General features: G+C 38.8%; 19 protein-coding genes across 29 annotated transcripts in view; 7 read left to right on the top strand and 12 right to left on the bottom strand.

Annotated features, from left to right (window-relative positions):
* Positions 1 to 4,493, bottom strand: part of amot (angiomotin) — a 34,924-nt gene extending 30,431 nt beyond the window's left edge. For 2 of the 4 annotated variants that reach the window (XM_081391715.1, XM_081391717.1), the window contains exon 1: positions 1,776 to 2,130. Coding sequence is in view for 2 of the 4 variants with exons in the window: in XM_081391713.1 (XP_081247839.1) it covers positions 3,641 to 3,691; positions 4,037 to 4,124 (139 nt within the window). In the remaining 2 variants the exon portion in view is untranslated. Of the gene's footprint in view, positions 1 to 1,775; positions 2,131 to 3,640; positions 3,692 to 4,036; positions 4,162 to 4,444 lie in introns of those variants that run through there. The other 2 variants (XM_081391713.1, XM_081391714.1) reach the window with 2 other exon arrangements.
* A 5,150-nt stretch (positions 4,494 to 9,643) lies between these two features.
* Positions 9,644 to 17,415, bottom strand: pgk1 (phosphoglycerate kinase 1). Its single transcript, XM_081391365.1, has 10 exons — positions 17,182 to 17,415; positions 15,626 to 15,676; positions 15,041 to 15,196; positions 14,665 to 14,809; positions 12,825 to 12,928; positions 12,587 to 12,706; positions 11,643 to 11,757; positions 11,215 to 11,394; positions 10,926 to 11,103; positions 9,644 to 10,465 (listed from the first exon to the last, which is right to left on the bottom strand). Exons 1-10 carry the CDS (start codon positions 17,244 to 17,246, stop codon positions 10,326 to 10,328), a joined length of 1,254 nt encoding a protein of 417 aa, XP_081247491.1. The 5' UTR covers positions 17,247 to 17,415; the 3' UTR covers positions 9,644 to 10,325.
* A 676-nt stretch (positions 17,416 to 18,091) lies between these two features.
* Positions 18,092 to 19,227, bottom strand: cox7b (cytochrome c oxidase subunit 7B; the record flags this gene model as incomplete). Its single annotated transcript, XM_081391364.1, has 3 exons — positions 18,092 to 18,323; positions 18,400 to 18,521; positions 19,086 to 19,227. The coding sequence occupies 3 exons, from the start codon at positions 19,225 to 19,227 to the stop codon at positions 18,249 to 18,251; spliced, it is 339 nt and encodes a 112-aa protein (XP_081247490.1). The 3' UTR covers positions 18,092 to 18,248.
* Positions 19,228 to 26,920: 7,693 nt separating this feature from the next.
* On the bottom strand, positions 26,921 to 29,085 carry pgrmc1 (progesterone receptor membrane component 1). The gene is made up of 3 exons (XM_081390931.1): positions 28,742 to 29,085; positions 27,757 to 27,912; positions 26,921 to 27,646 (listed from the first exon to the last, which is right to left on the bottom strand). Exons 1-3 carry the CDS (start codon positions 29,028 to 29,030, stop codon positions 27,552 to 27,554), a joined length of 540 nt encoding a protein of 179 aa, XP_081247057.1. The 5' UTR covers positions 29,031 to 29,085; the 3' UTR covers positions 26,921 to 27,551.
* Positions 29,086 to 29,839: 754 nt separating this feature from the next.
* On the top strand, positions 29,840 to 38,709 carry fam114a2 (family with sequence similarity 114 member A2). The gene is made up of 14 exons (XM_081390928.1): positions 29,840 to 29,978; positions 30,437 to 30,683; positions 32,032 to 32,131; positions 32,219 to 32,317; positions 32,409 to 32,536; positions 33,821 to 33,955; positions 34,078 to 34,236; positions 34,333 to 34,456; positions 35,253 to 35,338; positions 35,422 to 35,541; positions 35,645 to 35,784; positions 35,862 to 35,934; positions 36,145 to 36,198; positions 37,968 to 38,709. The coding sequence occupies exons 2-14, from the start codon at positions 30,456 to 30,458 to the stop codon at positions 38,064 to 38,066; spliced, it is 1,545 nt and encodes a 514-aa protein (XP_081247054.1). The 5' UTR covers positions 29,840 to 29,978; positions 30,437 to 30,455; the 3' UTR covers positions 38,067 to 38,709.
* Positions 38,710 to 38,747: 38 nt separating this feature from the next.
* mrps17 (mitochondrial ribosomal protein S17) lies at positions 38,748 to 39,723 on the bottom strand. The gene is made up of 3 exons (XM_081390930.1): positions 39,590 to 39,723; positions 39,269 to 39,414; positions 38,748 to 39,109 (listed from the first exon to the last, which is right to left on the bottom strand). The coding sequence occupies exons 2-3, from the start codon at positions 39,389 to 39,391 to the stop codon at positions 38,816 to 38,818; spliced, it is 417 nt and encodes a 138-aa protein (XP_081247056.1). The 5' UTR covers positions 39,392 to 39,414; positions 39,590 to 39,723; the 3' UTR covers positions 38,748 to 38,815.
* A 25,069-nt stretch (positions 39,724 to 64,792) lies between these two features.
* Positions 64,793 to 88,516, top strand: elnb (elastin b; the record flags this gene model as incomplete). The annotated part of the gene is made up of 59 exons (XM_081390236.1): positions 64,793 to 64,868; positions 66,103 to 66,339; positions 66,447 to 66,554; positions 66,774 to 66,800; positions 66,903 to 67,169; positions 67,389 to 67,415; positions 67,545 to 67,712; positions 67,809 to 67,877; positions 67,987 to 68,013; positions 68,096 to 68,365; positions 68,496 to 68,522; positions 68,705 to 68,830; positions 69,031 to 69,108; positions 69,319 to 69,798; positions 69,903 to 69,989; positions 70,096 to 70,143; positions 70,238 to 70,288; positions 70,374 to 70,406; positions 70,492 to 70,566; positions 70,702 to 70,743; positions 70,816 to 71,001; positions 71,108 to 71,131; positions 71,379 to 71,540; positions 71,647 to 71,676; positions 72,690 to 73,229; positions 73,314 to 73,343; positions 73,469 to 73,666; positions 75,128 to 75,157; positions 75,255 to 75,422; positions 75,729 to 75,761; positions 75,847 to 76,062; positions 76,176 to 76,208; positions 76,506 to 76,565; positions 77,663 to 77,686; positions 77,807 to 77,839; positions 77,928 to 78,017; positions 78,118 to 78,165; positions 78,244 to 78,339; positions 78,447 to 78,485; positions 78,596 to 78,619; positions 78,750 to 78,776; positions 78,898 to 78,981; positions 79,651 to 79,677; positions 80,281 to 80,331; positions 80,434 to 80,559; positions 80,749 to 81,147; positions 81,223 to 81,384; positions 81,599 to 81,649; positions 81,733 to 81,780; positions 81,902 to 82,111; positions 82,189 to 82,227; positions 82,323 to 82,448; positions 84,237 to 84,305; positions 85,485 to 85,523; positions 85,686 to 85,727; positions 85,862 to 85,927; positions 86,923 to 86,979; positions 87,128 to 87,184; positions 87,437 to 88,516. The coding sequence occupies 59 exons, from the start codon at positions 64,793 to 64,795 to the stop codon at positions 87,481 to 87,483; spliced, it is 6,114 nt and encodes a 2,037-aa protein (XP_081246362.1). The 3' UTR covers positions 87,484 to 88,516.
* A 2,595-nt stretch (positions 88,517 to 91,111) lies between these two features.
* Positions 91,112 to 108,939, top strand: limk1b (LIM domain kinase 1b). The gene is made up of 15 exons (XM_081391615.1): positions 91,112 to 91,337; positions 97,910 to 98,048; positions 99,772 to 99,881; positions 99,997 to 100,164; positions 100,262 to 100,367; positions 100,466 to 100,650; positions 105,263 to 105,452; positions 105,544 to 105,630; positions 105,709 to 105,840; positions 106,303 to 106,362; positions 106,660 to 106,725; positions 106,809 to 106,968; positions 107,053 to 107,108; positions 107,199 to 107,356; positions 107,447 to 108,939. Exons 1-15 carry the CDS (start codon positions 91,288 to 91,290, stop codon positions 107,628 to 107,630), a joined length of 1,851 nt encoding a protein of 616 aa, XP_081247741.1. The 5' UTR covers positions 91,112 to 91,287; the 3' UTR covers positions 107,631 to 108,939.
* On the top strand, positions 107,909 to 115,266 carry LOC308706104 (septin-5; the record flags this gene model as incomplete). The annotated part of the gene is made up of 11 exons (XM_081391487.1): positions 107,909 to 107,932; positions 110,400 to 110,618; positions 110,765 to 110,849; positions 111,280 to 111,366; positions 111,501 to 111,624; positions 112,240 to 112,374; positions 112,461 to 112,578; positions 112,724 to 112,822; positions 114,388 to 114,484; positions 114,779 to 114,918; positions 115,018 to 115,266. 11 exons carry the CDS (start codon positions 107,909 to 107,911, stop codon positions 115,027 to 115,029), a joined length of 1,140 nt encoding a protein of 379 aa, XP_081247613.1. The 3' UTR covers positions 115,030 to 115,266.
* Positions 115,267 to 117,909: 2,643 nt separating this feature from the next.
* On the top strand, positions 117,910 to 128,831 carry septin4a (septin 4a). Its single transcript, XM_081391732.1, has 11 exons — positions 117,910 to 118,210; positions 118,308 to 118,404; positions 118,491 to 118,577; positions 120,255 to 120,378; positions 120,563 to 120,697; positions 122,603 to 122,720; positions 124,900 to 125,001; positions 125,085 to 125,181; positions 127,115 to 127,277; positions 127,363 to 127,462; positions 128,258 to 128,831. The coding sequence occupies exons 1-11, from the start codon at positions 117,956 to 117,958 to the stop codon at positions 128,315 to 128,317; spliced, it is 1,338 nt and encodes a 445-aa protein (XP_081247858.1). The 5' UTR covers positions 117,910 to 117,955; the 3' UTR covers positions 128,318 to 128,831.
* On the bottom strand, positions 128,580 to 149,760 carry mntb (MAX network transcriptional repressor b). 2 transcript variants are annotated; one of them, XM_081391730.1, is made up of 6 exons: positions 149,451 to 149,760; positions 144,011 to 144,692; positions 141,150 to 141,191; positions 140,776 to 140,887; positions 132,742 to 132,934; positions 128,580 to 131,498 (listed from the first exon to the last, which is right to left on the bottom strand). In XM_081391730.1, the coding sequence occupies exons 1-6, from the start codon at positions 149,521 to 149,523 to the stop codon at positions 130,837 to 130,839; spliced, it is 1,764 nt and encodes a 587-aa protein (XP_081247856.1). In that variant the 5' UTR covers positions 149,524 to 149,760; the 3' UTR covers positions 128,580 to 130,836. The 2 variants fall into 2 exon arrangements, with proteins under 2 accessions (XP_081247856.1, XP_081247857.1); XM_081391731.1 differs by lacking the exon at positions 141,150 to 141,191 and having other exon boundaries at positions 128,586 to 131,498; positions 149,451 to 149,751.
* Positions 149,761 to 156,721: 6,961 nt separating this feature from the next.
* On the bottom strand, positions 156,722 to 181,405 carry pafah1b1b (platelet-activating factor acetylhydrolase 1b, regulatory subunit 1b). The gene is made up of 11 exons (XM_081391511.1): positions 181,172 to 181,405; positions 168,784 to 169,031; positions 164,327 to 164,411; positions 164,155 to 164,229; positions 163,840 to 164,046; positions 162,099 to 162,267; positions 161,582 to 161,684; positions 161,127 to 161,355; positions 160,914 to 161,015; positions 158,715 to 158,871; positions 156,722 to 158,631 (listed from the first exon to the last, which is right to left on the bottom strand). Exons 2-11 carry the CDS (start codon positions 168,813 to 168,815, stop codon positions 158,558 to 158,560), a joined length of 1,233 nt encoding a protein of 410 aa, XP_081247637.1. The 5' UTR covers positions 168,816 to 169,031; positions 181,172 to 181,405; the 3' UTR covers positions 156,722 to 158,557.
* A 2,257-nt stretch (positions 181,406 to 183,662) lies between these two features.
* Positions 183,663 to 201,680, bottom strand: cluhb (clustered mitochondria (cluA/CLU1) homolog b; the record flags this gene model as incomplete). Its single annotated transcript, XM_081391486.1, has 26 exons — positions 183,663 to 184,245; positions 186,358 to 186,431; positions 186,510 to 186,644; positions 186,731 to 186,824; positions 186,932 to 187,053; positions 187,931 to 188,056; positions 188,159 to 188,239; positions 188,348 to 188,487; positions 190,501 to 190,654; positions 190,737 to 190,821; positions 190,901 to 191,145; positions 191,261 to 191,323; positions 191,947 to 192,099; positions 193,907 to 194,007; positions 194,146 to 194,414; positions 195,193 to 195,492; positions 196,077 to 196,471; positions 197,315 to 197,407; positions 197,483 to 197,630; positions 198,515 to 198,640; positions 198,736 to 198,890; positions 198,983 to 199,110; positions 199,238 to 199,381; positions 199,555 to 199,726; positions 199,824 to 200,008; positions 200,447 to 201,680. The coding sequence occupies 26 exons, from the start codon at positions 201,678 to 201,680 to the stop codon at positions 184,107 to 184,109; spliced, it is 5,061 nt and encodes a 1,686-aa protein (XP_081247612.1). The 3' UTR covers positions 183,663 to 184,106.
* Positions 201,681 to 203,787: 2,107 nt separating this feature from the next.
* On the bottom strand, positions 203,788 to 208,130 carry ccdc92bb (coiled-coil domain containing 92Bb). Of its 4 annotated transcripts, XR_014031901.1 has the most exons (7): positions 208,015 to 208,113; positions 205,949 to 206,111; positions 205,797 to 205,844; positions 205,384 to 205,730; positions 205,207 to 205,305; positions 205,035 to 205,117; positions 203,788 to 203,913 (listed from the first exon to the last, which is right to left on the bottom strand). XR_014031901.1 is itself a non-coding variant. In XM_081390261.1 (6 exons), the coding sequence occupies exons 2-6, from the start codon at positions 206,076 to 206,078 to the stop codon at positions 203,837 to 203,839; spliced, it is 873 nt and encodes a 290-aa protein (XP_081246387.1). In that variant the 5' UTR covers positions 206,079 to 206,111; positions 208,015 to 208,130; the 3' UTR covers positions 203,805 to 203,836. The 4 variants fall into 4 exon arrangements, 3 of the variants coding, with proteins under 3 accessions (XP_081246387.1, XP_081246386.1, XP_081246388.1); XM_081390261.1 differs by having other exon boundaries at positions 203,805 to 203,913; positions 205,035 to 205,305; positions 208,015 to 208,130; XM_081390262.1 differs by lacking the exon at positions 203,788 to 203,913 and having other exon boundaries at positions 204,844 to 205,305; positions 208,015 to 208,130.
* Positions 208,131 to 212,444: 4,314 nt separating this feature from the next.
* On the top strand, positions 212,445 to 226,483 carry aifm5 (apoptosis inducing factor mitochondria associated 5; the record flags this gene model as incomplete). The annotated part of the gene is made up of 18 exons (XM_081391485.1): positions 212,445 to 212,698; positions 216,547 to 216,656; positions 216,782 to 216,891; positions 218,628 to 218,672; positions 218,771 to 218,852; positions 218,942 to 219,054; positions 219,589 to 219,675; positions 219,752 to 219,843; positions 219,970 to 220,100; positions 221,901 to 222,016; positions 222,114 to 222,185; positions 222,619 to 222,682; positions 222,779 to 222,855; positions 222,939 to 223,056; positions 224,127 to 224,225; positions 224,321 to 224,396; positions 224,475 to 224,579; positions 226,291 to 226,483. The coding sequence occupies 18 exons, from the start codon at positions 212,445 to 212,447 to the stop codon at positions 226,328 to 226,330; spliced, it is 1,791 nt and encodes a 596-aa protein (XP_081247611.1). The 3' UTR covers positions 226,331 to 226,483.
* A 2,564-nt stretch (positions 226,484 to 229,047) lies between these two features.
* On the bottom strand, positions 229,048 to 232,078 carry liat1 (ligand of ATE1; the record flags this gene model as incomplete). Its single annotated transcript, XM_081390822.1, has 2 exons — positions 229,048 to 229,526; positions 231,880 to 232,078. The coding sequence occupies 2 exons, from the start codon at positions 232,076 to 232,078 to the stop codon at positions 229,207 to 229,209; spliced, it is 519 nt and encodes a 172-aa protein (XP_081246948.1). The 3' UTR covers positions 229,048 to 229,206.
* Positions 232,079 to 245,851: 13,773 nt separating this feature from the next.
* On the top strand, positions 245,852 to 247,798 carry trarg1b (trafficking regulator of GLUT4 (SLC2A4) 1b). The gene is made up of 3 exons (XM_081390286.1): positions 245,852 to 246,446; positions 246,702 to 246,825; positions 247,023 to 247,798. Exons 1-3 carry the CDS (start codon positions 246,084 to 246,086, stop codon positions 247,031 to 247,033), a joined length of 498 nt encoding a protein of 165 aa, XP_081246412.1. The 5' UTR covers positions 245,852 to 246,083; the 3' UTR covers positions 247,034 to 247,798.
* Positions 247,799 to 254,695: 6,897 nt separating this feature from the next.
* On the bottom strand, positions 254,696 to 281,751 carry cpdb (carboxypeptidase D, b; the record flags this gene model as incomplete). 4 transcript variants are annotated; one of them, XM_081390710.1, is made up of 22 exons in its annotated part: positions 254,696 to 254,956; positions 257,913 to 257,965; positions 258,232 to 258,328; positions 264,378 to 264,563; positions 264,666 to 264,797; positions 269,639 to 269,700; positions 269,802 to 269,897; positions 270,040 to 270,171; positions 270,990 to 271,128; positions 271,889 to 272,084; positions 272,386 to 272,655; positions 272,746 to 272,915; positions 273,006 to 273,151; positions 276,079 to 276,166; positions 276,242 to 276,324; positions 276,409 to 276,591; positions 276,663 to 276,854; positions 277,704 to 278,047; positions 278,128 to 278,294; positions 279,319 to 279,461; positions 279,540 to 279,742; positions 280,954 to 281,673. In XM_081390710.1, the coding sequence occupies 21 exons, from the start codon at positions 281,580 to 281,582 to the stop codon at positions 257,937 to 257,939; spliced, it is 3,687 nt and encodes a 1,228-aa protein (XP_081246836.1). In that variant the 3' UTR covers positions 254,696 to 254,956; positions 257,913 to 257,936. The 4 variants fall into 4 exon arrangements, with proteins under 4 accessions (XP_081246836.1, XP_081246835.1, XP_081246837.1 ...); XM_081390709.1 differs by lacking the exon at positions 257,913 to 257,965 and having other exon boundaries at positions 280,954 to 281,546; XM_081390711.1 differs by lacking the exons at positions 257,913 to 257,965; positions 258,232 to 258,328 and having other exon boundaries at positions 280,954 to 281,751.
* Positions 281,752 to 285,626: 3,875 nt separating this feature from the next.
* Positions 285,627 to 288,096, bottom strand: cryba1b (crystallin, beta A1b; the record flags this gene model as incomplete). The annotated part of the gene is made up of 5 exons (XM_081390794.1): positions 288,029 to 288,096; positions 287,435 to 287,553; positions 287,205 to 287,346; positions 286,013 to 286,155; positions 285,627 to 285,774 (listed from the first exon to the last, which is right to left on the bottom strand). The coding sequence occupies exons 1-5, from the start codon at positions 288,071 to 288,073 to the stop codon at positions 285,627 to 285,629; spliced, it is 597 nt and encodes a 198-aa protein (XP_081246920.1). The 5' UTR covers positions 288,074 to 288,096.
* Between the last annotated feature and the right edge of the window lie 262 nt (positions 288,097 to 288,358).

Below are 288,358 nucleotides of genomic sequence, written 5' to 3'. Positions count from 1 at the left end.
ATGAAAGTCTTAATGGGATAGTTACCCCAAAAAGACAATTCTGTCATCATTTATTTACTCACCCTCATGTTTTTCCAAACCTGTATGAGTTTCTTTCTTCTGCTGGACACAAAATTTGAAGAATGTCAGTAACCAAACAGTTGATGAGCCCCATTGACTTTAATATTTTCTTTTTTCTATGGAAGTCAATGGGGCCCAACTGTTTGGTTACCCTTATTCTTCAAAATATCTTCTATTGTGTTCAACAGAAGAAATTAATTCCGGTTTGTAACAACTTGGGTGAGTAAATGATGACAGAATAGTCATTTTTGGGTGAACTATCCCTTTAAAGATTCATCAGAGACTCAACTAACCAATAATGATATCTGCTGTCAACTTTTCATTATCAGTTTCATCAACATTCCTTAGTTAGTAAGATATGGCATCCCTTTACCGATGTCTTTGAAAGGGTGTTTTTGTGTTATATGGACAGGACACGGCCGTTTCCCTCGAGGGGATCGGGGGATGCGGTGTTCTCAGCTGGACACGACCTAATTGTAAAACTTCAAGAAGAACTGCAGGCTTTTGGACTCCCAAAAAGTTCAGTGGAAAAGGCAGTTGGGTGATTTGGAGGCTGAGTCAGCAAGCAGAACTCTGGCCCCTCTTAAAAAAAGAGAGGAGGGAGGCAGGGGGCAAAGGAAGTGAGGGATGGAAAGAGATGGAGAGAGGAGGGAAAAGCGAAAGAGCTGACATTCCTGCACCGTGAGTCAACGCCGCTAGGCACTTTTCTGGCAATCCTTCACTACCTTTACAACTAAAAGCACCGGAAAGCACTGATAAAAGGAAGAGAGAGGAGACCATCCGAATGCTGAGCGTCCAACTAATGAAGCTGTGGGTTCGTTCTGGAAGTGTGGCGGACATTTCTTGGAATGTCGTTCATGGCTACCTCAGTAACCATTTTGGTTATCTCCCAACATTCAGAGGGAACACTGAAATGCAAAGCACTCAATGAAAGCATTATGAGGAAGGGTCTGTACTCCTGCTAGCAATGGTTAAGTAGTAAAAGCCAATTAGTTTCACCTAATAAAGCCCAAGCATTCCTCATAACTTGGCCTCTTGCTTTGATTTCCAATAACACATGACTGCATTCCTGCCCTATGTAGTGTGCATATCTGTGTCCTGCTCCCCCTCTACCCTGGGAGCATTCCTCAGAGGAGTGGGGTGACATCCGTCAGCAGGACCTCTAATGATCCTGTGCAGCCAAATTCACTACTTAACATAAATTACAATGGAAGTAAGTGCAATGGTGAAAGTAAATGAGGCTGACAGCTATTGTAAATCTGTGTGGCAAAAATGTGCCTTTTTAACAATCAGTTATCATATAGCCTAAAACATGATTCTGCAGAATAAATATGCATATTAATACCTTATATTCACATAGTATTAATAGCCTAGTACACAGTGTTCATGTATCGCGAGGCCATATGGAGCAGGTTGACTTGTAGCAAATGTGTCAGGACTGCGCATGTCATACTTGTACAGAGTAACAGCAATGCAATTCATTCACTGCAAGAGGATGCATGCAAAGTTTACACATAAACTGAAAGCATAAGACATTTTATTAAATATGTTTATCAAAGCACGAAACCGTTTAAAAAAGGATAAACCTCACATCTGCATTCGCAATGTTGGAACTTTTGAAGGCTGAGTAAAACTCGCTTAACGTCTAAAATAATCGTTGTAAATCGACTTAAATACTGATTTTCCACATGAGTAATCTGTTAAAAGGCATTTACCTTCTTAAGTTTTCGCCAAGTCCCGCTTTATTTCGATCTGCCGCCGGTTTTGTGCGTCCTAAGTTTTAAGTCCGTTACAAGTTTTTCGGCGGATTCCAAAGCGTCGAACACGCTTCACAAAGTGTAACGCGTCAGACCGAGGGGAACTTTGCGATCATCTTTGCACTATTGTTCACAAAAAAAAACGCGTTCCCCCTTCTCCTTGTCATTTTTGAGTTGTTGAAATGTGTTTTCTTCCACTAGAAGTGTGCTGTGAGGGGAAGGACTAGGACAGCCCTCCTCTTCATACGAAACTTGCTGCGAAATTACTTGCAAACTCAAGAGTCGTGAAGAGAAAAAAAACTGTTCCCCTTTGCTGAGAACTTTAAGGGAATCCAAAGCATTTTTTTCTAAAGCCAGGAGAGCCCTCCTTCGGAGAGTTTGTCGATTGTTCCTGTTCTTCTGTTGGCTTTAAGGAACGTCGCTCAAGCAAGAAAAGTACAAAAAGCTTTTGTGTGGCTTAAAGATCAGGAGCCTGTCAAAGAGTCTTATGTGTAGCGCAGCCCACAGATTCAGTCACTTCCGAAGAAAATAATTAAAGAAATATAAAAAGTCTTGCTTTCCTCCTCAATAAATGCCATATTTGTTTATAATACGCTTCTTCATTTATTTAAGAAATAGTTATCCCATAATTTACTCACCCTCAAGCCACCCTAGGTGTATATGACTTCTTTCAGCTGAACACTATCAGAGTAAGGCTATATCAAAAAATATCCTGGCTCTTCCCAGATTTAATGGCACTGAATAGTGCCCAAGTTTTTTAAGCTCCAAAAAGCGCATCCATCCATCATAAAAGTAGTCCATACGACTCCAGTGGGTAAATAAATTCCTTCTGAGGTGAAGCAATGGCTTTTTCTAAGAAAATATCCGTGTTCATGAGAGAGTTGAGTCCCGCGGAAGGGTAACCTCTGACATGACAGTTTTAAAGAAAAATGTTGGAGGATTGCGATAAGTTTAAAGAGTCGTCTATTCTTACGCTATGTCATAGGTCCCTTCCGCGGGACTCAACTCTAGCGTGAATGCGTGTAAAATAATGTAGGCTAAGTTGCCAATTATTATTTAAAAGAGTTAGCATTGTACATGTAAATTTACTATTACATCTACTGGAGAGGCAAATTTTGTTAGACGTATCGAGTCATCATGTACGTGGCTTTCCACTGTACCGCCATTGTTATTATCAGTACATTTTACAGTAACAAATGGATTTCAATAGCTCAAATGGGTAGCCTATGTTAATCTTACATAATTTAATGACATAAACAGGAGCTGTAAAATAATAAAATACCATCTCCTAAAGTTCTAAAAACCACAGCAGTAAATTTAACAAGAAATTGTTTAGTGTTATTGTCAATATTTCTCTGTATTCTGAGAACAGCTGCAGTACAATAGCAAATACGGCTGCATTTGCAAAGGCCTAATGATAATGGCTTGAAAGATGCCTTTCTACTAAATAAACAAAACCACACCCTATAATGGCTCTATCCTCTCATACTTTCTAAGATGAATAGCTCTACATTTGTTTGAAGTAATGGTAAATGTTCAGTGGGGTTTTGTAAACAACAAAGAATTGTTACTGACAGGCTCAGACCTGTAAAATAAATGTATTACCTACCTCAATGAGAAACAGACTACTACATGTGACAAAAATACTGAGGCCATTCAGTTTGCATGAACAATTATTCATACAAACTAATTAACACCTATAGCGACATTAAACATACTCTGTGTAAAGATGGGTAATAAAAATGCTTGAAATCAGGCCTGAAAGTGTCTTTCTTTCTCTTTTCTTTTGTAAAATGTAAGACAAGAAAAGCATGTATTCTTACCTAAAACTGAATCAGTGACTTCCAGAAGATCTAATCCAGAAAATCCATTTTCTGTGAAGGAATAAATATGTAAAACTGTTTGCATACTCTTCTTATGAGAACTAACTATGAACACAATTTCTTATTGATGAGACACTTCAAACTTATGTTACTTGTGTTTGGGGTGGAAATATAATGGCATCACAATACTAACTAGGAAACAAAACAAAAAGTAAATCTCAGCAAAACATGAAGGTTGAACACTGTAACTGAGCGCCCTCTTGTGATGATGGCGCCACGTTTGACAAAGACAAATGATTACTTTAACTACAACACACACAAAAGTCTACCGCCTTTTAATTTGAACGTCTTTGTGATGTGTAACTTTGTATGTTCGATGAAAATGAATCACCTCACCCACAAAACTCTGAGCATATTGAGGAAATCCAATATGCTTCATCCATGTGGACACTTGGTCAGGGCTCCACTCCTCGATTGAGATCATGCTTGCTGTATTTACACTCTCGTCTTCTGCATCTTTTCTTTAAAAATCCACATCACACAAGCACTGAATGTAACATACAAACACCAAACAACTCCCTAATATAAAGATCTCGATTTCAGACTGTTTACCAAAGTTATTGTTTGGAATAAGATCCTAAGAAAGCCTTTCGTTGGATCATTACACATGTACAGTAAGCTAGCCCATTAATCTGATCTCTACCACTGCTGTATGTTGTGATACAGTTGTTGGTTAGATAAATACGCTCTCATAAGTCTTGGCTTATTCTTCGCATGTGACATCATTTCAAAACATAATCTTACCTCGAGCCCTAAAAGAACCCCGCACTTTTCGCACACAGCTGCTGTTGAATGACGCATACACACCTCGGCAGGTGAGGGCGGAGCTAAGACGATGTGCATTATGGGAAATGTAGTCCAGATAAGGGGCTTTCAAATTTATGCAGTAGTGGCTAAAAAGTGATGTCCAGAGAGGTTATTTGCACTCAGTGTTGTGTGTAACGCGTTACAAAGTAACGCGTTACAGTAACGTAACTACTTTTTCGGGTAAAAAGTAGTGTAACGCGTTACTACTAAAAATTTGGTAACGAAACGTAGTTCCTTTTTCAATTCGGCGCAACGTTACTTTTCCCATGGATATATTTGACAGCGACACTGCCTCAGCTGCGCGCTTGAGAGAAGAGAACGGTTGAGATCTGAAGAGAACGATTTAGTTTCATATTTATGTTTAAATTAAATTAAATAACAATTTTGTGTGGAGACATGATTTTGACCACTTTATTAAGTTTGTTTTTGTAGAAAACCTGTATTTAAAGTGAATTTCGTTTTGTATTAATTGTATCTTATTTTTAATCAATGTTTTATCAATCAATTGCCTGAATTTAATAAGAAGTAAATTAAAGAAAACTATTTAGTTTCATATTTATGTTTAAATAAAATAAATAAATAAATAATTTAATCTATGTTGATTATATGAAAAGTGAAAAGCATGAGTAAGATCATAATTTTGTGCAATATATCGGGAGACAAATGGAGTGGGCAGACATGATTTAGACCACTTTATTAAGTTTGTTTTTGTAGAAAGACTTTCTTTAACCCCTTGCTCATCACCCCCAATTTTGGCAAGTGCTGCATACATGAAATGCCCAAAATAAAAAGGTTACTGCTCATAAGTAATTCTGAATAGAAACATAACACACATACATTTAGAAAGCCAACCCTTGAGAGTTTATAGTTCAAGACTCAAATTTAACCAGACTGTTATTAATATTGAGATATATAACCTCAAACATATTTTGAACTAAAATAATCTAGGATCACCAGTGATCCCTGCCAGGTAAGGGGTTAAAACGAATTTCGTTGTGTATTAATTGTATCTTAATTTTAATCAATGTTTTACCAACCAATTAATTGCCTGAATTTAATTAATAAGTAAATATGGCATGCAAAATAATCATGACGGCACCAGCGCGTGAACTGGAGCTCGTCTCCATACTGTAAATGAACCGAAACTCAGATAAGCTATACTTTCAGATAAGCTATACTCTCAAAGACCTGAGAAATATATAGAAAGCTTGAATATGTGTACTTTTAAACAAAATATATATTTTTTTCTCAAAATCTCTTTTTTTTCTCCTACTCCCTTAGAGTGAGTCGTATGTCTGAAAACTAAGCTTATGTCTTCTATATCATTTTGTCCTATGCTATCAAGACGCGATTCGCACCGGTGTTAGAGAGCAGGAGCGCTTTATTGGCTGTTGCCGAAATTTAAAGTTCGGTGGATAGGGGGAGCGGAGCGGAGAGAAGTGGCGCGGGCGCGCTGCTCATTCGCGGAGTGTCGCACTCTACCCCATGATGCAGAGCCGGCTGAGAATAAAAGTTGCCGCACACAGCAGCGCCAATGAGAAGGACTTTTTTTCTTTCGAAATTGATACTATTTTTTATAATAAAGAGCAAAAAATAATTACCTGTTATGTCCTCCAATGTATAACTTTATGTCTACATATTTAGGAACAGATATTGGGTTCTGCCCAAAGTCAAGCAACATAAAAGTAACGTAATAGTAACGAGTAACGTAAAAAGTTACTTTCCAAATGGGGTAACTAAGTAAAGTAACGGATTACTTTTTTAAAAGTAACGAGTAACGAGCAAACACTACTTTTTAAAAGTAACTTCCCCAACACTGTTTGCACTATAGGTTAAAATATGAGGAATACACTGAAAAAAAGTTTAAAAAAATTGTACATAGGCCCCACATTAGTCAATTAAGTTAAACAAACAAAAATTGTTCATGTAACTCCAACATCTAAGTCATTTTAAGTGACCTGATTCATGTATAGAAATGCATAAATTCATTCTTCTAATTCAGTTTCTTATATTTTAGTGTGTCCCACAACCAAATCAAAAGACTGTGCTAGTTAACAAACTTTTAGCTAACAATAGCACACAAAAGTCTTAGCTTCAGTTGCTCTAACAAAGCAGAAAAGGGATTATTGTATCAGTCCACGCCCTAAGCAAATGCTCCACAATGGCAACCCAGTGTAATTAAAAAGGGTTCTAATAATTCCAACATAATTCAACTTTAAACACTATTACACATTATTATCAAGTCTCCCCCTTTCCTCATCTTGCACAAAAACACACAGAATAACACTTAATTTCAAAATGTACTCTCTCTAGATTCAGCCATATGCAAAGCATGCTGGGAACTAACAAGCACTGCCCAGTTTCAGTTAATTCAGCACCAGGGGCGTCACTAGGCCCTTTTTAGGGGGGCTTCAGCCCCCCTAAATTTCTGCCCAGCCCCCCTAAAAAATATTTGATTAATACATTTTTGATCACTTCATTCCCCTTTAAAAAAACTCATTTGAAACGGCGGCAAGCTGCGTCAAGTTTCGGCTCCTCCCCTTATCTGAGTCTGCTCGGATTTAGCGCATTTTTCAATCTTCAGTGGCGCCGAGCAGAGCGAACATCAGAGAGTACAAGGTGTGTCGTGAGTGCATTTATTGCTATGATATTACATCTGCATCGGTGCAGTTCTTTGTCATAAATGCATTGCAGTTTACATAGGCCTAATGTAATGTTACTGGAGCATTGGGAGCAACACGGGACGGTTTCTCACCCAATACCAATACGTTTCGCTGCGTTCACCTTCAGCCCTTATCACAGTGTGATAGTTGTTTTTTATTCCTACAAAAATGAAGCGATTAACACCCATGAAAACATACTTTAGAAAACGATCATGATTTATTTTAATTTACTTTTTAAACTTTAAAACATATTATTTTGTATTTCGGCATTACATTATGCTGCCATGCACAGAAATGATTAAAGACACACATCATTGTCTGAAAGCACTAGATGGCCCAGAGAGAGAAACATCATGTGGAGTTATTTTGTTTTGTATTAATAAATATAGTTTTGTATTAAGTAATAATGATACATATATTAGAGTAAAGGGATTTGTGATTTTCTTGATTTATAGAAGTGGCAAATTGATAATTCATGTTGTTATTTTTAATAAATAGAAATAAATATAGAACAGATTAATCATATTGCCAATAGACAATTACATTAATACACGTTTAGCTGGTTAGTTAAATGATTTGAAATTAAATAGATTTTCACGGGCTGACTTGATGAATAACCAACCGTATTGTTGATTCTAAAGGCTAAAAAGCTTAAAAAATAAAATAATTTATATTTCATTGTAGATGGACTTAGTTACCTAGCTTTCCTGGTAGCTTTGTCTGAGAAAATGATTCATAAATCAACCGATCAGTTGACCCTATGTTTACTTTCTTCACTGACAGACAAAAATTTAAAGCCTATATCAGTCAAAGCTCAGCTTTAGGAGGGGAAAAGACAGAGCAAGATAAAAACAAAGAGAAAAAGAGTGTGACGCTGATGAAGTGTGGAAAATAAACAGCTGCCCGCACATGGTTTTAAAGCTGTTGTTATCCAATTTTTTTGGCCTTCAAAACATCTTAAAATGCACATATGTAGATCAGAGAAATCAAAATTTTCTCGGGGAGCATGCCCCCGAACACCCCTAACTACCTCACATTCGGTACCTCAGTGATTATAAAACCGTGCCATATGCATGTTACTGGATTAATGAATGAAACTAGTTAATAATGAGCATTAGACCATAAACTAACTTTTTTTTTCTTTACAACATACCCTCATTGGGGGCTGAGCCCCCCTAAAATGAAAATCCTAGAATCGCCCCAGCACAACTCATTCGTGTAATCCCAACACAAATGGATTAAGTAAACTTCAATTTTACATGTATAGAAGTGGATTGAACACAAACTAAGTTAGGACAAAATCTATAGCAATTGTGTTGCTATTTTAACTAAGAAATTTGAATAAGCAGTAAAAACAACTTTTTAGTGATGTTATAGGCTATTGGGAAGAAGGTAAGAAAATGACAAAATTATTTGGCAAGAAAGGCAAACTCCGGCAAATAATTAAATATGGGTTTTTATTGTATTAAGCAAAAAAAAAAAAAAAGGCATAGAAAAACAAAAATCTCACAGGTCAGAAAGAAAGCATTCATTGACTAATGTAACTGTTGGTTTTCCTTTGTTTTTGATTACCGAAGCCATTCTCCTGGGCATTGACTTAACTAACATTGTGCACGTCATGCTTAACTTATTTTCAACCCTCCTTAAGTTCTTCCCAAAGTTAGGCTTTATTGGAAGACCTGCACGACTAATCACAATTCAGGATTATAATTTCCCAAAGGTTTTCAAGAGTTCACACTTACATACAATTAGAGGGGGTAAAGTTTAATGCATATCTGGCGTGCTGTCCGGGGGGAGGGCTCCGAGCTCGGCCCGAACCCAGAGTACTCCCCTCCCGTATGTAAGTGGTTAGGAGGACTAGAAGTGTGGAGAAGGGGTGGTGGAGGGATGCAGATCTTACCATTGATTGCTGAGTGTTCTCCATTGTGTTAATTATCTGAACATGCTCCTCCCAAGCTTTGTTAATAAAACATCATTTAAAGTTCAGTGGACTTTTGCTGCATGCACAGTGTGTTTGGAATCGTCATCACAGAAAATACACATTTTTATCTCCAAACAGATCTTGGCTACATTGTTCAGGAGGATTCTGAATGGACCAAATATTGGTCCATTTTCAAAGTCCCAGCATCTTTGTTGATCCTTCCAACACCTGCTGGACACATGCATCCCCAATACCATTATGTTTCCCCTGCTGTACTTATTGGCGCCACGCAAACTTTTGGTATTAAAACACCATCCAAGGTTGTTCAGTTTTAAGTTGTCGGACTGCAGAACATTGCATAACATTTTTACACAAGTAATATTTATCAGTGTTCCTGTTTTACTAAAAATAACTTGCTTGTAAGGGATTTACTACACATGGCTTTATATGACTACACCATATATATGCAGGTAAAGTATGCATGTACACTTGGTGATAATATGTTAACATATTACATTGTGTGCAGACACAAAAAATGACTAGGCAAAAAAAAAAGTTTAAATATTTTTTTATTATCATTCTTTCCACGACAGGTCGTCTGGGTCTAACATTAGCCCATTATAATAATTCCAGCGCAGAACATCTATCTCATAAGCTGCAGGTCTATGACAAGTGCAATGTGGGGAGAAAAGAGTCTACATTTTTACAGGTCCTCAACATCTGTGGGAGGCAAAAAATATCAAATATAAACTCTAGAATTACAATACACAAAGGTTTACACTGAATGCACACATTCAGACTACAACGGGACACACGTGAACACTTAAGCAAGTAACAATCAGAACAGGAATCGTCATTACTGCTGATGTCAACCTTTTGCTCATAACCGATGGAAATATTTTGAATGAGAAACCCTTTAGGTAATTTGATAGAAGAAAAACAAATGGATGTGTATGAGTGAACAGGGCGGTTTCAAAAATCATTGTAAGCCTAAATTGATCGTAGAACCATTGCAACCAATGGTCTCTACGATCAACTTAGCTCACAATGCTTTTGAGAAACACAGCCCAGGTCAGGGAGTCTAGCACAGCATACTGTTAGCGGTCCATAGAGAGTGGAGTAGTCGTCTTTTGCATCCCCGATAGGTTATAGAATGCTGAAACGCTGAGTGAATAAGGATGACAGCTTCTTGGGAGATGAGCACCCAACCTCTGGCTGAAGAGCCTCAGAGCGCTTATACGTTGCTGAGGGCATCAACACCAGGCAACACTTTACCCTCCAGCAGCTCCAGACTGGCTCCGCCTCCAGTGCTCACATGACTGACCTTATCTTCTGTGTCCCACTTGGCACAGCAGGTTGCGGTGTCTCCCCCACCTGAAATAAAAAGAAAAAAAGGAAATTATTAGTCTATTATAGAGATCGAAATAAACTTTTTGATGGCTGTTGTTATCTTAGAGATCAGGGTGGCCTACATGATAGGAAGGAAGGAAGGAAGGAAGGAAGGAAGGAAGGAAGGAAGGAAGGAAGGAAGGAAGGAAGGAAGGAAGGAAGGAAGGAAGGAAGGAAGGAAGGAAGGAAGGAAGGAAGGAAGGAAGGATTAATGCCATGTCAGCATCTAAGGCTATTTTCATGGCAAAAATGCAATCATCGTATAAAATACAATAAAACCAAGCAAACAAACACAAGTCATGCCAATGGTGAGAATTACAAATTGCCAAATATCTGCCAATAATAATCAGCCTAGACAATATATCAGTCTACCACTAGTCTATTAGATGTGTGCCATTAAATGTATTCCAGGCAAAAGCCATCCACTTGAATGAGAAATTCTCACCAATAATGGTGATGCAGCCATTTTTGGTCGCTTCCACAACTTTGTCCATCAAGTTCTTGGTTCCACGAGCGAAGTTGTCCCACTCGAACACACCAACAGGTCCGTTCCACACAATCTGCTTGGCTCTGGCTACAGCCTCCGCATAGAGCTTTGAGCTCTCAGGACCACAGTCCAGACCCTGGATGGAAGGACAACCAGAAGGGCTTCTTTTGACAACTGCTTCTAGTTCACTTAAAGGAAGAGGAGAAGATCTTATAGCTCTAAACAAGCTAACATGTGTCTGCCTTACCATCCATCCAGCTGGAATACCATCTGCTACTGATGCAGTCCCCGTTGCCGCCTTCTCGTCAAACTTGTCTGAGGTGATGAAGTCAACTGGAAGTGAGATCTTCACGCCGTTCTTCTCAGCTTTAGCCATGAGGTCTTTCACAATTTTGGCACCCTCTTCATCATACAAGGAAGTGCCGATCTGAGCACAACAAGAAAACAATATTTTTAACTCCAGGAGGGTATTCCAGAAATCAGGTTATGCGACATACCCAGATACGTTTATGGATAAATAAATGAATAATGTTCAGGGCTGCGTTTCCCAAAAGCATCGTAAGCCTAAGTTGATCGTAGAACAATTGCCATCAATGGTCTCTACGATCAACAATCAGACTTACCAAAAAAATAACACTTTGGTTTGCAGTGTGAAGGAAGCTTCAGGCCACTCACCTCCATGTTCTTGAGAACCTTGAGGAAGGTAAAGGCCATTCCTCCACCAATGATCATCTCATTCACCTGGTCCAACATGTTGTTGATCAGCTGAATCTTATCTTTGACCTTGGCCCTGTCCGATCAAAACAATCAATCAATCAAACAAAGCCTTTTCAATGAAGTGTTCATTTTTTTAATTAAATCTTATTGGGATGAAACTGAGAAACTTTCACCTCTGACAAATTGCAGGAAGTGCCCTACAACTGTCTGATTATAAGACAAAAGCTTAAGGCTTTTGTGCACTGCAGTTCAGCTTATCAATGGGCCAATTCCCTGAGTGAACTTTGTTATTTGGGACAAACATCAGATATGAACTGCTTCAGTAAGTACATAATGAGTGTGTAAGTTGTGCAATGGCCTGACTTTTGCAAGTCATTTGCATTCAATTATCCACTTCCACAAGAACACTTTGTAGTAATCATGGCTTTATTTGCCATCCTGCACAGATGAATCACAACGGTTTTGCCATTTCACCATCAGGATATAACACTATAAAAAAAAGGTAGAAATCTACAAATGTTTAAATAAATATGATTCTTTCTTCAGCCAGATATGTGACGAACCGTAGAACGAGGACATTGTCACACATCCTGCTGTTGCATAAGAGGATAAACGCAAACGCAACTATTCCTGGACTGTCACTGATGCTTTCTCAAGCGGTTTTCAATGGAGAAAAGACGGATGCTTCCTAAAAAAAGACTGAAGTACAGCCCAATATTCTTTCAGTCATTCATTTCGGTTGGTGAACTCTGTAAAAGCCCTTCCTTAGATCATGAACAAGATCTTGCAGGACCAAAGCAAGGTCTTTTGATGTTTTTAAATCACTGCTTATCCTCCTTAAGCAAGACAGTATTCAGAACTAAAAAGATAAGCTATCAGAGTACTCCGTCAATAACACTCACCCCCCGAGAATGGCCAGGAAAGGCCTCTGTGGTTTCTCAAGGGCCATGGCAAAGTAGTCCAGCTCCTTCTTCATCAGAAAACCAGCTGCCTTCTGAGGGAGATTCACTCCAACCATGGAGCTGGAGTGAGACATTAGGCATGAAAACCAAGGGGAAACAATGTGTCATGTTGATATTTTTCCGACTAAACACAATGTGAGTTTTTATTTTCCTATCACGGTTTTGTGTAATGGAGTACCTATGAGCTCTGTGCGCAGTTCCAAAGGCATCGTTGACGTAAACATCACCCAGCTTGGACAGGGAGGCTCGGAAAGAATCGATTTCCGCCTGACTTGCTTTGGTCTGAAAAGATAAATCAAAGTCATTTATAAGTCATATGATGCCACCTGAAGAGAAAAAAAAAAAAACACACACACAAATTCCACATTAAAGGTGAACTTTGGCGAACTTGACTGTTAAGGTTAATGCAGACAAAAAAAAAAAAAAACACAGACGGGCTGAATAAAAATGCAAATTCACTCTGACAGTAGGTGGCACTTATAGAAGCAAGAAAAACCTTGCTTACCTCAGTGCACAAAGCAGCACTGTGGAATTTTCCGTTTCCGAAGGAAAATAGTCAAACAGTATTTATGCGTTTTAAAACCTTTAGATTTTGTACAAATACAAGAGAGCAGGTTACAGGATTCTTTCTCTGCTATTCACTGTCGCTTAGAGAAATGGTCTGTTTGTGAGCGCCACCAAGTCGTAGCTTTATCTAACAACAGTGCCTCTGTGCACATGACCAAACGCACAAGTCTTATTGGTTTGTGTGATAGAAAAGACATTTGAACCCCTCTTCATTTATAAAAAAAAAAGAAGCTTTTAGTCCAGTTTCCTCTTGGGAAATTGATTCATTGTCATTTTATTTTGTCAATATTATTTAGTTTTAATCACATTATTGGGCGGGTTTTGGGGAGCTTTTGGGCTGGAAATCCAGCCAATCTGGCAACACTGCTTTTCAGTGTTATGTGAAATCAATGTGTAAACCAACAAAATGGTGAACTTACAGTTGTGTTTGCATAGTAAACTAGAGAAAGTATTTTAAACCCAAGGACCCCTGGATCAAGACCAACGACACATGCCGTTATGATCACATTACTGCCATCCACATGCACTCAAAAGTTCATAACTTCTAAACTACTGTGAATGAAAGGTTACACAGGCGCCCAGAAAATGCCATGCTGCAGTTTCTTGCCAGCAAAGGGCATGGCAGTTTTCCTGTCTCTTTCTTTGGTCTCTACTCGTCCCTCTCCTTCTCTTCTCCTCTTCCCAGCATGCATTCCAGCCAGGGCTTCGAGGACCAGAAAAGCCACATGGTCACACATGACCTTCCAACAAATGTCAATAGGTCAGCTGAGTACAGTATCTCTGCATGCACACACAGCTAAAGAAGGCTCTAACAGTAGTAGCTTGTGCTTTGCAGATAAGCTCCAACACAATGATAAAAGCCAATTATTAGCCTCTCGAGCCAAAACAGAATGATTTGGTAAGAGATTTGTAAAACCACCCTCATTACAGAGTGCTTTCTTTACAGTATTGTCGTTATATTACTGCCTATTCAAAGCTACACAAACTAACCTGCTCTCATTTAATTTAATTTCTTTAAGCGCATGGCATTTCAGGCCAAAGATCCTACTGTATGATCAAATTTAAGGTTTGTATCTGGCATTTAATTCAACGTAAACTCTTGAGGCTTCTTTCTGGGCCGCACAGTCAAAGGAAGTAAGAGCATTATTTAACACATTCATTACAGTTTTTACTAGTATTTGAACAATCTTTTTATTGCCTTTCTTTAACATTTGACCACATGACCATTTACATTATGAACGCGATCCAATCGAATGAGTTTACGACAACCTCTGGAAGTGGTCAAAAAGGGGACAAGCTCAAAACGTTTTAAACCCCGTTTACGCCTGTATTTAGCGTCACCCACTTGTGATCCAATCGACCAAAACGCATCTTAATACCAGGTGTAAACAGGGCCTAAGATGACCAAGCACTTTTTTACCTGCAGAGCCACTGACACGCGCTGCACTGACCTTGTTCCCCGATGCATCTTTGCCCTTGCCCTCCTCGGCCACATGGAAACGCAGGTTCTCCAGCAAAATGACAGAACCGGCAGGTGGGTCTGCACAGGCTTTCTCCACATCTGGACCCACACAGTCCTTCAGGAACTGAATGTCTCTTTAGAGGCAAATTAAACAGCAAGGTCAGTGGCGAAGTACGAAGCTGAATTAAGTGTGCATTACCATTAAGATGTCATCTTGATGACGCTTTTCTACTATACATTTCTAATGTTTACGCAGTAAAACTATTCATCAGTGCTGTTAAACAGATGTAGCTTGAAGGTTTACATTATCTCTAACTGATGGTGTAATATGTATAGGTAAAGAAGTCTTTATTGAGCTCTCCTACTTTCCCAGCAGGCTCTTGAGTTCTGCAGCCACAGGCTCCAGAGAGTACTTGTCTGGCATGGGGACTCCATCAGGCCGGCCCAAGTGGCTCATCAGGACTACAGCTTTGGCCCCATTATCTAAACAGTGCTGAATTGATGGGACTGCAGCCTTGATTCTGATGAGAGCATATATAATATTAGTAACAAATACTGTAGCACAAGGCCAACATGTGTTTTTCAACTGTGAGTCAGGTCTATATACAACATATAACTTAAAAACAAATTCGTATTCGTCTCAAAAGGTTGCTCAAATTAAACATTAAAAATACTGCTGACATTCTATGAAACATTTATTGTGTAATCTTAATATTTTCTTTAATATTTCGCAAGAAAATATAGACATGAATAAGGGAATGATTATATACACAGAAAATATTTTATAAGCAACAAAGCTCTGAGACAATTTCAAGGTAAAAACCCTCCAGTCAACAGTTCGAGCACATGAACAGCACAAAGTGGAATTATGGTGATTTCAATGAGATAAGAAAGAACCATAATTGGTTAAGAATGCAACAAAATTGGTATATCAGCAATATCCATCTCACCTCTGGTTATTTGTTATTGTCTTGTCTTTCATAGGGACGTTGAAGTCAACCCTATTGGAGAGAGAGAAAAATAAATGGATCATAAAATGCTATGGTTTAAAGGAATGATTACAATTATTATTTTTAAATGAGTAGGTTCCAGAGAGGGTCAGAAAGCTCTCAGATTTAATCAAAAATATCTTAATTTCTTTAATTTCCAAAGGTCTTTGAAACGACATGAGGGCGAATAATTTATGACAGAATGTTCCATTTTTGGTGGAACATAATGTATATATATATATATACATACACACACACACACACACACACACACACACACACACATACACTTATGTTAGATGTGATTAATCTATTTGGCAGCACTATATATAGCTATCATCTCTAGTAATTTGTTATATGCATTTGAATGTATAAAAAGCTTATAAAAAAAGCTATTTTAATAAATAAGGATTGTACAGTGACATTAATGAACAACTATAATAGGAGTGCACATTGCTGCACGTTCACATGGTCTCCATGACTACAATGCATTACGTAACACTGTAAAGGCCCCTTACAGCAGTGAGATAGATTCATTCAGGGTAGAGAACAATTTGAAGATGCATTCAGGGTAGAGAAATATTTGTAATATAACATTTGACAATATTAAAGCAGTTTGGATCCAGACAGCGGATGTTGTAAGACCACGTGCAACTGCTGCAATGCATGTATACTGACTCAGTCACTGTGACGCACTCAACATGGCTGTCAATTACTTATTCAAAAAGTGCTATTATTATATCATGTGGGTGTTTATATAAAGGTAAAAAATGTTAAATAAAGCGGCAGACGGTGGGCAGGGCAGGTTTGTCTGCCTAGTTGCTGGCAGGACATTTGACTGCGTGTGTTCAGAATACAAAGGTAATTTATGCTAACAGAATATGTGAACGTCGTTTAGCGGAATAAATTATAAACAATCTTCACTTATGTACATAAGAAATTACCTGGCATGCGTGAGTGACGGGAGTTTAACAAACGAGTAAGAACATGCCACTAAATGAATGTGCTTACTGGTATAAACCCGCCAGCACACGTTCAAAAGACCTTATAAAACAGTATGTAATGTGAAAACGTTCTGGTTGTTGGTATGGTACAAAAATAAAGTGACGGAGACTCCCTGACCATTTGACATTTGTAACTGGGTGGTGTCATTTCACCAAGGAATTGTACAGCCTTTATGGACAAAAAGTGCAGGACCAAAAGTGTGAGGGGTTTAAGGATCTTAATTTAATTTTAAAACAATGGAGTTATGACTGATATTAAAGGATGCGCACGCGCTAGTTTTTGGTATATCTGCCATCCTGCACGTACCGGGAATCTCTAAAACGTGACGCCTGACAGATACACTTCCGGTTATCAATGATTGAAGTTTCATTCGCATAACCTTGCCAAAAATCAAAGATTAAAATGGAAGTTAAAAAAGAAAGAAAGCATAAAGCCAATAAATGAAGATCACGGTGTTAATACATCGTTAGTAAACGATATAACGGAATGTGCCGGTGACAATTCACGCTTACCTCATGATGACGCGCTTTCCTTTCACATCCACCTTGTCCAAAGTGAGTTTATTTGACAGAGACATTGTGGCTGTAGATTTGCAGAAAAACTCTCCTTAGCTGGTGTGGTGGTGCAGTGCTGGTTCAGTTCCCGAATGAGAATGACCTTAGCTTGATGCTGATGCACACAGTGTGGGCGGGGCTAATCGAGGCATGCGCTTCTAAATCCAGCGCTCATTGGACACACTTGCTGTCAATCAATCAATCACCAACTGAGCACACATACGATGTTGGACCAACGTGCTACAATAATGCTGCCCCCTATCTAGAGACCCTACCCTCTTGAATTAAGACAAGACACCACAGGTGAATAAGGTGACATAGGGTTAAAAAAAAGTTAACTATCACCATACTTCAGTTCAGTTGTTTCTATTACAAGTTTTCTGAAATGTTGTTTATGTAAATTAGGTATCATCTAATTAAAAATGCACTGATTTGCATATATTTTCAGAACATAAATCTGATCATTGGATAAAGCCAGGTACAAATTTCATTTTGTTGACATATTAAGACCTATAGAGATACATATTGAAATTAACAGATTCAAATAGTTAAAGTGGTAAGAAAATACACATTTAAATGTTTGTTTTAGATGTCGTCTTTTCAGTGGTCTTGAAAACAAGTTGTGGAAGCAAAATAACCCCACAATCTTAAAACTGGCCAGTGCATAAAAAAAGGTTTTGTAATTTAGTAAAAAAAAAACTTATCTTAAATGTCAGACCTGAAATTGGAGTTTTATGCTAAATACAAAATAGACATTCATTTGATGGAAAAATACAAAGGTAATGCAACATTTAAAATTAGAAGCTCAAATCTGACATAAACCCTTTATCTTTAACACAGATATGTAGATAAAGTAATGAGACAAATATTGAGATTTATATTTTAATTTATTACATTTTTTACAGACATGCCAAGACAGCAAGAAGATTGGTTTAGGTGAAAATTGTCTCCATTTGCAAAACGGAAAAGTTCAGAATGTCATTCAGAATCCCAGAGTATTCGGTCCACGACGGGAAATGCATTCATCACTCCTTCCATGGCTTGGGCTGCACCTTGCCTACAGGTGACAAGTTCCATGTGATGCCGGTTGATGTGATCACCTGCAAAGACAGCGCACAAAATCACATATAGCACATTGAAAAAGATATGTAATTAGAAGTGTTCGCAGTCACTTACATATGCCCAAACAGCTGTGCAAAATGCGATTCCAGAAATCAACAGAGGAGCTCCATACTTGGCATGAAATTCAGGGGACAGACCAGACTTTTGTCGCACAGCCACCTGACGGGCACTTTGACCTAATGTAAAGAGTAGGGGGAGAGTAGATTTAGGTTTAAACATCCTTTAACACACTATTCGTTGAGATAAGGGTCCTTAAGAGTTTATGAAAGAGAAAATTAAATTCTCATACAAAACATTGACCTTTTTGCAATCATATAGCCTACAATGAGTGTAAGCTTGTAGCTAATAGGAAAACCACTTCGTGGGCACATTGCAGTTTCATTTGTTAGAAACATTTTATAAATATTTTGGAGTGGAAAACAAATAGTAACTTAATATTAAACTAAGTAATATTTACAACAATATTTTGAGATTATCAATAAGAGAGACATTTTTTAAACCCACATATGGCAAATACATGAACACATAAAGATATCTTTATAAGGTAAGGTGACAATAGATCAAATTATTTACAAAGATGTATATACTGACTGGCGAACTACGAATGTATCCTATCAAAACTAACGTTAGCTTTAGCATACCGGGAAGCAACATCAGTATACTGCCCAACACAGCAACAAATGCTGTTTACTGAAATGTGAAATAAAACGGCCAGTCCTCGAATGAGATATATAACTTACCGCTGAGGTTCAGGGCAATCTTGGCGAAGCGATACATGGTTATTTCTCGGGACAGCTGACTGCACGAGCTAATACCCTTGAACTGAATGGCAGAAACAAAATGGCAGGGCGGAAGTGATGAACGCGCGACACTTGCGCGCATGCACGCGCGGTGATCGCGAGACAGAATGCGGTAGTAGATTCAACATGTAAATGTTAAACTAAAATAAACTCTGATAGCTTAAAGTGATGTGGTTTGTTGTTCACATATATGGAGTTATTCTAAGCATATATAAGATGAAATATTTATATATTTTCTTCTGAATAGAATAAGGGACCATCACTGCTGTTTTACCATTAACTGTTAAAGTTAGTTAGCGGGTTGTGCGGCGTTACCTTTGCATTGTGCTTGTACAATTTCTGATTGCAGAAATGTAAAGAGTATAAATTCGTGTTTCTTAACAGTATTTCACAGTCGTGTCAGGATGGCCGAGTGGTCTAAGGCGCCAGACTCAAGGGTTGCTCCCTTCCGAAGAAACGGGTATTCTGGTCTCCGAATGGAGGCGTGGGTTCGAATCCCACTTCTGACACATTCCTTTTGCTCGATCTGCAAATATTAATATTGTTGTCTGATATCTTAAATGTAAGAAACAAGCCTATCCTGTAACCATTTTTTATTTTACAATACTGTGTGACAATTTTACATACTCCCAAAATTAGAGGAATATGTCTCCCCTGTACCCACATCTCATAAAAAGAAAAAGTAACAAATGTCTAGGTGAAAGTGGATTATTGAATTTTTAATAATGAAAATGTGTGTGAACAGTTTTGAACGGAAATATTCACAGCCTAAATATATAACCATGTTGAATTTCAGCCCATAAAAATAAAGCCCTAAAAATAAAATGCGTTAAAATGCAAGCACTGTTAATTCAATGCATTTTTTTTAAGTAGTGTAATTCAACAAGCTTTTTTGTTTCAAATACATTTGTCAGTAATTCTTGTCATCTTTCATACAAAGGTCTGTAGTTTTATTCTGTGGGCAAAACACATAATGCAGTGCAATACAATGATGCTTGAGAGATGAACTAATAAACGTTCCTCAAAATTCGGCTATGTCAAATTTGATACTCTATTTCTAACATGACTTTTCTTTAAAAAAAAAAAAATTAATTGATGCATGGATAATCAAGCAAATCTAAATTTGCTTCAGTCCAGTCCATCTTGAAACATTACTAACAAAAAAAGTTTTTACATTTTTCATCATAAAAAAATCAGTAGTTCTCTTACGAGAGGTTCTCTCGTATTGCGTAAGCTTGCTTACGCTGCGGGAAAGTCTTCTTTTCTCGAGATACTGAAGCCAAAAATTATCCTTAATTTCATTTTTTGTCAACGCAGTGCAGCTGCGGGCAGCTGAGCTAGAGCGGCATACTGCGCGCTCATTGGCTGCCGCGCGGCAACTGCTTAAGCCTACCAGTGAGCCTGGCGTGACGTCACGCCCAATGAGGGCGCGCGCGCCCTAGCGCGTCACAGCCCGCCAGAATGGGCGGCGTCAGAGCATATATAAGGAAGGCTCGTAGGCTATATTCTCTGATTTCTGTCTTTTCAGCGAAGCACTCGCATCGCTGATCTCGGAGAGGAAGCCGTCGCCGTTGTCCTTCAAGGCCCAGCTAACGAGCCAGCTTAGGTCAGCCTGAGGAAGCCGGACGATCTTCGCCGCCTTCAGCCTGCCGTGCCAGCTCAGCTATCCGGCGAATATCCTTTGCAAGCTCTTTTGTGTGTGTTCTTGCTTCCGCAGCACTTTCTAAAAGAGCAGAGGCGTTGTTGCAAATGCCTCGCACCATGTGCGGCTCATGCCGCTCCGCGCTCAGCGACGGAGACCGCCATCTTCTCTGCGCTCTCTGCCTGGGCCAGGACCACGCAGCCGTCGCGCTTTCCACGGGCGGCTGCGCTTTCTGTGAAGAGCTGCCGATGTCGACCCTGCGGGCTCGACTCGCCCTCTTCGCGGAATCTGCTCCAACTGTCCTCGGGCCGCGTAAGAAGAAACGCCGCTCGCAGCGACCACCGGAGCCCGAGACTCGAGCCAAGGCCTCGCCGGAGCCTCTCCCGCGAGCCTCGCTCTCTCCTTCTCCGCCCCCGCTTCCCGACGCGCAGCCGACGGCTCACGCCCTCGATGCCGTCGCCTCAGGGGATGAAGCGGATGATGACGCGCTACTGGACACGTGCTCACTAATGGCGTCGGACAGCGAGGAATGGTCCGGTTCTGTCCGCTCCGCCTCCTCCACCAGAGCGTCCAGCAGGACTCACGCCAGTGTGGACGCCGAGCTTCTCCGCCTCCTCACGGCAGCAGTCGAACACCTGGGCCTCGAATGGTCCCCGCCAGCGGTGACTCCGCCCAACAGACTCGACGGGTGCTTTCTGCCCGCCAGTCGACGAGCTCCAGTGTCCAGGCCAGCGCCTTTTCTGCCGGAGCTTCACGAGGAGCTTACCAAATCCTGGGACGCTCCAGTTTCGGCCAGACTCCGTTCTCCGGCCTCATCTACTCTCTCTCGCGTAGACGGAGCCAAGGAGAAAGGGTATGACCGGATCCCACCGGTCGAACCAGCGGTTGCAGCGCATCTTTGCCCCCCATCCGCGAGATGGCGCTCAAAGACTGCCCTCCCGTCCAAGGCCTGCAGGACTACTTCGGCGTTTGCCAGCCGCGCTTTCTCCGCCGCTGGGCAAGCCGCCTCAGCCCTGCACACAATGGCGGTTTTACAAGTTTTTCAAGCCGACCTCCTCAGCCAGCTCGACGAGGGAAAACTTGATAAATCTGCTTTGACCGACCTGCGCAGTGCGACGGATCTCTCTCTTCGCACGACGAAAACAGCAGCCCAAGCGATCGGACGATCTATGGCTGCGCTGACTGTCATTGAGCGCCACCTCTGGCTAACGCTAGCCGACATGGGAGAGCAAGAGCGGTCCGTTTTTCTCAACGCCCCGCTCTCACCCGCCGGCCTCTTCGGCCCCGCGGTAAGTGGCCTCGTGGACAGCTTCTCGGAAGTTCAGAAGGCGTCACAGGCCATGAACCTCTTCCTGCCCCGCCGCTCGAGCTCCGCTGCAGGCCGCTCTAAAAATCAGCCTCCTGCACGCAGTCCCACGCGGCGCCCCTCCCGACCTCCAGCATCGCAGCAGCGTCAGCGCGGCCGACCCAGGTCCCGCTCCACCAGCCAACACAGGCCGCCACCCCCGCGGGGTCCCCGGCCTAGAGTTTCGCTGAAAACCGAGCCTGCGAAATCCTCCTAGCACTCGCAAGGAGGAAAAGACGGTTGAGTCCCGCCACGGCCGGACCGCCGTCGAAGCTAACCTGTATCCCTCTGCCAGTCCCCTTGATAAAGGCTACTGCAGTAGTGTCCACCGCAGCCAACGAGCCAGTTTCTCAACTCTCTCGCCTGCACACAAACGCCGTTTTTACGGCGACCCAGATAAATCGAATAAAGAGTGTAAAATCTGGTCATCCGGCTCACGCCGTCAGTGCTATGAGTGTAGTAAACATGCCCACACCCCAGTGCTCATCACTACACACAAGCACAATCCCCCCTGTGTACCCCACAGAGTGCACTCACATAAAGCGCGCTACGGCCGCTCGAGTGTTAGCTGTAGGTCACGTGCCCACAACCCAGTGCTCACACCTACACAGTGCCCGCTCTGCCTCACACATTCGGGGACGAAAGCACTCCACCGCCGGCTGTGCGTTAATAAAGAGTCCTGTGCCCGCTATACAGCACGCACGCTCTCATGTACACACTCACGAGCCCGCCCCGCTTCCGCGCCGCGAGCCGTTGCTCAAAACGCTCTCTCACAGCGTCATTCAGCCGGCTGCCGCTATCAGCGAGCCCCCGTCTCCCCTCACTGTCACTGCGCGACTCGCGCACATACCGCCAAAGGCTCCCCGTCCCGCGCTGTGCGGCGGGCGGGACCCGGAGGCTATCCGACCCCTAGCTATGAGTGCGAATGCATGGAAAGCTATTCCGGGAATGTCGGAATGGGTATTAAACACAGTGATAAAGGGCTATTCGCTTCAATTCGCTCGCCGCCCCCCGCGTTTTCGCGCCCGGGTCGAGACACAAGTGAAAGCAGATGCAGCCCATCTGCTTCACACAGAGATAGCGAATTTACTGCACAAAGGTGCCATAGAACGGGTTCACCCTCTGGCTGCCGAGGCAGGCTTATACAGCCGCTATTTCCTCGTACCCAAGAAGGGCGGAGCGCTCAGACCTATACTAGATCTGAGATATTTGAACAAAGCGCTCGTGAAACGACCGTTCAAAATGCTCACGACCGGTCAAATCCTCGCGCAGATTCGCCCGGGGGACTGGTTCATCTCTCTCGATCTGAAAGACGCGTATTTTCAGATTCAGATTATTCCCCGTCACAGGCCATTCTTGAGATTCGCCTTCGACGGTCAGGCATATCAGTACACCGTCCTGCCGTTCGGCTTGTCCCTGGCACCCCGTACTTTTACGAAGTGCATGGACGCGGCCCTCGCACCCCTGAGATCGAAAGGGATGCGAATTCTGAACTATCTGGACGATTGGCTCATTATAGCGCAGTCAACAGAGGAACTAGTTTCTCACAAGAAAGCGCTTCTCGGTCATTTGGAAAGCCTGGGTCTTTCCGTGAACTGGGACAAGAGCTCTCTAACCCCCAGCCAGTCTATCACTTTCCTGGGTATAGATCTGGATTCGGCGGCGATGACGGCCAGACTGTCAACACAGCGCGCGCGCCGTGTTCGGCACCTCGCCGCTTCCGTTCAGGTGGGAAAAGTTTTTCCCCTAAAAACCTTTCAGAGGCTTTTGGGCCATATGGCGTCAGCCGCAGCGGTCCTGCAGCTGGGTTTACTTCGAATGCGCCCGCTTCAGTGCTGGCTAAAGTCGGAAGTGTCCCGCAAAGCATGGATTTCGGGCCGTGCACCAGTCAGAGTGACTCAGCGCTGCGTCTCAGCCCTGCAGCCCTGGCTGGCGGCCGAATGGTTTCAGCGGGGAGTGTCGATGGGGGTCATCGCACACCGCAAAGTGGTCTCGACAGATGCGTCCAACATGGGTTGGGGAGCGACTCACGAGGGCAGTCCGATTTGCGGCCGGTGGTCGAATACGGAGAAAAGCCTTCACATAAACTGTCTAGAGATGCTGGCGGTCGAGAAAGCGCTGAAGCACTTTCTACCACTCCTACGGGGACACCATGTGCTAGTCCGCTCGGACAACATGTCAGTAGTGTCTTACGTGAACCGCCAGGGCGGAATCAGATCCAGAGCCCTGCGCGCTCTCACAGAGCGCCTCCTATCCTGGGCTCAGGGCCCGCTGCGCTCCCTAAGGGCAGCTCATGTACCCGGTCGCTTCAACGACGGCCCGGACAGACTGTCCAGGGACAACGTTCCCCCAGGGGAATGGTCTCTACACCGCCAGACGGTCCAAGCGCTTTGGCATCGCTTTGGCAAAGCGGAGATCGACCTCTTCGCCGCGAGCGAGAACGCTCAGTGCCAGAGGTTTTTCTCGAAACACGAGGACGCGCTGGCCCAGACATGGCCCAGCGTTCCGCTGTATGCGTTCCCCCCGATCTCGATGCTGCCTCAAGTGCTAGCGAGGATCAGGGAGACGAACTGCGCAGCGCTCCTCATAGCCCCGCGCTGGGAAAACCAACCATGGTTTTCCGAGCTGATGAGGCTGACAGACACAGCCCCATGGCCGATCCCGGTGAGGAGAGATCTTCTCTCTCAAGCTCGAGGATCGATTCTGCATCCCCATCCAGAGCACTGGTCTCTGCATGCGTGGGAAATCAACGGATATTCGTTGATCTGCCAGAAGGGGTAATTAACACGATCACGCAGTCCAGAGCCCCCTCGACGAGGCGGCTCTATGCGTCTAAATGGTCAGTGTTTAACAAATGGTGTGTGGAAATGGGTTCTAATGCTCAGTCCTGTGGAGTCCCACAGGTATTGAACTTTCTCCAAGAGATGTTGGACGCGGGCAGGTCCCCCTCCACGCTCAAGGTTTACGTCGCGGCCATAGCAGCGTTCGCCGATTCGGCGCGCGGCCGCTCACTGGGCAGGGATGAACTCATCACCCGTTTTCTGCGAGGGGCCAGGAGGATGAACCCTCCCCGGCCCCCGTCAGTCCCTATTTGGGACCTGTCCCTGGTCCTAGAGTCCCTGAAAGTGCATCCGTTCGAGCCTTTGGACTCTGTGGAGTTGAAATACTTGACGCTTAAAACCGTTTTTCTGCTAGCTCTGGCTTCAGTCAAACGAGTGGGCGATTTGCATGCGCTGTCTGTCAGCGCGTCGTGCCTCGAGTTTGGACCTAACGACTCGTTAGCCATTCTCAAACCGAAGCACGGCTATGTCCCCAAAGTGTTAGGTACTCCCTTTAGGGCTCAAGTCATTACCCTATCGGCCCTGCCGTCATCCGGCAGTGAGGAGGGTGTCAACCGCCTTTGCCCGGTCAGGGCGTTAAGGTGTTATGTCACGCGCTCTGCAGCCTTCAGGCTCTCAGAGCAGCTTTTCGTTTCGTTTGGAGGGCGCGCTAAGGGTCGCGCCGCCTCGAAACAGACGCTATCCAGATGGATAGTGGACGCTATTGCGGCAGCATATGCGTCAAAAGACCTGCAATGTCCGTTGGGCATACGGGCTCATTCCACCAGAGGCATGGCCTCATCGTGGGCATGGTCCAGCGGGATTTCCATTCATGACATTTGTATGGCGGCGGGCTGGGCGTCCCCCTCCACTTTTGTTAGGTTTTATAACCTGGAAGTTCCCGCTCTGCAGGCGAAACTTCTGTCAGTCTAGTCGTGTTCATGTCCTGCCCATATGCGCAGGTTGTACTATTGACTAGCTTGTCTGTTGAGCTGCACGCTCAGGGTCAGTATACATAGACCGGCCTTGCCGTTCTTGCGTTCCCTAGATGTGCTTATGAACATGTGTTGGCCCGCACCGCTGGCCACCTGTTTTTCACCTCTATGCTCTTCATAGAGTCATATGTGATTGTTAGGCTCGCACGGCGTGGACAAGGGGTTCCCGCAGCGTAAGCAAGCTTACGCAATACGAGAGAACCTCTCGTAAGAGAACGATACTCGGTTACTCACGTAACCTCGGTTCTCTCTAGAGAGGGAACGAGTATTGCGTTCCCTGCCGTGCTTGAAGCCTGTAGCTCGTGTCGCTTCATTCGACAGAAAACAGAGAATATAGCCTACGAGCCTTCCTTATATATGCTCTGACGCCGCCCATTCTGGCGGGCTGTGACGCGCTAGGGCGCGCGCGCCCTCATTGGGCGTGACGTCACGCCAGGCTCACTGGTAGGCTTAAGCAGTTGCCGCGCGGCAGCCAATGAGCGCGCAGTATGCCGCTCTAGCTCAGCTGCCCGCAGCTGCACTGCGTTGACAAAAAATGAAATTAAGGATAATTTTTGGCTTCAGTATCTCGAGAAAAGAAGACTTTCCCGCAGCGTAAGCAAGCTTACGCAATACTCGTTCCCTCTCTAGAGAGAACCGAGGTTACGTGAGTAACCGAGTATCGTTTTCACAGCAAAAAAAAAAAAAACTAATTATACTAAAATGCCTTTTACTTGGTGAAAAAAAGTATAAACTATCAATCAGATGACAGAAGGCATGTGAAAGATTGTGTGCAACAGGTTTTTCAGCAGTGTTGATCATGTTGATAATTTAGAAGCCATAAATATTCATGTCTCAAATAAGATACAGTAGGTTTAGAGTTCAGCGGTTTGCTCAAGGACACGTATGGGTTATATTCCACCAGTAATCAGCAACATTCACATATACTTTGAACCAAACCGAACTCTAAAAAATAATAATACAACAATGCACAATGGTAATAAATCATTTTCTTTAATAATGAACATCATGAACAGCAAAGATGTTTTGCAAATACTTGTTTTCGTAAAACATAAAATCTCATGGAATGTTGCATGTCTCTAATCTACAGATGTCTTGAGCAGATGATAAGACTAGCATGTGGTGAGGAGTTTGCTTGAAACCCCTCTTTAGCATGGGACTCGTCTTAATCTGTATCAAGTAAACTTGAGGAGATTTCCACTCCGACTTTTTAGTAGATTGCTCATTTAAAAGTATTCTAGTGTGTTTTGATGTTTATAAATGCATTTGGGTTAAATATTCTCTGGTTAGATAAAAATTTAGAGTCGGCAATCCAAATAAGATGAGTGAGGAATTGTCCCATATTTACAGCAAGCCATATATTTCCAAAGAATTTATTTACCCAAGAATGACTAATAATGAGTCACAGTTGCTGTAGATTTAACATATGCTACATTAGTTTTATGAATACAGTGATATGAAATTATTTATAAACATATGACGTGCTCATTAACGTCACATTAAATTACATGGAGGTTCAGACAAAAAGGCAAGTGTGACTGCAATAAATCTAAGTCATTTAAGCACAGATGGAAGAGCTTGGTTCGGATCCGTGTTCTCCATGTTCTAATCCGTCTTTTTGTCCTTGACTTCCTCATCATCCGTGTACTCTGTCGGTTCTTCTCCAGGTTTAAGAAGCTTCCCAACGTAATCGTATTTCTCTGCGGAGGAACATAAAAGCGTTTACTCAACATTTAGCAATGCAAGCTCATTTTGCAACATCCCTGTAGAGGAAATCAGGGGGAGGATCCAAAAGTGTCCTTCAACTCACGTGTGAACTGGGTCTCCCACTCGCTCAGGCTCTCTTGCTGCATAGCATTGAGATCTGAAAGATCATCATGAGTTTCTTTCAAGGCCTCCTTCTCCAAACAGAACGTGGCCAGTCCTCTGGATGCATCCCTGCCCGCGAACACCCCGTAAGGGCCCTCTAAAAGTCAACAAATTAGCTCCTCACAAATATATCATCTCAGAATGCAAAACAAGTTGTATCTATTATCTTAAAGGGATAGTTCACCCAAAATTGAAAGTTTTGTCATCATTTACTCAGCCTCTTGTTGTTTCAAACCTGTGTGAGTTTCTTTCTTCTGTTAAACACAAAAGATGATATTTTGAAGAATGTTGGTAACCAGACAGTTGATGGACCCCATTGACTTCCATTACTTTCCCTACTATGGAAGTCAATGGGTGCCGTCAACTGTCTGATTATCAGCATTATTTAAAATATCTTCTTATGTGTTTAACAGAAGAAAGAAACTCACATAGGGGTTTGAAACAACATGAGGCTGAGTAAATGATGACACAATTTTCAATTTTGTGTGAACTATCCCTTTAAATGAAGCAACATTCTGGTGCTCAGTGGACATCTGAAGTATCTAGTCAACCTTTATTCGAGTTTAGTTAATTATTCACTGATAAGCAACAGTTTTTGGCATTGCAAAAGGTTAAAAAAATACTGCAGGCATCTCATTATCAAAACAACTACAATGTATACATAGCTACACTTTAAAAAGTTCGCGTGGCATCACTATCATCATGAATTTTCAGTAGGTTAGGGGTTATGACTTTGCATTTGTACTCGTTTAAAAAGTGCGACAAAGGGGCGTGTCTGAAATTAAATTCGTGCGTTTTTAATAGGTCATGATTAAAATAAAAAAACACGCCTATGTAAACATAATTCAAGAACCACGTAATTCTTATGGCACAAAATCACCTAAGATAAGTTTGCGGTAAGACCTGCGAATGAATTTGTGCCATACCTGGTCCGTAGAACTTCTTCCCTCTCGTAACATCAAACACTTTCCCGCTGATAGCCATGAGGATCCTTGGGTTTTTCAGTCCATCGTACTCTTGCAGTTCTGCTAAAGTGAAATCTCTTTTCTTTAGTTTAGGCAACGGTTCCTCAACCGGGCCAAAATCTGCAGGCTTGTCTCCACGGACGATTTTGTACAGAAGGAACAAGCAAAGACATAGCAAGCTAATGTTCAGGGGCGAAGTGAAAATTTCCTGAAAAATTCCAGAAGTTTGCTCAACATTTTCATCAGCCATTTCGTTTCTGATATTGTGCGTGAGAACATCGAGAGACTGTCGACGACCACAGCAGTGCACCAATCACAGAAGCCAAAAACACACAATGGTGCGACGCCAGCCAATCAGATTCGAGGAGGGTTTCTGGGACGTGTAGTTTTTGAGATAACTGTAATCGCGGAGCCTTCAAATAGTCATATTTAGAGAGTTTATGCTGGATTTAGTGCGTAAATAATTCGTTTTGTTTACGAATTAGAGGCTTTGCGGTTTTTATTTGTTAAATATTTTATTTTGGACGTGTTCATTGTGATTATATTGGCTGGGTTTATAAAGTTTATAAAATTGAAAGGTAGCTACCAACTCACATAGTAAATTTTGTTACACAGTAAAGTAATATTGTGGCGATAAATAATATTATCAGGTTGTTAAATTTATGTGACAAAGTTAGACTGTAAAATTTACAGTCTTTAAGTAAATTTAAAGGGATAGTTCACCCAAAAATGAAAATGTTGTCATCATTTACTCCCCCTCATGTTGTTCCAAACCTGTATGAGTTTCTTTCTTCTGTTGAACACAAAATATGATATTTTGAAGAATGTTGGTAATCAAACAGTTGACAGCACCCATTGACTTCCATAGTTTTTTTCCTAATGGGTTACCCATATTCTTTAAAATATATTATTTTGTGTCCAACAGAAGAAGGAAACTCATACAGGTTTGGAACAACGTGAGGGTCAGTAAGGAATGACAATATTTTTTTTAACAATTTTGGGTAAACTATCCCTTTAACTGGGATGTGCTGTTGTTCCGTTTGGAAGCACGTCCTCCAAACAGCAGGTGGCGGAATAGTGTGTTGAGTCGATGTTTTCATTCCTCAATGGAGGAGAGAGTGTAACGGGAAAAACAAAACACAGCAGAGGACTTAAGTCCAGTGACGTGGCCGGACCGAAGAGAAACAGGCATCAATAGGTTGGATATGTTATGGTTATCCCTTATTTATTTTAATAACAACTTCTTCCCTATAATGACTTTTATAGCGTCAAGCTTACTGGATGTTGACTAACTATTGCTGGTGAAAATTAGCTTAGCTTTAAATACAGTACAGTACAGTATTACACTTTTACAGACATATGTAATGTGTTTTATTTTGCAAGCATGTTCTCCATTATCAATTATACCGGCTATTCATGATCAACTCATCTCCAGAAGTTCACTATTGTCTATAATCTGTCTCTTGAGTCATATTTTATTCAGTATCATCTTAGTCTTCAACCTCAGGAATTTGTGATGTATGACACGTTGTGCTGTTTTTAAGGCAGTTTTGGTTTGCAATTCCATAAACTACACTGTCTTGTACTCAGTTATATATCATATAGCTGTTCTTTGCATTAGAAATGAGATATGAACAGTTTATTTGTCAATTTCAGGAGGCTGGAATGTGTTAAGATGTCTGACAGCGAAAGCTCCTCAAGTGACCGAGCAGAGAAATCGATGGATCAAGAGCCCAAAGAGCCGTCATCGACCCCCCGAGATGAGGCCTCCGCTGATGCTCAGAGTGACGCCTCTACCGATGCAACACCAACCCGAAAGACGAGGAAAAGACCAGAACAGAAACCTCCAGCAGAAGAACAGAAGAACCTAGAGACACCGCAATCGGCAGAAAGTGCTCCAAATGTAGGCTTCTATATATATATATATATATATACATACATGCACATAAACGCACACACACAGAATATTTTCCCACCAGATCTGCCTTCCATGCATATATATATATATATATATATATATATATATATATATATATATATATATATATATATATATATATATATATATATATATATATATATTCAATATTGTACAATATAGATTGTATCTCAGAAAATGTATCTGTATTTTCCCATTCATTTTCTATAGTGGTCATTTTTGACTGTGAAGATCACAAGGATATGAACTTGTTTTATTTGATTAAAATGTGATTCCCACCCAAGTGTATGCTCATTTACAAGTTCATAATTTTATTTCTGGGGCTAGAATACATTTACATGATTTAAAGTAAAAAAAAACACATTCTCATATTGTACATTGTGGTAGCCTGGTTAAAACCAGACCATTCTCAGTAGTAACTGAGTTATGGTCTGGCAAAGCTTCATTAATAACTCATTTCCAAAGGGGCGTCACCAACGGACTTCGCTCAAATGCCTCTGGGCGCAATTGGATAGACCTAAAACCAATCAGAGCGATCGTCGTCGTGTAAAGCCATATGCTGCGTCCTAAGTTACACTACGCCATAAAAGTATGTACTCTTTTTGTGAAGAAAAGGTATTTACTTTTGAATGTGTAGCAAAAAAGTAGGCAAGCTTTGGGACATACTACTTCGTCATCTTAATCGGACGGATCTGTCGCGTGCATCCCGTCATGTAAACTGCCCTGTCAATCATCTTGTCACAGTTAAAATCCTCTATTAAATCTATTTAATTTCCTACCGTTTCGGAGAGAAATGTAGTAGCACGTTCAGCTGCCAGTGGGTCTTTCATGGAGACTGTCCTCATGTGTTTGCAATTTGAATATAATTATGCATTTAAAAGTTGATGCGCTTCACCAACGGACGTCGCTCAAATGCCTCTGGGTGCAATTGGATAGACCTAAAACCAATCAGAGCGATCGTCATCGTGTAAAGCCCGCCTCAACGTTTCAGTTGGTGCCTCGATTTGGATGGATTAGAAATCGGCTTGAATGGGCTCTTTGCCAGACTACTTACAGAGCAAATCTAAATTTTCCGGAAGTTTGTCTGGGTTCTCCCAGGCTACATTGTGGCAGCACCTCTTTTCACTCTTTGCCTGAAATGCTCTGTTTTAGTTCCTGTCTTTCCGAAAAGCCCAATCTGCTCTGATTGGTCAGCTGGCCCAGTCTGTTGTGATGAATCAGACAACTTAGCCAAGCTTTGCCTTTTCTAATCATGTCCAAAAACTATTCTAAACTGATCTATTACTAAACGGTCACTTTTTCCCCCCATCAGGCCTCCACAGAGACGACTGTTTCCCAGGGAGGTTGGGGTTACTGGGGCAGCTGGGGTAAATCGATCCTCTCCACTGCTACTGCCACTGTAGCTACTGTGGGTAAGTGGCACAAGATTTTCACTTTAATACAAAAAACAGCTTAGTCTATATATCATCAACACTAATACTGTTTTTTCATTGTCTAAGGCCAAGGTTTGACTCAGGTCATTGAGAAAGCAGAGACGTCTCTTGGAATCCCAAGTCCTGAGGAGCTTTCAGCTCAAGTGGAGGAGGAAAAAACTGATGGTGATGATGTGCTCTTCATTTGACACATGAATTGGTATATGTGGGTTTACATATCCCTAGTGTTTATGATCTTTCTGCCTTCTTTCTGCAGGTTCAGACAGCAGTGAGACGAATAAAGATGAAGGGGAGAAGGCGTATGGGATGGGTGGTGCTATGGGAATGATCTCCTCTAGTAGTATGGGAATGCTGTCATCTTTAACCACTGTAGTTCAGAGTACGGTAAGAGCAAACTAAATGTATGCTAGATAATGTTAAAACTCAGTTTATTTTGAGTATCTATACTTATTTAAATGTTTTCATATTTTTGTTGTTGAATGATACCATTGATTTTTTTATTATGGAATGACACTTTTTTTGGCAGTGGTTCTCAACTCGGCAAACTTACAAGAGAGCCTCAAGACAATGATTTAAAATAAGACAAAACAAGCTTTAAATGAGTCTTAGTTTGTTAATTGGCCGTAATAGACATGCTTTAATGTTCATGAACACATTATTTTTCACGTACTGTACAATTCACTAAAGCCTTGTCTTCTTTCTTTGCGTATGCCTATGGGCGGGCATTATACTAATAGTTTATATTGTGACGTAGACTTTTAAGGAAGTAATATCTGGACTTCGATCGAGGCATTTTAGGCAGGTTTGGATCAGTGTTCTCTGTTAGATAATATTAATGGCTTTTGTGGGAGATTATGAGTTTGTAACTTTGTGGATCTTATACATGCACAAAAGCTACATTACACACTTATGAATAACATTAAAACGCATCATATGGCTCCTTTAAAATCAGATAAAACATCTGAAAATCAAGATGTTTCTTAATAATTTAGCCGCTCAACAACTGTGTTTTCCTTTGAAGAACCTGGATATATGAGGAAGCCTTAGTATGATTTCTAGACCTGGAAAAGTCATGAGTATTTTTAAAATGAATATACATTTTAAAAGTAATTTCAAGTTCTAAAATATTTTATCAGTAGAAATTGAGTTTAAAATATTTGTAAAAAAATTCTTATCCTTAAGCCTCAGCCAGTAAAATCAAATCATGACTTTTAATAAATGTATAATTAATAATAATTTATTTATTATTTTTATTATGTAATTTACAGAAACTAGTCTCATATATAAACATTTCTGAATATAAAACTTGGGCTAGGGGCCTTTAAATATTGTCATAAACAATAATAATAGGCTATTTGTTTTTATTCTATTGTAAATATATACACAAAATCTGTTTCTCCTGATCTTATGCTTAAGTGCAAATAAAAATGTATACAAATTAAAATGATAAACAAATTAAATTGTGCTTACTTATGAATTTCATTACAAAACAAAGAAAAAGAGAGACTGGAAAGTGAAGTAAAAGCAGCGTCCAGCATTTATTATTTGTATTAATTATGATTATTATATGAATAAATATTAATAAATAAAAATTATTTTAAGCATTCATTATTTTAAATGCAAATTTTGTGTATTTTATTTGATTGTCTTCTTATGCTTGTTGGCTAGGGTAAAACCGTAATAAGTGGTGGTTTGGATGCATTGGAGTTTATTGGGAAGAAGACCATGGATGTGATAGCAGAGGGAGACCCCGGCTTTAAGAAAACCAAGGGACTGATGAACAGAAACTCCACACTGTCACAGGTGCAGAGGATATGATGACTGTCTGTCCTAATCCGATGGAATATATTCATAGCAATTTCAACTCCCTGCATAAATATATGACCTTATACTTATGACCTGATTCAATTGTTCATCTCTCAAAGGTCTTAAGGGAAGCAAAGGAACGTGAGCAGCAGCAGAAAGCTGAAAACGTTTCTTCGGAAACTGACAAAAAGGCTCATTATGGGATGTTGTTTGATGAGTTTCAAGGCCTGTCCCATCTGGAGGCTTTGGAGATCCTCTCTAGAGAGAGTGAAGCTAAGGTCAATAGAATTTTTTTTTTTTTTTTTACAAATTCAAACAATGATAGAGTTTAAAATGGTGAAGGATTTGAATGCTGGTGTGTTGTTTTTGCGCAGGTGAAATCTGTGCTGACCACTCTGTCCGGTGAAGAGTTGGCTAAACTGAGAGAGGAACTACAAGACATCAAAGAGCCTTTTTCCCTCATGGAGTTTGACGATGAGGTGGAGGATGACATGAAAGGTAAAAAGTACAATGGATACAAAGTTAAAGTAAAAAAATATAATATATTAAAGGGGAGCTATTATGCCCTTTTTCGAAATCTTGATTTTGTTTTTGGAGTCTACTAGAATAGGTTTTCATGCCAGAATGTTCAAAACACATTATTTTTCACATATTTGAAATTGTTGCAATACCTCTCTTCCCAGTCTGTCAGGAACACACCCTGTTTAGTTCCTGTCTCTACAAAGCCCTTCCTTTAGTAAAGCGCAGTGTGCTCTGATTGGTCGGCTGGACCAGTGTGTTCCAATTGGTCAAACGCTTCGAACATGTTTCAGAAATGTCGCCCCCATTAACATAACCGCAACCAAGCCTCGTCCCTTTATTTTCCCTTTATTGTCCCTTTATAGGGAATTATTAAAGTGAGAAATATTATGATTTGTGCGTTCCCAGAAGAAAACTAAAGACTACAATCAGGGTGTTTCAGGGAGTTCAGAGAGAGTGCGCAGCTGCGCACCAATATAGAGAATAACTCCCTTTGGAGTGATTTTGTGCCTTGTAACTTTGCAGACATTTTTCCATGCTCAAACAGCAACATTACACACTAAATAAAGCTGAAAATAATATACATGTGTGTATACATATATATATATATGTACATGTACAGTATGTGTGTATATATATGTATATGTATATATATTTATATATATGCATGCATAATTGGACCCCTTTAACACTTTCTGCAATTTCGGATTCAGTAAATAAATAACAAATTGTTGTTGTGCACATAAAGAAAATAAATCTTCATTTTTATCCTCAGGTGATGATGGAGAGGATTTTGTGAAGGAACTGACAGATGTTCTTGAAAGATTACAGATCTCCACATCAGCAGACAAACTAAGCAAGGTATTACCTGAGCGTCTCTTCGTAATTGTAATCTTCAAGTATTTTGTGTGTCCGATTATTTACTATTACTCATATCCACTCAGGCCAGAAGAAACGCATTCAACCATATAACAAACATGAAGCTACAAAGTGAAAGCACACGGCAAGAAGAAGAAGAAGAGGAGAAAGAACAGGAAACGCCAGTGACAAAATACAGCGTTGAGGTCTTCAACTTTTGTTATGAGGCCTAAAATGAACTAAATGTCTTTCATTAAGTAATGTATCTTTGTATTGGGTTTTGACAATTCAAGTTACTCTTTTTCATAGGACGCCCATTTGTTTTCCATTACAAGTCTGGCCGAGTTCACAGCCAGATCCATAGAGCAGTTCCAGAAAACCGCTGAAATGCTGCTTCACTGTAACACTGAGGAGGCCACGGCCGCGGAGCAAGCCAAAGTCTTATCGCAGTGAGTTATCTTGTTGCAAAAAATTGTGCAAAATTGGTATTTGGAGAAATTAAAATCATAATGTGTTTCACTTTCAGAGTTACTATTGTTATTTGTAAGGAGGTATCACTAATATCCAAAAAGTACACGTCATGCTTGACTACCATTGGGGTAAGACGCTTCACCTCTCATTGTCCAGTCTGGAGATCTATAATATTGTTTATGGTCATTATAATAATATTAGTAGAGTTTTAAAGGAAAAAAGCATTTGGAAAAAATACTGTAAAAAAAATATTTTTTAGCATATCCTATTTTATTATATATTTATTGTAATATTCCCAATATATATTCAAATTCCATGTCGAAATGTTTGTTTTTCAGGCAAATGAAAAGGGAGAAGTTCTCAATCCACTGATTACCAGCGTTTTTCTGGAGGTTTGTCTCTATGTCTGCCCCGTTTGTCTTTTCATCATGTTAAAGGTAGGGTAGGTAATTTTGGAGAGGCTAGCAATAGTGAGCTAGCTTTGAAAGCATGAGATCCGACCCTCCCTTCAGAGCGTCTCCAAAGCCACGCCTTCTTCAAAACACATGAATGCGTACAGCAGGGAGCAAACAAAAACGTCACGAGAGACGGCGTTAAACTACCTCATGTCTCAAAGCACATAACATTACAATGATAATGAACAAACAACTTGTTTTTTTTCAGCAAGTTGGACGAACATTTTCTGGTCCTACGCCTTCTACAAACGATATATACACTCACCTAAAGGATTATTAGGAACACCTGTTCAATTTCTCATTAATGCAATTATCTAATCAACCAATCACATGGCAGTTGCTTCAATGCATTTAGGGGTGTGGTCCTGGTCAAGACAATCTCCTGAACTCCAAACTGAATGTCAGAATGGGAAAGAAAGGTGATTTAAGCAATTTTGAGCGTGGCATGGTTGTTGGTGCCAAACGGGCCGGTCTGAGTATTTCACAATCTGCTCAGTTACTGGGATTTTTACGCACCTAGAACCATTTCTAGGGTTTACAAAGAATGGTGTGAAAAGGGAAAAACATCCAGTATGCGGCAGTCCTGTGGGCGAAAATGCCTTGTTGATGCTAGAGGTCAGAGGAGAATGGGCCGACTGATTCAAGCTGATAGAAGAGCAACTTTGACTGAAATAACCACTCGTTAAAACCGAGGAATGCAGCAAAGCATTTGTGAAGCCACAACATGCACAACCTTGAGGCGGATGGGCTACAACAGCAGAAGACCCCACCGGGTACCTCTCATCTCCACTACAAATAGGAAAAAGAGGCTACAATTTGCATGAGCTCACCAAAATTGGACAGTTGAAGACTGGAAAAATGTTGCCTGGTCTGATGAGTCTCGATTTCTGTTGAGACATTCAGATGGTAGAGTCAGAATTTGGCGTAAACAGAATGAGAACATGGATCCATCATGCCTTGTTACTACTGTGCAGACTGGTGGTGGTGGTGTAATGGTGTGGGGGATGCTTTCTTGGCACACTTTAGGCCCCTTAGTGCCAATTGGGCATCGTTTAAATGCCACGGCCTACCTGAGCATTGTTTCTGACCATGTCCATCCCTTTATGACCACCATGTACCCATCCTCTGATGGCTACTTCCAGCAGGATAATGCACAATGACACAAAGCTCGAATCATTTCAAATTGTTTTCTTGAACATGACAATGAGTTCACTGTACTAAAACGGCCCCCACAGTCACCAGATCTCAACCCAATAGAGCATCTTTGGGATGTGGTGGAACGGGAGCTTCGTGCCCTGGATGTGCATCCCACAAATCTCCATCAACTGCAAGATGCTATCCTATCAATATGGGCCAACATTTCTAAAGAATGCTTCCAGCACCTTGTTGAATCAATGCCACATAGAATTAAGGCAGTTCTGAAGGCGAAAGGGGGTCAAACACAGTATTAGTATGGTGTTCCTAATAATCCTTTAGGTGAGTGTACATGTAAATACATTTAGACCAATTAACTTAGTGATTGCTGTCAGGATGTGAAGAGACTTTCAGCCATAACAAAAAAATGTTTCTTTAACAAAACACCTGCCCTGCCTTTAAAGCTAAATAATAATAAAAAAGACATTTGCAGATGCAAGTCTTGCATGTTGATATTTTCATGTTTGCACAGGGGTAGTAAAATCTTCTTTGACTTTATTTTCCATTTTAAGGCGTCAAACAGTGCATCATATATCCAGGATGCGTTCCAGCTCCTCATGCCAGTGCTGGAAGTGTCTCACATTCAGAGGACAGTGGAGTCGGCACAGTGAGAAACACTCAGAAACGCCAGACATGCAACATCATATCATGGAAGTAAAATAATGTGCGGTTTGCATTCAGGTAGACATGGTAAGAATATGACGACATACTGTAAAAAGTGCACAGCTTTATGGTTGATTGTTGGCTTTTTTCCTATATCGGTATATATTTTGAATAGACTGTGTCATAAAGCTCTAAATGTATTATGAAATGAATAGAAATCATCTTTTTAAAATCTTAAGAATTTGGGGCGTTCATCTGTTTTCAAATAATTATGCAAGTCATATCAGTATTAATGTTAATATATCAGTTATCTTTTAAATAAACAAATGTTACTTGTCTTCTGGATTATAGAAAACATTTTAATTGATTTAAAAAAAAAATGCAATTTATACACTACATATAGAGTATGCTAGGTAACATGTTTTTCTTAATGTAAATGAATAAAATATTATAAATCTTATATTTTTCTGGGGGTCTGACCCATCATAAATGAAAAGAAACTAGTGTGAAGAGTATTACTGGTCTTTACTTCCACTGGAGGGCGCTGGCACATTTAACTTCCCAATGAAAATATCATAATAATAACAGTACAGTACAGAACTGTACCGTGAAATTGTCGGTCTGTGTAAAAAATAAACAGCAAGTAGATGCATTTTTTGTAAGGTCAATGACCACGCAAATAATAGACAGTGAGTGTAATAATATTTAATGTGAAAATCAAGACATGCATACATCAAAGAGAGAAACAGAAACAGTGCTACGAGGGTGAAGGAGGTGAGGAAGCAGTAATGTTCAGTTGCTCCAGTTTTTCCGTTAAAGACACTTCTGCGTCTTCTGTGCTTTCCGTAAGAGGCTCCAGATACTGCTTCCCAGCGACCCTCTTCCCCGTGAGGGGGTCCACCACCTGCCCAACTTTATACACAACCTCGGACAGTTCATGTTTGACATGTTTGGACCTCTTCTCCGGCAAGGCCTTCAACAAAACAACATCCCCAACTGTGCACTGCTCCAAAGCATCATGGGCGAAGTAGGTCTTCCTCTTGTTGTAGTACTTGGAAAGGAGAAAGTGAATATACATAAGGGCCATTTTGGGTAACAAACCAAAAGTTAGTATTTTCAAATAACGCGTCATTATTTTAAGACAAACATAAGTCCTGCGGTTGTCTTTGTCAGATACGTATATTTTGTAGCAAAATATCAGAATCAATACCTTGAGCAGGTAAGGATCGAGCACAAGCCTGGTCACTCGAACCTTCGCCGTCTTCTTCATCTTGGTTCCGATTACTTGACCAATGATCCATTTCGCATGGACCGATGTTTGACGCGCGGACATGCCGTTTGAGGCTTTCAGTCCCCCTGAAATGTGGTAAATGTTCACGTTAAACGCACTTGCAGTCGGATAATCAGCTTCTAGCTCTAAGCTAACCGGTTTGCACACATTTGTTTTACCGAGGCCAAGTTTCCATTTCACAACAACAGGCTGTTCTGTGTGTAACGTTATGTTAGATAAAGGTGTGCATAATACACTTACCGGATTCACTTTAAAGGTAAATTAAAGGTAATGTAAAGGTCAAAAACTCATGAAAACATTCCGCATGCGTCTGAATGTCAAGGCTCGTGGCTCATGTTGATGACGTAGTACGGTACCAAAGTGTCAAATGCTGCAAGCATATCATGAAACGGATGATTTATTTTAACCCCTTAAGACCCTGCGGTCATTGGAATGGACATTACATGTTTTTTTGTTTAAACTAATAAAATGTTAAGGTATATATATATATACAGTGTTGGGAAAGTTCACTTTCTACATGAACTAGTTCAAAGTTCAGTTCACACATTTTAAAATGAACTAGTTCAGTTCATAGTTCATACTCAAAATTTTGAACTAAGTTCACAGTTCTTTTTTTCCATATGTTGCTGCGAGATGTTATTTTTCAAAATGATTGCCACAGCCTATATAGAACCACAGACAATTATTTTATCAGTTTTAACTGTATATGTTTATATATTCAAAAGAACAGCATTTATTGAAATCTAAAGCTTTTGTAACATTAAACACTACCGTTCAAAAGTTTGGGGTAGTAAGAATTTTTATTTTATTTTTGGGGGAAAGAAATAAAATAAATCAATACTTTTATTCATCAAGGATGAGTTAAACTGATCAAAAGTTACAGTAAAGACATTTATAATGTTAGAAAATATTCTATTATAAATAAATACTGTTCTTTTGAACTTTCTATTCATCAAAGAATTTTGAAAAAGAAATTGTACACAACTGTTTTAAACATTGATAATAATAATGAATGTTTCTTGAGCATCAAATCATCATATTAGAATGATTTTCTCATGTGACACTGAAGACTGGAGTAATGATGTTGAAAATTCAGCTTTCATCTGAGGAATAAATTACATTTAAGAAAAATGTGTAATTTATATATAAAAAAATTATATTTATATATAATATTAATTATATATAAATATATACAGTATATGTATGCAAATATTTCTTAAATATATACATGCATGTGTGTGTATTTATATGTACAAAATAATTATACAGAGTACACACACATATATTATGTAAACACATACTTTTATTTTGGATGCGATTAATAGCGATTAATCTTTTGACAGCCCTAATATATATATATATATATATATATATATATATATATATATATATATATATATATATATATATATATATGAAGAGTTCAGATGCAAAAGCCTCTAAGTGCCATTTGTAATTTTCAAAATCTTCATAGTTCATAAACTCTAGTTCATGAGAATGGTTAAAATGTGAGGTTTTTTTTGTTGCTTCAGGCTTGGTGTCCATTGTAGAGGACATGTAGAAAATCTAATAAAAAATTAGTTGGCAAAATTTGAGTTTTTTAGATTCATTTCTACATTGAAGAAGAGCAAATATCAAGAAGGTAAAAAAATAGGGGAGAAAATCAGACAAAAAACTAGAAAATGAGATAACATCATTAAAATATTATACAATATTATTTATTATTATTAATATTATGCATTGGGAAATATACAATACATATGATTATTTTTCAAAACATTATCTTTTACATAAGAACATATTTGTCAAGTGTTGCAATGTTACATGATAAACAAAAATGTATCACACACAAAAAAAAAATAGTTTTTGAAAATTGTAAAATTAAATGTATAGTTTGAATATATTTAATTGATTTAATATGTTATTATCATATATTTTACTTTTTCTTATAATCATCATTATTACACAAAATACAGTACAAAGCAATGCCATTTTTATGCTCACACCTTCCATCATGCTGATGTGTGTATAACAGTAACGTCACCCTTTTACAAACTAAAAGACTTAATTTGTAAAGTTCGCCTTGCACACAGCAAAGTTTATAGCAGCAAAGTGCTTTGTGTATAGCGGTCCAACTCCCATTTGAACTATTTGGACTGTTGATCCAAATGGCATTGAGTCAAGACTCAGAGAAAAGGCATTTATAAAATAAGAAAGATCTGTCTAAAATAGGGGAACAGATCATGGCATACCCTAATGTGTGTTCGACAGTGTAAGAAAAAGAAATCAGCTTGTCCCTGGGTGGGAACTGGATGAGGGCCAGTGCAGTCCAATCTGGTATTAATCAGAACCACACAGAAAACATGGCTTGTTTCTATGCGATTCCCATTTAAGGCAGTGCAGTGGGAGTTTTAGTGGACGGCCTGCACACCATCCGTCTGCAATGCACTTGCACATTCAGGAACATGTAATACATCAGTCAATATACTGACTGACCAGTCTGTTTCATTTCAGACCTTATAGATTTAAACAAATGTACCCTGCGGACACGACACATTTATTTAATGTCAAGCTCATAGTACATCAGTGCCAGCCTACAACACTGATTTCCAAAAAGCCATGAAGCATTCTGTAAATACAGCGTCACTTTGCTATCAGCGAACTTTAACGTCTCTCCATCATCTCTGCTTCTGCTTAATGTTTTTTTTTCCCCTATCTAAATCACTGCTCGTCTGTGTGGCCTTTACTCTAGTTCACTGTTCTTCTGACAGCAACAGTGAGGCTTATTGGAGATAAGAAGAGAGGAAGGGAAAGGTCGGAATCACAGGAAACAATCCTCATGCTAGTGTGAAAGAGGCGATGACTCACGCGGCCCAGTTTATTTTCTCTGGAGATTCGAATGTGACTTATGAATATTTTCCCTGAAGAAACGAAAAGTAAATTTAAACACACTTGAGTGATGAACGAGATCGCTGTCACCGTATTCCTGTTTTGCGCTCTGTTTTGTTGAATGTTATTGTATGAGCTCGGCGTCAGAGCGGTTACATGATGGCTGAAAGGAAAAGACAGCAGTTCGTTATATATGTGCTCATAAAGGACCACACAACTTTATGAATCACTGTTGTGTTTTTCATGCAAGTGTGAGTTTTTGTTACCGGTTATTGGGACAATGCTGATTTAATTCTATTTTCATGAAAGTCACCATGAAATCAAAATTAACCTTTTTTTTTATTACTGTGCCCTCATAATCTCACTGTAAAAAATGATCGTGATTTTAACAGTAAAAGACTGTAAAAATGCTACAGTGAAAAACTGTTAATTGGTTAACAGAAAGTTTCCGTACTATATACGGTAAATAACTGTGATAGATCTAATGGTACATTTAATGTCATTTTACTGTAAAATACCGTTAAATTTACAGTTTTTGGAAGTAAAAACGAACAAGTCATTGTATAATTTACAGTGAAAAAACGTAAATTGACATTCCCTGCGTGACACATCACATTTGATGTATTTTTGTTCAAATAACTATGTTTCTTCATAGTTTTCTTAGTTTTTTTATAATCGGTTATGTACATTAGGGGTTTATGTTACATTTAATGTTGTTAAATTAATGTTTATTGTATTTTTTAAATTTCAGGTGTGTTACCATGATGGTGTTTAATGTTTGTGTGAATGACACTGTGCACCTTCTGTATATATTAAAGATTACTTTCTTGTAGAAGAACTACTTGTGATGAGCTTTGATTACTCATGCAACTCTCATTACTGCTGAGATTGTTGGTTTGTCAGTGTAATACTACGGAATAAAACAGGTATTAAAGGGATAGTTCACTTTGAAATTAAATTTTGGTATGTTTTAGCTTACCTCAAGGGCATCCAAGATGTAGGTGTCTTTTTTTCCGCAGTAGTTTCAATTTTGATATTTTTAGGTCAAATCGTTCTTGTCCGTCAGTCGTATAATGCAGGTCTATGGTCACTGTCTCAAAGAGCATGCACAGAGTCCAAATTAAAACAATTCCCCGTCGTCCAAATTAAACAATTCCCCATCGTAAGTACACATTGATGGCCTAAGACACGAAACGAGCGGTTTGTGTGAGAAAATGATCTGTCCAAGTGATCTGAGGGCGCGGGCGGGTATAGATATATACACTAGATGTCGCCTTGGCTACAGTTTCGTTCCAATGAACTGCAGTAGCGAAGGCGACATCTATGTATATATCTATACCCGCCCGCGCCCTCAGATCACTTGGACGCGGCTGTGTTCAAGAGGTAACAACGATATAAATACTGTTCGTTTTCTCACACAAACCGCTCGTTTCGTGTCTTAGGCCATCAATGTGTACTTACGATGGGGAATTGTTTAATTTGGACGACGGGGAATTGTTTTAATTTGGACTCTGTGCATGCTCTTTGAGACAGTGACCATAGACCTGCATTATACGACTGACAGACAAGAACGATTTGACCTAAAAATATCAAAATTGAAACTACTGCGGGAAAAAAGACACCTACATCTTGGATGCCCTTGAGGTAAGCTAAAACATACCAAAATTTAATTTCAAAGTGAACTATCCCTTTAATACTTCAATAGGTCGTATAACATTATATCATATTGCTGAAATCAGCTGCCAGTTTTTTCCGTAAAAACAACGGGATTTTTTTTACAGTGAGCTGTACTTAAAATAACTTCACCTCCCTCTTGCAATGATGTGTTTACTGGCGTGTGGGCGGGGCAACCTGTCACTCACATGAGATCGACCAATAGCAAACTACAACCATCCAATCAATGGACAAAATCAAGTCCCGCCCTACGTTTTTTCTTTTTCTTCAATAGGGAAGACTATCACAAAGTTACTTTAAAGCCATCTTGAAATCAAAACTGAAAAAATCTCATTTCTATGGAATATTGCAGTGTATTATAAAAAATGAATGGCAACGTTTTGATCATTTAGAAATGAGTGTATCAAATATGATACAGTAGGCTTTAAAGGGTTAAGTGATTCATAATGCTACAGCTGAAAGTCTATTCGAATCATTTGTCATATTGTTTAGAGTTTCTGCTTTAACAACCATGTTTCTACTAATCGTTTCACACAGTACAAATGTATTTCTAATAGCTTTTCCTCATTGCTTCAATGAGTCGACTCTTCATTATTCTGATAAATGGCTTGTGTGTTTTTATGGCAGATGCTCCAGTGTAATGTCTGTTGCAAGCTGATGTCAGTGTCCCTTGAAAACAAACATGAGATCACTATGGAAATACCGTCAGACTAGAAGAGGAAAGTCATTCATTAATTACTGCAATAATATTTTTGCCCACTTGAATCACCGTGCAGGTCACGGCCCATAAAAGGTCGACTCTTGTGCCACACCTGCGACAACAACACCTGCTTTTTTCATGCAACACGCAGATCACGCTAAATACATTTGAAGAATGCAAAAGACATATTAATAATGCACAGTTGGCCGACGCATGTGGGAAAAATCTACCAAGAATGAAGCTCTCGGTCTTGGTATCCTTGGGGAAAAGGGAACAGCAATGGAGCAAAATACACACACACACACACACACACACACAAGACAAACAGTCTCAACTAGCTGGGGCAATAGTGAGGTGTATTGTGAGGACATATCCCAGAAAGCCCGTGTGGCAGCAGACGTACGGTCCGGTCCAACTCTTGTCATGCTGTTTACGTAAACACGACGTTTCAATTCTGCCATTCACAGCGCCTTCTGCAAACAGAACCTGAAAACATATTAGACTTTTGTTTATCTGAAACTCTGTTTGGCAATGATTTTCTTCTCCCGCGCTGAATTGCCGGGTTTGACCTTGTCTTTTTCTTTCTCTAAACATTAGGTCATGGCCTGCTTAGCTTGTGTAGCTTGGCATTGTCATTATCATGCAAACTGATGTCATTGCTACTATAGATGACATCGATGAATTGTTTAAGTGTCCAGTATAGCCCGACAAAGGAATTGACTCAACCAATGGTGTGAGTTTGGGGGCGGGACAATCTGTTTGGTTGACCAATGAGACATGGGAAGATACGATCAGGAAAAATGTCAGCTTCAAGGCATGCATTACTATTACTGTTAATATCCGCTTTGTGCTGTAGACATGAATGATACCTCAGATCGTGCAGCTTGTTAAGGAGAGGGGTGTTCTGTGTCTCTGTTACTTTTCTAAGTGATGAGACTTTTCCTGAAAGTCTTTTTCACCTGAGAGATAATGAAAAATCCCATTAGAAGTAGGGATTTGAGTCATATCTAGATGGGAATATCTTGCTGTAAACCCTAACGCTCAAAATACTTAATTAGTTTGAGTAGGACAAACTTAAATTAAACTAATTAGTTCAGTCAAATGAACTTTTATGAGTATTTAGCACTTTCTTTTTCTTTCAAGTTCACAGAACTGATATATTTTAAGTAAACTGAACTGTTTCATTGTTTTGAGTTTTATGAAATTATTTATTTTAATTTAAACAAACTTAAGTTTAACTGAAACGGCTGGGATGTCTATTTCCCAGCATGCTTTGCCGATGGCACTTGAATGGGAGAGTAAATGCTAAAATTAAGTGTAATATAATGTTTTTTTTATGATTAATGTTAAGTGGGAGATTGAGTATTGATTAATGTTTTGTTATGCTAATTTAGAAGAATTTCTGTTTATGTTGGTTTTAGGATAGTTACCATCATGGTGACAAGTGGTGCATGCGGCTTGATATGAGAGCAAATAAAATCTTTATATTGTTGCACTCATGCAGCAAGTGCTGTATAACATACTATTGTTAGCATACTAGCTTGTTAAAACTATAAGTTAATACTAATGAAAGTGTTCACATTGAGATTACATTAAGGTTTTAAGTTAAATGTATGAAATAGTGTACTCTGATTTTAATTGTTCTTAACTTGCAATTAAAATGAATATTTATTAACACAACGTCTCGGTCACACGACCTTCATCAGTTCTTTATCTGCTGAAACGACCTACCTAATTGGTCTTGTTATCCTACGCACCTATCACCTGCAGGTGTGCGATGGAGTTTGTTCACTAATTGTTCTTAACTTGAAATGTTTAATTGTTCTTAACTTGAAATGTTTAATTGTTCTTAACTTGAAATGTTTAAGTACATACTTAAAATCTGCCAGTTCTGCTTACTTAATCTTTGAATTTCAAAACTTAAAAAATTGAGGCAATCGACTGCCTTAATTTTTTTGAGTTCTGCTAACTTATTCAGGTTTACAGTGTGGGGGTGAGTTGTATTCAGCAACCACCAGTCCCACTTTATATTTTAACTACTATAGACTAACATTTAAATTAATAATTTGATACAATGCACGTACATGTACATGTTTTTACATTGTAAAAATGTCTGCATGTAATTACAACTGTAATAAATTTCTGTAATGACATCTATAATTGCACTGTTGACCCTTCCCTTACACTTAACCCACACTTAAACCTGTCCCTAACTTTATGCGTAATTATTATAAATATGCAACTAATCCTAAACCAAACCCTATAGTACTTGTTGCCTAATTGATATTGTGCATGATATTTAATTGTGCATGGTAATTTCCTCTATTTTAACATTAATATTTCCTTTTTCATCTATCAATTACATAAAACACTTTTATGCCTACATAATAAATTAAATATCGCCTACACAAAAACAGATTTTTTTCACTATTTTTATTTAGTGGTAATAGAGATTGGCATAGTGTTGGATATCGCAATGTTAATTGCCATATTTGGTATATAAAAACATAATGCTATTTGGTACATAAAAACAATTATCAGCTTATTTGTATTTGTAACGGTGTCAAAGACAATGCATGATGCAGAATGAACGATCAAAAATTACTTTTAATAAACACCAACATATAACCCTACCATACTTAAATGTAAAACTATGAGAAAAACTGAGGGCTTAGGGTCTGGAAAGCTTTTTATACGTTTTGGCCGTTCATTTAGACGACAACAGCGTTTTGGGGGCCTGAAAAACGCAAACTTTTAAAAAACGGGTTTCAAAGTGTACTTTTCTTTATTGACCATGACTTTATTGTGTTTTTCTTATGAAGTTACTAGCATTAGCACTGACAAATTTTCACTGAATTAATTCATTGTGGAGGACATAACTGATAAAAAATATAAAACGGATATACACAAGAGAAACAGATACACATACATAAAGAATAAGAAAAAAATAGAACTATATACATAATGTCAGAGATGGATGATTTACAGGCAGAAAGTGTCTATTGAAATAAAGATAATTAAGGTGTCTATTAAAAAAAAGTAAAACAGATTTTAAAAAAAAAGAAAAGAAAAAAGAAACCGATAAAACAAACAAAACAGAAAACCTGCAGTCCCATTTGCCTTGATATGCATCTTGGTCTACTCTACTATCTTATACCTTTAGACCACTTCAGTTTTAAGAATAGAAATCAAGCTGTCATGAGTTCAAAAGTGCACGTTTTCGAAAACAGTGCTGTTATCGTCTCCATGTAAACGGCAAAATTGCGAATTTGTAAAACAGTTAAAGTCCACATGAAATCAAAATTGACCATATTTACTTTGTTTGCCTAAATTGATCGTTTTGTGGTGAACAATTCATCCATGCAAGTCAGTCCACACAAACATTTTTTTTGGCTTCGTAATCTTTAATCAAAATCTGAAAATGCCCCTCCCCTCTGCATTGGAGGACCTTCCCTGATGACGTAGGTTTGAGGACTTAGGTTGGGAAACGCTTAACCACTCCCCTCAAACCGTTAGTCTGTTATGAGCGAGCGATGGAGAGGAGGAGCGCTAGAGTAAAACCCTGCCCTCTGTTCAATATTGCTTTTCACTGGGAAATACGTCACAACACTGGAGAAAAGTCGTTTGCAACTTCCGGTTCACGCGGACTTTAATATAATAATAGATGCGTATAGTGTTTCTTTACAAAATGACATCGCCAACTACTGGCCTGGCAGCAGAATACTGCGTTTTTAATCGTTTACACAGATCCATGTGAACGGGAATGTTTTTGACATCATCTGTACGCGAAAAACAAACAAAGGAAACACCTTTCCGTTGTTAGTCCATCGTTGTCGTCGTGTAAACGTACCCCAAATACACAAGGCAAGATTATTAACTGAACAGGGAACTAATTAGAAACCATAACAACTAATGAATGAATGAATGAGAACTCAGGCAAAACAGGCGACAGGGAAAATGAAACAGAACAAGGCAATGAAATTAAAGAACATGACTGTGACAGTATCAGCCATAATATCTCTGCATCCCTATTCAGAACACCCAGTTTTGCTCAGGCAAACATCACTCACATTATCTTCAGAAAATATCTTTCTTTTTTTTAGGTTTCACTTTAAAAGTTTCAAATGTCATTCATGTATGATAGTTTACCCTATAGCTATTACTTTTCCCCCTCTACTAAATTTTCTTCTTGTCAAGGCTGAATTTGTTATGATTTATTTGAAGTAATTTCAAATGTATTACTCCAGATTGCAACTGCTGATTTCAAATTCCCTTCCTATACACCAGAACTTCCCATGGGAACCTTGATTAAGGAACATGGATAGACATGCCTTAATAGTCTTTTCTTCCCCTCATATTTTTTTTAAGTAAATAGTACAATGCCGTGAGTGGCAGTAAGTGAATGAGGACATTTAGATAAGGTGTATTGAACGATCTGACCATTGCCAGACCAGAGCTGAATTACTTGACATGGATGCCCTTGAACATGGATGACTTCAACCTTTATCGCCTGGTTTGGAGGATTCCCATGTGTTAAGATTTTTTTGAGAGTGCAAGGTATCTACGATGGTAGGGGACATGTTAAAAATGGTTGAAAGTACAACAGCTGAAAGCATTGTACTGTAGAAAGTGTTTGCCTGGACCGCAAATCTCTTTTACAACTACAGAGATTGTAAAAAAATATATATTTTACTGTTTCCTATTATACTGACTGTTTTCCCTTGAAATACAACTCGGGCATCCTCTTTTCCTTTCGGTGGCCCCATTTCTTCTCTGTTGTTCCAATTCTGGTGACTCCTTCACAGATGTAGGTCATTATGAATTGACTGATATCTGAACAGTCGAACAATGGATGTGTGCTGCAGGGAGTCACCCGAGTTCTAGTGTTTGTAGTCTACTGGGAGAATTAAATTGAATTATTTTTATTCTTTTTTTTTTTTTACATCATCTACTGAGCAATACATCTGTTGTGCTGCAGAAAAGATGGTTTTTAGGATGCTAAGAGCCTTTATTTCAGTTGAACAATATGGATTTGTTGGTTAATGTATTCTAGCCATCACAGTAAAAACACACTTAAACCTCAAACACACACACATACACATACAGTCTGTTTCTCTTTCCTTGTTCCCCCAGTGATGTCAAAGATTATTGTTGGATCTGTTCCAGACCTGACCACCAATGCTCCACCAACCATAATGCAAGTGCCTCAGTAAATGTTGCCCAGCACCTCCGTACTTATCTTAATCTGTCACTTCATGTTGGTCTTTTTAAAATCATATTTTGTCCAAACAAATCAAACCTTATGTCACTCTCTCTTTCACATTCAGTGGCCCCATAAAGGGAATGTCCTTAGATAACAATAGTGGCATTTTAATGAAAGGTAGAACAAGCACACTTTTCAAGCAAGACATTTCACAATAATGTTTGTTAGGTTGTGCTTATTTAAAGACAAAGTATTTGGACACATCAGCTTTTGTTTGCAGATGGTTTGATATTCTGTATCTTATGATTTTTTGTTACTATTGTGACTTTATATCTCCCACTTTGTTTTGTCCACTTCTCTTAATTGTGACATTTTATCTTGCTTTGTCTTTGTCTTATTTTAAAATTTATCCATAATTGCCATGGTTGGGCTTCTTTAATTCTTATCCTTTGGCTTGTGAAAAAGAAGTGGACTTGTTGAGTATGAACTTGTAGAGTTCTTTTAAATGTTATTTTTAAAAACTGTACTTGCAGAAGTTTTTTTTTTTTTTTTTTTTTGATGAAAGAAAAGCTCACTTTAGTGCACTTATAGAGATTACACTTTCATGACAATGTTTCTTAACACTTTTAAAACAAGCCCGTAGTGTAAAATATTTTTTTTTTACTTTAAAGTGCATTTTAAATCATTATGTTTTAATAACCTTTTAACATAATCAAGTACATTTGTAAAGTACTTGATGTTATTTTAAACTGTATGTGTTTTTCCTTATTAAATTTGAAGTTAATACATTATAAAAGTATTAAATTGTAACTTAATGATTATAAATCTGTAACTACAAATATATTATTTAAATACATGACATATAAATTTCAATTGAAATTACTTTAAAGTATATTTTAGTTTATAAATGCTTGTCGGTACATTTGGCAGTACACTCACAATAGAAGCGTTTAGATTCAACTAACTGCATTTAATTTGATTTAAACTATAATACATTTTCATTTAATTATAAATAACATGCAATTAAGTTTCCGATAACATTCTGTTTGCACTTAAAAGTTGGCATAAAACGGAAGTTTCGATAATCTTTTCTTCCCCATTGTGACGTATATCCAAGTTAAACGGCTTCTTGAACAATAACAAATGTAGGGCGGGACTTGATTTTGTCCATCAGGAATTGATTGGATGGTTGTGGTTTTCTATTGGTCGATCTCATGTGAGTGACAGGTTGCCCCGCCCTTGTGCCTGTAAAAGCGTCATTAGAGAAGAGAAGTTGTGGCAAGACAGTGAAAGATTACGAGGGCACATGAATTAAAAAAAAGAATAAAGATGAGCACACAAATTATTTGTAATAAATACTGCAATGTTCCATAATAATTGTAAATTCCATATTTATGTTCCATAAAATAATTGTAAAGTTTGATTTCATGGTGACTTTCTTTATCAAGTGTATCTAGATATGCAGAAGGTGCCCATCTTTGTGCCTGACGAGCTGATTCAGGCTTGTGCCCTAAACTGCTGCCTACGTAGGCAGCTCACTAGTTTTCTGGAACATAGCCACGGTTTCAGGATGGTGTATCACAGACAGCAGACACAATCAGCCCCACATTGCAATAAACCCAGTGTGTGGAACATTATCACACTGGCAGCGCTGACCGCGATATCACAATTAAAACAATGTTCCAGGTCAAATACCATGAAGGTTTTCAGCTTCAGGCAGTGAAGTCATCCACAGATAACAGTTGAGGCTCACTTCTATCTTGAATGAGCATGGGAAGGATGTTTAGACGTTAGAGTGAATTACTATCACTGGGACTAGCTGAATATTTCAGAGACATTTGAGTAATTGGTTCTGTGGTGACTATAAGAATGATCATTATTCATAATTAAGCTCAAAGCAGCTGCAGCAGCTCAAACACAATATCGCTGTCGCAAAGTTATTGCAAGTAAAGTTCCCTGGCACTGATGCTTTCGTCTACACTGAAGTCTTTGAAACTCATTACTGTTTATAGAACAAATGCAATGCAAACTTGGGCCTGTTGTGCAAAGCAACATTTCCTAGCAATCTGTGTCAGCATGCAGTATTGTATTCTTGTATCTTAAAGGATTTATCTGGTTTTATGCCTAATACTGTGTATTTTCCGGCTCATTTTGTTCTGGATAGCACAAAATAATTATTTAGAAAAATTGTTTCAGTGTTTCTTTCCCCCTTACAATGAACGTCCAGTGTTATTTTGGACCCCACTGACTATCACTGTATAAAAAAAAATATTCTTCTGTTCTGCAAAAGAAAGAAAGCCATAAAAGTCTGGAATGACTCAAGGCTGAGCAAATGACTGGTAGCAAAAAAGCATAAGGCCTGCTAACACTGTGTATGCAGGGAAGAAGGTCAGAAGCCTTTTTTTTTTTTTAAATGGATGTCAATGGCGGAGAGTTTTCACTACGCTGAATAAACTTGTGGGAAACCTGCTTATCATTTATAAACGACAGCCCATTGTGGAAGAGCCACAGACCCTCGTATCTCCCAATAATAAGACCATCTCTGGTAACATAACTATAGAAACGAGGTAAAACAGGGACAGGACACAGTAAGACAGAAGAAAATCAAAATAAAAGTCCTAGAACAAAGACACAGGGGAATCATGACTGTTTGTCATAGTTTTAAAATTGTAATATTTTGATATTAAAATATATTGTCATAATTTAAGATTGAAATTCTGGGACAACAGTAAAACACAATCTACATATATACAAATAACTTGATAAGTGGCAAAAATAAATGATGAAGGCATATAATTTTACCTATACATTTATTATGTAACCTTCATATAACAAATAGAATAAAATCAAATTCCTCTGGGACATAAAAGTGCCTTAAAGTGAAGAATGCCAATATACACTGCCTGACCAAAAGAAAAAGTCGCTGTTTGGATTTAAATAGGCAAATGCTTTACAGAGTGCTCGACTCTTGCATTGTCAATACAAGATCTTGACCAAAAATTGATGCACCTCTTGATGGAAATAACATCACAACATTTATTTCCATCAAGAGGTGCATCATTTTTTTGGTCAAGATCCTGTATTGACAATGCAAGAGTCGAGCACTCTGTAAAGTCTCCTCCAGCACATCCCAAAGACTTTCAATGAATTTAAGGTCTGGATTCATGTGTGAAAATGATCCTTCATGCTCCTCCCAACCATTCTTTCACAATATGAACCTTGATTAATCTTGACATTGTCATCCTGGAATATGGCCATGATGTGTCTTCTACATGCTTGTTTAAGAAATGAAAAGCTACACACTCCATCAATTAGGGTTAGAAGAACTGTTGCCAAACATGCTAGAAACATCAAAATCACTGCAATAATGATCCAATCATTGACTCTTAAGCATTTGCCTATTTACTGTATATCCAAACATCAACTTTTTTTTGTTGTTGACCGGCAGTACGTCTGTGTTCTTGTAGTTATTTCCTGCTAATGAAATCTTGGGACGGTTTGGGTTTTGAAGTTGAGAGACCAAACACATTACCACATTCTCAGGGTTGTTCTCTTGGTACAAAGTGACCTTACATAAAAAAGTCTGTTTTAACAAACAATAAAACACATTAATGATCAAAAGGACGACTCTCATTCTAATGACATGTTTTACAAATAAAATCCCTTTATCCGCTCAATTTACAGCTCTGCGAATGAGAAGAACGTGTACTGGGACAGCTAATAAAGGGATTTCTATTCATAGTCGCAGCATTAAGTTCTTGGCTTCCTTACGAGCCAGACGCTCTAAATTCAATATTTATATCCCTCTTCTGTGATAAGTGCTGATTCTATGTATGGTAACAGCTCACAGGTATGTGCCCGAAAGAAAGCCTTCGCCTTAGCCAGAATGTTGACGGACAGCTAACCCCCCCATTTCTTTGCTCCGTTTCGCTCTGATTAAATTCTCCAGCATTGTTTGTTCAGTGATTCACACTGTAAGCTCTAATGTTGTATATATAATGTGCTCACAACTATGGCATTTAACATATTCACCACACTCTCATTCTACAGCGATATGGGCGCGTGATTTATGTAATGACACGCTGGGGAGGGCTTAACTTTTTATCTTTTTCATTGTCCGACAGGATGTTTGCCAAAAAGATGACGTAAGACAGGTGTCTCGATTACTATATCACAGCCTGAAGCCAAGAGTGAGCGTGTTTTACTTGTGCAGTTTGCAAGTAGGCTGTGATACACTAAGAATTTTGTACCTACTACATCACCATTGCTTCTCAGTGCAAATAATTCAAAAATCATAACATGCATGGGGAAGCCTAGCATCATGCATGGGGAAGCCTAGCAACCCTGTGTTACATAATTATTTTAATTCAGCTCAAATCAAATACCAGCTTGTTTTTTATCAGGGAGCAGCTGTAGACATAATTGAGCTTATCTGACCGGCAACGATCTGCACCATGAATCACTTTGCAGCAGTTTAGGAGGCCAGAAACTCCTGTTATAAAATGAAGTTGTTAATGAGGAATTATTATGTGATTAGCTTTTAAAACAGACCCTTACTCTACAGACACGGTTCATTGGGTCTGTATGGATCACTAAACATCAAGTGCTTGACTGAGTGATCAATTGGCAGCAAATGACACCATGTTTGTATGGTTGACCTTAAGTATACAGTCGAAGAGGTTTGTTTTAGCTGTAAAATCAAAGTGATTGACACATTGTTACAGTATAAAATTGCACTGTTAATTGAAGTTTAAAAGTTCAGTTTACCTAATTTCTCTCTTATCTTCGACACTAGATTAGATTAAGTAGTTTTTGCTTGTGTCTCTAGTTATTTTGGAAATAGTTCAATGCTTAAAAAATGCTAACAAATGTACTACAGTAAAGGGATTATATTTTTTGGAGTTCCATTATTCAAAATATGGATGGGAACATTACATTACAATGACTTCAGAAGAGAAACTTCGACAAATCTGATTTAGAGTGTTTCCAGCTGGATGATTTTGATTTGATGTTAATGATACGGCTCATGTCTATTTTTGTTGGGTCAACTACAATGGTCAGAAGATGACTTCAGAATTGGATGGGGCAAACATAAAGTTTGAACACTTCTGAAGTTAAACAAATAGTATGGTTGTATGCAAATATAAATTAAAATGAGGGTGAAAAGTTCAACACATTAATATTAATTTTCCATCTATTTTTAAGAATCTGAACAAAAAAAGGTCCATATTACACACTATCACTGCGATATCAGATCTATTTTCACAAATATTCTTTGATTGTTTTGTTTCATATCCTCCTGGTAAACTACCGTTATTAGATTTAATATTTTCCAGTGCAAACCTAACAACACAATCTGAGACAGATAAACAATGGAATAAATATAGATCACAATAATATGATCTGTTGATTTATATTATCAATGTAGTCACTGAAAAGAATTTTTAATGTTTTTCTCTTGGGTTCATTTATTGGTGTGAAAACTGAATTTTCTCCTCATGTGTATTTTTCATGAAGTCCTTATTCTATACTAAAAATATATTTCGTCAAGAACCTAATCTTTTATTGATATAATAATTTTTGAAACTGTTAAGGACACAAAAATATATCGTGTAACTTGTTGAGGTTATCTGTTACTGCTTTTCCATGTGTGACAGATTCTTTTGATCAGTTTAAAGTAGGGCTTTTCAAACTTGAGGGCTTTTCACACTGCGCTTAACTCCGGGTTATCGTCGTTCTAAACACCGATTTTAACCCTGGATAAAGGAACGTTGCACAATTGTAATTTTGAAGCAGGATTATCACTGCTTTTGCGTTGCCGAAATTATACAGTGTGAAACGATGCAGTGTACACAGAAAATCACGTTCACAGAAATTGTTTTTCCATTACACTGCGCTACTTTTCCATAGTTCAACCAACTTCAACCAACCAGAGTGTTTTCCCAACAGCGGAGCTAACGTTAGTTGATAGATTCAACTTTTGCCATATCTGGGCGGCAAAATTACGAACACATCTTCCTTTTTTAAGAATGACTTAAGTGCCGTTCTTTGCTCTTTTCTCAAAGAAAAGCATAAGTCCAAGTCCTCCAGAGTCGCGGACAAAGCCGATTCGAAAGACTGTTTTCAAGTAGCAGGGAACCGTCACAACTCTGTCGTCATTATGTTAAGCCCGCCCGCCTACTCTATTCACGATGTGATTGGCCTGACCCAATTTAGGTTTTTACAGCTCCGAAAGTCAATGGAGAATTGTTAGACTACCCTGGCTGCAAAATACATTTTGCTGCCGCTAGGGTGCGTCTAGATTTCTAGGCTAGATATTGACAGAAAATGCAAAAATTGGAGTGAAGAAGAGACAATTTCATTCGTACCTTTTTCTAGTTCAAAAAGTCTATTCATAAAAAACTTGATAGTACAGTCTGCATTATATATAATAATATGAGGACGCGCAATGCTAGAGCCTTTATGTAAACAACGTGTGCAGCGTTCTTCCAATCAGTGACACTGACACAGCAAATATGCAAATAAGGACATTAACCCAGGGTTTAGGAATGAACATGAAAGATGATTGTTGACCCCGGGTAAATTATAAGCAAAGTTTGAAACGTTCCTTTTCTCCAGGGTAAATGCCTGGTTTAGAATGAATGTTGATAACCCAGGGTTAAGGACATTGTCAAAAGAAATAAACAAATAAACCACTTAGCTACACCATAGCAACCATCCAGAATCACTTGCTTTGCAATGTTTTGGCAACTACTTCTCAATTTTTTATTTTTTTGTGCTGTGTAAACAATTCTCAACTTTGACCTGAATGATTATATGATCATCTTCAATGTTTCATCAGAGGTCTCTTGGCAACTGTTGTTCCTGTTTTTGCTGGCGGCTTCGGCTCCTGGTCGGATGATCTCACACTATGCTTGAGTTACGTTGTCGTATTTCCTGTCTCTGGCTCAGTCTCTTTCTGCTTGAAGTGAAGCTTCATTTGCAGCAGACCTGAAATCAAGTTCTTACCTCAGTCATCTTTAGGGACATGGAATGTAAAACATCTGCAATCCAATGAGGTGAAGAAATGTTCCTGAATTACGCCAGAATGCTGGCACATCTAATTTCCTACTGTTAGAAAGCGAATCCAATTATTTGTTTTGGGGTTCAATGTTCCTGCTTAACCCTAAAATTAGTTCTGGATTAAATTACTCTCAGAACTCAGATCATTTGGCTGTTGTGACTACATTTCTGTTTTGACATGAATGATTGTCCTTGTCAGCCTGACAAAAAGGAGCTGTTCAAAAGACGTCGATCACCCAATTGTTTAGTGAAATGGATAAACCAAAAAGGGAAAACATTTAGGATCATAATTTGATATCTGAGTTGGAATAAAATCCTTATGCTTAAGTTATTCAGGAAACATGTAGTCATATTTATAGGAATTTGGTCATATGTTCTTAGCTATATTTCTCCTGCAGCGCCTCAGTGGAGAACTGAGGACAGTCATGGATGTATTTCGAAATGGCTACCCATTTCCTGAGAAACCCAATAAGAACATGAAGATTTCAGAGTAAGCTTTGTTTTCCCACAATCCTCTTGGCCTGGCTACTTGACATTTTGATTAATGACGCCCTTGCACTGCACTCCTTTTAATAGTTTCCCTAAGACACAGTTATTGTTGTGTTATTGTTTTCAATCCCCTGAATCACTAAACTGCATTGACGCATGGGATGAGGACTTGACAGGGCAGGCGACATCATGCGGCATAACTCATGTGACGTCAGACACTTGACAACAATGTTGTCTTTAAAGCTGTGTCACAGGAATATTAGTGTTGTTATTTCAGTAAATTATGCTCTTAGCAATGACCCTTATTCAGCAAGTGTCTGACCTATTTGTAATTACACCTCTTAAGATATCAGATCAGTCGTTTTACTTGAGGCTCTTTAACACAATATGTGTCTGTAAATGATTGTGCATTATATAGTGTATTGCTTCACCCAAGTCAATTTTATATTATACTTTTGTTTGCCTTACAATTTGGCCAGTTTTTTTTTCCTTTACACACACATTGCTGTGAAGTCAAAAATGGAACAGACTTTACCTCATAAAAATCACAGAGTGTGTTTACTCAGTCTAAATCAATCAAACGATGTCCAGTCGCGTTCTCACACTATTCCTGTCACCAGGTTAAATGCTGGACAGTATACTGTTAGTCTGATCTGGTGTTATTCCTGCTGTAACCAATAGCAAAATGATCACATCATTGGGAATCAGGTTGTGAAAAAATTCCCAGGAGTCCCCCTGTAAAGTGCACTAACATAGAGGATTCATTTTGGGACTTCATCATGAAATATTTATGCTGATGTTGATAACTGATTCAGCTTAGGTTTTTGATCTCTTAACCAATCATATTCATAAACACAGATGAGAATCCACGCCATTGGCATATCTTGTATTATGTAATTTGTGACAAAATAATTTAAGGGGTGGTCACAACACTTTTCATTCCATTGACTTCCATATAAATGCTTTTGAATGCAGTAGACAGGGAATGCAAGCTTTAGCTCAGCAAAGAAGTTTTCACTACGTTCCAAAGCAAATTCGTATCATGTGAAGACGTGTGACCAATAGAAGATTGATATGCCAGCATGACAACAACTTTAAATCTGCAGGATTGCAGTAAAGTGGAGTAGATTGCATAAGTGTAAATTGTGTGACTGTGGCAAGCAGTGCGGGGCCGAGAGCTGTGGGAACGGAGCGAGGCCGGTGGCATGAGTGTTAATGTGCGTCACCTGCGCTCCACAGCGGTCTCGAGTCCCACGGAGGAGCTCTGGCAAAGATGAAATGAGTCACAACAGTGCAAGACGGCTCTCGGCCCCACCCTGCTTGCCACGGTGACATCATTTTGCGACCGTTGCAGTGTCCGTAGAAATTTAGAGCACTCAAAATCTAGTGTGACCATGGCTATTCATAATTTTCACGTGACGACACATACTTATAGAAACACCCTCCTGGAGGGCAAAAACCTGGTTTTCCTCCATTACCCGCCAGTCATTTTTACCAGGTTTGTGCCAATGGTGCGTTCAAGTCCTCCAGGGAAGTTCATATTTATGAGATGGGAAGCCATGTTTATGACGGCAGGGGAGTTCACTTTCTTCGGAGTAAGATGGCGGTGTACCTTCTATTAATTAATTACACAAATATAGAGCAAGGTTTTTTTAACTCTACTTTTAGAAAATGATCAAAGAATGTGCATCAGGTGTATTTTGCTTTTTTATGTTTTTAATTAATTTATGAAGCCTATGTATATTTTACTTATTATATTGTTATATACAGGGTGGGCCATTTATATGGATACACCGTAATAACATGGGAATGGTTGGTGATATTAAAGTCCTGTTTGTGGCACATTAGTATATGTGAGGGGGCAAACTCCTCAAGATGGGTGGTGACCATGGTGGCCATTTAGAAGTCGGCCATCTTGGATACAACTTTTGTTTTTTCAATAGGAAGAGGGCCATGTGACACATCAAACTTATTGGTAATGTCACAAGAAAAACAATGGTGTGCTTGGTTTCAACGTAACTTTATTCGTTCATGAGTTATTTACAAGTTTCTGACCACTTATAAAATGTGTTCAATGTGCTGCCCATTGTGTTGGATTGTCAATGCAACCCTGTTCTCCCACTCTTCACACACTGAATGGCCCCCAAGGTCTCCCGATCTGACCCCCTTAGACTTTTATCTTTGGGGTCATCTGAAGGCAATTGTCTATGGTGTGAAGATCCGAGATGTGCAGCACCTGAAACTACGGATACTGGATGCCTGTGCTGGCATTTCTCCTGCGGTGTTGCTATCAGTGTGTGAAGAGTGGGAGAACAGGGTTGCATTGACAACACAATGGGCAGCACATTGAACACATTTTATAAGTGGTCAGAAACTTGTAAATAACTCATGAACGAATAAAGTTACGTTGAAACCAAGCACACCATTGTTTTTCTTGTGACATTACCAATAAGTTTGATGTGTCACATGGCCCTCTTCCTATTGAAAAAACAAAAGTTGTATCCAAGATGGCCGACTTCTAAATGGCCACCATGGTCACCACCCATCTTGAGGAGTTTGCCCCCTCACATATACTAATGTGCCACAAACAGGACTTTAATATCACCAACCATTCCCATGTTATTACGGTGTATCCATATAAATGGCCCACCCTGTATTATAATGCTATCATATTTTGTGCAGGCAATTAGCTTACTTCGTTGTAAATCGAAAATCCAGTGACAACGTCACTGCGAAATACCACAAGTATTGTGGTATTCCACCATGTTTCTCACTGACACGCCCCCAACTCGTAAACATCAGGGCTTAATGAAAATCTTGAGCTTCCCACTTGTATTTACGACATTGTGATGGCGTATATGTGCAATCAACTCGTAAATACGATCTTTCCGACATCACTTGAACACACCATAAGTTTAATGTAGCAAGACCATGATATTAAAAGACCAAATTCATATTGATGATGCAAACTATATACAGGCTAGCAGTGTTAGGGGTAACACATTACTTTTACATTAATTAACTCAAGTTACGTTATTAGATTACTTTTTAAGTAACTAGTAAAGTAAATCATACAACAAAACACTTTTCAAATAAGCAAACATTTTCAAATAAGTAATGCAAGTTACTTTGTTTTCCCATGTATTGACTGTTAGCTCTCCTGTCCCCATGTTGAGAGAAATCAGGAGTAAGTGCAGAGGCGTTGTGTGCACTTCGTAAATATGACGCTGCTTATTGTAGTTAGAACTAAATGTAAGCATGAATTTACTCATCTCACTTGCACAAAAACAGATTCAGTGTTCCTCAAATTGAATAAAAACAAACTCAGAACATAATGCAAACCTGCAATAATTAAATATGTTAAATAATATAAATTACTTTGTTTTTAATCGAACCTTATTTACCAATCAATCACACTAACTGTACAGGCGTGAATTTGCATTTCCTTCAGTCTGAGGCTTATTCATTTAAATTTTGGTGTGAAAGGGCCTTTTGCTGTTTGCCAAAAACCAAGCAACCCCAGCCCAGATGAGAAAAAGTAATGCAAAAGTAACATAATGCATTACTTTCCATAAAAAGTAACTAAGTATCACAATTTTCTACTTTTTTTAGGGAGTGACGCAATATTGTAATGCATTACAAAGGTAACTTTCCCCAACAGGCAAGCAGATATAAACATACAGAGATTTTCATTGAGCTTTTTCCCATAGAAAATCATTATAAAGAAAACGCTTAACCATTTAGCACTGCAGAACACGAAATCCAGGGGGTAGGGTAGGTTGTAAGGCGACCTTACAGACTTTTCCTATTCTTTCCATTACATTGACTGTGGCCCATGCACCTGCTTAAACCCTCATTTGTTTAAATATTCAAGCCCACCACATCTTTTTGTATAGCCCACACTGCAATAAAATGAGAGAAATGAGCTGAGAAATCTCAGCAGCAGTGCCAGCTTATCTGAAGGACCCTTGGAAACCTATTCTGATACCCCTCCGCTTTAAAACCTGAGGCAGTTTCCCTCAGCCTGCCTCAGTGTGCCGGCCCTTATATAGACAGCAGACATTAGGTAAACTGAAGGTAGACATTAGGTAAACTGAAAACAGGCACTTTTCAGTCAACAGCTGTATGCACAACTGCGATATGCTTCTCTGCACTGGCACTGGGCACTCCACTGCAAGATTGTGTGCATAACTGTTTTATGTGGACAGGGGGGTGGTAGGGTTTACAAAAAGCAGCTGTTGGAACACAAGAAAATTCAGGTGGTGCGGCATTGGATATATTTGTATTACTTTAATAGAGTTAGATTTTTAGGTCAGAGATCCTCAGCAAAACAAAACGCATGCCAAGTCTGCATGTGTTCTTATTGGATCAAGCCTTATCAATGGACACAATGTTCTCAAGCAATTCCATTTCAATCATGTTTTGTGAAAGTCAGTAAAACAGACTTTCTGTCCAATTACGGGATTGTAGTGCAGAGAAAACACCCTGTTCTACTATATATCCACCTCTTTAAAAAAAAATAACAACAACATTTTGACGTTTGGCTGAATCAGCTGTCAACCCCTGATTCAGAGTGTAACTGGGTCATCAGATAGCTGGCTTATCGCTTTTCACCCAGGACAAACATAGCGTTCAGCTTGTTTTAAAACTGTCTGCTTATTGGATATCAAGTTCACATGTGTGTGTTAATATGGGGAACTTTTCAAAAGAGACAAAAGGGGCTTGCCTCTCATTTTAGAATATGGGAGCATCATGTTTTCCTTTTTAGTATTGCTCACTATAGGGCAAGCATCGCCCTTATAATTAAATTTATACAAATTCCAAACCCTAATAAATTAAACTATTTGTGATATGGACATGAATGATTGCTCAAATTTTGTGTAGCTTGTTGATGAAAGATGTGCTGTTACTTTTTTTTTAAAGCAATCAGAATTAAAAAGTGTTCCTGGTGGACCATAAAACCAGACCTACAGTACATTAAAGGAGGGACCACAATATCCTAGGGACTTAGGAAGTGTTTACACTTTGCAGTTTTGGTTTGATTAAAACGAACTCTGTTGTGATTGCTCTGTTAGTGCAGTTCATTTGAACGTGTGAACGCTGCCATCCGAACCCTGGTGCGCACCAGACAAGCAGACCAAGACAGATGAAAAGATGGCGTTCAGTCCGCTTCCAAACAAACTCTGTGCGGTTCGACTGAAACATTAACGCAACACGGACCAAAGACATGCAAACGAACCAAAATAGGACATGATGTCACCAGATGCGACCCTAAAAAGGGCAGAATGCTCAAGCATACCTGTTTTTTCTTGTCATAGGAGCTACATTGCCCAATTAAGTTTGTTACAGGCGTCAGAACCGCATCTCATTTTATAAGCTCTTTATGAATTCTCAGCTTGTCAAAATGGCATCATACGTCTGCACATACAACAAGTGCATTTAGCCCTGCACACAGCATTGTTTTGGATGTTTATGAGTTCCGTCGAAAAATGTGTGGAATTTTGGACACTTCATGGACTTAACACCCTAGCAACTACCCAGAACACCCTAGCAACTGCATGGCAATCCCCTCTCCGAATGTCCTGGAAACTAAATAGCAACACCCTAACAACCACCGAGAACTCCCTTTGAACCACATAACAACTCAATAGCAACACCCTAGCAACTATCCAGGACAATGGATATCACAATGCAATAACATGCAATGCAATTGGACATCACAATGCAATAAAAACCACTCAGGGCACTTTAGAAAAACACAGCAAAATTCTGGTAAAGTTTTACACAGGCAAACGCTCTTACGTTTTCAGAAAGTGTAAAACTCTGGTTCTATTTCTAATGATGCAAATTTACAGAGACAGACTCATTATTAGATCTTTCTTCAACTAGCATGCCATTTAATGCTTAGTTGTCAATGCTCTCTGCACAAGATCATTGCACAGTTATGGACATGGATGTTGTAAAGACCATCCATTCATTCTTCATTCTTGATTACTGAGATATGCTTCTTGTCAGCACTTACCTTCTGAACCTCCAAACACACACATAAAGGTATTCACATGTACATAGTTTTACATTGAATTCAAATAAGCGTCTATCAGTAGAGGAATGACCTAATCTTATTCCTTGCCAATAGCCTGAAACACAACTAGTGCTTGAACGCAGACTTTTTGGCAAAACTCCTCCAGACCAAACAAGGAGTGCTAGACAATCTGGGTTTAAAACTCAGCAAGGGGTGGGGAGGGGAATATGGTACCTTTCCAGAAAACCCCCTTGGTTTCTTTACAAAATTTGACACAAACTGCCAGAATGTATGTATGTGCAAGAATCTAACAGGCAGTTGCGAGCGATTATTACAACAGTCCATGAGTGTAAGTGACCAGTCATATGGAATGATAGCTTTGAAGATAACTGTCAAGATAAGACAGTCACAGCAGTTTTAGCATAAAGTATGAATCAAACTTGAATCTTCTGGACGTCATTCAGCCTAAAAAACTGTTTGAAGTTTGAAGTTCATGACAATTTATTACCTATTAAGGAGAGAATCAACTTAATTTACGAAAAGGCTATTTATGTATTGGTCCCGGTTGTAAGCCTCCATTCTCAGAGGTCACATTGAGCCTTAAAGATGCACCAATATTTCAAAAGTCCTCATGACTTAGCCGTCAACACCCCAGTTGGATCTAAAGGCTTTGGGGCTAGAGGGGTTATTAAAATCTGTGTTGTCAACCTTCAATAATGTGTTCCAACACACACCCATTCAGTGTTTTTCCATCACATACATGATTTCATGTGTTCCTCAGGGACTCATATGTTAATAACAATAGAGTGATAGCTGGAGGCTGTCCAAGTGGCCAAGCTCTCTTCCTTCTTGAATGATTGAATAATGGGTCCGGGCCTTAAATGTTACTTACACCCCCGTAGCTGGAAACAATAGATCACGTAATAACCTTATCTGGAGTGATTTCTTACTGCTTTTGATTGGATAAAAAATAAATGCTCTCCATGAGAATATCTGGCAGACGTTTCTCTTGGTGAGGTAGATGTTAAGAGAGAGAGAGAGAGATTTTCTCCCTCTCCCTATCCTCAAATATCTGTTGTTATTTTTTTGGCTAAGGCTTTGACTCATGTTGGCAGAAGTGACCCAAATAAATGCACTAGCACCAGTCATTTAGGGGGGTGGGGTGTTGGGGGGTTTAGGGGTGGGGTTAGAAAAAACAGGAAAAAAAAACATAATGTACAAGACCCAAGTGTGCTAGTTTCCCTAATTACGTAGTGTTCGTTCATCCTTACTTTTTTCTCTCTCTCTCTTTCATACTGACCCCCCACCCCTTATCCTTCTTGTTTAAGACATGGGTGTGTAATGATTTGCTTTTGGGGGATAAAACCCACAGTTTGGAAGTGGAGAGGGATATTACAGAGCAGGATGGCCCGGAGTAAGGTACCTCTGCTCTTGCATGGATTTCTCCAGCTGTTTCTGTGTAGACCCTCCCTTCAAGGAGGTAAGGTGTCTTCAAACTCATTTGGCTTTTTATATCTTATTGCATTACAGGTGTACTGCTGTTTTGGCAATAGCATCACACGCTCTCTTAATATCAGTACCATATTGCCAACAGTGGATGCAGTTATTTGTTATCTGTATTCTGAATGTTTTACAGGTAAAGGATGGATGAATAAAAAGTAAGCAATTGTTGTCCTTTACTGAGGACATGCTGTGTTTTATTGTTGCAGGATGGTTTATTGTGTCAGTGAAATTTGACTTAAGTCTTGTTCCTGCATTATCTTTTAATCTTAATTAAACTTTACAGCGATAAGGCAACATTGCCCATCCATGATTCGGTAAAGCTACAAGCTCTTCAAATAAAATGAGCTGAAATAGCAAATATAGACTATATATTTGACTTAATCATACTTTTTTTATTTTTGGATTATGTTGTTTAAACTAAATATTAGTATTAGAGTGAAATCTGATGTATTTGCATTTGGTGAAAGTTTTTGATACAAAGAAACCAGATGGATTCTTATAAACAATGTAAATTGCATTTTTAAAGGATTTTAATTCACTTTCATTTTGGATAAAACAAGGTTTCCCACTTGTCATCTTTTATTCATGTGGAAGGAAAGATCTGAGAAGTTCTAGTCCAGATCATTACAATATACGATCATACACTAACAAGCCATAAGCTTGTCCCAGAGGGTTTGTCCCAGAGGACTTGAGCTGTTTAGTTCTAAGCTCTTGGATAAGGTCATGTATAGGATGTTGTTCTTCATATGAATCAAATCCATTCTCTGTTCCCCTATGCCTCACTGAGGACACACAAACGCATGTGGTAGTGCATTTAGTGCTGTTTGAGGCTGCACATAAAAGACTAGATGTGGAGATTAGATAGAACCCCTTTGGGTATGTGGCATCATCACTGAGTAAAGAACAAGAATGGTCCTCATAAACTGGTAATGTGTTGCAGGAGTGAGATCCTAATATGCATCGTCTGACATTAAAAAAAAAATGTTTTTAATGGGTTTGCAGTGCGGTGATATTCACAGCAGATTTGGTCATTTCTACTAATAATGTTTCAGAAAATATTCTCTTTATTCCCCTCATCAATTTCTGCCTTTCTTTGTAGTTTGTCAGGTCAAACACACAACTAAATGCTTCCTTATGTCCTCAGTCTGGCATGCTATCCTGCATGGGACATATTAATAAAGACGTTTATTAATGTTCTCTTTTTCTCTCAGGTATCTACATACCAGCTGGTGCAGGGGGAGGAGCTGGAGCTGGATTAGGGGCTGGTGTTGGAACTGGAGCTGGACTTGGAACCAATATAGGAACTGGTCCAGGAGGTGGAATTGGTTCTGGAATCGGAGGTGTTGGGCCAGGAGTTGGTCCTGGAGGAGTTGGAACAGGATTAGGTCTAGGTGCTGGTCCTGGTGGATTTGGAACAGGGCCAGGAATTGGAGTCAGACCTGGAACTGGTGAGGTTTTACATTTATTCTTAAACAATTTGTGTGCAATTAGTGTCTATAGCTTGCATATCAGTGCTCTATCAATCCTATATATAATGTCTATATGGGGGGGCAAGGTACTGGACTGGGTACTGGAGGCCTTGGGGGAGTTGGGCCTGGTGGTGGAGGGCTTGGTACAGGAGGACTTGGTACTGGTGGATTAGGCACTGGAGGACTTGGAACAGGTTGCTGAAATTTTCTGCACATATTACTTGTAATTTATCTTAAACTGCTGTTGCATGATTGAAAGAAAATGAATAAACAAGTGTCATTTTTATTATTTACTTTTATAAAATTGTATTAATTTTATTATCTCTGATTAACATAATAAACTATTCAAGGGCATGCTGTCAAGGCACAAAAAGGACCTAAATATGTAATAACCAATTTATGTTTTCTAATAGGGCCATTTGTCAAGCCACCTAAAACAGGTGCGTTGTAACTAATGTTAAAATTTTGGATTAATGTTATTGATGAAGATTGCCAGAGACATTGATTTTACATCAGATGAGACGTTCATTTTGTTAACACAGGAGGATATCTACCAGGAATTGGACCAGGTGGTACAGGTGTTTTTCCTGGAGCTGGATCACTTAGACCTGGAGGAGTTGGTCCTGGTGGTATAATTCCGGGTGGCATTGGACCTGGTGGCATTGGTCCAGGAGGTATTGGACCTGGTGGCATTGGTCCAGGAGGTATTGGACCTGGTGGCATAGGTCCAGGAGGCTTTGGAGCCGTGGGAACTAGACCTGGAGGGACTGGCCCTGGTGCTGGTGTTGGAACTGGAAGCCTTGGAGCAGGTATTGTTTCTTTAAAAGTAATTTTACTAATAAGTCATCAAACATATCTCAACTATTCCTTAACAAGGTTCTGCTAGTCTTTGTGGGATTGTAGAATAACTCAATTACCTGTGCCAAATAATACTGGAAACTTCATATTTGTTGGGTAAGGGGGTAGACTGAGATTGATCTATTTCTGGGAAGCACTTTTTTCACTCACCCTATATGTTTTATCTGTAGGTGTTGGTGGCAAACCCCCTAAACCTGGTGAGTGGGAGAAAACTGCAGTCAATAAAGTGCTTGTATATATTAACAATTTTAACAACATACATTAAATTGAGCAAACAATGTATTGGTTTCATTGAGGTTTGCATGAGTCTTTCTTCACACAAACAGGTTATGGGGGTATTCCAGGCACTCTTGGAGCTGGAGGTCTTGGTGGTGCTGGTGGTCTTGGGGGCCTTGGACTGAGGCCAGGGGGTGCTGGCCTTGGAGGTTTAGTACCTGGTGGTTTTGGTGTTGGTCCAGGAGCTGGTGGTTTTGGCACAGGGCTACCTGGACAAGGTAGATAAACTCCACTGTGCTCCACAAAGTTAAACTTTAAGGTAGACAATCTTTTATTTATAATGATGTTTCTAAGAATTCTTTTTGTTTTTTCAGGAGTTGGTGTGGGCACTGGTGTGGGAGGGCTTGGTACTGGTGGAGTTGGTCCAGGAGGTGCTGGAAGAGGTTAAAAATTTAATAAAACTGCTTGTAAATGTTAACTATTTATGGATATTTAAAAGCATAACCCCAAACATAGGTTTTGTTTAGTACAGTTTTTTTTTCCTGCTTCTAGGTGTGGGAGGAAAACCCCCCAAAACAGGTTAGCAATCTGTAAGATGCACTGTTTAAGATTTATTGTTGGACTTTGGTCTTATATATATACATATACACATTATTTACAGGTTATGGCGGCCTTGGTGGCTTTGGACAAGGTGGCATTGTCCCTGGTGGTGTTGGACCAGGTGGCATTGTTCCTGGTGGATATGGACCAGGTGGCATTGTCCCAGGTGGTGTTGGACCTGGTGGAGTTGGACCAGGTGGCATTGTCCCAGGTGGAGTTGGACCAGGTGGCATTGTCCCAGGTGGTGTTGGACCTGGTGGAGTTGGACCAGGTGGAGTTGGACCAGGTGGCATTGTCCCAGGTGGAGTTGGACCAGGTGGCTTTGGACCAGGTGTCTTGAGTCCTGATAATACATCTTTATTATTAATAGTAGACAAAGAACAGTAGTTGTTTTAATACCTTTATACTGTTTTTTTTCACAGTACTATTTCAATAAAATAAATAATTTTGCATTGTCACAGGAGCAGGCAGAAAACCTGGGAAACCAGGTATGATGTAAATATAAAAAGTATTTTGCAATTACTACAAAAACACTGTGCACTCACACTTTAAATCCACATTTTGTTTTCACTGTGAAAGTTACTATTTCTTATTAATTCTTATAGCTACTGCAAAGCGGCATACTGTCAGCGGTTTTGAAATGCATTTACCTTTGATGGTCTAAATTTAGGTTATGGCTGGCCTGGGGGTTTCGGTGGTGGACCATTTGGAACAGGAAGTCTTGGAGCAGGAGATCCCAGGATTGGTGCTATTCCACTTACACCTGGAGGTGCTGGAACAGGCTACCCATCAGGTGGTAAGGATACACTTTCTTTCCTCCTAGGTTATAGACATAAAATAAAGAACATTTTACGGCAGTTATGAAAAACTTGGATAAAATGTTACAATAAAACTAAGACCATTCTAAAAAAGCATAAAGTGATCATATTTTTCTTTCTGAGGTAAAAATGAAAAATGAACATGCTTTGCTGCTTAAAAAATGGAATTTGATTTTAGGCAGCTATGGTGGATACGGTGGGCCTGGAGGTCTTTATCCTGGAGCTGGAACAGCTGGCCAGAAGCCACCAAAACCAGGTAGAACTAGATCTATGGACATGAGTATTGGTATAAATAAAGGTGTATTACTTTGTTACTTGTGGTAGGACACAAATCTTGATTAAAGCATCTTGTTTTACATCACAGCAAAATATGTCTTCTTGGCAAAAGATTTAAAGCACATTTTTCAAGAAAACATATTTAAACTGCTTGATTCTTCTGAAATGGGATTTGTACCTGGTGGTGTAGGATTTGGTCCAGGTGGTGCAGGAATTGGACCTGGTGGTGCAGGAGTTCGGCCTGGAGGTGTAGGAATTGGACCAGGAGGCACAGGAATTGGACCAGGTGGCACAGGACTTGGTCCAGGTGGAGCAGGAGTTGGTCCTGGAGGTGTAGGAATTGGACCTGGTGGTGCAGGAGTTCGGCCTGGAGGTGTAGGAATTGGACCAGGAGGCACAGGAATTGGACCAGGTGGTGTAGGAATTGGTCCAGGTGGCACAGGACTTGGTCCAGGTGGAGCAGGTGTTGGTCCTGGAGGTGTAGGAATTGGACCTGGTGGTGCAGGAGTTCGGCCTGGAGGTGTAGGAATTGGACCAGGTGGTGTAGGAATTGGTCCAGGTGGCACAGGACTTGGTCCAGGTGGAGCAGGAGTTGGTCCTGGAGGAGTAGGAATTGGACCTGGTGGCACTGGAACTGGAATTGGAGGAGCAGGAGTTGCGCCTGGTGGAGGTAGGTTTTGAGTGGCATAATTGTTTAACTGATTTATTTATTAAAGTATCTTAATAATAAATATTAGCATAATAAATTGTTCGCAACTTCATTATGGCTCATAGCACCTTTTCTCCCCCAAACTGGATTACCTGGAACTGGGACAGGCACTGGGGGCAAGGTCGGAAAGACTGGGAAGGCACCAGTGCCAGGTAATCGGCGTCTATTGATAGAGCTCCCCTTTTCTGGAATAGTTTTAACAAATCTTTGATAAGAAAGCATTGTTTTATATTTTCTCTTTTTCTGCATTCAAACAAGGTGTTGGGATCCCTGGGTTATACCAAGGGGGTATTGTTCCTGGACAAGGTGAGTGACTGAATTTGTCAGTTACAAGATTTTCCAGTGTTTCTAGAATATTCACACAGATATAACAAATCTGCTTTTTTGTTTTTATGTGTAGGCTTTGGTGGTAGAGGCATTCTGCCAGGTGTAGCCACAGGATCTCAAACTGGTAATTATTTGCTATAATAATTTATAGCTTTATCCAACAATGAAAATGTTTTCTGAAGTGCTCTCCACTATTTTATTGTTTAAAGGGCAGCTTGGTCAAGGTGCAGTTGGAGCCAATGGTAAATTAAATTACTGAAATTACAGTTCTTTCAATAAGGTAGGAAAACTACTTATAATAGAGATATATTCTCTTTTCTCTTGCAGGAGGCCGCGGAGGTTTTGGTCAACAAATACCAGGCGTGTTCCGTGGATATCCTCTTATATCACCTAAATCTGGAGGTAGTAGGCATTTAAAATTGTCCATTTACCCATGGTAGTTATTCACATTTGATATAAACCATAATACACTATACTTGCCAAATGATTACAGTGTTTTAGAGTATTTATAGAAATTTACTTTCTACCTCATTCAAGGCACAAGCGCTGCAAAGTCTCAGGCTAAAGCTGCCAAGTATGGTAAGTCATGCAGGAACAATATTTCAATACATGTCAAAAGAACATGCTTGATATTTTTGACTCTGCTTTCAGGTGCTGGTAGTGTTCCTGGTTTAGGTGGTGGGCTTGGTGTAAGAGGTGTACCTGGTGCAGGTGGTGTGCCAGGAATAGGCGGTGTTCCAGGTGCGGCTGGTATACCAGGCATTGGAGTCATTCCTGGAACTGGTGGCGCAACTCCTGGAGTCTTATATCCGGGAGCTGGTGGTGTTTATCCTGGAGGTAAATTTAGGGTTTACTATAAATAGACTGAAATATTTAGAGATATTCTAAAACAGTGACAATTGCTTGAGTATTATAATATCTATGAATTGTCTTTCATCGGGAGCTGGGGCAAAAGCTCGTAAATATGGTAAGAAAACCTTCAAATTCTTGTTATATGCAATCACCTGGTGTTAATAAATTACAGCAGATATAAGGGTGAAACCAGGGTGAAATTTTTCATCAGTTACATTAAAAAGTAGACATGAAAAATGAACAGCTGATTTTGCTTGTTTGACATTTATCATGCAGCATGTAGCAAATGCTCTTGGCAAATATAGAAACAGAGAATCATCTTAATTTCTATTAATTTTGGGTTGTCTATTTTACAACGTCAGGGATAGGAATTGGTGGAGCGGGAGGACTTCCTGGTTCTGGCTTGGGAGTGGGTGGTCTTGGAGCTGGAGGACTTCCTGGTTCTGGCTTGGGTGGTCTTGGTGGACCCCTTGGTTCTGGTTTAGGAGCTAGTGGTCTCCCCGGAGCTGGAGTTGGTCCTGAAGGTATCTTGAAAATAATAATATTAGATGAAAATGACTTTGTTTTGCTGCTGAAAGTTAATATTATTATTAACCGCACAACTATGTCTGCTATTCTGTCATTTTTTAGGATATGCTGCGGCTAAAGCAAGAAAATATGGTATGACTTTACATTCTGCATTTTGCAATGTGATAGATCTATTGAAACGAAAAAAAAATAATAATGGAATTGTTAAAAGTCTTCAGTGTCCATAAATTATATATATCTGACTAAACAACTCTGCTCCTGGAGAGTTACAGTACCTTCCTGTCCACCTAAATCAGGGTGCTGAGGATTACTTTAAAATTACAGGCAGGTGTGTTCAGACAGGAAGGAACTCAGGAAGGTAGCTCTCCAGGAACGAGGTTGGCTGTACCTGCCCTAGCTTTTCACAGAATACATGAGAAATGATTTGTCATGATTGAATGCTATGCAGATTTGTTAAGTATTATGTATCCAATGAGATTCTCCAACCTTATTGTAGGAGGTCAGTCAAAATTTCAGACTTAAAGGAGTCGTTCACTTTTAAATGAAAATTCTGTCATCATATACTCACCCTCATGTTGTTTCAAACCTGTATGAATTTCTTTCTTCTGCTGAACAGAAAGGAAGATATTTAGAAGAATATCAGTAACCAGACAGTTTATGGGTCCCATTGACTTCCATAGTATATTTTTTTCCTACTATGGAAGTCAATGGGACCCAGAAAGTGCCTGGTTACTGATATTCTTCTAAATATCTTCCTTTCTGTTCAGCAGAAGAAAGAAATTCATACAGGTTTGAAACAACATGAGGGTGAGGATATGATGACAGAATTTTCATTTAAAAGTGAACTACTCCTTTAATTCTTGTCTCTTTTTAATCAAAGATAAAAAGGAAAATATTATAAATGTCCCTCTTAATGATTTAGTAAATATTGTATACCCTACATCAGGACTCCTCAACTGGTGTCCCACAGGCCAAATCTGGCCCTAATAATTTTTTATTAGATCCTCTGATTGTTTTAGATTAAATCACTGTATGATATATCTGTACTCTCCACCCAAAACTCAAGACTTTACTGAGATTCTACCACAGTCATAGAAACCGTAAGAAAGGAAAAACATTCATATTCATTGATAATTGCTTTTTAGCTCAGCTTGGACGTCATGGTGGGACTTTAGGTACTGGAGGATTACCAGGTGGAGGTCTTGGGACTGGAGGATTACCAGGTGGAGGTCTTGGGACTGGTGGACTACCTGGTGGAGGTCTTGGGACTGGTGGACTACCTGGTGGAGGTCTTGGGACTGGTGGACTACCTGGTGGACGCCTTGGGACTGGAGGACTACCTGGTGGAGGTTTTGGGACTGGAGGACTACCTGGTGGAGGTCTTGGGACTGGAGGACTACCTGGTGGAGGTCTTGGGACCGGTGGGCTACCTGGTGGAGGTCTTGGGACTGGAGGACTACCTGGTGGAGGTCTTGGGACCGGTGGGCTACCTGGTGGAGGTCTTGGGACCGGTGGGCTACCTGGTGGAGGTCTTGGGACCGGTGGGCTACCTGGTGGAGGTCTTGGGACTGGTGGGCTACCTGGTGGTGGACTTGGTGGATTACCTGGTGGAGGAGCTGGTGGACTGCCTGGTGGTGGATTTGGTGGTCTTCCTAGCGGTGGTTCTGGAGGACTTCCTGGCTCTGGTACAAAATGATACCATCATATTGTATGATGTAAATTTTATTATAACGTTTTGAGGTCATATTACATACTTTGATGCTTTGCAGGATATGCAGGGGCAAAAGCTCGTAAATATGGTAAAACAACAGTTAATTCAATCCTTTAACTTACTGTTAAAATAATTTTGATGGTTTATTGATAGCATTTATTATCCAAACTTTATTGTAGCTTACAACCAAATATATTATTTTTGCTTTTCTAGGTCTACTTGGTGGAGGTGCTGGTTTAGGCCCAGGCACTGGATTAGCTGCAGGTATTCCAGGTGGATTACCAGGCGCTGGTGTTGGAATAGGTGGGGCAGGGGGTATACCAGGAACTGGAGTTGGATCTGGTGTGGGTTACGGTCCAGGAGGTTTACCCCGTGGTGGGTTTGGTCCTGGAAGTGCATTTGGACCTGAAGGTAAATCGGTATTTACATTTATTAAAAAAGTAAGTCTAAATAGTTTTGAAAGGACTAACTCTTAGAATTATTTTTAAATCAGTAGAAAACCAGAAAAGGTCATGGTAATTTTCCACCAACATTTCTTCTAACCCTAAAACACAACACAATGCAATGTGTAATTTAAAAAGTAGGTAAAGCACCTGTGAAAAATCACAGTACATTGTGCCCTATTTGTAAGAACTTTTCTCAGACTGTAGTTTACTCCCATGTGTTGCTCTAGTATATATATATATTATTATTATTTTTTTATTTTTTTAAGGAAAAGAGGGAAAGAAGAGAAAGCGAAAGAGAAGGAAGGTTACTAACCACCAGACTTCACTGAGAGTACCCTTGATAGCCCATAGCATTTCTGTATTTTCCCCTCAGCAATGTGGTAAAAAGATGAAAATTCTTAAGTGTAAGGGACCACAAAGACAATGCATTGATATACTTTGCACGGGATATTGCCTGTTGAGGAGTGTGAATGGATGTTGCACAACTCAGTTTTACAGCTTTCTCTACACAACTGCCTATTGAGTTTCTTCTATCTAGACAGTCTATGAATAATGTACAAGGTATGACATTCTTTTTGCAGGAATTCATAGACAGGCAAAGCATCTCTAAAAAAAAAAAAAACCTCACAAACCATAGAAATGCAATGTCATAAGAAAATGATAGCTTTGGCCTTTCTTGGAGTTTAATTAAACCCTGGCCAATCTGGAAATCTAAGTAACATGTCTAGCCAGATGACCTTCCTTTGGGTTGGCTGTAAGTTTAGCCATCACATTCTTGGGCACATTCTAGTGTCTTATCAGTGTTCTCAGAGGGGATAACTGCATCATTCAAACACACGGCAATGTAAGTTTAGTGTGGTTGGAGCACAATGTTTATCTACTGGATGGTGCTTTAAGCATAGGTAGTTTTTCCATACTCTGCTCTTCTTTCTTTATAGTTCACTAATGTGTAGTCATGCATGACCACATTGGCCTGGCCAAGGTTTTTCCATAATCTGCTCTTCTTTCTTTATAGTTCACTAATGTGTAGTCATGCATGACCACATTGGCCTGGCCAAGGTTTTCTGAGGTGACGTCTTGAATTTGCTAGACTGGAGTTTTTTTATTAGCAGGTGAACAGTGGTAAAGATATGGATGTTTCTGCTCAGATGCCCCTCTCTAGATAGGAGTGTTGCAGTCAGTGTATTTTTCGAAGGTATGCAGTGATGCAAGGATCAGTGGAGGTCCCCACAGGGGCACTACCACTTTTTGTGGTTTACTCTGATTTGAGACACTGAGATAAAAGAAATTGAAATCCTAATAGTAACACTGTTTTTTTAGAGACACAATTAGCTAAAAGGTTTACATTTTCAAAATAAGAATTTTATGTAGCTTAAACCACTGAAAAATCTAAATTCTTCTCAAACATTGTTTTCTTATATTCTAGGATATGCTAGGGCCAAAGCTCGCAAATATGGTAAGGGGAAGTTAAATAATTTTGTTCTAAAAATTTTAGAGTCCATGTAGGAAAATCTAATTATAAATGACATTTTTTCATGCATTTTTGCAAAAAGGGGTTCCAGGTGGAGCTGGTGGAATAGGATTGCCTGGAGGATTCGGAGGGTCACTTGGTAGCGGAACAGCTGGAGCTGGAGGAGGAACACCAGGTGCCGGAACTGGACTAATCGGTGGTTATGGGCCAGGAGGAGTACCTGCTGGAGGATATGGACCTGGCTCTGGAGGTATGCTGACAAACATTCCCCCCCGGTTTCACAGACAAGGCTTAAACTAATCCCAGACTAAAATGCATGTTTGAGCTGTTTTAACTGAAAGCAACTTAAAACTGAAAGTAATGGCATATCTTTAAAATATGTTGTTTTATCTCAAGATGCAGACCAGTAATGTTTTTTTCTAAGGCACATTAATAAAAGCTACTTAAATGCCTCAATTGAACTAATCTGTTAAACTGGGCCTGAATTACATGCAGTTAGGAGGTTCTGTTAATTTCCATTTCTACATTTATTCTTTGTATGTCACTTTGAATGCAGCCTATCCAGGTGGACCAAAGGCTCTTAAATATGGTAGGATATTTTAAATCAGTATTGACATAGTGTTTTTTTTTTTCTACAACTTGGCATTCGCACTTATTAAATTGTTTTAATCCAGGTCCTGGTGGGAGCGGAGGGGCTCCAGGACTTGGTCTGCAGGGTCAGGTAGGAACCGGTCCAGCTGGAGGATTTGGTACAGGGGCAGGGCCAGTTGGAGGTTATGGTCCAGGGACTGTAGGAGGTCCTGGATTTGCTGGAACAGGACTGCCTGGTAGTGCTGTTGGAGCAGGAAGCAGAGGAGGGCTTGGGCCTGGGTATGGAACAGGTGCTGGAGGTAATTTAAGCGAGTCAAAAATGAGTAATTTACACAGGCATTAGAAAATGTGTATTATTAAAGCTGTATCTGATCTACATGTCTTTCAATTTATTACACATAATGCCCTATAGGATATGGACCTGGATCAAAAGCAGCAAAATATGGCAAGTTTAAATATATAATTGTACTACATACACTTACATATGTCTTGCAAGTGGCTGTTGATCATTAGTTAATTTACTCTACATTCAAAAAGTTATAAACGTTATTAAATATTTTATTAATATATATATTTTTTCAAATATATATTCATATTTCATGTACATTAAATACTAATATTTAAATAATTATGTTATGTTTAATTATATCAACTTATTGATATTATATACTTGCAAGTTTAAAATGAAATATTTGCCTTGTAATGACAAAAAATGAGTCTAAACCCCGTAGTATTTTGACAGGTTTACCTGGTTCTGGAGGTGCGTTAGGAGCAGGAGCTGTACCAGGAGGAGGCGCTGGATGTATGTGAAGCAATTTGGCATGCAACTGTTTTTTTTTTTTCTCTTTAAAGGGATACTCCACCCAAAAATGAAAACTCTGCATTTAAGCACCCTCATGTCGTTTCAAAACCTGTTTGCCTTTCTTTCTTCTGTGGAACATAAAAAAAGATAATTTGAGAAATGTCAAGGGTTTTTTCATACAATAAGTCATTATTTGGTTCTCAACATTCTTCAAAATATCTTCTTTTGATTTTCTGCAGAATAAATAATTATATACAGGTTTAGAACCACAGGGTTAGTAAATTAGCACGTTTACATAGATGCTGATAACTCCCAAAATTCAGCTTATTGAAATAATCTGTTGTCCCAGTTGACATGCAAACCAATAACCCGGCAATGCAAGTAAACCGTGCTTACAAGATTTTATTAATAAATCAGGTTATTTCCCACAAGTGACATCAAAATGTAATCATTCTTGTATCTGTCTTTGAGTATTCCATCCAGTTATGTTGGTTGTGATGTTAAATCAAGTATGAAAAACAGAGTATTCCAACATGTCAGCGGGAATCTTACAGACTCATACATTATCCTCTCACGCAGCATTTTGACTGTACCGCTTCTACTTTGGCTGCACGAGATGAGAATGCTTTTGCAATACATTTCCTCCTCATCACAAAACCCTCACTCTGTCTGGATGCTCTTAAATCTGCAGTAAGGACGCTTTCCTGTCACATATCACATGTGTACTTCAATAAGTCAACAGAAGACAGGTTAATGTGTATACATGCTGGGCGAAGGGGCAAAATCTAGCTATGTCGATCAGTTTATGCTTAAGCCGTTTATGACCATACTCCGATAATGGAAAACGGGTTAACGTGTTTACATGAGCACATGCATTGTTTGCTTATTAAGCATAATCGGGTTAAGATATGTGCATGTAAATGTGCTCAATGATGACAGAATTTTCATTTTTGGTTTGAGTATCCCTTTAAGATATGCATAATATACCCTAAAATTTGAATAGATTATTAGACATTTTACAAAACAAACTAACAACTGATTTGTATGCTGAATTTGAATAATAAGTTTAGAATAACTTATTTTACTCTTTTTTTCAGTTCTGCCATATGGGGGATATGGAGGTAAAGTTTTAAAAACTAGATGTGCAATGCTGATCACTAAACTTGAGACATAAAATACTGTTTTAATACAATTGGTTTAAGCATCTGTGAGTGAATCTCCTGTTATATTTCATTCTAAAGGGTATCGAGGAGCACAAAAACCACCTAAATATGGTAAACCACTTATTGTACCTAACTTTCACAATTAAAATACCACATGTATTCAGGCTAAGATTTGACCTCATGCATCTGCATCTAACAGGACAACCAGCTGGTGGGGTTGGAAGTGCGTTGGGTGGGTCGGTACCAGCAACTGGTGGAACTGGGGCCACAGGAACTGGAGTTGGAACTGGTGGGTGATCACTGCTAAAAGAGGACTAAACTAAACAACAGTTAATAGATACAGGAAGGAATTCGTTTACATGCTCAGTGTTTCATCTCATGTGGTGTAGGTGGGGCTGGAGGTATACAAGGTTCAGGAACCAAGCAAGACAAATATGGTGAGTTTGTGATCTTTGGTTATATCATCTCTCCAGTATAATATAATATTACTGTTCTAATTTTTTATTTAAATCCAGGGGTACCAGGCATCACAGGAGGACCAACAATTCCAGGTAGTACAGATGCTTCCGGAACAGATCGTGGAGCAGGTCCTAGACCTGGAGTTGATGGAGGTAATGCAATTAATTAATTAATGTTCTTTAATGTACTTTATTAAGATACACGCATGTAATATCCAAAATAGTGCCATAACTACCAGTCTTATCTGATCCCTGTTTAGTGATTGGCAGTCCTGATGGTGGAACTCGTAGGGATGGAGGTCAAGGACATTACTTTTTTTCTATCAATTATAGACATTTATTATTTGTTGTTTAGCTGTTAATTCGTTTGTTCCTGCATTGTAATTTTAACATTTTGTTAAACACACAGGTGGAACAAAAGCTCCCAAGACTGGTAAGAAAATGTTTAATTTTCTTCTTTCCACCCCATATATCTGGAAAAAACAATTGTCGTTTTGAAATTATACAAAAAAACGAGCAGGCGATTCCTTTTAGCCACCAGTTTTATTTTGTGATCATTTTAGAATCTGGAGGACCAATAGAGGGATCAGGTGGGTCCATTGGAGGTTGCGTTATAAGTATTTAATGAACAATGGAACATTTTACGGCCTTAAGTTTGATTTCCAACTTTCTGAATATGATAGGAACTGAGCAGTATGTAATATTTTTCAGGTGTTACTGGTGGCCCCATTGAAGCTGATGGGCTTGATGGAGCTGCTGGGACAAGAACACCCATCTTAGCGGGAGAAAGACCAGGTAGACCCTTCCGGATCAGTGAGCTTGTAGACATCCTTATATTTAGCATTTTTCCATTTATTTTTGGTCACTGTATTATGGACAGATGAACTTGAAGGTGCCAAGTGCTGCCTTTCATATTTGTACTTTTCCACTCTCCACTGTATGTAAATGTACTTACAACACTTATTGTTAAAGTCTATCATAAGCTTACAAATCTGTGTTTTAAAGGAATAGTTCACACAGAAAAGGAAATTGTCAACATTACCTCATGATGATATTCCATGAGCTGTATGAAAAACGTTCAGTTTTGTCAGAATATTCTTTAAAAATCTCAGCTTTTGGTCACCAGAAGAATCAAAGTCATACAGGTTTTGGAGTAAATTATGGCATAATTTTATTTTTTAGCCAATTATTCTTATGATGGTAAAACAAGCTATTCATATTTACATTTACAGTGGAATTATATTATATTGCTGTCAGTTTACTATATAGCAGCTGTTTCTTCATGTGGATCATATTATAGCGAAAGAAAATGAAGAGCTACATAATACCACATTTTTGGTTCATGTTTTAGGTGTGTAATTTGTCTAATTTGTATTTAGCTTCTAGTTGTGATATCAGTCATTTATTAAGTTTGAAAAATCCTAATTACCACTGACAATTACAACTGACATTCTCTCTTTTCAGGGGGAACGGGATTGCCAAGGCCAGAGAGTAAGATCTGTCTTCATAACTTTAAAAATAATGACCTCACAAGTAATCACTGAGCTCAAGATTATTTTCTCAGTTTCTTCTTTTGGTTGGTGGTGGAGTTCTTCGAGCTGATTAACATAAAATTATCCAACTATGCCATGTTAAAAAAATTTCCTTCGTCAGACTATAATTTGCTAATGTTACATCTCCCTCTAGTGGTAGGGGAGTCTCATGCATACGGATGTAGTAGCCTATAAAACCTTATTTTAAAACTTTTTGAGCTTGTGAATGCTTTTTTCTTAATCCAAAAACATTTTACATTTAAAAATCAGACACATAACATGTTTATGACACAGAGGCAACTTTATTGAATAACTTGTTCAGACTTAATAATGTGTTTACAGGGGGCGGGGCTTAAGGTTAGTCAGTCAGTTTAGTGAGTAGTCCTAAAATGAGAATTTTCCTTTGAAAAGTATCTTTTTATGTTTTTGACAGATTGTCAGTTTATCTGGAAATAAAGTCTGTGGTTAACATTGCTTGAAGAGATTCTTATGCTTTGTTCATTTGTAAATGTATGTTCCAGTGTGACTGAATCTCTTCAAATAACTATATTTTCTTCCTTAGGAGTTGGTGATAGTGGAACATTACCGGGAGCTAAACCACTAAAACCCCCAGGTACTTCATGCCATTCACTTTTACCCTTACTGTCTCAGTATTTTTGGGCAAGCAGGTGCTTTTTTATTTGTAAAAAGTTTTATTTCACTTGTCCTACTGTAGGCATTGGAGGTGGAGCCATTGCTGGACGTGGAGATACTCCGGGCACTATTGAAGGAGGACCTGGAAGTGTAGGCAGTGTTCCAGGTGGAGTTGGTGGTGGAACAGGAGGAGTTGGTGGAGTTCCAGGTGGAGTTGGTGGTGGAACAGGAGGAGTTGGTGGAGTTCCAGGAGGAGTTGGTGGTGGAACAGGAGGAGTTGGTGGAGTTCCAGGTGGAGTTGGTGGTGGAACAGGAGGAGTTGGTGGAGTTCCAGGTGGAGTTGGTGGTGGAACAGGAGGAGTTGGTGGAGTTCCAGGAGGAGTTGGTGGTGGAACAGGAGGAGTTGGTGGAGTTCCAGGTGGAGTTGGTGGTGGAACAGGAGGAGTTGGTGGAGTTCCAGGAGGAGTTGGTGGTGGAACAGGAGGAGTTGGTGGAGTTCCAGGTGGAGTTGGGGGTGGAACAGGAGGAGTTGGTGGAGTTCCAGGAGGAGTTGGTGGAGTTCCAGGAGGAGTTGGTGGAGTTCCAGGAGGAGTTGGTGGAGTTCCAGGAGGAGTTGGTGGAGTTCCAGGTGGAGTTGGTGGTGGAACAGGAGGAGTTGGTGGAGTTCCAGGAGGAGTTGGTGGAGTTCCAGGAGGAGTTGGTGGAGTTCCAGGAGGAGTTGGTGGAGTTCCAGGAGGAGTTGGTGGAGGAGTGGGAGGAGTTGGTGGAGGACCAGGTGGAGTTAAACCTCCTAAAGGTAATTTACCAGCTTTTTATGTGCATGTTTATAAAATGATAAATCTATTAAAATCAACATGTTTTTTTTTTCTAGTTTATGGTGGTCCAGGTGGAACTGGAGCTCTGGGAGTTGGAGGTGTGGGTGGAGTAGGTCCGGGTGGAGTGGGAGGAGCGGGACTTCTACCTGGAGGTGGTGGTCTGCTACCAGGAGGTGGAGCTGCAGGCACAGGATTCGGGGCGCAGAAACCAGGCAAAAGTAATCAAAGCATTGATCAGATCAACAAACATTTTATTGTGGAATATTAAAAATAATTCAATGCTAAATTTAAACAAAACAAAATTAATGAACACTTAAATATCTTAAAAACTGTTTTGGGAAAACGATTATGTTTTACATAATGAGCATTTTTTGGCCTTCAGTTAGAAGCTTAACATCTACAGAAGACTTAGGCTTTGTAAATCTATTGCAGGTTATGGTGGAGCTGGAAGTTTTGGAGTCGGTGGGATCCTACCAGGGACCGGTAACTCAAAAAAGCCATCATGTTCCTAATATTTTATGCACCAGTCTTGTGCTGAGAACTATATTTTTAAAACTTTTTTGCAGGCCTCAGGTTCCCCAGTGGGGCTGCAGTGGGCGGAAAACAAGGAAAAGGTGTCAGAAAACATTCTCGATATTCCACAATTCTTACAATAAAAATGCAGTTTGGTTGTATTTATGCACATGGACTGAACTAGAAAGACTGTTAAATAACTCTTTATCACTTTGATCAAAGTTTATGGGGCAGCAGGCACACTTGGTGGGCTTGGAGGCCCAGGCGGATATGGAACAGGACCCGGTGGCTATGGAGGTGGTCCGGGCGGTTATGGTGCTGGCCCGGGCGGTTATGGTGCTGGCCCGGGCGGTTATGGTGCTGGTCTGGGCGGTTATGGTGCTGGCCCGGGCGGTTATGGTGGTGGCCCGGGCAGTGCCGGTGGACTTGGAGGTATTTACACATTTCATGCTGTATTTCCCTCACAATTTTTTACATTTAAATATTCTAATATTTATTTGTTTTGTAAGGGCTTGGTTATGGTCCTGGCGCATTAAAACCACCTAAAAGTATGTAAAACTCATTAATTGATCACTTTAATTATGCAATAACCAATCCTTAGGCAAAATTCATAATCACAATAAAAAATGTCATGTGTTATCAGGCTATGGAGGAGCTGGGACATTGGGTGGGGCTGGAAGAGGAGGAGTTGGTGGAGGTCTTGGTGGTGGTCAAGGAATTGGACCAGGAGGTGCTGGCGGAGGTCCTGGAGGAGTTGGAGTGGGTGGAGGTATCATGCAGTTTAATATACATTAAACATAAGTTTGACAATAGTGCAAAAAAAATGAGGAAATTTGATTAAATGTTTTTTGTTAGAATAGAGGAATACATTTGAAGAGTTCAGATGCAAAAACCTCTAAGTGCCATCTGAAATTTTCTTCTAGAATGATCATTTTTATCAAGCTCATATATTTAAGTTAAGAAATTTCACTTAAATGGCAATGAAAATTACCTATTAATTGCCATTTAAGTGAAATAACTGAACTTAAATATACGAGCTTGATAAAAATGATCATTCTAGAAGAAAATTTCATATAGCACTTAGAGGTTTTTGCATCTGAACTCTTCATTTATAGAATTGTATGGAATTAGATACAATTATAATTAGATGTCAGTCGTAATTATAAATAAATGACAATATCCATTGCAAATGTATACCAATATATATATATCCTAGTTCACCTTGAAATGCATTCACTACACATCGGTGTCTTAAATAGTTAATATGAGTTTGCATAGGTGCCAGATATCCAGCTGGAGCTGGGAAGCCTGGGAAATCAGTGGCCGGTTGCATAAACTGCTTAGACTAGTCTAACAACAACATCTAATGTTCTTCAAGACGGGTCATAACTATAAGCCAGTTACATAAAAAGGTAGATTTGGTCTATTTTGAATCCGAAAAGTAAGACTGATTAGCTGTAATAAACTGCTAGTTAGTCATGCTAGTTCTTAAGACTCAGTCTTAGGTTAATAGCTGTGTTTATGCAGCTAGCCCCAGGTTCTTGTTTTTTAAAGTATTAACATAATTGTGACTAATTATTACAATGTCATCATTGCATTAGCTTTAGGGCCTGAATTTATATTCACCATGAATAAATCTACTAATGGTAGAGAGGCAGACCTTGTGAAAAAGAAAAACGCTTAATTGTTCTTCAAATCCTCAAAGTATATATTTAAAAGCTTTACTTATAATATATTGTGAATGAAATAAAAGGCCACATAAGTTTTCTTAAAAAATACCCTTTCAGTAATCTCAAATAAAAAGTTGGACTTTAAATTACATTGTAATTAATGTTTTTATCTTTTGTCATGCTAAAAGTACACTTTGATGTGTTGACTAACATACTAAAGCAAATGTAAATTAACTGATTATAATTTTAACTGTAGAGCTATTTGATATTACATTTGAAGTTAATATATTTCATAATGTACTGAAGGTAACACTTTTTTTCTCTCGATTGTGCGCTTCAGACATTCTCTTAACTGTGAGTAACTTTGCAACTACAAGTCAACTAGCAGTCATTAGAGTATTAGTAAACTGTCTGCTTAATATCTGTCAACACTTTATTTTGATGCTCCCCAACAGACATTCTACTGACTATAAGTAACTTTGCAACTACATGCCAACTTTTCTACTATCCCGAAACCTAACACCTAACCCTAACCCTAAGAGTTAATTGACATGTATAGTTGCAAAGTTACTTATAGTTAGTGGAGCGTCTTAAGTGGACTATTGAAATAAAGTGTTATATGCTGTAATAAGTACTCTTTTTAAAAGTATGCTAAAGTTTTTTCTTTTCCACAAGAACAGAATCACTAACATCTATTAAGACCCGTAGCAGATACCAGGTGATCAGATGTGGATGTGGTTGAAAACATAATTGGAGAATTATATTCGTAAAGACAACACAAGTTGATTCAGTTGGAAAATAGCCAATTGAAACACTACTGACATCTTTACCATCATATGGTAATGATGATGATGTAGATCTCACTTCACATGTTGTTTTTATTGTAGGCTATGGAGGTTTAGGTGGAGCTGGAGGTCTTGGAGGAGGTGCTGGAAGCCCAGTAGGAACCGGTGGAGGTAAAGTTTCTGTTAATATCTTCCTGTTAAAAATTTTCAGAGACCATATTATATTTTATTTTACTTAATGTTATTTTAAAGTGTTGGCTTCTAAATGGTCTATGGTTTCCATATCCTGGCTTCTGTTTTTCATAATGAGCCTACCTCAAATGAGTTTGCCAACAGTAGTTTTTGTAACATTGTTACTAAGTTATGAAGTTAATTCTAACTATATCTCATTCTTATATGTTGAATATGTTACTGTTATTTTAAGTTTGATATGTGTAAATAGGTCTAGTTTTACAGGTATAAAACCTAATATTTCACGAACTTAAAGGAGAACTCCGGTCAATTTTAACATTGAGCTCATTTTTTTGTAAATTTGGAGTGCTGTCAATACAGAGAACAACGACAAAAATCGGTGTTGCCTACACCGTGTTATCCTCTTTTTAAAATTTGCACCCTGTTGACTTTAATGGGGCAAGTGCTAAACCTGCTTTTAGCCTCTTAACATCCTTGATGTGTCATTACAAGTGCACAGGTCATGTGAGTCATTCCTTCGGCGTGAATACGGTGAATCTGACTGCAGTAGATGTGAAAGATATTAATAAAAGTGATGTTAATTCAGCCAGCGCACATACCTGTGTTTACATCCTGTTTTCGGTCGAAGTCCATAGTAATCGATTGTCGAGTTCACACGCATGATCATAGGTAACTAAACCTATGCGCATGAACTCGACAATCGACTACTTTGGACTATCTCAATGTTAAAATTGACCGGAGTTCTCCTTTAACCAACATAAAATCAAAGAGGGCATAAAGTTTGTGTTAGGGAGGTTTAAGGAGTAAAATTTTGGGATTAAACGGGTTAAGGATACATACTTACATGTCACTTCACTGTAAAAAAAAAAAAAAAAAAAAAGATCAGTTAAGTTAACTTTAAAAAAGTGAGGAGACCCGTTGCTTAAATTAATTATATAAACTTCATGAGTAATTGAAAAAATTAAACTATGTGGACTTTTTTTCAAATATGCATGAAGTTTATTTACTTAATTTTAAGGCAACAGGTTTCCTCACTTTTTTTTAAATGAATTCAACTGATCACATTTTACAGTGTTGAGATTAATTATTTCATAGGTGTGAATGAAATTTTATGTTTGAGACAATTTTCCTTTTATTAATTGTAATGTTTGGTGTCAGGTCTCAGGTACCCAGGAGGAGCAGGGACAGGTAAATCAGGTAAATTCACTTAACTTACTGCATGATTTTTTTGTGTGTGTGTCAATTTCTTATTCATTTGTCTCAGCAACTGAATGAGCATAAATTGCATGTAAAATTTGTTGGCTGGTTGCCATCAGATGGATGGATTTACTTACTTGCGTTTGTTTCAACGTCTTAAAGGCTATGGCACGGGTGCCTTGGGTGGTCAGGGCTATCAGCCAGGTGAGCCATTATATCATTCCTCAATTCTCTTTGAGGAAATGGACTTATCCACACCTTTTCAGTTGAATTAATGAAGCACATTGAAAGAACAGATATCAAGATACGGATTTACAGTAGATCTGTTTCTCTTGCAGGAGGTGGAGTCCCTGGATATGGGACTGGTGTAGGTCCAGGTGCTGGAAATCAACAGCCATATCCAGGTAATGAAGACATCATGGCACCTTTAATGTGCACATCACCAACTCTGAGGATTCGAGAAAGCTTTTAGATGTTATTCAAGAGTTAGTTGACCAAAAAAGGAAAATTCTGTCTTGATTTGCTCACGCTCATGTTGTTCCAAACCCATGTCTTCTAAAGAGACACGATTACTTTTTATGATAAACGGATTTAAATGGTAAACAAAGCTCAAATGTGCTGGCTCGACACACAAGAACTGATGAGGTTTGTTCTAGTGCGTCGTACCATATTTGACGTGCTCTATATTGATACATTTTTAGATGTGAATAAAAAGCTAAGATAAATCTGTTCATCATACAAAGCGATGAAACGGCGCAATTGACGCTTCAAAAAGTTCATAAAAAGTTGAGTGAATGGACTTTCAGGGACAAAAATCTGCCCGATTTTAAAAGATCTTCATTTGTGTTTCGAAGATGAACGGAAGTCTTATGGGTTTGGAACGACATTAGGGCGAGTAAATGATGAAAATGATGAGAATTTTCATTTTCGGGTGAACTATCCTTTTAAGTATTTAAATGAGAATAAAGAAATGGGGGCAAAGCAAAAAGAAAAGTAATTTTCCATTACAGTTCTGAATAAATTACATGAGTTTGTATGATTGTTCTGTAGACAACAAGGTTGCATATATAAACAGACATTCAGCAATGCATGTGTGTGGAAAGAAATATAATACATGTGCTGCTATGCCAGGGAAATCATTTATAAAATGTAGGAGTGTGATAGTATAGCAAATTTACTTTAATGATTTGAATTTCTCACAAAACAAAAAATGTAAAAAATCATAGCTGGGAAAGACATTGAAATTATCTATACAAAAATTTCTGAATCCAAACGTTACCAGAGCGACATTTTTAAGGTGTGTAAATAAATAAGTGACGTTTTCTTGTACCTGTGTGTTTTAATAATCATTGTAAGTGGTTTAGAGTGATTACTGAGAAGTTGTGATGTTGTATTGTAGGTTATGGTGGCACTGGCGCAGGGGGAACTGGAAGTGCTCCACTTACACCTCAGCAATGTAAGACATGCTGCTATTACAGCAAAATCATTGTTAGCTAATATTTCAAATGCAACCCATGATAAAATGAGAGTTTGGCCTAAACCTGTACATTATCCACAGCCATTTGCAAGTATGTATTGCATTTAAATGTGTGATCCTTTTATAGCAAAAGCAGCCAAATATGCAGCTCTTCAAGGCTTTCTAGGTGCAGGAGGCTACAGAGGTACGTAAGCAGAAATAAAGGCACTTCTCTCAATCTTCCTCGCTCAAGCAAGTGGTAAAATATTTAACCATGTAACCTACGTGTAAAACTATATAGACATATTTAAGAAAAACTAATAAAAAAACACACTCACACAACTAAATTATTAAATATATATATATATTAACTCAATTATCCTAAACTAACACTGTTTGTAGTTTGAATAAACTCACTGTTCTCAATAGTGGCAGTAGTGACTGTGTTTTCCTGTAGGGGGCGCCGGATGCCAAGGCAAATACTGCGGAAGGAGAAGGAAGTGAGAAACCAGCGGATAGAAGTGACCTCATAAACAAGTGGTGCTACTGCCTGATCTCAAATGCACTTTTTTTTACAGTTTAAAAGTGCCTCATGTAATATGTGAGAAAGATTGGAATTTGCATTCAAGGTTTTTTTCAGCCATATGATTAGATGTGAACCTCACAAGGCACTCTTTGCACTGCCTAACTCCCTTATTTACTACTTATGTCACTAGACATTTCCTTTGCTTGATTTTTTAATAACAAATCAGACATTTTACCATTTAATGTTCCATCTTAAACTGCTGCAGTTCCAGCTGTGCATCTCTTATGGTTTTGCTGCAGTGGCTCACTTGGTGAATATTCAGACACATGTCGTTTAGGGTTGTGTCGCTGCTATTTCAGGATGAACCGACTGTGGGGGAAGCAGCGTCATTTTCTGGCAATGTATCAAAAAGTAAAGGCAGCCTAATCTCTTTCTAGCTGTATGCTTAAGACTTCATGAATGGATATTTTGTCTTTCCAGGATCTTCAATCTTTCAAAGTATAGTCAGTCACACAAAAGAATGGGATTTAGGCATGCAATTTTTTTTTTGTCTTAAAAGAACAAAATGCTTGTCATTACTGCAGTAGACAGCATCTAAGTACTGAGGATTACAAGCTGTCTTCAAAGATACCTCAGGAACTTGAAGCGGTTTCTTTTCTAGTATCCTGACCCTTCCTTGTTTTTGTTTGTTTGTTTTAACATAACTCTTATTAAATTAAAATGTTGGGTTTTTAAGAGTATCTATGCATTTAACCTAACTCATTTTGGTGTTTGTGTGTTGTGAATGATGTAGGCTATCTGTGTTTGTATAAGTGCAACTATTCAAATGTGACCTGAAAGTATGATAGAAGCAATTCTTCTAGAGAATCGCTTCACATTGTTTACCTTTTTGTTCTTCACTTTTATGCACTTGTTACTTTTGTGAAAGTCCAACCAGTTCACATGTTTGTATGATCTTTGATTTTATTTGGGCCTTTTATCCATCATCTACATTTCTAAAAAATAAATTGTAAAACAAAAACATGTCTTTGTTTTCACTCAAAATCTCCTCCTTAAATGCAGGGCTATTTTAAGGACACATGAAAAGACATGTGGGATTTTGGTTTTAAAAAATTTAATATTTAAAATTAAATTTCACAAATGTTTTCTGTGGGTCTTATCACCAAAACTCCAGTAATGTAATATATGTAATAATTTTATTTATATATTATTTATATACAATGCAGTGAAGGCAAATTTTAACTGAAAGGTTGAACTGTGTTCTCAGGACAAGGGTATTTTTATAAATGTCAGCTCGGGGCAAGTTGTTACATATTTTGAACTTTTAAAGCTACACTGTGTAATTTTTTAAGTTGATTCTTAGCAAAAAACACTTTGTTCTTTCAAAATGATATGTGCTCATTAATGTGTAATTACTTCTACCAACTAATCAAGTATTCTCATAAGCGTAGAATCTGCCGTTTAGAATACATACGAGCGAGCCGCTCGAATGGTGGCAGCCATGTTGAGCCTCCATCTTGAAAATACATTAGCCAAAGAGGGACATACCTGGAAATTCAAGCTTCGCCTTTCGCGTTTTTACACTCAGTGGCACCGTGACGAATGCGAGGGGGAGATTACTTGTGACTGCCGGCAGATATGAAATAATACGGCCACCGTAGGAGTTAAAACGCCCTCGGAATGGGAGGGGCTGGAAAGTAATATTCAGTTGGTAGTCATAAACAATTTCACCGCTAGATGGGAGAAAATCCTACACAGTGTAGCTTTAAACAATTGATCTCTTTTTTGGCCAACACAACAATTTGAGTTTTTTAGATGTTTATACCATGTTTCATAACACTTTACAATAAGATCCCAATTAGTTAATGCATTGAATAACATTAAAGGTAGGGTAGGTAATTTCGGAGAGGCTAGCAATAATAGCGAGCTATCTTTGAAAGTATATATGCTTATCATGTTAAAACCTAACAGAAAAAATATCAGTGGCATAAGATCTTAAGATATTATATAATGTATATGAGAAGATTCTTGAAAATTCTAGATATGTATATTACTAGAGTGTGTGTGTACGGTCTACAAAATGAGCTGGCCCTGATCCGGCCCTTATCCGGCGTGGATCTGGACCAGATTCAAAACAGAGCTGGACCAGATCTGGCCCACATCTGGGCCAAATCGCCATAAAGGAATCCGGAGCTGGCCCAGTTCTGGTCCGGATGAGGAAAAAACGGATCCGTGCCGGTATTGGCCCGTTGTGCCAAAAGACACCGGCCCGGGTCCGTTGCGCGGATCTGGCCCAGAACTTACGAAGTGTCTGGGCCAGATCTGGGCCAGATGATTTTTGCTATCTGGGTAAGATCCCATCCTTCCTTCAGAGCGTCTCCAAAGCCACGCCTCCTTTAAAACACATGTACAGCAGCGCCTGCAAAGCATCACGAGAACAAGAGATGGCGTTAAACTACCTTATGTCTCAACATTACAATAATAATGAACATAAATGACTTTAAGAGCTCTTACTTGTACCACCTGACTGCTGGAGATTCGTTAGTGTTGACATAGAAACACACAAATCCGAGTCTGAGGACATGAACAGCTCTGTAGAATGTCACGGGTTTTTAGGTGGAATCCCACGGGTTGCCATCTCGTAAGTACAGTTATGACATGGCGTGAACGCAGCACAAGCTTGTTGTTTTGGTTCAGGAGGAACTGTAAAAGGCGGCGACTGTCTGTCTACAACTCTGCATAGCCTTAAGGAACACGCTGGCGTGTGAGCAGGTGCGCAGAGGAATGTAAATACATTATGTTAACAGGCAGGTAGGACATCGTATCATTGTATTCGGGCCTAATGCAATGATTGGACGAACATTTTTTGGTCCTGTGACTTCCACAGAATGTGTACATGTTTTAATAGTCAGGCCACTTCTTGATTGCTGTCAGGATGTGAAGAGAGTTTCAATCAGTATAACAAGTATTTATAAATCAAATCGCCTACCGTAGTATTTACCATAGTACATAAGTATTTATTCGTCTTTGTTAATGTAGTTAATAAAAAAATGCAACTGTTCATTTTTAGTTCATGTTAACTAAGGTAAATTAAACAATAAAAACAGATACAACTTTAACAATAACTAAGGTTTAACAAATTAAGTGTTTTGCATTTTTAGTTTCTGTTAACTAATGCTAACTACTAACTAAGGATATAACAAATAGAACCTTATTGTAAAGTGTTTCCCATAATTGTTTCAGTTTAGCTTTTCAGAGTATTTTAGATTACACCAGTTTTAATTCTGACAGCAAACATTCTTTCGAGAAATAGAAATTGCTTCGCTGGTTCCACTCCTGATGCAAGTGGTCCAGAAACAAATATTTGGCGAGTCGTTCAAAAGCAAGATCCTTTCACAATTTCTCTCGCATGAACACACTTACACAAACACTCTCTTCATGAATGATTTAAATGCAGGTCTCTGCTCGGTCATGTAGTTTATGATGGCGATCAGCAGGTGACACTGCTCGGTAACACTATCCTCCGACAGTGTTATTTCTGCAGACCAAAGCAGTTGAAGAAGGTGAGCTAAAGTTAGGGGGAGTGGGAGGGATTTGAGTCTCTTTTCAGACACTTGGCAGGAAATAGAATAGTTCATAGAGCTCAGTGATGCATAATGTAGATATGAAAGAAAAACTTTTCGGGGCTGTTTTGCAACTGTTTTCCTCTCCTCCCACTTCACTCCACCCTTGAAATGAGCGGGTGTCAGTAAGAGGACTAGTAGAGCTGTACCACTGCTGCTATGCTCAAGTCTTGTCAGGACCTGTATTGCCGGAGAGGAGGGAAGGCAAGGTAAAATTTGACTCGTTTTGTTTACTAGTTTAAGTTTTCTCAGAAATTTCTATTTCTTTTTCTCGTCTTTTCCTTCGTTTCTTCAAAATGGACTCACATCTGTGGGTTTAGTGATGTTGCTACATGTCTCTCAGAGCATTTCTTGTAAAAACAAAAACAGGAACTTCTTTGTCAACAGACTCTTTCAGATCGTCACAAGATTACATGATTCTTGGACTCGTTAAATACGAGCTTAAATACAAAACTTTGTTAGTGTATTTTTTAGATGTGCTGTAATGTTGTGGTCTTGTGAGCTGGGTTGAGTCCACTTTGACATAGTCAACAAAAGCACAATTGTGTTTGTGTTTATGTAAATACATAAAAAGAATTCAGACTTTGTTTCACTCCCGTTCTGTCCACTCCTACTTCTCTACTGAGAATCTAGTTTTAACAAAGTGACGCAGAAGAATGATAACACTTAGGAATTTTGCAGTTCATTACAATGACAGGTAAACTTACAAAGAGGAATTATAAATGAGTTTTTAGTTTCCACTGAATTCTAACTGTTAAAATGCAACGTTACTAGTGGACTAGTGGATGAAATCTGCAAAGTATCAAAGCACATTTGAGTTAAATCAAGAGTTTCCACATTTAACAGAACTTGGGCAATTAAAAGTGAAAAGTATTTAACTTTAAAATTAGGTCATATTAGTTACCAATAGATATTGCATTAACTAACATTAACTAATTATGAGGACTATATTTGTTACAGTATTTATTAATCTTTGTTAACATTAAAATACAATGTTAATTGTTAGTTCATGTTAGCTCAGGTCCAGTAAATAACATTAACATAAATGCTTTAAAAGTATTTTGGTAACACTTTACAATAAGGTTCATTAGTTAACATTAGTTAACTACATTAGTTAAAATGAACTGAGAATGAACAATACTTCTACAGCATTTATTAATCTTAGTTAATATTAATTTCAACATTTACTAATACATTATTAAAATCAAAGGTTGTATTTATTAACATTAGTTAATGCACCGTGAACTAACATGAAAAAACAATGAACAGCTGGATTTGTCTTAACTAATATTAACTAATACAGTAACAAATGTATTGATCACTGTTAGTTCATGTTAGTTAATACATTAACTAATGTTAACTAATCAACCTTATTGTAAAGTGTTACCAGTATTTTTCATTGTTAGTTCATGTTAACTAATAAAGTTACCTAATATGAACAAATGGAACCTTATTATAAAGTGTTTCCTTAACTTTTAAAATGCACTGTTGAAGAGACTCGCAAACTTAGTAAAGAAACCAGTTCAATTACAATTCACACAAAATGTTAATCAGAAACCATTTATTTACTTGAGATGAGAAAGTTTTTAGTAATGAATTAATAATATACTGCAAAAAAAATAATAAAAAAAAATAAGATTTTTGTGCTTGGAAATGTAATTGAGTAAATGTGCAAGTACTTAGTTTCAGTAGCACTCAAGTACAGCCCAAATTCTCCAAAGTAATACTTAATGGGATAGTTCACCCAAAAATGTAAATGTTGTCATCATTTACTCACCCTCATGCTGTTTCAAACCTGTATGAATTTCTTTCTTCTGTTGAACACAAAAGAAGATATTTTGAAGAAGTTGGGTAATCAAACAGTTGATCGGCCCCATTGACTTCCATAGTATGTTTTTTTTCCATACTATGGAAGTCAATGGGGCCCATCAACTGTTTGGTTACCCACATTCCTCATAAAAAAATCATGCAGGTTTGGAGCATCTTGAGGGTGAGCAAATGATGACAGAATTTTCATTTTTGGGTGAACTATCTCTTTAAGTATACTAATGGAGCACAATTACTGTACTTTACACCCCTGCTTTTCTGCTCTCTGTTTGCTATGTTTAAGACTTCATGGTGTGTGCTTACGTGTGTGTGTGTGTGTGTGTGTACACAAGTGTATTCGGCGTATTTGTTTCCGTGAAAGGGCTGAATATTATTGAATGGAAGGATGGAAGAGCAGATAACCACCAGCTGTGGAACACATGACAGGCATCCTGCTCAGATGTTGTTGTAAGAGAGGAAAAGCCCCTGGAATTCGCTCTAGCATTTTATTTTATTTTATTCAACTCAGGCCAGTTCTTTCAGGGGTAGCATAGTTGAATCCAAAGGTTAATGTGTAACGCAGAATGAATGAGAAATAGACCTTTTAATAAACACAAGAGTTAGCCTATAGCATACACATACCAACAGAACATTAACACATGACAATGAACTGAAGCAACAGAGGGCTTAAATACACTGAGGAAGATAATCAACGGAACATGAAACAGGTGTGAACTAATTAGAAACCATGACAGCTAATGAATGACTAGGGCTGTGTTCCAGTCCACTTTTAGACATGCACTTGGGAACTTCCCTAAGCACTTCCCCTCGGGGGAATCCCTGCTGCCATTTTTAAGTGCGTTCCACATCGTGAAGTGGACGAGGGAAGTTTATATGGGCTGCGTTCCAGTCCAAAATTGTCATGCCCTTCACTCGCTAACTTCCCTCCATCTTGTTCACTCGGATGTACGTCATTGCTTACGTTGCACGAGTGCCCACTACTGGCGGAAACTGCAATGGGCTGAATTGGAACGTCCTAAGCCCTTGATCACTTGGAATCAGCTATGGAGTTGATTTATTATTTTAAAAAAATGTCCCTTTAAGAATTTGTTTAATGCAGCATCCAAATGTATATAGGTGTGTTTGGGTCGTTTTAAATAAAAAAAAAAATACTATAGTTGTTTGTTGTGGTGGTGATTAGACGAGATCTGTGGTGACGTCACAATCGTACTGCATTGTGGGACATATAGGTGCCTGAAGTGTACATATGAAGTAGACTCGCTCCCTCTGTCAAAATCGAGGGAACGAGGGTCTGTCCATATCAACTTCCCTCGTCCACTTCACGAAGTGGAACGCACTTCAAAATGGCGGCAGGGATTCCCCCGAGGGGAAGTGCTTAGGGAAGTTTGCAAGAGCGTGTCTAAAAGTGTACTGGAACGCAGCCCCAGACAGACACTCGTTCCCTCGATTTTGACATACTTCATATTGCAGTTTCCACCAGTAGTGGGCACTCGTGCAACGTAAGCAATGACGTACATCATTGAGATTGAACGAGACGGAGGGAAGTTAGCGAGTGAAGGGCATGACAATTTTGGACTGGAACGCAGCCTAGAACTTTAACTAAACTATCTAAACTAAACTAAACAAGACAGAGAAACAAACTAAACATGACCATGACATGTTCATACAAAGAAAGATAACTATAACTATATTAGCTTTCACACCAAGGTACGATATTGTTCTGTTTATTATAAGCATGCAGCACATCTGTTGTCTACCGCTTTAAATGCTCAAGCTCCTTAAAGAAGGAGTCTGACTGGCTGTAAATGCTTTTATCGTTCATCAGCTGGAAAAAAAAAGTTCTGAAAGAGATTCCAAAGAAATCGTTCCTCTGTGCCCTTATCGTTGTTGTGGACTCTGCTATTCTTTTATATTTAGAACGATTTTTAAAGCTATCTTTATCGTCATATTATCATCCTTGGTGTGATTGGGCCTTTACTCTAACAATAATTAATCCTAGAATGTATGAACCAAAAAACTTGCACAAATGCATAAAGGAGGTCAAAATGACCTGTTTCGGAATGAATGGTTTTCTTCCACACAAAAAAAAATTAATAAAAATAAAAATAGGTGTTGTATTAAAGGTGCTCTAAGTGATGTTGGGTGACGTCACTTCTTGTTGACGTTTAAAAAGGTCATATAATGCCATTTTTGTACAAGCTAATATGATTCTTTAGGGTCTAAATTAAAAGTTTGTAATATACTTTAATTAAAAATTCTTTTTAGTATTGTAAGAAAACACTCATTTTACCTGGTCAAAAACAGCTCTGTTTTCAGCACGCCATTTAAGTGCATGTGTCTTTAAATGATAATGAGCTTTGCTCACCCCGCCCCTCTGTTCTGTGCGCACACCGTTTGTAACACAATAACCATAACGCGTTGTTCGTTATAAACGTGGGATTATGAATTAAATGTATAATGTTGTACATAGAAAACATGCCGTAATGTACCCTGAGTGTAAACAGCCGCATTCATCGTGAAGCGTGCAGCAAGCGATTTGCAAAGATTAATATAAATATTAATATAAAGGTTAATAAAACGTTACACTCACTTCTTCTTCTGGAGGTGCAGCAGGAACACGAATAGTTGGTGCCGATCCTTTTTTCAGGAGCAGCTTCTTAGCAAATCCAGCTTTATACTGACCCTCGTTTATAAAGCAGTCTGGTGAAATGATTCGCGCAAACATGAAAGCATTGGCGTTGATCGTGGGGAATATTCCCTTCGAAAACAAACTCAGCCACTGCGTCTCCAGCGGTTCGGATTTAGGAACATCAAAATGACTGCTTATTATACCCAAGAACAGAACACCACAATCGCTTAGACGCCATTCTGCTCATAGAAAGTGCTCCAGCGTATCAACAATGACGTGTGGACTATGATGACAGACAGCTCGCTCACGAGCGAGGGCGGGTCTGTGTTGAAACGCTGCTGTCAATCAAAAATCGTGGGAGGGGCGTCCGACCGTGTGTCGTCACTAGGTCGAACAGCTTGATTTGAGAGGTCATTTATGATGGTTGTGTACAGGCACTGCCAACACACATTTCAGTACAATCAACTTGTAAAAGTGCATGTACCATTATATGACCCCTTTAAAGTATTGTCAAACAAAACGGAGGCTAGCTAGACCCTCCCTCCTCCTCATCCGTGCGTTAACTCCCCAAACCACACCCCAAATTCTTCTTGTCGGTTATTGGCTGGAACAGTTTGTTATGTTTTGTGGTGCGAGTTAGCCCAGTTTGAGACCATGTTTTTTTACAGTGTGTTCAGGGGACAGGCAGCTAGCAGATGGTGAGGAGAGGTTTGCTGTATGTGACAAAAAATGTTGTGGCCTAAAAACGCATGACATCGCTTAAAGCACCTTTAATGAAATAATTCAAATAATTAATGATACAGAAACATGTCTATCTGTCCTTTTTCCTTGTGTACATTGCAAAAGATGAAATGTACTCTTTTTTTTTTAACGCAGTTGTACTTTTTCTAAACAAACTCTAAACTAAATTAGATCTACTGTAAAGTATATTCTAGTCTAACTCTGAACCTTCACTCCCCACATATCTCTCCAGACCATGTGAAAATAATCTTTTCAGACAGAGACAGAACACTTAAGATTGTTGCACCTTTCTAAGCATAACTGAGTTTGCAGCTCTTCCTTTGTTTGGGCTTTCAGCTGTCCTTACCTGTGGCCTTTCTCTACTCTACATCTGAAATTGCATACTGTCTGAGTGGGTTCTACATTTGATGAATAAATTCATGACTTCTAAAAGAAATATGCATGTGTATAGTATAATATTATCGAGCATGAATGTGTGAATGCAATCTTAATTTAGGCTACTACATCCATTGCCATGTTACCATTGTCATGCGAGTTGTTTCCCTGCCACTCCTCTCTCTGGGCTCATGGGATAGTGAAGTGTCCATTGGATGTAAACTTCAGAATCTTGTCAGAAATAGTAGGCTAGTTCATCCGGGTACTTTATTTGCCTACTGTTTTATTAAAACGGTACTACTACTCATCTCACATGTTGCTTTTCACCGACTGTACATAGTAGGGAGATATACATATTTAGACACAAAGTTGGTGTCTGAGACAAATTCTTTGCTCAAAAAATCAAGTCAAAATTTTTTAAGTAATCCATAAAGTTTATAAGTAAAAATGTATCCAAAAATACTGTGTTGGGTCAAAATTCCACAAGAAATGAGTCAATTTGACCCCCTTTATGCATTCTTGGAGTAGTAATACAAAAAAAATGTTTCGCACCCTATGACCATAAAACATGAAAAGTCATTGATGAGGGGCAGACTTTTTTTTTTTTTGAAGAAAAATCAAATAAATAGATGTTTTCATTGATAAACTATTTCAAGAATCACAGCATGCTGGGTCAGTTTGACTGCCTTTATGCATTATAGAGTTAAGAGCATGAAACTCTAGATGGGGCAGTCTGATAGGTCCTCAACTCATTCTGCTTCGCAATCACATCATTCTCTTTAGGGCAACGCTGATTGGTTCCTGCTGTATCAGTAGCCAATGAGCTCGCTGCTCTACCTTCAAATACTTGGTTAGCATTTGCTATACTATAGCAGTGAAGCGCGCTTTCAGAAACCCTCCACCTTCCCTAGCTCCACCTGTATAGATCTGCCACGGGTAATATTCATGTGCACTATATTGTACAGGAGCAGCCTGTCTTACTTGCTCTCAACAGTGTGTTGTGTATGTATTGGCAGTAGCAAGTCCTGTACTTGCTCTGCAGCTGCTGCAATAAACAACAGCAACAGCAATAACAGCGCAGCAGATCTATCCCGCCAAGAGCAAATATATCAACATTGTCATATCCATTACCATGCCAAACACTTCGAGAGTCGTCATGACAGAACTATGTATATATAATTTTTTATTATTTCTCTCTCTTTTTGTTAGGTGTTGTGAATGTAATTCTGTTCTTTCACACTGGTACTATGAAAGAGATGGACAGTTCTTCTGTAAGAAAGATTACTGTTCACGATTTGGGGAGCAGTGCCATGGCTGCTCAGAGTCTATCACCACCGGTCCCATTATGGTAAGAAGCTAGAACATTACATTGATAATGAAATTCATAAACTTTAGAAATGTGTGATTAGAGGTGGAACTGATAGTTAAAGGAGAACTCCGGTCAATTTTAACATTGAGCTCATTTTTTTGTACATTTGGAGTGCTGTCAATACAGAGAACAACGACAAAAATCGGTGTTGCCTACAGCGAGTTATTCTATTTTTAAAATTTGCACCCTGTTGACTTTAATGGGGCAAGTACTAAACCTGCTTTTAGTCTCTTAACATCCTTCATGTGTCATTACAAGTGCACAGGTCATGTGAGTGATTCCTTTAGAGTGAACACGAGTGGATCTGACTGCAGTAGATGTGAAAGATATGTATAAAAATGATGTTATTTAAGCCAGCGCAAATACCTGTGTTTACATCCTGTTTTCGGTTTAAGTCCAAAGTAATCGGTTGCCGAGTTCACGCGCGTGATCATATGTACTAAACCTATGCACGTTACTCGGCAATCGACTACTTTGGACTTCAACCGAAAAACAGGATGTAAACACAGGTATTTGCGCTGGCTTAAATAACATCATTTTTATACATATCTTTCACATCTACTGCAGTCAGATCCACTCGTGTTCACTCAGAAGGAATCGCTCACATGACCTGTGCACTTGTAATGACACATCAAGGATGTTAAGAGGCTAAAAGCAGGTTTAGTACTTGCCCCATTGAAGTCAACAGGGTGCAAATTTTTAAAATAGAATAACTCGGTGTAGGCAACACCGATTTTTGCCGTTGTTCTCTGTATTGAAAGCAGTCCAAATGTACAAAAAAATTAGCTCAATGTTAAAATTGACCGGAGTTCTCCTTTAAGTAAGTATCGGTTCCATATACACTGAAAAGAAATTGCCATAGGATTTACTTTTTGTAAATTTCACAGATATTTACAAAGAAATGACAGGTAACACATTGAATTCTGAAGGAGACTGAAATTGTATTTTCTTGTAAGATATTCTCCAATGTTTACAACCACAAAAAAAACATTTTTTTACAATGTAGTTTATTAGCATTGACTGATATTGGATATTTGTGCAAGCTCATTTCCTCTATTTTTACATTTTGATTACCTTTGTTGTCTAATAATGTTTAATTAAAGTTCATCTTTAAAAAACACTAATAATTGAATAACACTGTTAAACATAGACTTTAACCAAGCATTTTATACTTCACATTATAATGTTGTGAGGCCCGTAAAATGGACTTTAAATAATTTATAATTTATAATTATCAGCTCCTAATGCCTAGAAAGTAGCATCCCCATGTCTGAGTGCCGCTAAGTATTTACACTAACAAGACATCTGTGAATAATCTGTTTTTCCGAAAGCAATGGAATTTACTAGAACAAACTGGATCACCGGGCGTGAACCCCAGTGGATTCAGGAATGCATGCATTCTTTTAGAAGATTACACAATCAAACAACAGTTCACTCACTGAACGGCAACTGTAATTTGATCTCTCATCTTGAGATGATTAGCTTGGAGTTTTTGTGTTTTGTCGCGGTTTCCTTTGACCTGAGGGCAGACGAGGTGAACCCTCCCACCGGAATCTCACTTCCTTTCATTGTGCTTGCTTCACTTCTGTAGAATGATGTCATCCGCCCTGTCCCACCTCAACACCTCCCTCACTGTTTCAGCTGAGCACAAGAGTACTAGAACATAATAGACTGACTTTGCCTTTTCCTTCCATCTCTGCAGGTGGCTGGAAAGCATAAATACCATCCCGAGTGTTTTCTCTGTGAAAGCTGCGGCATATTCATTGGAGATGGCGATTCTTTCTCCCTAGTGGATTATACCAATTTATACTGGTTGGTTTTTGTCAAATCATTTTATTACACACTGATCTTGTGAGGATTTTTGATGGAAAAGTTCCTCCGTTTTGTCTGGTTTATGATCTATGTCTCTTTTCTTCTCCTCTCTTAGTGGACATTGTCATTACCAGAAGGTTTCGACGCAGCATTCGTCAGAAAAATGTTCACAGTTTCCACATACAGTGACATCAATGTCATTTCCTCCCTCTGCAGAAAGTAGGCAAGGTTTATCCTTCACTGTGGAGAAGATTGATGCAGGCCATTTGATCACCGTGTCTCAGTGAGTCGTTATTTTAGACACAATCACAACTAAAAATATGACTATATTCAATCAATATTGATAGTTTCTTTCCCAAAAAATTTCCCATGTGAGACAGGCTGGACTTGCATAACCTGAGCCCGGAGGTTAAGCCCTTAATCCATGTTGGAGATAGGATTCTTGAGATCAATGGAATCTCTGTCCAGAACATTCCACTCGATGAGGTCGGTCCAGTGACTGAGATAAGACAATAATACAGATAATCTGACACATGACGCATCTCATTTCACCATATTTCCTTTTATCTCTTCATTTTTAACAGATAGATCTGGTGATTCATGACACAGAGCATTGGCTACAAATCACGATTGAACATGACCCTAAAAACCTCACAAAACAGGAGGACCTATCTGGCCTGCTGGGAGAAGAATTGGACAAGCCTGGAAAACTAGGTTTATTTTCCCTTCCCAGCAGCAGACGAATAAGCTCTCGATCCACAAATATTCTGTACGAATTATGGTTCTATCAGATTTTTTTTTTTTTTTTACATGTGATACTAAAAGTGTTTTCTGATAATACGTTTTTTCTTGCTTTCAGGTAAAAATATCTAAACATCTAAGCAAAATAATTTTTTTGTGAAGCAAAATTAGGCTGATTTTCAGATAATGCATCCTGAATTAATTATCCAGTGATCATTTTTGTTATTTACTTTTTTTTTTAAATAATTGCCAGTGGAGCACAAATAATGTATTAATTTATGATATGTTCTCTGAAAACAACTCTCAATATCTTAAAGGGATAGTTCACCCAAAAACTAAAAAATCAGCCATGATTTACTCGCACTCAGGGGCGGAGTGGCAATCGGGAGAGTCGGGACTTTTCCCGGTGGGCCGGTAGTGTTTTGAGGCCGCGGAGGGCCGGTCTGATAATAGTTATACATTGCGAGTTATTTTAGCAACACCGTCTGGCGGCCTGATGTGCGGCCGCTTCTCGCTGGTCAAACTGTGCAGACTCTCTGCTCAACACAGTATATAAAAGTGCTCAACCCGTTCGGCAGGTCCAACCATGTCTATAGGATTTTCAAAAACATAGGGGGATCAGTGAGCGGCCCCTCCCAAAATCGGGTCGGCCTTTGATGTAAAAAGCCGCCGAACACCTCTTTTTCCTCGTCACGTCTTGGAAGTCTAACGTCCGTGAGAGTGAGTTAAATGATGGAAAGGCAAAAAAGAAAACTGAAAGGTGGCGCTGAGCATGGGCGGCTCTAGGGAGGGGCTAGCAGGTGCTTCAGCACCCCCAAGAAAGACCAAAGCACCCCCAAAAATAATTTCTGGAAGCAATTAGGCTATATTCAGGCTGTAGGCTATTCTATGGAAGCCCTGAACCGCATTTTGAAGCAAAAAGAAAACTTATCTTGTTATTTCGAGATATTAAGACGTTATTTCAACATAATATCTCGTTATTTCGACATAATAAGTCGTTATTTCGACATAATAAGGGGGCATTCTAATCTGCATTAAGCTAGCCTACATTAAGCGTTCTTAGGCCTAATGGTTTTCTATGGGAGGAAATTGCTGTAATTAAACGTTGCGTTCATATTCTGGGCTCATCTGATTTTTAGTACATAGCATTTTTATGATTTTAGTATCATAATGAATAATAAATGCACGCACAATTATCCGTGAACTTGATTTGAACAAACGCCTTTCAACTTGTGCAAAATTCAGAATTAAATTAATGTGCAGCAATTTGCACAAATAGAGAGTCTGTAGGCCTACTGGTGTAGCCATTAAATAAGCGCATTTAGTTTCATATTTGTTAAAATATTATAATGTCATTTCTTTTCCATTTATGTTTATTTATGAAAAGTGAACAGCACAAGTAAGATATGATGCGCTATATATCGAGAGACTTGGAGTGGTGGGTCAGACAGACATGATTTTGACCATTTCATTCAGTTTTGTTTTGTAGAAAACCTTTCATTAAAGTGAATTTCGTTTTGTATAAATTGTATCTTAATTTTAATTATTTTTTTTTATCAACCAAATGCCTGGATTTAATAATAAGCAAATATAACAAACAGACAATATAGCCTAATCATGGAGGCGCCCGCGCGGTCAATTGCATTGCACGTTAACTGAGCGCATCTCATCCGAACTAAGTTAACGAAACTCAGTGTATGCCTCACACAGAGATGAGAAACACATCAAATACACAAAGCTTGAAATAACTTTAAACGAAATAATTCAAAACGAAAAGAAAAAGGCTACTCTCTGATTATGTAATCATGCATTTCTCTCTATATAGGCGCGTTCACTATATATGGCGATCGTCAACTTCATCTTTGCAGCCGACACCCGACACTGTCAGAAAACACTAATTTATTACTAAAAATCAATGCACTCATTACCGGATTTACAAATGCACATCTTGCTTGTTGCACGCACATAAATGTCGAAATAACGAAATATTATGTTGAAATAACCTTATTAGTAGGCTAATAATAGCCTACATCTTTTAGAATATTTGATTGAATGCTGAATGTTGCGCTTGTTCAATTTAATAAAATTAAAACTTTAATTGTGATCATTAAAATTATTGAATATTAAATATTTAGTGGCCAAGCACAAGCGTTAAAAAATCTGGCGCTGAGAAGGTCAGACTCAAAAGGAAAAAAATTATGGAGGAAGAGGCAGTGAAATGCTCCAAAATAACAGACATGTTCCGGGCATCAACAAGCAAAGATACTACAGGTGAAATAAACTGAAGCACATGTTGTCAAAGCTAGGCACAGATGGGAATTAGCACCAGCTATGCAGCCAGCCAGCCAAAAGCTTGTGTAATTTGAAAGTAGCTGTGGTAAATATGAGACAAATAAAAAGTTTACTATTGAGTGACTATCTAGTATCTACTAGTGGCAGATTTCCTAGTTTTAAAACGAGTAACCTCCCTTGGCTGCTGCTGCTATGTTAAGTGTATACAGATTATGTTAACACTAGCAGAAGCTAACGAGCAAGGTGTCGTGTCACCGTGAAAATGCCATGGACCCTTTTCAACAGGGTGATGATGACACGTTTTAACGGTCATCATCCGCATAAATCCTGGAAAGTTTTTTTTTATATTTTCAATTTAAAAAAATATGTATTTACATTTATAACACTATTTTATATTATATTACCTTTAATAAAATTACAAAAAACGAGTTAATGCTGCTGTGAGGGTTTCTAATGCTGCGTCTGTGGGAGTGATGACAAAGTGATGTATATTTCTCTCTTCTGAGTTCTTCTGACTGCCGTTATCCATCTCTCGCAATTTTTTTACTCTTTTAGAAAGTTGTGAAAAAACTATAGAGGAACAAAAAAAAATCTATTTAATATTCTCTCATTCACTGCTATATTTTTTATCAAACGTTTTTTTTTTTTTTTTTTTTTTTTTTACCACCGAGGGCCGGTGGTCTACGAAATTTCCCGGTAGATTTTTTGGTCCCACTCCGCCCCTGCTCGCACTCTTGTCATTCCAAACCCATAAGAGTTTGGTTAATCATCCAAACACATATTAAGATATTTTCAGTGAAACCTGAGAGGTTTCTGTCCATGTATTAAAAGTCCTGTTAACCAAAACTAAGAAGATACAAAAAAGGTCATAAAGATGATGTAAAATAAATTCATATTTCAATTCAAGTCTTTTGAAGAAATACATTCGCTTTATGTAATGAACAGTTAAATTTAGACTTTTATTCACATATAAAAACACGAATACATGAATACATTAGTAATACATGAATACACGAATACATGAATAAAGTACATTAGTCACCATGATTTTGCTAAGCAAGTCATGTTCCTGGGTCAACATATTTTATTCATCCTGGAACAACATTCCCATCCAAAAATTTTGTCCTAACCATAAAACTAAAACCCCTAAAACTAACCCAACCCTTAAAGGTGCATTGCGCAACATTTCATGTTAAAAATACCCGTTTTTCTAACCCATACATGCTTAAACAATTGCCTGATGGGCTGAATGAGCCCTTCTCTGATCACTGAGATTGCCTCTATAATCCTGTACAGTAAAATAAATAAGAGGGATTCGGGTCGGAATTTTAGACTGGGCGTGACGTCATGCGCGTTCAGTTGCAGTGTTGCAGTTTCGCTTGTCGCCAGAGGGGGCATAGTTCTGCAAAAACTCAGAGACTTGCGCAATGCACCTTTAAGTTATCTCTAAAATCAGAGGGAAATTATAGGTGAATAACACTGATATAGAAGCACCTAACCCTGATTGTAAGCCTAAACTTTAACTGTAAACTTGTCCCTCAAATCTGATTGGTTGATTGAAAAGTCGTTCCAGGTCAGGATCAACAAAGATGTTGATCCAGGAGCATGTGCGTTCACCAAAGCACATCACATATGGTAGACATGGAAGCTCATGCATGCATCAAGCACTAGAAAACCTTATTGGTTCTTGTGCATCACACACACACACACACACACACACACACACACACACACACACGTTTGAGCTTCTGTGTTTTCCATATGTTGATGTATGTGTGTCGCTTATTGTTTGGATGTAAACAAAAGCATGAATGTAACTGTTCATCATATAAAGCGATCATATCTCTTCACAAGACTTGCATTAAAACGATGTTTTTTTAGATCTTCTAAGTTTTGATTACCTGGAATTTAAATGAAAGGACAGAAAACTCTTCAGGTTTCATTAAAATATAGTTTTTGGATTAACTATCCCTTTAAAGTATTTTTGCTTTTCATGTAGGCTATTTTTAAAGAGTGTTTAGAGATTTTAGCTGGATAACAGGACTAAAAATAAGAAAATGTAAATGTTATTTGATTAAAAAATCAGTAAGCTTTTGTAATGCTGTATACAAATACATCCCTCTGTATTTGCATAAAAAGTTCAGCTATCATAAATTCCCTGCTTTAAAAACCCACCATACAGGTTTGTGAATGCTATATATTTCCTGTAGGAATTCTCCCTATGAAGATCAAAATCCTAGTTTAGTATCAAAACATTTTTTGGTTAATATGAAAAAATATGATTAAAAAAGGTCATATTTCTGTCATGCGCTTACTAACATTGTTAATTTCTTTGTCTGCCTCTGCAGGCGCAGCTGCAGCATTGATAAAGCTCCATGCTCGCAACGTCACGCCGCACTTCTTTCCCATAGAAGAGACATTAATCGATCAGAGTCTCTGCGCTTTGACGCTTTGGACAAAACACAACGTATCTTCCGACCCTCCGACCTAATATATGGCGAGGTTTTGGGAAAAGGCTGTTTTGGACAAGCCATAAAGGTAAAGCAATGAATCTGGCTGGGCTGACTAATACATTTGAGATCACAAACTATTACCAGATTACAAAATACTGCTTCCTTTGGGTTGTCAGGTGACACATTTGGAAACAGGCGAGGTCATGGTGATTAAGGAACTTCTTCAGTTTGATGATGAGACTCAGAAGACATTCCTGAAAGAGGTTTGTTGTTGTTCTTACTTTCTCAGACACCTAAGCAGCAAATTGATTGTTTTCTAATAAAAACTTACTTGGCTCCAGGTCAAAGTGATGAGATGCCTGGAACATCCTAATGTCTTAAAATTCATCGGCATTCTCTACAAAGACAAACGGCTGAACCTGATCTCTGAGTATGTGCAAGGAGGAACGCTGAGGGACACCATCCAGAAGATGGTTTGATCTGTTTTTGTCTTTCCTGGATTTACTTTCTTGGTTACACTTTATTTCGATAATCCAATTTATGCATTCTACTAACTATAAGTAACTTTTCAACTACATGTCAACTGACTCTCATTAGAGTATTAGTAGACTGTCAGTAGACTGTTAGGTTAGGGTTAGGTGTTCAGGTTAGGAGAATAAGTTGACTTGTAGTTTCCAAGTTACTTATAGTCAGTAGATTATCTGTTGGGGGACAAACAAAATAAAGAGTTAGCAGATGTTTAGTAGACAGTCTACTAATACTCTAATGACTGATAGTTGACATGTAGCTGCAAAGTTACTTATAGTTAGTAGAATGTCTGAAGTGGACTATCGAAATAAAGTGTTACCACATGAAGTCCATATATTAGGCTACTTGGCAAAAAGCATTTTCTTGTGGTTCTGAGTGAGTAAACTCATTTATGTGTCATAATTTAGGACTGGGATCACCCTTGGAAACTTAGGGTGAGCTATGCCAAGGACATTGCCGCTGGAATGGTACGTAATGAAGAGCGATGAGTGTTTACAGAATTGTAGAGATCAAATGTGAAGAAAACATTGAGGTTTAAATGTGCAAGCAGTACATTACTATCCAACAATGCACGAAAAGAAATCTTTCCGTGGCATTACCTTGCACCCTATGCCTTATTTCTTGAATGTAAAGACATGTCTTGACTGGGAATACAAATCTGAAGCTAAAGTTTAGTTAGCATCCAAATATGAAAGCTGTTTTGCCATATCTATACATATAATGTATGTATATATACATTAATTTGTTCTCTCTGTCCAATAAAGGCTTACCTACATTCAATGAATATCATCCATCGGGATCTGAACTCGCACAACTGCTTTGTTCGAAAGGTCAGAGTACATGTCAATACTCATAAACTAGAGCACGTCTTTAAACGAACTGAATTGTGTGACAGTACTAGTTTTCCTCACAGAACCAGACAGTGGTTGTTGCCGACTTTGGTTTGGCCCAGCTTGTGAAGGAAGAGAAGACGTCCTCTCCTGGACTAATGTCCAAATTGAACAAGCTTTGTCGTAAAAAGCGGTATACGGTGGTGGGGAACCCCTACTGGATGGCACCAGAAATGATCCACGGTATGAATCAGCTATCAGGGTAGAAATGACTCCATTTAATTGTGACTTTTTTTGTACATACTAAATAGTATTTCTCACCTGCAGGAAAAGTCTACGATGAAAACGTTGACATTTTCTCATTCGGGATTGTGCTTTGTGAGGTAGACTTATATATTTCCCTACTTTTAGTCGTCATTTTGATTTAAAAAATTGGCCTTTAACTGAAAATATATGTATATTTCCCATAACAGATTATCGGAAGAGTATATGCTGATCCGGATTACCTCCCTCGTACGCAGGAGTTTGGATTGAATGTGGATGAATTCCTGGAGCGCTTCTGGTTCAAAGAATGTCCTCCAGCTTTCTTTCCCATTGCAGTTCTGTGTTGTGCCTTGGAGGCTGAAAAACGGTGATTGTCAGTTACTAATCTACATAACCCTACTACAAACTACATTTTATTTGCTGAAACGTGCCATTTTTTTCGTATTCTTTTCTATAGTCCCATTTTTGCCAAATTAGAGGAGTGGCTGGAGAACCTGCATATGCACTTGGAGATGAGACTTCCTCTGATGTCGGAAGTGGATAAGATCCGCCAAGCATTTTGGGAGAACCACAGCCAGTCAAAACAAACTTATGGGATTCCTTCGAAACAAATGGACAACTCAGCGTTAGGCCGAAGCTGAGACTTTGCATGCTTATATAGTAGGGTGAACATACGTCCACTTTTTCCAGGACATGTCCGGCCGGGATTTCGAAATCGCCCAAAATCGGCTTTTGCTTTCTATCGTCGCCATTAATTTTGTTTACATGCACACCTTTTGATTCAAGGGGACTGAATTAATTCCGATTGGTGAATCTGAATGTAGTGTTTACATGAACGCTAAACACCGTTGATGTGCGTTTTAACATTGCCAAGAAAATTCCTGTGTTTTCGTCTCGGTCGGGATCCGTGTGAAGCATAATGCATGACCTGCAAAGCTGGCACGTACGTGTCAGTGTCAAATAATGTAATAATGTAAACATAATGAATGGTGACTGTAGAAAGCAAAAGCCGAATCCCGTTTTTTTTTGGGGCGATCTCGAAATCCTGGCCAGACATGTCCTGGAAAAACAGGACGTATGGTCACCCTATTATATAGCAGACAACAGTATTTTCATTACAGTGACCCCACTTAAATATGAATGCCATTACATGCTTCTCTCAGTGAATTCACTTTTATGAGCCATTTTTTTGCAATGCCTTTTACTCGTTTTGTCTTAATTTTGAAAAGAATATCTATTGTTTTATGATTTAAAACTTATTTTTGTGAAATGTTTTGCATGATATGTTTGTGGTATAATAATTAATTAGAATAGATGTCATTTGATATTATGTTTTCTTATGTAATGCAAAGACATTCGTACATTTTAAAGTCCCCCTGTAGTCAATAATCAATCGGTAGATCACCAAAATGACATATTTCTCGGAGATCCATTTGTTGACGATGATTACAAGGTAGTTTGTGGGGTCAGAAACACCAGCAATTTCAAACCGCATTTTTGAGACTGTCTTTGGTTCACTGCAGATTTAAGGAGAAAATACTCAGCAATGGTGCTGACTTATGAGTTTACACATGATTTGTCTTAAAGCATATTAAAAACACCACATAGACTGATAGACATAAACAACATTAAAACCTTGATTTTCACCACAGGGGGACTTTAAATCTCCAAATATTGGGGTCGTTGCATATGTTTTACAAGCTATTGGTTGTACAATCTGCTGCAATAATTTGATCTCAGACACAAAGGTGCTAGATTGTTCTTGAGAACAGTATTATAAATTTAAGATAAAACAAATATTTTATAAAAAAAAGTACCGATTGTACATCTCATTTTAATTTATATATATATATATTTTTTCCATTTATGTAGCTATGCCTAATTGTGTTACACGTGTCAGAAACTGTGAAAGTCCATGACGGAACGAATAAATGTCATGTTTTCATTTGATTTCGTGTGAGTCTACGGTTTAACGGTTCATTTCGGTCACCGAAACAGATGCAAGTAGGATCCTTTACAAGTAGGAAATAATACAATTATTTCATAAATTTACAATTACTTTACACATTTACCACTATCTATCTGTCGGACATTTTACAGCCGATAAACTCTAACGTTGGTTTGAACTGTAATTTGTAACGAGTTGAGTTGGTTGACGGGAACCTACGACATTTGACATGGTTTTGCTAACGTTACACTAACATATGCTAGTCCAGTCATTTTAAGCCAAAATGGAGGTCAACCTTGAACAAATTGCAACAGAAGCAAACTCAGAGCTGATTTTGTATTAATGTTCATGGGTAGCCTAAATGGGTTCAATTCAGACCTTAACATTAAGTATTTTACTGTTATCAACAAGATTCAACAAGACATTTTCACCTGGCTATAGCAGCTACAATGTTTAACGTTAGATCTGTTGAGGTATTTATGTAAATTAGCACGTAATTAGATTATGTACTGTTTGTCCATGTTAACAAACAATTTCAAAAAACTTGTAATACAATTTTTGTTTGTCTTGATGTAAGTAATCAACTCAGTAATTTTCATGGTGATATCTAAAGGTTAAAAGTTTTACCCTATTACTTATGAAGTAATGAATAGTCGTATGAATAGGATATATTTTGGTCTTTTTCGAAACTTTCCCCTAATGGGATTCTTCGGGACTTTTTTTTCTTACTCAGGACATATTGAGGATACAAAATCTGTTGCAATTTGTTTGGTAATGTTTGGATAGCTAAGTAAACATCTGGATATCAGGTTGATATACTTCATTACCTTAACTAGTCTTGATAAGAAATTAAAAACAATTTGGGTCTCAGAGAGCCCAGATATAGAGCCAGATACAGTACAACAGGAAGTTTCACATTAGCCTACATTTATTCTCTGACTTATGTATCACTAGGTTTCGATTTAGTCACAAGGTTATTAAATGAACTTGAAGGGGAAATAAGAGGTTAGCTAATTGTAGCCTAATCTCTGCATATTTTAAAACATCTATCATATCACCGCAAACATAAAGACAGTAAAGTCTAACAGCGTCTATTAAAAATCCACAGTGTCTATTAATCTTCTAGGCGATTTACAGATTGAGGACATCAACCTTCAAGGTATCAATACATATGTAAATGTTTATATTTGCGATTCAAATAAATGTTCTTTAATCTTACAGCAAAGTGCTGTTGTTATAGAGAATAAACACTGTATGCTATATAGTAAGTGTTGTCAAGGAAATGATTAACATTATTATTGTGTCTATATCCCATGCCACATCATCTTACCATGAATATCTGCCTTAGTTGAGGAGGTAGGTCATATAATTGCATTAAAAAGCTTTAAAACGATTTAGGAATTAGTATGTACTCAGTGTAAGCTGTCAATCACCACATTCAATCGATCTGCCTTTCTGCTAGTTTTCCCTAGTGCTGGATGACTCTGGAATGGAGAGTCTCCCCATGGATCCTGACACTTCTCTACTTGACTCCACTCAAGCAGAGGACGAAGATAAATGTATCTTTTCCTCTGACACATTCTGCTCATCCTCATCTCCTCAGGAACAAAAGACTTTTCCCATTGATGAGAAATCACCTCTTAGACGCAAGGGCCGCTTTGACCCGTATGACTCCTCAGAGGTATAGTAGTACACATGCTGCAGTGGCCAAAGTGTCTTATTTGATCAAAAATACAGGAAAAAATAAACTGTGAAATAGTATTACACATTTAAAAAAGACGGATGATGTGATATACCGTACAGATCATTTTTTATTGTCCCTCCCAGGAATATGTTGGCGTTGTGACACTGCCGAACCAAGTCCGACAGAACGCGGTGAAAAAAGGATTTGTGTTCAATCTGATGGTTGTTGGTAAGAAACAAACTATACTGTTTTTGAAAGAAGTCTCTTATGCTCACCAAGGCTGCATTTATTTGATCAAAAATACAGTAAAAAAAAAAAGTTATATTTTGAGGTATTGTTACAATTTAAAATAACTGTTTTCTACTGTGATGCAAAGCTGAATTTTCAGCATTATTATTATTAGTCTTCAGTGTCACATGATCCTTCAGAAATCATTCAAATATGCTGATTTGTTGCTCAAGAAACATTTATTATTATTATCAATGTTGAAAACAGTTGAAACATTTGAAATTTTTAAACAGTAAAAAAAAAAGTCAGGATTCTTTAGAAAGTTTAAAATATTAATATAAATTTTTTCGTAACAATGTAAAAGTCTTTACAGTCAATGAACAAAATTTGAATCTTAAAATGATTTATTATTTTAATTATTATTGTTTAGGTGAGTCTGGCTTAGGCAAATCCACTCTTGTCAACAGCCTTTTCCTCACAAACCTCTATACGGACAGATGCATGCCTGATGTTTCAGGTACACTTAACATTACTCAACAACAACTGTATTCATTCTACTTATAAAAGCAGTGCTGAATTAATTAAGGACAAGGCATCCAAAACTCATGCAGAGAAGATCTGTTGTGAAATGCATCCATTTCTGTCTCACAGAGAAGATAGCTCGGACAGTGTCAATAACAAAGAGCACCGTAGACATTGTTGAAGAGGGAGTGAATCTAAGGCTCACTGTTATCGACACCCCTGGATTTGGAGATGCCATTAATAATAATGAAAGGTACTTAAGTGTTAAAGTTGCACTCAGTCATTTTTTGTTTATGTTGCACTTGTTGATATTGAATTTACATTTTATCAGGTTAAACTTTTGATTATTAATCACTCAAACCTGTATCTAAACCTCTCACCGTCGGTTGCGCACATCCGCCATGTTTTGTAGTTTTTAAACACTTTTTACTCGTGTTTGTACTTCTGAACCGAATCCAAAGTAAAAAAATTTGTAAACTTAAAAGTAATGCATTACTTAAGTAGTTACTTGAAAAATGTAATCTGATTACGTAACTCGCATAACTTGTAATGCGTTACCCCAGCATTGGCTTCTGGCATAAAATTCAGGTCATCATGTGAGCTTTTATTAGGCTATGTGACTGTATTAATTTAAACATAGTTAAGTACTATTAATAATCATAATATTAATAATAAATGTGTTTTTTTTTTAAATGAGGAAGCAATTCTTGAAATATTTTGATGTGTTGTTGCCATCAAACAGCTGAAAAGCTTTTTCAGAAATATCAAGCTCTATTTTTCTCGCTTTTACTCTTAATGAGTGACCGCCTGTTAACAGGAATTAGTACACATTCCAAGGTCTTTATTTAGACATTGGTTTTGGTTCCAGCTGGAAGGCTGCAGTTCATTATGTAGACCAGCAGATGGAGAAGTACCGCAGAGATGAGATCGGGCTGAACCGTAAAAACATAAGGGACAACAGAGTGCACTGCTGTTTGTACTTCATCTCACCTCATGGCCATGGGTAAGACGTCTTCTCAACACAGGATTTCAGTAACCATAAACATATAGACTGAAGTCAGTTAACAGATGTCCATTGGGCTGTCTCAGTCTCAAACCAATAGATGTGAACTTCATGAAGGCCCTGGATCAGAAGGTCAACATTGTGCCTTTGCTGGCTAAAGCAGACAGCCTCACTCCAAAAGAGACATGCAATATGAAAGCCAAGGTGAGAATTAATATGTACTGAAAATCTGGGAAAGCCTACATGGATGTTTCAAAAAGTGTATCATATAGATATTTTAAGAACATGACTTCCAATGTCAACAACCACCAGATCTGTAATCTGTGATGTATTGCATTTGTTTCCATAGATTTTGAAAGAAATTGACCAATACAAAATCAAGATCTTCCAGGTCCCAGATTGTGATCATAATAATGATCCCTTCAGCCAGCGGGATCTAGAGGTAAAGGTCAGCACTACAGGCCACTTTATTATTTTCTTTTGGAAATAAGTCACAGATTTTGCTTTTTGCTTTTTAAAAAGAAGTTGTGACATGAAGTCGTTTTCTCCCTGTGAAAAAGAAGAACACTTGAGCACAAAAAATAACATACTTAAAAAAATAATGTATTGGTTACTTACAATTAAGTAAGGGTTAATGCCCGACGAGGTGTCCATTATCAGGTATTAATGGACGACGGCGAGGCGTGAACCGTCCGACGCGCAGCGGAGGTCCACCGCCGAAGTCCATTAATACCTGACAATGGACACCTCAAAGGGCATTAACCCGCTTATACCATGGTCACTTACGAAAGAAATAAATATTTAATCAATTAATAATACTTTAATGTGTTTTAGAGTAAAAATCGTGAGGGTTTTTATTTATTAAGTCGAGCGCACTATTTAATATCTCCCGTATACAGGCGTTGCCAAGCAACGTGGCCACAGCGACCCGACCGCAGCAGTTGATCAGTGAGTTTGAGCCAGCGCAATCATTTAGAACTGTCATCAGGCAAATTGACGGGACGCCTTTCCTAGGTTATCACTTTTTAACGGACACCCTGCAGCCAATCAGAATCGAGTATTCACCCAGACCATGGTATAACAGGTATTAATGGACGACGGCGAGGCGTGAACCGTCCGACGCGCAGCGAAGTCCATTAATACCTGACAATGGACACCTCGAAGGGCATTAACCCGCTTATACCATGGTCACTTGCCAAATAACTCATTTTTAAAACATTAGTTTATATTTTAATTAGTTTTACAATCGAAATCTAAAGTTACAAGTTACAAACAATAACTTGGTTTCCTTGGTTACGCCTGACGTTTTTTTTAGGTGTACATTATCACTTTTTAACGGACACCCTGCAGCCAATCAGAATCGAGTATTCACCCAGACCATGGTATAAAACAAGATATATTATAGTTTCAATTTATATTAACTGCAATTAGTTGAACTTTGACCCACTTAAGAATAGGACTTAAGTCCATCTTTATATGTAATTACATAATTACTTCTGTTGTTTTCGAAATATGGCGAAATGTACTTTTAAACACAAGCATTTATTGTAAACTAAAATATACATTAATGTAATTTCTATTGAAACTCGTGTCATGTATTTAAATATATTTTTTAATTACACATTTGTAATGATGAAGTTGCAATTTAATACATTTAAAATATTTCTCCATTAAATATAATATCGGATAATACACGACAGTCCTTTTAATGTGTTAGTCAACACATCAATATATGTACTTCTTTAAAGTACAAAAAAAGTTTATTAAAACTTAATGATTTAAAGTTTTTATTTGACATATAAAGTGCACTTTTTAAAAGTGTGTGTCATGAAAGTGTACTCTCTTTAGTTATTTAATTAATATTATATTATCTGCAAGTACAGTTTTTTAAAAATATACTTTTAAGATTTGACATTCAATACAATTAAGAGTACTTTTTCACAAGGGTTTAGCTTGTTGGCTTGGCTTAATCCTTTTGTGACAGCTCTACAATTTTTCCATGTGTTCTCATAGAGAAGTATGCCTTTTGCTGTTATTGGGAGTAATACAGTAGTAGAGAGAGATGGCAGAAGGGTTCGAGCCCGTGCCTATCCATGGGGGATTGCAGAGGGTATGTTCACTCGCACCATCAGATGTTACATTTATACTTGATATACATTTAAGATAACAGGAATAGATCACTCAAAAATAGAAATTATTTCATTGTGTCTGTCGTTATAATGTTGTTTCCAATCTGTATGACATGTATGGAAGAAACTGTGAAGAATTACGCTGCTCTTTCCCATACAAAGAGGAAGAGACCTAATTTTTTATGTTCAAAATCTTGGAAAATAGCAGAGAGGTTGTATATGGTGGGTTTACTGTATGTAACGACATACTGTATGTGCTCTTTTCTCTCCAATAGTTGAGAATCCATCTCACAGTGATTTTGTGCATCTGAGGAACATGTTGATCCGCACAAACATGCAGGACCTGAAACACACCACTCACTATGTGCTGTATGAGAACTATCGTATAAATTGCCTGTGCAAGAACCCGTGCTTGGTAAATAAAAAAATAATCAAAAGTTGTTTATCCTTTAGCACTGAGAGAATTTCATAAGCTTTTTAGTAATATTAACTTATTTTTTATTTTCGCCAATAGGAGAGTGTGTAAGGATTTGCCAGCTGGATTACAGAAGAGGACAACATGTGTCTCAATTACTGATAAAAAAAATAGTATATTTAAAACTTAAACTGTTGAATGTTGAAAGGAGGAGTGTAGCAATTATCCTGCTAATGTACTAGGCCTGACAATTTACTAGCCAATTACATTCATTTTAAAATGAATATTGTATATTTTTTAACACAGAATAAAAACATAACCATTACTCTGTCGAATGTTTGAGCTCCTTAAATTGATTTGAGGTGTGTGACATTTTTTGCATATCTAAGGTCAATGAATAGATCTAGGTTAAGGCACACACACACACACACACACACACACACACACACACACACACACACACACACACACACACACACTATGTAACTATAATCTGCATCTTTTTACTGCTTTTAACTTTAAATTGTGGGACGGAAAACATAACTATCAATACTTTACAGTGGAAAGCACATATTGTCTTGTTAATTTTATTATTTCACTCTAAATTACCTATATCATCGTAGCCTAATTCATACATAGGCCTTGTATTTTATAGAAAAATTACATAAATTGTCAAATTATTAAACGTAAGATGTTTAACTTGCTAATCGAGTTTACTATAGGCTATATATTCTTTTTTATATATTTCATAGTTTTACAGTGTAGCCTTAATCAGAAATAAATAATAAAATAAAAAGATCCCTTTATTTACCAAAAAGGTTACTTAAACTGCTGTACATTTACTATTTTTGCATTTGCTATGGCTACTAAAAGAAAACATGTCTTTTCATGGTTATAGCAATTATTTCAGTTGAACGCATTTATTGCTTAATCTAGTAGTTTACGTTTTTCATATTATATTATACAAACAAGCAAACCAACGCATCTTCAGGCTGGCGTCGGCACCCAGTCGACCAATCAGAGCGCGACGTTTATAAGCGCGACGCAACTGAAACGCTCCCAGTGACTGCAAGTGAACGCAAGTCACGCGACGCACCGCACAGCTCTCGCTGATAATTGAACAGTTGGCTGTGCTGGTTTGTGTGTGCTGTACCTTTGCTTTCCTCCGTATATCCTGAACGTTTAGCGTCAGGAAAGTTGCGTTAATTTAATTTTCTGTACTAATCTCCACAGATAAACTCCGCACCTACATTTTTTTATTTAGGTAAACATCAACCGCATTGACAAGTGGATGTTACTGGTCTGGTGAAATGGAGCACCTGTCGTCGACCACCAACCGGTTCGTGAATGCGATGTACAGACAACGCGGTAAGGGCTCTTTAAAATACAAACAATTTATTTTCTAAATGATGGATTTGCAAATGTAGGTCAGAAACGCATCTGACTGATTTGGAACTTTAATATGCTCTCTTTCTCTCTGTTTACACTTTCATTGGCTCCAGATCCTGAGGTATGGATGCATAACTACTCATTTATGAAAGAAATGTAGTTTGAGTTGTAAGAAAACAATCCAACTGTGCCTGCAGCGACGACCCCCACTTCTCTAGCATCTTACTGGAGATCAGGGCATTAGTGTGAGGTATTAATGTGTCTGGACTAATGAACAGTGACAGGCTGCTGGATGAATGCAGGTCACGTTGTTTGCATTAGAGACTGAGCGACTTCCTGTGTTGAAGCTTTGTTTATTTGTGACGTTCAAATCTGTTCAGTATATCCTGTAAAAAAAATTGTAATTTTAACTTTAAAAGTACAGTAAAACTTGTTAGTTGGTTAACAGTAAGTTCCCTTTCTATATACGTGAAAAACGTGAAATATATCTAACCTTACATTTCATGTAATTTTACTGTAAAATTAAAATTGGAGCGTGACAGCCCCAGTTCACATTCACTTACATTTTTAGGGTGAACAGATGATAAAGGCCACTTATGATTTTCTCTTATAATGCCTCCTTTACACTTCAATTTAATGAAAGTAAATAGGGATTGGGTCTGTCTTTTTTTTTTAAATGATTAAAAAAAATGACGTTAAATAAGATTACCAGTATGTTTCTTACACAAACTCTTTTAATTTATTTATTTTGGATATGTGGCTATAGATGGAAGAAATAAAAGGACTATCACAGTTTATTATACAATTAAATACTTTCTTAAAAAGAAAGTAATACCAATCACAATTTAGTATAAAAAGACATGCAAGAAAGATCACAATTCAGAAGCCCAATCACAATTCATTATGCAAGTATTACAGCGATGACATACTTTTCAATATATTTTAAACATTCAATGAAAGAATGTCCCATTTTAATCTTACATTTCATGGTTTATGAAGATCAAAATAGATAGCTCTCCTAAAACTGAAGACACAATAGCCTACAATTTTTTTTAATTCATGTTATCAGAGGTTCTCAACTGGTCATCAAGGTCCACTTTCCTGCAGAGTTTATGCTGTGACCATTTACCTTTGACGCTGGGACTGATGTCACACTCGAGTTGACCGCTTTCCAGTACACTTGGCCAGAAAAACCAAGTGTACCTTTGTTGCGCTTGCTCTTTCGGAACACAAACACATAAAAAAAGCAGCATTTTACACAGTATGCCGAAGTATGATGTCTACAAATAGAGGTTGGGATAGTATGTGCACCACTGAGTTTATTAAGACACACAGAAGTGCTATTAAACAATATATTACTATTGTTTCGCTTCGAATGATGCGCTGAGCATCCATATTGGATTCTGAAGTCAGGGTTGTTGCACTTCCGCTGAGTTTCCCAGTCGCAACACTGACTTAAGTGTGCATTCCAGTTAAAAGTTCCTACTGGGAACTAGGAATCTCCCACTTCCAAGGACAAATGGAATGCTCCATTAGCTCATTATTTAGAGTTGATCTAAACTGAAACTATAAAGTCATTTGTGTCCTACATCTGCAGTTGTCTAGTTTAGCCATAGGAGACTGTGAGGACGCTGAACTGGCCTATACCATGAGAGACCTGCCCCCTAGAGCCGGTCACACTTTCCCTGGAAGTGAGATGTCCATGATGGACCGGCAGCCCGACGGCAGCAGCCACCCTCACACCCCAGGGACGCCCACTTTCACACGACCACTGAGCAGAAGTCTTGAGCCGGAGTTAGTTCGCCGTGGCCAGCTCAGCTCCATGAGCTCTCTGGATTCTCCCATGAGCCCCTCTCGTCCGAAAAGTCCTTGGGGCAGATTTGACCCCTATGACTCTGCTGAGGTAATGTTGACTCAGGCTATTATATTGCTTGCTTCAAACTTGATTTTTTAAATCCATGTTTACCTATTTTGAAATTGAGATTTTTCCCTTTTTATAGGATCAAGATAAGGAATATGTTGGCTTTGCGACCCTGCCTAACCAAGTGCACAGGAAATCTGTGAAAAAGGGGTTCGCCTTTACTCTAATGGTGGCAGGTGAGGTCATCAGATGTCAAAGACCGATAGCCAAAGTAAAAGTTATATTTGATGTCCTATAATTTTGATCCTTTGGATGCTTCCAGGGGAGTCAGGTTTAGGGAAATCTACACTGGTCAACAGCCTCTTCCTCACAGACCTTTACAAAGACAGGAAGATGCTCAATGCTGAAGGTAAGAGTCGGGGATATTGTTAACTAAAGCTAAAGCTAGAAAAATATTTTCATTACTCAAAATTATTTATTTACCTGAAATAAATAAAACTGAAATAAAATAAAGTATAAACACTTAAAGGCAACAAGTGCCAAAATAATTGTAAAAATAAACTAAAACTTAGTAAAAACTGTATAGATTTTTTAGATAAATGACAAAAACACAACAAAATGACAAACTTTACTATTAAAAAATGTAAACAGAAAATATGGAAATCTAATACAAAATATTAACAAAAACTATAGTAGTATATCAATGATACTGAAATAATACTGGTTAGAGCAATATTCTTCTGTAAAACAACATTTGTTGTTATATTTATAAGCATTATGTTATTTATTATTTATGTTCACACACATGATCTTTTAACAGTAATCTACCAGTAAATACTGTATGTGTGAAAAGGGCTTATGAATAGGCACGGTTAATTCAGGTTATAAAATGTCATATGATATACCCACCCAAAATTGTATTAATGTTTGATTTGATTTACCTTTAAAAAATACATTTCAAAAAGTTTTGGAAAATATGTTCACTCGCATGTATTCAAGGTGTAAGGAAAATGCATTATGCATTTACTTGATGGTCGTTATCTAATTTATTCTTGAAAATAGTATACTTTTTTTTTTTTTAAACCATATGAAACTAAAGACGGGTGCACACTGTGCCATTTTGGCCACAATTTGGCCGTCTGAGACACATTTTGCAAATCCTAAAAGATTCCTCTGATCCTAGGCTAGAATCTAAAGTATTTGATCGTTAGTTTGACATGTTCACCGACAGCTGATTAATGACCGTTGTGATCAAGTTTTACCTCCGACGAAATTCTGGCAGTGTCAGAAGATTTAACTCACTGTCCTGCAGTGTGACTTCTCCTACGACAACCGTCAAATTGTCTCCGTTTTTTCAAGAAAAGCCGTGACCAAAATTAAATTTAGAGATTTCTTTGTAGCCAGCATTTCAATCCCGAGTGTAATGCAGCTCACATCACCGAACGTGCCATTGATTGATGGTGTAAAACTCCGGACAAGTTTTCTTGCGTGCGTCCGTTTTTAACGCGTCTTGACTGCCGTACAGTCTGACATTCAAGGGACTACAATAAATCGCACAGTGTGCACCCGGCTTAACATGAATACAAATATTACACGTCTAAGACCATGGCACGTGTTTTAAACAAAATTTGTTCATTTTTCTTTCTTAAAGGGATAGTTCACCCTCATGTCGTTCCAAACCCGTAAGACTTTCGTTCATCTTCCGAACACCAATGAAGATCTTTTTTATTACATTTGTGAGCTCTCTCTCTCTCCCTTTATTGATAGCTACACAACTGACACTTTGACGCTTCAAAAAGTTCATAAAGAGATCATAAAATGAATCCATATGAATTGAGCGGAGACTCGATTGCTTTATATGATGAACAGATTTAATTTAGGCTTTTATTCACATATAAACAATGATCAGCGAACATAAACAGAAGCTCGACCGAACCTACTTGACACGCGAGAACAAACCTCTGGTGAACCTCTGGTTCTTGTGCGACAGTATTATGGGTTTGGAACGACATGAGGGTGAGTAATTAATGACAGAATTTTCACTTTCAACTATCGTTTTTAATATTTGTCAATGACCCATTTGCAGAGCGGATCTCGCAGACAGTGGAGATCACAAAACACACTGTGTCTATAGAGGAGAAAGGAGTCAAGCTGAGACTCACCATCGTGGACACGCCAGGATTCGGTGATGCTGTCAACAACACAGAGTGGTGGGACTGCATTATTATTATAGTTAATGACACAGGAGTCATTTCTCTCAGAATAAATGTTTATTGTGTCATATTGTCTCTCAGTTACTCATGATGAGATTCGTTTTTTGTGACTTTGGTGATGCAAAGTAATTATATCAAATACATTTACTAATTTTCAACTTTTTAATGTTCATTGTAATAGTTGGAGGGCAGTTGAGGACTACATTGACCAGCAGTTTGAGCAGTACTTTCGTGACGAAAGCGGCCTCAACCGTAAGAACATTCAGGACAACCGTGTGCACTGCTGCCTCTACTTCATCTCACCTTTTGGCCACGGGTAACACTCCCTGACAAAACAAGTGGAAGTGCTTGTTATTCACAAGTAGTGATCGATAGTTTGACCACGAGTGTGACAGATGTGTTGGCCAAGAGAATGAATGGTGGCTCTCCATCGTGATGTCGGTCAGCCATCATCGGCACAACCCTATTTACAAGACCCCATTTTCAACTTTAAAGGAAAACTTTTAATGCGTTTTGGCGTTTCATTTACACGAAAATGGCGATTTGAGGGCCCTGAAAATGCAATCTTTTGAAAACAGAAAAGTGCAAGTTTTTGAAATTGATACCGTTATCGGTAACACTTTATTTAAATGTGTCCTTGTTACACACATTACATGTATTTACTATAGTAATAACTCTAAATTATGCATAATTACATGCAATTAACCCTCAACCAAATCCTGATCCTACCCTAACCTTATAGTAAGTACATGTAGTTAATTATTATTACTCAGTACTTAAATCTATAATTACACTGTAACAGGGACACATTAAAATAAAGTGTAACCCCGTTATCTTCTCTGTGTAAACTACAAAAAAGCGAATTTGTGAAAAACGTGACGTCACGCGCATGTGTATTAAGTGTACAGTCTATAGGTGTGTAGTGTTTCTTTTCAAAGTGACATCGCCAACTACTGGCCTAACAGCAGAATACAGCAATTTTAATCATTTACACAAATCCTTGTGAACAGGGATCGTTTTGACAACGTTGTCATCTGTACACAGAAAACGCGTAGGAAAAACTTTTTGCCAGTTCAGTTTTGAGTACATCATTGTCGTGTAAACGTAGCCTTAAGCCTCGTGCACACCGGGACGATTATCGCGCGTGCTTATTATTGCCAGTGTTTTTCAAGACGTTTTTCGGCGTGTCTTTTTGTTCATACCCAAGCGATGCGCCAAGTGAATGTGCAAATTCACTCCCTGACAGTAGATGGCGCTTATTGAAAAACAGAAATAACCCGGTACACAAGGTGTAATAAGTTCTGTAATTGCAGAATCCTGTTTGATCTGCAATTCTGCTCCATAACAACTCCCTCTTATCGAGATTTTTGTAGTCGCTGTGGCGTTTGTCTTAAAGTTCTTTGTGTTCAGACACCAACAAGACCAGCAGCTCTACATTCATCTTGCCTCATTGCATCTTCTTCTTCGTCTACTTACTTCCTCTTCGTCGTCGTCTTCTATCAATGTGTGCTCGGCAAGACCGTTTTGTGCTTGAGCGCCACCAAGTACTGTAACGTCAACAGATCCAGGCACGTGAACAAAAGCGCCAATCTCATTGTTCGGCCAGTTTTTAATGCGGTGTGTCAAACCAAAAAAAAAAAACTAACATAAAGATGACACTTTTACGCCTGGCGTTTGGTTTCGGTGGGCATACTCACATTGGCGCCCTTTGTTTAGTCACAAGGCGTTAATTGTCGGCGGTGTGCACAAGCCTTTATATCCTTCCTTGCTCTAGCTTGTACTATTCTGGACAATGTTTGAAACTTTGTATTGTTTGCACTTCTCATGCTATTGTATGGAAACTTGTTTCTGCCACGGAATAAAAAGTAATTGTGACTTTTTATCTCACAATTTAAACTTTTTTTTCTCGCAGTTGCAAGTTTATATCACTCAATTGTGTTTGTATTTTTCGCAAATCCGAGTTCATATCTCACAATTCTGATAAAAAGTTGCGATTTACCTTTTTTATCTTTTATTTTATTGCCTCCCTAAGATGGATTGATGTTGTAATCCTCATTTGTAAGACACTTTAGATAAAAGCATCTGCTAAATAAATAAATGTAGTACCCCATGTGACATAAGAGGGAAGCTGCGATTGAAGCAAACAAATGTAAATGGAGAAAACCTCAGGATACCTCAGGATTCATGGGAGTGACTTGTTTCTTTTTTCTTCTTGTCTCAGTCTCAGACCGATGGATGTGGAGTTTATGAAGACGCTACATGAGAAGGTCAACATAGTGCCTGTGCTTGCCAAAGCAGACAGTCTCACGCCAGAAGAAGTCAGAAAAATTAAAATGAAGGTACGCACAATGTATAAAAATACTGGCTAGTGCATATTGTTACGGCCCAGTCTAAGGTGAGGCCACAAAATGAAGTGGAAAAGACATCCAGAGATCCTTTGTACACTTTTATTTACAGGGTCACAAGTGAAAGCACAACTTTAGGGGGGAGCAAAGGCCAAAACAACAAACAAACTCCTAACAGGAACAGCTAAATTCCCTACCAAAAGAATAAAATAAAAATACAATTTACTACTTTACCTCCCGAACAAAAAACAAGAGTAAACCGTATTTACAAAAGAAATGATGCCCACCCCCTACAGTAATATCTACAGTAATATACAAAAAGCAAAGAGGTTGCACACAACAGTCAAGCCAGCATGTATTTCAACAGTAAAGTAGTGATGGGCGATTTCCAAACACTTTTCATGAGGCTTCGAAACCTTTATAAATCTTTTGTTTCGAATCAGTGGTTTGGAGCGTGTATCAAACCGCAAGAGTCACTTGATTTCAGTAAACGAGGCTTTGTGACGTCTTAATCGTTTTTAAACTTTTCGAAATTTCAATGGTTCACCGCTGGGGGGGGGCGATGATTTCTGTGAACCCATGAATCATGCGGATTACTGAGATCGCCCCCAAGCGGCAAACCATTGAACAAATTAGTTTTACCTGATCTCTGATCAGTTTTATACATTTGTACATGTTTTTATCAGACATTAGTATGATTAAAATAAATAATACTAGTTAATAGTCTCTTGTTGGCCTGTTTAGCTGTGCAATCCATGGAACAAACAAAACAAGACCTGAAAATTGATAAAAGAACACATTACACAGACACTTGATATTTAATCTTATTAGATGATTAGTTTAATGCATTTGATAGATTTTACTTTCAATAAAACATTTGCAATGAGTTTGCAAAATGGGTTTTTATGCATGTTTGGCCTGAGTTTTTGTTGCACTTCTATTGTTACGCCCAGCAGGGGTCACCAGCGTGTGGAGTTTTGAACGCTGTGTGAAAGCTTTGAAAAGCTTTGTTTCTCCCATCGCTACAGAAAAGCCAAAAGTGTAACACACAGTAGCAAACACTCTAGCAAAAACACAACAGCAATTGACCAACAGGGTATCACAGGTTGACATCCTCTTCAGGCACTGCAGATCCTTTAATTGCTCCTAAAGCAAATCACACATTAACACTGTTGTGTGTGTGTGTGTGTGTGTGTGTGTATTATATATATATATATATATATATATATATATATATATATATATATATATATATATATATATATATATATATATATATATATATATATATATATATATATATATATATATATATATATATGGGATGTACCGATATGAACATTTTGGCCGATACTGATAACTCTTTATAATTGAAAGCCGAAAACCAATATATTGGCTGATAAATCTAAATCCTAATTGTTATCAAATTTTTGAGAGCCTGATTACAAAAACAAAAGTCTCACCATTAAAAGCTGTGTTCCAAGCACACAATTATAATGTTCTCATTAGAATTTTATGTAGGCTATATGACAGACTTGCGGTGCACATGTTGAACTGTACTGTATTTTCCTTTTTTTCCAATCATATTTCAAGCAATTCAAAAACATCATGGAGAACAGTGTGGATCTCAAGTGTCTCAGCTGAAGGAAATAATGCATTATTTATCGGCTTTAATATTATCGGACAAATTTTCTTATCGGGCCAATAACGATAACATTGAAAATGATCATATATCGGCCGATATCTATATGGTGGCCAATATATTGTGCATCCCCAATAAAAAAAAAAAAAAAAAAAAAAAAAAAAATATATATATATATATATATATATATATATATATATATATATATATATACATACATATATATATATATATATATATATATATACATACATATATATATATATATATATATATATATATATATATATATATATATATATATATATATATATATATATATATATATATATATATATATATATATACACACACACACACACACACACACACACACACACACACACACACACACACACACACACACACACACACACACACATATATATGTGTATATATATATATATATATATATATATATATATATATACACACATATATTCAGCACTATATATATTTATCACAGTCACTGTGTGTTTGTTTTCTCTCTAGATTTGTGATGAGATCGAGAGATTCGACATCAACATCTACCAGTTCCCTGAGTGCGATTCAGACGAGGATGAGGAGATCAAACTTCAGCACCAGGAACTGAAGGTGACCCGACCCAGCTCCATATGCACATCAAATTCTCCGTAACACTGACTTAATTGAAATGTAGCTTTCCTTCTTTGTTACAGGACAGCATTCCTTTTGCTGTAATTGGTAGTAACGTCCAAGTTGAAACCCAAGGCAGGCGCTTCAGAGGCCGTCAGTACCCCTGGGGTGTGGTGGAAGGTACTCGGACTCTGTTGCATTCATGATATTTTATTCATTTACATTCAAACAATTAAGTGTCCCTGCAATTAATTTATGCAGTAGTAATCTTTACTAAATGCTCTTACCCGGATAAAAACAGTACACTCATGTAAAGCGGTATGTACTATATAGAAAATCTTGATTGTTAAAATCTTAAATAGCGATATATATTAAAAGTTGGATCCTACTTTACCTGCATACATACAGTATACTTACGTAAAGCAAAATGCAGTTGTAATTTAAATGATTCAACCCCCATTGCAAATCTGGTTTCTTGGCAAAATGTACAGACTTTCAGTTGCTTGCAATGAACAAATCAAACAAAAGTAATTGAAATGCACAACAAATGATTCAAGTGGTTTCCCCAAATTCAACTGAAAATGCAACTTTTAATGACCGCAGCTTCTGGCAGCGTTTCTGAGGAACCTTAACCCATTCCTCATAAGCAATGGCCTCCAGTTCAGTAATATGCTTCAAATCCCACTAGAGATTTTCTACGGGGTTCAAGTCAGGTGACTGATGGCCACTGTAGAATATTTCAGGACTTCTTCTGCAACCAAGCCTTGGTGGAATTTGAGGTATGCTTGGGATCATTGTCCTGTTGGAAGGTCCAATAACTCCCAAGCTTCAGCTTCCTCACTGATGGCATGGCGTTTTCTCCTAGGATTTCCCTATACTTCAATGAATCCATCTTGCCCTCCACACACTGCAGGTTTCCAGTGCCAGAGGATGCAAAGCAGCCGCAGAGCATCACCGAGCACCACCATGCTTAACTGTAGACGGTGTTCTTTTCAGCCCATGCTTCATTCCTCTTCCTCCAGAGATACCGCTGATCCATAGGGCTGAAAAGTTCCAGTTTTGTCTCATCGCTCCAAAAAACAGAATCCCAAAACTTCTGTGGTTTATTTATGATTTTGAGCACTTTTCTTGTTCTATTGGGTCAGTAGTGGTGTACGTCTTGGGGTTCTGGCATGCGTTTAGTACGCGCCTTACTGTGCAAGCTGAAACCTCAGTGCCTGTTGCCACCAAGTCTTGCTGCAGGTCTTTTGCAGTCACTCGGGGGGTTTTCTGAACCTGTCTTCTTAGAAATCTGCTTGCAGCCATTGATAGCTTCCTTTTTCTGCCTCATCCGGGTAGTGTAACCAGGTAGCGAACTATGCTTCCAACAAATTTTTGCACAACTTTTTGGACCATTCTGTTGACTTAGCCATATTTCTAACATGCAGTCAAACATGACACTCAACAAACCTGGCCAGTTCAGATATTTCATGTGTTCTAGCTCTCAAGCACACCTGGGCTGAATCCGAAATCGCCCCCTAATCCCTCATTCACTATTCCCTACATTAGTCCACTTATACTGTTCACTTGAAGGAGTGGATACAAATGAGGGTGTGAATTCGGACAGCTGTTGAGCGTACATCGGTCGCACACTCGTTATTGCAGTGCAATGTGGGATTGAATAAGTGCACTTAATAACGTCCACTATGGTTTCGGACACTACTACAAATGGCTGTCCCCTCAAATAGCGCCATATTTAAGGGTATAGGGGGCGATTTCGGATTCAGCCATGGTGAACTAATGAAGCCCTTGACTGGTTGCATCAGGTGTGCTTGAGGCAACACTGTTGTGAGGAATTCTATTCAGGGGGTTGAATAATTTTGAGACTGCAGAAGTTATTAAAAGTTGCATTTTCAGTTGAATTTGGGAAAGCTCAGCACAACAAATGTTGGATTATATATTATCGCAACCCCCCTCTGTCATCTCATGTACCCCAGTTTGGGGGTAATATTACTATAAGGCATAAAGATAAGATATTATAACCATTAACGTCATAATTTTCTATAAAGCAGCTTTGAAACAATGTGTTTGCGAAAGGCGCTGTACAAGTTTGGATTTGACTTGACTCTTGCAGTGGAAAACCCAGAGCACTCCGACTTCCTGAAGCTGAGGAACATGTTGGTGCGCACACACATGCAAGACCTGAAGGACGTGACGCGGGAAACGCATTACGAGAATTATCGCGCTCAGTGCATCCAGAATATGACCCACATGGTGGTCAGGGAGAGGAAACGCAGGTCAGAGGATAAACGGACATCAGTCATCACTGAGTGCTTCCTGTGTGCTTTATCTTACTGTGTTTCATTGGTTGTGTTCATCCAGTCTGTGTAACCGGGTGAGAGACAGCGCCTCAGACCTTCCTTTGCCTTTGGTGCCTGTGGACAGCAACACTGAGCGCCTTATTTGGGAGAAAGATGAGGAGGTAATACTTTGTTTTTTTTAACTAGACCATGCAGTGTCTTCATTCCCTTCGGAATGGATTCACTGGATGGATCTACTATTTTTGAAAAATACTAAGACAAAGAATAGGTATTATGTATTGATAACTATGTGGGATATTTGTACTTGAAATGAGTGTCACGTGACCTGGGCTTTGGAGTAGCATATTAGCATACTACTATAGAAAGGGTGTACAGAACCACGTCCCAGTTATGGTCTCTGAAATAAAAATGAGTTTTGAGTTTTGTTTAAAGGCACACTATGCACGATTTGTACCTTAATATAACAGCTTTGAAGTCATTTCGATGGTAAACGAACTCGTAGTAGAGCGAATCATCCCGATAGCAAAGCAGAGAAATCTGGCGAGAATCACAACTTATTTTGCAGCATGACGTCACATACATCAACAACATATGAAACAGCCTCTATGGAAGACACTAGCACGCATTTCGCGAATCATGGCAGAGTCGACGAAGAAAGCGCGGTCGGAAGAGTGCAGAGACGGCTCTGCGTGAGCGGTATTTACGACAGTAACGTTAAATACAAGTACTCCACAGAGACTCTAGGGGGCGCTGTTTGAGGAAAACGGAAACTGCATAGTGTGCCTTTAATAATGTGTTTTGACAGTCTGATTTGCATACTATATTCTGCAACAATAGAAGGTATGTTAGTATATTTCAGCACAGCCAATGTTCAAGTCTTTCCTTCTGTTTAAACTTCCCTGATAATTGTTGGCAATTTTCCTTACAATTTTTTTTTTTTCCTTTTTCTTCTGCAGTTGCGGCGAATGCAGGAAGTTCTGGAAAGGATTCAGGAACAGATGCGTCATGGACATTAAGACAGACTTATCCATTAATTTAAATGTTTATGATTGAAATACAGTTAGAGATGTCAGAGGTTTTGCAGTGAATATTAACTGTAAAATGTTTGTTCTGTAAATGTAGATGCTTGAAGGAATATGTCCTAAATTAGCCTTCAGAATCATCAGAATTATGGGATGCATTTAAATAACTCATTATTTAGCTGACAAAAATACTTTATTTTATAATGTAAATATGAACAACTATTGTGGTACAAAAGAAATAAGACCAATACAACTTGACTTGTAAATGTCATAAGATTTATTATGAATCGTCATTGTTTTTTTGTAGTAATCTAGCATTTTTTTAATAAGTTTTATTACTATTTCAGTTAAACACGGTGGACAATTCGATCTTAATGCAGCCCAAAATGTACAGGCGATATATAACTTAAACTTTCTCCATAGGGAAAAATGCACAGTTTTTCATATATTTATATATAATATCAATGTAGAATGAGGTCTAACGGTCCCGTCCACATCATACAGTATGAAACATGGTCCCAAAAATGAAATAAGGGGAGGGATTAACATTTAAACAAACAAACAAACAAACAAACAAAAACTGCAATCTACATGCAAAACCAGGCATCAGTATAATCCTAAAATACATACACATATATGTGAATGCGTGCATATACCTCACATGTATACATACATCCATACACATATATAAAAAAAAAGAAAAAAAAAAAGAAAAACACTAATAAATTTCACAAAGGTTAGGCTATTTTTTTTGTTTGTTTGTTTTTAACTGAGTGTGAAGCACAGACTGTATCATTTCATCTTCACATCCCCCAAAAAGAAAAAGGAACAGAAGATCCAAACCTCGGATTTGCAGAAGGAAGAAGATGTTAAGAGCAGGAATCACAGTGTTCCGTTTGAAAGTGACAGTATAAAGCAACAACGTGGTGTAACTAACCATCGAGTTTACATTGGGAAACGGTATGATGGCTACTTTGTGCAGGTTAAACCAAGCGAGTGCACTGAGAATGACAGGTCGACTTTAAGAAGAGCACTGCTATTGGTAAAGGGGCTTTTTCTCATTGTCTGAAAACAGATAACAGGATGTTTTAACCTCCTAAAATGCTTGCAAACAAGCGCCTACAGTACTTAACGACAATTTACACAATCACGCATAAAAATCGCTGTGCATCGATGAGCGAAGAATGGGACACACGTGCGCGCGCATCACAAGCCATCTACGAACGCGCGCGCGGTGACGAAAATTTGATTTACGTACGTATTCTAATAAGCCTTCGACGTTTTTCAACGTGTTGCTACAAGCACGAGGACATCGTTAAAGCTGCTGATTTAAAGAGGAAATGCCCGACATCTCGACGCGCTGTCACACGCCGTACGTAACATTTTTATTAGTTTGAAACGTTAATCAAGTATTACTCGTTATTGTGTTAAATATCTGAGCACTTGCTGGTAATTATAAATGCTTGAATGTACTTTCAAATACATGTCGGAAATGAATACAGGTCTTTCTCAGATGTTGAATTGTATATTAGTTAAGTTTCCTTATAACCCATTCGCCTCGACACTTTTAATGGGATGGTTCACCCAAAAATGTAAGTGTTGTCATCATTTACTCACCCTCAAGTTGTCCCAAACCTGTAACGTTATGAGTTTATTTCCTCCGCTTTCTTCACCCGTCAACTGTCTGGTTACCATCATTCTTTAAAATATATTCTTTTGTGTTCAGCAGAAGAAAGAAACTCATACAGGTTTTGAACAACTTGAGGGTGAGTAAATGAAGACAAACATTTGGGTAAACTATCCCTTTAAGACTGTGTTTCGTGAGCGCCAACAGATGTGTGTGACTGTAGGTCAGGTCATGACAGTCATATTCAGCAGAGTTGTTGCATTGCGTAGGCATCAGGTGGCGCCAATGGGCTTGACTTGGGGCTTTTAGGCACTTACATTTGCTCGCAAGTCAAAGACACTTCGAGGAATCCCATTTTTCAGAAGTCTGAATGTACCTGTTTTTTTTTTTTTTTTTTTTCAAAGCCCCGTTTGAAGAGTTTTAAAAGCCCCTAAAAATATGGTTACACAGTAAACGTTTGTTTTTTTCTCCTCGTGCTTCCAGTATTGACCTTTAAGCACTCGTCTGTGGAATTTTTTTGGTGATTGAATGTAAAGCGTGAGAATTTGCATACAGAAAAAAGGACAGGAGGAAAAGAGAAGAAAAAATTGATTTGTTTTAGCACTCCACTCTCACATTACTAAAGACTGACACCCAATGTCTTCGAATTTAGCTAAGCAAGTGCATTACATGTATTTCATTCCAACGCTGCATGGCAAAAGACACGCAAGCCCCTTCTACACGTGAAAGAGGACACGCTCCGATCCTGAAAAGGTCCCGGCGTGTTTGAGCAACAGTAGTGAATTTCTGACTGGGATCTAGTCGTCGACTAGATCGCCGTCTATCTTGCTCTCGCTTTGTGAGACCTCCTTTCATCGAAGTCTTTCTGCGCACCCTCTCTTTTCTCTCAGGCCAGCTTTAGCGTGCTGACTGGAAAAGGAGGAACAGTTACCATAGTCACTGGATTGAGCACCGTCTGGCCCACCAGCCCAGTGTGATGGTGAGCGACCACGGCCGTGGGTTTCCCCACCATGGTGGCCTGCTGGCCCGTGACCGGTGTGCCGTTAACTTGAGCGTGAGTGTGCGGGTGGTGCGCCAACGTGTGCGTGATGTGTCCCACCATCGCCGGTTGTGAGACGGCCACCGACTGCGGGTAAATGGCTGCGGGGAGGTGGGCCACGGGATGCACGGTGATGTGTCCGATTGGCTGGCCGGCACTAGAGGGCGCAATATGCGCCAGATGTTTGGGCCCGGCTGGGATGACGTGATTGACGGCCTGGATGACGGACGCATGGGAGACGGAGGCGTGGGTGATGACTGTTTGCTGAGGAGGGGATATGATGTGGGAAGGAGGCGCGGGAGCGATGGCTTGAGGGGTGATCACCGCTGCCTGGGGATGGCTGGGTGGGGTGGTGGGTTTGTGTTGTATGGAGATGTGCGTAGGGAGGATGGAGGGTGGAGGCATGGCAGGACGGGGCTCCGACGGCGCAGGCAGTTTAGGTGCAGAAGACGAGGGTGGAGAGGAGAGCATGTCGTCCTCTACGTCTTGGTCGAAGTTGTCTTCACCCTCTGGAAAAAGAGGAAAATGATTTATGGTAATTAGATTTTACATCGTCTCTTACCCCCTGAGACACATTAAACTGAATCATATCAGGAAATGATATTTTATATGAGCATGAAATCATACTTTCACTTTCAGAAGAACAAATGTCCTGATTAATTGTGCACATTGTGAAAAACTAAGAGAAAATGTTTCTGGTGAAAGAAACCTCAACATAGGGGGACCTCAAAGGAAAGAACAAATATTTGAAATGTTTTAATATATTAATAACTTTTAAATATTTTATATATATGCATTTTTATTTAATTCTATGGGTCTGTTTCTGGTGCAAGACTTTTGCAATGATACAAAATATTCTATTTCAAGTTCATTTGAATTTTCTATTCATCAAAGAATCCTGACAAAAGTATAAAGGTTTCCACAAAAACACAAAGCAGCAGAAACAACAAGTTCTTAAATTCAGAAATGTTTCTTGAGCTGCAAATCAGCATATTAGAATGATATCTGAAGGATCTTGTGACAGTTTACATGTATTGTAACCGTACTACTATTAGCACAGTCGGAATAAAAAATAAATAAAAAAATCACATGTAACCACGTCAATCGGAATGAACTGGCCAAATCCAATTATTATTTCATTCGGATTATAAGGGTGGTTAAAACCTTTTCTAATCCGATCGAGAGGACATGTAAAAACTTCTGTAGATGGAAAGTTCTACGCATGTGCAATGACGTAGAAATGGCGTAATGATGCTCTAAACAAGCTGTTGTTGTTGAATGAAGTGTCAAATGACTTATGTCATTTTAAAATTTTCCTTCCACTCATCGTCTGTGAAGTGGAGCAGGACAACGTCCCATCAGTCCTTGTTACGGACTCTCATCCACAGACGGCTTGTTTTGGGTGCAGGAATGGGCGCTTTTACTGCTTAATAAATATAAGCAGCGCGGCACAACGGTTCATGTGCTCGTCGTCTCCTAATCAAGACCCGAAATAGATAAATATCTTGTCTGCTCGAAAACAAACAAAAGGAGCAATGTAGGAGAATAGAAACTCAAAAAATCTTTGAAGCTTGTGTCATAGCCTAAACCCGCACATCAACCGATCGATTTATTTAGCGGTCACGTAACGTTCGGATTCGTCAATCGGAGTGAATTTATTCCGATTGAAACGAAAGGTGTCCATGTAAACGTATCTACTGATGTAGATCAGCTTTGCCATCAAAGGGATAAAGTGTGATAGTCTGATTGTACCTGATGCAGTTGATGTGGAGGCCTGATCATCTTCAGGTTGGACAGTTTGTCGGAGTATCCTGTCGATCTCTATGACGTCTATACACTGGCTCAACTCGTTCTTCAGCTCCGCGAGTCTCTGCTGCGTGGCGATCTTCTCCCGCGCCAAGCGCTCCATCTCGTGCTCGTACTCCTTTTCTTTCCGCTTCAGTGTCTGAAAGAAACTTGACATATTAGTCACTTTAATACTCGCATGAATCATATTTATTCATTGTACAAACACTCATCATCCCTCAATCAAACACATTTTCATTTCATACATTGACATTTCAGCTGACAAACATGTTTTTAACAATTTACTGATGTCTGAACTTTTGAAATGTTTCTGTGAATATTCATGCAGAATAAATGGAAACACACTGGTCATTGGCAACCCTACTCTAAATATTCACCCATCCCACAACCCTACTCTTCTACAAGAAGTGCCATGGGATTTTTAATGACCACAGAGAGTCAGGACCTCGGTTTAACGTCTTGTCCGAGGGACGGTGCTTGTTAAATGATAATTCCAGTATTTAGCACTTTGAGTCTCTTTTCTGGTTTGTCGAACCCCACTAACCACTTGGTGAGTTGCATAGTTTTGAAAACGAACGTTAAGGGTTGTTTGAAGGACATGTTCGTGCATGCCCGTAGCCAGCCACTCTGAAGCGGTCAAAGGCGATTCTAAATGAGTCAAAAAGTCGAGACAGGACCCATCATCAAAATTTCTGTGTCCACCACTCTAGTTCATCCAAAACAAACCAGAAAAGAGACTCAAAGTGCTAAATACCGGAATTATCCTTTAAGGCCCTGATATACTTCAAGCAAAACTTTTTTGCCATTTCCAGGCATCGTACTTTTAACAAACTCCTCCTGGAGTTTTAATCGGGTCATCTTCAAATTTGGTGGGTGTAATCTTAAGGCCCTTGTGATGCTGAATTGCGAAGATCTTGAGTTTTCGTCAAAAAAGCGTGTCCTCGGCGGCCTGACAAATTCCGATGTTTCGCCATGAAACAGAAAAAGTTGCTGTAACTCAGGCAAACAATGTCCAATCTGCCCCAAACTTAACGCGTTTGATAAGAGTTCTGTCCTGAACGCCCCTATTCAGCTAGCGCCATCTGCTGGCAAAAGGAAGTGATTTTTAACACTGTGATGCGCTATTAGCGACTTACTAAAATATGCCATTACATTTACATGCCAAAATGTAGCTATAGTCATAAAGCCTCCAGCTGGCAGCAGGAAGTGAGGCAAATACAAATGACTTTGACAAAGTTGTCCTATATTTACCCACTTAAATGCATTTTGCCCACAATGCTCTGTTTCCCTTTCATCGCAAACTTTTTTTATAGTTTTAGTTTTAGTGAACTATGATAACCTTGGAAAGAAAGCCCAGTGAAGTCCACTTTGGATGGATGAAATGCACCTTAGATGTCAAAATAATTCCTTGGTGAACCTTTTTAAAACAGAGCAACAGTCTGAAGCCATAAGAGAAGAATAAAAGGAAGGGATGTGGCAGTCACACAGGCAAACGGTTTGACCCACTTTTTGTGTTAGTCATCTGACCACGGGTCATCAAACCAGGCTAACGGGAACAAATTGTTTAGATATTTAAACCTTTGAAAAGGAACAGGTATGTCCATCCGCATTCAAGAAACTGTGCGTAAGAGAGGCCGGCTGTGCAAGAGCAGAGCTGCTCCGTGACCTCATATTCAACATATGTGCTCGTACGGTTTTAGGAAACAAACTGTCCACGGAGAAAAGCAGTTTACACAGCCCGCCCCATCTGTCAAAGCCCGGAGCATGTGACCGCTCCGACACGCTCACATCACTCAGTTTCCTCCGTCCCTCCCTCACCTATGCTCTTGCCAAAGAAACTGTGTGACAACATGGACATTTTGGCTCCCACTTAGCAGGATCCCTGTAGAGTCACAGAGGACTGCGGTATAGAGGAACAGAGCATGTGTCTGAGCGCCGAAGAACAAAGAGCAGAGAGACAGCGAGCGAGCCAGCATGCAGAGAGAGTGATTGTGCCGAGGTGGATGGTGGTTTCGTGCGTGTCTGGGATTATATAACCCACTGATACAGTATAAGGGAATGTGAATGCGACTGGTGCAGTAGGTTGAGAGCAGAGAGAGAGAGAGAGAGAGAGAGAGAGAGAGAGACACTGTCCTAGTGAAGCCTGATCCAGGATTAGTCAGATTGGACTGTCTGGCCCTAAACCCCCTTCACACAGCAGGCCAACACACATGTACACACACACACACACACACACACACACACACACACGCATTCTCACACACACACACACACACACACACACACACACACACACACACACACACACACACACACACACACACACACACACACACACACACACACACACGCAGAAACACACAAACTCGCTCACACACACTTTACTCCAGTCTTCACTGTCACATTATCATTCCAAAATGCTGATATGCTGCTCAAGAATCATTTATTATTATCATCAATGTTGAAATTCGAAACCATGATACATTTTTTGATTCATATAAAGTTCAAAATAATGGCATTTATTTGAAATAGAAATCTTTCATAACATTATAAATTTCTTTGTCACTTTTGATCAATTGAATGCGTCCTTGGTCAATAAAAGCATTCAATTCATTAAAAAAAATCGTACTGATACTGAACGGTAGTGTATATATAATATATATGATTCATTAAATATCCAATATCTACTGATACCAATAAATGAGGGAGAAAAAAAATCTAATATCAGTAACTGATATTTTGCAGAAATACAGTTTTTAATGGCCAGTAAAATATATTTCGTCTCAAAGTGAATTTTAGCGTTTGCTTGTAATCAATATATGAATGTTAAAGCATTGGGGTGTTTTGTGGACTGAACTAAATACTGCTAGAATAGATGCAAAATTGCACTCTAAACGAACAAATAGGACGACAAAAATACCAGCAGTTACACAAAACTAACATTACACGTGCTGTCATGATAGTCCTTGGAAGTGTGACACTTCAGCTAGTGATGAAGCAGTGCTGACGATATCAAACCCTGACGTGCGCTGACTGACCCCAGCCCAGTTTTGAACCCACTCCATCTTTTGTGTGCCGACTCGACATCCCTATGGACCAGATATTCAGGTCCCACTGGATATCACCACGGCAACAGCTGGAACCCGTTATGGTCTCCTTGGCAACAGAGCAGGGAAGGAGCAGCGTGGTGATGAGGAGAAGGTGTGATAGAGAGGCAAGGGCTAATGCGATTGGCTAATCCGATGACTCTCGCACTCCCTCCCCTCCCCTCCTTTCACATCTTCATGCTCCTCTTCCTTCGTGATTAGAAACACTCTCACCTGCTCAACGCTCACTGTCATCACGTGTAGTTTGAAGAAGAGATCGCCACATTACAAGTAATATCCAAACAAGGAAATAATACTGCGTGATGGAATCATATAAATTGGCTATTAAACATGCAATATTTCATTGTTTTTTATACAGTACCGGTCAAAAGTTTGGAAACATTATTATTTTTTTATGTGTTTGAAAGAAGTCTCTAATGCCCATCGAGCCTGCATTTATTTGATCAAAAATACAGAAAAAAACAGTAATATTGTGAAATACAATTTAAAATAATGGATTTCTATTTTAATATACTTTAAAATAGAATTTGTTCCTATGATGCAAAGCTGAATTTTCAGCATCATCGGTCTTCAGTGTCGCATGATCCTTCAGAAATCATTCTGATTTGCTGATTTATTATCAATGTTGGAAACAGTTTTTTATAACCTGATACTTTTTTCAGGATTCATAGATGAATAAAAAGTTAAAAAAGGAACAGCATTTATTCAAAATAGAAATCTTTTGTAACAATATACGCTACCGTTCAAAAGTTTGGGGTCAGTATTTTTTTTCTTTCTTTTTCTTTAAAAGAAATGAATACTTTTATTCAGCAAGGATGTTCATTTGAAGAAAGGTGATAGTGAAGACACATTGTTAGAAAAGATTTCTATTTTGAATAAACGCTGTTCCTTTTTTAACTTTTTTAAAAGTGTACTTTTTCCAAAAAGTTGTCAATGAATAAATGTTATTTACTGTATTTACTATGCGCTGTGATTCTCGTCCGGTTTTTATTTAGCATTGCCTAATCGCAAAACCCCAAACCAATACTGATGGGACCAGAGCATCATTGCATTGCAGCTGTGATCTGATCATGTAATTTGTAATATCTTGTTTGAAAATTCAACACTCCTGTCCCTGTAATATTACACTATAACCAGTGGGCGTAAAAGAAGAGCGCTATGCCTGGTTAAACCCGCAGAAAGCATTTGACTGCATCCAGACCTCGATCTACAGACAGAGGAACCCCCTGCTGTTCCCTGACCACCAGTCTCCTTGGTTACAACGATTCACAGGGCTAAAGACAACAAACACGCAAGGCCACCGACTCAAACCAGCGTAACCTACTTTTACAGACGTATGCCAAACACACTCGTAATGAAACAGTCTATCAAGACGCGTTGTTTGATTAAAACAGCCTTGTTCGGCATGTGTGGTTCTGGCTTGAGCACCAAGGGTTGCCAGGTTTGCAACAAAACCAGCCCAAATGCTATTCAAACACCCGCCCAATCACGGCCAAAACTAGCCCAATCGCATTCCAGGGTGGTTCACTGGTAAAAACCTTGATCCTGGCTTATGTTTGTGGTTGCTTTAATCCGCAGACTAGAAAACAACGCGCTCCAACAGTGTAAAAGTATCCAAATTCAGCGGGAAATCGCCAGACTTGGCAACACCGCTGAGCACGCTGAAGGGAGAGAGAGGGAGGAGGACAGCAGCTGACGTCACCGAGCTCGCGCTCGCCATGTGCTCATGTCTCACGTGGACGCGGGAGAGGGAGGGAGAGAGAGAGAGAAAGAGAGAACAGCGCTTGCAGATGAGAGTAGCGTGCAAGTGGGCGGACCACACTCCCTCGCTTGTGCTTATTGTGTCTTTATAACCATCGCCGGCTTCAGTTTTATAGCTTTTCAGATCATGTTAACTCAGGCATATCATTCATTAACAGGTCACCTTTCCGCCCACGCCATTATATTAATTGTTATGGCTGCAGTCTGCAAATAAAGTGATGGAGCGTGACCTTGCCGCTTTTATGTCAGCAGTATCTACGTCAGTCTTAACGTTCTGATCCGGGCAAAATTATATGCACTTTAGCACCTTAACAAAGGAAAATATAATGTTATGTTGATCCACATTCTGTGACTGACCATGAAACTTAATTTTAATGTTTAAAATGTTTTGTAAAATGCAAATAAATCAAGGATTTTATCCTCTCAGGAATCCGAACTGAGATTTTTAACATTAGACGTTGAACATCAGGCAATGAAAAACCAGATGGATAGAGAAACAGCCAAATGGAAACAAAGTAAGAAAAGAACAGGGGAAGAGGGTAAAGAAAAGATATAATGAGCCCACACTGAGAAGAATTCGACCCAGGATGTTTTGGCAGATGCACATGACACCATTCTGCCAGTAAAGTATGTGCAGAGAAGTGGATGTGGGTGGGAGGGTGAGAACAAGAGGATAAGGAGGAAACGGTCCACAAATCCCCATCTTGTGACCTATTCCCAACACGTTTTACAATTACAAGTTATTAGTTATCATACAATATGCTTAAGGATTAAACTATTTTATGAACTCAAGTTGACGTCTAACTTGTTTCAATTTAGGTCAGAGGAAAAACAGGCGCGATCAAAACTCCATCATCACATTTAAACATTAACTTTTACAAGCAGACATAACAGTCCACATCGGTTATCCAGCAAACGGCATAAGGCTTGATGTGTGTTTCTAGGTAAACCTCATAAAAACATGACTGGTTCATCAAATATTAAAAGAAACAACAACAAAAAAAAAACAATAATAATAATAATAATATATGTGTGTATGTGTATATATATATATATATATATATATATATATATATATATATATATTAGGGCTGTCAAGTGATTGGAAATTTTTATCTAATGAATAACATGATGTGCCGATTAATTGGTCTCATTAATTGCACATTAAAGCTGCAGTCCGTAGTTTTTCCTCTTTGTCGCCATCTCTGTTCGAAATCTGCAGTTATTCGCGGAATTATCAACTTTACGTGGGTTGTGCCTCGGCACGGCACGGCGCGGATGAATCCAATGTTTTGAGGAGACTGTACGTCTGTCAGTCACCGCGCCGGTGTGGATACTGTCATTCACAATCACAGATTCTACTTTTTGGAAGTATGACCAACATAAGAATTTCAGAATTTCATCTGAACAAGTAACATCCACTTTTGTTCTGACCAACTAAGGGAAAAAAGCATTGCAGTAAAGCGCACTGATTAAATCTAACGATCGTTTATCCTATCACGTCAAACCGTGCAAATTATACTTTGTTCTCAAATTGTTAATGTAAACAACATCAGCATTGCGTGACTACATTTAATGCCCTTCTGATATTTATCCTTTTTTTCCCATGGGCCCGGTTGCAGTCTCTTTTTTTCTGTAGCCACTCCGAAGTCCGAAGTCTTTTGCATTTTACAACGGGTGAATCTCCAGTTGTCACTGGTGATTGTCATTTGAATCTTTCTGGATCCGCCATTAAATTGATAAGTTTAATTATATCAAGTGCTGTGAGAAAAGGCTATAAATCTCCACCTCCAACATCCTCACACTCATAGCCTACTAGCCGAGACTCCTTTATGTGTACAGATGTGACGTAATGATGCAAAGACATGCTCGAATTTCCCGTGGAAATCCACCAGTCCCGCTGGAATTAAAAACATTATTACAAGCTTAACGTTTTGAATCGAGCTAAGGCAAGCAGATAGTTTTGAACACTGGCAGGTTATGTACTTGCTCAAATTTATTTTGGATAATTTTTAACCCAAAAAAGATACGGACTGCAGCTTTAAATTTGGCTGAGAAAATCCCCAAAAGATAGTCATCAGAATATACTCAGAAACTGTATCTGAATTGGTATTTAGATTTAGATTTGTTTTAGTCTGGAAATCCAGACCTAAAAAAAAAGATTAATGGTCTGGCGTCGACTAATGAAAATCGGCCAGTTCGAGGGGCGGCACCAAGCATGCATTTGAAAATCTCACTGCACGCAATTGGATAACTCTACGACCAATCACAACAAGTTATCGCTTAGCTACCAGCGGAGCTAACTGGTAGATTAGACTCTTGCCGTATCCGGTCGGCAAAACAGCAAAAACGTCCTTCTTGCAAAGGAACGATTCGAGCGGCGTCTTCTGTTCCTGTTTTAGATAAAAAGCCAAGTCTAACTCGTTCATTGTAGCGGCGAAAGCCGTTTCAAACAACTGGTGTTCATCCATAGCCGTCTTGCAATGTTTACTAATGACTTCGACGTCACAGCACTGTCGTCATCCGTTTAGCTCGCCTCTGGCCCGCTTATATCAGATAACCCGATGTGATTGGTGCAGCTCAGATCGAGGGGCATATTTAATGAGCATCATTACTCCACACCAGAGTAATTCAACTTGTGCTCTCGCGAGAACTCTGGATTACCAGGGTAGTTTTGTTTAGCAATATTCTTCAAAATGTCGTCTTTAACGTTCTTCTTCTATTACGATTCGCGTGATTGCAGTCGTTGCACGTGGGATATTGCTTAACTAGCCTATATCACATATAAATATAAGACAAATGAGAGAACATTTTTGCCCTGATATCTTGAATTTTAGGGCCATTTATAACTGCATTCTATAGGCTCCATTAGGCAGTGAGTTGTTGCCCTGCATCATGTTCGTAACCAATCAACTGACTGAAATGTAAAATGGCCTGCATATGGCTGGGGCGGGTGCGTTAAATCATTTTAATCGCGTTATTTTTCCCATAATTCATTTAATTAACGTGTTAAATTGACAGCCCAAATATACATATATACACACATGCACACTGAATGCACATAAAAATCCTTGTTTTATAGCACACACATTCAATTCCATCTCTGACTTACCTGGATGTAGCGGAGGGCACTCCTCAGGACACTCAAATTGGAAGTTTTCTTTTCATCCACATTAGGAACGTTCTTCTTGAGGGTGTCAAAACATTCTTTTAGATGTGCTCGTCTATGACAGAAAGAAAAGCACTAATCATTTTTTTTTGTGCAAAGCAAGTGAGAGTTTTAACAGCAATGAGGTTACCAGTAGGGTAAAGGCCTTCAAGCCAATAAAACAAATAGTGCGACCAAAGGTTAATGTATCTGTGATCAGTCCTGCAACCAAGCAACTTACATTAAGGCGACTGCACCTCAAACTCAATGAGTTCATATGCTCTGCTTCCGTTTGTCGCAATGAATAAACACAAAAATGTAAACAGAAGTTCACCCACCTGTTCTTTTCCAGCTTGTTGTGAACTTCTCGAGTTCCAGCTCTGCAGGGAAAATATTAAATACGTTTCTACGCTGCATGTAAACTTTCATAAATCAACCCATTACATTTCATATCATGGTCTCTTGCACGTGTGTGCAAATAAGTACTTCACTGCAAAAAAAAAAAAAAAAGTCTGTCATCGCTCACCCTCATGTCATTTCAAACACTTTTTTCTTCCAGGAAACACAAAAGATTGATCATGCAGCTCTAACACAAAGGGTTGTGTTCGGAGGGTTGGTCAAGCTCCGAAAACAAAATATATAAAAGCAATATAAAAGTGGTCCTTAGGTGTCTTCTGATGCCAAATGATAGCTTCATGTGAACAACAGGGCAAAACTTCACTGAAAATCTTCCTCTCATTGGCACGTATGTGAGTCACGGATTAATTACAAAGTTTAACCATCATAGAGTGACAGTTTATATTCAAGCATCATTCACCATTCCAGCGCAAGAAGAGGCAAAAGAGAACTCAATACGGTTTTCACGTGCTGTTATTTGTGCGCACAGCCGCACACACACACACACACACACACACACACACGTACTTCCTCACCGATCAGGGCTCATCAAGTTAGGAATAATTGACGACCAGCCGGTGAATTATTAAAAACATAATGCACACTCGAGGTGTAACATTACCGTAGCATTACCACCTCGGTATGCATTATTTTTCTAATAATTCACTGGCTGGTCATCAATTATTCCTACCTTGCCCAGTGGCAGAACACATGAATGTGTTTGGCATTGACAAACCTACCATTTTTGAAAATGTGCGAAAGAGATTTAAGTGCTGCAACAGCTTTTTATCTGTGATCTCAATGAATAATAAAAACATACTCATATTTCATTGTTTCTCACATGACACTATCATTAGCCTTCAGAATATGGGGGAGCCAGAGGGGTGTCAGGGTCCACTGGACACCCCTGACATGTGATTGGCCAACCCAAAATTGAGAGAAGCATTTATTTTGATGCGTTGCGGAGCGGCACGCAGTTAGCCCGCGGTCACACTAGACTTTGAGAATGCAAAATTTCTTCGGACACCGCAATGGTCGTGATATGACGCCCTGCAGCCTCTTTTTAGAAACATGAATTAAACATATAACAAATAGCAATACATTCAAATTGTAAAAATACAATCTACTCGACCTTACTGCAAAAAAATCGTGCTTAAATTCAGCCGAGGGTTTAAGCCATGACATATATGGATCTTCTACAGGTCACACGACTTCACGTGATGCAGATGCGCAGGTCAGAGTTCACCAAACCTGAACTTTGGATCGCAGCAAAATGCGAAACTTTTCGTTTGCGCTTGCGGTCTGACGCATTCGCATGCATATGAATGGAAGTCAATGGAAAGAAAAGTGTAGTGTGAGTGACTGCCCCTTTAATGTATTAATGCTGAATATTAAGAGAATATTAACATTAGCTATAAGATACAAGGTTAAAGGTTTACCAAAGGGTTTAGGTTTCCTGAAACTCTTTTACTAATTTGAGTCACTGTGCAAGTTAACTTTTGCTCCATTAACAGACAGTTAATCAGATAAGAGAAATAAGAGTGTTCCCAAATTTAGCCGACCGTACATTGTTCACATCTGTGCTAGTAATGTCACAGTGTCATACTCAGAAGTGTGACATTACATGTGAATGTGAAGTTACACTTTTGGACCACACACTTCTATTTCTAATCAGCAATCGTGTGATTCATTCATGTTTTTGATTGGGCAAGTTAGGGTTACACACTAATTTTCTTCCATGGTCTACAGACCCCGTGAAGTAGCCTTGGCCACCCCATGTGTTCCACCACTGGAGTCATTAAAACTAATTTTATTGTGCTTTTCTCCCAAATATCACTTCACAGAATAAATAAAGTAATTTGGGTTTGAAATGACATGAGGGTGAGTAAATGATGAAATCAGAAATCACAAATGCAGTTTGCATCCTGCAAACACAGAGCATGACCTGAGGGGCAGCGTTACTTCTGGGTCACCGTACAGGACAGCATCCTACTTTTCAAAACTGCAATCTCCCCCCAATAAATAGCCAACCCAGTTTCATTCAGTTATGATTACATGATGTGTCTCCTACAATTTAATCTCCACTGCTTTGAAAAATCTCTTCAGCTTTCTTGTAGGGCTGCAGGAATAATCGAAATCAAACAGAAATCGCGAAATGGCTTGGTGCAATATTCTGCAGTTTTCTGTAAAAATAAAAGTATTGTAATTTTACAGTTGTAATGTAAAATAAAATCATTATTATTATATTATTTTTGTATATTATATAAAAATGGTTTTATTTTAGTAATATAACAGTATATTAGTAATAGTAAATCCTTCTCATTTTGATAGTATTTTTTATTTTGTAATAATAATGATTCTTATTATTATAGTTATTTTATAGCCATATTGATATACAAACACACACACACACATTATATACAGTATATATATATATATATACATACACTAGTGCTGTCAAATCTAACATAAACATTTTGTTTGTATATATATATATATATATATATATTATTTATATGTATGCATGTGTGTGTACACACAACCATTTACGTATATGTATATATGTATATATATATATATATATATGTGTGTGTGTATGTGTATGTATATATACACACATACATATATATATATACTGTATATATAGATAGTAATATATACGCATATATATATTAGACAAAAACTTCTATGTCAGATGTGATTAATCGCAATTAATATATTTGAAAGCACTAATATATACACAATATATATAGTTAGATATATATATCTACTTTCTTGTATAAAACCACGAAACATGGCTCACCCTCCAGGTCTCCTTTTCCCGTCCAGGTTGCGTGGATCTTCCACAGTGGCTCCATTAGTCCTGGGCGGTTGTCCTGCCTGAACCTGGGCCGGCGTGGGCTGAGGTTGGGGTGGCGCTGGCTGGGGCAGGAGGGTGTGTTGCTGTGGTGGGTGCTGGGCTGTGATGATGGGGGCTGGGTACGACTGCAGCAGCGTCTGCGTCTGCGTCTGCTGTGGCTGCAGCTGTTTGGGACCGTTATTCGACGGAGACGAGCTGTTAGTTTCTGTTTTTACATGTGCAATCAAGTGACGATGTTGCTGCTGCTGCTGCTGCTGCTGCTGAGGAGGGGAGTGGGCATCTTTGCCATTGGGGCTGAAGAGAGGGGCTGCTGGCGGGGACAGGGCCGTGGCCAACGAAGTGACCACTGGCATCGGAGAGACCGTGTGTAGGGACGAAGCAGTCTGAATGGGAAGGCCTGCAGGGTTGGCAGGGACCACCGGGATGGGAATGACAGCTATGGGAACAGGTGGTGGGAGGGGAGGGGGCGGGACCGGAGGGTGGTGCTGGTGCTGGCGGTGCGACCCGAGCCGCATGTCTTCTGCCCAGGTCACATGGTTGAGTTGGACAGTCTGGATAACAGGGGCGGAGAGCTTCTGCTCAGCCTCACGGGACAGCAGGGCCTTCTCTCTCTGCTGCTCTTCCTCTGTAGGACAAAATATATATATATATATATATATGTTATGCACAAAAAAAGACAAAATTCAGGCTAAAGACCTTTCTGCTAAAGACCTTTCCCCGGAGGGGAGGCACTTCCGGTTTGGGGAAGTTCCACTCAAAAAGACAAATCATTTCAAATCATAACCCTTATCCGTCAGTTTGACTGAATGAGCTGTAAAATGTCCTTTAATGTATATTTTCAGACGAGTATATAGATATATATATAGTATATAGAGTATATTTTTACAATAATGCAACGCTTGGTATGCTAATGTGAAATGGTATAACAAGAATATATGTAGCAAGACCTCTTTTCAGTCACTGCATGTTTTTCCTCCTGATTATTTCCCCCCTTTTTTATTCCACTGTAACAGTGTGAATAAACAACAACATATACTGTGCATTTGTGGTTTGCGCTCCCGATTTACTTCACGATATATCCCATGAATAATTCACTGGAATACATTAAGAATCTCTCATTTTTCTTCCCAAATCCTCACATCTCAATTCGGGTTTGTTTTCACACGGATGCTTTAAAATGTAATCGTCTCTCTTTTTCCCTTCTAATCCCTATTAGCAGTGTTTACTGGAATTTTTCTAAAGCGGGTAAACACAATATTTATTGTCTGTCAAAATGACGGAAACCACTTTGAAATATTATCTCTCAATGTTCCAGTTAATGAACATTTTTGATTAAGGCAACGTATGTTGCATAAATATTACTGCTGCAGAAATCATCAAGCTTTTGGGGTTATTGTTCTAGTAATTTGAAAATCCTTATTATTATTATTTGCATTGCAAATCTTTTGCTGATTGTTTACAGTTTAACAGAAGTTACTCCATAATTCAGGAAATTATGCAAACTTTTGGGTGCTGGACTGGAAACACCCAGTGAAGTGAATACAAATTCTAAAAATACATATATATATATATATATATATAAGTGAACACTTTTTAATTCTGTAAAAATGAACTACAGTGAAAACACATTCACTGAATAAATTCCTAGATGCTCATTGCGCAATAAAAAAACCCCTATCAAGACATGTGATCAGGGTTAGAGTTAGTATTTTGATTTATCACATAAATTAAATTTGCTGCTTGAATGGAAACATAGTTATTCCAGAACAATATATCAGCCAGGCTTATTAGTGATTATAGGAAAATAACTTTTTCAAAAATATACCAATACCCACTGAAATAGATATAAAAAAAAGATTTCTGATTTTCAGTAAATATTGTGTGAAATACTTCTACACAAAATTGTGGTTATTAAATTGTATCATGTCAATTTCACTTAGCCATTAAAAAATTAAACCATGTTAGCCAACCCCGATTGGCATTACTTTTGTTCTTGAGACTGTAAGAGATTACTTATCTACGTAAGAACAGCATAATCTAAATGTTTTTTGTTTTTGTTTTGCTCCAGGTCTCGTCTTACGGTTATTAATTTTCCATATGAAATTCACATTCATATTACCCTAATGTATTTGCCAGCTTCATTAATACCCTGAAGTAAATGGTCACAGCACAGATTTCAAAGGGTGTATTTAAACATTTATTATACAGCTATGATGGTAGTTCTGACTGACTTTTTTTTTACATTTGAGCAAGAGGAGTAGAAACTAAACTATAGCCACAGCCCACAGCTCACACATAGACATAAGTAATGGAACTAATTAGTGCTTGTCTTAGCTCTGACTAAAAAGCTCTCAGGACTGTGAAATGTAAAATAATTATGAGAAGCTGCAGGCCAACAGAGACAATCCTGTGATTTAATACATCAAAACGGTGTACGCTATTCATCTAACCGGGCTCAAAGCCTGCAGTGTCCCTACAGTTTCCATTTTAAACAGGAAAAGCCGATGAAGGGCACAGTAATTCGTGACTCTGTCTAAATTGCAGCAGGTTGTCCTGAGCGCTCTGTCTCTTTAAGAGAGAAGCCCCAGTAAGAGTCTTGCCTGCTCTCCAGCTCTACACTGACATCACACAGCAGTCCGCAGGAGAAGCCAAGAGCTGCCGTGGGGAATCTGAAGCCGGGCCGCACCATCTGCAGCCGGAAATGCCACCATCAGCGGACGATTTCCATGACTGATGGGTGGATCTATTGTTTAGCCCGGCCAATCCATATTCAGTTGCATCTGAGATGTGACTTCAGATCGATTTTTGAATTTTAATACGACAGGGGAGGAATTTGGGCTGCGGCCAAGAGTCATTTGCACTGCAAGGCAGTTGTGGCCTAATGGTTAGAGAGTCGGACTTGTAACCCAAAGGTTACGACTGAGCAAGACACCTAACCCCCAATCGCTCCCCAGGCGCTGCAGTGAATGGCTGGGTGTGTGTGTTCACTACTCACTGCTCCTAATGTGTAATAATAATAATGTGTGTGCGCACTAACTTGGATGGGTTAAATGACTCAGACAAATGCAGAGTATGGGTCCACTTCCCTTCACTGTGCAACTTGTAACCGGCGAATGAAAGCATGCCGCAGATGACCTGATGCAAACCCAGACAGCAATATAGTGTCGGCCCAGACCCGGCCTAGATCTGGTACACGTGGGCCGACACTATATTGCTTGTCTAGGAAGCGTTCTTAAGGTTCAAATATGCGGGAATCCTCAGCAGAACGAGTGTAAAAATCATTCGCAGAATCCCTCAAAAATAAAAGAATACTGAGATCATGCATATTTCTCCATTATATAACAGGGGAGGACAAATACATACTGAAATGTAATTTCCCTTGATATTTAAATGCATACAAATAAATAACCAGCAGGAATGGAATCACAAACGCCTCAAGGGCACTCCTGAAGTGAACTGTGTCATTGTGCAAACACTGTACAGCCGGGCTAATAAGCTCTCAACGGCTCATGAATATTTTGCTCTCCATAAGCAGCATGTAAAGCTCTTGAGACGTCAGGACACAGATGAGAGACTATGATGGTCCGCAGGCTTTAGGAGTGTGTGTTATAAACATGGCATACTGTGTATTTAGGACAAAGGAACCTTCTAATAAAGTTTCCTCACGTCTAGTATACTGCAAAAGTCCCATTCTGTTTTCACAGGCTAATGTGGAAATCATGACCGAATATTCTCAAACAAACTGGACCAGAATAGCGCAAAAGGCTTTTTATCAATTGCGTGAACTTTACTCGCATTAAAAGAAATTACCGCCTTCATTTTGAGCAATACAATCAAATGCAAACATGACATTTGATTTAACAACAAACTTATCAACCTAACCTGTTAACTCATAGATAAGCAAGTGTGTGCTGGCTGGTAAAGGCCTCTTTTATAATTATAAAAAAAAAATTATACCATAAAAATAACAAAAAATTAGTGTCTTGACAACTAGTTAAGGACCATTCGTGTCTTTAACGCTATATATTCATTTAATTTATGTCTAGAGCAAGTGAAAGCTTAACCAGGTTTGACTGTATTAAAAATGAAAGGAAATTCTCTTCGCTTTTATGCAAATAGAAGTGCTTTTTTTGATAACGTCGGTCAGGAAATGTGGGGGATGAACATGAAGCCCCACAAAGAGTCTTTAAAGTGATTGAATAGGCCACATTAGAGATTGCATGCAATTTTCTACATCTAGTACAATGTCAAATATTGTGTAAGTGTATGCGAAGATTGTACATTTAAATAGAGCTTTTCAGGAGAAAGACCTTGCAGAGATGTTCAAAAATACGTCAACAACTGCACTTATTGTTCTGCAACCTATTCATCTGTACACCAAGAAAATCAAACACAGTCTGCAAAGCTCTTACTTGAATTTGCATGTAAAATGCACATTATATAACTTCTGCATTGAGGGCGGGTGGCGTTGCCCTATTTTCTCCCCAGTTGTGACCTGGGGAGGGGAGGGGAGGGGAGGGGGGGGGGCTGTCTGGCGCGCACGTGGTCGAAGAGGGCGGTCTTTCAGCACGCGGTATTTGCTGTGGGTGTGGCTCTACTGACACGTCACCTCGAGAATGAAACAAAAAGCCCCCCGCTCTGTTTAAAGCGATAAATACATCGCGACTGTAATCTTACATCGCCTGCTTTATTGAATATCGGAATATAGTACTCTAACAACAAGCAAAAATAGTTTAATCACGAGGAAGCGTAAAGGGAAAAGTAGGCTGGTCTTTAAAGTCATGAGTGAGATAACCACTCAGCAATGTCATTATGTAAAAAAAAAAAAAAACCTTTGGTCTAATGCCACCGCCCAACGCATAAGAAACACGACATTCGCTACTTTTAGCTAGCCTGTTTCAATTGTAGCAACATTTGTAGCTGCAATTTTTAAATTTTACCCAAACAACATAAGTGCAAACATGTTTAACTTACGTTGTCTGACAAAATAAAACATAAATAAATAAATAAATAAAAACGACGACCCGTGTACTGGGGTGAACGTACCCACCCACCGCAGCGCTATTGAGCGAGTATAGTAGCGCACTATATATAGCATGGATTTAACCCGGAAACCGAGTGAGCGAAATATGCCCTAGTCACCAAGACTGCACCCTACAAAGAGTGGAAACCCGTGAACATGACCACTGAAAAAAGAGCTCTTATTCGCAATGCTTATAATAAGAAGCTGATTTGCAGGTGTTTTTTTTTTTTTTTTTTTTTATGTTGTAGTTATTTATCTTGACGTGAGCCGGCATGAAAATGCAATTTGCTGGGCAAAATCCCAAACAGTTCATGCGTATATAATTTATCATGTAGATCTATGCAATCACCCAGTTCTTACCACGTGTAATCTGTTGTTGCTGGGCTTGCCACTCCAAATACCTGGCCGCCTCCAATAGAGTATCGATACTCATTTTGAATACCGATACAATAAGTTCCCGTTAAAATGTATGCAAGTCCCCGATACAGATATACGTGTCGGCTTAATCACAGTAAAATCCACTGGTTTCCAAAGACAGTCATAAGACATCCAGGGCGCTCCCGAAATTCATCAGACACACATTACTTCACTGGCAACAAGATGGCGATTGGAGTAACAGAAAACACAACAAGTCGAAAGGCATACCGTCCAGGGTCCGCCCTCGTCGTGCTACTCCTCCCTCATACTACCAGTGATTAAAAAGTAGGGCAGAACACGCTGTCACGATAAGCGATAGGATCGGGAATCCATGATGAACGTAACATCGCAAATTACATCGAAATGTGTATATAAATGATCAAGACTTCGGGGTGAGATTTATGACACAATAGGTGGTGTGTGAATTGGTTTCCGGTCCCTTACTAGAACATAAAAGGAGGAAATAGTGTGAAACGTCTATGGATTCCAGTTTCCGGGTTTTCGCGGTAGTCCTACCCTGCAGTGCATTAGCACATGTCGAAGCGAGGGAACCAATGGGCGTGGAGAACAACAAGGCATGGTGTCTGTCCACATGGGCACCCGCTAAAGACTGAGCGAGGCTCATTTGCATGGCGAGACCGTGTACGGCAAGCCGCTTTACATTTATTCCTCTTTACTAGCATCGACTTTTGTGACTAAGACTTGTATAGATACTACACTGTAAAAATGCTGGGTTAAAAATAATCATTTCTGGGTTATTTGATAACCCAGCGCTGGGTAAATATTAGACAGAAGTTAACATGCTGGGGTTAGTTTTATACATTAACCCATTTGCTGGGTTGTTTCTGACAGTGCTGGCAGCTAGTCAGTCAACCTATTGAAAATTTTTCATTTAAAATAATAAAAATGCACTTTAAAATATGTTACAGGGTTACATAAAAAACAGCTTTACAGCTTTCAGACATTTAAGTTTCAATCAGTCAAGCGCATAGCGCGGCCACAGCTGCGGCGCTAGCACACTAGATCAACATGCAGCGCTCCTCTTACAGTCATCGCTCCGCACAGCAACTTAGATACATATAACAGCGATGCTGCATCGTGTTTCAGCCCTGGTTGCGCATTCGTTTTGCCGGAGGTGAAACTTCCATGCAAGTTGTATAGCGCTCCAAGCAGACGTTAGCTGTGTAGTATATGTAAATGAAAAAGGTCAAATGTGAGACTACAGATGTTTTCGTATTTTGTATAGTAATAATTTGAAAGGAATACAATGTAATACAAACCTTAATTTCATTCAGGATGTTTCCCCTCATGACGTTTTCTCTCAGAACAGAAAACAAATTGACCCAGCACTGGTTTGGTATGTGAGGGGGTTCATCGACAGTAAAAATGACCCGCCAGCTGAGTTACAGAAAACCTACTCAGCACCTGGGTAAAAAAAAATTAAAAAATAACCCAATAAAATGACCCAACAGGCTGAACCCAGTTTTTGGGTTTAAAAAATAACCCAGCATTTTTCAGAGTGACCCAGCACATAGGTAAAAATTATCTGTGCTTCATATATTAACCATTCACTTCTGACTTGTATGTAGTTCAATTGCTGTTGGTATGTATTCCAACTTTACTCAAAACAAGCTAGTAGGCTACTTCTTTCTTAGTTAGTTGTCACTAAGCTACTTTTGAAACACTATGGCCATGTCCCAAATGGCACACTTCATGTGCATTTGCAGTCTTGTGGACTTACAATGGCTGCCGCGTACATGTGCCCATAAGTCCACAAGACCTCCCATTTGCCATTTTAGGTTTCAGAAGGGTGCTCCCCCTTTGAGGCCGATATGTGTCCTCGATGCGCACTTTTGCCGAGGCCGAATTAGATTTTTTTTTACTTGTCGTATATAATGACAAGTCAAAATGATGACTTTATAGTTCAATTAAAAATCTTACTAGAAGGCCTAATCAAACATTTTATAACAATTGGAATACACAGATAGATTAGGCTAAATATATATATTTTTTTTATTCAGTTAGTACTGGGAAACTGTATGCTATTGCAATAAGAATGAAAAAGTAGTTAACTGAAAGAGATAGTAATCATTTTTGTTACTAGTACATTATGTTACTAGTTTTTAGTTTTAAGGAATACATGTTAGATTGGCTTGCCATAAAACGTGAGCATGCCTCGCTGTCTTGCCACCTGCCAATCATCCTGACCGAGTGTCTAAATGGTCACGCCCAGATCGCGGTCAGGCTTGTTGAAAGTGATGTACGCATACCTACGAAAACAAAGTGCAAAAATCTCTGCGCCCTGGCTTTACAAAGATGTTTTATTTTGTATGAGGTAGTCGCACACCAGCATGTTTGTCTGGTGTGTGTTTAATTTAATCCTGTGCAATTACTAAAAGTTCTTGAGCAACCGAGGGCGCGGCGGAGCGACGCAGTCACGAGTGACGTAGCTCAAATATTCAGCCCAGCTCGTTTAACAGGCCAGTTCTGTCACTGAATAAACACATCATTAGGATTTTCACAAAAATGTCTGAATATATTTATTAAGTAATTTAAAGAAGTAACAGCTAAAAGCAAAGGTATTAGCTACGAGTCAGATAAAACTTCATTCAGGTCTGAAAAGCTGTTCAGTATTTAAATATAATTATATTTCATTTAAATTGTATATTCAAACACATCGTATTATTGCTTAAATAATGTTTTAATGCATATAAACATGAATACATTCAACACTGACCTCTGTATTACCTTGAAAGATGGTCTGAATTCATACGTTTATAAAAATCGGTCTATTTCACAATATAAATAGTTTTTAAAGGCACTTGTATTATTTAAGATTCAGTATTGTGAATAAACAAGCGTGTTCATGTGGTGCTGTAACCGCATTGTGGCTCGTGCCATGCTGACATCTCCATGAATGAGTGCTTGCATGGCAACAGACTGTGATTGGCTGATTTGTAGGGATACCCTAGATGACCAGCACACAGTCAGAGTGGCTCGGCCAATCAGCACTGAGCTCAGAGGTGCGTAAGACGAGCTAATACACGCACACACAAACACACACCCGTACAGAGTCATCATTAAGTGCATGCCAGTGTTTCACACATAAACAGCAGATGCCGACACATGCAGCTCATGTATTGGACGGCACTGTCTTTGCTAATATGCTCAGTATGCAGCACTGAGAGTCTGCACAGTATTCACAGCCCTTCCCATGAGCTATTGCAGGTTTGATGAAGATGATGATGAAGTGATGACTTTCTCCTCTGACCTCTGTAAGTCAACAGCATACAGGAAACATTTAACCTCTCTGTTTGTATACTTTATATCTGTGATTTATATTTTATAATAATGTGAATTGAAAAGAAAACGAAAAGATATGCTGGTAAATATCACATTTTTTACAATGGATAAAGATATAGAGCTGGGGGGTTTACTGTCATGCAAATAATTATAATGCAAAAAGAATAGGCTGCATTTTTTGATAGATATTCTTTGTAGCCTTTTTAGTTAAATGGAGAAAATGCAGGTTAAGGTCCATTTTGACCCGTAAGAGATAGGCTACATAAGAATGCATATAGTTAGAATCAGAACCAAACTTTACAAATAAGCCAAGACTCTCAAAATACAAATCATTAATTTATAGATTTATTTTAAGAAGAGATATAACCATTGTTTGAAATAATTCCAGAGTAATATTCATGTTGCTTTTATGTTTTGTTAGAAAATATGTAGGTTTGATACATTTTGACAGTCATAATAAAATAAAAATGACTGGTTAAAACCAGTAATTCTCAGATAATGTTAAATTAAATTTCCCATGAATGTGAAATATCAAAGAATTTCTCAATTTTGTTTTAAATTAATGAAAAAGGAGCAAATGTACTAATAACAAGGTAATAACATGGTCAAATGCAAACCTTTAAAAACATGCATTCACTCATTAATGAGAAGTTATTGATCAGATACAATGTGGGGTTTAATTGAAAAACATGTTATTTGTCTTTATAAGCTATAAGCTTCCATTCCACGGGTCCCAACGGATCCGGGAATGCAAAAGTCGTATACAGATTTTTTGAATGCAGGGTTAAAGAAATGAGTCTGGAAGATTCTGTGTTTTTAATGTAAGAACTCCCTCTAGTGGTGAACTAGCTGATGGATGGATGGATGGATGGATGGATGGATGGATGGATGGATATATTGGTGGAGATGGATATATTGGTGGAGATGGATAGATAGGTAGATAGATAGATAGATAGATAGATAGATAGATAGATAGATAGATAGATAGATAGATAGATAGATAGATAGATAGATAGATAGATAGATAGATAGATAGAGTGAGGAAAATAAGTATTTGAACACCCTGCTATTTTGCAAGTTCTCCCACTTGGAAATCATGGAGGGGTCTGAAATTGTCATCGTAGGTGCATGTCCACTGTGAGAGACATAATCTAAAAAAAAAAAATCCAGAAATCACAATATATGATTTTTTTAACTATTTATTTGTATGATACAGCTGCAAATAAGTATTTGAACACCTGTCTATCAGCTAGAATTCTGGCCCTCAAAGACCTGTTAATCTGCCTTTAAAATATTTACCTCCACTCCATTTATTATCCTAAATTAGATGCACCTGTTTGAGGTCGTTAGCTGCATAAAGACACCTGTCCACCCCATATAATCAGTAAGAATCCAACTACTAACATGGCCAAGACCAAAGAGCTGTCCAAAGACACTAGAGACAAAATTGTACACCTCCACAAGGCTGGAAAGGGCTACGGGGAAATTGCCAAGCAGCTTGGTGAAAAAAAGGTCCACTGTTGGAGCAATCATTAGAAAATGGAAGAAGCTAAACATGACTGTCAATCTCCCTCGGACTGGGGCTCCATGCAAGATCTCACCTCGTGGGGTCTCAATGATCCTAAGAAAGGTGAGAAATCAGCCCAGAACTACACAGGAGGAGCTGGTCAATGACCTGAAAAGAGCTGGGACCACCGTTTCCAAGGTTACTGTTGGTAATACACTAAGACGTCATGGTTTGAAATCATGCATGGCACGGAAGGTTCCCCTGCTTAAACCAGCACATGTCAAGTCCCGTCTTAAGTTTGCCAATGACCATTTGGATGATCCAGAGGAGTCATGGGAGAAAGTCATGTGGTCAGATGAGACCAAAATAGAACTTTTTGGTCATAATTCCACTAAACGTGTTTGGAGGAAGAAGAATGATGAGTACCATCCCAAGAACACCATCCCTACTGTGAAGCATGGGGGTGGTAGCATCATGCTTTGGGGGTGTTTTTCTGCACATGGGACAGGGCGACTGCACTGTATTAAGGAGAGGATGACCGGGGCCATGTATTGCGAGATTTTGGGGAACAACCTCCTTCCCTCAGTTAGAGCACTGAAGATGGGTCGAGGCTGGGTCTTCCAACATGACAATGACCCGAAGCACACAGCCAGGATAACCAAGGAGTGGCTCTGTAAGAAGCATATCAAGGTTCTGGCGTGGCCTAGCCAGTCTCCAGACCTAAACCCAATAGAGAATCTTTGGAGGGAGCTCAAACTCCGTGTTTCTCAGCGACAGCCCAGAAACCTGACTGATCTAGAGAAGATCTGTGTGGAGGAGTGGGCCAAAATCCCTCCTGCAGTGTGTGCAAACCTGGTGAAAAACTACAGGAAACGTTTGACCTCTGTAATTGCAAACAAAGGCTACTGTACCAAATATTAACATTTATTTTCTCAGGTGTTCAAATACTTATTTGCAGCTGTATCATACAAATAAATAGTTAAAAAAAAATCATATATTGTGATTTCTGGATTTTTTTTTTTAGATTATGTCTCTCACAGTGGACATGCACCTACGATGACAATTTCAGACCCCTCGAAGATTTCTAAGTGGGAGAACTTGCAAAATAGCAGGGTGTTCAAATACTTATTTTCCTCACTATGGATGGATGGATGGATGGATGGATGGGTGGATGGATGGGTGGATGGATAATTAAATATTAATATTAAATTAACAAATTTAATATTTGATAATCTTTACAACAGAACTGAATCAATACTGAACTGACAATAGTCGAAGTGCATCATTTTCCTGTTATTACTGTAAAGCTACTTTGAATCGCTCCCGTACAGGTGAAATATTAGAGCAGGAAATGAAGACATTGGCTAAAATGTCACATGATGGCCATTGTGTCTGTGCGGTCATATGGTGTCTGTTACAAACACTGACCATCTCATTAGACTCCATAGAGAGTTTTCTGTCTCACACACACACACACACACACTGTTGCCAGGATACAGGAGCTGCCTTCTACATTACATGTCTGATGTAGTGGACTGAAATAGAGAATATCCTCAACACTGGGGATGCAATGAGGCCTAAAATAAATAAATAAATAAACATTATAATAGTGTTGTCTCTCTACAGCTCTCTCTCTCTTAGAAACATTGTAAGTTTATATGAATAAGTTTCTTCAGTTAAAGAAATTGAAGAATATGAAATATGAATAAATTCAATTAAAACGCTTTTTTAGCCTGAACAAACCAACAAATAATAACAAATAGAAGCTAGACACGATGAACATCTTTAGTGCCGTGTCCATGCGGCATCACCCACTGTTTCCATGGAGACCAGAGTTCCTGGCACCAGCGTGTGGAAGTTTCTGAGGCAGGGCATCATCAGATGTGCACGTCACTGGCGCCGATCACAGGCTGACGCAACACAATCAGTGCATGGGTTATGTCTACAAGATATTCAGTGAGCAGACTCATTTAAAGAGCTCTGTTTGACAGGGTTTGGGATTTAACAAATGAATGCTGCCTTAAGTTCTGGCTAATGTCTGAATATTATATTACTTCTGAGGATAAGTGGATTATTTATTTGGTCTTTGTACATAGACACCAAAACAGAGCATTGTATTTTAAACCTGATCTAGAACCATGCGTGTAGTACCATATTATGATGCATACATATATATATATATATATTATATACTACTACTAATAATAATTTGCCGATTCTTAAATTATAGATATAAATTACTTTTTAATTAAAATTAATTTTAAAATAATTTGTTGTATTTGAACGCTTATTTTTCTCCTCAAATATTACTGAATAATACTGAATTCCACTTGTTTTCCAGAAGAAAACCCCTATATATATATATATATATATAACTGTAAGAAAAACAACAACAACAGATGGGCTGATTTATATTTACAGATATTTTATTATTTTAATTATGTTGCAAACAATGACATCAAGATATACTGATGAACAATTATTTATTTATGTGAGTGCATGAGTGTGCATCAACAGTGAGACCACAAAAAGCAGAATGAAGTCCTCGATATTGGGGATTCTCAGTACATTAACAAGGCAGAGAAAGCGAATAGCTGGAGTCAGAGTCCGCTGTGTGCTCACAGACAGGAAGTGACGTCCACACACACACACACACACACACACACACACAGATTCTACATACACAGCTTTTGGGATGGCAGTGTTTGGGCATACATGACGCTGCGGACCAGCAAGCACAGCAAACTACTCACCACTGATGTAGTCTTATAAGATGCTAATTGTTGCCTTGCACGGCAGCCAGTGGAGAACGTTTTAACCCTGCTCTTGTCTGTCTGCCCCAGGACGCCATCTTCCAATAAATGTGTTCGTAGGAAAACACATACACACCTTAATAGTTAACACAGAGCAGCCTATAGATATTGCACGTCGATCTACCACGGAGGTGTCGCACGTCCTCAAACTCCACGAGGTCCAGGACAGCGAGAGTCTTCTTCCGCCTCCCCGATTCAAGAAAGACTGACTAGATCGCTCGTCGGCACAAGGTGACCGAGCAGAACCACGGAGTACGCCAAAAAGCCTGTGCGGGCGACGTCTCCTGCACGCAGGCGGAGCGGGCAAGCAGCAGAGTGACGGAGAAGCAATGAAAGCGCTATATCAAATGACGTCGAGTGGTTCGCCAGGAGGGGTTAATGAAACCTATGAACAAATGAAGCCATTTTTGAGAATGGCGAGGCAAAACGTGGGCGATCAAAGCTGGGAAATATAGTAGAGGTGCTAAATCAGAACGTGGAGGAGACGTAGCTGCATTTGCGTGAAGTGTTTTGTCCCATAGTCCTGAAAATGGAGAATGTGCACAATTAAGAATGAGTAAAATGGCACTTCACTTGCCCTCTATCAGTAAATAAAGTATATCAAGGCCCTCCATTACCAAGTTGTGGCGAAGGAGGGTGTCAGAATTAGATTTTCTGTACAAAAAAACAAAACAAAACAATGTAAACCCTGTGTGAAACGCTATTGCCTCCAGGGACAAGTGCACTTTACTGATCCATGTCCTTATAAAAGAGATTCCCCTTCTCATATTGTGTTTCCTGCACTCCTTTTCTAACAGGACAGCGTGTAGATTTGCCTAAACTGCTTCAAAAAACGTGTTTTTAAAATGGAAAATGAGCTTTGAATGTGAACCGAAGTTGCATCCTACCATTTAGCACTTCTAAAAGTGACGAATCAAACACGAGGGGAGAGCTGCGCATCCAGACGTTCGTACGGTGAAATTACGCCGCAGCTGTTCGTCTTCAGTCAGTTTAAACGTTCTGTAAAGCAGAATGCGACAAACGTTCAAAGGAAAGTAAACGTAAAACGGTTTCGAGCGCCCTGTATCCTGAATTCCCCAAACAGCATCATTCTGCCTTCTGTTGATAAACGCTCGAGGCGAGAGCAGCACCCGTGCTCTGCATCCCTACCGTACTTTAGATGATGAGAAGCAAAAAATTTACAGTATACAAGTTTTGGATTCACCATGCAAGAATACTTGTTTGACTTTTTACTAACTTTTTTTCTTCTTGTGAGTGTCTTGTGTAACATTTAATAAGCTCAAACTACATCCAGAGTAATTTACATAAAAGGACAATAGTAATTAGAAGAGAGCTGGATGAGGTGGTAACCATAGTAATGAGTGCATCCTGGGAGTGGCCAAAGTGGTGGTGCTGGGGGGAAAGGGAAGGGGCAGATCCTACGGCGCTCAGCGACATTCCCACACTTTGACCGTTTGATCTACACTTCCTGTCACCACGTAAGGAGAAGTCTTGTGGAAATCTGTGGAAGAAACGAGATGAGGTTGAATTAACGGATGAGTATTGCATTGATGACAGTGTGAGAGCACTTTCTGCTCGGCTTACCCAGAGAGGTAACAAAGTGTTCGTGGGCACACAGGGTCTTCATGCAGCGCTTGTTCTTGTAGTCCCAGATACGAAGGGTCTTGTCATCAGCACAGCTCACTACGAATCTCCCGCCGGGATGGAACAGAACTCCGCGCACCCAGTTGTCGTGGCCGACCTGAGAGAAGGCGAGGGGAGTACAAGATGAATGAAGAGCCATGTGATTCAGAAGATCTAATAAACAGAAACTCACTTCAATGTGTGTTTCAAAAAGATGATGATCATTTTCTATACAAATCAAATACAAATTCTATACTTCTCACAATATTTTAAGCCAAAATAAAGAAGAGAGGTTTATTTATTATTAAAATAATATTATTGTTATTATCAGAACCCACAAATATCCTCCCATTGCTTTATTACACCTTTCTATATAGTAGTTTAATGTAGTAATGTCACTGAAACGTTCATTTTTGCAGGCATCCGCTGATCTCTTACACAGACTGCACACGCAGTCTCTCCATGTGCTCGCTATGCACAATACATTTCAGAATAATCCACCAAAAACCCTTTGAATAATCATACTACTAAAACTAAATGTGACATGGTGATTTAAATGATGTTTGTGGTTTCACTTTGAGGAGCGCCGCTCCAGCGCTTCAGATGATCGATGCAATCAATCACAATTCTCTAATCTCGAGAAAGCGTGTCAAAATGACTATTCCCAAACTGAAAATGAACATCCAAAAATGTGAAGTCTGCATTTAGTCCGTCTCGTGTTGTTTTCGCACGTCACACAAGCATTTGAACGTCCGTGTTCAGGCTACTACAGTATGTACTTCGTTGTAAATCTGTTCATCATATAAAGCCATCATGTCTCTTCAGAAGACATCGACCACTCGATCGATTATTTTTACGATGCCGTTATGAATTTTTTCCCGCCGATCTTTAAAGTTTTAGAGGAATGTACTTCAAGGGACAGAAATCTCTCAGGTTTCATAAAAATATCTTCATTTGTGTTAGGAAGATGAATGAACATCTTATAGGTTTGATACAACATGAGGGTGAGTACATGACAATTTACATTTTTGGGTGCATTATACTTTATAAACACAGTAAGCTGAGCCTTGGATAAAACTAACTCAATATTGCGAATCATATTGCCGCATTTTCATATCGCAATATCTCGATATGAAGATATATCGTTACACCCCTAGTTGCTAATATCTCAAACAATAAATCAAATACAGAGCAGTACTACATTATGATATGCACACTGATGGTTCAAAATAGTCCAACGCAAACTTTCTGTATTAAATACCAGAACACATTTGCTAAAATGGAGCACACTGTGCTGCGTACTGCACCCTACAATGCAACTTCCCTTTTCCAGCATGAGAAATAAGCAGAAGCAGTTAGCAGCTGCTACTTTTAACGTCATGCAACTATAAAATGTCATGCTTTGGTAAATCAGAATTATTACAAGTCAAAATTTGTTTATACTAAGATATAGGATTTATTTATTTTTTACATCAAATAATTATATTACATTAATTATCATTTTGACTTATCTCATAATTACAACAAATTTTCACAGGCAAAATAGACATTTCATCAGGAATCCACATGATTGAGAATTCCATGTGAGGGCAAAAGACTTTTTTTCAACATGTTCAAGTTGGTCAAGCAAATTCACTGCATAACTGTGCTTTATACATCACAACACTACTGACAATAGACTTGTTGGTTGCACGTTATTTTACAGTATGTCCACTTACAGTGTACTTACCCAAGAAAGTACTGGGTAATATTGGTGATACTGGGTAATATAACTACATAGGTTTTAGGGGTAGGTAGTACCTAGTTATTACCCAGTTATTGTAATTACTCTAATAAGTAAATAGTATGTTCATGGGGACTGTAAAATAAAGTGAGACCTAAAGTACTGACTTTTTTGCTAAATGCTAATGTGAACGCAACTTTAGAATCTCATGATTTCAAATTGTCATAACTACACTATAACTTCTCATAAATTCAACACTTCATGTCATAATATGATTTAACAAAGCATTATTTTATTTATTTTGTGGTGGAAATGCTAATAATGCACGCCGGTTTTTAAAAGAGTAGCAAACAGTACATTTGTTTGCCATTCTGAACACAGACAGCGTGACTATAGATATGATACAATGAAACTGCCTGAACTATAGCTCTACTCACCAGTGTCATAAGGCACATGCCAGTACTTATGTCCCACATTTTAATGGTCTTGTCTCTGGATCCAGATAACAGGAATGGCCCAGGCTTTCCACTCTTCTTGTTCTGCAAGAAGAGAGTTAACATGACATATTATTAACAGAATTTCATGATGCAGAAAGTGCAAAAATAGGCAGTAAAAATACCAGAAATCTGCCAAAAACGAACACAATGTACCTCAGAGCCTGTAGCCTCAGATATAGTGGGGTGTGCGCTCTCAGGGGCCCAGGAGATGCACTCCACCACATGCTCGTGCTCCCGCAGCTCCGCCTTGCACTCCTTGGTGGCCACCACCCACACGCGCACCGTCTGGTCATTAGAGCAGCTGGCCAACAGGGTGCCGTCTTGATTGGGCCGGACCATACGCACCCACTCCCTGTGACCCGTGAACGTCTTCACACAGTAACTGAGGCAAGACAGAGAGAATCATTATACATTCACACTCCCAGAATGTTTTGTATTGCTTTGAAATAAAAATGACCAATTATGTAATTGTTTCATTAAGTCCATAACCATTTCTTGAGGCAATACCATGGCAAAAATTACAATGATATTCAGAGCTCAACATGTGACTCACTGAATTCCATGAAGAGTAGAGTATTCAGCTCACAATGTGCTGCATTATTACTCACCCAGTGGCCACTTCCCACATTTTCATGGTCTTATCCCTGGAAGCAGATACTATGTGATCGCCGTTGGGCATGATGGCAACCGACGACACATTGTGATCGTGTCCTGAGGATGGGAGGAAGATGAATGCAATATAAGGTGTGATGAACAGCTTAGTTACAGTATGTTTCAAGCAACTGGATTTTTGACTTGCATAACCTTTGCGTTCAGCAAAAAAACTCATTTGAATCTTGATTCTAAGGTTACTGACCGATGTAAAGGACAGGACTTACGGCATATGATTAAAACAGGCACCTTTGTTATTTGAGTGAGAGATTAAAGCTGTCAGCCTGGTTAATCCTGCCCCTAAACAAACCTTTACCCATCCCCCCGGAACAACAGGTCCCGACTGAGTCTCAGAGACAGGATTCTCCAGCACACTAATAAGCTTAAAGCCTATATTGGAGGTGGATGCAGTCCACGGTGGGTCAAATGCCAGGAAGTTCCCCCAGTAAATTTAAATATGCAGTAAATGGGTACCGTGCATGGTCCTGATGCACTCGAAGCCCTGGAAGTCCCACAGTTTGATGGTCATGTCTGCGGAGCAAGAAGCCAGCAGCTTTCCAGTCTGGTCAAAGGAGATGTCCTGCACTGAATCAGTGTGACCCTTCAGGGTCCGCTCGAAATCCCCAGCCTCATAGTCCCAAACCTGCACAACAACACAAACATACACACTTTATTCTCAAAGTGATTTAAAATAATGTTGCCCAATGTTGAAAAACTGTAGCTTGAGTAAAACATCTGAGTGCTCTGGTACAGCACAGCAGAACAGCACAATACATTTTTAAAATCAAACCACACCAATCCAGTTCTGGACAAAACCCACAGCCAATAAAACTTATAATAAATAATAAAAATATAACAAAATATGTAATACATATATATAACAGAATTATTAGATTTACTGTGATGTTTGATAACTGATATAATAACAACTACGAATATTATACATAGCATTTTTCCAATTTGTTGTTCTAAATATACACTACCATTTAAACATTTGGGGTCAGAAATACTTTTTAATGTTTCTGAAAGAAGATTCTTATACTCACCAAGGCTGCAATTATTTGATAAAAAACAAAACAAAAAAAAAAACAGTAAAAACAAGTAATATTGTTAATTATATAAAAATTCATTAAAATGAATTACAAATTATATTTTAAAATGTAATTTATTCCTGTGATTGCAAAGCTTCAGTGTCACATGATCCTTCTGAAATCATTCTAATATGCTGATTTTCTGCTCAAGAATTTATTATTATCAATGTTAAAAACGGTTGAGCTGCTTAATATTTTGGTGAAAACTGATCATTTCCCCCCCCAGGAGTCTTTGATGAACAGATTTTTATTTTAACTGCATTTATCCGAAAAATAAATAAATAAATAATAATTGTAAAAATGAAAGTGTTTACCTTTACTTTTGATCAATTTAACGTGCTCTTGCTTAATAAATAAAAAAAGATTTCTGATCCCAAACATTTGAATAAATGATAGTGTATATGGAATAATGAAAAGAATAAACAATGAGTGCACATAAGTGAACCATATTGGTCAGGGCATGACTGTTTGTGCACAGTTCACACACAGTCTTAACGCAGTGCAGGACTTTCCCAAAAACAGAAAACTGCAGAGCGTCATTTACACAAGGCAAGTATTAACCCTGACTCATCAACTACTTTTTAGGACAACTAGAACAACCGAGCAGTTGTGCGAGCTCTGTTTAACACTAGAGCGCCAATCTAGAATGTTAAAAGTACAGTGGCAAAGATGAATAGCAGCTGCTTCAACTACAACTGCAAATGGCAGCAGGTTAAACAACAAAGTACACTGAGGGGATTAAATCTAGGAGGAAAAAAAGGTGTGATGCAAAATGTCTCTAGCAGTCTAGCTGTGATAATTATTGGTGACCTATAGATCTTGACATGGGAAAAGGAACAAAGACAAGCATAAAGAAAAGCAGACCGAGAACGCTTAAAACTGCACTGCCTGGCGTCCAGAGAACCACTCACTGCGCCGTTGCCCTGGGAAACCAGAGCATCACGATTTCTCCATGGAGATAGGCAGTGACTCAGCAGAAAAGAATGAGAGCAGATGGATTTGAAAACTAAAATGTGGCACAAGAAAACATCCATATAGCATATGCATGCATACATCCTTGTACAGCCTATCAAAGTCAAAACATCTGATGCATAAAAATACAGAACCAAAAAAAAAAAAAACACCTTTATAGTGGCGTCCTCTGAGGCGGAGACCATGAGGCTGAACACAGGGTGGAAGATGACGCGTGTGACAGGGCTTCTGTGACCGCTGAGGGCGTACTTCTCAGGCGGGCGCGGGATCCACTCTTTGGGGTCTCGTTTCTGTGCCACAGGGCCTCCTAAAGTGATCTCCTCCTTAGCTTCATTTAGTTTGGACTCCAACTCCATCACCTAACCCAATACAGGAAAAGCTGGGGTTAAAATGCTGTATATTTTGAAAAACAGACATCTGTGCAATCATTTTAACAACACTGCCTTGTTTTTATTTACTGTACTGACCTTTTTTTGTAATCTGATGACTGAAGTCCATTTCTTTTCCAAAAGGCCTGCATACTTCTTATCCAACTCCTCATTCTAAAATTAGAAGTCAGAATGACAATGTGACATACTAACACATCAAATGGGAATGCCTTTTTTCATTTTAAATCTTAGTGTGAAAATGTGTTAATACCATATCTAACTCTGCCTCCTTCTTAAAAACAGAATATGCCTCTTCGTAGCCATTGGAGCGCAGATAATCTGCTATTGCTCGATTTCTGAAAAGCAAAGATGGGACTTTATTAGACAAAGAGATGTGTGATCGTGCAGTTCAGCCCTAATAAAAACTCCCAGACAGTATCAGTATGTGATCATCACCCAAGTGTTATAAAAGAGTGTTATAAGAGGCTAAAAAATGCCTCTGCATCATTCACAATATTTTGTGGGGGGGTCAAAAGGACAGTTTTCACCTGAGATTTAGAGCCAATTTAGAGGGGTGTAAAAATTACTAAAAAGACAGCAGCATCATTATTTTATTTTTTTACACAGAGATTGGTAGGTCAATTAGTACAATCTGTTGACTTTAGCAATCTTTGTTTCATTATATGCCAATGGTGACAGTTCAAATATGGCATATTTTGCCTCAAGTTTGCATGCCTGTAACTCAAGAAGTAATAAAAAAATCATCTAAATATTCTTTTAGATTCTGGTTCTTATCTTAAACTTTCCTTTTGGCATCTTCATTTTAAAGGCCCTCAATGGTTCAATCCCAGAGATATGGAGATCTTAATGCGGCTCTATGAGTAAATTCTACACATTTTCAGTGGTCAAAAACCAAATCTGGGTCACTTTACATACAGCGGATACTTTTTTTCTTTTATAGAGTTATATCTAAAGAAAAAATAATGTTAAAACTAGAAATGTATCTAATTTTATAGATCATCTCAACTGCATAGAACATACCTGTCTGAGTGCCATACATATTTTTCTAAAGTGGTCATTCCTGAAACTCAAAGTATTCAAGATATCTCAATATCCTTCTAGATTCTCATTCTTAATTAACTTTTCTTTTGGAATCTTCCTTTCCTATATAACTCAGTCCCATAGATGTGGGGATCTCAAAGCAGCTCAATGATCAAACTGTTGAATGTAGTCACATGTGGTCACATCACTACACAACCATGCAAACGTTCTTAGGGACATCAAGACTCATTTGACATGCAGACAAAGTTTTGTGAGTGACAACAGAATTGAATCTGCTATATTATTGTTCAATTTAAAGAATCCAGATATCAGTCCTGAAATACAACTGTGCACACAGAATGAAATTAAAGTGACCACTATATTTAGCTGCAGTGTGTATGTGGCCATTCTATAGCATTTGTTTGTTAGTTAGCATATACAAACAAATAAATGTAAAGATTTTTAATTTAACCAGCTGGCCATCAATTAACACTGTTAAAAGAACTTAATCCATACCTGTTTTTCACACAACGGGAAACACAGTAGTGTTGACAGGTGGCAACAATTCGAAAGCAGAGGCTAAAAAATGCCTCTGCATCATTCACAATATTTTTAGCTTTATTTAACACACTATCTTTATAGATACTTTCTATACTCTGTAATGTAATCCCTTACAGTTTTCTTGCCATTGTTACCACTTTACTCACGGTTTGATAAATGTTTTGGTGATGCAATAATTGCTGCACTACATGGTTTATAAAGAGTGCTCTTCCATCTCTTAATGAAAGTGGAGACCGGGGAAAAACCGGAGCAGGAAAGTAACCAAAACAGTGCCCTGGTTGTCATGGACACCTACCAGCGAGGATGGAAAAAGTCTCAAATGACACAGCAGGAACGGCCAAAATGGAAGACTGGGCACTTTCACTTAGTCTCAGTCTCGACACACACGCAGAGCCTCTCCTTTTATCTTCCTGTGCTTCATTATGTAAATGAGTCTTTCACCTCTTCAGATGATAGTGAATATTTCATTAGCTGAACAATGGGTTAAACTGAGGTAGTGACGTCAGCACCCTCGAGACTAGACTTGGTGACTTCTCTGAAGGAAACTGAACAGAACACAAGGATTCAAAAGAACAGACACCTGAAGATAGTCAAATGAACCAAGGCGTTACGTTTCTTAATGGTGACTTGGGAAAAACTTTTCCCCCAAACCTATCCTATCCTGAGCTGATGTCATATGCAGCAGACAGAAAAATAAATCCATTTCATACTTTTAAGTGCCCAACCCAAAATACGTCCACTATCCTCTACCATCTACTCTGAGAAGCAAAGTAGCAGATGCAATACAAATCCATATAAGATACAATCATGATTCATATTATGTGATTAAATTTTTACCTCTAGTAAAAATGTCCCTGGAAATTAATTTATGGGGGGAAATGATCACTCCTTAATGGAAATGTTCATTTCTGTCACTGCACTGCACAGAATATGAAAATATTTGTGAATCACCTGTCCATGACAGGCCTAAACCAGCCATGGTCTCAAAAAATATAGTCAAATTCCCGTTATTGACAAAATCCCCAAAAATAGATTACTTTCGTCAATATTACACACCCCTAGAAACCAGTTTGACAAAGGTCATTTGGTGTCAGACCAGAAATTATACACTTTAAAGAACTGTTTAAGAAAGTAAAGTGAGATTCAACTTCAGTATAGTGATAGGCCTCAACTGGTTCCGTCTTTGATGTTTGTTATGTGGCTTTGGCTTAAAGGCTTCAGCATTACAAGCTCCCAGAAATAACTTTCCTTCCAAACAAGGTGGCCAGCCAACAAGGACACATCCAAAACTGCCTTTTCATCTATTTCATATCTTCTTAATACAGCTTCTTCTAACCATCGCCCTTTAAATCAGCGAGATCATCCAAAAGACCCCTGGTGCTACATGAAGCGTGGAGGATGCACAAGGATAGTCACGTAATTATGAACCCATCCTCCACTCCTCAGTCATGAGGCTTTATGAAATATTAAACCTAACTTGCAGTTGCAGGAAGCTCCCTGAGGCGCAGGCAGTCATGCTCTTCACCGCTGCAATGAACTGCACTTGATATCAGGTTTCACAAGGTATAGCCTAATCATTTTATTTGATCACATGTTGATATTTAAGCATTAAGCAAACAGACACTTACTGTATTTTCCGGAATACAAGTCGTGTTTATCATCCGAAATGTTCTCGACTTGTATTACAAAGTGACTTAAATAATGTAATTAACACCTAGCACGCAAAACAAGCACAAAGTGTGCACTTTTTTTTTTTTTAGATAAAATTTAGATTTGTGCCAAATGAGAGAAGTACAGTGGGCCACATTTATTTGTATAGTGCAGTGACAAGTTAAATGAAATGGATACACCAAAGATACATATATATATATATATTTTCTGCAATTACAATGCAGTTCTGACCAAGTGTGACCTTTTCACCTTATTTTTAATGTAAGAGCAGACACAGACATTGAATAATTTAGCTGTACAAAAATATTTCACTATGCTGCTTGATATTGTAAACTGGCATCATATTTTATTTATTGTCATTATCAAACACACTGGTCTGTAGCGCATACAGTTTTACCATTTCCTGCACTTTGCTATTCTTCTAGTAATACTTGTAGCTAGCGCTGTCGCAATAACCGCAATATTGTTTTCTTTTTTCATAAGGCTATATCCTTCTTGTTTTGAACTTCGTGCATGTGTATTGAATGTTAAATAAGTTAATCATGATAACAAGACTGTTTATCATGGTGATTTGTACAGAGGCTTCGTGGATTTGCACTTTAGCCTAAACAGACAGTGAATGACAGATCGACTCAGCGCACGCGATTACCTGCATCTGTATTTGAGGCCAAGGCATATATATTCGTGAAAAGGTAGTCCAAGAAAAGCAAAATATTTGTTGTATCATCCTTTTAACGTTTAAGGGTATTTACCATGAATGGCGTCAGCGCTGGTCAGCATCCACAGCGCGAAGAAGCCGCAGTAAACAAATATCAGCGCGTCACGCATTGAATCAATGCCATTGGTCTCTATTAAGTGAAGCATCAGCTTCAGCGTTACCCATGCGACGCATTGCTGGTCAGCTGAGCCTTGAAAAGTGGAGCTCAAAGTTAAAAATAATTAACACCTTGCTTCATTACATATCTTTTTAATGAATCAGCATTTTTGAACGTGTTTGTTGAATGAACGGTTTAATGACTCACTCAAAGACAGTCTGTTGCCGTAACAATGTAACTGCGTGCTGAGAGACAGCCTTTCAATGCGCATTGTTTAGTTTGTTACATTGGTTCCTGAAAATGTCCTCGTTTTTGTGCATGCTGACCACATCGTAACACTTATTTATATAGCAACAAATACATATGAATAAATCCAAATAAATAAATAAATGACGATAATACCGCATATCGCGCTATTGAGACACTCAAAATTACCGCAAGGGAAATTCCTTCACCGCGATAGCCCTACTTGTAGCAGCTAATGAATCTGAAGTCTTGCACATTGACAGAAAATAGCTTACTTCCGCATTGCAAATAGTCAGATGTGACTTATTCTCCAAAAAATATGGTAAATGTCAGACTATTAATGTGATTGAGATCCAGAGAAGCATGTTTTGACTGCATGAGAATATGGACTCACAGTTCATCTCGTTGCCTCTGTGACAGCACCATTGTGTCAGGAGGGTGGGGGCCCTGTCTCTGCCCCGAGTAAGGAGCTGGCGAACAGTCCCGAGCAGCTCCTCAGCAGGACGAACTGAGGGATGAGAGACAATCTCACACTCTTGTGCAAACCGAGGTTACTTGGGCTTGGATGCTTCCTCCACAGCGACACACCAGACCACAGCAAAACAGATGCTGGAACTAACACCAATTTGATCCACTTGCCATCTAGGGAGAAATAGGGGGAAACAAATCAATTAGAAAAGAAACATTAAAGCAGTTCAAACAAGATAAAAGTGAAGCGGCAATAACTGTGAACTTGACTTGAGCCATGTACCCAGACAAAAACAATAAAAGAAAGAGCCATAATTCATCCATTAGCATTTTTACTCACTCTCCAACTTATATTAAATCAAACGTGTATCTGCCATTCTGACCATGTGCACTCACAATAAAGCATCACAACCCTCCCAAACATCCACACAGTAACACTCAGCCCTGCGATGATGACAACCAGACTTGAAGTGCTGGTGGTGGCGTGGCATAAATCCCCTCTGCTAATCCGAGGGGATGGTGGTCGTCCAGACGAATAGTGGGGTGTTGGGGACTGAGACAAGACATTGTAATCCTTTCAGTAGGTTTGACGGCCTGCAAATATCCACTCTAATCTGTATGGTGCAAACTAAAATAGCTTGATGCAGGTGAAAAATGTCTAATCTGGCCTTCCTAAAGCAGATGAGATATCCACATTTTGGACTTGGAAAAGATATTAGGCCTAAATATTGTTTAATGCAATTCATTTCTAAATACAATGTTCACTTCAACAGCCCTTTCATTTGAAATGTAAAAAATTTTTGCTGTCAATTTCAAAAACTGGTTGGGTCATGCAATATATAACAAGTAAGGAGAGGTAGAATAAGCAAAGTGTGTCAGATATGACGACACATACAATGTCAGATGTCACAGTGTAATTATACATTTCGTAGGCCTAATTAGTAATATTATTGAACTACATATGTACATTAATAACAACATAATCATTAACTAACTACATAACTATAGGGATAGGATTACGGCAGGGGTGCAAAACTCAGTTCCAGGTGGGCCACAGCCCTGCAAAGTTTAGCTTTAACCCTAATTAAACGCACCTGATCCAGCTAATCAAGAAAACTACAGGTATGTGTGTGTTGGAATTACACTCTCCAGGGCTGTAGATCTTCAGGTACTGAGTTTTGCAAAATAACATATTGCTGCTGCCAAGAAGCAAGTGTAATGAAGCAAGAAGAAATGCCTTTTGTATCGGAAGTGAATTTTTTTTAGTCAATTTAGTTGTTGTTGTTATTGCATTACACAATATTTCTGTAGTAATTTCACAATCATCCAAGTCTTTATTTTGGTGGGAAACTGAAGAATAAGTGAGTTTTAGTTTCGTGGACTTTCAATGAATTGACTTTGGACAAAAATGATGAGAGATGAAAAATGATAAAAAATTATTTACTTATTATTATTTGTTTTGAAAATGAACAAAAGTCTCATGAGATTGGAACAACATGAGAATGAGTAACTTTCAGAATTTTCCCTTTTGGGTAAACGATCACATTAAAGTCCCCCTGTAGTCAATTTTATCCCTTAAAACTAGGGTTGCAAAGGGGCGGAAAATTTCCGGTAAATTCCCGGAAAGTTTGAGGTAAATTTCCATGGGAAGTTAAGCTGGGGAATTTTGGGAATATTCATTACCACGGCAACCGCTTGCGCGTCCACTCTGAAAGTAACTGTACACATAAGAGACGGATAGATACATTATTTAAGGTTATTTCAATTCGTTAGAATATTGATATATGAACTTGTTGTCAAGTAAGCCCCGTTGTGAGCTTGTGTGTCTCTCTAAACTTTCAGTGTGCTGCACTGCACTAGTTGACTTCTGTGACTTTCCCCCCGAAAATATCACGTTAATTTTGAAAACGTAATTCCTTTTGTGGATCCTCTTGGTCTTTCTTCATGTTTCTTTGACAAATATCAGTGTCTCAGTCTCACGCACGCTGCACGTGAGTTAACCACGCCTACTTATTTACATGTCGCGGTATACACGGAATAAAAAAATCTGTTCCGCGGTAGAAACGATATATACCGTCATACCGCCCAGCCCTACTTATGTGGTAAATAAAGTTATGCTAGCTTATTTAGCATCTAACTTATCAGCTTGCTATCTACTAGATGAATACATTTTTTATGTGATATTTGCAATTTAAACATTTAATAAATATATTTCCCCATAATATCATCAAAACTTACTTCACTTTGTTTAGTCCACAGGCTCAAATGTGTGGCTTCAATAGTCTTTGGGCTTCTGTACATGTGATGGAGGCATGCACAGTGCCAGTAGGGGGTGTGGTCTCAATAGCCATGCAGTAAGCAGTGTGCTATGTGCATGTGATTGAGGAATGGCATGGATATTCAAGTGTATTTGAATGGCATCTGTTTATTTTAGTCAAGATTATGCTAAAATATACTTTCCTCAACTATATTTAAGTTCCCTATGAAGAGCCAACCCTCAACTTTGAAAATTCCCAGTTTATTACCGTTTATTCCCATAAATTCCTGTTAATTCCCTTAAATTCCCATTAATTCCCATGGAAAGTTTCCATCTTTGAAAATTCCCAGAATTTTGCAACCCTACTTAAAACTAATCTTTGATCACTAAAATAACATATTTAAAATAAAAATAAAATCCTGTGAATTTTTTTTACTCACACCTTAAAATAGCTTGAATGTAACTCTACACACTCGCTTCATTTAATATACGTGGATACATGAATATGAAAATTAGCCCAGGCTCCACTCACTCACACCAGCTCAGAGACCGACTCAGTTAACTCATATACACAAGTCAATGTATCAGAATGGTAATGCGTTTTATGTATTGCTCTCTACAATGTCAGACACATAATGGTAATTAATTAATTAATATGATTAGCCTTTTGCTTGACTATGTTATTAAACAGCTGCTTATGTTACAAAAAACAACAGAAAATATACTGGGATAACCTGTCTTCTCTCGAGACCGCAGTTAATATGCTAAAGCCCGTCCGCATGTTGACGGGATTGGTTACGAGGTAGCCTAGTTTGTGACGTCAGAAACATCAGCGATTTCAAAATGTGTTTTTGAGACTGTCTTTTGGTTCACTGCAGTTTTAACTCAGCAATGGTGTTGACTTCTGAATTTGCACATGGTTTGCCTTAAAGCATATTAAAAACACCACATAGACATATAAACAACATTAAAAACTTAATTTTCACCACTCTTAAGTCTTTTGTGTAGCTCACTATAGTTTGAATTACACTCCTGCCAAACATAATAATCAAGTTTGGAATAACGTCAATGCAAAAATAAAGTAAACAGAGCACTTTGCATTCTGCCTGCATGTTACCACAAAACTGAACTGTGGACAAAAAGTGAACCAACTTTTCATGTGGAGCAGTAAAATATAGCGAACTTCTGAGGCTGCTGAGAACACTATCACAAGTCACATACCACGTGTGCTTGGAGTACGTGTAGTTAAGGACAGAACGTCGCGTCGCTCATTCACTTTGAAGCATGCAGCACATTCAAACTAACACATTAGCCACACTCTGACATATTAATTGTAATGTGATAAATTGTGCAGCTCTACTTGTATTATTATTGAATACATTTGTGTGAAGGTATTACTTCTGCCTCAAACAACTAATTGTTAGAGTTATGATTCATGTCCCAAGCAGGGGAAATAATTAATCGTAACTTCCCTGCATTACACAGAGTAAAGGTCAGTATACATCTCCGTTAATGAACAGGAAAAGCAAGCGGTCATTGGAATTCTCCTTCTATGAAGTTAAATAAACTCAACAACAGCTTTCATTTCTAAACTACCAAACAATGAACTGAAGGATCTACAGAAAGCCCAAATACAAATACAATACAAATGCAACTTTATTAGACATAAGCTTATTAGACAGGGCTCCAAACTGCAAACAAATTGACAGAAATTGGAAAAAGCAACAACAAAGGTGCAAGACACAATGTAGCCTCAAAGAAAAAGAAAAGGTGAACGTCCACATACTGATTTCTTGCTCCAAAAGGAAAATGCTTACTTGCACTTAAGAAAAGTAAACCAATCAGCAAACAGAACCTGAGACGACACCACGTTTGAGCACCTGGTACAGTCGAGTGGAATAGGTCTGGTGTAGGGTAGCTTCTTGAGGCAAGTCAAACATGAAAATGTGTTGTAAATGTTTTATTATATGTGAGGCTGTCTGTGACAGAGCAACGAAACGCATGAAGTGGGTCAGTGGCACGATATATTGTTTCAGCACCGACATTGCGATGTGCGCATCAGCGTGTTTAATGTCAAGTGGGGATCATAATTAGAGATGCACCCATTGCAATTTTCTTGACCGATTCCGATGTCCGACTGATTTTTGCTGATTCCCGATTTTCTTTCTAAGAAATATAATTGACAGCATATAAAAACAATAATTTACTTTTCTTCGCTGCTAAATTTTATTTTCATTTAAAAAAACAAAATGCCAGTAATAAACTAAGAACAACTAAACAAATTGCAAACAACAGCACAAATAAATGCAATAGAACAGGGATGGGCAACCTCGGGCTTGGAGGGCCACTGTCCTGCAGAGTTTAGCTCCAAGCCTAATCAAACACACCTGAACAAGCTAATTAAGGTCTTCAGGATTACTAGAACTCTATAGGCAGGCGAGTTACCATCAGGGTTGGAGCTCAGCAGGACAGTGGCCCTCCAAGCCCGAGGTTGCCCATCATTCTTTGCCCATATATTCTGCTGGTGCGAATATATTTTGTTAGAGGTCACACTGGTGTCACCACCACATTGCCCAGTTGACAAGAGCTGCAATTTCTGTTGCATATGAGAAACATTAAACAGCATCCAGTGAGAAAGCATTTGAATGCAGCGCAGAATTGATATCATCGCTGCGAGATCTAGTGAGAAGCATTCAAATGTGGCGCAGAATTCTGTTACAAACTATATCCTATTTAAATTTTATTTTTAATGTGATGACCAAAAACATTAGGCTATTTGTTTATTAATCAAAGATTGTCCCCATTTGTAAAACCAAAAGTTTCAAGATAGGAAAATGAACATGATGTGGCAAACAAACACTTTAATTAAAAAAAAAAAAAAAAAAAAAGAAATTACCAGTATAACCAGTAGGTGGCGGCAGAGGAGCACTTACTAGCCACACAATTTGCTTAAAGCTACAATATGTAATTTTTTTCGCCGCTAGGGGTCGCAAACCTCTTACAATAACAAAGGCATAGGTTGATGACGCGTAAGCGGAATAATGGAACTTGTGGTTATGCTGATGGATCTAATAATGTTTATGGATGAGTGAATATATAGATGTTTTTAACATGACTGTTGTATGAAGTAGTGCTGGGCGGTTTACCGGTTCATACCGAATACCGGTGTTTATTTTTGTTACGATATGAAATTTTAATATACCGCAATACCGGTGTATGTCGCTTTAATCGGAACGCGGCGCAGCACGACACAGTCTCACCCCTTATTTACAACACACGTCTGCGGCGCATTACAGCTGCGACAAGGTTTTATTCCGTCCTCCACGCGGTGCGTCAAAATAGACTAGGCGCCTATATTTAGCGAAGCGGCGCGGAGAGCCGCTTCTGGGAAGCTTCGATCTGAAACACAAGCATTGACTAGAATGGGCACGAGACGTGTGGGGGTGAGAGTGTCTTTTTTTCTTGCGGCGCGCGTGTTTTTATACTGTATTAACGTATCTGAAGTGAACTGACGGTCTTTAGAAAAGTTTCTTTGTTATTACGATTGAATCTTTCTTTATCTTTCCTGATAAAGCAGTGTTTATGAGCGTTGCTGCTTTGTGTACAGCCGTTACCGGGGAAACCACTGTTTCTGCCGCTCCTAAAGCGCGTCCTGCTGGCACCTCTTTGTAAACAGCCTTGCAAACCTGTATTATTAATATTAGTGTGGATTTTTTCTATAATATTCACTCATGACAATAAAATAGGGCATTATAAGTAAATCTACTGCAGTATTTCCTCTCTCACTGAGTAGAAAATGTGGTTAACACCCATCATGCTTGAAAAAAAAAAAAAAAAAAAACCGGTAAAAACCGTGAAACCGCTATAATTTAGAAAAAAAAACGTGATGTTGATTTTTGGTCAAACCGCCCAGCACTAGTATGAAGCAGGTCGCGATTGCTAATGAGAGACAGATATCAGCGCCACACGCGAGTCTCGCGGATATAAAGGAATGAGGACATTTAATTCTACCGAACTAACTTACCCACAAGTGCTGAATAATACTCACACAGGTCAGTTATTAGATGAATGAAACTTGTGAGTTAACGCAGCGCTGTTTTACTTGGTCTATCACACTAAACTGCATTTGAGTTTGTTGAAAGTTATATGTGTTAGCTTATCTGTATGAGACTAGCAGTAAGCTAGATCAACAATAGACAGGGTTTCCCATACATTCATTAATTTGTGGCGGCCCGCCACATATCAACGCTGACCGCCACGGATTGATTCAGATTTTTTAACTATTTAATATGGGTAAAATTGTATTTTATTCGCGCTGCTTGCTCCCCCTCTCTCTCACAAACTGACTATGGAGGCACGACTAGCCCCTCCTTCTCTTACCGCACGATCTGAATCAAAACATGAGCATTTAGAGGGCGGATTGTTGCCGGTGCTTAATGCTTAGGGTAAACGTACCTATTAAGCTCAAGTACCCATTAAGCACAATCCCATCTTGGAGCTCAGATTATAAAAAGAATGAGCAATGTATTATCCTATTTGATGTATTAACCAATTGATGTGTTTGTTACTATATACCTCCTGTAATTTTAAACCAATCATACCATTGCACACTGAGATATGTGTATCCATGTGTTCACACTGTCTGGCGGCTATTTTGAAAGCTGTCTGAAAACTTTCACCAGAAGAGGAGCCCCTCAAATGTGCATTTTTTATATGTTTAAACATTTATTTTGAAGAAGTACGTCTTCTTATTGCAAAATTAAGAGATTAATGTTTAGACTTTTGCATATTATAACCTGGAACCTGGATGTGGGAAATATTTACAGTTAGATCTAAAGGATAGTTTTAGCAACATAGCCCAGATGCTACGAACATAGCTAGCTTACTAGCTGTATAAGATTGTGTGCTACACTAATATATTACTTCACAGGCATTAATGGCTTGTACTTTTAAATCCATAATATTATAATTTTACATTTTATTGATAGTCTGTGGTTTTAAACTGCTGTAATTTTTAAAGAATTCATATTATTGTTAGGTGAGCTTAAAGGGTGCACTACTATGACAATCACACAGCTTCAGTGTGACATCTATTAGAAAAAGCATAATTTCATAGATATTGTCAATTATAGTTGTTCATATTAAAATTGGTATAAACTTAATACATTACCTAGATTATTAATTTAGCTAAATATTTTCCTTTAAATTTAATTTAATATTTATTAATTAAAAATTGTTTTTGCTCCAATTAAGCACAGTGTGTGCTCCCTTTAAGCTCATCCACATTGAACGTCCATGTAAATACTTCATAATCAGAATTTAAATATTAACTGATGGTTGTCACTATGTTAATCTTCAAAAAAATTATTAATAAATTACTTTCACAGTCGTAAGATGACAAAAGCTAGACGAAACTATAGTGTATGCCCCCAGAGTTAAACAGTTGAGTTTTACCATTTTCGAATCCATTCAGCCGATCTCCGGGTCTGGCGGTACCACTTTTAGCATAGCTTAGCATAGATAGATCATTAAATCGGACAAGACCATTAGCATCTCTCTCAAAAAAAATGACCAAAGAGTTTCGATATTTTTCCTATTTAAAACTTGACTCTTCTGTAGTTACATCGTGTACTAAGACCGACGGAAAATTAAAAGTTGCGATTTTGAGAGTATAGTTCCTAGCCATATCAGCCTAGAAAATCACAACTTTACATTTTCCGTCGGTCTTAGTACACGATGTAACTACAGAAGAGTCAAGTTTTAAATAGGATAAATATCGAAACTCTCTGGTCATTTTTTTGAGAGAGATGCTAATGGTCCTGTCCGGTTTAATTAATTATGCTAAAAGTATACTGCCAGACCCGGAGATCGGCTGAATGGATTCGAAAACGGTAAAACTCAACTGTTTAACTCTGGGGGAGTTGTAAAATGAGCCTATTTCCAAAAAAAAGTGGAGTATCCCTTTAAGGAGCACATTGGTTTGTTTTGTTATTTGATTTTTCAATATGTGTTACCAGAACGTGGACTAGTCTAGATGTTGCAATGAGTTTGAATGGCACGTCACTATGAATAGGATAGGCTACCTGATCAAATTGAATGCCTTGTTGCTTGATTTTAGTGTTCTGTTTTTTTGTGATTGACTCTGTGCCTTCAAATAAAACTTTTTTCAATTATTCCTTAAAAAGGTTGTTTAAAATAAACAAGAATTTTTAATAAAACTTGTTGTGAGCTTATTGGGAACAGGGGTGTGCTTAAAGGGTACAAAACGTACCCATTAAGCACAGCCAGACTTTTTATATTTAATGATGTACATCTTAATTGAAATACTTTTGTCATTTAAAATAAAATGAAATATTATAGTGTGAGAGATTAATATTTTATTTTAAAATAACTTCTTGTACTAAAACCAATATCTTGTGCACTAAAAATGTCTCAATGTAGATTTTAGTGAGCTTAATAGGTACGTTTACCCTATTCCCCCAGCGAAGATTCCAGAATCAATCCGGAGTTGAATGGTTAGTATAATGAACACTGTTGCTCAACATAACTCTGAGAAGTTGTCTAGATGTTAAGCGCGGTCGCGTTTCATTACAGATTCGCGCAAAACTTTTGCGATTTTTTTTTTCTAAATATCAATTAACAACTATTGCGAAATGACGGCGTTTCCATTAACCGATGTTATGCGACTAAAACGTAATTTGTTCCTCTCGCGATCAGTCATTCCAAAAATCATTGCAACGGACGTTGGTAGGTTCATATCACAGCCACCAGACTAGACATTATATTATTATTATCTCCAGGTTCAGGTTGGTGTGTGTTGGTTTTTGTCCACCTCAATCTCCAGGTGTGCGTGTGTGTGTCTGAGTCTGTGTGTGTCCACCTCCAGGTCCAGTTTGGTGTGTGTGTGTGAGCCTGTGTGTGTCTGAGTCTGTGTTTGGGTCTGAGTGTGTGTCTGTGTGTGTGAGTCTTTTTGAATGTGTGAGCCTGTGTTTGAGTGTGTGAGCCTGTGTTTGAGTGTGTCAGTAAGTTTGTGAGTGTGTGTGTGTGTGTGTGTGTGTGTGTGTGTGTGTGTGTGTGTGTGTGTGTCCAGTTCCAGGTTTGTGTGTGAGCAAAATTTGCAACAAAAAGTCTGTGGAGCAGTCATAGCATAGAAAGTGTAGCAATGGCAAAGTCTTTAAGTTATCTGACACTAAGTGTTGGCAATGGGAATGTGTACTTGTCAATAAAAATATATGATATATAAACATTTTTATATATATAAACATTTTTATATATATATATATATATATATATATATATATATATATATATATATATATATATATATATATATATATATATATATATATATATATAAAACTTAATCAACCCCCCCCCCCCATCCCCGGGCCCCAAACACCACACCACCGCAAATCGAATCTAATTCTGTGGGAAACACTGATAGAATAACATACTGATCATATCCTAACATTTCATCATGTTGAGCTATATAACATTGATTAGTTTTATGTACATTTGCGCGTCTCTGTCAAGTCGAAGTTTATCACGCACGTGGAGCTCTCAGCATCTTGAAAACGCCACGCTGATATTATCCTTGTTTTAGTTCTCCTTTTGTCCCAAAGTCTGCTTGCCATGATCTATAATGTTTGAACGAAACAACAACAGCGTGAGCGTGCCGCTAGACGTAACGCCATTGTCCACATCTGTCGCCATGGTTACTATGGCAGTACGAGCAGAAACCAGGGATAATGCGGATATTACGTCATCGACAAGCCAAATGACCAGGGACGAGCCATTATTTAAAATGGGAATTTCTCTGAAATTAAAACTCTTTGGGAACTGCTCTCAAATGTTAGTCTGGAGCCCTGGCTATCTTTTCTTGTTTTATCTCTTTTGCTGCCGAGTTACCAGCACACAACTGCATTTGTATATTAACGATTGACTGACCACTTCATGTCAGTGTTGTTGGGGCCTTTTTGAAGGGGTGTTAATCCTAATTAAATGAATGTGAAAAAAGTACAAATAAAACTTGACCATACTCTGTAACCAATGACATCATCCTGATTCTCCAGGGAAATAACAGTGCAAAGCAGAACAGCGTATACAGCAGTGCATAAATGAATAGGCCTATTCCGATCCCTGTATATAAAACATCATGTTTGGAACGTGGCTGTAACCCGAATACAGACCTTAAAAAGAAATTTGATGAACATGTTAACATAACAATGTCCTGAAGTGTAGTGTATTAAGGCCACATAGCCTAAAGGCCCACAAACTCACACCAAGACTAATGTTCTGTGTGATAACCATTTGAATTTGAATGAGTTATGAACATTTGCATGCCATCAATATAACGAAATTTTATTACGGATAGAAGTTAATATCTTTTCATTTCCATCGAACTGCAAAAAAAAAAAAAAAAAAGGCGGCCAAACAATAAGATTTGTGTTTTTTGGTCATCAGACTGTGGATCCTGCGGTTACATAAACTACAAATTGGTAGCACTCATGTGTGAAGACATAACACTGTTTGACTTTGTTTCTTCTCAGTGACATGGGTTTCTTTTATTTAATTGGAACTAGCCAATTTAAACAATGAACACATGATTATGTGTTTATTAAACATAATTATAACAAATGGCCATCAAATCAAACACAGAGACTATAATCATGTTAATAAAAAAGAAAATATACAAATAAAGTGCATGAGCATCTCGATAAGCAAACAGCATATTACACTGCATCTCAGCTTTTCCATAAGCACCATCTCCTGCCAAAGAGTTTCCCATTTTCCTCCCACAATTATCTGAACAGGAAAAATTAGGACCAAATTACCATTGCAAATATTTGTTTATTCCAAACATATTGGATGCATTCATGGGGAAAGTTTATGAAGTGTATAATCTATTGATTTTATTTCCATGAAATTATCTCAAGAATGATTCGTCAGTTGAGTCATTTTCACTGCTAAAGGCTAAAAACGAAGAAAGAAAGAAAAGAAAAAAGAAAAAATTAAATCGCAATGAAGACGTCACACTGAATGACGTCAGATGTAAGGCAAGCTCAGGCCAACTAGCCTAAAATTAATTATGCCGGATAAATAATCATTAGCAACAGAAAGGCAACACCCACGTGGTGGAAGAGAGTGATGACAGCTGAATAATCTAACTAAGGTGTGTGTACATATATCAAGTGTTAGCCAGGGCAAGGCAAGCGCTCACACCTCTACATGTCATGATTCTTGAGCTGGTGCTGATTTAACGTTAGCCAGAATTCAGTCATGTCTGTCCATTAAGAGTCCGAGGGATCCCAACAACATTAATATTCCTGTTTATTCCAAAAAACATCCCATCTTGAACACCGAATCAAAACATGATGGCAGCCAGACAGTCAACGTTGGCAATTTGTTTGCCAACTATAACCATGAACGTCTCGGCTATTAATAAGCAAACACATAATAACATATCCTGCACACCCTTGTTGGCAGACCGAACAGTATATTATTATAACAGCAGCGAACCGTACAGTTATGCACCGGCATCGATGTGATGAATCTCCGGCCTTCAACCATCAGGCACACCCAATCCCAAATATCACTCACACCAGCCAGTTAAATAAAACTTTAACGCCTTTATGAAACTACCTTAGTGGGAAAGAGGATTTGATACGCAGAAATACAAATGACACTAGCTGTTATGACTTATTCAGTGAATTTATTGCTGAGATGATGCTAACATGAACTAGCTAACATTAGTATGGGTCAAACCACTAAAGGCCGGCTGTCACAAATGCCCCGTCAGGTAAGAGGCTTAATTTAATTAAGTGAGGATTAAATGCAAGTTTTGGTTCTGTATCCTCGTTTGTATGCAAGTTATGACATTGCTGGCGTTACTTTATATTGCTCTCTCTCTGATATTCCCACCCTTATTTTGCTCTAACGGCCTGTCCGCCATTTTGAGTCAGGCAAGCAGGCGGCGCAAATTTCGCAGCCACATACACACTTTAACCGACTCACTTTCCCCATAGCGCAGCCAGCAACAAATATAAACGATCCTTACCTTCTTATATGAAAGGTTTCTCGTCTGCCAGATCACACAACTAAGTAAAAAACTAAAACCGAATGAGATATGTCTCCGCTGAAAGTCACTTCCGATTTCCCGGCTCAGTCAGCGCTGTTTCTCCACCTTGATTTCTGCACCGCATAACCGTCTGCTGGTGACGTGCACGCGCACGGTGCAGCCGGGGCCGCGCCCGCCTTGAGGATCACAGCGGTCACTTACATCATAACCTTCAGCTGACACTGAGGATGAGACGCATTTTAGGACCTTTTTGAACTTGTTACGTTTCAGTTAATATGTTGGCATTTATAAATAGCCTACTCTTGAAAAAAGAACAATAAAAAAACATGGTAGCCTATCTAAAATGGCAAATTTACTACTACAGTTGTTACTAATGTAAAATCACAAATTATGTGATCTCTTTAAGTTACATGCACTAGGAGGACTATATGAAACTCTAGTATAGCTGGATGGAAATGCCAAAGATGCGCATGAATTATAAAAATGCACATAAAACACTTAATCGGATAACTTTTTGTCTAGCAGGGCATAGTGTTCACACACAACATGAAGGCTTTGGTCAACAGGAGGATTTCCCAAAACGAAAGCAAACATTTACATTTTGTACACTTTTCAAGTTTAACTTCCTAAAAATGTTTGTTTCAGATTAGAAAACAATGGATATGTTAGTTTAACCGAACAAAAATGCACTAAAAATCACCTTGAGATCAGTATGTTAGCTCTGAGAAAAGCTCTAGCATCATTTGTTTGTATTCCAATTGATTTGATATTTTGTAATGTAATATATTTCAGACATTGTGTGACAAATGAACACACACACACACACACACACACACACACACACACACACACACACACACACACACACACACACACACACACAACTGACACTTTTACCGCCTCGAGCCTCTTACCTCTAGTGCTGGTCCTCTCTAATTTTCTCACACTGGAGTGTCTGTCAGAGAAACTGAAAACTTTTTCTTGTCACACAGTTTTCAGGTGAACCCTTCCAGCATGTTTCTACCTGAAGAGTGGCTGATCAGACACATGCGTCACTCTATGTACACATCAGCATTCACAGAAAGCCACATTACAGAAACATTGCTGGACAACATATTTAGAATAGGTGAATATAAATTCATGAATGTGTGAAGACGTGGTAGTAGAAGTTGCTTTTGTCTTTTCCATCCTAGCCAATTTTGAGAGAGAAAAACATTGACATGATTGCCGTCATGCTAAAATGACTGAATATTTGACTTTATGCAATCAGGCTCGCTGGCTCTCACATGCCAGAACATTCCCTTTACATACTGTATCTTTGTGTCCTTTGGTAAACTACTGTGAGAGTTGTTTCACCACAGTAAAAGAACCTGGAGCATAACTGCACTGTGAGGGATCTCTGATAAAGCAGTTTAGTGTTTCATATTTTTCTTTTGCATGTATGTTTTCTCATATAATCCTAGAGATTAGATCTCTCTCACACATGCACAAACACTTCGAGCATTCTTTAACCATTTCAGAAATTGCAATAGAATCTATATCTAGAATCTATAGAAAGCTAGATTTACCAAATTATTCATCGATAAAATATTAAGATCAGTTGGATTAAATGATAGAACAAATGTGTTAAACTGAACGAGAAGAGATGCAAATGAAACGTTTTAATAGCATTAATAAAAGGTATGTGAATTAAAATTTTATATAGATGAGACAATTATTTCTTGTCACACCTCGTTATTTGGAACTATTGAATCTGCCTTCACCCTCTTCCTTGGACTTGGACGTTACAGAATCCTAGAAAAGATTGTGTGTGCCATTTTTTTGTGATTTTGAATTTTTGTGTTTTATTTTCCTCTTCACAATGGATCTGCAGGTAAGACTGTTATACCTGGAGCAGATGGACCATTTGCTGGGGGATTATACCCATGACTTTTTAGATCTGGCGTGCCTTACACACATGACGAAATCGTGTTCAGCATCTTCTTCCACGCCATGCCTGAGCGAGCAGGTGAAGGCACGCCTGCCAGCGAATGCCAGCTAAAAACCTGAGGAGGACACCAGCCACACTCCCAACCCAGAGTCCAGCCAGAGAGATGTACACGACGCCTGAGCCCAGCGCATCGTCAGGAGGAGCGAGTACACGAGTACACGTCCGACCAGGTGTGTGAGCTGGCCACATCATCCATCGCTGTGGGAGTTTTAGTGGAGATCGAGGGAATTGAGCCCTGCTCACACTCTCACCACTGTGAGTGAGTTCAAACTGGACTCTATGAAGAGGATGATTCCCTACCACAACCCTCTCCCACCAAATTTGGTGTTATTGCCATGGGATTTTAAGGTATGGTTGCTAGGTGAACTTTGTTTTGGAACCTTCAGAAAACTTTAACTCGATTGGAATTTTTTATTTTATTTTTTTACTTTGCTGATTCTAACTAACTGAAGTAAGTATTAATTATAACAAAATAACACTGGTTTCGACTGCTTTATTTGAATCACTTTTCACAAAGTATTTTATCACAATGCAATAATCATATTTCTTGGCCTACATTCCTGAAATCAAGCTAATCTCAGTGTAAACTTAAGTATGAAGTGCATGCATTAGCCCTCTTTACTAGTCTTGTACACATACAGTGCAATCAGCACACATCAACATACAAAGGAAGATATAAATGACCAGACAGGCCTGTTTACAAATGTGCAAATTTGCCTAGTTACAATCAACAGCCAGATACACTCATGCTTTTTAAAGGGAGTGCTATATTTTTTGCAAGATCATCCACTGCACCGTGTGGTCATCATGAGTGAGAGCTCATTTACACTTTTTCTTTTTTAATTTCCTATTAATATGTTTAAACCTAAACTAGAACATTCTTAATTTAATAGCTCATCTGTCTTTTGACTTCATTTAAAGGCGTTAGTCGTCTTGAGGAACAGCTTGCAGTGTGTCGAGGTCCTCAGACGGCCCCTGCAGATCCTCCATTGACTCAACATTATTTTGTGTGGGCTGACATGTTTTCTGAGCGTCAGTCCTGAGTTTCTCAAGGTCACTGTCACTTCAGGGATAAAAGAAAGCGGATGAATTATTCAAGACGATGAGAGAAATGCAAAGAGAGAATAATACAGAGAACAGATGTTTTCATATTTGATATTGAAAGTATGGGTCTGACACAAGAGTGAAACAATACATTTGTTTGTTTAGCAAAATATAGTTGCAAAAATCAGTGAAGACATGATAATTTTTTTGAAGACAGTTTTAACGTGACCTTCATATAACAAAAAGAAAGGAAAAGTGTTCCAAAGTTTGAGGTTGATACGATTTTTTTAAATATTTTATTTGATTAAAAACACAGTAATATTGTGAAATAGTATTACAATTTAAAGGAACTGTTTTTTATTTTAATATATTTTAAAACAAAGTTGATGCAAAAAGATGCAATGCTGAATTTTCAGCATCATTTTTTTAAAGATGAAGATAAAGTGCATTTTTTGAAGACTCTGGTCTTCAGTGTCACATGATGATCCTTCAGAAATCATTCTAATATACTAGCGGAATGATCGGCGCACTAGGTATCACTCGAAAGCTTAAAAACTCAAAATACATCCTGTGAATAATGTTTCGAAATCGGACACTGCGTTACCATAGAAACTGTCATTTAAATCCTTTTAGTGGCTCCTCCCTCTAGTGGGTAGTTTCATATTACAAAATGTATTTTAAATATATTTTATAATCATGACAAATCGCATATCGCCAGAAAGGAATGAGACTCAATGTTTGATATTTGGTGACTGTTTTTTGATATAAGTGATACTGTGACAGAAATGTATTAATTAGTTACAGGAGAACGCATAATAAACAATTCAATGGAATGTGGGAGACACCCGGTGGCTATTTTTGGTACAGCGCCTTTCATTTTTGTGATATCAACTTCAAATTTGTAACACAATCTGGGGTTAGACATATGGCTTTGATTGTAAAGCAATTTTAGAGTAAAGAGTATTTAGTAAAATATATATTTTGTATAAAATAAAACATGTTACTTGTTTTACAGTAAACTTAAAGTTCTATCACTTTTTTACACTTTCATTTTAGGTCTGTCTTCCAAAGCATACATGAATTACAACCATTTAAGTTTGGAGAGTGCATTTTCACATTTACGCTCAAAAAGGAGGGTGACAGTAAAGGGGTTAAAAATAAATGAAGGCATCTAAAAGTTTGAAGACTTATGACTTTTATATAACAAAAAGTTTAAATCCGTTAAATTAGTTGAATACATATTTTTCATCACAAATCCTTCCCTCGTGGGTCAAAATGACCACAAGCCCTAAATTTAAAAAAAAAAAAATTCAGAAAGCTTATATCATTTCATTTTTATAATATTTTTTTCTATTTTAATGCTTTTTTTGTGGAGATTTTTATTACTTTTTATTTTATATACCTTTAAATTACTAGATTGCATCAATAAATAATATAATTTAAGCACATTCTTTCAACTTAAATTCAAAATAACTCACCAATGCATACAATAACCAGCTCAAATCGGCTCAAAATATCTCACATTGGGTCAATTTGGATGTCTCTGTCGATCTCTTGTGGAAAAATAAATAATATAACATGCCACTAGATGGCCTTATGACCTATATGGAGCAAATGGACTCTTCTGCTGGGTCCTACAGTCAGTTCTCGAGTTTATCTCTTCAGTATGCATTCAGATACACATGTAGACATTGAAAAATAATTTTTGGTAAAGTTTTATCATTTTTAGTTTTAATTTTGAACATTTCAAATGTGTACCTTGTACTATTTGTACTGAAGCATTCCTCGCATTACATTCATTCCTAAGGGGGTCAAATTGACCCGTGAGGGAAGGATTTGTTACTTTTTCACATAAACTCAAATCCAGTCCATTTTTTTTAGTGTATTTGTGGTTCAAGTGCGACAAAAGTCTTAAGGTCTTGGACCACTCCGCTGAACACTCAATTTTCAAAAAAATTAATTAAAATAAAAGAGTTTCGGGTCAAATTATCCCGAGGGAAGGATGAAAAACAATCACATCCACATAAAACTGCGCAAATTTATGTTATAATTACATTGCAATCAAAGAACAATTGAAAAGTTCCCAGTACACATTCAGATCTAACTCACTTGTAAAGGTTGTTTTTCTTACCTAAGAGGAATAAGGACAATCCCAGTGACAAGATTTAGCTGCTCCACTATCCAGACACGACTTGGAGAGTTCAGCTAAATGAGGGGACAACCCAATTAATTCATTATTATTATTATACATTATATTATTATACAGACATTTACAGTACTAACATTGAGACGGGAAATATTGGTGTCTGATCCAGTCTTGTAGATCCAGTTCATAGTTTTCTGTAGAATCACTGCCTGATGTGTCAGATGCTTTAGGTACTCTGAACTCTCTTGGGTCTTCTCGTGTGCTTCTCCCACCTATTAAAAACAGCATTTATCAAAATCAAGACTAGATTCAAGGCAAAACAAATCTGCTCATTTTGTATGGGCTTGTAACCATTCACCTGCTTCCTGTATATGCCGTAACGCTCCTTTTCATGCCTCAGCGCAGCACGGAAATCTCCTTTACTTTCATGCACCTTTGCCAATAAGTGATGACTGTAGAGAAGGACAGGATCATGAAATGTTTTCTTCAGGTTCAGAACATATGAGTACTACTGTATCCACAACAAAGTGGCTTGTTTGTGTTTCTGTTCACCCTTCACCTTTGTGCCAGTTTGAGAGATGAGGGTCCCTGATATTTGGAGGTCAGGGCAAGGGCGTTCTCCAGGAACTTCAGGGCAAGATCACAGGCCATCATGCTATGAAGCACAAGGCCTATTTTACTCTGTACAGGACATGAACGCAAAGTATGCTTAGGTTAAAGGTGCTTTAAAACAATTTTGTGCATTTAGTACATACTGTAAACATTTGCAAAGATATTCATGAGCATTACTTATATATATATATATATATATATATATATATATATATCCCAGAAATAAATTACATTTACTGAAATAAAAATAATGGTAACATTTTACAATAAGGTTTCATTAGTTAACATTAGATAATGTATTAACTAACATGAACTAACAATGAACAAAACATTAGGTTCAGTATTTATTCATCTTTGTTAATATTAGTTAATAAAAATAAAGTCACTCATTGTTTGTTCATGTTAGTTCACAGTGCATTGACTAATGTTAACAAACACAATTTTTGTTCATTTTAATAATGTATTAGTAAATGTTGAAATTAACAAATGTAGAAGTATTATTCATTCTTAATTCATGTTAACTAAAGTAGTTAACTGTTAACTAATGAAACCTTATTGTAAAATGTTACCGAAATATTTCACAATATTTTTACTGTTTTTTTTTTTAATCAAATTAAATGTAACCTTGGTGAGCATGAGACTTCTTTTTAAAAACCTTGAAGAAATCTTATATATACATAGTATATAAATCTGTACCTACATACTAAAAATATCTTTCAGCAGATGTACACAACATAAAATAACAGAATCAAATGTATAAATCAATATACATCTCTTAACTAATATGGGAAAATATACAAGAATTATAAAAATGTAGTCAATTATAAAAATGTAGTTTAAAATAGTTGAAGATTGAGTACAGCATGTCACACTGCAGGCCACTTGGTTTGTTTTCAATGTCCCTGTTATTCATTATTATTACATCGCAATGATTATAATAACTCACGTCCAGTAAAGTCATCTCAGGATGGTCTTCTCCACACACCAGGAGCATCAGGTATCGGGCACGGTATAATAATCGCAGCGCTGTCACTGGCTGCCCTCCAGCAAAGCAATAAAGGCCGAGGTGCTTCTACACAAAGAGGAAACAACTTTGTCATATTCGTATATTGACACCAGCATAATGACACTACAGTAAACCATACTTTTAATTGACATAAAGATGATTACGTACATATTCCTGTATAGTGTTGGGATGCTCAATTCCCAGGACTCGTTCACTGATCAGCACAGCCCTCTGCTGGTGACTAAGGGCCTGACAGCATAAAATACAAATTTAATTTCAAAATGTCATTTTTAAAAACTATTTATTTGGGTTCTGAGTTCTTTATTCTTTCATATGTCATTTTCGAGCATGTGATACCTCAGCATAGTCTCCGAGGATGTAGTGTATGCGTCCCAATAGCCTCAGACATACGCAGACGTCCTGATGCAGAGCCCCGTAGACATTAGTGAAGAGACCCAGAGCCTGGCTTATTAACTCACAGCCCTCTTTCAGACAACCTAGTGATGCACAAATGCATATCAAAGACTGTTTGTTTAAATATTCTTTCAACAAATTAATACATTTATTCCATTTGCAAGGATGCATGTTATTGATCAAAAGTGATTTTTCTATTTCTATTCAAATAAATGCTTCTTCTGCTATTTTGATTCACCAAAGAATCCTAAAAAAACAGTTTTCAGCGCAACTGTTTTCAACATTGATAATAATAATAATAAAAATGTTTTTTTGAACAGCAAATCAGCATATTATAATGATTTCTGAAGGATCATGTGACACTGAAGACTGGAGTAATGATGCTGAAAATTCAGCTTTACATCACATGAATAAATTACATTTTTAAATATATTAAAATAGAACAGTTATTTTAAATTGTAAAAACATTTCACAATATTACTGTTTTTACTGTATTTTTATACAAATATATGCAGCATCGGAGACTTCTTTCAAAAACATAAAAAAAATCGTACCAACCCAAAATATTTCAATGGTGAATAGTTAACATGCTTATGTATATCAATTGTTCTTGTGTTTTTTAATTATTATAATTATTTTTATCTTGCTATTACATTCAATAATCCAATAAAATAAAAATACTAAATAAAATAATATTATATCTATCTATCTATCTATCTATCTATCTATCTATCTATATTATATATATATATATATATATATATATATATATATATATATATATATATATATATATATATATATATATATATACATTCACCTAAAGGATTATTAGGAACACCTGTTCAATTTCTCATTAATGCAATTATCTAGTCAACCAATCACATGGCAGTTGCTTCAATGCATTTAGGGGTGTGGTCCTGGTCAAGACAATCTCCTGAACTCCAAACTGAATGTCAGAATGGGAAAGAAAGGTGATTTAAGCAATTTTGAGCGTGGCATGGTTGTTGGTGCCAGACGGGCCGGTCTGAGTATTTCACAATCTGCTCAGTTACTGGGATTTTCACGCACAACCATTTCTAGGGTTTACAAAGAATGGTGTGAAAACGGAAAAACATCCAGTATGCGGCAGTCCTGTGGGCGAAAATGCCTTGTTGATGCTAGAGGTCAGAGGAGAATGGGCCGACTGATTCAAGCTGATAGAAGAGCAACTTTGACTGAAATAACCACTCGTTACAACCGAGGAATGCAGCAAAGCATTTGTGAAGCCACAACACGCACAACCTTGAGGCGGATGGGCTACAACAGCAGAAGACCCCACCGGGTACCACTCATCTCCACTACAAATAGGAAAAAGAGGCTACAATTTGCACGAGCTCACCAAAATTGGACAGTTGAAGACTGGAAAAATGTTGCCTGGTCTGATGAGTCTCGATTTCTGTTGAGACATTCAGATGGTAGAGTCAGAATTTGGCGTAAACAGAATGAGAACATGGATCCATCATGCCTTGTTACTACTGTGCAGACTGGTGGTGGTGGTGTAATGGTGTGGGGGATGTTTTCTTGGCACACTTTAGGCCCCTTAGTGCCAATTGGGCATTGTTTAAATGCCACGGCCTACCTGAGCATTGTTTCTGACCATGTCCATCCCTTTATGACCACCATGTACCCATCCTCTGATGGCTACTTCCAGCAGGATAATGCACCATGTCACAAAGCTCGAATCATTTCAAATTGGTTTCTTGAACATGACAATGAGTTCACTGTACTAAAATGCCCCCCACAGTCACCAGATCTCAACCCAATAGAGCATCTTTGGGATGTGGTGGAACGGGAGCTTCGTGCCCTGGATGTGCATCCCACAAATTTCCATCAACTGCAAGATGCTATCCTATCAATATGGGCCAACATTTCTAAAGAATGCTTCCAGCACCTTGTTGAATCAATGCCACGTAGAATTAAGGCAGTTCTGAAGGCGAAAGGGGGTCAAACAGTATTAGTATGGTGTTCCTAATAATCCTTTAGGTAAGTGTATATTTATATAAATTATTTCAGCCAGATAAAGTCCCCAGATTGAAGCTACTTTGAATGCTCACCTTGCTGGACCTGAGACTGACCACAATGCAAGAGATAAAGAGCATCGTTGGCCCTGGGACTGATGTGCTTTACTACAGGGAAAATGTTAAGGATGTCCTCTTCAGTGAACACAGTTCTGTGCTCAGAATCAAAGTGATACTCTCTTAAAAGAATCTGAAGGAGAGATAGAGACTGGGTAGTTATCAGAGTAAGAAAAAAGCACAATAGTCTTGTTAATAAATCCAATCTGAAATACCTGAATGCCAGTTTTGATGGCAATCTCTCTGAGCAGGGTGTTTCTCTGCAGCCTGCATTTGTCCACGGCCTCCTCCACACTTCCACTGCCAGAAGGAGATGAGATCCCACTCATATCAAATCACAGCACAACATCTATTTGTGTTCAGAGAACTGGTCACTCACCAGGGCAGGCTGTAATGGTAGTACTCCTGGGCCTCGGTTTTGATGGCCACCCAAAGGTCACTGGGAGTGAGGTTGGCCCAGACAGTCACGGTGCCGCCCACAGATGCACGACTCCGCCTTCTCCGACTCCTGCGTCTAGAAGCTAACTTGTCGTTTTGCTGAATGACTCCGGCATCGGCAAAAGAGCTCAGGAAGCAGTTGAGGAAATGGCTGACGGAGGCAGACAGGGCAGATGGTTCCACTGCCTGAGGATTAAGGATACAAGAACCAGTTTGGGCAAAAGTGTCATAATATACAGCATTATATTTGTGATATCCCACTGAGCATTATAAATACCACAAGCAATTTCTGGACACTCACCAAAAGATACGTCTTAAACAGATGTTTTGCACACCTGGTGATCAGCTCACAGAGTGCAATTCTCTGAAAGAGGTTCAAAATAGTTACTTTTTCCAAAAGTAATCATTGTATAATAGGCGTCATACACACATCTTCTCTTCAGATTAAAATGAGTTAGTCTAGTGGTACAATTTTAATTTACATTTATATTTAATCATTTGGCAGACGCTTTTGTCCAAAGCGACTTACAAAGCCCTTCATCTGATCGTTTTTTGAAGGCAGCATAGATGTATCCTTCGCTACATTTGATATCCCACAATCCTGTGCTTTCCATTCTGACAGTTGAGCTAAAAAATAAAGATGGTGTCTGAAAGTTGTGGTTGGTGGTCAGTTTGTGTGTAAATGTTTTTTGAACGACGTTTTCCACTTCTGATGTCATTTCTTGAGAGAAATTGCTATGGTAGTAATTAAATATTCACTCATTTATCACCAAAGCTCTCTCTATTTTGCTGTAGATCATTACACTGTTACGATGCCTCAGAAGTCTGTCTAAAATCAGTTTCGTGAGGTGCCTTCATGCATGGACGCCGCCACAGAAAGACAAACTAAAAATCCAAGGAACCTTCCAGATAAAAACATTTAAACACAAAAATCCAAGGAACCAACAGAAAACAGACGTGACAGGCATGAGTAAAATACACACTTACAAAGACATGATCAAGCCTTTCTTTCTGGGGTATCTTCTGAATATTCTCCAGCACAGCGCCCAGGTAGCGGATGTTGATGCCGTGCTGATGCAGAGCCTCAGTTAGCGTGACGCCGTCTATCGGCATTGATGTGTGATCAAGGCAACTCTTCATCTACAAACACACACAGTTAAAGATGTGATTTTTTTTCCCATTCTGCTCGGGGGTTACACAAGGATAGACATCAGGGATAATATCAGGGTTTTATATCCTTACTCAAGTTTATATCCTTATCTATATCTTCCAATCCTAATAAAAAGCAATAGGGATGCTCGATTATGGCACAAATCATGATCACAAATATTTTTGGTCAATATTGAAATCACAATTATTTAACACAATTATTGGTGAAAGTCTTCTTTCACGTTATTAGTAATTTTAAATATCAGTTGAATTTCACAATTATCAGTACTTCAGCAAAATAAAAAAAAACAGTGTTTTAAAGGAGAACTCCGGTCAATTTTAACATTGAGCTCATTTTTTGTAAATTTGGAGTGCTGTCAATACAGAGAACAACGACAAAAATCGGTGTTGCCTACACCGAGTTATTCTATTTTTAAAATTTGCACCCTGTTGACTTCAATAGGAAAAGTACTAAACCTGCTTTTAGCCTCTTAACATCCTTGATGTGTCATTACAAGTGCACAGAAAATGTGAGTGATTCCTTCTGAGTGAACACGAGTGGATCTGACTGCAGTAGATGTGAAAGATATTTATAAAAATGATGTTATTTAAGCCAGCGCAAATACCTGTGTTTACATCCTGTTTTCGGTTGAAGTCCAAAGTAATCGATTGCCGAGTTCACGCGCGTGATCATAGGTAACTAAACCTATGCGCGTGAACTCGGCAATCGACTACTTTGGACTTCAACCGAAAACAGGATGTAAACACAGGTATTTGCGCTGGCTTAAATAACATCATTTTTATAAATATCTTTCACATCTACTGCAGTCAGATCCACTCGTGTTCACTCAGAAGGAATCACTCACATTTTCTGTGCACTTGTAATGACACATCAAGGATGTTAAGAGGCTAAAAGCAGGTTTAGTACTTGCCCCATTGAAGTCAACAGAGTGCAAATTTTAAAAATAGAATAACTCGGTGTAGGCAACACCGATTTTTGTCGTTGTTCTCTGTATTGACAGCACTCCAAATGTACAAAAAAATGAGCTCAATGTTAAAATTGACCGGAGTTCTCCTTTAAGTTTTTCAGGAAGATGTACTAACAGTGGCATTCAGGTAATCAATAGCCTAAATGTAAAATAACATTGCATAGTCTTACTGTACACATTAAATATAGATTAATCCTTATTAAAGCTAGTTAAGTTATTCAGTCAAGATTCCTGATTGATTTTCCTGTCATTAGTTGTTTGATTATCATTAATGACAGACAGCAGCAGGTATATTAGGCTGCTGTCACTTTAAGAGCTAATACACGGATCCAAAATGCTGATACACACGCGTTTTCTTTCTCAACTGTGTACGGTTAAGCCATAACCCACTGTGTTTACGTGAATACTCTTTAAAAAGGCATTTTGACATTTTTGCCGGATCTGGGCCGACACTGTGTTGCTGTTTGGGTTGTGTGTACGCGTTTATGCGCGTATTGAAGCCCATTTGCTTATACGCATTCGGCTCTTTTGCGGCTTAATGCGCTTTTAATAACACTGTTTAATATCAAACACGTCCTGCAGTTTAGCAACACTAGACTGTATTTTACAATACTCTCTTATTTGGCTGTTTGGATGTTACGTTTGGGCTTTTGGGGAGGAACGAAAGTACACCGCTGTAAAGGAAAGGAAAGTGGCAGCGGCACAAGAATCGGTTTACCTCGATTATGTTGTTTTCATAATTGTTGGAAGCCAAAATCAAAATCGAAAATCAATTTCGATTAATCGCACATCCCTAAAAAGCAACTTACAAATGCAGGGATTTGACTGGAAATGAGGAAGACTGCAGCATCCTTTAACTGCTGTTTCTGTTTCTGGATATCTTCTGCACTTTCCTTGGGGAAACGTACACCTGATAAAAGAACAAATATATTAGTAATGCAATGTTCATATTTAGCCATGCACATATTTCTAATATTATCTGCTCATGTTTACAGCCAAAAGAGCTGCAAGGTAAAAACAGAACCGGTCCAAAAAGCTAACAACACACCTGCACAGAAGACGTTGGGGTTGAAATGTATGTCAAAAGTTTTCCTGAGGGAGGACAAGATATGCTTTATTGAAGAACCCTGCTGGGTGTTATTCACAGGCACAGTTTTTAGGGAAAGGTGCTCTGAATCCTGGTCTGGGAGTGCGACAGAAGTTGAGGATAGCTGAGGCGTAGTAGTTGGGTCACTCTTTAGTGCAGATTTGGCAACATCTTTGATTTCTCTGTCATGCTCAGTACTTTGAGAGACAGTTTCCATAAACATCTGGTATCTGGTGGCATTCATATAAAAAGATTGTTTAGCTCAAAACCTCACAGCAGGTTAATATTTGCATCATGATGTAGAGCTTTTTTTATGCTGTGCATTTCAAATATTTTACTGTCGTAATCGCTATACCCAAAAAATGGATCTTCATAATAGAATGTTTCCTGTTAAACTAAATATTTAAACTTAATTATAATAAAAACACTAAAACAATTCAATATTTTCACGAAAACTGGTAAAACCAGGCCAAGAATCATATTTCACCAAATGCCTGTATTCAGCACCATTAAGATTTTATATCTTGTTTTGATGAAAATTAAGCACATTTTTTTTCCGCAAAATTCTCAGTAATGTATGTGTAATGTTTATTTTAAGTTTATATTTATTTTATTTATTAATATGATATTCTCAATTATGGTTCTCAATAGATTCACATTAGTGAGATAATCTTTTTACTGTATTAAAGCAAAAAATACTTATATTATTTGTATTAAATATTATATATATATATTTTTAAATAATCATTTTTTTATATTTATTTGAAAGCATCAGCAAAATCTTTCCATATTTTTGCAAGGGGAATTGAGGTAGAAATGTGTAAAGTAATATGGAAATGAATGATTATTTAAGATAATAAAAAGTATTTATTATCTTAAAATAGGCTTCATTTTCAACTGTGGGTAAAATATTATTTTTATTTTTTCTTTGGTTTGATTTGGGGTGAAATATGACATTCTTGACAGGTTCCCCTGTGTATTAATCATAAGACAGGTAAATATAATTACCGGTGCTCCACAAAGGCGTCAATGAGTTCCTGTCTCAGGCAGACCAGGCGATGAGGATGTAGCCTTGGGAAGCCCAGTTGTTTACACACAGGACTTAAATCCTCTCCTTCCACAGGAAGGAAGTTGAGGTCGGGTGGGAAGGTAAAAAGTAGATCCAGTATGTAGTGCCGACCATCATTACCCACAATGCCCTTGTGCTCCACCGAGGAGCACAACTCTACAGCTGTATCATCTTTGTTTAGCACTAGGTGGCGCTGCACTCGCAGCTTCTTACTGGGTTTGTCAAGCAGTTCCAGATACCTTCAAAGAGTTTGAAATGTGTGCGGTTACGTATTCAAATATGTTGCTTATGTAATTTCTGACAATTTATTCAGCCTAAAGGCCGATTCACACCAAAAACCATGAGGATAACGATAACTATATTAAAGTCCACACCAACACATGATAATACTCTGTTTATCATAACCGCATGCTACAGTTCTGTCGTCTACCGCTTTAAATGCTCAAGCTCTTTAAGTGGTTCTCAATTCCAGTCCTCGTGACCCACTGCTCTGCACATTTTGTATGTCTCTCTTATCTGACACACTCAGTTCAGTTCATGGAGTCTCTCCTAATGAGCTGATGATCTGGTTCAGGTGTGTTAAATAAGGGAGACATACAAAATGTGCAGAGCAGTGGGTCACGAGGACTGGATTTGTGAGTTTTGTTTTTATCGTTCATCAGCTGGAAAAAAATAGTTCTGAAAGTGCTTCTCCTGTGTCGTTATCATTATAGTTATGGTGTGAACTTTATTCCCTATTCTCATAGAATTAGAACAATTATTATAACTTTATAGTTATCATTATCATTATAACGTGAACAGGTCTTAAAAATGATGCTTTTACCTGTCATCGGACACAACGGTCTTGCCAAAGTCAGTGGAGCCATAGACAACACTCTGTGCTTGGTCACGCTCAAGAATTCCCGGCACGATAGTTTGGGCAGTGACGCGGTAGCCGCGGTAATCGATCACCACAGTGCCAATCAGGTAGAGTTCTTCTTGATCCACTGCCCAATAAGCCCTCACACCGTTCAGGTCAAGAACAGGGGCGGCATGGGCCGCAGCCTCCCCTCCCAGGTCTCTGTATTGGTCCTGCACATCAAAGCCTAAACTGAAGAAAATATTGTTCCAGATGAACATCTGCTGTCGTGGTTCTTCACTAGGGTTGATGGGCACCACGTTACCATCTACCACTGCCATGGCTCCTCGAGTGGCAGTGCTGACAAAATCACTGTTAGCCTGATAAAGTCAGTAAAAGGTCAGTATTAGAAACAGCCTATGTAAATGTTCCTGATGTTACATTTTAGATCAGATTTGGTTTCTAGAGAACAAAGGCCCTGTTTACACCTGGTATGAGTTTTGGTCGATCGGATCACAAGTAAATGAGGAAGACACATACCTGTTCACAACTGGTGTTTTGGTCTCTTTTGTCTACTTTCAACCACTTCTGTCCTGATTTCTTTGAGGGGAGGGTATAAGTACATGTAGTTTTTCAGATCTTTCGATCTAATGGACAAAATAAGCTTGCACAATTTACATATGAACGTGACCAGAGACGATGGAAAAACATACGGAGAGCATCAGCTTTCATTTCTGCTCTGACAGCCGCAAGACACAACGAATGCTGTGAGTGTGTGTTAGAAATCAGGAATGGTGAGAGAGAACATTGTGCTTGGTACATTTTTCATCTTCAAACCAAACTCTGGTCTTCAGCCGACAACGTTTAAATAACCCTAACCCTCTGGCTAGAGCTCTTCCCATAATGTTTACGCATTAGGTCAGTAGGCGGAGAGAAGACAGTCTTTTGTGGCTGTTCGAATAGATTCGACCACACGAGCGTTTACACTATGAAAGCAATCCGGTCGAATGTGTTTTCAACTACCTCTGGAAGTGGTTGAAAGTGGACAAGCTCAAAACTTTTTAGATCCCGTTTACACCTGTATTTAGCGTCATCTATTTGTGATCCGATCGACCAAAAAGCATCTTGATACCAGGTGTAAACAGGGCCAAAAAGTACTTTGTGGAACTGTAAAAGCCCCTTTTGGTTTTAAGTTGAACACATATGATAAGTGGTAAAGATACCTTAAAAACCGCTCTGTCCCTCATCAGACGATCAGTCACGTTTTTTCTCGGAAGCTCTCTTGTGGCCTGAAGTTCTTCATTCCAGTCCCGGGCCTTTGTTCAACACAGAGGGATGAGTGAAAAACTACTTGTGTAACTGGCTTGTGCGCTGACTTTCAACATGTTTACCTGAACAGGCACATGTTCTTCATAACCCAGGCGGAAGGAGATGACATCCTCCGCTCGAACACAGTCCATTGTATGGTCAAGTGCTGGAGCAGTCCAGCTAAACACCTGGAACGGTGTGGCAATCCTTTCAAAGGGGTGTGTGGACCCTCTAAAATAAGAGAGAAGTTGAGTAGTTTCTACATACTCTATTACATTTACAAGAAAAACAACCATATTTTGTATTATCATTTTATTCAGACAACTAACGAACATATTTTGCAGGTAAACAAGATTTAAAAGCTAATTAAAAAGTTAAAGGTAAGTTTATGTTTTATTATTTAAAACAGACAGTACGTTAATGTGTAAATGTGAAATTGCTGTATCTCTGTATCTCCAAAGTTACTTTAATCAGTATAATTACATATGGTATCTTCAACTCAAGCATGTTTTAGCTAGATATTTTGACTATTCATTTCATAATTATACCACGGAAAAAATTGAATATAAACAAACTGTGTGGGTAAATTTCACAAACCTGTCAAGAACATGTTTCAGATTTTATTTCACTTCTGCATCTTGACATTGCATATTTTAAAATTGTTTATTTATTCCAACTTATGATTATCATTATATTCTCATATTCTCACTGCTGTGATAAAGTAATGTTTTACCATATATATTTTTTTTTAATTATATTTTATTTTAAAATGTGTCTTTAAAATATTTATTTTATATTAATATTTATTTTGTATTATCAAAATCTATTAAAAGCAGGACAAAGCATATCAAAAATACTTTACATTGTAAACCACTATGATGCATAAATACTTTATAAATACAGTATATATTTCATTATCCATTTCAGTTGTATCTGACTCTTGGTGATTCTATGGGCCATTACATGGCTTGGGACACACACACAAACACACACACTTAAAACATTTTTTTTTTACTGAAATATTTTGACATTCTATTGAGTAAAATATTGGCACAGTACCCATACTTTAGCACAGTTTGTTGTACTCTTTTCACTTTTTCTGAAAACTGTCATACCTCCTTTTCAGCAAGGCACTGAAGTTCTTCTTAAAAACTGGACTGATATGACCCAGGAGATCCAGCAGAGCATGACTGAGGGCACTAGGATTGGCTGGCTTTGGATTAAAGCTGTAAGTCGTGGATCTAAGTAAAAAAAAAAAAAAGAAAAAAGATTCTATGTATTTGTTTTTCTAGTAGGGCAAGGACACTTTGAAGGGCAACTGTACATTGTAACTCACTGATTTACGTAGAACCCACGAGTTGATGCTGTTATACTGAAGTGTCTGTCTTCCATGGTCACCACATTGAGATACATGAGGTCTCCATGCATCTTTCTGTTTCCAGGAGGAGGATTCCAGCTACTCATGGTCAGAACCTTCAAGCACTCTAAGGACTGTATAAAAGACAGACAATTAAATATTATCATATGCTATCTTCATCTAGCACATTTTTAATGCCATACTGTCAAAGTTCCTCAATTCCTACCTTCCCAAAATCTGTATGAGGTTGCAGAGGTACCAGCAGACGCTCCTTAGAGCCTGGAAGAATGTGATTTGGAGGACTGCAGCTGATGCGCTTCAGCCCGTCACCTCTTCGCTTAGGTTTGCTGCTCTCTGGGATTTAAATTCATTGTGTATTATTTACATGTCTCATGAGGGCTACTGTATAAGGTTATCTTATCTTAACTTCTAAGCCCGCTATCCTACCTAAGTGTATTTGATCCTAAGACTGGTTTCTTACCTTCCATACGATCTTCTGTGACACAGCTGAGAAATGACGGTGAGCTGCCCTCCACTCCATTATAGCCATCAGTAAGGTCAAGGCTCTTTAAAAGGTCTCTGATGTGGCGTAAATGGATACGCACTTCTCGAACATTGTACGGCTCTTTGACATAATTAAAAGGGGAGCGGGAAGACAGATTTATGGCTATTTGTCACTGGTATATATGTCTAAAATGTAAGATTTCAACCAGTTTACTATTAGGTGAAGTTTCCAGTGAAAGCTTAATTGATCAACTATATCGATGTGATTTAGTGCGGTAAATTTTCGGGGCTTACCCTCCACAACCCTCAGAACGGAGCCCTCCTGAAGGCCTGGTATGGATGTAAGGTGGGTAAAGTTGTCAAGAGTGACTCCATTCAGCTGCAGGGAGAAGCAGGTACGCCGACAGGTCTCCTCCCGGTCCATCAACACTTGCTTAATTTCTTGTACCATCGCTAAAGGTGACACCTTGAGTGCAATAAAGACAGATAGATGGATGGATGGATGGACAAATACACAGACAGACATTAAATAAATAGACAAACAGACAGACAGACGGACAGACCTGGAAGTCAGTGGGTTCTGTTCCTGGAGCTTGGATCTTCACGGTGAATCCCGCATCCTCAGATGGGTCCATGTCAGGGACAGCAGGAAGCTCTTGTTTTTTGCAGTCGTCCTCAACCTGTTCTGTCATACCGTCTGCTGGGGTGTCCAGCACATGCTCACTGGTTATGGTGTCAGGGCTGGGTGCTGGGTGGAAAATACAAGAATATAAATATAAAGTGGAATACCTACAAGGTACAAAAAGAGTTAGAAACATTCACACATTTTTATCGGCACTACAACACAAATACCTCACAGAATTAGGGGCTGTGCTGCTTTTAATTATTTGGTTGCATTTAATTTATTTCTAAATATTATTTTCATGTTATGTCTGACTGATATTAAAATTCTATGCTATTTTGTCTAAAATAAATAAACTAAAATGTTTTAAATGCTGCAGGTGAATTCAGGCATCACAACATCATGGATATTCATTATTTAATTACTAGTGTTAATAAAGATTAAACTTAAGTAAGCAATACATGACAGCATTATAGAAAGTGGGGAATATGAGCATGCACAATTAAATATAATACCAATTTAAAAAATCAGTGTGGTACCAGTATTCCTAGACAGAATACACACCTTTAAAGTTCGGAGTGGCCAGAAACAGTTTATCAACCATAAAAAGCGTGAAGCGTTCATTCTCATCCTCTTTTTGTTCTACCTGTGTCACAGCGAGTGTTTTCTGCTCAGATTCCTGCAGTGATAACCCCGTGCTCTTCTTCAGCGCTTCCAGGTCCCACTGCATCTGTTCTACTTCTGTCTTTTTCCATATCAAATCCTGGGACAGGCTTTGCTCCATCTCCCCTAACTCATGCTCCACCAGCCCAAAGCTAATCTCTGTAATGCCTGGTTGCTCTACATGAGATATGTTCTCCTCCACACAAAGAAGAAGCTCTGCAGTTGTAGTAGCTTTCTCATTAGCATGCTCTCTTGTCATCTCTAGCCTCTCAGAAGTCTGTGCGTGTTGCTCTGAGTCTGGTTTTTCCAGTGCATCTTGGTCTTCAAAGTCATCCGGTTGTGCTACGAGTTCCAAGGCTTGTGCTTCCCTTTGAGTCTTTAGAAGCAAAGGATCTTCAGTTGTAATGCCATACGCATGTTGCATCTTCATCACGTCCAGATGTGTTTGTGCTGCACTGTTTGGACAATGTTCATTCAATAGCTTCTCATCTTGTTTCTCCTCAGTGTGCATCACAGATTCCTCGCGTCTGATGTGCTGCTCTGTTTGAGTCCAACCATCTTCTCTCTGACTGATGTCAATGTCACTTTTTGAGGCATCTAGAGAAGATGCAGCAAGCACAGGAATGCTAGCTGGAACAGAAAGTGAAGTTTGACTATTTGCAAATAACCCCGTCCCATGACCAAGGAGAGAAGTGTCTGCTCCACTTCCATGAGTGCATATTCGGTTTTGAGCAGCAGGTATTTTGTATAGGGATGACAGAAGGGGCCATTCATCCTCTATAGAGCGTAACTGATGTGTGCCTGCAATGTTTGTGCTTGGCGGCCCCAACAGCTCTCTATTCTTCTCTCCTCCATTTCGCAGATTGCTTTCATCAACTCCATCCTCTCTTATGGCATCTTGTGCTTGCCCCCTGACTCGAAGGTTGCTGCTAAGAACGATGTCCGGGAATAGGAGATGATCTTGGTCCAGAACAGGAGATGCCAGCAGGTCAGCTGAAGTTCTTGAAGGAGACAGACTTTCTATATCGCTATTTTCCTGGGATAGCAGCAGAGACAGCTCCTCAGTCTGACGCCCGACTTCCTTGGCGTTAATAATCTCAGACACCTTGCGGCAACAACTAAATATGTTCCCCATGTTGTCCATCTCATTACCAAAGAGCAAGAACTGTAATGCTGGACAAACAAAGCCCACTGTGAGTCAGCTAATAAATTAAAATGACCTTGGCAGCTAGAAAAACAGTGCTTTGTTGGTAAATCTGTAAGACAAGCCTGACAGACAGTTGACATACCCAATTACCAATTCTGGCATCTGGCCTGCGCATCTCTACAATAGCTGAAACATGTTTGGATCTAGAAAAGATATAAAGACATTCTATATTTTGCAAGAGGATGATTTATACATAGATTAATGATTGACTGGATAGTTGTATCTACTATATATTCATGTATATAACAGTAGAAGACCAGAAACATTGCACAGATTCAAATAAAATGCATTTTTTTTCTTTCAATTTTCGGTAGGCTATTTTTGAAACTAATGCAAGTCATATTACACATGCAGGCGTTTTCTCACAGTTCATTTCCTTCATAAATGTGCCTGTTGTGTTGTCTCATAAATCTCCACAGAACCACAGGAAAGCAGAACAGCTTGCTCCATGCAGGGACGTCACTCTCTCCAACAAAACGCAACACAATGTATAGTGTCATTTCTCTGCCCTTTATCTCCCCATACACACGTTCATTCTCGGGGGGAGGAGTCTTGATGGAGTTCCTTGCATCCCATTCCTCTTCCAGATAAATCGTAACTCATTTCTTCAGTTTCTCTAAAGAAGAAAAAAGCACATGACATGACTTCCTGAATCCACCCCAATGCATACATTCGCTCAGAAGTCTTCTATATTCCCTGCGTGCTTCTGAAGTGCGTTTCTCGGTCTCTGCTGTCCCAGCGTTTGCTGCTATGACAGACTGCTGCAGTACCGGCGGAATGTGCAGGAGGACCTGCTTTGAAAAGCTACAATAGTCGGAGAAGTGGAAGAACACCTTACGAATACTAAACGAAGAGAAAAAGTAAGCGTCATTGTTGTTGGAAGCTTGTCGACCGTCTCCTTATCTGCCTTCGGTTGTCTTCTCCAATACAAGCATATTTGCGGTTAGAATCTCACCTTTAATTGATGCGCATGCGCACACGCTACTAAGTTTCGCTGAACTATCATTTTTAATTCGTATTTCTTATTAATATATTGTGTATTCAGGGTCCCCCGCCCATATGGTATTAGTTTTATTTTTGAACGTCTTAAAAACTGTGCAGATACCCTGCAATTTGGAGGAATCAAATACATTTCACAGAACTAAAAAAGTATATTTTATCTAATGTGTTCGAGGTCGTTAAGCTAGGTGACATTTCTAATATTGTAATATTTGTATTAAAATTAAACAAAACACAGGGCGTTCTTTATTGTGGATAGACACAAAGTGCCACAGGTTACTTTGCCCTTGTTGAAAATAGCTATTTAATGAGCATTAGAATGTTCTTCACACAAATGTCCACCATTTAATTACATTTTCTCTTTATTTGATTAAAATTATGACATTATCACTCACTAGCCCTATAAAATCACTTGTTCTCAGACCATAACTAATAGGCTACTTCATTAAATTAAAATATATATTAATATATTCCTATTTAGAAAAAATATATAATTAGGCTATGTATATTTAAAAGACACATACTACTCTATATAAAACTCATTATCAGGCAATCAGACAATATCAAAGCCAGTTTTGATCCTGAAGACCCTCTTTCTTTCTTTCCATAGTTCAACAACATCACAGACTCTGTTGAGTTTAATACATTTTTATCATTTAAAGTAATTGTGCTTATACAACCTGTCACAACCTTGACATGTCATTTCTGTTACAAACTGTAAAGAATTTTTTTTTATAATCACTATAATTTTATGTAATTCCTATCCTATCTGTTTAACAATGGAATATCACTTTTTTAAATTAAGTCAGGAATTATAAGTTTCTATAATACAGCACCAGAAAAACAGCATGACTGCTGCTGTATTTAATACATGTATGATAATGTGATTATTTAGTCCGCACTGTAAGATTCCTTGATAAAAAAAAAAAAAAATGTTTTGTAGCCTTTTTTTAACTCTCAGAAAACATTATAAACATAATGTATAAGCATTTATATTTATAAATAGGACATACTGATCAAAATAACACCAATACGAACATTTTTGTATTATTTAATAAATAAAGCATGATTCACTTCATACATGTTCAATACATCATAAAGCTCTTTACCAACTGACCCACGGCAGTGCCATCTTTGACGTTTAACGTGAATGAAGGCGAGGCTGTAAGGGATAGATATAGGTTGTACTGTTATTTAATCTTTAAAGTGTTTTTGGATTTTGCTGCTGACAAAACACTGCAAAAATATCTTTACAAGAAATTTCAGTAGACAAAAAAACTTGACAACATGAACTATGGAAAAATATAAGTGATATAGGAGCTTTTTACAGCGGATGCCATTGAAAGCATGGTAAGTCTATCCCTCACATTCATACCTGTCATAGTGCTGCTCTGAATAAGGTCTATAGAGACAGAGAGACCAAGAACACAAAAGCAATATAATACACCTGTTTACCTCACTGCCCTCCCTGTTCTTTTAAAGTGTGTCTAATGTGACCAGAAAAATTCACTTCACTGACACAAATAATTACTGAATGGAACGTTTTAGAGTGTTCTGGATTCAACAATGAAGACTAATTTTCCAAAATCTTCATATCCAGCCTTCATATGTTCCGGAAGAAAAAATCCCATTCATTTTCTCCATAGGGGAGTGCATTTTGAATAATATTTTATAATTTAATCTACTGTGAGCTGCAAGGTTGTTTAATTATTGTATATGCTTCTGTTGAAGACACCAGTCCAAAATTTCTACTTTTTTGTTTTAATTAATTGTGTTCAACAGCAGAATTCCAGTTGAAAAACTACATTACCCATGATTCTGTAGAGAAATTGACCAATCATAGAAGAACACGCGCCCACTGATGTAGAGTCAGCTTCCCTACACTTAAACTACTTAAACAATTTTGCAATAATATAGTATAATTAAAGTCTTCAAATCAATAGTTTTATATTCCTCCATCTGGTTTAATTTTATGTTATTCGTAGTGCTTCATGGGATTGTAGTTCTTTCCCTCACTAAAGCTGTGAAGTACACAGGCTTGTACCTTTGTCTTTTTTGTCAGAAGTTTGTAATGTTGTGATTCGCTCCTGGTTGGTTTAGTTCATGGCTTAAAATTATAACTCCTAAACGAAGATTTTTGAAAAAAAATCCCATAGAAAAAATGAATGGGAAAAACACCTCTGGAACCAAGACTGCTGAAAAAAGGGACGGGCACTGTTACACTCTATAACTCTGTTGTCTCTGGTCCAATGTCTTCCCTCAGTGGTCGGTTCCTGAATCTACCTTTTCGAGCCTCCGACATCCTTGAAAGGCCGGCTTCACTCCAGGGACTTCCGAGTGACCTGTGCAAGGGGAGGAGCCTATGTCTGAAAGGATAAAGGAAAAGGGCGGGGTCAGGCATGGGGCGGGGCTCCTCGGGCCCAAGCACCCTTTCGCGAGGCACGCATTCCCTCACTCTCTCCGATCTCCGCATCCTTCCTGAAGCTCGGCTTTGACGTGTGTTTTCCGCCATCACTGGAGATGTCCACGGAGAATTTGCAGTCCATTCCGATTCCTATGAACAGGTAAAAGAATGAAACTGATTCATGTGTCAGATTATGAATAGATCCATCGGATCCATAGTGCCTCCTACCTGCATGGCACCTCCATCATCATCTTCTTCTTCATCATCTTCCTCAAAGTCTTCTGCCTGGTGATACAATCGAAAGTGTGCTGAATGGAGTTGGAAAGAGAGTTGAGCGGCCACATCGGTCTGCTTGCGGAGGTCCCGACTCAGCGTCGTGATCTTATGACTGCGCCGTTTTAGCTCATCCAGGAACCGCCGCTCTTCATCTCGAAGCCGAACCTGCAGAGCGCTCGCAAGTGCCCCCTTTTTCCGTAGCTCCACCCGAAGCTGCACCAGCGCACTTTCCTGCTCAGCCAAATGCTGCTCTGTCTCCAGTAATCGTGCCTGCAGAAGCTCTTCCTCCAACTCAATATCTATAATAACACAGAGTTGAGGGAACATGTGGGAATGGCTGGAATTTTGTGATATTTTATACTCACCTTCTTGGCTTCTTACTGGCGGTCTTTTACTTAGATCACAACTCAGCTCTGTAGAGACATGCAGAGAGGCGGAAGTTAACAGACATACGATTAACAATGCAAAGTGGCTTTTTCAGAATGGAGAATATATACAGTGAGGTTGAGTGACGGACCATTGCATCGTTTCTTCAGGTTGTGTATCTCTAGCCGTAGACCGGTCAGGAGGATCCGATGTTCCTGCTGCAAAAATGCTACATTTCGCTCAACACTCTCCACCTGTTGGGCAAGTGTGGATCTATCCATGGATTGCTCCCAGATGTTGGCAGGTAACAGCTCCTTGTTGCAATTAAATTGAAAAATGTCAATACAAAGTAAACACACTTTCTTCACTATAGGCCTAACCATTCATTTAAAGCCTGAAACAAACTTTTTTCCATTAAAGGGTTAGTTCACCCCAAAAACATTTTTTTGTCATTAATTACTCACCTTCATGTCATTCCAAATCTGTAAGAATTTTGTTCATCTTTGGAACACAAATGAAGATCTTTTTGATGAAATCTGAGAGCTTTCTGTCCCTCCATTGACAGCTACGCAACTACCACTTTGACGCTTCAAAAAGTTCATAAGAGCTCATGTTATGCAGCACGTTTGAGCTTCCGCAAGAACCAGTGAGGTTTGTTCCCGCGCGTCAAACACGCTCGGTCGAGCTTCTGTTTATGTTCGCTGATCAATGTTTAAATGTGAATAAAAGCCTAAATTAAATCTATTCATCATATAAAGCGATTGAGTCTCTTCAGAAAATTTGGACTAAACCGCTCAATTCATATGGATTAGTTTTACAATCTATTTACGAACTTTTTGAAGCGTCAGATTGTCAGTTGCATAGCTGTCTATGGAGGGACAGACAGCTCTCAGATTTCATCAAAAAGATCTTCATTTGTGTTCCAAAGATGAATGAAAGTGTTTGGTTTGGAACGACATGAGGGTGAGTAAATGAGGACAGAATTCTCATTTTAGAGTGAACTATCCCTTTAAGGCAGAATATCCTATAGCCACTCCCCTCCAACCACCACTCTGATGCCAGCTAGAGATGGCAATGATGTGTGTTAAATCCCACCCTCTATTTTTTATCTTTCAATAGAGAGCAACAGTGGCCAGCAAGAGTGTATGTGAAACCGGCTCTACATCATTCGCAGTGATTCACTTGATTCTGTCATTTGATTCTCTGGTAAAACATTTTTTACATGGGTAATGTAGTTTTTCCACTGTTAAACATGATTATTTGGAAAACTGAATGAGGGCAGATGGCTTTAACAAAAGCATACCATTGATTAACAACCTAGTAACTCACATTAGGTCTTTCTTTAAAGGTTTACACGTTATTGTTTGCAATTAATTCCCCTGTGGAGAAAATAATGGGATTTTTACTTCCAGACACTGACTGTAGCTCTGTTCTGTTTTACTCCTAATGATGTCACAATAAAACAAAAAATTCCGTTTCACATGGCCTTTAACAATCTTCTTTTCAGTGAAATGTTTTGTTTGACAAATGTGTGTTATAAATCCAACTTGGTTTGATAAGCTGTTTTGTTATTGTGCAAAGATTTTTAAGTGTGACAAATACTTTTTATGGTCACTCTATGCACCAATAATAACATTTCAGATGCCTTCCTATTATTCTGCATCGTAAAATGGCTCTTTTGTTACAACTGCAGCATCAGCAGCTTAGGATTCAGTTTAAAATCAGCATTATGTCATTGATACATCCGGGAAATTCTGACCCAGGAAATGCGTGACGACGATAGGCGTATGTAAACATCGCAATGTATTGCCTTTAAGGCGAACAAATGTTGGCAAACCAAGTTTTTTCTTCTTCATAGAAAGCACACAATCCTCCCGTCGACGTCTGTTAATCCTCTTGTATATTTTATTTGTATTTTATGCCGTTTCCACAACGATTTCAACTATAACTACACACCCATCAAACTTCGCGCATTGGAATATGTCAGCAAATGATGATTATCTAAATAAATATGATATAGGCTACTGATTATTGACAGCTGAGTCTGTTGAAACATATGTTGATATCGTGAAGGTTACGTTTTCATCACGGCTCTGACGATCTTGAATCTTTATTTAAAGTACACCTCCATCAATCCGGTGTTTTAAAATCACTGCACCGCGTTATTCTCAATGATATAAACATGCAGGTGGAACATCACGCTACAATGATACTTACGGTTTGACTGAGTAGATGAAGGATGCAGGACACCTCCAGTGCAAAGCATCGCCACCAAAACAGTGCGTCAGGGACACGAAAGGGTTAGCCATCTGCCATATCCATCCCTACATCTCATTAGGATTTATCAGGTTTTGCAAATAGGCTACATACAAAACTCATAACAAATTGTATTTTTACCCATATTTATTTAACTGGAAACAACTTTTTACTAAAGACGCGCAACTATCTTGTATAAAATGTTACTATTAAGTTAATAGGAGTTACTGTGCATTTAAATTCATTAATGGATAATGTGGTTTTCATTTCATAATTTTTAAGAGTTTCAACACAAAAACACCAGGATTTTCTTTTAAACATTTTTTACAAACAGAAGGTTTTAGTTCTGCTAGTTTGTCATTGAATATGTGCTTTGTAAGCTAACTAGCCGAACTGTTTTATATGTTCTTCATTATTTTGCACGTGTTATTTCACTCATATGGTGTAACTAAGGTTTATAACAGGTGTTAACACTTAAAGGCACAATATATAAGATTTTTGGATTAAAATATCCAAAAACCTCTAGACAATGTTATATATTTTGTTGACTTATACTTGCATTATCCCAAATGTTCCAAACAATGTTTAAATCCAGAGAAATCAGCTATTTTAACCAGTGTAACGGCCCGTGTCATTGTGTTGCCCGTTTAAGACGTCAAATCCACCTTACCCTCAATTTCCTGAAATTTACTGAAACCATGGAAACACCAAAGACACCTTGATATGTTATGTTTTATCAGAAAGTTGAGCAAATGTTTGGATACCTTTACAGACAGAAAACAAATTGTTGTTATATAGCTCAACACGGTTAGTCTTATTGTTTGAATCTCGTTTTCTTGATTTACCGCGAGTAACTTGTTTGTACCATGCCTCAGACACAGCACTATTTGGTCAAGTTGCTAACATAGCAAAATCAGAAAGAGCTTTATTTGTAGTAACAGTAATAATTTTCTCCACCACACAATATATTTTAATATTATCTTCATGCCATTTAGCAACACACAAGTCATCCAGCTTTTATTAATATGATATTCTAATATCGATCTAGCTTACTGCAGTGTGCAACAAGAGTCTCACACCATCCACTGAGCGAACGCACAGTGTAGCCTAATGTTATAACATAACTTTCAACACTCTCAAACGTGTTTTTAGTATGATTGTTTTGACCAGGTTAAACAGCGCTGTGTTACCCCACAATTTTAATTCTGCAAATAAACTGACCTGTATGAGTAACAAGTTTAATTTCAGGGAAGAAGGAGGCAGACGATAAACATAACTTTAATCGTAAAATAAAAATAAACAAGACAAAACGGAAGGAGCGGTAGTGGCCTACTGCGGCATACAAGCATAATAAAAGCTCCAGAGCTCCTCCATCATGAGACATCATGTTGTGCGCAGGAGTCTCTCATTAGCATTTGCTCCACCGGCCTCATTCCGCTGTAGGCTCCGCCCTGCTTCATACCACAGTAACGTTAATAAAACTTTAATACATTAGCTCATCCATGAACATTTCTGCCTGAGTCCTGTCAGATTCCTTTCCATCAGCTGTGGAGGTGAAGACGGCAACTCCCGTGATTCCACGCTCATTCACTGCGTCATCAAGCTACGCCTTTGTTACTGTTTTGAATAAGCGACCTCTAGTGGCGAAACTTGCATACTGTGCCTTTAACAGTGATTAACAACTACAAATATTTGGGATCCATGGTCTAGTGGGGTGCTATAAACCATTCAAGCTCATTTGATTAGAGAGAATAACCACCATGTCATCCTGGTGTTGATCACTATGTCACAGGCTCTCGCCTCGGGAGAGAATTTCGCAGTTATATATTCCTGCAGTGATTACACCAAATGAATGCAATCACCTTCATTGAGATACCAGGATGACATTATTAAGATCAAAGGGTATGTAGTAATATACGTTCCAAACGCATTCTAAATAACTATGTATGACGTCAGCAGCAGCAATCTTATATATAGCCACATAATATACAGTACTGAACCAAAAGATTTGGGATACACTGACTCTAGGAAGTGTTTTCTCTCCACTTCATCAAATGAGCTTGAATGTTTTATAGCACCTCACCAGACTCCATTTAGATTTGTAGTTGTTAATCACTGTTAACACCTTCTATAGTTACCATAAGAGTGTAAACATAACACATATACAAGATAACAGTAAAACGGTTAATTATATTACAAATCACATATTCAGTGACAAAAAAACTAGTAGAACTAAAACTGTAAAATCCCTGTGCTGTTGCACACACGCACACATATTGAGCATAATGTTTGCATTGCAATATATAGATTTAGAAACCCCTGGTGTGACTGATATAGACTCTCAGTATTATATTGAGAGAGATTTTTACATTTTATATATGTTATTTTACTTTTATATTATTTTTTCATACAGGCCCTAATTTATAAAGGCAGTTGAAAAAAAACAGTAACGTGTATATATATATATATATATATATATATATATATATATATATATATATATATATATATATATATGTGTGTGTGTGTGTGTGTATATGAAGACTTCAGAATGCAAAAGCCTCCAAGTGCCATCTGAAATTTTATTCTAGAATGATAATTTTTATCAAGCTTATATGTTTATACTCAGTTATTTCACTTTAATGGCAATGAAAATTACCTATTAATTGTCATTAAAGTAAAATTACTGAACCTAAATATGCAAGCTTGATAAAAATGCTCATTTTAGAAGAAAATTTCAGATGGCACTTAGAGGCTTTTGCATCTGAAGTCTTCATATATATATATATATATATATATATATATATATATATATATATATATATATATATATATATATATATATATATATATATATATATATCATCACGCTTGATGTTTTCAAATTTAAGCATTAAAAAAGAAAAGCAGCCCCAGCAGCCCCAAGGAAGTTTAATGCTGCCCTCTGGTGGTCTGGACCACTACTTACCAACTTCACCAGCTTCTTTCTCACATTTAACGAGGTGGTCCTCACTGCAGAACACGAAATCCATGGGGACCTTACCCACCTTACATATACCTAAACCTACCCATCTCCACCCCCTTACCCCTAAACCCACCCTTAAACCTACCAATCTCCACCCCTTAGATCTGAATCCAACTCCACCCCCTGGATCTCGTGTACTGCAGTGAGGTGCTACTTCACTTAACAGCCCTAAAGCTTTTGTCTTTTATGGCTGCAAAACATGTCAAAGTTTTACATTTTTGAAAAAATGTGAATACTTATTCTAAATATAGTGCATATCTTGCGATTGTTACGGGGGGGGGGGGTAAAAGATAAAAATACAGATAAAAATTCTGTAAAAAAAAAAAAGAATTTAGTTTGTCACCTGCTTGAATTGCCACCTTACTGTGGTGGAGGGGTTTGAGTACCCGGATGACCCTAGGAGCTATGTTGTCTGGGGCTATATGCCCCTGGTAGGGTCTCCCAAGGCAAACAGGTCCTAGGTGACGGGTCAGACTAAGCGGTTCAGAAACCCTTTATGATGTCAACAAATGCAAGGACCGTGACGTCGTCCGGCATGGCGCAGCCGGGGCCCCACCCTGGAGCCAGGCCCGGGGTTGGGGCTCGTATGCGAGCGCCTGGTGGCCGGGCCTCCCCCCATGGGGTCCGGCCGGGCTCAGCCCAAGGAGCGACGTGGGGCCACCCTCCCGCGGGCTCACCACCTACAGGAGGGACCATAAGGAGCTGGTGCGTAGTGGATCTCGGGCGGCAGTCGAAGGCGGGGGCCTCGACAACCCGATCCCTGGACACGGAAACTAGCTTTAGGGACGTGGAGAGACATCATCTCTGGTGGGGAAGGAGCCTGAGATTGTGCGTGAGGTTCAGAGGTTCCGACTAGAGATAGTCGGGATCACCTCCACGCACGGCTTGGGGTCAGGATCCACACTCCTTGAGAGAGGATAGACTCTTTACCACTTTGGAGTTGCCCATTGTGAGAGTCGGCGAGCTGGTGTGGGTTTGCTTATAGCCCCCCAGCTCAGCCGCCATGTGTTGGAGTTCACCCCGGTGAATGAGAGGGTCGCTTCCCTGCGCCTTTGGGTCGGGGATAGGTCTCTCACTGTCGTGTGCGCCTATGGGCCAAACGGCAGTGTAGAGTACCCGGCCTTCTTGGGGTCTCTGGGAGGGGTGCTGGAAAGTGCTCCGACTGGGGACTGATCACCACCTGGTGGTGAGTTAGATCCGATGGTGGGGGAGGAAGCTGGACAGACTCGGCAGACCCAAACGTACTGTGAGGGTCTGTTGGGAACGTTTGGCCGAATCCCCTATCAGAGAGATCTTCAACTTCCACCTCTGGCAGAGCTTCGACCGGATCCCGAGGGAGTCTGGAGATATTGAGTCCGAGTGGACCATGTTCTCCACCTCCATTATCGATGCGGCCATTCGGAGCTGTGGACGTAAGGTCTCCAGTGCCTGTCGAGGCGGCAATCCCCGAACTATATCCTATCGGGCCTGTCTGGCTTGTGGGGCTCCTGAGGCCAAGCGGACTGCAGCGCGGGTGGTTGTGGAGGCAAAAAATCGGGCTGGGGAGGAGTTCGGTGAGGCCATGGAGAAGGACTACCTGTTGGCCTCGAAGAAATTCTGGCAAACTGTTCGGCGCCTCAGGCGAGGGAAGCAGTGCCCTACCAACGCTGTTTTCAGTGGAGGTGGGCAGCTGTTGACCTCGACTGGGGATGTCATCGGACGGTGGAAGGATTACTTCGAGGATCTCCTCAATCCCACCGACACGTCTTCCATTGAGGAAGCAGAGGCTGAGGGCTCGGAGGTGGACTCGTCCATCACCCAAGCGGAAGTCACTGAGGTAGTCAAGAAACTCCTCGGTGGCAAGGCACCTGGGGTGGATGAGATCTGCCCTGAGTACCTCAAGTCTCTGGATGTTGTGGGGTTGTCTTGGCTGACACGCCTCTGCAGCATCGTGTGGCGGTCGGGGACAGTGCCTTTTGACTGGCAGACCGGGGTGGTGGTCCCTCTTTTTAAGATGGGGGACCGGAGGGTGTGCTCCAACTATAGGGGGATCACTCTTCTCAGCCTCCCCAGGAAAGTCTATGCCAGGGTACTGGAGAGGAGAATACGGCCGATAGTAGAACCTCAGATTCAGGAGGAACAGTGCAGTTTTCGTCACGGTAGTGGAACACTGGACCAGCTCTATACCCTTTCCCGGGTGCTGGAGGGTTCATGGGAGTTTGCCCAACCAATCCACATGTGCTTTGTGGATTTGGAGAAGGCATTCGGCCGTGTCTCTCGCGGCGTCCTTTGGAGGGTGCTCTGGGAGTATGGGGTCCGGGGTCCTTTGCTAAGGGTTATCCGGTCCCCGTACGACCGGAGCAGGAGCTTGCTTCGCATTGCCAGCAGTAAGTCAGACTTGTTCCCGGTGCATGTTGGACTCCGGCAGGGCTGCCCTTTGTCGCCGGTTCTGTCAATAATTTTTATGGACAGAATTTCTAGGTGCAGCCAGGGGCCGGAGGGTGTCAGGTTTGGGGACCACACGATTTCATCTATGCTCTTTGCGGATGATGTTGTCATGCTGGTCCCATCAGACCGGGACCTTCAGCATGCACTGGGACGGTTTGCAGCCGAGTGTGAAGCGGCTAGGATGAGAATCAGCGTCTCCAAATCCGAGGCCATGGTTCTCAGTCGGAAAAGGGTGGCTTGCCCACTTCAGGTTGGTGGAGAGTTCCTGCCTCAATTGTAGGAGTTCAAGTATCTTGGGGTCTTGTTCACGAGTGAGGGAAGGATGGAACGGGGGATTGACAGATGGATCGGTGCAGCTTCTGCAGTAATGCAGTCGATGTACCGGTCTGTTGTGGTGAAGAAGGTTTACCGGTCAATCTGTACGTTCCTACTCTCACCTATGGTCATGAGCTGTGGGTCATGACCGAAAGGACAAGATCCCGGATGCAGGCGGCCGAAATGAGCTTTCTTTGCAGGGTGGCTGGGCGATCCCTTGGTGATAGGGTTAGAAGCTTGGTCACTCGGGAAGAGCTCAGAGTAGAGCCACTGCTCCTCCACATCGAGAGGGGCCAGCTGAGGTGGCTCGGGCATCTTTTCCGGATGCCTCCTGGACGCCTTCCCGGGAAGGTGTTCCGGGCATGTCCCACCAGGAGGAGGCCCTGGGGAAGACCTAGGACACGCTGGAGGGACTATGTCTCCCGGCTGGCCTGGGAACGCCTCGGGGTCCCCCCGGAAGAGCTGGAGGAAGCGTCTAGGGAGAGGGAAGTCTGGACATCCCTGCTTATACTGCTGCCCCCGCGACCCGGCCCCGGATAAGCGGAAGAAGATGGATGGATGGATAGTTTGTCACAAAGATTATCAGGCACAAATGTGTCCAGATTAATGGTGCTAAATAAACTCTAATGATCTTACCTACACTGTAAAAAAGATTTTAAAACATTTCAACTTAAATTACATTAAACTGACTTAAAAATTAGTTGAATTTTTTATACCTTATATAAAAAAGTTGAAAATTACACAACTTATTTTGGTGAGTTAAAGCATTGTAAAAACATGTTGTCAACTTACTGATTTTTTTTTTACAGTGTAGAGTTTATTTAGCACCATGAATCTTGTTTATTGTTTCCTTAGTATCTGAGACGTTTGTACCTGAGATTATTTTGATTAAAAAATTGCATGCAAATAGATCCAGCTCTTTTATTTTATGTTTGTTATTCAACCCCTGCGTGACAACTATATGTTTTGCTATAATTATCTATAAAATACTATAATTGTCTTTTCTTTCTTATCTGCTAAGCATTCGGGGGAAGAATAAAGAATTTCACTGTATACAGTACACTATCAGAAAATACAGCTAATGTCAGTTGTTGTTTCCACATGTAATGCTAAATAGTTAATGCTAAAAAGAAAAAAAAAAATGCTCATAAATCAATTTGTTGCCAAAACAAATATGACAACATCTGTACAAAAAGTAAGATACTGAAATTGTGTTACAATATCTCAGAAAAAAAGGTACAAAGCTGTCAGTCGAGCAGCTGCAGTACCCTAAGGTACAAAAGCTGAAAAGGTACATCTTTGTACCGTATTTACCACTAAATGGTACATTATAGTACCTTAAAGGTACATATAGGTAATTTAAGTGTACATATTAGTACCTTTTAGATTTTGTACATTAGGATACTGCCCCAGTTACAGCTTTGCACCTTTTTTTCTGAGAGTGTAAACGTTGGCTTGATTTGCCAATTTCAACAGTGATTCAACTTTATCCATGATGTTGATTTACCTGTGAATGACTGGATCACTTGATAGTAAATAGAATAGTGTAGCCTGTCTTAGTATTTATTATATTAAAATCTTCTTTGTCAATATAAACCTTACTAATATCAATTGTATCTTGAAAGGAGCATGAGCACGAGCGTCAGTGTTTCAGAGAGAGGTGCAGAGTCACGCACTTTGCCCTATGCACATGTCTATTGTCGCGTGCTGCTTGCTCAGCCGTTCTCTCTTCTGTTGTCATGCCACAACAAATGGCATTGCTCTTCTACTACTAAATACCCTCTATACACTCTACGCAATCCTTTGGAAACTTACACTTTTGAAAACTCAATTTCCTTTTTCCGCCCACAAAACTCTAAATTTGACCTCTTTTGTTTTTTTGGAGTAACACACTTCATGAGTGAGTTTGAGCATCCGAATGATGAAATGTCTAAAGGACAGGTCTGGTCTCCTGGATTAGGGGCTTGTGAACCGATCATTACGGTCATGACAGCCGTCCCAAGAGTTTGATTGTATCACAGCTGTCAGAAAGGATTGTTTGAAAATAAATTACTGGAGAAAGTCTTCTCTTAATGATTAATCAGTGATGTCTGAGAAAAAATCAGGTAAGCATCAATCATATTTGATTTAATTTATTTTATGATATTATTGTTTTTATGTTTTATTTTATTTATTTTTTCAGCATGAGTTTGGACCAGGGTTTCAGGTTATTTTATTGGTTAATCTGAAATAAACTAAATCAATTCTTAATGTTTACACTGACAGTGTGACTATGCTGTTGACTTAGCTAACGTTTCACAATCTAATTCATAATATGGTGTAGTTGAAATCATTGTGATATCATGCTTTTCTCCATGGCATTGTTCTTGCTATGTTGATGATTATCATTTATTATTTTACCCTGGTCGTTACGGTTATAGGTTTAGTGGCTGGTTTGGATCCAGAGGAAGAGGTGACAGATGTCGTATGTGGCGAGTCAGATCTCAAAGATGGAGAGTAGGTTCCATAGAAATACCTGCCATGTTCATGTGCATTATATTTATAATAAACATATTTATTTATGAAAGAACATTAAAAAGTCAAATTTTACTTTAATGTATTTGCATATTTATTTTCTTGGATTACAACAGGTTGCATCAGGTTTGCATGTATTTTGTGTCATATGTTTTGTACATATAAAGCTGTTGAAGGACAAGATTTCTGACTGTGTTATTCTTGTGATCTAGAATGATGGAGGTTGAGGTTGGTGAGCACAATGTTTTGCTGGTACGCTGTGACGGGATGTACAGTGCCATCAGTAACCAATGCACACATTATGGTGCTCCACTGAGCAAAGGTAGTGCATTACGAATCAGTTTTGTCAATGTAAATCGAGTTTGGTGCAACCGACTTCTGTCTGTATATAAATAACATGTCAGAAGTGAAGCGTTACTACAGTGGGTGTTTCGTGTTCCTCTGCAGGGGTGCTGTCAGGTCACAGGGTCCGCTGTCCTTGGCATGGTTCCTGTTTCAATGTGAAGACCGGTGACTTGGAGGAGTATCCTGGGACTGACTGTCTGCCCTGCCACAAGGCACTGGGACATAGATTCACACACACATAACTAGAATACAGTTTTGTACTGCTAAACATAAAGATTTTTTAAATTAATCACTTAAAGCTGCATTCCGTAACTTTTTTGGGTTAAAAATTATCCACAATAAAATTTTGAGCAAGTATATAACCAGCCAGTGTTCAAAACTATCTGCTTGCCTTAGCTCGATTCAAAACGGTAAGCTTGTAATAATGTTTTTAATTCCAGTGGTACTGGTGGATTTCCATGGGAAATTCGAGCATGTCTTTGCGTCATTACGTCACATCTGTGCACATAAAGAAGGTTTGACGTGATAGGATAAGCGATCGTTAGATTTAATCAGGGCGATTTACTGCAATGCTTTTTTTTCCCTTAGTTGGTCAGAACAAATGTGGATGTTACTTACTCGTTCAGATTGACATTTTCTGGTGAAAATTCTTATGTTGGTCATACTTCCAAAAAGTAGAATCTGTGATTGCGAATGACAGTTTCCACACCGGCGCGGCGACTGACAGCCGTAGCCTGGAAATCCAGACCTAAACACTGGATAACACTACGACCAATCACAACAATAAACTCCATTCGCTCTTAGCTACCAGCGGAGATAACTGGTAGATTAAACTCTTGCCGTATCCGGTCGGCAAAACAGCAAAAACATCCTTCTTGCAAAGGAACGATTCGAGCGGCGTCTTCTGTTCCTGTTTTAGATAAAAAGCCAAGTCTAACTCGTTCATTGTAGCGGCGAAAGCCGTTTCAAACAACTGGTGTTCATCCATAGCCATCTTGCAATGTTTACTAATGACTTCGACGTCACAGCGCTGTCGTCATCTGTTTAGCTCGCCTCTGGCCCGCCTATATCAGATAACCCGCTGTGATTGGTGCAGCTCAGATCGAGGGGCATATTTAATGAGCATCATTACTCCACACCAGAGTAACTCGCTGAGCAAATTCAACTTGTGCTCTCGCGTGAACTCTGGATTACCAGGGTATGACAGCCGCACATTCTCCTCAAAACATTGGATTCATCACAACCCACGTAAAGTTGATAATTCCGCGAATAACTGCAATTGCAGATTTCGAACAGAGACGGCGACAAAGAGGAAAAACTACAAACTGATGCTTTAAATAATATTTGTAATAATATTGTATACAAATATTAGATTACTTATTATACATTAAAAAGAAATCATTCTAATATGCTGATTTGCTGCTCTAGATAATCTTATTATTATCAACTTTTATTCGGCAAGAATGCATTAAATTGATAAAAAAAGTGACAGTAAAGACATTTATAATGCTTCAAAAAACTTTTATCTAATCCTAGGGGGATAATGATTAACATTATTATAATAATGGAGCACCAATAATAATTAATAACTGAGCAGTGAATCAGCATATTATAATGATTTCTGAAGGATCATGTGACACTGAAGACTGGAGTAATGATGCTGAAAATTCAGCTTTGACATGACAGGAATAAATTACATTTTAAAATATAGTAACATAGAAAACAGTTATTTTAAATTGTAAAAATATTTCACAATGTAAATATATATATATATATATATATATATATATATATATATATATATATATATTTTTTTTTTTTATCAAATAAACTTCTTCTAAAAACGTTTTAAAAATCCAAAATTTGGATGTCAAATTATTCTAAACTTTTGAGCGTTACTGTACATGCTAACATTTTTAAATGATTTAATCAGATTTTTTCTTGACAGGTGAAAGTCGAAAACAACAAAGTTTATGTGTCTGTAAAGAAAAGGGTAAAGTACCTTCATACAGACATGTTATCTTCTATATAAAATGAATGAAACCAAAACCAAAATCAGGCCAGTTCTGACAGTAAAATCTCTCTGTGCAGATTCAGGGTCAGCCTAAACGTATAAAATGGATGGGGGCCAGAGATCTAGGGGTGTCGCACACTGTGATGCTCCTAGGAGGAGGTGAGAGGCAGATGCCTGATACAGATTTCCTTTATTTGTTCTGACAGTTTTAATGTTGGTGGATGCTGGTGTGTGTTCGTTGAGCGCAGGCGCAGCCTCTTTGATGTGTGCTGAGACACTACGGCAAGAAAACTATGGCGGCAGGATTATTATGGCATCTAGAGACGAACTTCTTCCTTATGACAAAACCAGACTCAGCAAGGTAAGGATCTTTGAAAACTGATGCTAAAATAGTTTTTGCTGAAAGAAAATGTTACATGTTAAAATTATCATAACACAGGGCACAGCAACACTCAAAAACAGAAAAACAAACTGAAATCAAAATTGGCAATTTTTTAATGATTTATCCGTGCGCATCATTTTTTCTTTAAAAAATAATAAAATAATGAATGTACCCTCATAATCTTTAATCAAAATAACGTCCATCCCTCTTGCAACGGCATCTTTTCTCGTCTCTGATGACGTGTTTACTGGTGCAAATGTTCAGTATTAAGTAAGAATATGCTGATTGTTTTGGAAATCTTTTTCCACAGATACAGTATATGTTTTCAACATTGATAATAATAAAATAATTGTTTCTTGAGCAGCAAATAAGCATATTATAACGATTTCTGAAGGATCATGTGACACTGAAGACTGACACAGAAAATTGAGCTTTGCCATCACAGCACATACTATATACTGTATATATTTATTTTTTACATTGTTCTATTTTTAAAGTTTAATCTCGATTTAGGTAATGAATGCTGAGAGCGAAAGTCTCTTAATGAGAAGAATGGATTTTTTCCACAAGTATGATATTGAGGTCTGGCTGCAAAAAGAGGTGAGAGTGAATCTTGTGTTCTTTCTCATTTATACCACAAGAGACATATGATCTCTCAGAGTCGTTCTTTGTGCAGGCTTTATCGATAGATACAAACAAGAAAACAGTGACATTTGATGATGGCTTAATCCAGTGCTATGACCAAATCCTTATTGCAACAGGGTGCAGGTAAGTATCTGGTGAGAATTAGTGATATAAAGTATTATTTAACCGTCTAGATACGGTATTATTTTTATCATTTACTCAACTTTCATCAACGCAGAACTTACGCACTGCTTGATCTTTGTTTTTCAGAGCAAAAGGCCTAGACTGCCCAGGTGCAGATCTGGAAAACGTGCTGATGCTGGAAACACCGGAGGATGCCAGGTGCATCCATTACACCTGTATGGGCTGCAGGACAGTCGTCGTAGGCACTTCCTTCATTGGTACACACACTCACCCCAGCACCCCACCCCATCTGTAAGGCTAATGTTATCAGTTGACTTATGGATGTATCACAAAGAAGAATCGTCAAAGATAGATAGATAGCCCTGGTGAGCATGATTTAAAAAAAATGTAAACATCTTTCCAACCAGTAGTGTCATGATTCCAATTCTGTGTCTTGTGTTTTGTAGGACTTTTATGTTGAAGTGTATTCTCAGTTGCCTTTGTTTCTGTGTTCATTCCTGTGTCATGTCGCCATGTTTGTAGTTTTTCCTTTTGATTAGTCTTCCCCAGGTTTGTCTTGTTATCTTGTTAAGCTTGTTTGCCCCTGTGTAGATATACCCTTGTGTTCAGTTGTTTTTTATCAGTTGTTTTCTTTGCATGTTGATGTGAAGCTGTGGTGGTCCTGGTCTTTGAATGTTGTTCCTGTTCCTGTTCCTGTTCCTTTTCCGGAAATTCAGTGTGAATTATTTTTGTTTGTGTTTGTAAATAAACTGTGCTGCATTTGGATTCTTGCTTCTTCTCAACCGTGACAAGTAGTGTATATAACATTTAAACATGGGCACTGAAACAAAACATCATAGAAATTTGTGAAATTATTTGTGAACGTCTATTCTTCACACAAAGCTATCATATGGCTATTAATATAGACCACTTTTTGTCACGTAACGTGATGTATATAAACTCGCATGAAAAGGAATAAAGGAGACAGGCTTTAATAACAAATACTCAGGAAATTAATTGTAAACTCAGACTTAACTCAGGAGAAATACACACATACACTGACGCTATCAGTAAAGAGAACCGACAAACACTAATGGAGAACTGAAGGCTTATAAGCATTAAAGGGACACCAGGCAACGTTTTCGTGTTAATTAATCATCTTCGTAAGTCGGTATATGGTTAAATGACTCATTACAGGGCGAATGAAGACTCTCTCGCCCGCACCTACTGCCTGTAGGAAGAATATCCCGCTTGCAAGTTCGGTGTATCCTACCCGCGTCCTTCAGCCTCACAAAGTCTCAGACATCGCGAGAAGCAGGATCAGTTTACGGCAAGCATCCCCAGCACAGAGGCAGGCTAACGAAACCCGGCTAGCGATTGTTGCAAACAAAACAAAACATGAAAGCAGTAGTTCGCCTCGTTCATATCGTTCGTTCCCGGTAAAAATACAAGTATGCATGACAACACAATAAAAAAATAAAAAAAACTTGCCATCAGTTGGAAAGAAAATTACTTTACTTACCTCAGTAGACATAACTGGTTTTGAAATAGCCGGTTCCTCTGATCAGCTTGGGTTGCTCGTGGCAAGGGGGGAGGGACAACAGTTCGTTTTTACGACAGTGTGTTTGAAAGCATTTACTACCAGACACTAGGGGGAGCTTCGTAGAGAAAAAACACTCAGGCTTGCCTGGTGTCCCTTTAACAAACAAAGGGAACTAATAAGTTAATTAACAAGACACAGGTGAACTAAATGACTCATTTAACAGACTGAAGAAAACTAGGTCACAGGACAGAATCAAAAACACAATGAAGGGAGGAACACAGAACATACATGTTACATTTTTATGGTGCTTTTTTTTTATATATGGACAACCCCTGGTCACTGTCGTCTTTCTATGTGTAGAAAAGAGCAGCATAACCATTTTTCAGAACATCTCCTTCTGTGTTCCAGAGATGAATGAAAGTCATGTAGGTTTGGAACAACATAAGGGTGATGATGACAAAGCATTATGTGAACTATTTTTCAACATGCTTGTTATTTTTCTAAAATAACAAATCTGTTGTGTGTGGCATTGAAGGCATGGAAGTGGCGGCCTATATGATAGATATGGCCAGTAGTGTCACAATCATCGGAAGCAGTGAACTCCCTTATCAGAGGACTCTGGGCCCCGAAATAGGGAAGGTCACCATGATGGTATGTGATAAGGGCCAACACAACCATCTCATTATTTCAATATGTGCTTTATCTGCTTTATGATGATCCTCTTATTCTGTTTTGCTTGTTCTTCGAGATGCTGGAAGAGAGAGGGGCGACGTTCTACATGAATGACGCTGTCGCAGAGATTCAAGGAGAAAATAGGAGGGTGAGGTCAACTTGTTCTAAGTGTCATTTGTCTCAATTTATTTATTTATTTATTTTTCAAAAAACAACATAAGTCCATTCCATTGGAAGTTAATTAACTGAAATAGATTATCAAGAACAATTAACTGGACGATGGCCACTTTTGTTATACTTTATTTCAAGATGTCCTTGTTACAGTGTAATGCTGCCCCCAAACGGAGTGTCTGTAGTCACCAAACTTAGGGTAAATAGCCGCTGCCTTATACAAATAAGTACTGAGTAATATTACTTAACTTACTATTCAGTTAGGGTTAGGGTTTAGTTTAGGTTAGTTGCTTACTTGTAATTATGCTTTATTTACTGTTATTACTATAGTAATGTAACGGGGACACTATAAAATAAAGTGTTACTGAATTTTTCATCCAGTTTATTATGACTTGCATGTTTTTCCGCAGATTAAGGCGGTGAAACTGAAGAGCGGTATTAAAATTGAAGCTGATGTGTTAATTGTTGGAATTGGTATGTACAGTCGAACTAAGAACAAAGTGCTACTTCAATTTAAATAACTGGAACAACAATTTTTGTGCTCTCGTCTCCCTATTATCTCAATACAAGGTGTCAATCCCAATTCAGAGTTTTTGAAAGGGAGTCAGATAAATATGGACTCGAAGAACTATGTCATTGTGGATGAGGTGAGTGTTTATGACTAATTTCCTTGAGTTTAAACAATCATCTTACACTTCCAAACTCTTCAATTGTATCCCGGTCTGTCTAGTACATGAGGACCAACATAACAGACGTCTACTGCGCAGGAGATCTGACCTGCTTTCCTCTCAAAATGGCAAAAGGCCAGAAAGTGAGCATCGGCCACTGGCAGATAGCGCAGGCACATGGTAATCAAACATTTTTAGATGTGTTCATCTGGTCATTTTGTCAACTTTTCGAAGTACATTAGCATAAAGACACAGTAAAGCTAACAGACGTGAAACTAAAAGACTTTAATAGTGATGCACCGGCCAAAACGGGAATTTTTGGTTTATGCTCCACAAAGCACTGAAAATTTGTGCTTCTGCAGAATATTTTGATTCACTGATGGAAATTCATTGAATGAAACTGTTCAAAGATGCGTTTTATTGTGTCAGCGTAAATGGATAAGCTATAACAGGAAAATAACTTTACTACGACCTGTGAACACGACACCCTAAACACTATACCAACAATTACTCAAATTTAAAGGTGCTCTAAGCGATGTCACACGTTTTATAAGCCGAAACATTTTTGTCACATCCAGCAAACATCTCCTCACTATCCGCTAGCTGCCTGTCCCCTGAACACACTGTAAAAAAAAGCGGTCTCTGTAGACAGCCCAGGCTCCACAACCGGCAAGAAAAACAAACTGGCCCAACCTGGACCACAAAACATAACAAACAGTGTTTCTAGGCAATAACCGACAAGAATGATTTGGGGGTGGGGGGTTAGTGTGCGTACACATGAAGGGGGGTGTGGGGAGTGGAGGAGAGAGAAGCATGAAGAGGGAAGTTAGCTAGAGGAGAGATGTCCTAGACAACGACAACGACTAACGTTAGAATTGTATTCTCTTGAATTTTGATATGGCCGACACACGACCAAAGAGACGACGTTCCGATGAACAAATAGCAAAGAAGAGGGAAAAAGGAACACGCGAAGTCCCGAATTTACATCGGAAAAGCCTGTTTCAGGAAGCATGGAAGGGAGGGGGAGGGTCGAGCTAGCCTTCGTCTTGCTTGACAATACTTCGAACGTCAACAAGAAGTGACGTCACCCAACATCACTTAGAGCACCTTTAAGTTCCAACACTTCATTACCAGTTTTGGTTTTCAGCTGAATGAAAACTTTGATTTTGGTTTCAGTAAAAAATGTCATTGCCATTACGAGCATGAAAAGAAACGTTGCTTTAATACTATTATAACATTTTCCTTATTAGGAAGGATCGCAGCCTTGAGCATGTTGCACAGGGAGGTGGAGCTAAACTCAGTGCCATTCTATTGGACCGTCCTGCTTGGGAGAACCATTCGTTACGCGGGTACGGCCTTTTACTTACATGCCCGACGTGCTTTAAGGATTGTAAAATATGAGTATTTTGTACGTAATTATGTTCTTATTCTTCATCATGCACAGGGTATGGGGAGGGATACACTGAGTTGGTGCTGAAAGGGAAATTTGAGAACATGAAGTTTTTGGCACTTTACATCAAGTAAGAAGCTTGTAAGAAGTCTTTATACCCGTTTTCTCTTTCAAGTGTGAAATATTGGCTTTGTACTTTTAAATACAGGCATGGTGAGGTGGTGGCTGCAGCAGGATTGAATGTTGAACCGGCTGTCTCTGTGGTGGCAGAAAGGTTGGCAGAAGGAAGAGTGATTACAAAGGCGGAAGCAGAGTGAGTGAGATGTTAGAAGTGCACTAAATCATTTATTCATCATTCATTTTATTCATCATTCTAAACTGATACAGTCTTAGCTGGTTAGCATTAACCTAGTTAACCCCTGCTGGGTTCCTTTTTTTTTTTTGGCATGCAGCAAATCATGTTAATTTTTCATTATAGTTTAGTTTACCCACTATAGTATTCATAGATGAGGCAAAACATTATGAGCACCTGAACAATGGCTGCATCCGAAATCGCATTCTTTCTTACTATATAGTTGGCGAAAAACAGTGTGTAGAGTAGTATGTCTGAATAGTAGGCGTAAATTACCCGGATGACCTACTACTTCCGCATCTAATGGACACTTTACTATCTCCTGAAGCCACAGGAGAGGATTTGTGAATGGCAGTAAATTGATGCAACTGACACTGGTTGGTCACATGACAAAGACAACATGACGGATGTCTCAGAACTTTGGCTAACGTTCAGACAAGGTTCTCTCAAAGTTCTGAATAAATATTATTCCAGTAATGTTAATAGAACCTTCATTCAAAGTTATATTGTCTTAAAGGAGAACTTGGTAACTTTTTTAACTTAATAAAACTGTCTAGAAATCATTTGGATGGTTAAACAACCTGTTCTGGTGATATTGGTGACTTTCCCCGCTCTCCCCAGCGTTCCCAGGCGGAAAACCAACCTTGCAACTTGGGGACTACCGTTCCGGCAAAATAGAAATTGGAAGTCTCGTGAGAAGCGAGAACGAGAGCGAAACACGAATCGCTTTATGGCAATTCGACATAAAAACACACACGCATGTATGATGTATTACCAGATTACCCACCTCGGTAGACATAGCTCCACACGATTCAGTTGGCTTGCTCCGATCAAAACAAACGCACATGAGCAGCGGTAGAGAGGGGGAGGAGGCCGCCGCAAGTGAGTTTTTTATGACCGTGTTGTGACATATACGCCCCCCCACAGCTGTAGGGGGAGCTCGTGGGGAAAACATGCGACAACAAAAGGGAAAATCAGCGAAGAAGTGACTAGAGTTCGCTAGAGTTGCCGAGTTCTCCTTTAAATAATGTTCTCAAAATGTTAGTACAAAAACATAATTTATACACAGTTTATTTTCTGAAACATTTTAGTTGGATGTTTGTCGACCACTTGGTTCATTAGAACTTGTTTAGAGAACATTCAAAAGTAACGTTCCCAAAATGTTTGCAAAATGATAAAATGGTATATTTCCTAAAGTTTTTATAACCAAGAAATTATTATTATTATTTTTTTTTTAAACTGGACGTTTTGAACTTAACTTAATTAATTATAACCTAATGGGAACCTTAGCAAAATGTTTTTAGAACATATTTTTGTTAGCTGGGTACACACATTCATACGACAACAGTCGCAAAGTAATTACTTATTCAAAAGAAGTCCCTTATCAGAGAGTGTGCGATTTCGGACACAGACGGTGAGAAGGAAAAAGTTGGTCATGTGATCTCAAAAAGGCTGCCACCATGATGGAGGTACCACCCTTATGGAGATTAAAAGAGTTACTTTTTTACAATTTTTGAAACATTTAGTGACCGATTAGTTTCTTCAGATATAAAAAAACATTTATGTAGAAACAATGCTTGGTTTACTTTTAAAGAGGCTAAATGCGACCACATACTGTCAGAGCTCTGATGTATTGTTAATGTTTTTACCTGAGGTTTTCTTTTTATTATAGGTCAGATGACCTTAGCTGGCTGAAGCTGCCGCCCATGTGACCACTGACAAACAGTTTGAACTCCGAATGATCAGAATTCAGCCATTCCACAGTCCATCCCATACAATCATGCCTTTACTCAGAAGATGTTTTTGTAACATTTATTGAGGCCAGTACATTACAGTATGTCTCTTAAGGAGCTTTCTACACAGTTCACAGAGAGTTTGCCATTTGAACATGGATATTCAGAGAGGAGACCCACTACCCAAGTGCAACTAAGAGAAGAAGAGAAGCTTTTATTCTGTTCTTGCTGCAGTTCCAAAGACAGAGTTTGCCGGTTAGCTCAGGTACTGAATATGAACACAATGCTTCAATCGTATATTTATTCTAATCATTATTATTTATTAAGATAACATTTAGGAATGAGCTTATGAAAGATTTTTTTTTTTTCGTATCTGGTTTGTATAGTATTTACTCAGTGTTCAAATGGAAAAGTAGATTAATTAATCAATTCTTAAGTACAGTCACTCTGGCATACTGTGTGCTTGATGGATCTAGGTGGCGTAGTTGGTCATCAAGCTGTGAAATGGAGCATGGGTAGTGGAAAAACAGACAATCACTGAGCGCACATCCAATCATAGCGCTTAGCAGGATTAGATGAACACAGAGCGATGGATGCTGAATGTGATGGTGGTCACAAAAGCGATGTTACAAAAGGGCAAATTACAAAAGAAATGCTGAGCTGCTCTCTTATATCGCCTCTTATTCTCTATCTCTTCTGCCACGCAACCCAGTTTTTTGCTTCCAAATCCTCATAATTCACTTCTGTTCTTATCAGGAAGAATTTGTGCAGAGATATATGGGTCATATACGACAGTCCAAATCTGGAGGTGAAATGTGGGCCATGAAATAGGGCTTAGAACTTAAGAAGCTATCGCAGAGAATTGAAAAGATCCCTTTACCAAGTACACTAGATGGTAAAAATCTAACATTAACATTTTCCATTAACAATTAGTTAGGTGAACTGCCGATAGTTTTTATACACACACACATACATTTTATTGCTATTATTGAGACAGAGCAGTTATCCACAAAATGCACAAAAGAAAGGAGAAGAAGCTTTGCTATACTTGACATTTTGTCATTCTGTACAGACTGATATTGCTGATAAGCACAATATCACTTCTATTTTTATGACTTCCATGTTGGTCCGGTTTTTCTATCAGGAAGCAAGCATGTTGCAGTTCTAATGCATTTTTAAAACCATGCATATAAAGGAGCCCTTTAACCCTCTAGGCCTCTCCGGTCAGAAAAGGACGAAAAATTTTACGTTTTTTTTTTTGTTTTTTTTTGGAATGGGATGACACTTGGTGACTTTTGCCGCATGTAAATACACAAAACTAATTGGAAATATGAAAACTCAGAGAATCTTTTGGTGGAACAAACTACAAATCAGCCACTATGCAGATAAAAAGCACATCAATGAAGAATTATCGCTATCCATTCCTGATTTTGTTAGTTTTTTTAAGTATTAAATACTTAAATGCTTTCAAAAATGCTTTCCATGTGTTCCCTTTCTAACAAAAATGTTAATAATTGATTGTAATCATGATGCAAAACCTGACACTTATCTAACAAAAAATATCTAAACCTTGACTAAATGTAGTCTTTTAGAATGTCTAAATATATATATAAATGCAAAACCTAATAAAATTAAGAAATTATCTCTAAAAAAACAACCTCTCTAGATATTTATAGGGAGCTAAACAGGTGGTTTTTAAGTTTTTATTTTTAACGCATCCAGATGGTGTTATTCTTTTTTCTTTTTTTTTTAAAGGATTTTAAAAGCATCATTTTAATGTGAAATATTGCATTTATTGAAAAATACTAAAACATTATATATATATATATATATATATATATAATATAATTATTTCCCATTATATCTATAATGGGAAAAATAGCTCATCAAAAATGTATAAATATTGCATAGTATCATAAAATCCCCTCAAAATTCTAAATAATAATCAAAAAAATATTATTTAACAAAAATATATTACATTGATTTTCAAGGCTTCAGTCACTTTTGACCGAGAAGGAGCCAAGTGTGACCCCTAAACTAAGAGGTCCAGGGGGGTTAAGAGGTCCTTTCCCACTACAAGATGTGAACACAGGATGGCAACCATATTTTAGAGTTTTAGTTTATAATGTTATCATCACCGTTTTAGATACAGCACAGTAAGGAATGAATTGTTTGAATGTACACACGAGTCGCTATGATAATAGTCAGACGACAGTCACACACAAGGTTATTTATATCCGAACAAACATTACAATGTGCTGCAAAACAAGTGTATCATTTGCACTGGTTGGGCAGTTTTAGTCACTGTTACTCATTCATGGTCTTGTTTTTAAATACAGCACAAGTTTGTCATGCTCATAAACATCTGTAACCCTTAACAAGCAATAAATGATTATGTTTTTCTGGTTTAGACTTTGTTACTTTCATTAATTGTAGTGATTTGTTTGATATACAAGAGTGTGAGAATATACGTATTCAAGGTAAGATGCTTTAATGTTTTTGAAAGAAGTCTCTTATGCTCACCAAAACTTAAAATAACTGTTTTCTATTTTAATATATCATAAAATGATTCAGTAGATGGCTGACTGCATGAACTGAACAGCTTAAACGATGCATGAAAAGTGGTAACAAAACCAAAGATCGATGTATAGGCACAATATAATGCACTATATAACAGTAGGCCTCCATGTGAGAGTATCCGTAGAAATGATTGCACATGCAGGCCTAAAGAACTTTCTAACTACAGTTATGTTACTAATAACACCTGTTCATATCTAACAGACTCTACACATGATAGTAGACCTGATAATAAGACCAAGTTCTTCAAGTTAAAACTCCAGGCTTGTTTTGTGTATTTAGTTTTGAGGTGTTTGAGTCTGTGCACAAACCGGTGTGAATGTTCTTGATGCCATGTAACGTTTCCGGCGATTGGCTCTGTAGACCTCCAACCGCTGGGCCTCTGCAATGGGGTCTTCCAGAGCTCCTTCCCACCTCAAGCTGTCCTGTCCAAGGTGGGTCACATCAGATTTGTCCTCCTCAGTCGGAACCGAAGCCACTTCTGATACAACCTTGGGGTTTTTGGATTTGCTGCTCTTTCGTTCTTTGGCTTTGGCATGACCTTTGCCCTGAGCATCACTTATCTCTCCGTTGGTCCACTGCTCTGTCTGGAGTTTCTCTGGAGGGAGGACAGACGGGTTGATGGGTAAAAATATATGTTATTTCATTGGCAGCACTAGAAAATTACTATTCCTATGCCTTGAATACCAATTAAATATCTAAACATCCTTACAGCAAGATATGTTTATTTAAATTACAAATGATATTTAGACTTTTCAGGTAATGTGCTGTATCTTAAATATCCATGAATTTTGCATTGTCCTATTAGAAGATTTTTTCCCCCACAAGTTTAAAGCATAAATTAAATTGAAACAGTATTAAATTTAAAATTAAAATTATTTAAAGGGACATTTGCCACATTATGTCATCATTTCCTCACCTTCATGTCATTCAGAACCTGTATGGGTTTCTGTCTTCTGCAGATCACAAAAGAAGATATTTCGAAGAATGTTGATAATCAGTCAGTTTTTAGATATAATCGTCTTTGTTGTATAGAAAGAAAAACATTGAGACATTTCTCAAAATAAGAAAGTCACACAAGTTTGGAAGGACGTGCATAAATGATGACAGAATTTTCTTTTTCATCACATTGAAGTGTCTTGAAATGTACAGAGTTCAATGCGTTGATGTAATTTCCACTCAAACAGGAAGACATGGAGCAGGATATATCGAGTAGCTCCTCCCCCTTTTAAAATAGCCAATAGCATTTCATTTCTATCACAGCTTGGCCAGAGCTGTTGAGCTCAGCAAAGCCGCATTTGACAGCCACAGTCTGATAGATTTCTCATTTAGGTTTAATAAAACTATTACTAAAGTAAAACAGTGAAAGTAATCATGCAGAGGATGTGTAGTTTGAAAAGTACTGTATGTAATTTATGATTCTCTTTTACTCGTCAGAGCTGTTTCTAATGGCGAGTCTGTCTAAACGTTTAATGCTTATTATGTTTAATACGCTCTTGAGCAACCTTTTGAAACCTAAAATGACAGGGACACCCTACGATCTTGTGGACTTAACGGACACACGCACACTGTAGCCATTGCAAGTACCCAAGACTATGGCCCTGTCCCAAATGGCACACTTCATATGCACTTTCGGTCTTGTGGACTTACAGTGGCTGCCACGTGAGTGTACGCGTCCGTTAAGTCTGTGAGACCGTAGGGTGTCCCATTTGTCTTTTTAGGCCTCAGAAGGGTGCTCACGAGCGCCCCCTTTGCGGTCGATATGCGCCCTCGATTTTTGCCGAGCCCGCACTATAATGCGGACTCCGCAGCAAACTTCTTCCCGACAGTCAAAGCGGCATTATGTCACGAAAGTGCGGACTCGTAGGAAGAACACGAGTGCTTAGAGTGCAGGGGGGGCAATGTTTCGGAAAACATTGAAGCTTCCCCGCGTGCCGCCATTGATTAGCGGACCCCCACCTGCTGTTAGCATTCCATTGACTTCCATTCATTTTGGCGTCACTTTGACAGCGAATAACTTTACATCTGAGGCGTTTGAAGACTCCATTTGTCCATTATTTATTTCTAAAAAAACACGAAAATGTATAAAAGGCTCCATTACCTTGTATCTTAAGTTATGGCCCCGTAGATGCAGTTTTTGTAAAAATAGGCTAAAGATTGCGCCATACCCACGCAACTATCTGTCGCACAGTAGAGAGATTACCGTATGGACAGGAGGAGAAGCTCGCGGGCAATCGGGGGGACGTGGAGGCAAAATGACAAAATAATGAATCAGAATACTTAGCAAAAGTTTCTCCCACTCCTAGCTCATGGAAAACCTCCTACTCACACTCTCCGTCTCTGCAAGTTTCGGAAGGGAATGATTCAGATTTCTCTTGGCACAGCTACTAGAAGACAGACGGGTTGCTCACGCCACATCTACGTCGTCAAGCTCAGTTTGAGTCTGCGCAGTACGTTCAGCCATCAGAAAGTGAGAGCTTCTAATTGACTTCACTTTTCTCCGTTGAATCCAATGGGGTCGCTGTGTCCATTTCTTTTACTTTCTATGTTAGGGTGCCAATTGGGACAGGGCCTATAGGTGCATATGAAGTGTGCCATTTTGTACAGGGCCTTCCTTGTATTCTATCTTCATCACACTCCAGCACAGTAGGCGGCGGTATGCACCTTTTCAATTGGTTTGCAACCCACCAATAAATCCACACAAAAAAAGAAAACTGTAAGTTTTGAATGCTTATAACTTGTAAATGCGTAAATTGTGTCATTGTTTTGGACCACACTAGGTTATAGATAAACTTGAACGCTATTCCTACTAAAAGCCAAACAACTTAAATTTTGATTTCATGGGGACTTTAAGATTTATTGTTTTCCATTAGCTACTTACTTACTTGCTTGCTTTATTTATTTCACCAATGACCAGGTAAAGCGTTCACAAGTTTTTAAAAGCAACTCACCTGAATCCTTAGTTTGGTTAATAACGTTACAATTCCTCGATTTCCTTTTCTCTTTTGTTGGGTCTTTCCTTTTCTTTTTGCTCTCTTTCATTGTGCCAGTCAAAGGTGGGACGTGAAATCCTTTTTTAGCTGAAATCTCCAGCCGCATGTTTGTTGTTTGAGAAGCACCTTTAATCCGTTTTTCTCTAAACGATGCCATCACTCACGGCTTTCCCAGCACTTTAAAACGAGAACATTGTTTATAAAGACTTTGAATATACTTTAAATACAAATTCCACTTTAATGAGCATTAAAAGAGACATTATTACATCAACATCTATAAACAAGAAGCCTAGGTTGCGCGCGCGATAGAACTCACAGCGTTCTATCAAAGTGAAGGTCGTTTGAGCGTGATGACGCATCTCCATGGAAACAGAACTCCTCCCATGTGCCCAACACAAACAGTCTTATAGACCATAAGAGCACTTGCAATAGAATAACAGCACGCATAATATTTAAATCATCACCACATTATACGAAAGAAATACATATGTGCTTTTGGCTCAGACACTGACCCTATATTTAGAACAAGGCCGTCAGTTAGTGAGAAGAACACGGTGCTGAGCAGCCAAACTTAGTAACAGGAGCAATAAAGGTTACAGAGCGGAACCATAAAGAGAACTACCATCCAAACCATTTTTTTATTATTGACAGACGCAGACCTTTTCACTTACAAAATTATTATTTTTTGTCTCTGTACCACTGTAAATATATTTGTTTGTTATATAAAAACTTTGAGAACAATTAATAAATAAACAAACTTGCTATATATTTTTACAAGCCCATTTTTGCCGTTTTGGAATCTTTTGAAGCCTCCAGCAACTCTAACACAATATTTACTTTAATTAACTTTTACATATTTATACATGTATAAAGTGCAACTCAAAAATTAAATAACATAAAATAACTTTGGGGGTTGTTAAGTAAACTTTTACACGTACAGATGATTGGCTGAAAACGAATCATCCATGAGCAGGAGACGTTTTAATTGGTTGGAACGGTTTTAGTCCCGCCTCCTTTCTTGCGAGTCGAGGCTTAACGTTGGCTGAAGCTCAAGTCAGTTATAATCTACGGAAGTCAGTCGTCATAGCGAAGCCTTGACGTCGCAGATCCAGTGGCCAGCTGTTACTAATCGCGTCACTCCCTTTGCCAGCTGATCGCAGACGCCGGTAAACGTGAGAGCGAGAGGCGAAAACGGAGGAATCTCTTTACAAGCGAGGTGAGCGTTTGAGTCAGTCAACTTTTCAGACATTACCCAGATTCGTAGTAAATCTAATCCGCAGCCTGCTTCGGTCGGGCTTGAGATAAAACAGCTTTATTCGCTTCGGGGAAAGGCGAGGCAGTTCACTATTAGGTGGGGCGGAAAAAAAATCCGCTTCTGAGGCACGAACGCTTTTTCTTTTCGCCATAAAAGCGAAAGATTATAATATTAGAACAGGCCATCATCGAATATGTTGGACGCCGGGCGGAGGTCATTACATAAGTTTCATTCCATTATACCGGCCAAACTTCCAGCCTACTAAAGCCTTTACTCGAGGACGCGAGCCGGTGTCAGTGTAATCTGTGTGTTTAAAGTTATTTCTAGAAAAATATAATCCGAGGCAGAGCAAATACAAGATAGTTATTCAGTACAATCACGTCAGTCCTTTTTTTTTATTGCTGCATAGATGCCAACGTGTCTGCTAAAGTGTGTTTCCTCATTTGGTTGGGTAAGAACATCCTTATGTAATTCATTCAAATCTCAGTAGATTTTGCTCGATATGTGACGTTACAATCGGTTTTGCTGGTTAGGAAGTGACGTAACAAACTATATAGGCCTATATATATATATATATATATATATATATATATATATATATATATATATATATATATATATATATATATATATATATATATATATATACGTCACATACACAATACTGTAGTTTTTTGTGTATGTGAAGTATTATATATAATTATAATTATAAAATGTGGAATAATAGGTTTAGTCTAACAGAATTGTATTTATAGTAGTAATCATTGCACAATATGTGCCCTTTTTTATCCCGTGATACCATATAATTTAGTTACTCTCAACTTGCTCTTGGCAATGCAATAACCTTTGAATGTCACTGAATGTACTGGCATGGTTCATCATTTTATTTTTAATTTTGTTTGTTGGTCAATCTAAATCACAATGAAATCTACATAAGAACAATGTTGCTTTCAAACTATATTTAAAACACGTAGACACGTAGATTGTCTGGACCGAGCAGGCCTCAAATGCTGAGTATTTTCTAAGACGTCACTCTGACAATGCATATCAGCAGAAGTCCTTGACAAGACGCTCTTCGCGACACTATGTATCTGTGGCTCTATAGTATTGGTTTTATTTTCTGCCAGGTTAGTTTTTGAGTCACAGCAAGTCAACACTTTTCAACCAGGCATCCAAAAATAGACGGCTCTTCTGAATCGGCGTTCAGATCACAGTACCGTAATGCAGTTACAGCCCTTTATGGTACAGAGAGCAAACTTGGCTGCTTTTTTTTTCTCATGTATGAGGAATCGGGTTATAAACCCGGACTGTACTTCACCCTGTTGTGGGTCTGAATCATCATCTGTGATAAAAAACTAAATGTGTTTCAATTGACACAACCACATTTCGTTATATAGATGATCTCAATGGTGGAGTACGTGTGCACCATACTTCCCTCAGTAATGGGATGCTATCAAGCAAGGTAATTATTTACATTTAAAGACCTTACAGCTGATCTTTTCTTGGCTGAAAAGGAATAATTGTTTTTAAGTACAAAAGGCATGTTTCTGTATGGATGTCAGTGCATTAAAATGGCCACCATTTGCCCTAAATGCAAAATCCATGGCAAGTCAGTACTCGGTCACATCTGATTCAGCCTCAGGCGTTGCAGTGCGATGAGTTTTTCTTTCCGCCCTTAAACGGCAAAGAGCGATGGAGAAATATTCCCACCCTGTTCCTCAGTACACGCACACTAACTGATTCAGTCCTTTGTGTGCTCATAGATATCACTTTGTGAGCCCTGAGAAAAGATATCAGCGTTAGCACAAAGTCAGAGTTTAACTGTATGCTTGTGTATGACTGCTGATCATGTTGGCTGAAGATAAGCAATTTAATTGTTTGTTCTTGTGCGAACGCTTTAGATACCAAGGGTCGAACACGTCTTGGTACCATAAGACACTTTTTGTATTAACAATGTAGGCTAGTGTGTTAGCCATTAGCAATAGCGAGCTGACCTTAATGTTTCCCTTTTCCACTCACGCACTGCAGCTTGTGTACACCCAGACCAGATCAATAGATCGACTGGTGACAGGGGAACGAGACGGGCGTGTTCAGATATTCAAACACTGTCAATACACTTCTCTAAGGCTAATTCGCTAGCCCTGCTGCGACACCCCTGGATATTTCATTGTGCTGAAATCAACATCCATTCACTTAATTTAGGCGATTCGTATAGCATGTAGCGAGTCCAAAGTTTTGAGGTACTATATACTAAGAACTAATTACTATACTAAAAATAATTTACTGATTTTTGTTACAAAGAGTAGAGGCCACAAACTCTGCCCTTATGTAGTTAAGGCCTCCTCCTATCAATCAGAAATCATGAATTTTGGAAAAATGTCTCTACCAAAATTTGTTGGTATAAATAATTGGTTAATAAAGAATTACAGAATACTATGTTTATTTTATTTGTTTTATTATACAGTTTTATTAGAGCTGCTCGATTCTGGATGTATTGAATCGCAATTTTCTTGTTTCAAATAGAGATCACGATTTTCCCATGCTTCTGAACAGACTACTAAACCAAATAAGGAATTTACTATCTTAATTGCTATTTAAAAAGGTTTAATTTGTAGGAATTATTAAAAATAAATCATTTTGAATTAATGATTCAATGACTCGCTCATAAATGCGTCACTTGTTTTATTGCTGGATGAAACAGCGTTTTTGAGTGCATCTCTCGAATGAATGATTCAATGACAAATACATTTAAGCCATTTGTTGCCATCTACTGGTGAAACGATGGAATGACACAATCGTTATTTGAAGCGCGAAGTTGCTTTCAAAAGGTGATTTGCTCTATTTTGATCGCTTCCGTAGACATCAGTGTTTATATCCAAACTATTAACTTTTATCTCGGTACTTGTGTGGTGAATTTTTTTTTTTGTGTGTGATTTGAAAAGGCTGTTTGTGAAGCGGTTTCATACCTAAACATGACAACTGCTCTCTCTGGCTCAGCGCCAACACAGATTTAAATGTTTTGTGATTTTTATCAACCGTTTAATAGACAGGCGAATCATTTAGGAATAAGATCACGTAGAATAAGATCATGATCTTTTGATAATTAATCGCGCAGCTTACTTTTACCATAGTGCCTGATTTGTAAACTAGTACATTAAGTTTTCATCACATAACCAGCTCCATATGTCTTTCTTTTCTAACATTGTAAACTTGCTCGGTTGCTCACCTGGTACAACACCACACTTGCGATGCGGAGCGCTCGGGTTCGAGAACTAAAGATGGCCTGGTTGCTTTAGCAAATATGTTTTTATCTCACATTTGCTTTTAACACCATCGGTTTGGTTTTAATAAAGATTGGTTGACAGCCATGGTCACCATTTAATCTCATTATATGGAAAGGTGAAGCTCGGTCGTTCTTATAAAGATCTTGCATTGTGTTCCACAGATGAACAAAAATCATACAGGTTTCAAAAGACATGGGGTGAGTAAATGAGGAGAGAATTGTCCTTTTTTTGTTGTTGGGTGCATTGTCCCTTTAAGCTGCCAATGTGAGTTATGCGTAATATTCAAACTGTTTATCATGTTCGTGATTGTTCTGTGCATCATAGATCGTCTGAAATGCGCTCTCTCAAGGCCTTACCTTGTCCTCTGGCCTCCACCCCAAATGCCTGCTGATTCATGTCTGCGTGTCTGCGCCGGCTCGCTGGATGGGGGAGGGTGGAATGAACGAGGGACACAGAGTACTGAGAAAGAATGGTAGATGATTACCAAACGCAGTTCGGGGAGGGAAGCAAGACGGAAAGTGCGAGCAACCTAAATCTTTGTCGTAGAGTAAGCATGATTCAGCATGCCATTTATTTCCTTGAGCAATGGAAAATATAGACTCTTTAAAGACAAAACACGCTTGTAAGCTGGAATGTTCTGCAAGTTTATATCAGCATTTCTTGTTGGGAATGACAGGCATTCTTGGGCTTCATTTGTGAAACTCGAGCATCATGATTGACGCAATTGTTGCGTTCGATTAAATTCAGCAGTGCTTCACAAATGTGCAGCCACTTGTGTGGAAAGAACATGAAATTATTCAGATGCACATTCAAGGCTCTGAAACAACTAGAGACCATAAATAATGGGTATCTAATGTCTTAAAGGAAAAAGTCAATTTTATAATTTCTTACTACCTTTTTTTTCTCTAAGTAATAAATTCTGTGATGTTAAATAAGATTAAATTAATTTATAGTTAAGCTTAAAGGGGTGTTTTACCCAAATATTCTGTAATTTAACTGCATTTAGAACACTAAACCTGTATGACTGACAGACTTTTTGTAAATCACAAAAGAAAAAATCTTGAATGTTGTTGGCCAACCATATTTGGCGACCATTGACTTTTATTGTAAGAACGAAAAATTCTGTTCCACAGAAGAGCGTCACACAGGTTTGGAATGACTTGAGTCGGAGTAAATGATGATATAATTTATTTTTGGGTGAACTAACACTATTACATGAGCTTAGACTAAATATTCTTAACTTAAATCAGCCCTTAACAGTAAAAATGGTTACTTACCCTAATACTGTTGCCCAATTATTTTAAATAGATTTTACTTATCTTTATAGATTTTACTTAAATAGTTTTGTTTTATGATTAAAAAAAATTAAACGCTTTAACTTTTTTTTTTTTTTAAACAAAGTAAAGTTTCAATAATACCTGGAAATTATAGTTATGATTAAACAGGAACTTAATGCCATAAATGAATGTTCAATAAGTTGACAAGCAGAATTTAACCAAATGTATCACTTATTTTAAGTGTTTCACATTAAGTTTGCAAGGCACTTGATCAAAAAAATCTTCAAAATGATATTGCACTGACCCAGTGAGGGGCAAATGACCGTGAACTGGTCAGAAACACTCACGCTGACCCAGGACAGCAGGTCTTTCTTCTTCTTGAACCTGTGAAGGGTTTCTTTGTGCTGTAATTACAGGAGAACATGAAGGGAAAACTGCTCATAACAAACGTGTGTCAGTGGAACATATCTTGCATTGTTTGTGAAAAGTAATCCATCTTGTTTTTATCTTCTAGGTTTGTTGTGGATCCTGATGAATGAATATTGGCTGACCTACCGCAGTTCTTCCCTGGCAAACTTTATGAGCCTGTCCTGACGCTAAAGCTGCCAGCTGAAGAACTGTTGTGGTCAGCTCTACCCAGCATGCACCATTTTCACCTGAGACTGCTGTGGGACTTATTCATTCTGGATCATCTCTGTTGTAGATCTTTGATTGGTGACATTTTATGTTGAAGGAGAAAATATTTCTTTGGTAAACGTTACCAAGCTTTTAAATATGTTTGAAATTCAGGATGTTTTTTCTTGAAAACTTTTATTTTTGGAGGAGAGCTAATATCAAACTAACTGATAAATGAGTTTTATAATATATATTTGAAGTGTGCAGGATATTTTGCATGGCAGACATCATTAAAAATTATATTCTGTACATTTTAGCCTTTGCAACAGCTCCAGGTATAAAACTAAAGGTGGAACTTGCATGTGTCCAATAAACATACTGCTGTCTCTAGTTTCCATTGTGCATATTGTCTCATTCACAGTAGCTCACAATTTTGAATCTGTTTGAACATGGGATATGGGTACGGCGCACACTTTACATCTGAATGATTTGTGGTTCAGGCACCAGCATTAGTGATGCATTGAGACCACTGAATCACTGCGAGTTGTTCTTTACTGTCTGTCTTCAACAGGCTGACTCAAAGCCATGGTTTATTTGGAATATTATGAGAGGACTTTTTTTTCTGAGGGAGAGTGTGGCTTTGGTAATAACTAGTGCCAGATGTGTGTTGATTCAGATGGGCACATACACATTCACTTCACTGACTTTTTGCTTCTATAAGGGGAATATTACAAATGACATGTTAATATTCCCCCAAATGAATTTGATTATGACATTAAAGTTTAAAATGTTTGTTTTTCTTGTCTAAATGAGGAATCGGCATCTATTTTAATCTAAATTTCATGAGCAACTTCGATTCACACAGGCACAATTTATTAGTTGTGAGCAGATGGAGGCTTCGTGGAACAGTTGAAGCAAGTCTGGTCTTCGAAACGACACCCGTCCCCACGGTGACCCCCAGTGGTCAGAACAGTGTAAATGCAACAAAAACCCAGGCCAAACATGCATACCTTTACAAATCTATTGCAATTTTTTTTTTATTAAAAAAGTAAAATATTTCAAATGCAATTATCTAATCATATTAGATTATCAAGTGTCTATATGTTATTTTATCAATTGTCTGGGTTTGTTTTGTTTGTTCTATGAATGGCTCAGCTAAATAGGCCAATAAGAGGCTATTAACTACCATTATTCATTTAAATTATACTAATTAAAAGGTCTACAAATGAATCAGGTAAAACCCACAGACACTTAAAGTCGGCATGAAACGGAAGTTGAGATTGTAATTTTTTCCTTGTTGTGACGCATATCCGAGTGAAACGGCTTCTGAAATTAGAAAAAAAATGTAGGGCGGGGCTTGATTTCGTCCTTCGGGAATTGATTGGATCGTTGGAGGTTTGGCGTTGCAAACAAAATCGAGGCAGATTTGAATGTCAGTTTACAGTGACTCCTCATGATTCATGGGTTGACATAGATCATCGTCCGCATGATTAATTATTTTTTATTAAATGCTTGAAGAAAATAAACGAAACAAAAACATTAACAACAATTATCGTCATTGTCATAACATAATACTGAAATTTCGAAACAGTTATGACGTGATGAAGCCTCGTTTACTGAAATCATGTGACTCTGGCAGTTCAATACACGCTCCGAACCATTGATTCGGAACAAAAGATTCGTGGATTCGAAGCTTCATAAAGCAGTGATTTGAAATTGGCGTCACTAAGCACATAAGCATGTATATCAACAGGGTTGGTTTTAAAACACCTTCTTAAATTAGAATATTTTTGTGAATTCTTTATTTAAAGTTAGTCTAGTTTTTGATGCAGGTAAACAAAATCACACTGACAATTTAGAATTACATGTAAAATCGAGTTTTTAAAGGGGTCATATAATGCCATTTTTGTACAAGCTAATATGATTCTTTAGGGTCTAAATTAAAAGTTTGTAATATACTTTAATTAAAAATTCTCATTAGTATTGTAAGAAAACACTAATTTTACCTGGTCAAAAACAGCTCTGTTTCAGTGCATGTGTCTTTAAATGATAATGAGCTTTGTTCACCCCGCCCCTCTGCTCTGTGGGTACACCGTATTAGACATTCTCTGACCGTATCTAACACAATAACCACGTGTTATTCGTTATAAACGTGGGATTATGAATTATATTGAGAACGTCGTACATAGAAAACATGCCGTAATGTACCCTGAGTGTAAACCTTAGACGCATTCATCGTGAAGCCTGCAGCAAGGTTTGCAAATTTCGCAAAGATTAATATAAATACTAATATAAAGGTTAATAAAACATTACACTCACATCTTCTGGAGGTTCAGCAGGAACACGTTGGTACCGATCCGTTTTTTCTCGTTTGTGAAGCTGTCTGGTGTGAAATGATTCGCGCAAACATGAAAGCACAGACGATCGTGGGGAATCCCCGTGAGGGAATCCCCGCGTCAATCCTTTGGGCATATCTTCAAAAACAAAACTCAGCCACTGTTTCTTCAACGGCTCGGATTTAGGAACATCCAAATGACTGCTGTGTTCCTTATTACATCTAAGAACAGAACACCACAAACGCTTAGACGCCATTCTACGCCAGCATATCAACAATGGCGGACTACTATGACGACGGCTGTCACAGCTTGCTCAGGGCGGGTCTTGTGTTGAAGCACGGCTGTCAATCACAATAGCGGGAGGAGCGTACGATCTTATGACGTCACAATATCGAACGGCTTGATTTCAGAGAGGGTCAAACATATAAGGAGATTAAAACAAAACCACTGGATGGATTTTTATCATGATAGGATGGTTGTGTACAGGCACTGCCAACAGACATTTCAGTGCAATCAACTTGTAAAAGTGCATGTACCATTATATGACCCCTTTAACCGAAAGGTTAAACTAAACATTTATTTTTCAAACATTAAATGCTACAAATGTATAAATTACTATGTATATTTGCCTAGTGGGGTTATCTCGCGCTGAAATAAAGTTTAAAGCGCAATGCAACATTATGACCGATAGAGTCAGTGGTCAGATGGACATATTGGCTTATCAGCGCCGCTAGTCGAGTTGGATCCGCTACATTCACTCAAACGTTTTCATTAACGATATGCATATTTAATCATTTTGGTAAGAGAGTTGGAGAATGAGGAGAAAGTTGTTAATCGCTTTTAGAGTGCTTTGACAGAGCATATGCTAGAAAACATTAATAAGGTCAGTATAATACGGCATTATAACCTCGATTAGTGCATGGGGAGTCATATATTCATGACTCAGATCCGATCCGCACAGCGTGTAGCCTATGCCTACTGCGTCAATTAACACCTGGGGCACGTTCAAGTTCAAAACGGTGCGCAACATTTTGCTACGGTTTCCGGGTTGAACATGTTTCCTGTGCACCGGTGTGCAACGGGGTTTGGGATACGTTTTCTCTTGTTTGGTGGGTGTGTCAGAACTGCAGTCCAATCAGCAGCAACATGTATATAAAGCACGCGGTATTAAAGTGAACTCGCACAATGGGTTCAAGGAAAGTAATTTACAAATGTGTTCGATGCAGCTCGGTATAGATAGGTTTCCGATGACGTCACATTTCTCCCGCAACTCCTTACGACGCCATCTTGTGTGTCAAGTGTTTGTGTTACGGACTACAGTCTATGGTTACGGAGCATGATAATATACTGAAGCAATGGGTCACACCTGTGTTGTGTGGGGCTGTACGAATCGTGCTGATCCCGACACGACGAAGAGACAATATTTCGATATTCCAAAAGTGATTTATCACCAAGGAACAGAGACGGAAAGGCTTTCGTACAAGAGACGTAACGTATGGCTGGCGAGAATCAACAGAGAGGGCTTCGATCCTGACCCAAAAAAAAGACACTATAAAGTCTGCTCCGATCATTTTATCTCAGGTAAATTGATAAACAGCTGAGTTCCTTTAATTCTACGTTGTTTTATTTTCATGATTATCATGCACATGCACATTATGATGATTGTGTTAGCCTAGCCCAGTGGTTCTCAAAGTGTGGGGGTTCTCACTGGTGGGGAATAGAGACGTGGCAGGTGGGGTGTGCCAAACGGGAGGAAATTTTCCTTTTTATGCCTTTATATCTTTATCCAGACATCCCAACTGTTCCGGGAGTCTCCCGCATATTGATAGCGGCTCCTTGACGCCCGCAAATGAGATCCAATCACCCTGAATCGCGCACTAGAGAGTGACTGCGCGCGCAACAACTGAGGATATTAGAAGACATGTTTGTCGTAAGTTTTATTGTAAAAATATAGGATATCAACATGATGTAGTTGTTTATATTTTTAGCTTCATTGCAAGTGTATGGCATTTGGTATAGAAATAAACAATGGTAATTAAGTGCTTTACCTAAAAATGAGAAAGAAAATACAGGGTATTAAAACAGTATGAACCACAAATAAAGTCAGTATGTGAGACTAAATAGATGTGTTTTAGTCTGAATTAGGTAAGTGTGCTTCCATTTCAGTTTCAGCAATCCCTTCACTCGATTGGGATGTTCTTTTGTTCTGGGCGGCAAGTGCAGTAACTGTAACATCGGGCATATTTTGTAGTATTAAACACATATTTATACCGACTTCATCAGTCTCCGAAAATTCTTCACAAAAAACACAAAGAATGGCCTTCTCAGCTGCCATAGTTGCAACTCTTGCGTCATCAGTGTGTTCAACGCATCACCGTTTCTGTTTAAAAAACATTGTGCAACGGGGCTGAACGCAGCCCTGAATCCAAAAAGTTGACATTTCCCCCCACATTTCCGGGTTTCTCAGAAGAGTAAGTCGTTATTGAACTTCTATCCATCCACCTTATTTTTCAACCCGGAAGTTAGCTATTTTCTGTGAATATGCGAGACTTCCGATTCATTAGCAGGTATAGAGCTGGTAAGTCCCGCCCATCCGTAAAACCCCAAGTGGACCTCTAGGTTGAAAAATCGTCAATGCAAGTGAATGGGAGAAAATAATTATTTTCTGGTCCCATTTGAATTGTGCCATGAATGTAAACATGTTGTCTGTGAATTTTTTATATAATTTTTCATGTTATGAGTTTGACAGTATATGGTATGATTCTTCGGCTAGCAGTTGTGGAAAAGACATAACGAGAAAGACTACATGTCGCCTATGTGACGTCACCCCATAAAGTTGACTTACCTGTTGTTTTCGCCAACCTCAACGATTTTGTCCTCTCCCTGAAAGAGGGCGGTGAAGTGCACCAAAGACACAGCCATGTTTAGCGGGATCCGTGAGCTAGTGTCCGTGTGCGAGTGGTGGTGACGTTTCAAACGCGTCGAAAGCAGCGAAGAGTTGTAGTCCACAAAGTGCTCTCACACAAAGTCTAACCGTATCAAACTTCTACCCGCTAAATTGTAGCATTCTTCACACGAAAAATTATATTAAAAATTCACAGACAACATATGTTCACATTCATGGCACAATTCAAACGGGACCAGAAAATAATTATTTTCTCCCATTCACTTGCATTGACGATTTTCAACCTAGAGGTCCAGTGGGATTAGCGGAAGGGGCGGGACTTACCAGCTCTATAGGGAAATAACGAGAAGAATAACAAAATGCTGTAAATGGTAAAACTATTTGCACTACAAACCAGTGTGTTTATAATTACGACAATACATTATAATAATAGGGTAAGAAATACCAGTTTGCAATATCAAGCAGCTTAACAAGCTTTTTTTGCACAGCTAAAAATATCTGGAAGCAGATGATACCGGAAGCGTCACACATTCAATTTACAAATGGCCCTGCCCGCTATACCTAAAAAATAAAGTGGATAGCGGTGAATGAGAGACTACATTAAATATATATTTTTTGTGTTCCCAGTTGCTCAAATAGCAAATGAAAAACTCCACAACAGTGTTTTAACATCTTTCAAAAAGAGAAAATAATGGAGAGATTGATAACGGCAGTCAGAAGAAGAGAGAAAGACGTAAATTTTACCATCACTCCCACAGCCACTGTATTAGAAACTCCCTCAGAGCAGCCTTAAAGGCCCACTGCCTTGAAACACGCAGCATTATTCAATGTGTTGACGTTATTTCCACTGAAACAGGAAGACAGGGTGGGACATATCGAACAGCTCCTCCTCTTTTTTTAAATAGCCAACAGCGTATTGTTTATAGAGCGGTGCAGGTGTGACATCACTTTGTAGGCCAAAATGCGGAAGCGAGTTAGCATTTTAGCACTTCCGGTTCCATTGTCCCGAAGTCAATGGGTTTTTACATGGTTTTTATTATGGTTTTCCTCGATCACTTTTGGTCAGCTTTGACGAAACTCCTTCCAGCTAGCGCGTCTTTTCGAAGTGACTAGCAGCCTTGTCACCTGACCTGAATACTGCGCACTGACTTATCGGGTTGTATTCACAAACAACAATTCACAATACACACGTGCTTGTCGGTTTCTGCTGTAAAACATGAACTTGCAATGCCTTGACAGTGGACAAAACCGGCTTTTGTGACAAAACTTGTTTAGGGTTCAGTCAATCTTGTCAGGGGCGTCTATTTCGAAAACTAACGTTATAAAGATACACTGGTGAGTAAACGAAAATGCGCGCTTTGGCAGAAATGCGTAGATAAACGTTACATGAGGATGGGGAGAGTGTCAAAATAAAAGTTACCGTATATCGATATTTTACGTGTGGCATCGATGCATCATATCTTTAGACGTTAGATTGATGCATCGATCCATATCGATGTATTGTTACACCCCTATGTGAAACCAGACTTCATTCACCCCGATGGAAAGCATATTTACATTGTCCGAATCGTTCCCTATCCCCTAGGCCTATATAGTGCACTATATGACATTAGAAAATAGTAAATGTGTTAATAAATGACTGGTTTCAGAAGCTTCAGCATTTATAATGTAGGGGCGGGACGCTTCAGATTCTAGAGAGCATTTAATTGGACAGAGAAGCTGAGGTGCAGAGTGATTGGCAGAAATAAGTGAGTGATAGGTAAATTTTTAATGCTTATATCTTCTAAATGCGAATTTTGTCATTGTTTTGGAGCACACTACCTTATAGATAACAGTAAGTCTAACATCTTCATACTATAAAAGCCAAAAAACTTCAATTTTGATTTCATGGGGACTTTAACTAGTTTTTTTGTAATAGGATGCAAAAGGTATTTTAATACAAAGTATAGTGTTATAAATGTACATACATTTAAAAAAGAAATAAAATTAAATAAAATAAAAACTCATAAAGGATGCGCTTGAAAATAAAAATAAAAAAATAAAATAAAGGATGCGCTTGAACTTAATCTGGACTGAAGACTGAATGACGCTGGAGTATTGTTGTATTATATTATGACAATGATGATAATAGTTGTTAAAGTTTATTTTATTTTATTCAAGCATTTAATAACATAAATAAATAAAGGATGCGCGCGTGTGAGTCCGCCAATCAGATGCGCCGGAGGTGCGTCCTCCTCACAACGTGCCCGAAGCAAACTGATTGATTTACTCCAAGTGTCTAGATACTAGCCTCTCCAGTCAGTGATGCGAGTGTTAAATATTGATGAAGTGGATGGATGTCCAATAATAGGTGTAGGCTACAAATTCCTCGCTCGAGCTGCTCTGCGAACAGTTTGAATAAATAAAATCTTATGCTGACAAAATAACATAGTAAGAGTGTAGGCAACATTTTATGTTGTTTTTACACAAAATAGATTTATTCTGTAAGAGATGGCTATAAACACGGACGCCCGTCACGCGGCAGATGTTCTGCGCGAGAGCGCCGCGCTGCAGTCCACCGATTTCGGAGATACTCAGAAACTTCTTGACATCTCAGACAAAGGGCAGAAGAGAGAATTAAACCACACGCCTTCTGATACACACCTCGATACGTATCTTGACTCGGACAAGAACGAACAGACTGATGTTAACATTGCCTCAGTGCCCTGCTCTCCATCGCGGGTCAGTTTCAGCCGCGCGCCATCGCCCACGCCCGGAGAGCGCGAGCCATGCAGCTTCATGTGGGTGGCCGTGATCTCTTGCTTCTGCCCGGCCGTTCCAATAAACCTGTTCGCGCTTTATTTCGCGCATATGGTGAGTAGTGCCACCGGAGTACAACTTTTAAATAAGGCTACTTTTGGATTTCAACTTTTTTAATTACGTTAAGTTTCAGTAATAACTCAGAATGCAGAGAGAGAAATTAAAAAGAATCATTTGTGTGATTTTATGTTTAGGGCTGTGGCTCATGGGCCGCCTGATAATGTGACTCATGGGGCCACCAACTGTTCCATTGAAAATCTACTATCATAAAGCTTACTTATCCATGGGTTTCTTTCTGTTTCACTTCAGTCTCGGACCATGATACAAGCAAAAGATTATGATGGGGCCAGAAGACTTGGACGTCTTGCTTTGTTGCTTAGTGTTGTTTCCATTGTTGTGGGTCTGGCTATAGTCCTTTATCTGGTGATGACAGGTAAACCACCTCTCTTTTTCTCTACACACCACACCAGGGGGTATTGATGTCACTGAACTTCAAAAACATGAAAACTGTCAATGATACAATCAGAATTATATACAAATATATAGCTGTTGTCCACAACCAAGCTGAAATGAGATCATTGTTTCTACACACACTTAAATGTCTCTCTCATTTCCTTTTCTCTCTCCTAGAGATTAAGTAGTTGTGGACATCCTACATCCAAAATTGATGTTAACGGGTATTGGAGCTGAATCCAAAGAAGATGAACGATAAATGCCATGTGAAAACCTACAAAAAAACAAAGATAGATTATCCATTTATGTGATATACAGTATTAAATTTGTTTTGAATTTTTTGACGAGTTGAATTTTTTTCTTGATGGCTTTCAGCCATTTCTTTTTCTGTTTTGGCAAATGAAGCTTTTTGCTTTATGATGTACAAGCACAAAACTAATTTTGCTATAAATCTTAAAAAAAGAAGCCTTTTTAATATTATTATCTACATGAAACAATCAGCTGCATAATTTTGAGTTCCATACATTTGAACTCCTTCAAATAAGAATGATTCCTATGCAAAGTTAAATCTATACATTTTATTTCTTTATTTTGTATTCTATAGTACTTTATGCTAATGTATGCATGTTGCAATAGTGAGAAATATGACATCTGTTCTGAAGCTGGTGCATACAAAAGCACATTGTATTATTGTAATATACATTGCATTTTGTGTAATCTGTTTAAAAGGACAGTTCACCTAAAAAATGAATCTTCTGTCATCATTTACTCACCATTATGTCATTCTTATGAACTCTTAGTGCATGTAGTTGCACTGAGGCTGAACAAGGGCTATATTCAACCAAAAGCACATGCATGAATGAAAAAACAAAACGACAAGTGCATTCGAACTGTGCAAATTGGCTAAAACGGTGCCATATTTTTGCATTTTATAAATTAAACTAAACATACCCAATTGTTTAGTTGAAGTGTGATTTTTGCAGATTGTTTGACAGTTCCATTCGCACAGGAAAAAAAAAAACATGATGTATTCTGTTTTCAAAGGATAAAATCAGGTGTGGTTATTTCATTTTAAAAAGTGCATCCTGTTCTGCTGTCAGCCATCCGGCCGCCAGAGCAACGCAGATCAGAGGAAGCACATCTGGTAATTGATATCCAAGTCACATAAGTGCATTCCTTTAATCTTTACATTTAGTCATTATCGGCCTCAAATTGAGGTTATTATTATGCTATTCTTGCATTCAAATCTAATTCGGAAGACATACATAAAGAGCGTTAAAACCACTGCTTTAAATGTTATTTTATGTATCCATAGTGCTTCAGAAATAAGAATGAGTCTTTTGATGTTGTTCCTGGTTTTGACATGGATGCAAGACGTCCAGCACATAAAGACGTTTATAGCAAGCATCTATTTTCCAAACCCACAGAACTTTTGCTTTCTTCCTGTTGATGATCTAAACCTCCACTAATGGCTGTGTTCAGATGGGGATAGTTAGAACGATAAAAGGTTGTAAATGGGTTCGATGCAGAGGCCAGTGTCACAGAGCAATACACGCTAGTCTAGTGTATATTACAACATTTGCCTAAAACATATACTAAAACACATTTTATAATATATTGTTTTCGCTTCCTCAGTTTAATCAGAATGGAGTCACAAACATAAATAAAATATTTAGTGTATTCTTATTTATAAATTAGCTTATTGCAATATATTTTTTAGAATGATTTTGTACAAAATACCACTAAAATTAAGTATATATAAGATTATATATAAATATAAAAAATGAATGTATGTATGTATGTATGTATGTACTGTACATACATACATATATACATATACAGGGTGGGCCATTTATATGGATACACCGTAATAACATGGGAATGGTTGGTGATATTAAAGTCCTGTTTGTGCCACATTAGTATATGTGAAGGGGCAAACTCCTCAAGATGGGTGGTGACCATGGTGGCCATTTAGAAGTCGGCCATCTTGGATACAACTTTTGTTTTTTCAATAGGAAGAGGGCCATGTGACACATCAAACTTATTGGTAATGTCACAAGAAAAACAATGGTGTGCTTGGTTTCAACGTAACTTTATTCGTTCATGAGTTACTTACAAGTTTCTGACCACTTATAAAATGTGTTCAATGTGCTGCCCATTGTGTTGGATTGTCAATGCAACCCTGTTCTCCCACTCTTCACACACTGAATGGCCCCCAAGGTCTCCCGATCTGACCCCCTTAGACTTTTATCTTTGGGGTCATCTGAAGGCAATTGTCTATGGTGTGAAAATACGAGATGTGCAGCACCTGAAACTACGGATACTGGATGCCTGTGCTGGCATTTCTCCTGCGGTGTTGCTATCAGTGAGTGAAGAGTGGGAGAACAGGGTTGCATTGACAACACAATGGGCAGCACATTGAACACATTTTATAAGTGGTCAGAAACTTGTAAATAACTCATGAACGAATAAAGTTACGTTGAAACCAAGCACACCATTGTTTTTCTTGTGACATTACCAATAAGTTTGATGTGTCACATGGCCCTCTTCCTATTGAAAAAACAAGTTGTATCCAAGATGGCCGACTTCTAAATGGCCACCATGGTCACCACCCATCTTGAGGAGTTTGCCCCTTCACATATACTAATGTGCCACAAACAGGACTTTAATATCACCAACCATTCCCATGTTATTACGGTGTATCCATATAAATGGCCCACCCTGTACATACATATACATACATATACATATACACATACATACATACATTGGGACGCCTGCCTTTACATGCACTTGAACTTTAACAACATCCCATTCTTAATCCGTAGGGTTTAATATGGAGTTGGTCCACCCTTTGCGGCAATAACAGCTTCAAGTCTTCTAGGAAGGCTTTCCACAAGGTTTAGTGTGTTTATGGGAATTTTTTACCATTCTTCTAGAAGCGCATTTGTGAGGTTAGGCACTGATGTTGGACGAGAAGGCCTGGCTCGCAGTGTCCGCTCTAATTCATCCCAAAGGTGTTCTATCAGGTTGAGGTCAGGACTCCCATTCCATGAAGCTCTCTACACACTGTTCTTGAGATAATCTGAAGGCCACACAAAGTTTGGAGGTCTGTAGCGTGTGACTGCTGAAAGTAGCCAACTTCTGTGCATTGTGCGCCTCAGCATGCGCTGACTCATTCTGCTGGCCTCCCACTTTGTGGCTGAGTTGCTGTTGTTCCCAATTGCTTCTTTGCTATAATATCACTAACAGTTGACCGTGGAATATTTAGTAGTGAGGACATTTCACAAATGGACTTATTGCACAGATGGCAATCTATCACGGTACCACTCTTGAATTCACTGATCTCCTGAGAGCGCCCCATTCTTTCACAAATGTTTGTAGAAGCAGTCTGCATGCCTAGGTGCTTGATTATAAGTACTAAAATATCACTAAAATAGTTATTATCCTAATATTAAGTCTCACAACACTTACAAACATAGTGTATTTTGTCTTAATATATGTATTTTGCAACACACTCATGACGTTTTCTCATGAGATAGGATTATTTCTTTTTGAAGCAAATAGCAACAAGACAAAGCTTACAGTTGCGGTAGTTTTTTCTTCACTAGTGTGACGTATATCTGAGTGAACCAGCTTCTCGGGCAAGAAAAAAAAATGTAGGGCGGGACTTGATTTTGTCCATGGGGAATTGATTGGATGGCTGTGGTTTGCTATTGGTCGATCTCATGTGAGTGACAGGATGCCCCGCCCACATCATCAGAGAAGAGATGTCACCGCAAGAGGAAGGGGAAGTTATTTTGATTAAAGATTATGAGGGCACATGAATTAATTTTTTTAAATAATATGCACTGATAAATCAATTACTAAAAATACTGCAATATCCCATAAGAAAATAAGAAATGTCCATTTTGATTTCATGGTGACTTTAAGATCATTCAAGTGATTATTAAAACTGTCATTCAATATTCTGTCCCCTTCACAGATCTTCATTATCTTCTATTATACTTGAACCAAACACCCGCAGTATTGAACTCTTGACCTATGGAGAAAGTGTTTAAGCAGATTGTGACACGCTCAAATGAAGTTTAGAAAATCAATAGCACTTATCAGTCGTCTTCTCTTGCAGACAGAAAGGCCCAGTTAGCCCAGCGGGAGGAGTAATGCAGGCTGTGAGCTTCACTTAAACATGAACAGAGAGTGGATTCCTCAGCTCACATATCCTATGAGCACAGCATGAAAGCTTGCAGGATTTATTAAGAACAGAAATGTGTTTTATCGAGACAATGGAACCCGAAGAGCCAATGAAGCCACATAAAAAGTCATGTGATGCCGAAATGAGGTTTAATGTTATTATGTTATTTAATGTATAATGTTGCAGCGGAGTCATGTTGTCTCGGATCATTTTTCTGCAAGTGTTGCTATATCGAGAGACAGGTTTGTGGAAGTTGTTGAGGTAAACCACAGCTGTTAGGCCAATTGCAGGAAACTTCTAATGGACTTTCCCACCCAGAATCCTCTGTGAGAGAGCTGACATTATGGCAATACACCAGAATATAACAAGAATGATAATGAAAAGGGCATTATCTGCAAAGTAGCTTACTGTAGTCTATTGCTATAGTCATCTTCATGCTCTAATTTCTTTTCTCGCATGAAAACAAAATGAGATATTTAGCAGTTTGAGCAAGCTGCTCTTTTCTATTTAATGAAAGTGAATGGTGACCGGGATTTTAAGGCCCGTTCACACCAAGGGCGCACTAATAGAGCCTTAAAAATCATTCTAAATTGAATAGAATATCATTGGAATCACTTTCAGAACAATTTTTTTTTTCTAGCTGATGAACAACTCTGACAGCCAATCAGAACCCACCCTCAAGTATTAATGCAGAAACAGTACATATATAAACAGAACATTACAATCTCTTGGCTTAAAAGTCTCTTTACTTTAAAGGGTTATTTCAACCAAAAAGATAATTCAGTCATCATTTACTCACTCTCACGTTGTTCCAAACCCGTAAGACTTTTGTTCATCTTCGGAACACACATGAAGATCTTTGATTAAATCTGAGAGATTTCTGTCCCTCCATTGACAGTTACAAAACTGACGCTCTTGACGCTTCAAAAAGTTCATAAAGAGATCGTTAACTGATCCATATGAATTGAGCAGTTTAGTCCAAATTTTCTGAAGAGACACAAGCCGTTTATATGATGAACTCTTTGAAGCGTCAAAGTGACAATTGTAATTTTTGGGTGAACTTTCCCATTAAGGAAGCCCCCCCCCCCCCAGTATTTGTGCGTCAGTAAACACATACTATAGTAGGGTAAGTACTACATTTGGTTTGAAACTTACTTTACGATTGTTATATTATGAATGTGTGTAGTATGAATGTAATCTGGACGTACTATATCCGCCATGTTGTCATTATCATGTGACCTACCAGCAACAGTTATGTCGCTTCACAAATCCTCTCCCGTGGCCTCATGGGACAGTAAAGTGTCGATCATATGCACAATACAAATCTCGTCGGCGGCTGTACTTTTCGCCTACCGTTTTATGAATGCTACGAATTCGGACATACTACTCGGCTCACATACTGTTTTTCGCTTACCATATAATATGAAAGTAGGCTTATTCGGACGCAACAAGTGTTAAATACAAGTTTGAAATTGTTTTATTTTCTGGAAATGGGCCCCTTTTAAGATTTTGGTCACACATAAACCATCGCGGCAGCACATGGACTCTCTCACTGTATCACTTACAGGAAATGAGTGTGATGGGACTCCCTGCATTACTTAGCTTCTCCATCAGCTTATTCCCACCTGAATACTCAGACTGATGCAGCACTCAATAGCCAACAATTTAAATGTACCATACTAGATTTGAACACTTCCTTAAGAAATTGTGAATGATGCTTTTCTGCTTTTGCTCCATCATACCAGGGATTTGTGTGGTTACAGGCCACGTTCACGCAGCAACAAAATATGCTTATATATTTGAGTCTTTAACAGCAGCAATTTGCGTTTCAATTTGAGTTCTCAATCAGTTGTTTAGAATCAAAACTAGCAATGTCAGATTCGCAAATAAATCACTCGGATCGATCTAATCAGTCAAACTGCTTTGCAAAGAAAGGTCTGAAATCGTTCACGATTCAGTTTGAATCATTTGGACAGTTCACTCGCACACTCAACCATTTGCTGCGGGGGGGGGGGGGGGGGGGGGAGTACTGATGAAACGCCCTGACCCCGAGTGACAACCAAATTCTATAACCCAACTCACTTAAATTTTCAAGATTAAATTAAATTTTAAGCCCATTCTCTGGTCTCCAGTGTTGAGCACAGCGGGCTTTATTGTCACCATGAAATCAAACCTGACAAATCTTGTATGTTTTTTTTCCCCCCATTGGAATATTGCAATATTTAAAATACTTATCTGTGCACATTTCTTTTAATTAATGTGTCCACATAGTATTAAATGAAAATAACTTCCTCTCCTTCTTGCAGCGACATCTCTTTTCTCCGATGACTGGTTTACTGGCATATGGGGCGGGACAACTGTCACTCACATGACATCACAGCAATAGCAAATCATAACCATGCAATCAATTCTTGACAAAATCAAGTCCTGCACTACATTTTTTCTTGTTTGAGAAGCCGTTTCACTCGGATACAGTGTGTACAATAGGGAGAAAAGTGTGAACCGCACGGATCAATCGCACCAGGGTTTGTTCACAATTGGCATGTTTGATTTGGTTAAAACGAACCCTGGTGGAATTGCTGTTAGTGCGGTTCATTGGATTAAGTGTGAACGCTGCCATCCAGGCCAAGACCACTGAAAAGATGGGTCTCGATCCGCTTCCAAACGAACTCAGGTGCGGTTCGAATGATACATGAACGCAACACGGACCAAAGGCATTTAAACGAACCAAAAACAGGAAGACGAGGCCCTAAATAGATCCGGACCAAACGAACCGAACTACAAGTGTGAACACACCCTCAGATAGGCTATAAAAACTGCTGTTGGATAATTTCAATCTGACAGATGAACTGGAACGGCACCTTAATGTTTGTCGTTTCAAACATGATAAGTTATTTATATCACCATCTTTGATATAACTTTAGTCCCTGTCACTATGGTTACATGTAATTGAATCCCAAAAACAGACAATATTGCCTAAAGTCTGAGGTGCTTAGCCTATGTGCTTATGTTGAATAATTAGGGGTTAGGGATTTGAACAAAACTCTATGGGTAATAGTAACGGTGATGCTTTCCCGAGCAATTACATACTGTAACATTATATCTCATCCCATTCTCAATGGTTTCTTGATTTTATTTTGTCAAAAGTCTTGCTGCTTTACTGCCACCTGCTGTTCATTCAATGATAAACAGTTTACATCAAGGATCGCTAGACCAGGGATCCATCCTTCGTACCTCGCTTAATACATCTATGACAGCAACAACAGGATGAGCTTCAAATAACCTAAAAATCCTGAATTACGTCAAATTGTCTGGGAGTAATTCACGCATGAAGAACGGGCCCCAGGGATGTTTTTAAACTTCTTAAAACAAAATTATACCAACTAGACCAGGGATCCGTCCTTCGTACCTCGCTTAATACATCTATGACAGCAACAACAGGATGAGCTTCAAATAACCTAAAAATCCTGAATTACGTCAAATTGTCTGGGAGTAATTCACGCATGAAGAACGGGCCCCAGGGATGTTTTTAAACTTCTTAAAACAAAATTATACCAACTAGCTGTGCAAGTCTGGTAAATGCTTATAGTTTAAATACTTTGTGAATGAATGTAGTGGGAAAGATGCAAAGTGTATAAACAAAGACATTTGACTTACTGAACATAAAGAGTGACATTTTATTCTTAAACGTTGTAACAGTACATTCATCTTGCCTCCACAAAGAAAGGGTCGTCCTCACTCTCGCTCTCATCCAGAAATTCCTCTCGCAAGGGTGACTTCTCTGAAGCCATCGCCTCCATTCGGAGGCCTTCCTTCTTGCGACGCAACCAACAAACCCCGTCTCGTATGTGGCTGAACTTTGCAGAGCGAAGGTGCCAGATGAGGAGAGCGCAGATCAAGATGCTCATCAAAGAGGCTAAACGGGGATAAAGGGTTGCAGGACAGTTTACTACAACATTTTTATAGGAGTCCTTTTTTTCAAGTCACTCAGAGGGAGTTTGACAAGTAGCAAATGCTTAGCTCACAGTTATTCTTACCTGAATTTATAACAGTTAAATGAAGAAATCTACAAAGATTTAATAATATGGGTTCAAATACGAATACCTGAATATGTAAATCAGCATATTTTATAACACATTTTTAATTTATAGAGGTCCTATTATGTCCTTTTACAAAGTTTTGATTTTGTTTTTGGAGTATACTAGAATAGGTTTTCATGCTTGAATGTTAAAAGTTTTGGGGTTTTTCCCCCACACATTTTACATGGTTCCTGACAGACTGGGAAAAGAGGTACTGCAACACTGTTTAGTTCCTGTCTTTATGAAGCCCCTCCTTCCGAAAAGCAGAACGTGCTCTGATTGGTTAGCTGGCTGTCACGCTCCTTTCCATCACTTCAAGTTTCAACACCCTACTGAAGCAACTCAACCAGGCCCCACCCCTTTGTTTTGCATATGCCTTGGGTGGGAATTATTTAAACGAGGAATTGTGACGCGCTGTTCCCAGAAGAAAACTTAAAGGCACCGTATGTAAAGGGCTGCCAACTTTTGAGTTTAGCTTGGAGCGAGAATTATGGAAAAACCTTGCATCACAATGAGTGTATTGTGATTGTTGAAACATTTGGTAACTAAACAGAATTTCATTAAATTGATAAGTGACAACATGTTACAATGTTTACAATGACTGGTAGGCTACTTTTTTATTAGTCCTTGACATAAATTTCACAATTTCAATGCATAAGCTTGCGATTTGATCCTGATCTTGATTCAATAAAGATTAATTTGGATAAATGAGGTACAGTAGCTGCATGTACATTTTTCTCAAGAAAAATAAAATCTAATGCTGTAAACATACAGGGAGCCCTGTCAGCTTATTAAAGGTTAAATTAACCTATAATATAATGAGGTTTTTTATAATAATGTTATTGTACTTTTACTCGTATCTTAAAAAAATATATTATAAGTGTAACAGTGCATATATTAAGCAAAATACTCTCTATAGCAGACATTACTGTCCCGGAAGGTCCGGGAGTCTCCAGAATATTGATAGAGGCTCCCAGACGCCTGCAAATTATATACAATATCAAATATCAAGGAAATCAAGCAAGTGAGAGAGAAAGCGAGTTTCCACCTGGTATTAAGATGTGTTTTCGGTGAACCGAAGTAGTCAGCCGTTACACCTGGTGTTATCACGCGTTTCAAATGCATCTTCTGTGACCATTTGCGTTCGGGTTTCGATGAGACCCTCGCCTCTTTTTCCGTCATACTCAACTACATCACTTTCGGAGCACGAATACTATTGATTTTAGCTTATTCACCGTATCCCCTAGAGTTAGATAAGTCCATACATACCCTTTTCATCTCCGTGCGTGCCGTAACTCTATCTGACGCACTAGCCTAGCTTAGCACAAAGGCTGGAGATAAACAGCTCCAGCTAGCATACTGCTTCCAATAAGTGACAAAATAACACCAACATTTTCCTATTTACATGTTGTGATTTGTATAGTCACAGCGTGTACAAATAACAAGGTCACATGAGACACACTAACCCATCTTCTAACCTTATACATACTAGGAACTACATTCTCAGAAGGCGAAGCACTGCTACTTCTGCGGAGCTGGAGCCGTTAACCTCCAGTCTTTGTGCTAAGCTAGGCTAGCGGTGAGTGCGTCAGACAGAGTTACGGCACGCACGGAGATGAAAAGGGCACGTATGGACTTATCGAACTCTGAGGGATACGGTGAATAAGCTAAAGTCCCAAAAAGTCAACGTGTTCCTTTAAGAAAAATGTAACATTACATGACATTGTTCTCCAGACGTTTTTTTTTTCTCCAACTCTTTCAGCGGTTGAAACACAGATTGATTAATTACGAGACATGATACATTTCGGTAAGTTGTACTGTATCAACATACTTTCTAATGTTCACTTGTTTTTATTTACCATTAACTAGTAGTAAAGAGGAAGAGACGATCAGTTCATGTGTTGCTTAAACTGATGCGCTACAGCGATCTGTCACGTCACATTTAAGAGCACGAAAAAACGGTATTTATTGTTTGAATTTCGAAATAAAATGTACAGAATTTCAAAGTTAATGCATTGTTTCATGTCAAAAGTAACCAGCTCGGTCTTGTCTGTCGGTGTCAGTGTCCTTTTTTGTTTCACGATTTTTCACTGTGTCATTTGAATGCGCGAGAGTTGGCAGCCCTGATGCAAGTTTCGCCACAAGAGGTCGCTTATTCAAAACAGTAACGTAGAGGCGTAGATTGATGACGCAGTGAATGAGCGTGGAATCATGGGAGTTGTTGTCTTCACCTCTACAGCTGATGATAAGCAAACTGACAAAAATCATGTTTATTGCAAGTACTGAATTACTACTAATACAGGTCACTTTATTTGATTAATTAAAATTGTGGGGTAACACAGCGCTGTTTTACATGGTCAAAACAATCCCACTAAAATACGGTCGAGTGTTTTGAAACTGAAAGTTATAACATTGAAACTGAAAGTTGTTAAAACACGTGCGATCGCTCAGTGGCTGGTATGAGACACTTGTTGCACACTGCAGTAAGCTAGATTGATAATACAATATCATATTAATAAAAGCTGGAGGACTTGTGTTGCTATATGGCATGCAGTTCATTAAAAAAAAAATTTGTATGGTGAAGAAAATGCTGTATTACTGTTACTACAAATAAAGCTCTTTGACTATGCTATATTAGCCGCGTAAAAAAAAAAATAGTGTTGTCAACACGCATGATGCAAACATGTTACTCGCAGTAAATCAAGAAAACAAGAGATTCAAACAATAAGACAAACCATGTTGAGCTAAAACAATGATTTGTTTTCTGATAAAGGTATCCAAACAGTTGCTCACCTTTCTAATAGAACACATAATATACTAAAACATCTTTGGTGTTTCCATGGTTTCTACAGAAGTAAAATCATAAATGGATTTATATCTTGTTGGAAACATTTGGGATAATGCAAGTACACAAATCAACAAAATATATAACATTGTTCTAGTGGTTTTTGCATATTTTAATCCAAAAATCTTACATATTGTGCCTTTAATATTACAATTGAGGCATTTCAGGGAGAAAAGCATAATAGGTACTCCTTTAATATCAACTTCTTTTGACCAATGAGATCACTGGAATTAGAACAAGTGTTAAGATTAAAGTGTTACGATTTACCTGTGGCAATGACAAACATTGTCCGACGGAGGGGAGCCCTGTCTGCTGTAAAGTCAATCACAATGGGACTGGTCACTCTGTCTGAGGATATATTCACCTAAAACCACAGGAGGAGAATGAGAGAATTGTAGAATGTGTGCAGTTTAACCTGGACAGAAGCAGTGTGATCACTTCAGCTTAATATTATATTTTTTTAGATAGGTAAGATTTATAATGTTTTTGAAAGCAGTGCTCACCCAAGATGTATTTATTTAATCAAAACGCAGAAAAACCAGTAATATTGTGAAATAATAATTGGTGAGACAACCTGTCACTCACATCAGATCGCAGCAATTAGCAAACTACAATGATCCAATCAATTTCCAATGGACAAAATCAAGTCCCGCCCAACATTTGTTCAATAAGCAGTTATATACAGACTTTTAAGATGTAATTTATTTCTGTGAAATATGCTGATTTGCTGCACAAAAAACATCTCTTATAATCAATGTTGAAAACAGTTGTGCTGCCTAATATTTTTGTGGAAAGCTATTTTTTTTTCAGGATTCTTTGAAGAATAGAAAGAACAGCATTTATATGAAATGGAACTTATTTTATAGACATTATAAATGTCTATACTTTCACTTATATATTTATTCTACTTTTCATCAAGAATGCATACACACACATATACATATACATATTTATACACTCACCTAAAGGATTATTAGGAACACCATACTAATACTGTGTTTGACCCCCTTTCGCCTTCAGAACTGCCTTAATTCTACGTGGCATTGATTCAACAAGGTGCTGAAAGCATTCTTTAGAAATGTTGGCCCATATTGATAGGATAGCATCTTGCAGTTGATGGAGATTTGTCGGATGCACATCCAGGGCACGAAGCTCCCGTTCCACCACATCCCAAAGATGCTCTATTGGGTTGAGATCTGGTGACTTGGGGGGGCCATTTTAGTACAGTGAACTCATTGTCATGTTCAAGAAACCAATTTGAAATGATTCGAGCTTTGTGACATGGTGCATTATCCCGCTGGAAGTAACCATCAGAGGATGCGTACATGGTGGTCATAAAGGGATGGACATGGTCAGAAACAATGCTCAGGTAGGCCGTGGCATTTAAACGATGCCCAATTGGCACTAAGCAGGCCCGGATTGGGTAATCGGGAGAATCGGGAGAATTCCCGGTGGGCCGCTTCACTTTTGGGCCGGTCGAGGAATTTTTTTTTTTTTTTTTTCTTCACATTTCAATGTCACGTTAGTAACATTACACGTTCCGCCTTCCACTGCAGCGCGCTGCCTCTGCATGGGTTGTACCATGTGAGGGAGTTCTCCCCTCCCCTACTATAGAGTTGGTTGGGTCCACAGCCAGTCTTTTCCAAAACGTTTTAGGTAGGCTACTGCGGCCACGGGTCTGCGGCATCGCCGGCGCCTACCGCGCCTGGCCGGCCCTACCGTAACGGTACGCGTCAGGGAGGATGGCTGGGAGGAAGAGGCCAGGAGGTATGGAAGCTTGTTTGCGTCACAGAATAAAACGTTTTAAAAGATAATTGCGACTTTTTATCTCACACTTGCGAGTTTACATTTCGGAATACATCAGAATTGCGTGAAATAAAGTCTCAATTGCGTGTTATAAAGTCAGAATTGCCTGAAATAAAGTCTCAATTGCGTGTTATAAAGTCAGAATTGCCTGAAATAAAGTCTCAATTGCGTGTTATAAAGTCAGAATTGCCTGAAATAAAGTTGCAATTGCGTGTTAAGTCAGCATTGCGAGATGGTCAGAATTGCGTGATATTAAGTCTCAATTGTCAGAATTGCGAGATATAACTGTCAGAATTGCCTGAAATAAAGTTGCAATTGCGTGTTATAAAGTCAGCATTGCGAGATGGTCAAAATTGTGAGATATAAAGTCGCAATTGCGTGTTATAAAGTCAGTATTGTGTGAATTAAAGTCGATTGCTTCTTATAGTCAGAAATTGCAAGATATAAAGTCAGAACTGCGTGAAATAAAGTTGTAATTGCTTCTTTTTAAAGTCAGAAATACAGAATTGCGAGATATAGTCTGAATTGTGTGATATAAAATCGCAATTGCTTCTTATAAAGTCTAAGTGAATTATTTTTTAACCTTTACATTATTTGTTGAACTATGGTAATACCAACTACACAATAGTAACAACTGAACTGTTGCTTCATTTATCCAAATTGGAAAAAGTGCTAATTTGGAATTCCACCGTGGAAAAAGTGGGCCGGTCTTGGGCATGAACTCCAGGGCTGAAAAGTGGCCCCACTCCGGCCCTGGCACTAAGGGGCCTAAAGTGTGCCAAGAAAACATCCCCCACACCATTACACCACCACCACCAGCCTGCACAGTGGTAACAAGGCATGATGGATCCATGTTCTCATTTTGTTTACGCCAAATTCTGACTCTACCATCTGAATGTCTCAACAGAAATCAAGACTCATCAGACCAGGCAACATTTTTCCAGTCTTCAACTGTCCAATTTTGGTGAGCTCATGCAAATTGTAGCCTCTTTTTCCTCTTTGTAGTGGAGATGAGTGGTACCCGGTGGGGTCTGCTGCTGTTGTAGCCCATCCGCCTCAAGGTTGTGCGTGTTGTGGCTTCACAAATGCTTTGCTGCATACCTCGGTTTTAACGAGTGGTTATTTCAGTCAAAGTTGCTCTTCTATCAGCTTGAATCAGTCGGCCCATTCTCCTCTGACCTCTAGCATCAACAAGGCATTTTCGCCCACAGGACTGCCGCATACTGGATGTTTTTCCCTTTTCACACCATTCTTTGTAAACCCTAGAAATAGTTGTGCGTGAAAATCCCAGTAACTGAGCAGATTGTGAAATACTCAGACCGGCCCGTCTGGCACCAACAACCATGCCATGCTCAAAATTGCTTAAATCACCTTTCTTTCCCATTCTGAAACTCAGTTTGGAGTTCAGGAGATTGTCTTGACCAGGACCACACCCCTAAATGCATTGGAGCAACTGCCATGTGATTGGTTCATTAGATAATTGCATTAATGAGAAATTGAACAGGTGTTCCTAATAATCCTTTAGGTGAGTGTATATTAGGGGTGGAACGGTACACAGTCACGGTTCATACATCACGGTTCGGTACGAGTTCGAAACAATGGAGGGAAAAGCAAAACAAAAATGTAGAAGGCATTTTTTTTTTATTGTGCATGTCTGTAGGCTGTACCACCAAAGGAAAATAAATGTCTTAAGCCTTGTATTTTTTTAAATAGGTTTTATTAATAAAGTAAAGGCATAGAGCCAGTTTATTTGTAGTGCATTGACAATAGTTTTATATAATTAGTTTATTAATTAAATTAATAAAAAGACAAAAAGACCTTGAGATATGTTTGGTAATTGTACCTGAATGAATTTAAAATTAATTTGCTATATTTCAGATCAATATATTTGTTTTCCTTAATTTTAATTAACACTAACTTTATTCTCATCTAAATTATAAATAATTGATTTCTGTATAAAATAATACTACCATTAAAAAACAATTTGATTTTCTTTTAATCAATGTAGAATGTGTAACTTACTGTGTGCTTTTGTCAAACTGTAACCTACAACTATCACCCAACAATGTTGTGTTTTATTGCGAGTGTACACAAATATAAGTAAACACTTTGCAGTTTGAATGATGTCTTATGAACAAAATGACGGAGTATGTTTTTATGTTTCCACTGTTTGATCGCGCCCGCGCCTCTCTCAACACACACGCACGCAACACATTCCAGCATTGCAAACTTGACATCGCAGCCTGTCCGTCTATGATTATAGCCACGGAGCTTCAAAGCTAAGGCGGAGCTACAGATTAGGTGTCCCTAAAGAACCCGCGTATCTAACAGTAGTTCCGCATTACATTAATTCATTTGCACGCGAGTTTTATTTATTTTTATACCGTGTATTCTCCGTGTGTATTCATGCACCGAACCGAGACACCTGTACTGTTTCGGTTCAATACGAATATATGTACCATTCCACCCCTAATATATATATATATATATTAGAGATGTTCCGATACCCTTTTTCCCTCCCCGATACCGATTCCGATACCTGGACTCAGGGTATCGGCCGATACCGAGTACTGATCCGATACCTGGGTGTGTATCTATACAGCTGCAATTACTAATCCTGTATGAATTGATATAATTATCTTATGGTGTGCTTCAGAATAATCCCATAATAAAACATGAACAAATACATACAGGGAACTAGAGTAGTTTTATTATCTGACATACATTTCACAGCAATATATTATTTATTTGAAAAAGAACTTCAAATGCAGCCACACATCTAATCCTATAAACTGAAAAAGGTATTTTAGTTTTATTTAGTTATGAATAATATAAGAAAAATAATCTCTTTATAACTTGAAGTCCAGAAACAATTTTGTTAAATAAACGGCATTTCATTTTTCAAATACATAGGTTAAAAAAAAAAAAAAAAAAAAAATACAACAGTAACTTGTACTCATTCTAACGTTAGTCCTTTAAATAAGTGCAGCCACAATGTAGTGAAATAAGAGACTTGAGTAGAGTATAAATTAACCTCAACTAAAGATGTCAGTAGTAAAGCTGATTGTTTTCACATCTTTTAGTTTACATGAAATGTGTTTACGCACTCTCTCGAATAGGGAACGCTGTTTCAGATATGTATTTGCGTCCAGTCAAATTGTACTGGGGCTCCAAGCGGCGAAATCCATTGTTTTCGATGACTGAACAGCGGCTGGTCATCCAGAATAATAAACTCGATAATTTTGTTGGATAAATGTATCGCTTGTTGGCTGTCTTTTGAAAACTTTTCTCTTGGTTTGAATGAAGCTTCCAGAGATTGTTGATTCTGGCGCGGCTCATCCTTCTCTGTCCTTGCGTTTATGTAACCGTCGTGTTCTGCGGGGTGACGCGTCTTCAAATGCTTTATTAAGTTACTCGTGTTGAAGTTGCTTTTTCTTGTGCCACCCCTCGAAATTATTACAGTATGGCATATGAGACATGGCGCCGTTTTAAAGGAGAACTCGGCAACTCTAGCGAACTCTAGTCACTTCACTGATTTTCCCTTTTGTTGTCGCATGTTTTCCCCACGAGCTCCCCCTACAGCTCTGGGCGTATATGTCACAACACGGCCGTAAAAAACTCACTTGCGGCGGCCTCCTCCCCCTCTCTACCGCTGCTCATGTGCGTTTGTTTTGATCGGAGCAAGCCAACTGAATCGTGTGGAGCTTTGTCTACCGAGGTGGGTAATCTGGTAATACATCATACATGCGTGTGTGTTTATGTTGAATTGCCGTAAAGCGATTCGTGTTTCGCGCTCGTTCTCGTTCTCACTTCTCACGAGACTTCCAATTTCTATCTTGCCGGGACGGTAGTCCCCAAGTTGCAAGGTTGGTTTTCCGCCTGGGAACGCTGGGGGGAGCGGGGAAAGTCACCAATATCACCAGAACAGGTTGTTTAACCATCCAAATGATTTCTAGACAGTTTTATTAAGTTAAAAAAGTTACCAAGTTCTCCTTTAATGGCTGGTTGGTCCAGTCTGAAATACTGCCAAACAGCGGACATACTGCCAGTGCGCGTTTTCATTTCTTCTTCGCTGTTCTAAACAGTGGTTGCTTGTGGCAACAGCACAACTTCCTGCGTTGCCACACGCAACCACTGTTTAGAGCAGCGAAGAAGAATTGATCTCTGATTTGCCGCGTTAAGCAAAGCTAGCGTGCTTAACTAGGTAATGTTATTGTTTAAGAAAATGGTATCGGATCGGTACATGGGTACAAGTACTCGCCGATACCAGCATTTTGATTGGTATCGGCGGCATTTCCGATACTGGTATCGGAACAACTCTAATATATATATATATATATATATATATATATATATATATATATATATATATATATATATATATATATATATATATATATATATATATATATATATATATATATATATATATATATATATATATATATATATATATATATATATATATATATATATATATATATATATATATATATATATATATATATATATATATATATATATATATATATATATATATATATATATATATATATATATATATATAAAATCTCCTCTTAAAGCCGTTAGCCATTTCTAAAACATACCTGCTGGAGCACTTGCTGATATCCATGGGCCTGAATCTGCAGCTGATGTGTGCCTGGAGCCACAAGAGTGGTGAAGTGACCCTGGCTGTCTGCATGAACAGTCACAGAGCCATTCACCAACACAACAGCATCCGACACCGGGTGGCCTTTACTGTCCCTCACAAAACCACTCAGACTTCGGTGAACCTTCAGAGACCAAATATGAGGAAAACATAGGTTTAAATGAGTTTAGATTGCTTGAAAATATGACTGACGCTGGCTATTCTGAGAAGATGAGAGCGTGTCCACCTCCAGCAGCATGCGGAAAAGAGGCATTCTGTTTTCCATCCACATCGAGAAGAGCTGATGTTCAGGTGGGAACAAACAACAGCCAGTGTACACTGTGATCTCAGGGCAAACACCCACATCCAAACTGAAGTCCTGAAATACAAGACGGAATATGCAGAAAATTACATTTGAGAACTTCAGTGGAGTGAAAGATTTTTGTATAATAGTTGATTTAACTGGGTTAAATGACCATTTTCATTTTGGTGAACTAGAGCGAACACTTGATCATTTTAAACAGTTCTGCCTCAGCACACAAGTTGTAACTTGGGGCTCCGTTTATACCTGGTAAGATTGTTTTGGTTGTTTGGATTTGATCGGATCACAAGCAGAAGAGTGAGACATATTCCCATTAACACCTGGTGGTTTAATCCTTCTCTTTTGTCTGATAAGACAAAATCTATGGGATTTTTCAGATCTTTCGATCTAATGGATGAAATAATCTACCGCAATTTACATATGACCACGACCGAAAAACATACGGAGCTGCAGCTTTTGTTTCTGCTCTGACAGCTGCAAGACCACACCGAACGCTGTAAGTGTGTGTTAGAAATCAGGAATGGTGAGAGAACATTGGTTTGAAGATGAAAAGCGCACCAAGCACAAACTTGGGTCTCCAGCCAACAAAGTTTAAATCCCGTCTGGCTAGCACACTTCCTATAACGTTTTTCGCATTAGGTCAGTAGACGGAGAGCAAGTGGTCTTTAAGTGGCCGTTCGACCACATGAGCGATTACACTATGAAAGCAATTGAGTGGGTTTTTAAATACCTCTGGAAGTGGTTGAAAGTAATAATAATAATAATAATAATAATAATAATAATAATAATAATAATAATAAATTTTATTTGTAAAGCACTTTTCATAAAAGAATCTCAAAGTGCTACAGGGACCACATTGAACTAATTAAAATCAGAAACAAAAATAAAATAAAATAAAAAACAAGTGATAAAATACATAAGAAAAAAAAACAGCTAAAAGAGGAGGGTTTTTTTTGTGCAGAATGAAATTAGCAAAGCCTAAGGACAACTTAAGAACGCCTGCCTAAACAAAACAGTTTTAAGCTCTTTTTTAAAAGTGTCCACAGACTGGGGTTTTCGCAGATGTTCAGGGAAGGAGTTCCAGATGCGAGGGGCAGCAGAGCAGAAGGCTCGGTCTCCCATGGTGCGGAGTCTTGAGCGTGGCTGATGGAGGAGGTTTGTGCTTTGGGACCGGAGGTTACGGGTGGATGTGTGAGGGGTAATGAGGTCTTTGAGGTATTGCGGGGCGTTGTTATAGATGCAAAGGTGGGTGATGAGGGCAATCTTGTATTGAATTCTTGAGGTTATGGGGAGCCAGTGGAGGTTCTGAAGAATGGGAGTGATGTGTTCGTATTTGCGGGTTTTCATCAGAGTTCGGGCAGCACAGTTCTGAATGAATTGAAGTTTTTGAAGGTGTTTATTTGGTATACTGATAAGCAGGCTTTAACAGTAATCAAGCCTGGATGAAATTAAGGCGTGGACGAATTTTTCTGCGTCAGGGAAAGTGAGGAAGGGGCGGAGTTTTGAAATGTTTTTGATATGAAAAAAGCAGGTTTTGTACAGATATTTGATGTGATTTGCAAAGGTCAGTTGTGGGTCCAGCTTCACACCGAGGTTGATAACAGTAGTTGAGAGGGGGATGTCTTGACCGGAGAAAGAGATAGTGGTTATGGGTGATGACTGGACCTGATGAGGGGTGCCGATTTGAATGGCTTCAGTTTTCGAGCTGTTCAACTGGAGGAAATTATGACTCATCCATGCCCTAATCTCTTCCAGGCAGTTAGAGAGGGCTAGAGATGATGGTGAAGAGGGAGCAGAAGATGATGAGGGAGCAGATAATGATGAAAGGACCAGGGTAGAGCATAGGTTTGAGTCGGTTCACAGGTATAACTGAGTGTCATCAGCATAACAATGAAAAGAGATGCCGTGTCGGCTGATGACACGACCCAGTGGCAACATGTATAGAATAAAGAGCAGGGGTCCTAGGATAGATCCTTGGGGGACACCACAAGTGACAGAGGCTGTTCGGGACCTGGCAGATCCCAGGCGGACGTACTCTGTCCTGTCAGCAAGGTATGAGGTGAACCAGTCCAGTGTGGAGTGACAGAGACCAACATCAGTATGGAGACGGCTTAGGAGGATATGATGGTCGACAGTATCAAAGGCCGCTGAGAGGTCAAGGAGAATGAGCAGAGAGGGGGATCCAGAATCTGCAGACATTAGAAGGTCATTGGTTACCCTCAACAGTGCTGTCTCTGAACTATGTGCAGTACGAAAACCAGATTGGAATGTTTCAAACAGTGAATGACGTTGTAGATGTTCCTGTAGCTGTGCAGCAACAGCTTTTTCAAGCACCTTGGACAGAAATGGAAGATGGGAGATGGGCCGATAGTTTGCGAGGCATTCTGGGTCGAGGTTGGGTTTCTTCAGGAGAGGTTTGATAACGGCAGTTTTGAGTGGGGGTGGGACATGGCCAGAGTTTAATGAATGGTTTATTATTTGGGTGATGAGAGGACTAATAGCCGACAGGTTTGATTTGATGAGTGCTGTAGGGAAGGGGTCCAGGGGAGAGGTGGAAGGCTTCATCTTTTTGATGAGACCCTCGACTTCGGTCTGTGTGACTGTAGTGAAAGTGCTGAAAAGAAGAGGCTGTGAGCAGACAGATGGCAGAGATGGAGCTGGGGAGCCAGAAAGCTGAGACCGGATGGAGTTGATCTTATCTTTGAAAAATACAAGAAACCTGTTGCAGAGTTCTGCTGTGGGTTGTGTATGGGTTTGGTTTTTGGGATTGAGGAGATGATTTATGGTGGAAAAAAAGCTGTTTGGAATTTCCTGGACTGTTATTGATGATGTTGGAGTAGTAAATGGACCGGGCTTGTTTAAGGGCCGCTGGGTAGGCCTTCTGGTGATGTTTGTAGGCCAGCTTGTGTACCACCAGGCCAGATGATTTAACACGCCTCTCAATAGCACGGCCACCAGCCTTCATCTTGTGCAGTTCATCTGTGAACCAGGGGGCAGAACGGGAGAAAGACACAGTTCTTGTTTTGAGGGGGGCATGTGTATCCAGGAGGCAGTGAAGTGAATAGTTGTAGTGTTCAACTGATTTGTTGACTGATGGATGGTTAACTGAGGCCAGCAGTTTGAGATCAGAGTACAAGATGGCAGGGTTGATGTTTTTTATATTGCGAAAATGAATATCACGTTTAGGCTTAGGGAGGGGCGACGGGCAGGAAACGTACATGGAGATGATGCTGTGATCAGAAACGCCCAGGTCATATACCAACAGATTTTTGATGGAAGGAGAGTCAGAAATAACCAGGTCTAAAGTGCGCCCCCTGGTGTGAGTAGGAGCATCAACATGTTGTGTGAGATTGAGACAGTCCAATACATTTAGATATTCAGCTGCCAACGGGGAGGAGGGATTTTCAATATGAATGTTCATATCGCCAAGCATAATATTATTGGAGGATAGAGAGCAGAAGGAGGTGAAGAGGTCATGAATCTCTGCGATAAAGGATGGGTGAGGTTTGGGCGGCCGGTAGATCAGTACTACATTTATCTTGGAGGGGGGTTTTGATTTGAAAGCCAGATATTCAAAAGAGGACATCAGGTAGAGACAGAGGAGAAAGCTTGAGAGCATCGCGGTAAATTACCGCCAGGCCACCACCTCGACCAGTGCAGCGAGCCCTGTGCAGGGAACTGTATCCAGGGGGACAAGCTTCATTTAATGATGAAAAAACCTCAGGTTGATGCCAGGTCTCAGTGAGGCACATCAGGTCAATATCTTTCTCAAGAATATGATCATGTATCAGGCTAGATTTATTTGACAGGGACTGGACGTTAAAAAGTTCAGTTTTAATGTGGGATTTATGGTCAGTAGACCTCTGAATGGGGCGGAGCAGGCTGAGATCCACTCCTCGCCTTCCATCATACACAGCGTGCCGTAGGTCTCGCGATGTTCCCGGCGATATTCCTTACCATGATGGCAGCGCTCTGATGACGTGTCCGTGATGCGACAGGAAGGGCAGCGGACCAGACGGACGAGACGGGGCCGGCATCGGGAGGCTGGATGCAAGTAAACTTTCTCCGCGAGTTTCCAGCTTTAAGCTGCGCTAAGGTAGCGGGTCCGTTTGCTGGAGCAAGCATCAGCGAAGGCTCTGGGAAGACAGGGCGAATCCATCGGCTGCAAACGAACGGGGCAGGGGGAGAAAATCCGGGGCGCGATTCAGCCAAGGTGGAGGCTCTCAAGTGAGCTTTTAGTCGGGCAATCATACCGGCACGTTTCCCACGTCTTCTAGAACGCTTTCTCAGGGGTGGTGGGCACGATAGCCATCGTCGGTGTTCGGATCTGTAGGATCTGTTGAAGCGAGACTTTTGGTCGCAGTCCCTCCGAGGAGAGACTGTAGGCATACGGCGCAGGTGAACGGGGATATCCGCCAGCAACGGTGTTAGCTGGTTGAGCAGAGGGGGATCAGATGGCAACAGGGTCTCTGACCAAGCTCTGAGGTCGAGGAGGGTTTGGCGATTATACGCCAGCAGAGCGGATCCATATCGGAAGGCAAAAAGTAGTAAGAGCAAAACAGACTCGACAGCAAAGGAGCGAGGCGGACGGCTTGCCAGGACGGGCGCCATCCCTACGCTTAAAGTAGACAAGCTCAAAACTTTTTAGACCCCGTTTACGCCTGTATTTAGCGTCGTCCACTTGTGATCTAATCGACCAAAACGCATCTTAATACCAGGTGTAAACAGGGCCCAGCATGGTCAAAATGGATCAATTATTTCATGTAATTCAATCTACATTGTGTTAAATACTCTAATGAGTCACAACAAGCAAGTCATAAGCGACATGTCACAAGAACAATATCTACAAACGTGACAAAAAAATCTGCCATTCGGACAATCTCAAATGATTCCAATACCTTCATACTGCCAGTGTGAGAACTGAAATCCGCACCCTTCAGGATCCCTCCCGGGATTATCTCTGAGTTAAAGAATGGAGTCATCTTCATATCATGTTGTGATTTTTTTGCCATGTGATTTTGGCAGTATTTTCTTTTAATCTTAAAGTCTTTTCAACAATACCTGACTTTTTTGTACATTTCAGGTTACCCAAGTGCATGAAAGGATGACTTCTGGCATACAAAGAAGCCAAATATCTCAACGTCTCCTCGTTTTGTTCTGGGTGAAAATAATAAGCCCAATCACTTATATTAACTGTGCAGGATCGTTTATATAACAGAGTTTAATACTTAAGAGGATCTTTAACACAACGAATGGGTAATAGTAATAATGTATAAACAAATATTGTGCTGTTGGTTACCATGCTGATTAGGTCTGTCATATGGATACGTGGCCAGCAGAGAGCCTCCCTCCAGCACTACTGAGAGAGAGAAACCCCCTCCATAAATCAGATCCATCACTGAACGGGTCTCTGGCTGCGCTGATTTATTACCTAAGTATAAATACAAATGTCACATTCACTGACCACTTGACAAGCTTCTGTTAATGACAATAGCCGCTTTCCGACCGGAGGAACCTTTTCACAGTTCCTAGAACTATTGGCTAAAGTACCCGGATTCGCACCACAGGAACTAGAAACGATTTTAGTTCAAGGAACTCCATTTGGAGGAACTAGTTTAGGTCCTACTTCAGAGTAGGGTCTAAACCAGCACTATAGGAACTACCCGTGACGTTAGTGTACGCTGATTGGCCGAACGCACGCGGAACACCAGCACCCGCCATTTTTAAAACAGCTAGAATGTAAACACACAGATTATAGCCTATATATTAACTCCATAAACTAAGGAAAACAGTGATAGATGGGTCTCTAAACCCTTATGCTGAAGAGAAAATCCAACGCAACTTTGAGGGGACCAAGTCAAACATGATTATGTATTTCTGCTCAGCTAGCAACACTGGACATCAACCACACGGCATAGGCTAATAACCTTTTTTTCATATACTGTCTACTTTCTATAACAGTTCTATCGAATAACATGTTAAACAGTACTGATAGACAGATCGCTAACTAATAAACACAGAGAATACGAGCATTGTCGCGCAGTCAAAATAAGTCACTGTGCTTGTGTCACTCCCTTACCCGTCCTACCAGTTCCTATGGTCACTTGGCCAGTGCGAACGCAAACAGCAAAACCGAGTTTGGGGGAGAGTAGTTCATAGAACTGTTTAGAAGTGGACAGTTCCTATGACTAAGTTCCTGTAACTACTTGGTCGGAAAGCGGCTAATTTCAATGCAGAGTGTTGACTGACCATAGAAGAAATCAGTATCCAGATCTATTCCACGAGCATTGGTGTGCCCCACACTGGAAGAGCAGACTCCTTCATGTGCCTGCTCCCTACCATCAGGGTTCACACACGGGAGGATAATGATCCTGCTCCGGTCAATCAGCTAAGAGGAAGGACACAAAAACTGTATTGATGACAGGTACACAAACTCTGTTCCAAAACCTAGTAAGCTGCCTACTTGAACGACATCATAAATGCACACCAGATGCACTGGATGTTCCAAAAGATGGATGCCACCGCCTTTTGGGCCAATTCTAAAGGTCCGGTCACATTTAATATTCCACTGTGAAATTTCAAGGATGAAATCCAGTCATTTCAATCTGCGTGATCAGGAGTTTTGTGTAAGGTCAAAAGTGTTCCCCAAGCAGATTTCACTTGTGTTCAAGTTGGTCATCCAAATTCATTGGATTCACCAACAGAACAACATTGCAGATTCAGTCACAGTGAAGATTAAGAATGCAAGCATAGTTAAAAATGTTGATTGTGTATATATGCACACACACTAATTCAATTCAACACTGTAAAGTATACAATTAAAAACCAGGAACTTTGTTTGCAATGTTTCGGTGTGCCATGCATTTTTTAGCTTAACAACATGCATGTCATTCAGACTTGTCTATGAAGAGTGTTCCCAATCTATGGGACATGGTGATGGAGGGTATGTGAAGGGAGGAAAATTATACTTCAATGTTTTCTATTTTTTTTTTTTTTTTGCAAACATTTTGCACTCCCCCTGGAAACTTTCCATTCACTCTCAAAACTTTTGTGAGCAAACGCAGCGCTGGTGTTGGAAATAATATAAGGTGAGTAACAACTATATTTCATTGTTTTTACAAGAGGACACAATGTTTTGTGAAGCTTGCCTTGGTGATGGCGAGATTCCTGCGATAGTTGAGGCAGAGAACAGAAGCAAACTCGAGCAGCAACTCTGGACCTGCTGCCGCATCACCATGGACTCCAGCCACAAAACGGATCTTGGGCTCGGCAGGTTGAGACATTTTCAAATTGCCAGCGATCTCAAGGGCCCATATAGTTCTGAACTCAGTGCTTTGACCCAAACTGACCCCAGGAGAAAAAAAAAAGTGACGATATAAACAAATGACATTTGAAGTTTCACAACATTTACCTAACTCTAAAATAACTTAAAATAAATTCTCAGGATCTATATGAACTTAATTTGCATTACATAACTACAAAAATGTGAGTGATGCTTGGCTAGGGTGTTCTGAGTGGGTGTTAGCACATTGGTATAGGAGGTGGGTAATAAAGTCAACTGGCCCAAGTCAAAATCTCTCATTCTCCAAGTTCTCAGCAAGCACCACCAACCACCTGATAAAGACACATCTTCAGGATTACATACCTGTACAGCCGTGTGATGCGAGGGAAGGTTAATGTCAGTCCTCTCAGGAACTCGGAGCGTTCCCTGTAGGATCTGTACTCCAGGGTCTGAGCAGGTAGAAGGCCGCGGACCATCTGATCCAGCCCGCCAGGGACTAAAAGCTGGTCCACCAGTTTCTCAAAGTCCTTCTGTTCTACTCTAGATGTCTGCAATACATCTCTGGTCAGCTTAAAGTCCACCTGCTCCACCCGAGAATTCAACACCCGGACAGATGCCGACATTGAAGTATAACTGGGGGAAAATAGCACAAGAAATGTAATGGCTGACCCATTTTATAACTGGCAGAATTCGGTTAATTTCTTGTGAAGGGTAAGGTCTCACTCTGGAGCAGAGGCTATGAGACGATAAGAACCAGGAGCCAGGGGTCTCCAGTATTGGCCTGTGCTGCTGGTATGGACTTGATGACCTGAGCCTTCCACCACGACCGTGGCCTTAGCAATGCCTTTGCCAGAAGGACCATCAGTCACCATACCCCTCACAAACATATGAACCTGACATACAGGACATCACACAAACCATGCAAATGTTCAAACTGAATAGCTCACCCAAAATACAATGCGACATGATCAAAAATGAATCACCTGCTGTATAAACTGTAAGAGCGCTTTGTGATTCTTCTCCCAGTATTCTGAGAGCGAATCCTCCGGTGGGAGCAGCTCACAGCTCAGACCAATGCTAACGGCAAAAGTGTCAGTGCCTTGATACGCCCAAGTCAGCATATCAGTTCCTACCAGTATGCAGAAGGCAAAAACAATGTTGATTTCTGTGTGAAACAGGATACTCAACATAGAAGAATATGTACTGAGCCTGAGGAACAGACAAATAAGACAAAATATAATAAAATAATGATTAAAAAGTACACACTAGTGTTCAAATTTTGGGGTCAGCAAGATATATATATTTTTTAGGAAATTAATTATTCTATTCAGATAAAACTAATTTAATTGATCTAAAGAGACAGTAAAGACATTGGTTGAAAAAAAATAATAATGCTGTTCTTTTGAACTTTCTAAAGAATCCTGAAAAATAATGTATCACTCTTTCCACAAAACAATTAAGTAGCACAACTGTTTTCAACATTGATAATAAGCAGCAATGTTTCTTGAGCATCAAATCCACAGGCCACCAATCGGCGTAACCTACGCTCACTCTCTCCTATCCTCTATGGCAGGGGTCGGCAAGTAACTTTGGCCGAGGGCCAATATTTTTTTTTGCCAGTAGGTGGCGGGCCAGCTACACAGAGTAGGCCTATGGATACAAATTAAATACTCTTATATAGGCCTATAATCGCAGAATATGATGGGTCCGTCACTGTCCGTGGATCATTCGTTCAATCGTTTTTTCAAATTAAAACCAAAAATAAAAAGATGAAAAACTACTTGTTTTTCCATTATTTATTTCCTGAACTAAAATGAAAAAACAAATAACGACGGGTTTTCTGATTGTACTCAGATCAAAAATAGAAAAAATTTATTACTGGATTAGACTAATTTTAATTTTGATTTTTTATTTTGAATTTAACACCTTAAGCATATATCAAGGAAATAATTTAAAACAGATCAAGTACTATTGTGGTAACAGATTACAGCCATTTTAATAAAGGTGTGAATCATGCCTCATTCGCTTACAGTCCGACTTTGGAACTTTATTCCTTTTTTATTATTATTATTTATTCGGGACACACACATACACACCTAAGGTTTAAGGAGGTCTGTCAATATAAATATTACGCTATTTTAACATTGTAGGCCTACTGTCAGCAGAGAAAAAAATGCCAAAGAAAAAAATTATGAAATATAAATAACATAAATTAAATAGGACAAAAGCAGCCTATCACTCAAATTTCTAAGCAACCTAAACGAAAATCATATTGCCCTACTGACAAATGAAGTAGGCTATTTTCTGCCGAACTATTTCAAACATCCTTGCAAAAAAAGAATGTTGTTGGCTGACAATGGTTTCAGTACCAAACAGCTCCTCAGAGCTAGGTGTAGCCTACAGGTGGTCCGAATTAAGTGCGGATACGCTGTCAAAAGGTGTTGGAATGGGCTATTGTCAGTCAGACCGCCCGCTCCGTCCAAAGTACACCAGAGTTCTGACCGCTACAGTCTTTTGACGCGCGAATGGACACAAAGTGGTCAAGCGTAACTAGACGTGGCAGGCGCGAATTTGACGCGCTATTCGCGTCCAGTTTGAACGTACAGTTATACTTTAAAATGTAATCCCGCGCCGCATGATTCCCTATGTGTGTTTCACACAGTATGCGGCGGTGAAATCGCCGCGCGACTACGGCTTTTCTCAAGTATTGGAAGAGTTTTGTGCAGCATTTAGGACTTCCATAATAATCCGGCGGGCCAGAAAATATTGCTGGCGGGCCAGTTTTGGCCCGCGGGCCGCCAGTTGCCGTTCCCTGCTCTATGGTTTCCTCACTTCCTTCACCCGCTCAGTTTTCAGCACTGGACACTATCAGTGCTACTGACACTCTTTGCTCCACTCTAACGTCTTTAGACAACTTTTGCCCCCTTTCATCCAGACCAGCCTGCGCCACACCCTCTGCCCCCTGGCTGTCTGATGTTCTCCGTGAACATCACTCTAGACTCAGGGCCACAGAGAGGAAGTGGCTCAAATAAAAAAATTCTACTGACCTTAGTTTGAATCAGTATCTCTTCTCCTCTCTGCAAACGTCTCCACTGCTAAAACGACATTCTACCACAACAAAATTAGCAATTGTTCTGACTCCGGCACACTCTTCAAAACCTTCTCTTCTCTCCTTTGCCCTCCCCCTTTTAACCAACTCTCCATGTTTGATGATCAGCTAAGCTTCAAAGACTATATTACTACAACGGCCTGGTCCTGCAGATTTGCTTTATACAACATCAGGAAGATCAGACCCTTGCTATCAGAGAAAGCCACACAACTCCTTGTCCAAGCTCTTGTTCTATCCAGACTGGACTATTGTAATGCTCTCTTAGCGGGCCTTCCGGCATGTCCTATCAAGCCTTTGCAAATGATCCAGAATGCAGCAGCGAGGGTGGTCTTCAACGAGCCGAAGAAAGCCCACATTCACACCTCACTTCATCAGTTTGCACTGGCTGCCAATAGCTGCTCGCATCAAATTCAAGGCACTGATGTTTGCCTACAAGACAACCACTGGGTCTGCACCAATATACCTAAACTCGCTAGTTCAGACTTATGCGGCCTCCAGCAAGTGAACGGTGCCTCGTGGTGCCATCCCAAAGAGGCACACAATCACTCACAGACCTTTTCCTGGACTGTTCCTTGCTGGTGGAATGACCAACCTATCTCAATTCGTGCAGCCATTTTCAAAAAATGTCTAAAGACACGATTTTTTCACCAGCACCTAACCAATTAATACTAGCACTTGACTACTCCATTTGTTTTTCTGGTATAATAATAATAAAAAAAAGTTGCCCTCTTGCTGGTCTGATTGCTTCTATTGTTCTCAGTTGTAAGTCGCTTTGGATAAAAGCGTCTGCTAAAAGATTAAATCTAAATCAGCATGTTAGAATGATTTCTGAAGGATCATGTGACACTGAAGACTGGAGAAATGATGCTGAAAATACAGTACTGAATTAAGGGTAATGTAAATAGGGTATTTTTTTTAAATAATCAGTGATTATGCTTCAGTCTGACCTGTGACCACTTGACGGTGCTTCGTGTCTTTTTTCTCTCTGGTTCTGGACACGTCACAAGCTTGGGGCTCTTGAAAAGCCTGAGATTGCTGGAAACAATAAAACGAGTCAGTAAAATTAAATTTGACACAATTCATGATATATACAGCATTCAAAATACACACCAAATAAAAGGCTTCTGCAACTGACTTAAACATTATCTCATCAGTGGAGTCAAGGGAACTCGGATACATGACTCCCCTAAACCCTAGAGACAACAATGGCAGTTCAGTTTTATCATTTAAAAATTTTCATTAACATTGAGACAACTTAAGACTGCCACTTTCTGTACCTCCACATATACTTGCAGACAGCACAAAGGAATGGGCCTTGATCCAGTTTATCACCGCTTGAGTTTCTGCTTCAGCAGTATTCTTCGATTGCGACTGTTCAGGGAAATTTGCATTCAGGTCAACACGGTGACTATTACTGCGTCCAATAATACTCTGGTCTCCTGAGACCCGTTCCTTGTGAGCTACGAGAAGAAAATCAGTGTAAATACAGAAGAGAACAATTAAACAACCTGCCAGTTTATTTTGCTTGTACCTTTTAGCGCTAATTCATACCCATCTGGGTTCATGGAAGGCATGATGTGAATTCTTGTGCTATTGACCAGACGCGTGACCAATGGATCTTTGCCATAATTGCGGCACAAGTATTCAACCAGGTTTAGGAGAATCTCACGACCGATAAACTCGTTTCCATGCAAGTTACCCAGAAACATGACCTCTGGTTTGCCTGGTTGAAGTAAGGGGAGGTTTTCATAGAGACGCATTAATGTAAACTAGCAGTCAAAAGTTTGGATATTTTGATGTTCTTGAAAGTCTCCTCTGCTCACCAAGGTTGCATTTATTTGATCAAAAATAAAGTAGACAAATTTAAAGTAAAAACAAAACTTTCAATTTGTTTTTAAATGCCATTTATTCCTGTGACAGCAAAGCTGAATTTTCAGCATCATTACTGCAATCTTCAGTGTCACATGATCCTTCAGAAATCATTATAATGTGCTGATTTGCTGCTCAAGAAAGATATCTAATTATCAATGTTGAAACATGATGCACAACCATTGAAAAGTTTTGGGTGTTTAAGATTTTAAAAGAAATTAGTACTTTTGAATCCATTTAAATGAATACTTTGAAATTAAATTGATCAAAAGTGACAGTAAAGGCATTTATAATATTGCAAAATATTTCTATTTCAAATTAATGCTGTTCTTTTGAACAAAATAAATAAATCATTAAATATTTAAATATTAAAACAAAATATTAACAGTAAAAAAAACTTTTCAACATTGATAATAATGACATTATTAATAATTGAGCAAATCACCATATTAGAATGATTTCTGAAGGATCATGTGACACTGAAGACTGGAAATTCAGCTTTTCCATTACAGGAATGACCATTACATTTGAAAATATATTTATATAAAAAGTTATTTTATTTTATATTTCACAATATTAATTCTATTTTTGATCAAATAAATTCATAAGAGAGTGCATAAGAGTTAGGAAAATTATTACTAACTTTTGACCTATAGTGTACATACACAGATAGACATAAAATTGTGAGTGCATGCAATTGCACCTTGCTGACCAACTCCAGGATTGGTGGAAATCTCCATCACATAAAGATTCCTGCCCTGCACTGATCGTCCAACAGAGTTCAGATAAGTGATGGATGGATAGATAGCACTAAACAGTTGCAACATCATCTCCATTTCATCATAACTATGATATTGGAATTCCAAAGACTGGATTGGATATTTTGAGGTGGGAGGCCCTGGTGTGCCCAGATCTTCTTTGGTCAGTATATGTCGTTCAGAGTGATCTAACAATAACGTTTCCTCTACCGGTTCCTCAAGAGTGAAGTTTAGCAGTGTGGCTTTGCCTTCGATCACAGGCACATTCTTCACTGTATTTGAAAGGTACCTGGAGGAAACATGAAAAATTCCATTAAATTGGACTAATTCCAACACATCATTTTACTTTTATGCATTACACATAATCACCCAGGTGAGCTAGCAGTGATGTCATATCTTCCAGGGAGCAGCAGGCGATAATAATCACCAAACATCCAGCTTGTGATGTTGTGATCAATTCCAGAAATACAGATTGTTGCATCTGGGAGACCAAAGCCTGATCTGGTCATTACGAAACCTCTCACACCAATATGAGCCTTAAACAGAAGCAAAATAAGATTTGATATCATTAAAAATAATAATAATTTAATTCAATTGTGGACAATGGTTCCACACAATGGAAACATGTTATCTCAACTGAAACACTATGTAGAATGAAATGAACTGAATGGAGTAAACAACTAAATTTGACTTGTCCAATAACTTGACTGAATCAAGTTATTTTGAAGGAAACTGTCAGCTAGTGATGGGTGCTTTCAAAACACTGATTAGAAACAAAATATTGGTAAAGGTTTTGAAGCAGTGGTTCAGAGCACGTATCAAACTGCCAAAGTCACGCGTTTCAGTAAACAAGGCATCGTTACATAACCGTTTCAAAATTTCAATGGTTTACTGCTGGGGGGGGGGGGGGGGGGGGGGCGATGATTTCTGTGAACCCATGAATCATGTGGATTACTGAGATTGGCCCCCCAGCAGCAAACTATTGAACAAATGTCTATGGGCTTTACCTGATCTCTGATCAGTTTTATACATTTTAATTAGACATTAGTATAATTAAAAGGAATAATATTTGTTAATAGTCTCTTTAGCTGAGTCATCCATGGAACAGTCAAAACAAGCCCTGATATTGATAAAAGAACACATATTACACAGACACTTATTAGATGATTAGTTAATTGCATTTGATAGATTATACTTTCAATAAAGCATTTGCAATGGGTTTGTAAATTTTTTTTTTTTTTATACATGTTTGGTCTGAGATGTTGTTGCATTTACACTGTTCTGACCAGCAGGGGTCACCAGCGTGTGGCGTTTCGAACGCTTCGACACAGTGAATCATTCTGCGAAGCAATTGGTTGAATTGATTCAAAGCTTTTCAAAGCTCATTTCTCCCATTACTACTGTTAGCTAACAATAACTTTTCTTTACACATGAGGTCAAGTTAGGTGTTGGCATCCATAAGACATTACTGGTTACATCTATAGCAGTCCTGAGTTTTGTTCAAGTAAATTGAACAAGCAGTAGGCCTTTCTACACGCTAAAACATTCCAATCAACTCACTTTCTGTATGAAGGTAAGAAGGGCCTCCTTGTTGTTGGTCCACTCTGTGTAAAGATGAGAAGCTGGTGGATACTTGCAGCAGCTGAATTTAAAAGTGACTTCAAAGCAGTTCCCTTTGAGGTAGTTGAAATCCTGCATTCCCCCTGCGACACCAAACCAAAGCTCAATGGAGTTTCACTTAGTTAAAATACCTGACTTTAATGTCCAACAGTTTGTGATACCATCTCCGAAGCTTTTGTTAGGATCAACAGGACAGTCAGGATTGTCCATACTCATAATGGGATGGTTCTCAGTGTAGGTTTGTGCTAAATAGTGAAATAGGTCTTCATCGGCTATGTGCCCTGGGCTTGCAGAAGAACTGCCGTCATCAAAAGGGAAGCTGGCCCCCACCGAGCCCCCGTGTAGACTACCAGACAAGACAAACCTTGAAAAGATGACAAAGAGCCACAAAACCTGGTGAGAAAACACTTCTTGTGAAAAGATTTGACTTGTTCTCTTGCTTCTGATCTGAGATTGAACAGTATGTGATCTGAGATGGAATAATTCATGATTATTTTTTTTTCTGGGCTAGTTTAAAATGTAATGCCAATTTCTCTTAAAATCTAGTTAACTCTGATGTGAAGTGATAGCCATTTTGTGTCTGGATCAACTAATAAAAAAACAACAACAACAAAAAACATTTATTTTGTAAGATTTTTGTGGAGCATACAGTAATACAAACCAAAAATAAAAATTCTGTCATTATTTACTCACCCCTAAGTCGTTCCAAAACCGTAAGACTTCTGTTCATCATCGGATCACAAATGAAGATCTTTTTAATGAAATCGGAGCAATTTATGTCCCTCTATTGACAGTCTATGCAAACAAGCTTCAAAAAGTTCATAAAGAGATCATAAAACTAATTCATATGAACTGAGCAGTTTAGTCCAAATTTTCTTAAAGAGACATGATCGTTTTATATAATCAACGAACTCATTGGTAAATGGAAACTCAATCATGTTGGCTTGACGTGCGAGAACCAATGAGGTTAATTCTTGTGTTTTAAGCCTAAATTCAATCTGTTCCTCGTATAAGTTAAGTGTCTCTTCAGAAAATTTGGACAACTAAACCGTTCATATGGATTAGTTTTACGATATCTTTATGAACTTTTTGAAGCGGTGTCATTTGCGTAGCTGTCAACGAAGGGCCAGAAATCTCTCAATTTCATTAAAAATATCTTATTTTGCGTTCAGAAGATGAACGAAAGTCATACAGGTGTGGGGGTGAGTAAAACATGAGGGTGAGTAATTTTCATTTTTGGGTGAACTATCCCTTTAAGTTAATTTTTAAATCGGTTTTGTTTATTTTTTCCTTAATTATCTGTTAGTACTTTTAGTGCTTCAATAAAATTATTTCAGAATGGCAACCGTTTTCCTTCTAATATTTGTATTTAATTTCAAGTAACAAAAATGTTTTAATAGTTTTAGAGAAATTTAAGAGGCTATTAATGTAAAATGATTTCAATAATCTCAATAACATTTATCAATAATAAATAAATAAATAAATAAATAAATAAATAAATAATTGACTGAATCCATACTACAATTGGCTACAATCTTTGAATAAAATATTTAAACTACACAGCAAACAACATACTTTTTTTCAAGAATCCATCTCACCACAGCCGTGACCTCCGGTGTATCATCTGAAGTCTTGCTGGAGGGCTCAGCCTGCTCTGGGAAACTGTTGTCGAGTTCATAATGTTTGGCATTCTCGCGGCCTCCGGCACTTCCAGTGCAGTCACCCTCCAACGCGCGCTCAAACCCGTCAGGGTTCATGCTGGCCAATATATAGATGTCCGTTCGGTTCACCAGCTCCGTCACTCTCACATCACGGCCATACTGAGTCAACAGGTACTCAATCAGATACACTAACACCTGCCTTGATAAAGCCTCGTCCCCGTGGATGTTTCCCACATACTTGAACCTGGGTTTGCCTGGTACGTCCGTATTCGGATTCGTTGTTATTCTCATGACCCAAAGCTCCCTTCCCTCGACAGACTGTCCGATGCTCGCGAGGCGGCAAATATGCGAGTATTTGAGAGAAAAACTCTGAAGACGGTCTGTCATGGCGGCGTAGTTGTAATATCCCAGATATGTTTCTTCGTTCACTTTGTTGGTGTGTTTCAAACCAAGTATTTGGTGCGGAACTATTAAAATATGGGGCAAAATGAGCCACAAAATATGCATTGCGCGTTTGTAGTGGTTTGCAAACAATCGTGACATTTAAAAATAACCTTTTGTTTGTCCTTTTATTGTCAGTTTTTTTGTTGCGCCATTACAAAATTGGTCTTCATTTGGTCTGCAAGTTAAACCCTTTGAATCAAAATTAGGGACACTAATAGATTCCACTTGCCTTAATCAGTAGAAAATTGGTTTGCACAGGGCCAAACTAAAACGATGGATTAAACCACTGCTGTTTAAGGGGTAGTTGACAAAAGTCCGTGACATTTTTGACATTACATATTTTTTTAAATTAAATGTATTAATGAAAAGTGTATTTTAGGTGCTGTATTTGGTCATAATGATTTTTTAAAAACAGTTTATTAACTTTTTAGCTTTTATTTTCCGTTACCTTGCATAGTGAAGCCGGGAAGTTCGAAATTGCCACCATGTATGTAGGGCACTTTTTGAGGGGAAAGCCATTTGTAATGGTGTAAGAAACCATAGTGTGGGATTAAATTAGTTTACTCATTTAATCCCACAATGCACTCTAATAATGAGTGTACAACCGATGTACACTCGACTCAACGGGTTCAGAATACCTAGGCTATAATACACAGAGGGTCGCGCCAAATGAACTGCTGGGCTGTGTCTGAAATCACATCTCTTGAGTAGGTACTTGAATAAGTAATTCACAACGGCTAAAAAGTACATTCTATACCATGAGTGTGAATAATCTGGCCGTACATCGCCATGTTGCTCTTATCACGCGACCTACCAGCGTCAGTTGCGCCGCTTCACTGTCATTCACAAATCCTCTCCCGTGGCCTCATGGGATAGTAAAGTGTCCATTGTATGCACACTTCAGAATCTGTTCATTCAGACATACTTTTTTTGTCACATACTGTTGTTCGCCTACTCTATGGCGAAGTATGCGATTTCAGATACAGCCCCACCCCGGTCTCGAAAGAAGATGGCGTCCGCAGCTGCATCAGCCATCCACCCAGTTTCCAAAAACGCTGGTCCAATGTGGGTGCAGCGTAATATCACACACAGGGCCGGCGATTGCTATAGGCGAACTAGGCGGTTGCCTAGGGCGACAAATGTGTTGGGGGCGTGGACGCACTCTAGTGTCGCCCTTTCTACTTCCCATATTAATCATAAAATTAGAACGAAACGCGAAATAAAACATTTTTATTAAACATGATCAAAGGGCGCCCCCTCAACCACACGTTTAATTACTTGTCAACCTGATTATTAGATTGAATTTATGATTTTTGTCGACCATTTCTGGATTGGCGGGGGGCGGGAGGGTTGCGTTACGTTACGTTAGGGAAGTGCTCAGCTGCTGGCGCGTTGATCGAAAATGAAGCGGTCTAAACCTCTGGTGCACAGGGACGAAAACGGAGAAAGGAAGAATATAAAAAATAAAGCTCAGTATAGAGTAAGTCTTCTCATCTTAGCTATTAAGGTGTCCAATGAAATAAATTTGCTTAGTATTGTAGCCTACATCACCTAATATTGGACGTTTCATTGCTGTCACTAAGCTATAGTTTGCTAGCTATAGTTACTTTGAAGGTGAATAGAAATGGCAGAAACAACTGTTAATATTTTATTATTTGAGATAGAACTAAAAGAACTTAAATATTTTAATTTTGTAGTGGTACATACATGATCCATAATAGCACATTTGTTTGTAGAAGGTATAGTTAAACCAGTTTAATGGTCATAATTTGCTTAAATTAATCCAATTTGGTAAATATCCTTGAACATTCTTTGTAGAATTTGTGTATAAACAATTTACAGTTGATTCTTCAAGTCATAATTTGCTTGTTGAAGTGTTGGAGTGACTATTAGAGCATTTTTGTTTGTTCATCAATGAACATTCTTTGTAGCATTTTTGTATGTGCAATTTATTAGAGTGTATCATTAAGTAATATTTTGCTTGTTGAAGTGTTGGAGTGACTACAGGTGAAACTCGAAAAATTAGAATATTGCAAAAGTTCATTTATTTCAATTATTCAACTTATAAGGTGAAACTAATATATTATATAGACTCATTACATGCAAAGTGAGATATTTCAAGACTTTGTTATGGCTTACAGCTTATGACATATAAATTCATATCAATTCTAATTTTCTGTGATTTTGAATTTGGGGTTTTCATAAGCTGTAAGCCATAATCATCAAAATTATAACAAATAAAGGCTTGACACTTATCAATTTTCTTATTTCTTATTTTCTTATAAAGAGCGGGGGGGATGGGGGGGGGGCGCAAAAACTCAATCTTGCCTAGGGCAACCAAAGGGCTAGAGCCGGCCCTGATCACACAGGTATAAATTCCTTTTTAATTGATTATTAAATAATAAAAATAAGGTTTAGTTTCCATGACAACATAAATATTTTCATTACTACTGGAGCTGCTTGCTATGTTTCAAATTATTATTAAACGGCAAGCACAAACTATACAAAAGCTGCACCCTTCCGGCGCACCCAGTGTCCGAATTCACTCCTTCAAGTGAACTATATTAGTGGACTAATTAGAACAGTGAATAGGGGGCGAGTTTGAACACAACCTTGGAGGTAGTCTCTCAATAATATGCGGATAATGCCGCTGTGGCGACACTAACAGGAGAAGCCGAAAAAGAGAGAGAGAGAAAGAGAGTCTCTCAATTGCATGTAATTTGAAGTCATGAAAATCGTGAAAACTTAATTTTAAATGGAGTGCACCATGTCACACTCTGGGATGCTGTTTAAAATGGCATTTAGACACCTAGTGCTGTCGGTTTTTTGAAACTTTTGACCCCGATATATGATGATCTTCTTCCAAAGACCCACTTCCTAAAATATAAATGCGGATATTTATTTTAATTTTAAATTCTAATTGTAAAGAGTAAAATGTTATAATAGATGTAATAGATTACATTATAAATAAATGTTGTTTCCAAATATTTAATTATTTGTTTTTATACGATAACTGCACAAAACTAAAAGAAAGTATATGCTGCACAGTATAGTTTAGAATAAGATTAGTTTTATTTCTTGCTGTTAAAATACGGCTGTCACTAATCTCATAATTTCAGATCAGACATTAAGACTGTATTTCTATGGACCCTCTAGTTCCCTCTTGTGGTCACTGGGGGTCTCCACCCTAATACAACCATTTTAGAGAGATTTTTTTTTTTTTTTTTCAATATCACTTAGAGTTGATAATGTTGAAAAATTAAACATGGATGGTGGATGCTTGAAGAAGCAGAAAATAAAAACTCTTTACAATTCCAATTTTTGTTGTGTTTGTTACATTTGTAATGTCTAACATTATCTAACATTATCACCTATCCACTTCACTCACCGTAATTATATATATATATTTTTTGACGTATCAGTATCCGAAAGGTAATTTAGTTTAGTGGATTACAATTTTTAAACCAAAAATACTTATACACATAATTGAATTCGAGGTCTTGCTATGTTGATATAGATAGAACAAAAGGCTGTCCTGTCATGCTTTAATGTAAATTCTTCTGACACATTGTATCTTTTCATTTAAAACTTCATTTAATTTTCGACAATTCTTTACACCTTCTCATTTTATGCTCATCTGTGAGAGTTGAATGTTAGTCCTAATGTTCATGTAAGGTCAGGAAAGATCCACACACTACAGTCAGCTGATATCAAGTATTCTGTTTTTGTGTTTCCTCAGATTTTATACTCATGTTCTTTATTCATCAAAAATCGTACAGATGTTGACCATGAAAACTGCAATGGCTACGATCATGATGATCAAGTCATGACGAAAGTAGAGCAACGCTCCCAGCTTCTCATCACACCACGTCCGTAAGGCTGGAATCGTACAGGAGTTTTTCTTCTGCGGTTTTTATCTCATCGTTCCTGCCGTCAATAGTTTGTCTTTCTTTCCTCGTGTAGTGGGTAAAAAAAAGTGCTGTGGACTTGTTACATTGGTGTAGCACCAGTATACCAGCCTGCCGTCCTGGTCAACAAACCTTCTTGCATGGCTGGAAACGGAGGGATGGAGGAAGTGGAGGATTTAAGGGCTCAGAAGGAGGAAGAGGGGAGGGAAGGGAGGAAGGACACGGCCGGCTCCTCTCAATGCTGGATCCTACGGATAGACTGGATCTGAGGGGTCTGAGCGTGGCAGCCGTACTCCCTGTAGTGCCTGTACTCGCCTCCGTGGCAGTCGCACTCCATAATGTACTGGTAACCACGGTAACCAGGATACTGGTAGCATACAAAGCTAGAGAAATAGGAACACAGCATGTTACCATGGAGGCCGAGTGGAGCATTCGAGGTCTCAAACGTTGACGAATGCAGTGACGCAAACCCGAACCGAAGCACTCGCGCTGCTTTCTCACATGCAGATCAAAAGCAACATAAGAGCAGGAAGCCAGAATGCTAGCCACTGTTTTGGGGCAACATTTTGAGCCTAACAAAATAATCAGATGATCAAAATCCATTGGAGCAATCGTACTCACGCGCCACTCATGACTTGGATGGAGCCGACCTCGTTGTTGCACCATCCCATAGCCTGCAGAGAGGGGTAGTCACCGCACACCTCCCACTGCTTTCCAGTCATGTTCTCACAATCGAAAAGTATCATACGGGAATCCTTGTGCATCTGTTTCAGAATGAACAACCAGACATACAACTTGCTGAACGCACGAAATTCTGACAAAATGGGTTCACTTTCGCTTCATGACTTGGAATTTGAATTAAACTGGCTGCGGCCACGTCTCACAGGATGTTGAATTGGGATGAACGAAATTGCTAATGGAAATGGAAGTTACTGCAGTGCATCACACAACTGTGTAATACTGAAAATAAACAAGATATTGCATTCTGGGAAATGTTCTTCCACCATGCTCCATAAAATGACCATGAAAATAAAAGTTCAAATAAATAATCATTGGCTTTTCAAAAATTGATTTTTAATTGATTTGTATTTTTAATTAAATACATGTTTGTATGTTATTGTTTGTTGCTTTTTTTAATATATACTTCAGATGTATATTTCTAATATTCTTGATTATACCCCTTTAGTGTATGATAACATGTAAATTGTAAATAATTAAAATTATAATAAATGTATAAATAAAGGTGACTTTTCAAACATTGATTATTAATCTATTTTTAATTTATATATTTATATATATATAAATATATATACACAAATATTCTGGACTTATATTTCTAATATTTTAGATTATACCCCTCTATGTACATGTATATAGGTAGGCCTAACTCGTATTAAAAAATGAAATCTCATAATGCCTGCTTTTGTACGTCCTGATTTTGCATTCCTTTCCGAAAATGTAGTCCTATTCCTATCCCTAAACCGAACCCTACCCATAAATTATCCCTAAAATCAGAGGGAAATGATAGGTTAATAACACTGATGTAGAAGAACCTAATTCTGGTTTTAAGTCTAAACTTGGCATTAACTTTAAACTTGTCCCTCAAATCTGATTGGTTGATTAAAATGTTGCTCCAGGATCAACAAAGATGGTGATCCAGAAACATGTTGCACTTGGTGAAATCAGGTTCTGCCCTGCTTTTTTAATGCCATCTATCTACACTCACTATGACAAACAAATTTCAGAAATAGTGATGGTCGGAAAGTCTACTGGTGGGTGTATTTCATGTTCTGATGCAGATGGTCTCACTCACAGCAGAACAGATGGGGCGGAAGGACATCAGCCTCTCAATTCGATAGGCATTGCTTCCACTCCAGGCCTCCCAGCATGGGTAATCTCCCTTCTCCAGGATGAACTGCTGGCCATTGAAGGTAGAGTGCTCAAAACCTATCCAGCTAGAGTCACAAGTGGCAATTAGGAGAAGGGGTTAGAGAGAGGAAGAGAGATTTACTTCGGTAATCAAAGAAGTGTGCTTTTACTCACGCGCCACACTCCACTTTCAGGGAGCGGACGGTCTCCATTCCGAACTCCATGATGTTCTGGCAGCAGGCGGTGAATTCGCAACGCCTGCCCTGGAAATGCTCCTGGTCATAAACGGTAATCTGGGAAAGAAAGAAACAGTATTTTAGCTCAACATGTTGAACATCATTTAATTAATGGGATAGTTAGTACACCTAAAAATGAAATCACTTACTCACCCTCTAAATCTGTATGAGTTTATTTCTTCTGTTGAACACAAACAACATTTTAAAGAATAATCAAACAGTGGATGGACCCTATTGACACCCATAGTAGGAAAAGAAATACTATGGAAGTCAATGGCTACCGTCAACTGTCTGGCTACCAACATTCTTTAAAATATCTTCTTTTGTGTTCAACAGAAGAATGAAACTCATTCAGCATTGGAAAAACATGAGGGAGTGTAATTGATAACAATATTTATATTTTTGGGTGAACTATCCCTTTAAATACCCATTTAGTTTAGAAACATTGCCCCAAATTGTACTTTACTTAAATATGAATTAAAATAATTTTAAATGAATTAATTTAAAGTAAAATAAATCACTATAGGCCTACCTTCCATGGTCCCATGGGCATTGACATAGGGTTTGTCAGAGCCATTGTTTCAGATATATCAGCGCTGACTGACCTGCATGCAAGGAATCAGACAGGCACTCGTGTCAGAAGTTCACAACACTGCTGAACATGTACCCATGCTAAAATAAGCGTTTTTTCCCCCTAATGGCAAGAGCATTTTTTCAATTGTTTTCAATGGGAGCGTTGTGACGAGGAACAGAGCGCTTGGAATTTTTTCCCCGGACGCCGAAAAAATTGAAAAATTTTCTACTTTGGTTAAAACGCTCATCAACATCACTTTTCGACCAGCCGTCCAATCACAGTGGAGGA

The sequence above is a fragment of the Scardinius erythrophthalmus genome (genome assembly GCF_964197995.2).
Source record: "Scardinius erythrophthalmus genome assembly, chromosome: 17".
Taxonomy (NCBI): Eukaryota; Metazoa; Chordata; class Actinopteri; order Cypriniformes; family Leuciscidae; genus Scardinius; species Scardinius erythrophthalmus.
This window is presented reverse-complemented; position numbering and strand designations above follow the sequence as displayed.

Bases quoted from the DNA above. Each gene is read 5' to 3' on its own strand.
- pgk1 (XM_081391365.1), bottom strand. From the start codon at position 17,246: ATGTCTCTGTCAAATAAACTCACTTTGGACAAGGTGGATGTGAAAGGA. The intron at 11,758-12,586 runs GTGAGTGTTATT...TTGATCGGACAG, and splicing joins TTCCTGGCCATTCTCGGGGG to GGCCAAGGTCAAAGATAAGA. The intron at 11,395-11,642 runs GTGAGTGGCCTG...TGTTGTGCTCAG, and splicing joins AGGTTCTCAAGAACATGGAG to ATCGGCACTTCCTTGTATGA.
- pgrmc1 (XM_081390931.1), bottom strand. From the start codon at position 29,030: ATGGCTGATGAAAATGTTGAGCAAACTTCTGGAATTTTTCAGGAAATT. The intron at 27,913-28,741 runs GTATGGCACAAA...GTTGACTTTTAG, and splicing joins GAAGAAGTTCTACGGACCAG to AGGGCCCTTACGGGGTGTTC. The intron at 27,647-27,756 runs GTGAGTTGAAGG...GTTCCTCCGCAG, and splicing joins GTGGGAGACCCAGTTCACAC to AGAAATACGATTACGTTGGG.
- fam114a2 (XM_081390928.1), top strand. From the start codon at position 30,456: ATGTCTGACAGCGAAAGCTCCTCAAGTGACCGAGCAGAGAAATCGATG. The intron at 30,684-32,031 runs GTAGGCTTCTAT...TCCCCCCATCAG, and splicing joins CGGCAGAAAGTGCTCCAAAT to GCCTCCACAGAGACGACTGT. The intron at 32,537-33,820 runs GTAAGAGCAAAC...CTTGTTGGCTAG, and splicing joins CCACTGTAGTTCAGAGTACG to GGTAAAACCGTAATAAGTGG.
- mrps17 (XM_081390930.1), bottom strand. From the start codon at position 39,391: ATGTCCGCGCGTCAAACATCGGTCCATGCGAAATGGATCATTGGTCAA. The intron at 39,110-39,268 runs GTATTGATTCTG...CTCCTTTCCAAG, and splicing joins TCGATCCTTACCTGCTCAAG to TACTACAACAAGAGGAAGAC.
- limk1b (XM_081391615.1), top strand. From the start codon at position 91,288: ATGCTCAAGTCTTGTCAGGACCTGTATTGCCGGAGAGGAGGGAAGGCA. The intron at 106,726-106,808 runs GTCAGAGTACAT...TTTTCCTCACAG, and splicing joins ACAACTGCTTTGTTCGAAAG to AACCAGACAGTGGTTGTTGC. The intron at 107,109-107,198 runs GTAGACTTATAT...TTCCCATAACAG, and splicing joins TCGGGATTGTGCTTTGTGAG to ATTATCGGAAGAGTATATGC.
- septin4a (XM_081391732.1), top strand. From the start codon at position 117,956: ATGAGAGACCTGCCCCCTAGAGCCGGTCACACTTTCCCTGGAAGTGAG. The intron at 118,578-120,254 runs GTAAGAGTCGGG...ACCCATTTGCAG, and splicing joins GAAGATGCTCAATGCTGAAG to AGCGGATCTCGCAGACAGTG. The intron at 120,379-120,562 runs GTGGGACTGCAT...TCATTGTAATAG, and splicing joins GCTGTCAACAACACAGAGTG to TTGGAGGGCAGTTGAGGACT.
- mntb (XM_081391730.1), bottom strand. From the start codon at position 149,523: ATGAGTATCGATACTCTATTGGAGGCGGCCAGGTATTTGGAGTGGCAA. The intron at 144,693-149,450 runs GTAAGAACTGGG...TTTGTCCTACAG, and splicing joins GCAACAACAGATTACACGTG to AGGAAGAGCAGCAGAGAGAG. The intron at 140,888-141,149 runs GTGGGTGAACTT...TTTCTGTCATAG, and splicing joins AACAAGCTGGAAAAGAACAG to ACGAGCACATCTAAAAGAAT.
- pafah1b1b (XM_081391511.1), bottom strand. From the start codon at position 168,815: ATGGTGCTGTCACAGAGGCAACGAGATGAACT. The intron at 161,356-161,581 runs GTGAGTAATAAT...GTCTTGCCTCAG, and splicing joins ATGTGGGAAGTGGCCACTGG to TTACTGTGTGAAGACGTTCA. The intron at 161,016-161,126 runs GTACATTGTGTT...CTCTTCTTGCAG, and splicing joins CTGAGGCTACAGGCTCTGAG to AACAAGAAGAGTGGAAAGCC.
- ccdc92bb (XM_081390260.1), bottom strand. From the start codon at position 206,078: ATGGATAGATCCACACTTGCCCAACAGGTGGAGAGTGTTGAGCGAAAT. The intron at 205,845-205,948 runs GTCCGTCACTCA...ATGTCTCTACAG, and splicing joins CCTGAAGAAACGATGCAATG to AGCTGAGTTGTGATCTAAGT. The intron at 205,306-205,383 runs GTAGGAGGCACT...ACCTGTTCATAG, and splicing joins ATGATGGAGGTGCCATGCAG to GAATCGGAATGGACTGCAAA.
- trarg1b (XM_081390286.1), top strand. From the start codon at position 246,084: ATGGCTATAAACACGGACGCCCGTCACGCGGCAGATGTTCTGCGCGAG. The intron at 246,447-246,701 runs GTGAGTAGTGCC...GTTTCACTTCAG, and splicing joins CGCTTTATTTCGCGCATATG to TCTCGGACCATGATACAAGC.